Source organism: Ctenopharyngodon idella, chromosome 11, assembly GCF_019924925.1.
Source record: "Ctenopharyngodon idella isolate HZGC_01 chromosome 11, HZGC01, whole genome shotgun sequence".
Taxonomy (NCBI): Eukaryota; Metazoa; Chordata; class Actinopteri; order Cypriniformes; family Xenocyprididae; genus Ctenopharyngodon; species Ctenopharyngodon idella.
The window spans coordinates 6,321,327-6,591,735 of record NC_067230.1 but is presented as its reverse complement, the minus strand read 5'-3'; the positions used below and the strand labels follow the sequence as shown (position 1 = coordinate 6,591,735).

Sequence of the window (270,409 nt, the reverse complement as noted above, 5' to 3'; positions counted from 1 at the left end):
GTAGGCCCCTCTGTTATTTTGACACTGATCTGGTATCAGTTTTCTAAACTTAAATGAAAAGCCCATTCACTACTGTAGGAGAAAAAGCACGTACTGATGTCAGATCAGCAAACATTTCATTAATGGTCTCTAGTCTGTTGTCAAGACTAAGTAGACTTCATTAGACTGAGCTTTAGGTCACCCAGGACAAAAGGATATAAAAGAAGATAGAAAGCAAAGGACAGGAACGAAGACTGAAAAAGAGGATCCAGGGAATATTACAATAGCTTGGCAATGAAGGTGGCGATATGGCAAGAAAGAGAAAAAGGATGTTAAAGAAGGAAAGTGAGATAGAAATGGGACTGTTCTAGTTGCCACACTCCCTTGAGTTCCTCTGACCCAGTAATGAAAGAGTAATTGATAAATTCTAAGCATTTAATTGCTTGAAATGTCATTTTTATTAGATTGGGGACTGTATTTTTGTTAGCATGTCAGTTGTGGTGAAGTACGTGTACAGGTTGATGAAAAAATGAACTCATAACCAAAATCAGACACAGATACATTCAACATGGACAACAAGGTGCCTTTATGACACAGCTTCCTCTCTTCAAGTGTCTGTACTATGACCGTCAAACCAGTAGCCTACATACAACAACTGCCTATCCCTCATTAATATGTTACTGAACAATTGTGACACTATAAAGGGATAAATAGCCTACCCTTCGACCTTTAGAGACCCAGAGACCTCCCTTTTTATTGTTTGTGAAGTAAGTTTCAAACCAAATGTGGTAGGCTACCTACAGTAGTAATACACAGTATGTGGTTTTGGATGCAGTGAGGGTTTTCAGAATCTGAAGAACCTCAGTCATTTGTTCCTGCATATCAAGCAGTGCGGTTGAGCTTCAGTTTACCATTTTGAGCGCTCTATATGTATGTTCGCTGATCAATGTGTGAATGCAAAAGCCTAAATTAAATCTGTTCATCATATAAAGTGATTGTGTCTCTTAGGAAGACTTGAATTAAACTGATAAAATATATTTATTACAACTCTTTGTGAACGTTTTGAACTGTCAGGGTTTTGGGTGAACAGACTTTCAATATGTGTGTGTTTCGAAGATGAAAGTAAGTTTTATGGGTTTGGAATAACATGAGTGGGTAATTGATTTTTTTGGGGGGGGCACTTACTAACTATTCCATGTCACAAGGCGTTGTGAAAAGACAGTCACATTACAATGACATGACAAAGGTATTAAGTCCGGATTTCACACACACACACACACACACACATTGATACTATATAAAGTAAAACAGAATTTTTTAACGGTCGCGAAGTTCATTCCTCGTCAAACGTAGATTCCCCTTAAACAGTATGGGATTTTGGATCACTGAATCATTCACTCAAATGATTCGTTCAAAACACCGATTCATTCATTATAACGTCACTTTAGTGAGATTCCAATCCGAAAGGGAGCGAACATGTTCGGTTCGAAGGGCACTGCGAACGGCATAGGGAATAAGGGAACATCGATACATCACTTCACAGGAAGTAGAGAGGTAAAATCACCCAACTGTCATTGCGCACCGCGTCACCAGTCAGAACTACGATGGAGCAGAGCCGTTGAAAGAGTTTTTAAACGGCTCTGCGATGTAGAAATTTACGTATTCGTTTTGAGAATTCATAAATTTAGTTATTCTTATACGAACGAAAGTATGAATGGTTATGGCGATGAGTGTTATATTTGCATATTTTATTGTATGAATAGGCATGACAAAGTAAAAGTGTTGAAAAGCTGAGGCTCTGTCATTTTTTTTATTTAATTTTATTTACCTCAGGAGTGTTTACCGTGCGGCTGCGCGTGGAAAAGAAAGCGCACGAGACCAGACCATGGATTAAGAATACATTTATACAGTTAATCATGAGGATTTATTTTCATATGGTATGACAGTTACAGCTTCAAATCTGTTAAGAGTCAATTTTAAATTAGAAAGTAAATTATAATATCTATTTATTTATGTTATATCATAATCTGCGCAACACCGTCGTTGACTTTCTTTGATGACGTTTGCAGGGAGTTCCAAATGAGCGATTATTGTCAGCGAAGTCCACTTCAACTGATATACCGTGGCCAGGGAGTAGGGAGCAGTGAACACTGCGTAGGGACCCTGTCGAATGGAACGCAGCTTGTGTGTTGCTCGGAGGCACGCAACGTTTTTCCCGTATTGACTTCATCTGGAGCTATTTTCGCTGTCGAAGCAAAAATACACAAAATAATTGTGTCTAAAATGTAAGTTGCTCAGTATTGACGTTTTGTTTATTGAATCGTTGTTTTATAGAAATTAGCATGTTCGTGTTGCTAGTATAAGCAAAGACTATAGAATAACCGAGAATAACACAAGGCGCGTCACTCGTATTGTTCTGAGTGGGAGAAAGTGCAACGCGCAATATGGCGCCCCGCCTTCTAAATAGAAGTCCCGCCTTCTAAATAAGAGCCAATCGCCGGTTGGTAAAGTCATCGCGTCACTGCAGCGCCGTTAGAAGCTCCGGTTCCTATAGAAACAGTAAGACGGGAGCCTCCGAAATGATGCACAAGAGACGCGCATTTAGGACTGCGCATGCGCATTAGCTTGATCCAGCCTAAATAACACCGTTTTTTGTTATGATTCGAGCGTTTCGAGAAAAAAAAAAAAAATTGATGAGACAGTTGTCAGATTTCACTTATGATTTCAGATATGAAATTTAATTGAAAGCTTGGTAAACAGCTTTGGAGAATTTGATGTTTCCCCATTCAAAGAGATAGGAGCTGCACTTGAATGCCCCAGAGGCGTTTCAAAGATGGCCGCCGAGTGAAATGACTTGTCTTAAAGGGACTTTGGTATAAGGCAGCAGGTTTTTTTATAGCCTATGTATATTTTATATTTTAAAGAGAATTCTGTATATCAGGTCATGGACCCTAAGGGAACAAATTTAACGTTAACTGAAATATGACAGTGGTGATTTTAGTTCTACTAGCCTATGGTAATTCTGCGAGGATCTAGTACATAATTCGAGAACAGTGAACCTCAAACTGAAGCAAAAGTTGACCACTCACAGGTGTTCATTTGTTACTCAAGACCTACAATGGGCTTGAAAAACATAAGATCCATTAGGTGTGGGAAGCATGACCTCCTGCTCAGCAATACCCAGCTTGTTTTCATGAATGAGCTTCACTTCCATTATTGGCTACAACTTACAGAACTTCAGAGTTTGGAGTCCTTTGCTCCTTTGTGCATTTGCCTGTTCAAAATACATGCATTTGAATAGTAAATGAGCATCTTTTGTTTACAAACAGTCAGAGGTAGTCTTCTGTTAGCACTGCTCTCACCAACCAAGATAATGTATTCCAGGATATAGGCACCTTTGCTATTTATTTCCTGATTTTCCATCACCCTCACCCATTACCAGATGAATATGTGCTATTTATCTCCAGTGGGAGGGCAGAGTTCCAGAGCACTATTGCTGAATCCATGAGGTCACTACCATTATCAAGCTTTCTTTTGGAGAACACAGTCTGGACATTAACATTCCTGTCTACTCTTTATGCAGAGAACAACATACAACAGGGTACAAAATGTACAAACTAGTTTATATACTATGTAGCTAACAGTTATTGAAATGCAGTGGTTGGAATGTCTCAGAATGACTTGTCCATTGGAAAGGACATTCTGGCATGGAATCCCACTGATCATTTTTCTTTGTTTTAGTTATGTTCGTGTTGAGTACATAATCAACATGTTCCGTGTCTTTTCCTTCAATGCTCATTTTGTGTAACAGAAAGATATCAGAAGAGAAAGAAAATAAGAGACACAGAGTAAAAGTAGATAGCAGTCGATTACCAGACAAATGTTATTTTGGGGGGGGGTTTCCTCTTTCCTCCCTACTTGGTTCCTGTCATTACTCACAGACTACTGTTTGCCCTGGCACTGACTCCACCCTCAGTCAGTCGTTCCACTGCCCAGTGATCAGCCTCACCTCACTAACACAGTGAGAGTGTGTCAACCAAGAGCTTATTAGTTTAAAGGATTAGTTTACTTTCAAATGAAAATTAGCCCAAGCTTTACTCACCCTCAAGCCATTTGTGTAAAAAAAAATCCATATTTAACAAGTTATGACATAAAATATCTAGCTTCCGCCAGACTGTCTGTGTAGGCCTCTATTGTCGCTGTAGCTTGCATGCGTTCCGTTCTGTTCTGTTTATGCAGTTTTTCTTTGACTACCTTGTGAATAGGTTGTTTGCAGTCACGTGGTTCTGGTGACGTGCGGAATTAATGTGGAGGGCAGGCAGTGAAAATTAGAATGGAAGAAATGGGGAAAAGTCCGTACTGTGCTGCTTTAGAAAGGTATAAACAGAAAATTACAACATATTTTGGACGTGAACCTTATGTTATGAAGAGGAGCGACTTTTCTACTGAATTGAAAGACTTGACTGCCATCGAGGAGGTAGATATAGAGAATGTGAAGCTGCCATCATGCCGTGTCGAGTTCTAGTATGGTTTGTTGCTATCGCGCTGCCTTTCTACTAGTGACGTTAAGGGCAGTATTTTTGATTTTCTGTCATGATTTTGAAAAATGTTGGTCATTTATGCTGAATCGAGAATTGTGACAGAAGCGCACATCATCGTTCAGGGAAAAAACTGGACGGTGTAATACAATTTTCGCCTTCTCTACGTGTAAAAACACTAAGGTTTAGGTGGAGACGCCGTATATCAAATCTAATAATGTCACTGATTGAACCCACTCCCTATCACTCAATAAAATTGCTGAGTGTTTTTGAAAGTGTTGTATTTTGTTTGGTTTAATAAACATTTGCGAGTATGACTCTCACTCGGCTTGTGAATGAGTATAACTTGCATGCAGCCACTTCAAAACTGTTCACAAGCTTCTGTGGGTTTGATTTTGGTTGTCATTTGTTGAAATAAATACAAAAAAAAACAGTGTGTCGGTGTCTGTCATAGACTGTAATAAAGGGTGTCTGTTCCGTTGATGTATATTTTATAAAGAAAACATTAAAACTACAGTTACATTTACACCTTTCCAACAAAGAAATGGATCGACTTCTATCAGCTTGTTGAGCAATTTCTTTTTTTTTTTTTTTTTGACATTTTCTACCATATGATGGCTGAAGCAGCAGCATGTGCCCAGCGCGTGACACTGTTTTCACGGTAACCAGATCATGCAGTGGGATAAAATATTTTCTCTTCCCTGCAAACGATACCATGAAGAATGTGATTATTTAACCAAGTAAAAAACAAAAAAGGTAAGCAGGTATCCATTTTCATTTCAGTATCAGCAGACGCAAAACGCTATGAAAGTGACAACTTTTAAAATTAACAATATAAGTTACGTAAAAGATAAAAGTTAATTTTTTTTATTTCTCGGTTTGATAGATTTGAGCAACCATAAACGACGCAAAACAAAGGAATTTTGAGTTTGTGATAGGATTCCTATATGGAAAAATCACTCCTTGCCCTCCAGCTGCATTTCGCGTGCAGCAATGACGTCATGCACAAACAACCTATTGAAACCCCCAGGGCACGGTCGCCACCTTGTGGATAAACTAATTACTGCAAGAAAATTAAATATGGCTGTGCGTGTACATTACACGCGTACTCTTCTGATGACAAAATTCGCATCACGCGCACTGTACGCTGACCCTCGCGTACACATAAAAAGTGAAGTACTTTGGGCTTAAATGTGATTGACAACATGGTCAGGTTGCGTAATGTCCTTATGCTTAAACTTTGATGCAAACAATGCAAAATAAGATATAATCAAGGCTCCATTAAATCAGTGTTATTTTATAGTTTTATAAAATAATTTTATTGATATTTTTAATTTTGCTTTTATTGTTGTTTTTACTTTTCATGTTAATTTTAGTTTACTTTTTAGTAATTTCATTGTGTGATTTTGTCATTTTATTTGTTTTTGTTTTTTAATATTGCTATTTAGGTTTCATTTATTGTTATTTCAGTCATTTTAGTTTATTGCCAATTAAGGAAACATTTCTAATTTTCGCTTAGTTTAAGTTTTTCAACTAATATTTATATTTTATTTTATTTCAGCTTTATTTCAATTAACAGAAATGTTTTTAACGATCATAACCCTGCATTAAAAGATGTTTTTTATTAAATATATTTTAAATGAATAAATTTAAAATTGTTTTTATGGACATTTTTACTTACTTTTGTAACAATAAACAATTTTCGTATTTTGTTGGGTCAATGAAATATTTGGTCCTGAAGTAAAACTAGTTTAGAACCATTTCTGAGTGTAACGCTTGTGTTAAGATGTGATCAAATTAATATGAAGATATATTTTAAGTGAGTAAACAACTTTGCTAGACCTAGCAGTGGATTCCTAGAAAAGAACTATCCTCAAACATATTTAAAATTCATGACTTGGCTTAAAACATAGAGGCTCAAAAAACAAAAGAAAGAAGAGGAAAGTAACAGTAAAAGAGAAGTGAGGCAAGACTGATAAATTATATAAGAATGGGTGCGATAAGACAGAAAGAAAAAGTAGAGAAAAATAAGGAGGAAAGAGAAACAATAAAGGAGAAGAAAGGAATAACTGGCAAGACGCAGTTCTATAAAATAGAAGAGAAGTGAAACCATCTATCATAAACCCACGCGTTGAGTCTTCATTGTTCTTCAGAAATTTCTATAGTAGCCTAACAGTATCTGTTGGATTGCAGTTTATGTAGTAAATTTGTTGCACACAAATGTCAGATTAGGGTAAATGGTTAGTTGGAAATGATACTAAATATAGAAACACTGAAACTCAGAGCTTTATAAACCACTGACAGACCAAGATTGAAGGGGTGGGGCGGTCTGTGAGTCAGCATCATGTGACTGCTGCTTCTTTGTGTGTGTGTGTGTGTGTGTGTGTGTGTGTGTGTTTTGTCTATATTCTTTGTGTAGGAGTGAGGGCGGGCTTGAATGGAGTTCCCAAAGCTGTGGTTTCCATCGGGAATCTCCTGCCTTCAGGAAACAAAAGCACCTGGTTAACCACCAACAATGGTAACTCATAAACCAGTCATGTACAAACATTTTTTTTTTCAATAGAAAATGATGACCTTGATTGTGCATATCTACCAATCTTTAACTATGTGACATCATAGATAATCTAAAACTGTCAAAGACATTATGACAACTCAAAGCCTGAGACATTACACAACAGAACCTAGTTACTTTACTTGTGAATTTACTCTTTTGAACAGTGATCTGTTACTTTGAACAAAAAATAGATAGATTCATTCATTCATTCATTCATTCACAGATACAGACAGATTGATATGTTTATAGATAGATAGTCTTTATTAAAACTGAAGTTTTTGGAAGATTTATAGCTTTTCATTTAGACCCACCCACCCCATCTCTCTCTCTCTCTCTCTACCTGCTCGACGTCACTCCTCCAGTATTGTCAACCCCAGACAGACACAGTGAGCGGGTAAATACTTCCTCAAACACGCCGCACTGTTCATTCTGTTCTCAACTTACACAGCAGCAGTGAGAATAAGAGACGAATTATTAACTTCTCGGACACTGAAGTTGGTAAGTTGTGTACTTACAACTTTTCACTTTTTGTGCGTTTTGTAGGCGTTTGTAAATCCACCGCGTAGAAATGACAGACATGTATAACTTGAAACGTCCACGTTGTCCACCAACAACCAATAGATTTCGTCGCATTTTGGATGTTTGTGTTTCGGTCGCCGCGAGCATCAAACGACACATTTCCAACAAATCCATTTCTGATTTAATGGAAACAATTGTAGACACTTGGTAACGAGAGATTAGCGACGCTTTTTTTTTTTTGGACAGGAAGTCCTTTAAATGTTTGATATCGTGTGTTCTTAAACATTCAAGTTCAGGAGAGGAAAGGAAACTTGATAAACAGTTTTTTTATTCGACTTCACTTAACTTGGATACGCGGAAGCAGCAGCAGCTGTACTTTTCGACAGTGTTTCATAGAATGCGCTGCCATGAAGTACTGTAAACACATAAACATCAGAAAGACCAGACTGACAACTCTTTCCCGATCCTACTCCTCCGTACAACATTTGGATCGTTTTATTATGTGTACATTTAGTCTCGAAACCGCAAGTGTTGGCCTACTGTACGGTCTTGTTTTTCAAGTTCTTTGAGATGGAGAGAGAGAGATACAAAACAACTAGTCTTGACGACACTGTCTTGTTCGCATGACACCATTTGAAAAGTGGTAGATAAAATAAATTGCGCAGGATTCGCTTTCACCACCGTTTCAGAAGCGTCTTAATCGTGGTTTCCATAGTTACCGCTATGACTAGCGAGTCGTTTTTAGAGGCTGATGACAAAATATTCTGTCTTTCCACCTGGACCAGTCTCTTTTAACATAGTCAACTCCATTGTTTATAGCTTTAAGTCAGCTGTGCCATTTTTTTCTAAACCGTCTTTATCTATTTTTCGAAAGCTATCTGCCACCACAAAATGAGCAGTGTAGACTGTTATCTCTGTGACAATATTTACCAACCCATTCAGTATGACAACTGTTCCTAAACAATCTCTCCATCCACCCTTTAAAAACAAACAGAACATGGGGAATATCTCAAGGCCTCAATGTGTAAGACATGTGGTGGTGACAAATGCTTATTATGAGATTTTCATTCTCCCGCTCTGTTTGTTTTTATTATGTACCAAAGAACTTGCATATTTGCATGGTGTATACCCAGTATCCAGGCCGTATTTGCAAGCTGTTTAGTACTACTGTACTTTTCATGATGGTTTTTAAACCTGCAGTTAGATAATAGTTAGATAATTTGCAAATGGCATATATTGTTTTTTTCTGATTATTTCATGCTTAAAATTAGGCATACACCAAAATTGACATTTTGGCTGATAAGAAGAACTGATAATTATTTTTATTTTATAGCCATAACCAATATGATATTAAAATAGCTTTATTAATTATAATGCAAGCTAATTAATTTTGACGTGTTGTTCACATAACATAGCTGTAGGTTGCTTACGGTTGCCAAGAAATGGCGCAAATCGGTGCATTAATTTAGAATTCAACTGATGCGCACTATTTCAAACGTAGCACTTTTTGCTTAGTGCTGTTTTGAGTGTTTTGTTTTTAACTCAAGTATAGGGCTGGGACAATACATCGAATCTCGATTCGCGATATGAAGAATCTGGAGCGATTCTGATATTTTTCGATGTATCGCGATTCTCTCTCAAATCGATTCTGAGCTTAATTTCCGCCATTTTGGGGTGAAAACGAGTCGGCAGCCCATTAGTTTCTATGGCAATTTCAGCTGCTTTGTTAAAAAAAACGTACATTAAAGCTGAAATCCAACCTGAATGATGACAACACAGAATAAAATACTGTCACTAGTGATCATCAAATCCTTTTTTCAGTTTATTTTACACTCTTTGTGTTTAAGTCTTCCACTTTTTTCACAAAACCTTTGCTCTCTAGAAACCCAGTCAGTTTGGGTTAAAATTCTTTAAAAGGATTATAAACAATGAATTATTACCAACATATTAAATTAAGGACATGCATCAGAAAAAATGGGAATGTTGGACAATAAATAGGCTATATGAATATAACAGCTTGATTTTGCAGTGTTGTCTAATGTCTATTGAAGTAAAAGTGTCCAAAAGTGTGAATTATGCGATAACGGACACAGCAATGCATCATGTATTATAAGATCATTATGTTTGTAGCGTGATCCATTAAAACGTACAATATAGCCTATTTCAATTCAGACCTAGATACTATTACTATTACTCCACTAGGTCTGAAATATATTGTTTGCTGCAAACATGATGATCTTAAATTTATTAATTATTAATTTACTATTAATAAATGTATAAAGTTGCATAAAATGGAAATACTCAATAAAGTAGTCTAACTACATTACCTCAGATGGTTGAATGGTTGGATTCCACAACTGGTAAAATAAAACATATATAAGACAATACAGTATTTACTGTGGGAGCCATACAATTTACTGGTGACTTAATTTAAAAAAACTGTTCTATTGCGCTTCTGATTTGGCAGTGAAATTCGCCGATTTTGGGTGCGTAAGATGTGAAGGATTCTATGGTCCAGTTAGTATTTTCACCTCATAATGGCGGCTGCGCTACCGGAGCGCCATCTAGTGGCTGTTACCCAAAAAGTGTCGCCTCTTGGGTTCTAAGCTCTTTGGCCGAACGCATGAGCGCAGTCCAGCAGTCTTCTTCGTGAGCATTTGAGAGCGTGTGGTTTAAAACCAGCCTAGAGCGCCATCTGCTGTTAAAACTAAGCTCAGAATCGATTAGAGAGAGAAAATATCAGGATCAATCCAGATTCATTGTATCGATTGAGAATCGATGTATCGTCCCAGCCCTAATATACTAGTCTTCTCATTAATCTGATATTAATACAAAGTTCTGTCATGAAACTCTAGATGGCACAGGCTCATAAGTCCTTAACCCAGTCTGCTTGCAATTGCATTCTCAATAGGGCACAGCACCCTCCACCTTCCCCAGCTCCACCTTTATAGATGTGCACATTCCGTACTTACTCTGTCACTGATATATCGTGCATCCACAACCACAGACTTAATCATTTTTAATCTTTCATTTTAAAGCACACCTGCAAAAGCCACCGTATTGTGCCTTTTTTTTTATTTTTTTTTTTTTATGTTCTTTCCTCTTTCACACATACTCACTGGGTGCTTTGTTCTTGACATTAACCAGGGATTCCAGTAGTTTGTTTCTTGTGCTTTTCTTGTTTAAAGGTTGCTTATGTGTCATAAGTCTCTACTGTACATCCACAACCTGTATAGTGAACCAAATCAACACATTGTGCTCAGCCGGAAGGCACATGTTAGTAAAGGTCTTAATCAACAACATGCACCTCCTCTGAATTATTTATTTGGCAAACTGCAGGAGGGAAGAAAGTAGCGATGATGGTGCGCCGTCACCCCATCTGCCAACATCTATGTTGTCTTTGTAAAACGCACAGCTCTTTTACAAGCAAACACCATTAGTAGTGTTCAAATCTATCATCGGCTTTGTTTTGACTTGTTTTTCCATCATAGTGCCTCTGGCAAACACAAATACAACACAGTTGTTTTGTAAAATGCCTCTAAGTACAACACCTGAAAGTGGTGTTTGCATTCTGTACATTTTGCATGTTATTACTCATTTTGTCTTGTTGTGTCGCTTTTGAATGCACAACGACAAAAGGTCTGTTTTGTACTTTTATGGTAGCGAGAGCACAGGCCGTTCTCTGTTGGTCTTGGATTAATGAAGCTTTTGTGAAGTGTGCGCAAGGCAGAAATGGACACCACTCTTATTGCACAGACAGACAGAGGCAAGCTCAGCTTCACCTTTAGGTCGACATACCAACACAGACACACATATAGATGTGTGCGTGCCCAAAATTCTTGTTCAAAACACTGCACTGAGCTGTTTGGCAAGTTTGAGCCCTAATGTCAAACACACACATTTGATAGCAAGCCCACAGTCACACAGTAAGCCCTGTTTCAAAGAGGAATTGGCTTTTCCACACTAACCTTGCCTAACTATTGTGTGTGTGTTATAGGCGAAAGCGAGAGAAAGACAGAGGCATAGGGTCTCTTGTTTCTTAGCCTAAGGGAAGAGAGGGGGTGAGAAATCAATGCTACACTAAAACAAATGTCACATGGCACTCTGCACTCATCTGACCTTGAAGTCACTGATCTCTCGCTCTCCATGTTTCCTTCCCGCACTCTGTAACTCTCTCTCTGCACACAAACGCTTCCTTGATGCATGTTATTTTAACCCGATAACCTTGTGACATGCATGTAAAAAAGAAATGGTTTGGCTTGGTGTTATGTAACACTCACAATGACATTTTTGTTCTTGCATCCACCGATTGGTAACTGATTAAACTCACCTGCAGACATTTACATGTAATTCTAGATCTTGCCCGCAAAAACAGGGAATGCACATTTGTATTTGTTAAAAAGACCAGATTATCAAGTTTTAACATGACAAATGTGTTCTTGTTCATGTTTGTGTCGCAAATTTTGACTTTAAATTAAACATGAAATGAAATTGAACACTATTTGGCTTTACTTTTCATGATCTAATAACGATCAAATGGATAAGATAAAGTGATGTCTTTTTACTTGCTGAATCTTGTTTCACTTGAAAATACACTACCGTTCAAAAGTTTAGGATCAGAAAGATTATTTTTATTCAGCAAGGGCACATTAAATTAGGCAAAAGTGACAGTAAATACATTTAAATTATGATTTGTTTCAAATAAATTATTTTCCTTTAAACTGTTTATTCAAATAAAATATTTTAAAATATATATTTAAAGATATAAAAAAATGAACCATTTACAACATTGATAATACGAAGTGTTTCTTAAACAAATGAGCTTATTAGAATGATTTCTGAAGGATCATGTGACAATGAAGACTGGAGTAAAGGCTGCTGAAATTTCAGCTTTGCATCACAGGAATAAATTACATTTTAAAATATAGTGAAATAGAAAACAGTTATTTAAAATTAAATAATATTTCACAATATTGCTGTTTTACTGTATTTTTGATAACCAAAACTTTTAAACAGTAGTGTCTTTAACATTAAAATGGGTATAATGTCAACATGAAATCAAATTAGGACAATTTACTAATGCAAGTTCCTGGTCTTAAAATGTTAATTCACCCAAAAATTAAAATATTATTTATTACTCACCCTCATGTCGTTCCACAACCGTAAGACCTTCGTTCATCTTCGGTACACAAATTAAGATATTTTTGATGAAATCCGAGAGGTTTTTTATCTCCCATTTTTGTGCACAAAAAGTACTCCTGTCGCATCATAACATTAAGGTTGAGCCACTGTAGTCACGTTGACTATTTTAGCGATGTCTTTACTTCTGCTCTTGACCTTAAATGTGGTAATTTTGTTGCTTTGTATGGGAGATGAAAAAAAAAAAAAACCTCTCGGATTTCATCAAAAATATCTTAATTTGTGTTCCGAAGATGAGCGAAGGTCTTACGGGTGTAGAACGATTAACTACTGACAGAAATTTCATTTTTGGGTGAACTAACCCTTCAAAAGAAAAAAAAAATATATATTAAATATAACAAAATATATCTTAATAATCTTGTTATTAACTAAATGTAACAACCTGGTTCTCAAACTCTTTTCTTTTTTGCTAACATCACCAAGCTGTTTTATTTTTCAGCCTTTTTCTTCATATAAGGACCACTTTTTATGATCCAAATAATTTGCTTGTATTTCCAGTTTCACATTAATGTGCCATATTCCGGAAGTAAACGGATTGCTAACGTCGTATTATTTATTAACCACAAACAGAGGATTTTGCATTTCTTAACTGTATTGTGAGGGGGAATTTGGGAGCCTGGTAGATTATTTTTGCTGTACATTAGCAAAGTACAAACAGCAGCATGATGCCTTGAACTCTATGAACTCAGCTGTTTGCATGTAATTCCATGCATACATATATATTCACAAGTGTGATTATAGAAATATGCAACCGCACCATCTGGACTAACCTGTTGTCCTGGTGTTCTCTGAATCATGACTGTCCTCTTTATAAACTTTAAGGTTCTCTTCACCACATTTTTCTAAACTTGGACGTGCAGCACATTTCATTCCCCATACTTTCATTCCACACCAGACTCTTTCTGACTAACCTGTTTGAATTGTTCTGTAAAGTGACAGTCTACCCTTTTTCATGCTTATTATGCAGACAAATATAATACCATGAAATATTCCATAGTCATGAAAGATCTTGCAGTGCAAAGCATTTTATAATTTTACAACAGTGTCTTTTATATGGTAAAACAGCTGTGTTATCTATCATAAATGCACACGGCATTCCCTAGACTAAAATATATAGATGTTAGTCAAAATAGCTCACTTTCTTCAGTAAGAAAACAATTTAAGTCAAAGTGTGTTTTTTAAAGTCATTCTTATCACCTGAAGTTATTATATCTTATCTGATGATGCAAGATGTAAGATATATCTTACTTCAATGCTACTTTAATGCTTCAGATTTAAGTTTCACTTTCTGTGTTGTAGGTGAAAAGTTTTTTTTTTCAACGTTAAATTACATGTTTACTGGTTCAAGGGCGAGACCTGTCACTCACATGACAATCAATTCACAATGGACAAAATCAAGTCCCTACATTTTTTCTTGTTTGAGAAGCCATTTCAGATAAATACATCACAATTTGGAAGAAAAGCAACTTTAAGTATCTATTCATAAGTTTCAGCCTGTTTTCCATTTGATCTAGTGAGATCATCTGAAATATATATATGTATGTTTCCAGCCTTGGAGACTGTAGGAGGTTAAAAAAAAAAAAAAGGTGAGCAGAGCAGCTGTCTGAGGCAGGATAGAGAACAGAGAGAGTCTCTTATACAGGGCCGGCACTACACACTGTAATTCTCACCAATTACTTCTACGCAAACACCCGCACAGATCCCCAGAACAAATGCAGCCTGTGTGAGCTGAGACTAATATCTCACAGAAAGAAAAACTGAATATGTCCAATAGATAAAACTTGGGAAAAGTCGAGCACAATAGAGGAAGAAGATTTAGAGAATTAATGTTTTCAATCTATATGGAGATTTAAGCGAATGTGAAATCCGTGAATAAGCTTCCAGCATCCCAAATGAAAGCCAAATATGTTTACCTTTATCTCACTCCATGAATATATAAACATGTTAAGTTGTAAAAGTCTGTAATGATGATAAACTTTTATTAATCCCCTAGGGGAAATTTACATGTCACAGCAGCACAACAGTAAATAAATAGATAGAAAACATAAACAACATTCACAACAACGGCAATACATGTGTGAGTGCGAGAGAATTAAAAATATGTGGTGGGCGTATAGTGGGCAGAATAATACAAGAGCGAAAGGTTTAATGTGTAACTTAAATGTTTAATGCATTAACATTTCCTGAACATGCCAGTGTTGCTCTGGCTGGCTGGTCTGGCTGCTCAAACAAACAAAACAATCCTGCATCTTTCATTTGTTTTGCTGTAAACATGAGTCCAGGTTTGATACAAGTGCCCAAAAATTACTTTTTACATATTTTACGTATTACTAGTGGTTCAACAGATCACAAAATTCACGGTTTGGATCATATCGCGGTTATTAAGTCACGGATCTGATCGTTTTTCTGATCAGCACAAAAAAAAAAAAAAAAAATTGGGGGGTGGGGGGTAACTGCATTTATTACTTAGCCCACTTTAACTACTCCGATATGACAGCAGAAACTACTAGCCTAACTAATACATTATTAAAGGCAAGTGAACAGACCGTAAAAAGAACAAATACTGTACACCAATTACAAGCATAGATAAATACAACATAAAGTTACAAATAAAGTATAAGGTCTAACTGTAGTATTAATTTTTGTGTACAGAAATGTAGTAATTAAATGTAAAATGACACTGTTCACAGTATAAATTTAATATAGATTAATCTTTGTTAAAGCTGTGTTTTGTTGTTTGATTTACATGACAAACAGCAGGTATTTATAGGTTGCTGTCACTTTAAGAGTAAGACCCCATGCACGCACACATCCGATAGATACACATCCGAATTCTCACCTCGATCAATTAAGACAATAACCAAATGTGTTTACGAGAATACTTACCGAGAGGGGTATTTTGACTGACATAATGCGTGTATGCAAGTGCATTGAGGACGCAAAAGAGAAATCAATTTGGAATTCGCGAGCTATCTGAAACGCGCCTCTCTCTCTCTCTGTGTGTGTGCGCGCGCGAGCCTTGTATGTATGTGCGTCTGTGCGCACCGATAACAGCGTGGCGTGCGATACCGAAATCCTCTTTTAGCGCTGGAATGGTTTTATATCTATTTAATGTGTGAATTAGCAAGACAAAACACGTGCAAATGATAACCTTTCACTCTATTGCGGTTAAACTTGCAATTGATCCGCGAATCACATGCGTGCCGAACCGTGGGATTGGTCCGTGCGGATCACGGATCAACAACGATCCGTTTAACCACTACGTATTACTCTATAGTATAATGTACTATAGAATTGAAACATTTTTGGGGGAAATCAGCTTATCTTACTTATATAGGCCTAGTTATTTTGCACATTAAAGGATTAGTTCACTTCAGAATTAAAATTTCATAATTTACTCACCCCCATGTCATCCAAGATGTTCATGTCTTTCTTCAGTTGAAAAGAAATTAAGGTTTTTGAGGAAAACATTCCAGGATTTTTCTCCATATAGTGGACTTCAACAGCTACCAACGGGTTGAAGGTCCAAATTGCAGTTTCAGTGCAGCTTCAAAGGGCTCTACATGATCCCAGATGAGGAATAAGGGTCTTATCTAGCAAAACAATCTGTCATTTTCTAAAAAAAATTAATATGATATACTTTTTAACCACAAATGCTCATCTTGCACTGCTCTGCGATGTGCTACGTATTACATAATCATGTTGGAAAGGTCACGCGTTACGTAGGCGGAAGTACCGAGTAAGTGTTTACAAAGCGAATGTGCAAAGACTAAGTCAAACGGCCTTTACAAAAAAAGGTAAAACAACAATGTTGGATGATTTTGAAGTTGGAGGAGAAAATGAGATGGAGTTTTTTGCCGCGGTACTTCCACCTATGTCATGCGTGACCTTTCCAACGAGATTACCTAATGCGTGGTGCGTCACAGAGCAGTGCAAGATGAGCATTTGTGGTTAAAAAGTACCATATATAATTTTTATTTTCTTAGAAAATGGCCAATCGTTTCACTAGACAAGACCCTTATTCCTCAGCTGGGATCGTGTAGAGCCCTTTAAAGCTGCATTGAAACTGCAATTTGGACCTTCAACCTGTTGAACCCTGTTGAAGCCCACTATATGGAGAAAAATCCTGGAATGTTTTCCTCAAAAACCTTAATTTCTTTTCGACTGAAGAAAGAAAGACATAAACATCTTGGATGACATGGGGGTGAGTAAATTATAATGAAATTTTAATTCTGGAGTGATCTAATCCTTTAAATTGAATAAAAGAAAGTATTTAACATGGAAAAAATAGCTATGCTTACATCCAAATTTGCAAATGTAACTTATGTGCAAAATCGGAATATTGCCTAAAACATTTGCACCGTTTCCATCTCGTGTTCTAGAGAACAAAATTGTCACTCCCTGGGAAATTCCCTAAGAATATCTGTAATAAATATGGATGGATTTTTTTTTCCTACATCATAAATGACATCTCAGAGCGCGCAGACGAAAGGCAATAAACATCGTCATGTTATCTTTCGAATGCCTGGTATTTGGGAATGCAATCATGTGAGCCGCTTCTAGCAGGGAATTAAACCAAATTATTTTGATGACAGACTTTGGCTCAGGCATTTGGCTCAAAACAACATTTGAGATGCTATGCGATGTGATTGGTTTGCTAGTTAGTCCAGTTATGCAATTACATCCACTGTTGAGGCAAAATCTTGAGTTTTTTTTTTGGAGGTGGATTGAAACATAGCTACTGACACACTTCACATATACTTCATATGGAGCCCCGCACTTGCCATATAGATACAGTATATAGATGTTGTGGCAGTGACTTTACTGAGTAAGTGTATCATTAGCTGCTTTGGCCTTCATTTTTGTGTGTTCTTAAAGATGAAGTGTTGCCTATTAATGAGGATCTGTCTGTTCCTCATCCTTCTACCTTCACCGCATGCATTTGTTCAATCTGATCATAACACTTTACTCAGTTCATTTAACATGGAAGCTGGTGGTTTCACTAGTTTTAGCATAAGATTTAAAAGTAGTGCTATGCACACATTATGGCATGTCTACTTACGCATACCAGAGGGATGTGTGTTAATTAAGCAGCAACCGGTCTGCGTGTGAGGGAGGTGACCTCTCTTGACAGATTAATATACCGCTGAGGGAACCAGGCTACTGAAAAGACACACACACACACTGTCTGTTGAGACACTTGCACACTTAGTCATTTCATATTAATATTGATGACGTAAAACCTTGTCAAAATGACGTGTTTTCTGTACACTCAAATCATGGTTTGTAGACAAGTTGCAATGGTGAATAGACTACATTAGTAAGGCTGTCAGTCAAGTATATGAATGGTGTATGAGTCTGGATTTTTAGCAAGCATATTAAACTTCCAGTATGCCACTCAATGCTTTCTTTCTTCCATCCCCCCTTTCTACTTTTTCCTCATTTTCTCTCCATCCCCTCCCTTGCTGCATGGGCTCATTTTTTCCACTCTCTCCAGGGAAACATTTTTTTTCTGTAGTCATATGCCTTTGAGTGTAAGAGGTTTATGTTTGACTGAGTAAGTGCTTTATTAGCTGATATTAATGCATTTTTTGTCATAATGTGCGTTTGAGTGTGCGTGTGGTCCCAGATTATTTTTTGATCTTTCACACTCTCTCTATTATAGTTGTACATGTTTGAGTATATAACACATCATCACCATGCAGAATAGAGGCGATAAAAACAAATATTGCCAGATTTTTTCCCCCTCTATACATGAGAGTTTGTGTGGGATCTTTTACAGCTGGTTCCAATTAACTCAATTTACCATTTTATGATGATATAATTCATGTATTATATAATTTGTGGAGCAAGGCTCTGTCACAACCTTCAGCAATGATCTAAATCTACTCTGTATCATTATTTAATACTGTGTGTGACACAGATTAGTCCAATAACATCAATTTTTAGGACAATTTTAGGGCATGCAATTTCTAAGCTTTGGGACACCAAGTGTTTCAGAGCATTATATCATAATATAACACATCTATAAAAAGGTCTTCACAATGAAACATTCTTTATTTTGGGTTGGGACATGAATATTTTATGTTTTGAAACATACATACATTACTTCTGTCATTTTGTAGTGTTGCATACACAGACTTAAGTTTCTGGTTGCTCTCCCTGCAGATGTAACAAGTCACTCATCTGAATGGTTTCAACACTTACAAGTGGTTTCAACGCCTAAAAGTGTGTCAGATCAGCAAATCAACCATCAAGCAACATCTCGATTAGTCTCTCAGTACACCATCATGGGTGGTGTTACAAATGGTTCCACTTCACTTGCTCTACATTTACTTTTAGCGATTATGAGACATAGCTATCCAGACACCGAAAGCTGCTCTATCGGTGTTTTAAGCTGTAGTGTTTTGGTTTTGTTTTTTGTTTTTTTTGGACTTAAAGGGTTAGTTCACCCAAAAATGAAAATTATGTCATTAATTACTCACTCTCATGTCGTTCCACACCCGTAAGACCTTCGTTCATCTTCAGAACACAAATTAAGATATTTTTGATAAAATCCGATGGCTCAGTGAGGCCTCCATTGCCAGCAAGACAATTAACACTTTCAATGCCCAGAAAGCTACTAAAGACATATTTAAAACAGTTCATGTGACTACAGTGGTTCAACCTTAATGTTATGAAGTGACGATAATCCTTTTTGTGTGCCAAAAAACAAAATAACGACTTTATTCAACAATATCTAGTGATGGGCGATTTCAAAACACTGCTTCGTGAAGCTTTGAAGCTTTACAAATCTTTTGTTTTGAATCAGTGGTTCGGAGTGTGTATCAAACTGCCAATCAGATTTTATGAAAAATATCTTAATTTGTGTTCTGAAGATGAACGAAGGTCTTACAGGTGTGGAACGACATGAGGGTGAGGAATTAATGACAGAATTTTAATTTTTGGGTGAATTAACCCTTTAATATGCAGTAACAGTATAAGTAAGCCATTTGTAGATTGATACAAACTGAAAACTGTAAACAATGTGGCTCTGTGGTGCTTTCAAAACATTGATCTGTTTGTTTGAGTATTGCCCAACAACAGCAACACTGATTCAACCAATGATTTGAGTTAAGGGTGGAGCTATCTGTTTGTCTGACCAATGACAGATGAGTGGAATGTTCAGGAAACCTGTTTGATAACAAATATAATTTTTGCAAGTCAATTTTGATTGTTAGTGCTGCAGACATTACATAGAAAACTATTTAAATAAGTACAATATTAAGTGAATATTGTGACAGATTACTATATACAAACTGCACTTCTGCAATTTCTGTTTTTCATTCACTTTATTTTCCGTTCCTTGTGCAGTGTTTATTTAAGTCCATAATCCCTGTGATTAATTTGTGAAACCAAGTAAAGGCCAATTGTGTTCCAGAATCCTGGCAAAGCTCTGTGAGCCATTGTGTGTGCAGTAATACCAGCAGGAATCTGGTCCTACCAGAGTGCCCAGGATTGGAAAATGATGTAGTTTGGTGGCTATGAAAAATAACAAATTATTTAGGTTCTGCTCTACCATTGTGCTTATTAGGAAAACAAAACTGGCTGGTCAGCCGCAGTGAGTGTGATGCAAGCAGAAGCATCGGAAAAGAGTAGGTTTCACACAGTTTTGCAATAGGAAGTTGAAGCAATAATGCTGAAACTTTAGTAAATTTTAAGGGATTTATAAACAGTTTTTTTCAACTGCTTACACGCATTTTCAAAACTTTGCCTTATTTTTTTCTTTTTCTTTTTAAAAAAAAAAAAAAACTACACACAAATCCAAGAATTGCACACAAAAAATGCAAAATGCCTCACATCTCTTGCAAAATGAAGCACTGCATTCAAAATATCACAAACACATCTCAAAAGCAAACATTTGTCTTACGTTGCAAACACCTTTGCCATAATATTCTATTTTTGGATATATCAGATACACACAGTTATTCAAAACCCAAAGCTCTTCTTTCATGAGCTCCTATGTACATTTCTGTACAAGATTGAAAGTAACTGGCAGAGAGATGTTGAAAAATTCATGGTAAACACGAAAGCAAGATTGAAACCAAACTATTTATTTTTGTACTATGAGCATTTGTGGTTGTGAATACAGTATTACGCAGTACGAGAGAAAAGAAATACATCAACCATGTGTAGCTGGACAGAAACAATGGTTGTGTTTGTAAAAGGAAATCAAGATACTTCCTGTTAGATTTTTGTGTTACATAGAGAATTGTGTGTTGTGTTTTGCAAGAAGTGTTTTATGAAATTGAAAACGGGAGTCGAAGGCTGAGAATTTGTGTATGATATTGCAGATTTGGTGTGTGGTTCTGGTGTTTGTAAGGATTTTGTGTGTAAACAGTTGAAAAAAACTGTAAAGCTGACAAGGAAAATATACTACTGTAATTTTTTTTTTTTTTAAAGAAATCAATACTTTTATTCAGCAAGGCTGCGTTAAATTGATCACAAGTGACAGTAAAGACATTTAAAATGTTACAAAAGATTGTTATGCCAAATAAATGCTGTACTTTTGAATTTTCTTTTGAATCCTGAAAACATGTATCATGGTTTACACAAAACATTAAGCAGTACAGCTGTTTTCAACATTGATGATAATAAAAAAATGTTTTTTTTTTTTTTTTTTTTTGAGTATCATATTAGAATGATTTCTGAAGGATCATGTGACACTGAAGACTGGAGTAATGGTGCTAAAAATTCAGCTTTGTCATCACTAATAAATTACATTTTAAAATATATTAAAATAGAAAAAAGCTATTTTGATTGTAATAATATTTCACAATATTACTGTTTTTACTGTACTTTGGATCAAATAAATGCAGCCTTGGTGAGCATAAGACACTTCTTTCAAAAACATTAATAAGTCTTATCGACCCCAAACCTTTTAACGGTGGTATACTGTACATAAAACAGTTTTTTGCCAGAGTGGCCAGCAAACTCCAGCAAACACTGATCTTTATCAATTTTCTTTCTTTTGTATGTAGGCCCAGTGATCTCTCAACATGGCTCCGTTCCTGCGGATTGCCTTTAATGAATTTAACCTGGGAGACCTTCCTCCTATGACAGAGGAACCATTCTGTGCCATCAAAATGAAGGAATCGCTCAGCACAGGTCAGTGAGGCTATCAAACAGGGCATAATGTTTTCTGCAAGTTAAAATTCACATTATGGGATTGTCTTCTCAGCTTCTCAAGATATACAGTATGCAGTGCTGCCTTAGAATTTGGCTAAAATGTAGAATCTTAAAAGGCATCATGATTTCATTAGCATTTCTTCCTCTCTTTGTCCACCCAGAGCGAGGGAAGACGCTGGTCCAGAGGAAGCCCACCATGTACCCTGCGTGGAAATCCCCATTTGACGCACACATCTATGAGGGCCGAGTCATACAGGTGGTCCTGATGAAGACCGCAGAGGAGGCTCTGTCGGAGGCCACGGTCGGGGTCTCTGTCATTGCCGAGCGCTGCAAAAAAGGCAATGGTCGTGCAGAGTTCTGGGTGGACCTGCAGCCCTCTGGGAAGGTGATGATGTCTGTCCAGTTCTTTGTCGAGGATACAGACCTAGGTGGGTACATGTAAAGGTATACAATGTTCAAAAGTTTTTAAAAGATGTCTATTAAAGGGTTAGTTCACCCAAAAATGAAAATTCGTTCATTAATTACTCACCCTCGTGTCATTCCACATCCGTAAGACCTTCGTTAAACTTCAGGACACAAATTAAGGTCTTTTTGATGAAGTCTGAGAGGTTTCTGTCCCTTCATAGAGATCCAAAGCAATTACTACTCCAAGGTCCAGAAAGGTAAGAAAAACATCAATAAAGGCATAAACATCAATTTTATGAAGTGTGCTTTGTTTATAGCAAAAAAAAACAAAAACATAATTTACCACTTTATTTACAAAATAATATTATTCAAAGCGTGTTCACGGCACAGTGTCAGCTCTCACGTGAACACAAAACGCATGCGTCGTGATGCTCTCGTGAATGCGCATTGCAGATTATGTTATATATATTATGTTTTTGGTAACACTTTACAATAAGTTTCATTAGTTAAACATTAGTTAATGTATTAACTAACATGAACTACTATATTAACTAACATTTGTTACTATATTTACTAATCTTCGTTAATGTTAGTTAATGAAAATACAGTTGTTCATTGTTTGTTCATTTTAGTTCACAGTGCATTACCTAATGTTAACAAGATTTTAATAATGTATTAGTAAATGTTGAAAATAACATTAACAAAGATTATTAAATAATGTATAAGTGCAGTTCATTATTAGTTCATGTTAGCTAATGTAGTTAACTGATGTTAAATAATGAACCTTTTAGTTACCATGTTTTTTTGCGTAAACAAAGCACTCGCATCTCTTCATAAAATTGAGTTTAAGCCACTGGAGTCACATGGAGTACTTTATTGATGTCTTTCCTACCTTTCTGGACCTTGGAGTGGTAGTTGCGTTGATTTCTATGGAGGGACAGAAACCTCAGACTTCATCAAAAATATCTTAATTTGTGTTCTGAAGATGAACGAAGGTCTTACGTGTGTGGAATGACATGAGGGTGAGTAATTAATGACAGAATTTTCATTTTTGGGTGAACTAACCTTTAAGGCCCATTCAAACCAAACCCGATACTATAAAGAGAACTATATTAGTGTCCACACCAGCGTACTATATTGTACTGTTTATTCTAAGCGCATGTTTGTCTGTCACTTTAAATGCTCAAGCTCGTTACAGCAGGATTGATTCTGATTGGCTGTCAATTTTTTTATCGTTCATCAGCCGGATAAAATCTTTCTGAAAGTGATTCCAATGTTATCGTTTCTCTGTGCCGTTACCGTTATAGCTGTGGTGTGAACTCTGATATTCTTTAATATTGATAATGATTTTTAGAACTATATCTTTATCGTTATCGTCTTGGTGTGAACAGGCCTTTATGCTTACAAACGCTGCATGTATTTGATCAATAATACAGTAAAAACAGTAATCTTGTCGAATACTATTACAATTTTAAACTGTTTTCAGTCTTCATTGTCACATGATCCTTCAGAAATCATTGATTTGCTGATTTGAAGCAATAATTATTATCGATGCTGAAAACATTTGAAACCGTGATATTTCATTTGTAACATAATAAATGTCTTTACTTTCACTTTTGATCAATTTAATGCATCCTGATTCTATAAATGTATTAATTTCTTTCATCTTACTGACACCAAACTTTTGAACCAAAGAAAATTCCCTTCCAAACTTTTTTTGTATTTGCATAAACCAAATAATCTTTTTCTGAATGAAGTTCTGCCCTGTTTGGCAAAAACCTTAATTTGAAACCCAAAGAAGCCTTGTGACTATTTCTATAAGTAGCGACTCTACCTTTTGTCTCCCTTTGTTCCACTTTGGCTTTCCCCTCTTTCTTTAAATTCAGTCTTTTTTTCCATTATCTCACCACCCTCAGATACCAGCTCAGTCCTGTCAGCTGGTATCTGTCTTGTCTATGCTTACTCATGCTGTCTTACTCATGTTTTCATGCTGGTGTTTTGTTTTCAGTCCTCTTTCTTTCATTTTTTCTGGCATCAAATTATTATTATTATTTTTTTAACATTATAGCATATTTGATTATTATATCTTAAAATATACAACTGGTTTTTACTGTACTGTAAAAACATAGATTGTCACGGTGATATTTTGGAAAGGCTTGTCTTTTTACTCCAACAATAATTGTCATACACTCTGGCACTGTGCCAGAGGGCAAAACCATCAATCTCAACCAAGTTTTGTTTCTAACTCTCAGCAGAAAATGAGTTGATAGTAATCTATAAAAATGCTAGAGGCATCATAAATGGAATTATCATTATGCACCACATATTTAGTATCTGAAACCCAGTGAAGCTAATGTTTAGGCGGCTGCACTTTATTTTACAGTACGTGCATTTAGGTGTACTTACAGTGTACTTACCTAAGAAAGTACTGGGTAATATAAGGTAACCACATGGGTTAAGGTTAGGTTTAGAGGTAGGTTCAGGTTTGGTACCTAGTTATTACCCAGTTATTGCAATTACTATAATAAGTTCACAGTATGTACATGGTGAACAGGACTGTAAAATAAAGTGCTACTGTTTAGGCATAAGTTATTAATAAATATCCTATTTAAGGGACATTTAATCCAAAAATTTGCCCGACATTATTTAGCAGGGTTCAATTTAAAATTTCTATTCTATTTTACCTTTTCATTTTATTCCTTTTTTTTTTTTTTGGTTTAAAAGAAAGATCAAATATCATATAGCAATGTAATGTCATGTCATTTTAGTTTGCAAGTAAAGCTCATTTTAATTCAGTAAAGAAATAAACTGTTTTGACCTGCTTCACAGATTCAAAGTCCTTAATGTCTGCGAAAGAGGAAGATGGCATCCTCACAATAAACAGAAGGAGAGGAGCCATCAAACAGGCCAAGGTTCACTTCATCAAGAACCACGAGTTCACAGCCACCTTCTTCAAACAGCCCACCTTCTGCTCGGTCTGCAGGGAGTTTGTGTGGTTAGTAAATAAATAAATGCATTAAAGAAAAACTGTAATACAGATGTGCTTTTATTGCACAGTAATCATCCCACATCTAATAGCTTACACATAGTAACAGTAAAATATACTTGTGTTAACTAGAGAATACTTTTGTCACCATTCATCGCCACCATGATCCTAGTGTTTTTTAGGTGGTTGCCAGGGTTTCCTTTTTTCCATATTGCTATGTGGTTGCTAAGGCATTTATAAGTAGTTGCTTTCTAATTTAAAAGAGACCAATTCTTATAATATTAAATATGATATTCTGAACTGGTCCCTACTAGAGATGACTTAGCCATCGCTACAAAACACACATGACTTGATTGCTAAAATATCAGAGAAAACAATTCTCAGTTGGGTGTACGGTAATCTCCATTTTACATATAAGGATTTATTAGTAATATTTTACAAGGGCACAGCGGTATTTCACCTGGTCCCATGTATTAGCAACAGCAGTGTCTGTTAATGGATAGTGGTTCGTGATCTAGGCTGCGAAAGCAAAGTTTGCAGGTTCAATACCAAATTGGAATGACCCAGAAACCAGAGAATTACTGAGATTACAATGCAGCTCTGATGTGCCCTTAAGCAAGGTACTTCTCAGTCAAAGTGACGCATCCTCTAATTGGCGTACTATAACAGGTTAGTCCAGGGAGATGGGATCCAGCGAGATTAGTCATTTTGACTAAAAAAAAACGCTTCATAAATTGCCAGTAACTGCATGACTAACATTAGACAATTAAAAAATATATTTCATCACTATTAGAAATCTGAAATGATTCTAAATTTTTCCTCATGTGGGCATAAGAAAGTAATTGCTGTAAGTAATCAGAAGCGTCTGGCAGCAATAATCTTGGCGTTTGTGTTTGTAAGTCATAGTATTGGATAGCATCTGTGTTTGTGTGCGCAAGCGCGCTTGGACTTTCCTCTGATATTTCAGCCGCCTCAGCAGAGTCCCTCGGGCTGTCTCCTTCCTGTGCAGCATGAGACAGATTGCTGTGCTTTAGTGCTTTGTTCACGCTGTGTATATAAATTTACTGTATATGTGTTGGAGAGAGTCAGCGCTCTAAATTCTCCCTAATAAGGGTTTCAAATTTATACCATTTGTGTACTAACAGTCTATTATCACCTGCTGTGTAGAAATATCATTAATCCAACACTTTTTTTTTTTTTTTTTGCATTATAGGGGTCTTAACAAGCAGGGCTACAAGTGTAGGCGTAAGTATCTTCACAGCTTTTGTGATCTATTGTAGACACTCCCATCTGTTTCTTAGTAAGAACACACATACTATACTATGCATGCTAGTAGATTTGTGCTTTGAACAAGAAAATCAGTCATATAATGTTACATTTTGACCTGTTTTTTCTGTTTGGCACATAAATCATCCTCCGATGTGGAATTAACATAATGGGCTCTTTTGAAGTCTGTTTTTAATAAGATATTTTGTACCATTAAATTAATCAGAAGGCAATTTGCTCACAATACACCTTGCACTTTTCCAGAATGTAATGCGGCCATTCACAAGAAGTGCATTGATAAGATCATTGGGAGATGCACAGGAACAGCAACCAACAGTCGAGATACAGTGGTAAGCTTTAGAGTCCTGAATCTCTGACATAGAATCACACTTGATCTTCAACAAGGGGTCCGGGACCATGAGAGGGTCCGAAGCAGTTCTGTAGGGGGTTGGTCTGTCAGTTGTTAATTGATCTAAAGCTAATTTTTTTTAAAAATATGAAAGCAGTATTTATCAAAACAAAACTTACTGTTGATGCAATATTAATTTAATTTAATTTATATAATATATATATTGTATAAACCTAGTGTGTGTATATCTATACACACACTACCAGTTTAAAAGTTTGGGATAAAGTAAGATTTTTAAGAAATTAATACTATTATTCATGAAGGATACATTAAAGACAATTACAATGTTACAAAACATTTCTATTTCAAATAAATGCTGTTCTTTTGAACTTTGTCATCATCAAAGAAACCTGAAAAAATTCATAATGGTTTCCACAAAATTATAAAGCAGCACTGTTTTCAGCATAGATAACAATAAGAGATGTTTTTTGAGCAGTAAATCAGCATATTAGAATGGTCTCTGAAATGTCATGTGACCGTGAAGACTGTAGAAGACTGTAATGTAATGATGCTGAAAATTGTGCTTTGCCAACACAAGAATGAATGACATTTTAAAATATATTACAATAATAAATAGAAATAGATTCTCGATAAATTCTATAATAGAAAACTTTTATTTTAAATTGTAATAATATTTCACAATATTACTGTTTTTTTGTTTTGTTTTTTTACTGTATTTTTGATCAAATAAATGCAGCCTTGATGAGCTGGATTTAAAAAAACTCATCAAAAAAATCATAATGATTCCAAATGTTTTAACAAATTGTTATTCCTTTTGTAAATAAATATTATATATGATACAGTATATGATTATGTTATGGCTTTGCACTGTAAATATCATAAAGTATGTATCTCTCTGATGCCTGCTTAACTGTTTTGGGCATAATGGTCAAATTTTAACAAGGACTTGGAGAGAAAAAAAAAAAAAACACTTGCCGTTCCAAAGGGCTGTTATTTTGCCTTCTTATAACCAGTTGATCACACTTAACATCTCGGCAAAGTTTTTAGCAATACTTTGGTCTGGAGTCTCTGATTACAGTAGTCCTAGTGGGCAGTTCTGAGGTCCATGAGGCTATCAGAACCATTATGAGGCGTTTTAGATGTTGCATCTGTGCCCACGAACATTTCAGTTCAGTCTGGTGATGACGGTTTCTTGATTTGCTGCAGTTTCAGAAGGAGCGCTTTAAGATTGACATGCCACATCGCTTCAAGACCCATAACTACATGAGTCCGACCTTCTGCGACCACTGTGGGAGTCTGCTGTGGGGAATGGTCAAACAAGGCCTCAAGTGTGAAGGTAAGGAAGATTTTATTGATGTTTGTCTCTTATTTGTTTTTCCCTTTGTTTCACAATGTCTTTGTCTCTTTCTCTGTTTTTAATATCTAATGTAACTAACTCTCTCTGTTCAGAATGTAGTATGAACATCCATCATAAATGCCAGACCAAGGTTGCCAACCTCTGCGGAATCAACCAGAAGCTCCTGGCTGAGGCTTTGACTCAAGTTAGCCTGGTAAGTGATTCAACCAGTTGCCCTGGCTCTTTTTCAAGACATCTGCAATAACGTTTGCATTTTATAAATCTAAAAGATCATGTGTTTTTCATGTGTGGAATTATGTTTGACATGTTCTCTGTATTATTAGTATGTAACAAACTCCCAGAAATAAAGCAGACAAAATCTGACATGCTTATTATTTTCATTTACTGTGTTTAGAAATCTTCCACAAAGCGTCCAGATCCCACTCTGTCAGAAATTGGAATCTATCAAGCCATAGATAAAAACATGCCAGTGGACCCTAGTGGTGAGTTTCCATCACTGCATATTCCCTGAGGCATTATTGCTCCCTTTAGCTTTGATACATTTCATTAGATTAGCTTTGGTTTTAATTAAATAGACATTGGCTGTAAAACATATTAAGACAATTATATCACATTTAAAAATTGTATACATTTAATTTAATTAGGAAATATAAAGTTTTTCTCATTTCTAATGTCTTTTCTGTGCCAATTTTGCAATGACTTTCATCAAGCCGGTGATTTTTAGCGGATATGATGTCACTTTTTCTCAAATTCATTTTCTGTGGCAGCAGAATCTTAATAAAAACATGAATAACCAATGAAAAGGATATTGTTTCAGTGAGATACTTTTATAGTTTTTATTCATAATTTGAATTAGTTTTTAATCTTTATATTTTCTGTTTTCGTTTTAATTGTAGTTTGTAAGTTGTAGTAATCTTGTTGAGTTTTTGTATTTCTTTTTTTTTATATGTCTATATAATTTTTGTAAAAAAAAAAAAAAAAATTACTCTGAGTTATTTTAGTACAATAAGTTAATCTAAATAAAAATGAGAAATATTGCCTTGGCATCTATCTGAAATTTAAAAAAAAGTTTTGTTTTTAATGTTTTATTTTATTTCAGTTAATGTTTATTTTATTGCAAACAACGGAAATGTTTTTTTTTATGGTTTGTTTTATTTCACTTGTGGTTATTAATGTGTGGACATTGGCATATTTGTGTCTATAAGTGTTAGCGGCAGCCTCTCAGTATGGCAAACTATGGGATGATACGACCCCTGCCCCTCCCAGCAACACCATCCCATCCCGCGTCTCCATGAGCAACTTTGTGTTCCATAAGGTCCTGGGCAAAGGCAGCTTTGGAAAGGTAAGAAACACACAGTGTACAGATTTCTGCATTTAATTATTATGAAGTCCAGTCTCTAAACAGTTCTCATGTCCTGTTAGGTGTTGCTGGCCGAGCTCAAAGGAAAGGGAGAATATTTTGCTGTAAAGGCCCTGAAGAAAGATGTTGTGCTTATGGATGATGATGTGGAGTGCACAATGGTAGAAAAAAGAGTGTTAGCATTAGCATGGGAAAACCCTTTTCTTACACACCTCTTCTGCACCTTTCAGTCGAAGGTGAGTGTTCTTACAAGTAATAAAGTTACACGTACAATACTATTCAGAAGTTTGGGGTCACTAGTTATACTTTAATTACTAGTAATACTTTTATTCAGCAAGGATGCATTAAATGAATCAAAAGTGACAGTAAAGATATACAAATGAATTCTTTTTAAAATAAATGCTGTTCTTTTGAAATTTCTATTATCAAAGAGTCCTGAAAAAAATGTATGTCGGTTTCTACAGTGTTTTCACAAGCATAATAAGAAGAAATGTTTCTTGAGCAGTGAATCAGCATATTATAGTGATTTCTGAAGTGCCATGTGACACAGAAGACTGGAATAATGATGCTGAAAATTCAGCTTTGCCATCACAGGATTAAATTACATTTTAAAATATATTAAAATAGAAAACAGATATTTAAAATTGTAATAATATTTCACAATATTACAGTTTTTACGGTATTTTCCATCAAATAAATACAGCCTTGGTGAGCAGAAGAGACATAGTCAAAAATAAAAATCTTACCAACCCTGAACTTTTCAATGGCACTTTATACAAGGACGTACAAAGACACAGACTAGTATGCCCTAAATATTGTTGCAATGATTATCTAGAAGACTGTATTATGTCTATGTTTTATTATTATTATTATTATTATTATTATTTTGGAAGTGCTAAAAGTTCAAATGAATTAGAGATACTGAGGAATATGGAATGTGGTCCTACAAAGTGAGAACTTTTTCTGTCAGATGACGTAAATCAGAAGTTACAGCAAAGCAATTAGAACAATGCTTTGTTATCATTACCGTAATGTATGCTGAAGAACTAGTTCGCCCCTTTACACTTGCTATGTTTCCATGACTTAGCAGCATGTCAGCCTGCTTGGTATGTATGAGGGACAATGGGTTTGACATTAAACATTATGAGAATGGCATGGAATGTTGTAAACACATGAATGATGTAAATGACTTGTTTTATTTGAGAGCTTATACCATATTATGAATGATGGTATAACTTTGAGCAGATGGATATCTGTGTGTCTTTGCAAGATGGGAATGTATGGAGGGGAATTACACAAAAGGCTAATATGTGAAATTGCCTCGCAGTCAGTTTTGAATTTTTTTTTTCCTTTCTGTCAGGCTCATACAAATATCTAACCATGATAATTTGTTTGAGAATTTTGTGTTGTGGTCAATATATAGTCACAAATCACTGACTCTCAATAATGATGCTGATCTGTGTGTTTATCAATAGGAGCACTTATTCTTTGTGATGGAGTATCTGAATGGAGGAGATCTGATGTTCCACATTCAGGATAAGGGGCGTTTTGATTTGTACAGAGCCACGTGAGTGACATGCATTCTGCATTTTTTTTTTTTTTTTTTTTTTTATAGCATAAGCAAGTGTTTTGGTTAAATCTGTTTCCTGTCACAGGTTCTATTCTGCTGAAATCATCTGTGGACTACAGTACCTCCACTCTAAAGGCATTATATACAGGTGAGATCAATGTTCCTGTGGTCTGATGACTGTGGATTCTCTCAAAGAGCTGCTCCCTTAATCTGTCCCTTAATATTGAAGAAACTTTTATGATTATCTATCATCATGATAGATAGATAGATAGATAGATAGATAGATAGAAACTGTCATTCAAAAGTTTTTTTTTTTTTAAAGAAATTAATTATTATATTCAGCAGTGATGCATTAAATTAATCAAAAGTGACAGTAAAAACATTTTTAATCTTACAAAAGGTTTCTTTTTCAAATAAATGTTGTTCTTTTGACCTTTCTATTCATCATAGAATCCTGCAAAAATGTATCATGGTTTCCACAAAAATATTATTCAGCACAACTGTGAAATCATCATTAGAATGATTTCTGAAGGATCATGTGACACTGAAGTCTGGAGTAAAAGCTACTGAAAATTCAGCTTTGCCATCACAGGAATAAATTACATTTTAAAATATAGTCCCCTTGGAATTATAAGGCTCTATCTGACATTTTGGTCAGAATTGAGTTATTCACATATTCTTATTCTGTGACAACTTTAATTTTGTGTTACATTTTGGGACTTTTATTTAAAAAACAAAAAGATCTGTCTACAACGTTGAATGGAATCAACTCAAAAAATATCTCAGAACTGCTCAGAATTCAGATAGAACCTTATAATTCCAAGGGGACAATATATTACAATTGAAAATAATTGTTTTAAATTGGAATAATATTTTACAATATTACTCTTTTTACTGTTCTTTTGATCAAATAAATGCAGCCTTGGTGAGCAGAAGAGACTTCTTTCAAAAAAATTAAACAATCTTACCGACCACAAACTTTTGAGCCAAATAACTCTCATATGGACTTCATGTCTTTTTTTTTCTACCTAATTAGAGATTTAAAGTTGGACAATGTGATGCTGGACAAGGATGGACATATTAAGATTGCAGACTTTGGGATGTGCAAAGAGAACATGCTTGGAGAAAACAGAGCTACCACATTCTGTGGCACACCAGATTATATTGCTCCTGAGATCCTGCTGGGACAGAAATACAGTTTCTCTGTGGACTGGTGGTCATTCGGCGTGCTTCTCTACGAGATGTTGATTGGCCAGTCGCCGTTCCAGGGCGATGATGAGGACGAGCTGTTCGAGTCGATCCGCATGGATGTACCTCACTACCCACGATGGATTACCAAGGAGGCCAAAGACCTGCTGGAGAAAGTGAGTCTGACCCACTGATTTATCTTAATGAACGCCATCAGTATTGATGCTTTATGGAATCATTTGCTTACTTGTACTGGCCTGCCACCCTTGCAGGAAGTTTATGTTCTCAAAATTGAAATCTGTGCCTTTTACATTTTCACAGTTATTTGAGAGGGATCCCACCCGACGGCTTGGTGTTGTGGGAAATATCCGTGGACATGCTTTCTTCAAGACAATCAACTGGACTGCACTGGAGAAACGAGAGGTGTCTCCGCCATTCAAGCCAAAAGTGGTAAGATTCTGATTAGATTTGAACAAATGCTTGTGAAACTATTTACCCCACAAATGTGACAGATCAGCCAGGTTATAGATTATTCATTTATTAATCAGTGTTGTTATTGATAACTAAAATGAAAACTATTAAAAATGGTTTTCTTTTAAATATATATATACACAGTCAAACCAAAAATTATTCAGACGTTTTTGATATTTTTGATATATTTTTACTAGTGGGTGCAGGACACTATAGTTCATTTATGTAAGTGAGGATAGCAAAATAAAGTAAACTGTGACATAAAATTCTTCATACAGTGGACTACCAGTAAAATTTATAAAACTTTGGAACCAAAAATTATTCAGACACTTTGACCTGACCATGTTTTGCTTAAGTGTTGCTTAGGTGTTATCTGACATAATTAAGAACTTTGAGATCTTGTCATATTTTATTACCATTTTTTTTTTTAACTATAGTGAATAAACTGAACTAATGAATGAAATGTTCAAGGTGTCTGAATAAATTTTGGGTTGACTGTGTATATATATGTATATGTGTGTGTGTGTGTGTGTGTATATATATATATATATATATATATATATATATAATAAATTAGTTCTGGCCAAAAGTGATGTCTGGAAGGGAATATATTTTCGATTAAAACCATCAAAATATGAGGAAAATACATTTTTTAATCTTTTTTAAATATGAGGGAAGAACAAAACACTAAACTTAGTTAAGGTATTTATCTGACAAACTTATTTGTCAAAAAAATGCAAAGTACAGCTACAGGTTTAATTTTACTATGTAACATAATGCATAGAAAAACAAAAAGCTCACAGGAAAAAGCCTACATTGGCTACAACATAATAACTAAAATAATGTAAGTTTGCTTAAGTTGAAGTACTAAAATTACTAAAACTAAAATTAAAAATTAAAGCTAAATAGAAATATTTAAAAAAAAAAATGACAAAAGCACACAACAAAATTGCTAAAACTTGAACAAAAAAAAACCCCTAAAAATATAAAAATAAAGGCAAATTCAAAATGTGAATAAATACTTTAATAGTCTTTAAATAATACTTACTGCTATGAGGGCATTATTCATTTTATGACTGAATCTGATTCCTTGCTTGTAATGCAATATAAATGTAAATAATGCAAAGTGATGCAATGTGTGTTTATCAGCTTATTGCATATGGTGTAGGAATGTACTGAACAAATCAAATAGTAAAATATCTGTCATAAATGTTTAGCTAGTTTAGCAGTCAATGTTAAACTAATAACCTTTGCCTTATGATGACATTACAATAACAGGAAATCTCTTTTAAAGGGGTCATATCATGTCATGAGGAATCAGATTTTCCTTAATCTGTTGAGATAAGAGTTGGATTTACAATGGAAAAAATACTGTAACTTTCAGGGGGAAAAAACTTCCCAGTCCAAATGGAAAATGTATTCAGCAACTTTAACAAGTTACTGATGTCATACTGTAAATTGCCACACTTATAGTACACGTCAATAATGCCTTGACAGAAACTTGACCCGCCCAGTTATGGTACTATTATTCCTACTATTCCTATCTCCAGCATACTAATATTCCTAAACTGCAAAAGAACTAATGATAAAAGTAAAATGTGGGGAAATCTGACAAACCGTGAATTTTTTTTTTTTTTTTTTTTTTTTTTGCCTGTTCTTGGTCTTATTTGTTTATTCTGCTATTGCAATGTGGATAAAAACATCAGACATTGTGATCTTGTGATCTAGTCACCTACAAATGTGACTTCAGGATTATTTTCTGACATCTCTCTTCCTCTACTTGCAGAAATCCCCCAACGACTGTAGCAACTTTGACCGGGAGTTCCTCAGCGAGAAACCCCGTCTCTCTCAAAGCGACAAGAACCTGATTGACTCTATGGACCAGACTGCCTTTAATGGCTTCTCTTTCATTAACCCTAAAATGGACACCATTCTGGAGAAATGAGACATTTTGGCCAGGATCCTCTAAACCTGCCCCACTTCAATCACAAATGGCATACAGGAGCCAGGAGTTCAACCAGTGTTACACTTGGTGTACTTTCTGGATGGTGCAAATAGATAATGCTGTATTTATGTTGTCTTTAATTAAATGATCAAAACTTTGAATCAAAAGAACTTTAATGATGTACAATATTTGTTATTGTAATATCCCTAACATAGATATACATATACATGTTCATGTTCATGGGATTAAATAACAACCTTACTATCAGACACACATATTAACAGACAGAAAAAATTAACTTGAGAGAAAGGGACTGTATGTTGTAGACTGTATAATATGCTGGGACTTTGCAATTTGATTGAATAGTGGCCTTCTTAACACTCTTACGTTTCATTGTAAAACTCTCATATTAAGGTTCATTTGTGGGATGATTTGATCTTTTTTTGTATCTTTTCTTTATTGTTGATCTGAAACAAGTTTTACAGTGTAAGTTGTAAATTTATGATGCTGATTTTCCTAGTGTGAGCTGGCATAAGCTCTGCTGAGCTTACACAAAATAGTGTTTTTTCACTATGGATCTATAAATAATGGAAGTCTCGTGTAAGTGAACCTAAAACCTCTGCACTATGAAAACTTTAGAAATCTTCTTGCTAGACGTCTTGTTCATGCATAGGTTTACTTTTATGGTACTGTAATAGGTAGTATATATTGGTACAGAATATTGATGGGTGGAGGATATACATCTGAGCAAGTGAGAGTATAAATATATGTACTGTTATTTAATGTTGGTATGATACTGTATATAACAATATATGTATATTGTTCTGAACTGTTGTTGCTGTTACTGGAGGTAATATGCTCTTTTTTTTTTTACTGAATTTACTCATCAGAACTCAACACCATTAAAGGTTTCTTAAACTTTAATTTTGACTTTTGTCGTGTTGCGTTTGTGACAACTTCACCCACTATGAAGTTTTACCATAGTAATAATAGTTTCTGCCAAAATCCCATGTTACCGAGTAATCACTCAAAATGAATAAATAAAGTTTTAAGGAGATTACAGTTTAATTTCTGTTCAAAAACGTGTTGTATTGATCGTTTTTTTTCTAAGGAAGTGACAAGGAGGAGTTTGTTTAGTGTAGTTTGTGCTGAGCCATCATCAGAGAGCGTCACAGACGCTTAAACCAATTCGAAAAGATTGAAATTACTGCCATCTAGCGGATATGGATTTAAACTGCATGTTAAGCCTCTTTCGACCTAAAGATCCCGTAGCATTTCAGCAAATTCAGATCCAACGGTAATGTGCGTGACTAAAATGTACTTTTGATGCTAAAGTGTCTTAAAAGAAAAGCTGTTGGTGTATTTTACACCGAAGTGTCAACTATAAATGAAAGTGCAGCCTGTCTTGATTTCATGTGAACATTTTTACATGGCGGGTGTAAACAGTCACATGACCAGAGCTGTTTAATTTCAGTTTGTCCCTCTGAAAGATGTCTGGGTCAAAGCTCCATGGAAGGAAGCACGTAAACATGTTAGATGTAGATGTAACTGCATATAGTATTTAAAAGAGGTACTAATAATGTTACAATTTCTCTTTCTTTTATAAATCGTTCACAATACTACTTGAAAGCATGTCCGTTGTCACATGTGACCAGCGGGGAACCCATTTTAAATGCATAACTGATTGGTTGACATTATAAAACTGTATTTTTTTAAATATTCATTTATTTTTTTATTATCTTTTAATTTTTGCCTCAATTTCTTCATAGAAATATTAAATTATTCTACTTTTTCTTTCTTTTCACCTTTGTGGTCCACACTATATAGTTCTAAGCTAAAATTGCATATTTCTAAGCTAAAAAGCACATACTTTCATTTCTACAACTTTAACCATTGTTAGAAAAAACAGTTTGTTTCCTTTTGGCTATTCAGGATGAAAATGCATGTTCTTACTTAGCAGGGTAAAAGATAAATGTCTTAGAAAATAATTGACCAAAAAAATTGCATTATATAACAAAGATTACATAAGTGTGTAAACCAAGGTTTTTTAAAATAAATTAGTAAAAGCCTTTTCAGTTTGTTTCTTTTTTCCAGAGAGAAAATCCTTGTCTTATAAGATAAATAATTTTATCAGTACTTTATGAGGAAGAATGTCAGTCCCTGACATGGTAATCAAAGCTCATTCTTTTTTAAAACATATAACAAAATATGATGATTGTTTTTTATGTTTGTTTTGAAATGTTGACACAATAGACACCAGGCAGATTTTGTTCAAAACAGGCAAAGTTTTTGAATGAAATTGAAACATTTACCTTCAATATGCTATATAGGGATTAATCAATATGTTAAATCACTGTTTCCACATAGAATGATCTAGAAAGATTATTTACACAGGGGAACTGGCTGCTCAGCGTGGCGCAGTTGTGCGATAGATTTAGCTCTGTTTAATGGTACATTCTAGCCAATAGGACAAACACTTTCTGTACTGAACAAAACGGCAGTGAGGCTGGGCGGCAAATGTGGTATACCACAACATAGACTTCATTCCTTCCCACTAACTTAAATAAACCAGAATAATCCCTAACCTCCGCACAGTGAAGACCTGAACAGGTTATGACAGTTGTAAGCAGTCGTTTAATATTGCGTCCCACCGGTTTTATTGTTCAGTCTAAGGAACAGTACAAATAAAAGCTGTACTAAGCGATAAAAGTGCTTTTCAACGTTATTGTAGTGTTTCGGTGAGGCATTGTAAAAAAAAATATGTGTTGAAATATGTGGCAAGTTCGCGTATTTTATCGCTAAAAGCCAACAAATATCAATCCCCGTGCTCGTGGATGAGAGGCTCGCGCGAGAGGCGGCGCATGCGCACTCACACTTTGTGCCATATTGGAATGAGGTCGTGAACGACTAGGCGGAAAAAGACACGGCATCTAAAACCGACTTGAAAAACTCCTCACTGGTAAGAAACGAAATGCATTCCCAAATATTTATGTATTTTACCCTTTGCCCTAATCAACCTTGGCTTTAACGAGCGATTTTGCGTTGCCTGCATCTTTTTTCCCGTCTCCAAAAAAAGGTGACTTGTGCTCGCTCGTATGAGTGCCTGGCTCTATTGCTTAAGCTATGACGTTTCAGTAACTTGACTTGGTTACAGGCGTTTTTAGCATGTGCACGAAATCAGCCGCACTCACATCAACATAAAAAAGCCTCGCGAATCAGTGCAGAGAAAATGTTTCATGTTTAATAATGTTGAATTGCACGATGTGTCTTTCGGAATGAAAGTTGCCCGATCGGCGTGAATGTATTAAATGCTATTATCCAGTTATATGTAGCTAGCCGAACACACTGCGCTTGACCAGCGAACTATCATCATCTCTTATTGGGCGGTTTCTGTGAATTACACTCACTAAATCGAATCGTATTATATATCAGCTATCGGTAATATTTATCGCTACCTTCTAAATGGCGTTTATTTGAGCTTCGGTTGTACATAACACTGATGCATTATTTTTTTATTGTAAATAATTGTTATTGTATGCTGTTTTAGTAACATTTATGTTTAAATGATACAGTTGAATTGTAGCTTCCTCAAACACTTTTAGAAATTGATGACAGTGTCATTCTCTGGCCGTGTTACATAATAGAAGTTGTGTTGTAAGTCACCATCACTCTATTGAGAAGAACTCAAGCTCTTCATTAAGACATCAATATGCAAGACAAATATTTTTTTACTATTATACTATAATTCTTAAATAGAAAAAAAAGTGTTAATTTATCCAATAAAAATCTTAAAAATATTATTCAAATGAATGTCCTCTCATTTTGCAAAACTGTGAATAATTCGCCAGAATGTCTTTGAACACTTCGAATAGTTGGAGGACCTGGCTGTGGTTGGTGCACGTGACAGCGTTCACTGCGTCATTTTCATGTTCTTCTTTCGTCTTTATTGCTTTAAGTCAGTAATGTTCGCTACCGTAATTCCCCTGTGTTTGTGTGTATTTACGGGATTTGATCAATGGAGGGAAGTTGTCTTTAGCTCAAAGTGATGGAGCGGCAGACTTTGGCAGGAATGTGCTGAGGGTTCATAGACACACCAGAAATAGATTTCCGCTGTCCTGGGGTCTCCTCATTCTCTCATGTGCAATGTTGTAACACCATTATCACCATATATATATGTGTGTGTTTAAATCAAATTTTTTCATATGTTTGTCACTTTGAATTAAATGTATATAATGCAAAGAGGAAGGAATAGTTAGAGGATAGTAATGATTTCGAACAAGTAATTTGAATTACCACAAACAATTCCTGCACAAAATGAGCAGGATTGGTTGTAACACAGGCACTCTGTGTACTTGACATTATTCTACACTTTAGGGACTTGTAGTAGATTTCTAAACTACTTTATTTTGTTACAGACAAATATGGGAATATTATATCAAAGTTTGAGACATATAGTATAGAAACACAGAGTTACAGATGTTGAAACAAAGTGTTACACTCCTCAGTCTCACCTATATAATTTCAGTATCTTTCCCTTCTGATTCTGCCCTTACAATATCACCATGGTAACTGTAGTTTCTGCCAAAATACCATAGTTACTACAATATCTGTAGTGATGTATTACTCTTACTTCTATAAAACCATAATAAATGAAAATATAATGTATTAAATGCTTTGAGAATCTTTATTTTATTTAACTTTATTATATATATTTTTTTTGTTTTGATGCCCATACAGACTTATACTAAGCTCCAACAGTAACTTGAGTTACGTAATCAGATTACTTTTTCAAGTAACTAGTAAAGTATCGCATTACTTTTAAGTTTACAACAAAATCTCTGAGTTATGTTTTCATTTAAGTAATGCAAGTTTCCCATTTATCGACTGACAGCTCTCCTGTCCCAATGTTGAGAGAAATCGAGAGTAAGTGCAGAGGCGTTGTGTGTAAACATGATGTTATTGTAGTTCTAGACTAAATGTGAGCATTTACTCATCTCACTTGCACAAAAACAGAGTCAGTATTCCTTAAAATGAATAAAAACAGTGAAATGCAATCTCAGAATATTGCACAAACCTGCAATAATTAAATATATTAAAATAAACAAATATACTTTATGTATTTAATCTCACTTTATTAACCAATCTCTTATCTCTCCAATCACTAATAAGCAAAAATTACTATTAATTTCACTTTTGGTGTGAAAGGGCCTTTACATTTGCCAAATATAGAACTTTTGTTGTTGTTGTTGTTGCTAAAAAACAAACAAGCAAGACCAGCCCAGGTGAGAATACCAGTAACGCAAAATTGATGTAACGCATTACTTTCCATAAAAGTAACTATGTAACGCAATTAGTTATGTTTTTTAGGGAGTAACGCAATATTGTAATGCATTACTTTTAAAGTACCTTTCCCCAACACTGCTAATATTTGTAAATAAGTTTTTATTTGAGCGGAAACTGTCGTTACCATGGTCTTTTTTTTTGTAAGGGTAATTTCTTCACAATATGCTTTAACGTTCAGTTGATCATGATACTGAGGGACAGCGACATGGCTTTTTAAACTCTTTTCAATCCCTATTGGAGAGCACCGTGACCCCCAGCACATTGTGTCCGTGGCCCGCGCTGTGCTCCGGGGCTCTGGGACGGTGCTGGAGTGAAGGGGGGTGGACTGAAAGAGTTGATCCCAGCAGAGCAGGAGGGTCGTGGCCCGCCAACGGCTGTCAGGGGGAATGTCTGACTTTCTTTAATAGAGACGTCAACCTTCACAAAGACAGCTTGACAGCTCTGGATGAATAGACAGAGTTAATGCAACTTTGTTAGCCGTTTTCTTTCTTTTGCATTTATTCAGACTGCATGTTGAGTTTGAAACAACTTTCAAAGTTGTTTCTGGCTTTTTAGTTGAGTTTCTAGCTGAACATCTTTATTTGGTCTCCCTTTCTCTATATATACAGGTATGTTTCCTTGCTTTATTAGAGATTTTACTGTGCTGTTTAGGTGACATTAGCAAATCTACCCAATCTTTTCATTTCGCAATGCTATATTGGGTATTGTGGTGCATTTTTGCTTCTCAAAGTTGATGCGGGGAGTCTGGGCGACAGAAGTGGCTTTTATCTTTGCAGCTACGCACTAAGGATTCCTCCTCCCACTTACTTAAATGAACTAGGCTGTGTGAAATGTGGCTTGTGCAAGTCTCCTCATGTTTCTGTCTTGTCATTCGCATACAGTTTCTCTCACACACGCAAATACTTTTATAGAAACGCATTTATATTAATTGTAATTCTAATATCATAATTTATCTCTTTGTTTCAATGTTTGTTTTTCTCTCATTTGTTTTTTTCCCCCTCCTTATTATTCATGTAGAAGCAGTTTGATTGTCCTCCGGGGGCTTCAGACATGAGCCTTGAGGTGCTGGAGTCTGGTAAGCTATTTGTGTTATTGTGCTCCATTGCTGAATAAATTGCAGAAAAAGAATACTATAGTCCATCCTCTGAACCTGAAAAATACAATATTGAGAGCTTGTGGCTATATCACACGTATTTAGATTGCTTTGGCTCAGTGTTTGTCCTTGACACAAAGTGGTGGATGCAAAGGTCACTTGAGAATTTGTGCTAGTTCCTGTCTATTATTACTATATATGTTTAGAAGCATTCGCTTTCACGCTCTGTTGATATGGTTTGATGTGAGGTGGTGAGGCTGTTTGTGGAGAGAGCTGAGCAGACTTTGAGGTGTATGAGCTATTGGTCATTCAATGTTTCAGATGCAGACTCTGGCCAGGATGTGTCAGAGTTTAACTGGGATGACTACCTGGAGGAAACCGGGGCACTTTCTGTTCCTCATCATGCGTTCAAACACGTGAGTGAATTTTACATTATTTTTTAATCAAATTTGAAAGTGATAATATACTGCTTAAAAAACATGTTTTTCCTTTACGCTAGTCTGATTCATTATACAGTTTTATGCAATTACATACAACTTACATTGCATTCAAGGTAAATATTTTATCAGTTCATGCATTCCCTGGGAATCAAACCCAAGTCCTTGTTGAGCTGTTTTTTTTTTTTTTTAAAGAACCAGGTTTGAATCCACCACTGAATAATCTTTGAATCAGCTTAATTAACTTATTGAGACATTGCTTTCCGGCCACGTCCAAAAACAGAAATGTGGGCCGCACTGAAGCCAACACACAAGAAAACTATTATTCACCTTTTAAATTTTACTCAGCTTTACAACATTGGTCAAATCCTAAAGTCAACACTCAGATTAACTCGCTATGCATTAGTGATGTATTCCTACTCTCATGGGAAATGTAAGACCAATAAGTGACCATTTACATCTTAAATAATTTATTTACTGGGTCAGGAATTAACCAGGGTATGGAGCAACAATATTACTGATAATACCACCAAAATTACACCGGTATTTGAAGTCAAGTATGTCTGATGGAAAACAAGCATCTATAGTCCATTCCTTTGATTTTAAATCTTTTATACCACTGATATATTTCATCATATTCTGTAATACTATAATACTTTAGTGCCCCTGCAGAGGTCACTGAATGACCTATAGCAGTCAGATTACTTCTGTCGCAGAGGCAAAAGTTGTATAATATATTTGGTGTTAATATTATACAGCCATTTGATCACATAAATAGGTGGCATCAATGTGTTAATATGGGTTAATAAAGGAAAAATGCCCTTGAAAATTAATTCCAGAGGGCAAATATTCCCACTTTAGTTAATTTCTCACACTGAATTTATGCTTCATGATTTAAAGGTGAAGCGTGTCATTTTTCTGATGCTTAAACAAAAAATAATCATGCAAAGACAAGTAAAATGAATGCATTAGTAGGTTTGTCTGTGTGTCTTGACCAACACATACAGTAGTTGAAGGCGGGACTATCTGAATGCTGGCCAATGGCAGACAAGGGGATTGTTTGTCAAACCTGTTTCAAAACCACTGTGTTACTGTTAACTAAAACTAAAACTATTAAAAAGTAGAAATTCTGTAATTGAAATAAAGATGAAATTATATAATAATAATAGTTGAAAAAACTTAAACGTAATTGTGAAATTTTGCCTTGGCAGATAACTGAAATAAGTTGAAGTTGAAGTACTAATATTACAAAAACTAAAATATAATAAAAATAAATTAGAAGCATTAAAAAACTAATACAAATGTCAAAAGAACAACAACATTACTAAAACTTAAACTAAACTTAAAATGAAAACTGAAAATATAAAAGTAAAAGCTAATTCAAACTATTAATAAAATAAATTAATAGTTTATATATAATACTAAAATAACACTGTACTAATATTACAAAAATTAAAAAAAAATAATTAATTAAAGAGAAACATAACTTATAAAAATTACTAAAAGTTAAACTAAAATGAAAACTGAAAATATAAATAGGTGAAGCTAATTCAAACTATTAATAAATAATATAATAGTTTATAAATAATGCTAAAATAACACTACTAGTATTACTAAAACTAAAAATCTAAATAAAAAATAAATTAAAGCTAAATAGAAACATTTAAAAAAAAAACTAATAAAAATTACAAAAGAACATAAAATTACTAAAACTTAAACTAAACTTAAAATGAAAACTGAAAATATAAAAGTAAAAGCTAATTCAAACTATTAATAAAATAAATTAATAGTTTATATAGAATACTAAAATAACACTGTACTAATATTACAAAAATTAAAAAAAAAAAATTAATTAAAGAGAAACATAACTTATAAAAATTACTAAAAGTTAAACTAAAATGAAAACTGAAAATATAAATAGGTGAAGCTAATTCAAACTATTAATAAATAATATAATAGTTTATAAATAATGCTAAAATAACACTACTAGTATTACTAAAACTAAAAATTTAAATAAAAAATAAATTAAAGCTAAATAGAAACATTTAAAAAAAAAAACTAATAAAAATTACAAAAGAACATAAAATTACTAAAACTTAAACTAAACTTAAAATGAAAACTGAAAATATAAAAGTAAAAGCTAATTCAAACTATTAATAAATAATATAATAGTTTATATATAATGCTAAAATAACACTACTAATATTACTAAAATTAAAAATTAAAAAAAAATTAAAGAGAAACATAACGTATAAAAATTACTAAAGAACATAACAAAATTACTAAAAGTTAAGCTAAAATGAAAATATAAATAGGTGAAGCTAATTCAAACTATTAATAAATATAATAGTTTATAAATGCTAAAATAACACTGTACTAGTATTACTGAAACTAAAAATTAAATAAAAATAAATCAAAACTAAATAGAAACATTTAAAAAAAGACTAATAAAAATGACAAAAGAACATAAAATTACTAAAACTAAAATAAAAACTGAAAATAAAAAAGTAAAGGCTATTAACAAAAAGACTCTCAATAAATACTATAATAGTGTTCTGTGTCTTTTGCAGGTGGACCAGGGCCTGGAGACGGGTCTGACTCCTGGTATGAAGCTGGAGGTGTGTGTCCGTACGGAATCAGAAACCGCGTACTGGGTGGCCACAATAATCACCACCTGCGGACAGCTGCTGTTGCTTCGATATGAGGGTTACCAGGATGACCGGCGTGCCGACTTTTGGTGCGACATCATGACCGCCGACCTGCACCCAATCGGATGGAGCAAGCAGCAGGGTCGACCAATGAAACCTCCTGAGGGTGAGAATGGCGACTGAGCAATTTCACTATGCTTTCTAATTTATGATGATTAGGCCTTAATTGTTTCGTTTAGTCACTCACCTACTCAGGAGAACATTGTGGCTTTATAGGTAAAGATGATTTGAATTTAGGCTCTGCAGAGGTTATGCTCTCATTTCTGAAAAGCTTTGTATGCATCATCCACATTTGCATATTTCTTTATGTACTTCAAGTGCTGTGTTGCTTGCAGCATAGTGCTAATTCCTGTAGGTGGTTGTTCACAGTCGATTTGTGGGCATATTCAGGAAATGGGGGAGGGGTGTTTGTGTTGGGGCTTTCATTTAGCTTACAGCCTGCTGATGGGTACAGCCTTTACTCCTCTGAAATTATTAAAGGACTCATTTTAATACTTAAAGCTTCTTTTATTAATAAAATCCTGGAATAGAGTGCAGTATGTACAGGCGTGGGGGAGTACAGATGGTTGCTGGCATTTTGCTTCTGGCTGTCTGTGCCTTATTGACAGCTGCACTTATGGCCCAAAATACCATGTCAGTGGTGAAGCCATCATAAGTGCAAAATGACTTAAATCTGTCAGCAGGATAGTCTGTTAGAAGATCTGCTACTGTATGTCCCTTACATGTGGCCCTGATTTTGTGCTCAGGTGTCCGAGAGAAGCACCAGGACTGGGAAGCGTTGCTGGAGAAAGCTCTGGCTGAATCCTGCAGTGTACCTGCTAGTCTGCTGGAAGGGGTAAGGACTAATATGCCTTAAATGTAAGAAAAAATTGATAGAAAGTTAGTCATTATTGCAAAATAAACTGATAAATTATTATCTTAAAATATAAAAATGAAAATACTGTATATTATATATAAATAAAATAATATGATATATTGAAATGAATACTTCTCCAAGTCAACTAATGCCAGTTTAAGGTCTTTTAAGTTGCATTGGTATGAAATGAATAAAGAGGGACCTCAGAGTGATTCACACTACCATTTAAACGTTTGGGGTCAGTAAGATTTTTTTTTGTTTTTTTTTAAAGAAATTAAAACATTTATTCAGCAAGGACACATTAAATTGATCAAAAGTAAAGACATTTATAATGTAATGATTTTTATTTCAAATAAATGCTGTGCTTTTGAACTTTCTATTCATCAAAGAATCCTGAAAATATTGCATCACAGTTTCCACAGAAATATTAAGCAGCACAACTGTTTGTTTTCAACATTGATGATAATAATAAATGTTTCTTGAGCACCATATCAACATCAGAATGATTTCTGAAGGATCATGTGACACTGAAGACTGGAGTAATGATGCTGAAAATTCAGCTTTGTCATCACAGGAATAAATTACATTTAAAAATATAATAAAATAGAAAACAGTTATTTTAAATTGTAATATTTCAAAATATTACTGTTTTAACTGTATTTTTGATCAAATTAAAGCTCCCGTGGTGAGGCTTTCAAAAACATTTTTTACAACTTGCTGACCCTAAACTTTTTAATGTGTACGTTGCTTGTCTTTCAAAGGTTATTTAATAACTAATTTAAAAACAACAGAGTGCTGTACAGTTCATAACACAAAATAATAAGATTAAAAACATGAGAATTAATAATAATTGCAATTAATTGCAAAAAAAAAAAAGTAGAAAAGGCATGAGTTTTTGAACTCAATATAACCTCAAACAGTAATAAAAACTAAGGAATAAAAAATTGTCTTTGACACACTTTGTTTAAGAAGTGGCCATTAAACTAATGGTTGTTCCATATTACTTTTTTTCCCCCTGTGCGTGTGTGTCTGTAGGCCCAGCGTGGCTGTAATCCTATAGATCTGTTAAGTCCAGGTCTAAACGTTGAGCTAGTGGACCGTCAAGATGCTGGGGTGGTCTGGTCTGCAGTGATTGAGGAGAACGTAGGGGGCCGCTTGCGGCTTCGATATGCCGGCACAGACGGGCTCCCTGACACCCAATCCATCACATGGGTCTTCTACCTGGACCCCTTGCTTCATCTACCGGGCTGGGCACAGGAGCACAGCTGCACTCTCAGACCACCTGCAGGTGAGGGTTTCATCATTTCTAAATATCTTTATGCCTATCAAATTAAAATCCCGTTGTAATTTAACTTAATAAAGTTCAAACCTTTTTAGTTGTAGTTTTTAAAATAGAATGCATTACAAAGTGTATGATTTTGTTACTAGCATGGCCATTTTTCAAGTTTATGTGCTCTGCACTATACTACATCCAAGCACTAGCTAGCTTTTGAAAAATGTAAGTGGTCAGTGCAGCTAAAACCATGGAAACAGAAGCAGAAGCCGATAATAAATGTAGGTCTTGAGGGTTGTTGTTGCTGCATGTTCTGTAGCTAGATGATTCCTAACAGAGTAGATGAGTGAACAGACCAACAGGACTCTCAGTTGAATCTTCCTGACCTATTAATATGCATTTCAATTACCATGCTGTGTTTGAGATCATGAACAGAAAGGTAGGTTGCTCAAGTTGTCCTTGTACGCACTAGAGTACTTTTACCCTGGGAGACCCACATATTACAGTTTAGCTAATCAATAGTAAGGATTGGTGGATGGAGGAAGGGTTTAGATCAGAGTTCACTAACTTTTAGAAGATAAACATATAATGAGGTCAGCAGATCTGATTGTGTGTTTGTGTATGTTTGTTTGTAGCTCTGCTCCCCCTGCGCACTGAAGCTGAATGGGAAGATGTGAAGAAGACAGTCTTCTCTCAGGTGCAGGACTCCAACATCAGCGAGGAGTTTTACAGGGTCAGTAAATACTGATTAACTACCACATGTTTGCTAAAACTTGACTCTGACCCTCAGTTTGCTTGTTTGATCCCTGTTGGTGTGATCCATAAACTGGAGAGTTAATGGCGATCCACTGTGACCTTTGTGACCTTGAGCTAAGGACTTAACAGCAGCTTGCACCAGGTTGATTGTTCCTGTGTCCCCTGCTCGGACACAAAAATCTGGCTGCAAGGAACATTGTGCATGCACATCAACAGTATAGCTTCAACAATACATTGCGTGCAATGCCCGACCTTTCATTTCAAATGAATCATTAATAATATAACCCAATTTGCAGCTCTTTCTTGACTCATTATTTGATCAGAGTCATGTTCTATAATATGCATTTTTCACAAAATTAGATGTTTACAAAATTAGATGTTTAGAATACAGAAGAAGATGGTAACTGGAAGCTACTTGCTGATTTAAGCATGCAACATAATAAAGTCATGTGACAGCAATATAGCGTACTACTTTTTGGAATGTTTGTTGTTGTACATATTCAGTTTCACATACTATTTTTAAAAAAAATAATGAAATAGTTTAAAGTTAATCCAAGTTTTATGGCATTTCAATATGATTTGAAATTTTTTAAATCAAGAAACTGAAAATGAGGAGTACCTTAAAACTTAGTACCTTAAATATTATATATATTGATCAGTTTAATTTAAACTAATCTAACTAATCCAGTATAATTTAAGTTATCATCTGCTTATATTTCTGTATTTTTTTTATTTTATTTGTAAGTTGTTGGGTTTTTTTTTTTGGATTTGGATTTTTTTTTTTACTGGTTGTGTTTAACAATGATGATTGTTTAATGAAGGCTAAAAAAATCTAAATGGTGTTGCCAGTATAAAGTATGTACAGTGCAGTATGTTAGTATGCTAATATTTCATTCGAAACTGTCAACATATCAAGGTATGTTTGATTAGTGTTGTCAAAAGCACCGACTTCGATACCAAGTTGGTACTGAAATTTAAAAAATGTTCCGCTTTGAGCAATGTTGAGTGGATTCGTAAACACCTCTGATTGGCCATTGTGTTCACACGCTCATCGGATATGTCTGTGATTGGCTACAATAATCAACACTTCAAAAACTTTGTAAATAGTCATCAATGACGCTCTTCACCGAGCGCTTGCGCAGATACACACGGGAGCTTTTGAAAGCAGGCATCTATCAGTGGACCTGCTTACAAACGCTCCCACTTTCAAAACGCTTTCAAACGCTTCCGTGCGTTGATCATTGTAGCCAATCACAGACATATCTGATAAGCGCGTGAACACAATGGCCAATCAGAGGTGTTTACGAATCCGCTCAACATCGCTCAAAGCGTCACATCTTTAAAATTTCAGTATCGACTTGGTATCGAAGTCGGTACTTTTGACAACACTATGTTTGATACAATAATAATAAGGATGAAAGGAATTCAGAAATGGCTAAAAATGCTTTTTCTGCTCTATTGTTTCTACTTTATTTTCTAAATTATTCATATTGATGAAATATATGCTTGTTTCTGTATTCAGGACAGATCAGCCATCACTCCGCACTGCTTTACTGATGGAATGAAGCTGGAAGCTGTGGACCCATTAACTCCTTTCACCATCAGCCCTGCCACTGTGGCGAAGGTAGCGTAATAGACTCTAAAGTAGCTCCCCTATCCTCTCATTTCCTCCAAAATGTGCTCGACACACTAAACTGCTGTAGTTTGGGCCTGTTACCCTAATGCTTTGCTGAATAGAATTGCTAATAAATAAAGCTTTGTAACAGACTAATTTAGTGTTGATTTGATTCAGTTATAACAAAATAGCTTTACCAGAAATTAATACTCTTTTTCAGTTAGTATTCTATCAAACACAACTTTTGCCTCCTATTTATCATTTTGGCTAAAAAAAAATGAAGGATTAGTTCACTTTAAAACTATCCAAGCTTTACTCACCCTCAAGCCATCCTAGGTGTATGTGACTTAATTTTTTCTGATGAACAAAATCGGAGTTATATTAATAAATATCCTGACGTGTATAGCTAAGAAACATTAATAAATGTAATCTAATAAATATCTAGCTTCTGCCAGACCGCCTTCCGTATTCAACTTACAAAGAAAGTGTAAAACTCTCGCAGTTCAAAACGCTTGCGCTACGTCCTACACCTTCCGTATTCAAATTACGAAAAAAATTACGCAACGTCAGTTATTCTTTCTTGTAAGTTGAATTTGGAAGGCGGTCTGGCGGAAGCTAGATATTTTACTTTATAACTTGTTGAATCTGGATATTTTGTTACACAAACACATCGTTTCACTTCAGAAGGCCTTTAATAACCCCCTGGAGCCGTGTAGAGTATGTTTATGATGGATGGATGCACTTTCTTGAGCTTCATACTCGTTGGTCCCGTTCACTGCCATTATAAAGCTTTCCATTAACATGGGTGTATTCCAGATAACTGAGTTGATGAACAGGAACAGGAAAACTAGTCGTAGCCTGTGCCCTTATTCTCAGCTCCATTCGTGTATATATACTGTATTGATTTACCCGTTTGTTTATGTGTGTGAGACAGGTATTTAATGATAAGTTCTTTCTGGTGCGGATGGACGATATGAGAGATGAGGCACAGAAAGAGGGAGGTGGACGCTCTTTCCTGTGTCACAGGGACAGTCCGGGAATCTTTCCGACGCAGTGGAGTCTAAAGAATGGAGTCAAGCTCAGCCCTCCTCCAGGTCTGGAGATACAACCTCCCTTTAATTGTCATATACAGTAAAGAAAGTGAAATAACACAAATGACTGACAATATATTAATAAGGGGGACCTAATGGGAAGGTGGCCCATCCTTTCCTTTCAGAACTATTTAATTTCTTAGAATGCAGTACTACAAGTCCTGAACTGTCTGTTGGGAACATTGCTTAATTGTTCTCGAGCAGGAAAACTTTGCATAAAGGTTTATTGAGATCTGGCGATTGGATATGCCACCAAGCTTTAGCTTATCCTGCTGTCCATGAAACATTGGTTTCCTGGGAATTTGGACACATGAGTGAGCAGTGTTTTTACTGTAGGATGCTCCATGTCGTGAAAAACAGCCTCATTCCTTGGCAGTTATACTGCCCAGCAGAGCAGTCATTAGACCTAATGGCTGGTGTGGGATGGCTGGCCATGATGTTATGGATCCCTCCTCATTTTAACAGCTGGAAACACACTTGAACTTTGCCAAACATAAACCCATCTGGATGAGAAATCCATAAATGTGATTCATCATTTTTTGTTTTGATGCAGGTTTTTTTTTTTTTTTTTTTCTTGACATCAAGTTGTGTGGATTTATCTGTGGTTTTGGTCTTGGAGACACTATTTGACCTCTTTGGACCATTGTTGCTTTGAGCGCTGCCATATCAAAGTGTTCCTTGTTAGATCTCTTTTACGCCTCACATGCTACTAATTGCCAATCAACATATTGATTAGTTCATCCTCTGAATTGCCATTGGGGTTCTCTTTGTGATTTACTTCAAAGTGATGTTTCTTCTAGTGTTTTGGTTATTTTATAATCTATATGTATATTAGGGAGACAGTCATGCAGTTGACAGTTTCTCAGGTGCACTTGTTGACCTTTTTGTGTGTGTTTAGGATTCCAAGGTCAGGACTTTGACTGGGCGGACTATCTAAAGCAGTGTGAGGCTGAGGCAGCCCCTCAGCAATGCTTTCCTCCAGTGAGTTTCTCTTTCTGCTTTTTTAAAGATGGGTCAATGGCATGATGGTCATTTTTTCTATTAATGTAAACATGTTAGTTTACATTTTTGAATTAAAACTCATTTTGATATATTTTTTGGGTATAAAATCTAAACTGTAAACCCACATTCTTAAAAATAGCTATAAAAAAACTAAACAAATTTACACAATAAAATACTCTTTTCCAATATTTTTTACCGTTTTAATATTAGTCTTTTTTGTATAGGCTACCTTCTCGAAAACTATGGAAAACGGTATTTTACTGTGTAAATTTTAGTTTTTTTACAGCTAATTTTTAGAGTGAATTAAAGGATGACCTTTTTGAAAAGAACTCATTAATAGTTGGACATAATCAGTCAATTGAATAAGTCTTTAAAATATCAGATTTTGATTGACAATAATTTGTAAGAAAATATATACATGTATAATTTATATTTGTAAAGAATAAATATTATATATTAAAAAAAATAATGATTAAGACGTGCAAAATATAGTGTAAAATAAGTGTTTTTGTTGAGTTTTTTTCAGCATGTTCATAAGGGAGCATGTTCAGCAAAAGTTTAGGGTCAGTAAGATTTTAATGTTTTTGAAAAGTCTTTTATGCTCACCAAAGCTGCATTTATTTAGTCAAAAATACAGATATATTATTAAAATTAAAGATAACTTTTTTCCATTTTAATACATAATTTATTGCTGTGATGCAAAGCTGAATTTTCAGCATCATTACTCCAGTCTTCAGTGTCACATGATCCTTCAGAAATCATAATCATATACTGATTTGGTGGTCAATAAATTTCTTATTAATATCAATGTTGAAAAGTTGTGATAATTAATATTTTGTGGAAACCGTGATACATTTTTTAGGATTCTTTGATTAATAGAAAGTATAACAGCATTTATTTGAAATGGAAATCTTTTGGAACATTATAGATTTCTTTGTTGTCCAATCTCAGTTATTGATTGCATTTTGTTGCTGATGTGACTTTCTGACATTGAATTACTTTTCAATTTCATTGTAGGACCCGTCTGACCAGTGCATTAAAGAGTCCATGATGCTGGAGGCCGTCAACCCGCTCTGCCCTGAAAACATTCACGTAGCAACTGTTACCAAGGTCAAAGGTCAACACATGTGGATTCGTTTGGAAGGTGTGATGTCAACATTCTTCTTTATGCAGTATGGTAGCTCTGAAAGACCAAAAATAATTAGGCAATGTCTCCTTGAACTGGCTTCAGAGGAAACCAACAAAGCCGAATCCCTGATTAAAAATAGCAAGACCAGTAACAGACTAATTTAAGACTAGGCTTAACCCTTTATAGACATCACAGAAGGTCAGTAGGCATGAGGATTAGTCTCATTTATCTTTCCCTCCCGCTCCTTGCTCAGGTCTGAAGCAAGCCATCCCAGAGATTATAGTTTACACAGACTCCATGGATATTTTCCCAGTGAGCTGGTGTGAAACAAATGGCTATCCTCTTCAGCACCCTTGCAAGCCCAGAGGTCAGTGTGACAGCACAAACACTCGATTTCAGAGAACGTTCAAGTGCTGTGTACACATAAATTGATATTTATATTTGAAATGGCTTGATAAGATACTCAAATTCATGTTTATTTGCAGTGGAGAAACAGAAAAAGGTTGCGGTTGTTCAGCCAGAGAAACAGTAAGTAAGACACAAAAGTATTAAAATTGAGTTCAAGTAGTTTTGATTATGGGAAAAACAATCATTTATCTCTCTCATCACAGCCGGGTACCATCCAAAGACTCCTCACCTGATACTACCAAACAACTGAATAACAGCAGTCAGGCTGAGATTGGTGCGTGCCAGATACACGTCTGAACACTTGCACATATGCATGGTCTTCTTGTCAGATGTTTACAGTCATAAAAGCTCAATGCTCTTTAACATGATACTATTTTAATCTTGTGTGCGTGTGCCATCAGCAGGCCAGGCGAATGGGAAGTACTGCTGCCCTAAGATCTATTTTAACCATCGCTGCTTCTCAGGGCCCTACCTCAATAAGGGCCGTATTGCAGAGCTGCCCCAGTGTGTGGGACCTGGGAACTGTGTCCTGGTACTAAAGGAGGTTAGCCATAACAGACTGCTTGTTTGAAATAGTATTTAAATGTGTTTGTCTTTGCCTGGCAACAAAATGGGAGATATCCAAATGATTAAATGTTAATAATAGTATATTAAGTCTTAAAACTCGAATGGAAAACGAGATGAATGTGCACAAGAGGCTGTCTGTAATGTGTGTGTGTGTGTGTGTGTGTGTGTGTGTGTGTGTATATATATGTAATATAAAATATATATGTAATTAAAAAAAAGATAAAAATTCTTCTGCTAGTAATTTATTTCATTAGATGAATTGTAAGCCGTAGCAACTTATAGTGCATTAATAGAGAATGCGCCGTCACAGGTATGCTTTTATCTCTATTTTGTAATAGCTTTGAACACCTCTCAGTATCTGGAGTCAGAACAATTCCATTTTGTTAAGACTTATGAATACCTTAGCTGTGTGTTTTCAATTCTGACCTCTTGACCTGTGGCCTGTGCAGGTGTTGACACTGCTGATAAATTCTGCCTACAAGCCCAGCCGAGTGCTGAGAGAATTGCAGCTAGACCAAGAGGGCCGCTGGCAGGGTCATGGAGAGACACTTAAAGCCAAGTGAGTAGATTGTGCCTTAAGGCCCGGGTATACTTCATTTTACACATTCTGCTCCGTCTCGCTCACTGTAGTGTTCACACAGCTTTCAAAGTATACTCAACCGCAGATAAGCACGGATGGATGCATTCGACACATGCGCCATACAATTGCTTTTTTTTTTTATGCTCTTCCAGACGTCAGAGGGCAGAACTGTGAGGCTCCTGGAGGGCCACTGTCCTGCAGATTTCAGCTCCAACCTCAATTAAACTCACCTGAACTATACTAAAAACTGCCAGGTTGTTGTGTTGAGGCAAGTTGGAGCTAAACTCTACAGGACAGTGGCCCTCCAGGAGTAGGTTTTGACACCCCTGGTTTAGAAGAAGAACCTAAACAAAAACGATGTAAAACCTATTTTGTATCACTTTTTATGAACTTTTCTTCGACTACTGCATAGTACATCACAACTGTGCATATTTTCATCTAGTGGACTGTTTCAATATTCACCTTGCACATGCGCTGTTGTACGCGCACTGTTCGTGCGGTCACAAAAATTAGACACTGCACGGATGTCCACGGACCCTGCCAGTGATGGAAATTATGTCACACGGACAATGTGCAGATTGTCGCAGAACATGGACGGCTGAAGTATACTTTGGGCTTTAAAGTTTCTTTTCTAAAAAAAATGAAGAAAAAAACTTTTCCAGAGCTACCTGATCAAAGAAGTTGTTGAGACAAATTATGGAAGTTGGGCTTATGCTTTTTATCAATACATATAATAATTTATAATTTAATGATTAATATAATTATATAACATAAATAGTTTGTTCTTGGTTTCCTGACCAGTCTGTGTGCTTCATAGGTACAAAGGGAAGAGCTACAGAGCAACAGTAGAGATCGTTCGCACAGCAGACCAGGTGGCCGATTTCTGTCGGAAAACCTGCATCAAGCTGGAGTGTTGTCCCAACCTGTTCGGCCCACGAATGGTTCTGGAGCGCTGCTCAGAAAACTGCTCTGTGCTCACCAAAACCAAATACAGTGAGCATCACTTAAGTCATTTTCTCTACTGTGTCTATATCAGTAGTTTATTCTGATATTATTGACTTGCTGGATGGTACAGTACATTTATTACTCCAGTTAAAGGTGCAGTAAGTGGTATTTGAACTGTGCTGTTGGACATTGTTGTTATTTGAAATCAACCCAAACAAACACACCCCTCTCTTCATTGCTCCACCTCCAAAACTCACACTCCAATTCTAACCACCCTGCTCTGAGTCGGTCTCGAACCCTGGCCTGATTGCTGCTGGCATGCGAGACAAATGCACTACCAATGACGCTAAGCATCTCATTCTCTAGCGGCCGTCAGTGCGCAATGGTTTACCTGCACAACTCTCACTATCTGGCTTCTGTTACACACGCAATGCGAGTGGATGTCTGTTTATCACAGCTGACACGCAATAAAATGCTTCACGAAAAATAAAGCGCAGTTCATGAACGAACGACAAGGAAGCACAAAAAATGAACACAAGAGTAAATACAAAGTGTTCGTTGTTAGTTGCAAACAGCACAGAAGCTCCAGACAATTAAAACCCAGTGTACTCACATGAGAAGCGGGATCAAAGCAGTTTTCAGACCTTCCCTCTTAGCTCTCTCCAGCGCTGGAAAGCTTTTCTAATATAAACCGGGTCCTAAAGCGCTTGCCCAGCCATAAACCTTCATTCCAGTGATATTCTTTTGAGCTCTTTTGTATTGTGTCCCATTTCTTGTTCTGCAGTTTTTTTTCTTATTTACAAATCTCCCTCTTGCTCGTTCTCTGTCCTCGACCGTCATTCGCCCCCTGATGCTGATTGGTTAGACGTTTGTTGTTGGACTCAGCCCGACTAACTTCCAAACAGTAAATTTGAAAATTTACTTTAAAATTGTTAAAATTGTTGCAGATATTTGAATTGCATATGGGCATATTTTGTGAAAACACTCCCTGGTCATTTCAATCCCCACCCCCCAACGACTAAAAAAGTAGAAAAAAAAAGAACAAAGAAATTACATTTGACAAAGACAATGAAGCATCATGACAACATTTATTACCATATTTTGTACTTTTTTGTAATTCCTGTTATTTTCAATGATTCTCTTTAGATTTGTTTGTCTTTTTTTTTTTTCTTTTCTTTTTTTTTTTGCTGTATTACAATAAATGATTTTTGTAATACAATATTTTTATTATTTTAAATCAGCATAAATTAAAGATAAATTAAAGCATATATTATCATATATATGATCTATAAACAATTTAAATAATATATCATTTTTGTTCTCATTACATATATTATTCACAATAATGTCATTTTTGTTTTGTTTGTGTTGCTTTGTTTTTTGCTTAATTTTCATGAAAAAAAAAAAATGTTCTGAAAATATGCTTCATAGTATTTATATAAAATATAGTTTCTCTTTTCTTTCTCTTGATTTTGGGTTGAAATATGACCTGAAATTTGTTTTGAAGTTTTGTGAACATCACCCATATGAATCATTTAAATTACACAATGGTATAAATTACTTGCTGTTTAAGTTGTGAATCTAACAAATAGTTGTTTTATAGCATATTACTATGGGAAGAAGAAGAGCAGGCGTGTGGGTCGACCTCCCGGCGGACACTCCAACTTAGAGGGCGGTGTGAAGAGACGAGGCCGGAGGAGGAAGAGGAGGAAGCAGCTCTTCGTCCACAAAAAGAGACGTTCTTCTGCTTCAGTCGACAACACTCCGGCAGGTTCCCCTCAGGTAACAAGAGCTACACGGTGCAGAAGTCTGAAACCACTAGTAAAAATACTTCTATTTTGCATTTTTAATTTAATACAAATGTGTCCATTTCTAAACATTATCACCAAAAAATGTAAGTGAAAAGATAAAACAATATTTCTTAGAATCGCTTACATGCTCAACATCAGAGATTTGATTAGTGACCAGTCCAGAATCTTAACCATTTCTACCATATATCATAATATCATAATGTTCAATGTAGTCTCAGGTTTTTGGACCGCACTGAAAACGAATCAGATATGTTCAAAGTAACTGCTCAACAAGAACCATCTTCCTCCATCTGTTCTAATGTAGTCATTAAAATGTGAAATGCACAATCTGGTGAAACATTTGGTCAGAGTAAATGTCATTGCCATTAAGGTTCAACACATGAGCAGAATTCAGTTCTACCATCACAGCATCAAAGTGACCATCTCGGTTGTTAATATTAAATATATGTAGGTTAAATCAGGAGAAGCATCAAACTTTGTACAGTATTACTACAGTGTGCACTAATGTCACTGTCTGGCCTCACAGGGCAGTGGTGATGAGGAGGATCTGGATGAGGATGACTCTCTGAGTGAAGATACAGGATCTGAGCTGCAAGACGAGCTGATGGATGACTCCGAATACTCAGAGAAGAAGTCGCAGCCGCCCACTCCCTCCCCCTCCCCTCCAGAAACCCCCCGTCCCACACGCAGACGGCGCAAAGCTCGCTCACCTTCCTGCTCGGATGATGAGAACAGACCTCCTTCACCCAAGGTACCACTGCAGCAATATATAACTATTGGATAATTTTTCATATCAGCTAGTGTTGTCAAAAGTACCGACTTAAGTAGCAAGTCGGTACTGAAATTTAAAAATCTGACGATACCAGCATTTCCCCCTAGCATTTTGAGTGCTGTTGAACGGATTCTTAAACACCTCTGATTGGCCTTTGTGTTCACGTGCTCAACAGATATGTCTGTGATTAGATACAATGATCAACGCTTCAAAACATGTTGTAAGCCTTTGAAAGCAGGCATCTATCAGCGGATCCCTAATATATCCTCTGATAGATGGATTCGCTGATAGGCGCAATGTGCAGTACTTTGTAAATTTTAATAATTGGAAATATCATGGGGCCCTTCAAATATTGTCTTTGACAATGAGAAACTTCAGAGTTAGAAAGGATGAGAACTGCTGGTTTACAGTATACAAAATCGATATTTTTAACGTTAAGGAAAACAACTGTCTTTATAACTGTCGTATTATGTACTGCATTTGTTTGTTTTGTATATGATAACTCTGTGCAGTACTGACTGATTTCCTGTGTCTCTTCTGAAGAGTCCACGTACAGAGGTTCCTCCGAAGCTGTGTTTGGACAGCAGTCCACTGGAATGGAGTGTCACAGATGTTGTGCGTTTCATCAGGACCACTGATTGTGCTCCGCTGGCACGCATCTTCATGGATCAAGTAATTGAACACGCATAACGTACAGTCACAAGTGGTCAGATAAGATAAATTGCTGTTTATACCTGGTAGTAATCTCCTGTGACCAATACACAAAAAAAAAAAAAAAGTTTCGCGAAGGCTCGTGCATGTATTTGTTTGGGCTTTAATTTTCTCTTAAAGCCGTTTGAGTTGACACCACAAATTAAACTCCTTGTCTTAGTGTAATGGTTGATTGACAGGAGAGAAGACTGCACTTCATTGTTGTCCGGGAAGCACCAGGATTAGGGATTAGCACAAAGCCCCCACACGTCTGTCAAAAATCATTTTAAATATCACAGCCATAAATTAAAGGGTTAGTTCACGCAAAAATGATATTTTATAATTAATTACTCACCCTCCTGTCGCTCCACACCCATAAGACCTTCGTTCATCTTCGGAACACAAATTAAGATATTTTTGATGAAATCCAAAGGGTTTCTGACCCCCCATAGACTGCAACGTCATTATCACTTTCAAGGCCCAGAAAGGTAGTTAAGACATCATTAAAATAGTCCATGTGACTACAGTGGTTCAACCTTAAATGAAAATTCTGTCATTATTTACTCACCCTCATGTCGTTCCACACCCGTAAGACCTTCGTTCATCTTTGGAACACAAATTAAGATATTTTTGATAAAATCCAATGGCTCAGTGAGGCCTCCATTGCCAGCAAGATAATTAACACTTTCAGATGCCCAGAAAGCTACTAAAGACATATTTAAAACAGTTCATGTGACTACAGTGGTTCAACCTTAATGTTATGAAGCGACGAGAATAATTTTTGTGCGCCAATAAATAAACCAAAATAACGACTTTATTCAACAATATATAGTGATGGGCGATTTCAAAACACTGCTTCATGAAGCTTCAAAGCTTTATGAATCTTTTGTTTCGAATCAGTGGTTCGGATCGCATATCAAACTGCCAAAGTCACATGATTTCAGTAAACAAGGCTTCGTTTCGTCATAAGTGTTTCGAAACGTTTCGAAATGTAAATGGTTCACGTGACTTTGGCAGATGAACCAAGGTCTTACTGGTGTGGAACGACATGTGGGTGAGTAATTAATGACAATTTGAATTTTGGGGTGAACTAACCCTTTAATGTTATGAAGCGATGACAATACTTTTTGTTTGCAAAAACAAAATACAGTGCAGCGCTTGAAATAGTGGCCATGATTTACCTAAAACAAGAGAATGCATTCATGCAGTGTGGCTACAAATTAACAAGTTGTGGGAATTATTCATTTGTGGCCAGGTTTTCTTTTCTTTTTTTTCACGTCATCTGCAGAGCTTTGCAGGTTTGAATAATTTGCAGGTTTGGATCGCAAAACGCTTTGGGCCCCATGTAAACCTGAACAGATGCTTTTACTAGGCGTAAATACATTGCACAGATTAAACTACATCTTTTGACTCGCATGCTTATTTAGGATCCTACATCTGTATATTATTAAAACTCTTTTTCATTTACCTTCCAGGAAATTGACGGTCAGGCGCTGCTTCTGTTGAATCTTCCCACTGTACAGGAGTGTATGGACCTGAAGCTCGGCCCTGCCATCAAGCTGTGCCATCACATCGAGCGGGTCAAGCTGGCATTTTACCAACAGTTTGCCAGCTGAGGATGACCGTCCATAGAAAAGAGTAGGGCATTTGACATTTTAGGTGACTTTCCTAATGTTTGTGATCTTCCTTTTGCTCTATGGATCATAGAACCTTTAAAATCACTTAGCGCTTTAGACGCCTCCTGATCCATTAGTTCTTCAGCAGGCGCAGTCGAGATTAACTACTGGAGGGGCGTTTTTCAACAGGGTCAATCTGGTACTTTTACAGCTGGGCTCTCCATCTCAGATCAAGCCTGGACTAGTGTTTAGTTTGTGATCTTTTTCACTTTTTAAAAGATTAGTACAACCTGGGTTCAGCCAGTGTTAAACCTGGGTTGGAAGAACTGTGTCTGCAACAGTAAGCAAAGCTCTTCACCTGTTTCTTAAACCTTTATTAACTGTAGAGCGGATGACAATGCAATTACCTTAAGCACAAAAAAAAAATTGCCCATGTACTGTAAGTGTATGCAAACTTGTACATACAGGAGCGTGAATGTAAATACTGTAAATAACCAGATGTTAATTTTAGTGGGACTGCTTTAATGTTCCCATTTCGGTTTGGTTTTCTATAACAGCTTGGAAATTACACTGTAACACAGCAGTGCAAAAGATGAGGCATGATATGCCTGATGCTGCCATTTTGGTTTCTGTAAATACTAATAAGCATTTGCTCATCCTCACGATGCATTATTAAATAAAAGTGCAGAGTAATAAAAAGTAATGAGGTGTTGGTTAAGACATAAGCACAAATACTTCAGGTTACGTCTCTGACTGTGATAGGGAAAATATTAATTGTGGCAAATCCAGGGTCTGTCAACAACACCAAATTGAAAAGAGTCTTGGACTCTTACAAACATGTCTGCTTGTAAAAGTAATGCTTTTAATATCAAGTAGAATGCAGCATCTGTTTTAAATGCATATACTGCATTCAATCATTTCAGGGGCCTCTATGTTGTAATGGTCTAAATAACTGGTTTGGTCTTGCATTGCAAAGCTATTCCCCTACACAACCAGATAGAATCATTTGATTTGTTATCTATGGATTATATTTGAATTGATAGTGAGATATGCGACGGTCTCCCTTTTCTTGATTTAACAGACCATTTCCCTTGATCCTTCTTCTTTAAGCATTTGTGCTGGAATGAGAAAGATGAATTTGGAACCTCGTCTTGCCACATTCCGCTTTGTTCATTTTTCCTGTTTTTCACCGGTTTGATGAAAGGTTGTTGAATTAATAATTTACTTTTGATTATATGTTGGTGGAAAATGTTATTTAAAAGAAAATAAAATGAACAGAATCTTGCCTTTGGTTTCTTTTTCAGGGGGCAAATTTAAAGAAAGTGGAAGGGGTCTTTAAAAAAAATACATGTATTTGGGTTTATGTAATTTTCATAGTTAGAATATGCCTTATAGATCATATATATATATATATATATATATTCAGAAGGTCTTCCAGGTTCGTGGAATTGCAAATCTGATATATACAGGTGCATCTCAATAAATTACAATATCATGAAAAAGTTTTTTTTTTTTTCTTTTCTGTAATTTAATTCAAAAAGTAAAACTTAAATATATTCTAGATTTATTATTATTCTAGATATAAAGTAAAATATTTCCAGACGTTTGTTTTCATTTTGATATCTCAAATTATTAGAATATTTAATTTCAAGTTCTATTAAATTACCATTCTCAGGGTAAAAATACTGGGTTTAGGTCAGTAATCCCAACAGCAGTCATGGGGAAGTCTGCTGACTTGACAGTTGTCCAGAAGACGATCATCAAGACCCCCGATGAGGGTAAGCCACAGAGGGTCATTGCTGAAAGAGCTGGCTGTTCGCAGAGTGCTGTGCCAAAGCATATTCATGGAAAGTTGACTGGAAGGAAAAGGTGTACAAGTGAAAGGAATGACCACAGGCTTGAGAAGATTGTCCCCTTTTCAGATGAAAGTAAATTTTTGCATTTCATTTGGAAATCAAGGTCCCAGAGTCTGGAGGAAGAGTGGAGAGGCACAGAAACCATGTTGCTTGAAGTCCAGTGTGAAGTTTCTACAGTGAGTGATGATTTGGGCTGCCATGTCATCTGCTGGTGTTGGTCCACTGTGTTTTCTGAAGTCCACAGTCAACGCAGCCGTATACCAGAGGACTTCATGCTTCCTTCTGCTGACAAGCTTTATGGAGAAGCTGATTTCATTTTCCAGCAGGATTTGGCACCTGCCCACACTGACAAAGGTACCAAAAGCTGGTTCAATGACCATGGTGTTACTGTGCTTGATTGGCCAGCAAACTCGCCTGACCTGAACCCCATAGAGAATCTATGGGGTATTGTCAAGAGGACAATGAGAGACACCAGAACCAACAATGCAGATGAGCTGAAGGCCGCTATCAAAGCAACCTGGGCTTCCATTACACCTGAGCAGTGCCACAGGCTGATTGCCTCCATGCCACGCCGCATTGCTGCAGTAATTCATGCAAAAGGAGGCCCAACCAAGTATTGAGTGCATAGAAATGAACATATTTTTCAGAAGCCTGACATTTCTGTTTAAAATATCCTTTTTTTTTTATCGACCTTATGAAGTATTCTAATTTATTGAGATAGTGAATTGGTGGGTTTTTTGTTAAATGTGAGCCAAAATCATCACAATTAAAAGAACCAAAGACTTAAAGTACTTCAGTCTGTGTGCATTGAATTTATTTAATATGCGAGTTCCACAATTTGAGTTGAATTACTGAAATAAATGAACTTTTCCATGACATTCTAATTTATTGAGATGCACCTGCATGTATGTATATGTATATATATATATATATATATATAAAATCATGCTACTTTATTGTTTGCAAATTTCTATTGGGAGCAACTGTTACATTTTGAAATGTGACAGATGTAGTAAAATACTTGTGATCCCTTACTTGAGAATAAATTGGATTAAATAGGTTAAATAAATTAATTTCACTATACAAATACGTTGATTTTGATGTTCAGTGAGTGAACTTCATTAATTTCATGAATTGCACCTGCTGCTACTAGGGATCTTCTAAAACTACATATCCCATCATGCTCTAGTACGACGTGACACAGTGATGACGCAGTAGATCGTCGCGTAAATGAGTGGAAACGGCACCTGAATACAGTGGGAAAGGAAGTGTCGCTCCTTTATTGATAACATCTTTTTACCAAATACGTATGTGAGTAGTTTGGACGGCGACCTTCATCATTCTGAGCGGATTCAAAATCAACTCTTCTCCTGGAAGCAACGGTGGCAGGATTTTCCTCAGCTGGTTTGCTAGCAAGACCGCCTGACTGGACTCTCGCTATAAAAAAAAACAGAACTACCCAATCAGCCGCTTATTATTTTGCATTTCTAAACGAGTTATAACGGCAAGCGAAGTTTTAAACGCCTTATTTCTTGACTTAATTTAGCCGTAACCGTTTGACTGCTTTAATTTAACCGTAAAGCCACACTATTGTAGTCTGGCAGCTAACTGCACGCGCTCTAAATAATCTAACCGATAAATGTCTCCATGACAACGTGTGTGTTGTAGCTTTGAGCATCAATGTTACACATCTGAGTATGTAACATGTTTACTCCGTGCTAAAGAGGATGTTTATACATCACAACCTGCTGACAGATAGTAGGTAGCTCACAGCTGGATGGCGACGCATCGAGGTCCAGTATGAAACACGATACATCTGCGCTTCACTAACCGTGACTGGAGGCTCATAAGAGAGCCTTCATTATGTGCGATAGCTGTGTCATCGTCCTGTCGATCACCTCCACTACCCGAGACTGAGATTTAGTGGCTCTTTTAAACACTCGTGATCTAGTTAGTGTTGCGCAATGGCGGGTGTTGGGGTCAGTGTGCTTTCGCCGGGTCAGCTGCCGTCTGCATCCTCCAACTCCTCACCCACTGATCCTAATGCCCGGGGTTGCTCCAGCGGGGACTTCATGGACACCTTCGGCATCTTCCTGCAGGGCCTGCTGGGAGTGGTGGCCTTTAGTACCCTTATGTGTAAGTATAGGGTTACTGTCTTCATGTAATGAAAATTCTGTTTTCTGAATGCATGTTGTAGATAGTGTTGGGTGTGATGCATTTACTAAGCATTAATGCATTAATAACTAATTAGTTATTGCAATTCAATTACTTTTCCCTTGAAAAGTAAAGTAAGAGATTACTCTTAAATTTTCTGTGATTTAATTAGTTGTGATGTAATTGCATTAAATACTGTATAGACTATAGAACAATTCTAGCGAATTAAACATTAAAACTTTACGTCTAATGTTAAAATGTTTTAATGAAACCTTTTCCCTTTAAATACTTTGGACAGTTCAAGAATAATTTATATATATATATATATATATATATATGTACATTTATAACACAATGGCCTGGTTTCACAGACAGGACTTAGCCTAAATAAAGATTATGCCTTAGTTCAATTAGGATATTTGAGTAGCTTTTATAAAGGTTCACTAGAGAAAAAACATTACTGGTGTGCATTTTGAGACAAAATAATGGCACTGACATATTTTAAGATTTGCCAGTACAAATTTCTTTCAGTTAAAACAGCTCAAACATGCATTTTAGTCTGGAACTAGCTTAAGCCTTGTTTGTGAAACTGGGGGAAGATGTTGTGTTTTATGACATTGGACATAAATTACAACAACAACAACAATAAAAAAAAATTTAAGACAGGTGTGTGAGCGTTTCCAATACAATGACTGAGGGAGTAATGGCAAATTTGACATCTTTCTTTCTTCTAAACCAACCTAATCAATCTCTTAGGCCTGGTTTCACAAACAGGGCTTAGATTAAGCCAGGATTATGCCTTAGTTCAATTAGGACTTTTAATATTTAGTATTTATAAATGTGACTTAGAAAAAAACATTACCGGTGTGCATCTTGAGACAAAACAATGGCACTGACATATTTTAAGATATGTCAGTGCAAGTTGCTTTCAGTTAAGACGTGCATTTTAGGGTCTGTTCACACTTTTGGTTTGGTTCGCTTGGCTCGTTTGGTGTGTCCCTCCGTCACACATACAAACGATCTGCTGCGTACCGAACTGTGATGGGCAACAGACTATGACAAGAAAAAATCTATATATGCGTGAGCATTCTGTCCTTTTTAGGGTCTCTTCTTCCTGTTTTTGGTTCGTTTACATGTCTTTGGTCTATGTTGCGTTCATATATCATTCGAACCGCACCGGAGTTTGTTTGAAAGTGGACAGAGACCCATCTTTTCAGCGGTCTCGGTCCGCTTGTTTGGTGTGCACCAGGGTTTGGATGGCAGCGTTCACACATGTGAACCGCACTAATAAAGCAATCGAACCAGGGTTCATTTTAATTGAACCAAACATGCCAAGTGTGAACGCACCCTTAGTCTGGGACTAAGCTTAAGCCTGGTCTGTGAAACTGGGGATCAATGTTTTTTCCTCTTTTGGGAAGCCATAGAAATGCTATCGTGGATTTTTTTTCTTTTGCTATTGGGGCAAATGGGAACGCAAAAATTATATTTGTTGTCGTTTGTTCACCACCACCATTGAAGTTAACCCAACTTCTGCTTCTGAGAACCCTGGGAATGTGAAAAGGGTGCGTCAACAACTGATGCATAGGACAAGTCCTCGCCCTACTTTTTCTGATAATCCGTTACAATTGGATGTAAGAAAAGATCTGTTTCTACTTCCATTTTAATCATGACTTTAAAGGGACTTCCATCAGTTCAATTTGACTCATTGAAGACTTGAAGGTTTGGTTCCAGAGGCAGGCAGGTCAGGGCATGTCAGTGAGTTATGCAGCGCTGACACAGTGATTTAATTAAAGAGTGTGTGTGAGCACATTTACAGGGTACATAACAAACCCCATATTGGATTTTCTTTGGCTTCTGATTGGCCATACCCTCTCAGATGGGTTCTTAAGCTGTGTAGGACATTCACAGACCCCTTTGGACTCTCATTGACATGAAAGAACCTAAGAAGACTAAAGGGCTGCCTGTACCAAGAACAATAACTATAACCATAAAGTTTTAAAAATCACTCTAAAAACTCTTAGTTAGAACAGTGGAGTCAAAACTACAACTAAAACAATAACGACACAGAGAAAAGATGATATTGAGATTTCTAAGCACTAAGCGATTATAAACATTGGGTCTCCTCGTTGACTAATAATTGCATGGATTATTTTATTTTGATTTGATTATTTCATTTTAATTTGATTATTTCTACACACAGGAAAAATTCGAATGAAAAAAGTCCACCTAATTCACATGTTCGTATGCACATAAGTTTGTGCTTTAACTTGTTCTAATGGTAACAAATTCGGCATATTCTAAATTCTAAATCCTTCGTTCATATATGGAGCACAAATTACGATAATTTTGATGAAGTCTGTGAGCTATCTGGCCTCCGATAGACTGTAACACAGTGACCAATTTCAAGGCACAGAAAGGTAGTAAACTCATCATTAAAATAGTCCATGTGACTACAGTGATTCAACCTTAAAGGAATAGTTCACTTTCATATAAAATTTTCCTGATAATTTACTCACCCCCATGTCATCCAAGATGTTCATGTCTTTCTTTCTTCAGTCGAAAAGAAATTAAGGTTTTTGATGAAACATTCCAGGATTATTCTCCTTATAGTGGACTTCAATGGCCTTATGCTGTATGTCCTACACCTTCCCTATTCTACTTACGGAAAAAATGTAACTGGCGCTGCGTTCGTTCCGTAAGTAGAATAGGGAAGGCGTAGGACATACAGCGTAAGCTTTTTGAAGAATATGAAAGTACGGTTTTGGCGGAAGCACTTGGAAGGCGATCATTTGTTTATATAAATATATATAAATTTTTTTTCAAAAATGACCGATCGTTTCGCTAGATAAGACCCTTATTCCTTGTCTGGTATCGTTTAAAGCCCTTTGAAGCTGCACTGAAACTATAATTTTGACCTTCAACCGTTTGGAGGCCATTGAAGTCCATTATAAGGAGAATAATCCTGGAATGTTTTCATCAAAAACCTTAATTTCTTTTCGACTGAAGAAAGAAAGACATGAACATCTTGGATGACATGGGGGTGAGTAAATTATCAGGAAAATTTTATATGAAAGTGAACTAATCCTTTAATGTTATGAAGCGGCGAGAACCTTTCTGGGCCTTGAAAGTGGTCATGGTGTTGCAGTCTATCGGAGGTCAGACAGCTCTCGGATTTGATAAAAAATATCTTAATTTGTGTTCCAAAGATAAATGAAGGTCTTGCAGGTTTGGAGCGATGTGAGGGTGAGTAATTAATGACAGAATTTTCATTTTTGGTTGAATTAACCTTTAATAACTCAATAGACCTGATAAAAACATAAATTACAACAGCAGTCCAATAGAACGGAGTAAATTAGACATATACAGATGTGTGAAATTTTAAGTTGCATGTCATCTACTCTCAGTGGTTATGCAAACTTTATTGTAAAGAGTTGGAGATGGTGTTCAGGAGACGCGCAGTTAATAGCTGTACACAAACAAACAGCCATTGTGTTAAACAGGCTGTCCTTTATTTGTGTGAACCATTGGGTCACGTTTGGCAACTAGGGTGGCTGCACTAGCGGTTTCCACTGCTCAAAAAAACAGCAATTCTCACTTCTTTAAAAGCAACCCTTGCAAGCAACTGCAGTCATTTTACTGTCTGATGCCACTTATGATGCTATGTTTTTGTTGTCAGAATAGTATATTTAAAACTTTAAAATTCAGTTCATACTCCTCTACTATGATGAGCTTGATTTTTTTTTCTTTTTTTTTTTCTAATTTCTTTAATTAAAATGTAATTGCCATAATATCTTATTATTTCTTAGAAGAAAATAGAATTAGAATTCAATTCATTTTTTACAGGTTTGTTTTTGCATTTGAATGTAGGAAGCTCTTTAAACCCATGATGAAGCAGTTCCTCATTCTTCTCTTCCCCTTTCGAAATGTTAATGTTATGCATCATTTATTGACCTGTGTTTTTGTTGCACTATATCAGAGAGAGCCAGCAAAGAGTTTTTAGAATCAACACTACTCTGATGTGGCAGATGTTATTGATGACCACATTTTTCCTGCTACCAATATGAAAGCTTCTGTTTCCTCTCCACAGTGAAACGCTTCAGGGAGCCCAAGCACGAACGGAGACCCTGGAGAATTTGGTAAACCGCCATTTTGTGTCATTAGCAAGCACTAGATTCTTAAACACATGCACGGTCAATGCTGCACTCCACTGACCTGAGATTCATCTAGCGGCCCTCTGTAGCCTTTAACGGTGAGTTCTAACCAGGTCTCCTTCCTCTCACCGCCCCCTCCTCCCCTTCACCTCTCTCAGGTTTCTGGACACCTCCAAACAGGCCATAGGGATGCTGTTTATTCACTTTGCCAATGTCTACCTGTCTGACCTCACAGAGGAGGACCCATGTTCACTGTGAGTCTGTGTGCGCGTCGTTGTAAATGTTCCCCCCACACATCGTTGTACTTCCCACAGTGTTTTGTGTCTGTGATTTTTACATATTTATAATCGTCTGTGCTCAGTAACCCAACTCTCTGTGTGGTTTCCATAGATATCTAATCAACTTCCTGTTGGATGCAACACTGGGCATGCTGGTGATCTATGGCGGCGTGAAGGCGGTTAGCGCTGTGGTTGAATGGAGACAGTGGGATTCGCTGCGTTTTGGAGAATATGGTATGAGCCTTAACATCAGTTGTTTGGAGTAAATTAAAAGTCCAGTGGGAACCGTGATTTCATTATGGACTTGACACTTCCACTGAGCTTCTTTATGTGAATGTGGCCTCGTATACAGAGAACGGGCCTCAGACTCATGGATGAGAAATTGAGTCAGTCCTTTTATTTCTAAGCATTGTCCGATTTGAGTTCACTGAACGAAACTCATTTGGAATTATGATAGAAATCTTGTTCTTCACAGACTATGATGACTGTCTGAAACCAAATAATCTGTCTAATCAGTGACTTTAACAGGCAGCGTTTTTTTGTAAAGGCACTATAATCTCATGATCTTGAACTAATTTAGATGAGCTTTAGAGGAAACCAAGGGACTACTGAAGACTGAAATGCTGATTTGTTGGTAGAAAATATGTATAAATTAAATTACTTTTTTCAAACAACCAATTACAACACCATTTTCTTTTTTTTTTTTCTTCTTTTTTTGACCAACAACTGAACTGCACATACAAGGTTGTGGGATCTCATAGGCAGTGAGATACATTTATGATGATTTATGAAGAAATTCACGTTTTAAAGCGGTGATTCTTAACTTTTTACTCCAAGGCCCCCCATTTCTCACAATATTCAAAGGCCCTGTGACTTTCTAGTCTTTGTGATTTACTTGTTTGTACTAGATCAAAGGATTAGTTCACTTCAGAATTCAAATTTCCTGATAATTTACTCACCCTTATGTCAACCAAGATGTTTTTCTTTCTTTCTTTCTTGAGTCAAAAAGAAATTAAGGTTTTTGAGGAAAACATTCCAGGATTTTTCTCCATATAGTGGACTTCAACGGTTACCAGCGGGTTGAAGGTCCAAGTTGCAGTTTCAGTCCAGCTTCAAAGGGCTCTACATTATTCGCAACCGAGGAATAAGGGTCTTATCTAGTGAAACGATTTTTTTTTTTTTTTTTCCCTCAAAAAAATTATATACTTTTTAACCACAAATGCTCATCTATCTTGCACTAGCTCTGCGATGCACCACACATTACGTAATCACTTTGGAAAGGTCACGTGTGACGTAGGCAGAAGCACCAAGGAAGTGTCTACAAAGCGAACATGCAAAGACTAAGTCAAACGCCCTTTACAAAAAAAGGTAAAACAAAACTGTTAGACGATTTTTAATTTGTAATTAAGAGAAAATGAGATGGAGTTTTTCACTCTACCATGGTACTTACGCCGATGTCACGCGTTACCGTTCCAACTTAATTACGTAATGCGTGGTGCATCGCAGAGCTAGTGCAAGTTGAGCATTTGTGGATAAAGTATCTAATTTTTTTTTTTTTGTAAGAAAATGACCAATCGTTTCGTTAGATAAGAGCCTTATTCCTCGACTGGGATCGTGTAGAGCCCTTTGAAGCTGCACTGAAACTGCACTTTGGACCTTCAACACGTTGGTAACCGTTGAAGTCCACTATATGGAGAAAAATCCTGGAATGTTTTCCTCAAAAACCTTAATTTCTTTTTGACTGAAGAAAAAAAATCATAAACATCTTGGATGACATTGGGGTGAGTGAATTGTTAGGAAATTTTAATTCTGTAGTCTGTAACTTTTTGTATTTAAAATTTATATAATAAGTGAGTATATTAAGAAAACAATAAGAAATTTTATTTTAAATCATTTTAGGTCATCTTGAGGCCCCCTTGAAAGAACCACAATTTTAAAGTGTTGTATTGTTTGTAATGCTTGCATGTAGGTGAGCCGGTTCAGTGCAGCGCCTGGGCAGGTCAGTGCGCTCTCTACATCCTCATCATAATGTTTGAGAAGGTCATGATCATGCTGGTCCTCCTCATCCCACAATGGAAGAAGGTCAGTCAGGTGTTCAAATTCTAATGGTTTGTGGTTCATGTTGAGAGCTTACTGACATATCTAAAGAAATGTATTACCATCACATATCATTATAGTACTGATTTATTAACTTGCAGTTAAATGAATATCCCACCCAAAAATCTCTGAATCATTGTAAACAAATTGTGGTCTCTGTAATTTATCCTGATTATCATGTATTTGGTTGGTGTTTGTGTGTGTTGGACAGCTGGCTACACTCAACCCCATAACCAACCCTCATCTGGAGTTGGCTATTGTCATGCTAATCGTCCCGTTTTTCGTGAATGTAAGTGACAATCGCCCTTCATGTTTCACTACTGTTTAAAAGTTTTAGGCGAGTAAGATGTTAGAAAGAAGTCTCTTATGCTCACCACAGCTGCATTTACTTGATCAAAAATATGGTAATTGTGAAATATTATTACAATTCGAAATAACTGTTTCTAAATTGATATGTTTTAAAATGTCAATCCTGTAATGTCAAAGCTGAATTTTCAGCATCATTACTCTTCAGTGTAACATAATCCTTCAGAAATCATTCTAATATGCTGATTTGGTGCTCAAGAAACATTTTTTATCAGTGGTAGAAACAGTTGTGCTTTAAGGATTCTTTAATGAATAACAGCATTTATTTGAAATGAAAATCTTTTGTAACATTATAAATGTCTTTACTGTCACTGATCAATTTAATGCATGTAGCTGAATAAAATTATTTTCTTGAATGGCAATGTCATCCTTACATTGGTAATTTTAATGATATTGTAGTGTTTTGTATATATTTATGCTATGTATTTGTACATAACCATATCAATATTTTTCCTCACTGATTGTTTCTTGGGTAGAGAAATATTGGCAGCCTTCTCATAACAATTCATCAAATCTATGACAGGTAGATCTGTCTATGTTTTAACACATCTGTTTATTTAAACATTTGCCTCTGTGTGTGTATATCCAGGCTCTGATGTTCTGGGTGGTGGATAACTTCCTAATGAAGAAGGGCAGAACAAAAGCCAAGCTGGAAGCAGAAGACGACCCTCGCGGCAACAGCAAAGTGCGCTACAGACGGGCAATGTCACATGATGACTCTGAATCAGAAGTAAGTTGATACCAATACCTTGATACCTTGCTGAACCAATTTGAAGTGATAGAAATGAGGAAAAAATTACTACCAGCTGTTAATTGAATAAAACTTTAATTAAATTAACAAAATAATTTGTGACATTAGCACCAACAACGTGATCTGGTCCAAATGATTCAATCAGTTTGACCCGGGTCACACTCAGAGGTTTTGTAACTGTCGCATTTCTATTAGACCTTAGATGATTTGTATGTTTTAAACACAGAGTACTAGAAATTTGCACAAAATAAATCACAACTGATGACAAATTAGAACATTTAAATGGAATGTATAAAACTGTCAAAACAAAAGTCTGGACAAGGGAGATCTGATACTTTTACTGCTTCTCAGATATCTTTGAATGACAGCATTCATACTTGGGGTTTTCTCTGACCTACAGTGCCAAATTCAAAATCATTCCTCTACCCATGTCTTAGATGGTACATCCCTTTTTCACATAGTATATATGCATGACCATTACATGTGTAGGACTGTTCCTCACTCTTTCCCAACACTTCAGACCTATATGTAACCATGGGAAGTCAGTAAGTTTACAATCTAATGAAGCAGTTGTGCCTTCAAGAATGGGTTACACAGACCACAAAACATCCAGTAATGAACTCTGGGAACACTTGATTTTCAAAGGAAGACAGATTACCTTGATAATTGGAGGATTAACAGAACTCAGAATGTGGTTTCCTGATATTTTCTTGCTACTAACTTTTTCAACACCTGTCAATAGTGATAGATTTGACACAAGGCAAGTCATTTGAGCAGGAAACTTGACAGTGAGAACAGCAGTCACTTTAGTGTAGCATTTCCATCCACACACCATGTAGGTGTCAAATATTATAGTCAAGTGATTGTAGTCCATCTTTCTCACTTGTAAAGGGATGAGCAGCTCAGTCAGAATGCAATTGAGAATGTTACCTATTTTACATATTCATGTTTGCAAGGAGTATTCCACTTTTTAGGATGAAATGTCATCACCTGCTTGTTTTTAAAGATGATGATTAGCTGAACTGTCTTTGTTTAGCGCTCTTCCTCTTCTGCTGGTCAGATCCTGTTCTCCGCAGATGACGAAATGGAGGATTCAGATGGTGACGACGATATACGAAGAATCATAGGGCTCAAGCCTGTTAAGAAAAAGAAGCACCGTCTTGGTATTCCAGTTTGAATTCAAATCGATTTGGACTTGGGGTCATGGGAACGAGGGAGGCCTCAACTCATTTACCAGAGCACAGATCAGCAAGTGAGGGGCATAATGACTAAGTCTATGAATTGTGGGGTAACGGACCCAGGCTCCAGTAAACACACACGAGAGGACCCTCCTGACATTACCAGAAAGATTTTTGCTATTCTATGCCACAGATGATTGAGGGATCAATCATCTGACCAGCCTATTGGGAGATGATCGGACCATATTTTCACTTTTTTTTTTGCACATTCATAATTCTGCTTAAACATCATGTGGTTCTGCAGTGGATATACAACCCAGCTACATCTCCTTGCATCTGTCTAACATTTGAACTGATAAAAAAAAAAAAAAAAATCAGTCTAAACCTATACAAATAACATGCTGATGTTGTTCTGCTGAGATAAGTACCTTTAACTGTATGCATGTGATTGATCACACTTGGGCGAACTGTTCAAGGTCACTCATAGTCGGTTCCTAAACGTGTTTGTAAGCGTGGCTGCAGCAGAAAATTTTGTGCACGTCAGCAGTGTTATGAGCTGGTATTATAATACAGTTGGTACGGTCTTGCAATGTGTGTTTTTAACCATTAGGCAGCAGCCAAATTGACAAGGTACAAAATTCCAGGGGTGGCTGTTTCATAACACTAATCTAATGGCTTGTCTTGCTGTTTGGTTTTTGAAAGAGTATCTGCCTCAATTCAGTGTGTTTCTGTGTTTTTTCTGCCATTAATGTTTTCCCTGTATTTGTTTTTTTTTTCTCTTTTTTTTTTGTGGCCTATTAAAGGGACAGTTCACCCAGAAATTAAAGTCATTTAATGCAATGCAAATTATATTTTGAATAATGTTGCAGTCCAAAAATGTCATTGAGTTCCATTGTATAAACGCACACAAAAAAGGTTTTTTTTTTTTTTTTTTTTTTCAAAATGTCTTGTTTCACAGAAGAGTGAAAGTCATAGAGGTTTGGAAGTAAATGAGGGTGACTAATCTATTATGATTTTCATTTTTGGGTGAAGTGTCCTTTTAAATTTTCATTTTTGCTACTTATTGCAGGGAAGGTGCTATGTTACAGGACGTAACCTCTTACACAGTTTGGTGTTGCATTGTTGTCTCTTTGTGTGCGGTATTACCTTCGTTGTTTTTTTTTTTTTTGTCTTTAAGCATTACCCCTGCACCTCTACTTAATATTTAGCAGTTAAACGCTAAACCAGTGGGTCTTTCTTCCAAATACTTTCTCATCCACTCTCACGCTTTTCTGCTCTATGGAGCATTTGATTTTATTCCAACACTAAAGCACAGATATTTGGAGAATAATGCATTGCAACCTGCATTCTCTGCAGAAATTTTAAACAGACTGTCATCTGTCAGATTATTTGTAATCTTTAATGTGAAGAGGAAGATGCCTGTAGGTTTAGAGTTGGAGTAAATGAAATTGGGAGTACAGGACCAATTGTCTTATTGTTTGTATTGTCTAACTGACATTTAATGGACCAAGTTTGTGGGAGTAATATGTTTGCACACAGTTTGTGTTTTACAGGGATGAATTGAAAGTGGGTTTCTGGTCAAGCCTGCTGGATGAACATGATTACTGATAAGGATTTTGTCTAGGTGGAAATGTAACTGCCTTTCCCTCTCCAGGTTTGAATCTGACTATTATTAGAGAGTGATCTTGGTTACGGTTGCAAGAGAATGAAATAAATTGGATGTGGAGAGGGGTTTTAAGTACTAAACAATATTAGATGATTTAGAGTTACTGACAAATCATGAACTTATGTATGCTTTTTCAATAAACAAGTGTAAAATCAGCTATTTGTGTGTTTTTATGATCTGCAACTTTGACATGCATTAAAACCAAAAATAAATAGTTTAACAAAAATTCTAATTGTATTAGGATAGGGAAGTCCACAATACAAAACAATAATAAAAAAAAAAAAAAAAAAAAAACAGTTGGAATTGCTCTGGGAAAGATTCTTCCAGCTGATGAACTACAAAAACATTGACAGCCAATCAGAATTCACCTGAGCTCAAGCATTTAAAGTGGCAGACATGGTAACTGCTGTGCTCTTCATATTAAACAAAGTTAATGTATATTAGTGTGGATACTAAAATGGTTATAGTTATTCTTGGTGTGAACGGACCTTTAATCATATTCTGGATTTAACTTACTTTATATCTTCCTCCTGAATGATATCAGGCACGTGGGTATCATCTGTTGGTTCCTCTGAGCTGTATGATGTCCCCTCTGAGAAATCCTCCATTCGTGGCCTTTTAATTGGTGTTAATGTGAATGAAGATTCGGATTTGACTGGAAAGTCTTCATCAGAGCAGGACACACTAGCACAGTTACTCACAAGCGGTTTGACTTGAATTGCTGATATTAAACCACACAAAAGGGAAAAATCAAACCGGTGAACCACAATGCAAAACTTAATTCACAAGTGAACTTCTAATTAAAATGTTACCTTTACTCCTCCGTTTTGGCTTTTTTTGGGTGAGTACTGCTTGGACCGCCACACTCTTCAAAACCGGAGCATTACATTGGCAGCCCACCTCTCGTGTCATTGGCTGTTGGAGAGATGCAGCAGTATAGCAATAAGGCAATGCAAACATTCTTCTAAAGCTCTTTTGTTGTTAGCAAGCAACATAACCGTGAACCATGGACATTTTAAAGTTTACGACCTACTGAAGCATTATTTGAATAAGCTACCATTGCACTTTTGTCTATTATTGTGGTACATCCGATTTTAGATTTACCAACTTTCTTTCTTTAGATATTTTGAGAAATGTTCCAGTCTTTTTTGGTCCATATAATGGAAGTCAATGGTAACCAAAGCTGTTTGGTTATCAACATTATTAAAAACACCTTCTTTCGTGTTCAGCAGAAGAAAGAAAGTCATACAGGTTTGTAAAATCATGAAGGCGAGTATGTAAACAATGAAAGAAATTCCATTTTTGGTGAACTGTCGCTTTAAAGACATAACGAACGTGATTGGTCGTTCTATATGTCAGTCAGACTGCCACTTCCGGTCTAAGTGGGCGGTTTTTCGATAGAATAAACGGCGATGTTGACCAAGCGTAACTACTCACCTTCACACTCGGTGTTGGACCAACGGTGTATATCGTCGGGATAGCCGTATCTATCAGGTTCAGAAAGTCAGCGAAGCCCATTTGGTACTGCTGTAAATTTGTGAAGCATGCTGGGGCGAAATGGCTCGCACACAAACGCGAGCTATCCGATATTCCTCCTTCCTCAAAATGCAAAAATTCAAGCCAGCGGGCTCGCAACCACTGTAGTTTGGGGAAAGGGAACAATGTATTGTGCGGATAACAACCCAAAACGCACCTTTTCACCATATCTGTCGCTGGCTATGCTCTCTCACTCAGTGCTTGGAAATCCGACGCTTGTGACGCGAACAGGTTCTTTTCGACTTCGTTTCAAAGAATCGGTTCGAAAGATCCGGTTCAAAAGACTGTTACGTCACTGAGCAGAGCAGGCAAGAAAGGCGGAGAGCTTGATGATTGTATTTTGATCTTAATGTAATGCCTCAAACTTCTGAAGACAATACTTACTCGTGCGGGAGGGGAAGCGCCTACAGTGTACATAGAGGGAACGGCCGTGTCTGCTAATGTAAGGTAGCATGTTATCCCCGCAGTAACCATCCCCAAATTGGTGAAGGATTCATCAGAGAAATGCCTGTCACAAAGCCGCGAGCTGGCACAAATAGCCCCCTCTTCGAAATGTATAAACTCCAGCCACTTCCTTCGTAACCAGTTTGTGGTTGGGAAACAAAATAATGTCCGTGCGTTAGAACAGCCAAATACACAGCGACGAACCATGATTAGTGAAGAGAAGCGAGATCATTTAGTGGGAAGGACATTGTCGTTCTAGAGAGCATCTGATTGGACAAAAACGTGTGTAGTGCTGGATGACTCATCAATATTTTGCTCCGTTTTTCCTGGAATAGGAAAAGACTAATTTTTAAACCTGTTACTCCCAGAGGGGTCATTTAGATATAGAACGCAAAGAGTTGATCATACAAACACAGACAATGGGGTAAATGAAAAATGGTATGGTACTGAAATGCTATGGTTCCAACTGCGTTTATTTGATTAAAAATGCAGTAAAGACAGTATCAGTATTGTTACATATTACAATTTATAATAATAATATTCTATATTAATATTTTAAATTATTACTACTAGTAGTAATGTTTAAAAACAGCTGTGCTGCTTAATATATTTGAGGAAAATCATAGCCAGTTAGGTCAAAAGTAACCTAAAAGTAATCAGATTATATTACCTTAAATGTGTAATGTAATGGATAACATTACTAACTACAATTTTTGTCATGTAATTTGGAATCAGTAACAGATTACAATTTGTAAGTAATTACCCAGCACTGTTTTCCCAGCACTTGAATCTTTAATGAAACAGAGTAACAGCAACACGTCAACTGACTTTCAAAAAAATAAACTTTTTTTTTTTTTAAGTTAGAATGGCAGAAAGTTTTTAGATAATCATAAAAATTCGATTTGCTATTGTTTGAGCTTAAAAAGGCATAATTTGCAGGTGTGACATGTCCCCACCACTTTTTGAAACATTTTGCAGCACAGATGTACTGTTTTGTGTGCGCAGCGCAAACACCCAAAGCGCTCACATCTGTGCATCACAGATGTCAAATAATACAATTAATTCTCTATCACCTCTCCTTGCACCTAAACGGACAAATTCACACAATTTTTTCTCAAAATGCCTGTCTTTGTGAGTATCAAGGTAAACATAGTCGGTTATGGTAAGCAGTAGAGAAAGAACTTATGTGTATCATTATTGGATCTGCATTAGTCTTAAAGTGACAGCAACCTAATATTCCTGCAGCTGTCTTGCATTTTGATTAACAATAAAAACACAAAGACAGAAAATCTCTCCCTGCTCTTCACTGAATAACATTTTTGTAACTTTAATAAGGATTAATCTTTAATTTGTACTGTGAAGATTATATGCAGTGTTATTTTACATTTGATTACTTTATTCAATTTCTGTACCTGAAAACTACTGTTAGACCTACCTGAAAAACCTTAAAAGCATTATTTCATTTGTATGTTTGTTCTATTGTATTTATGTATTTGTGCTATTGCTTGTAGTTTAATTATTTGTTCTTTTTTTTTTTTTATTAATGACTGTTTACTTGTCTTTAATAATCTTTGAAATTTATATTAGTAGTTTTGACTGTGGTATCGAAAATGGAATCGAGAACTGTTCAATTTCACAGGTATCTAAAATATTGAGTGTTATAACCTTATTTATTACAATACATGGATCAAAAACAATAACTATTTTATTTCTTTATTACTTTTTTTTTGTGGTGGAGCCAGTGAAAATTTAATCATTGAATTCACTGAATCGAGATCTTGTGAATCAGAATCAGATCGAAACGGGACATCTGAACTGATACCCAGCCCTAATGGTTATGGAGTTATCAGCTAAAACAAAGTTGCTTCTTATTTCACAAAAATTGGTACTCATACATTTTCACAAGATGTACAAAATATCCATTTTTGTAACGGTACGCCATTTTGATGTTATTAGCATTGCAAATTAATTGGCTGCTGGAGGCCATGTTTTCTAATGTATCCAAGTCACAGAGGATCTGGCCGTCCACCAAAGATGCATACCAACTTTCAACTTCACAGATCATCTTTACAGAGTAATAATTGTTCTTTAGTTGTAGCGCCCCCTTTTGGCAGAATTGTATAAAACTGGGTGTGCATCCTCAGAACGTCCTGTTGTCTATGTAAATTCAGCTTTGCCATCACAGGAATAAATTACATTATAAGATATTGCCTATTCAAATATAAAACAGTTATTTTAAATTGTAATAATATTTCACAATGTTACTGTTTTTACAGTATTTTTGATTAAATAAATGCAGCACAGTGAGCATAAGAGACTTCTTTCAAAATCGTTTAAAAAAATCTTTCTGACCCCAAACATTTAAAAAGTAGTGTACAACCACAATGACTGAAGTGAAAACAGTTTCTGAATATCTATTTTTATTGGCGCACACATGGTGATGTACCCGACTCATTCACAAAGGCTGACTCACCACCCCAGAAAAGTGTGTAGTAGTGATTTGGTTATATAATCTCGGTGGTATGTTAACATCTCCAGCATCATGCACATTTGTCACTACCAATTTATTTATTTACTTTATTAAGCATTACAGTTATGAATTATATTGGTTAGTGTTATAAAACAATTTAGTTCAGATTGATGTACAGTGTTGACAGTATCAGCTGTCAAAAATTGCCTTATTCTCACATTTACATCTGCAATGCTTTGATTTTAACTTGTAGCAACAAAATATATTTAAACATATGATACATCAATGAAGCAGGAATAGGAGAATGTTTTGTCTGTAATGTGTTCAGCTGTTCATAGTAGTCATACTCAGAAAGAGGCTTTCTGACACTGACTGCTGAGCTAATAATATATAATGATAAGAGAGAGGGGGGAGGGAGGCACGCTGAGCTGGTAACAAGGGTATAAAAGAGCCAGGACGAAAAGACAAAGTACACAACTTGTCCAGAAACCAGACCGCAACCATACAGAATGTCTCAGGTATGATGTCTTTACTCAGTGTTTAGATTAGAAATAAAAGTATATGATTGTGTAACAATTTAAGTGCTAACTACAGCAGACATTTCTCTTTTTAAAAATTATATTTCTATCAGCCAGAGGTCAAGAAGAAGAAGCGGCCAGTTGTAAAAGAGGAGGATCTGAAAGGAGCCCGCAGTAAACTGGGGCTGAAAGGAGAGGTCAAGAGCAAGACATATGAGGTCATGGTTGAGTGTGGTGAGTTTTCCGTCATCTCCGAGTTTTGATTGTAAATAGTAAACAAACTAGCTGTTATAGTTTTTATTAGATTAGGGATAGTCTTTTTGAAAATTATATATAAAAATCTGACACCTTTCAAATTCAGTCAGTAAAACTTTTACCATTTTTACCATTATTTTGATTACTGTACAAAGATTACAAGGTTTCAAAGCCTTGCTCTGGTATACTGTACTATTGCATTGTATAACACGATAATAATAATAATAATAATAATAATAAACAATTATTGCATACTATATAGTAGTATTGTTAGCATTGTTTTTGTTGTTGTATTATATTAATCTTTTGAATTCGCTTTTATTTTTATAGTTTGTTAATTTTAATTTTTTTTAGTAATCTCTTTGTGCTTTTGTCATTTTATTACTTTTTTTTATTGCAATTTGGGTTTAATTTTTGTTTTTGTTTTTCAGTTTTAGTCTTTATTTCCAGCTAATATTTCAAACTATATTTATATTTTATTTAAGCTTTATTTTAATTTACAGAAATGTTCCACTACAGTCAACAATTTTATCCCTTAAAAGCATCTTTAATAACCAAAATTAAATATTTAAATGTTTTTTTTCCCCTGTGAAAATTTCTTCACGCCTTAAAATAGCTTGAATTTAGCATACGTGGATGCATGAATATGCTAATTTTTCCCTGCCTCCACTCGCTTGGACTACCTGAATAATTATTGGTTTAATATTGGCAAATATTGGTTTAATTCAGCCATATATGTTTAAACCAAAAACTGATTCATTAAAAGATTCCACTGTTAAACACGATTATTTAAAAAATTTATCAGGTGAAAAAATGCTGGCTTCAGCAGGAAGGAACACCATGGATTAAACAACCTCGTAGCTCACCGACTGTTGCGCTCTATTGTGATTTGTTTTGCACTTCTCGGCCACCGTACTCTCTACAACGTCGGATACATGTGATTAGCATTTGGCTTTTTCAAACAGCTAATAATGTGTTGCTAATGTTATAAATACATTGTTCTCTTTCGCCATCTCCGAGTCAAACAGCTGCCTTCTAAAAATTATCATCCTTAGAAACGCTTTGAACATCATAGAAAGATATAATTGATCATAATAAACATCATACACATTTCATCCGCTATATTGCGCGAGGTACTACGTTTCAAAAATGGAAAGCGAGTAAAGCGCCTTTTGAATACACCACTGCTACATCATCTATTGTTGGCATGATAACGCTGGCTAAATTATTTGGCATTTGACACAGTAAACTGATAGAACACAAGAAAAAGAAACTTACCGGTGTATCTGCATGATGGTTGGTGCTGGCTGTGTCCCCAGAGTAAATTGATGGAATCGCGTTGGGCTTTAATATAAGTTTACTAGCAAAACCCAACTTAGTCATGATAAAGTTTTCAAAACAGTTCTCTGGGAAATGCCTGCTGCAAACATAGGTCCTCGATGGAAGTTTAGCAGGGACTCTACAATTATTCCCAAGAAACTGCACCCATTTAGATCGGAGTTTCTGATCATTTGGCAATATATGAAGGCTCACCATTTGTCCTTTCTGAGCTTTGCATCCGACAACAGAACACGTGTCAGCCATCAACATTAAAGTAGTGAAAAATATCAACAGAAAAAATATACCGGGAAAACCTGGCTTCTCTCGAGACCCCCTGTTTCACAGCAGTTAATAGCCCCGCCCCGCACGTTGACGTGCGGGCTATAAAACTTAATTTTCTCCACAGTTGGTCTTTAATACTTTTAGTTAACGACAATAACCCTGTTTTTATGTAATGCATACTTAAATATAAGAAAACGAATCTGTTTTTGTCTGTTGTAGAGCGCATGGGGAAGGTGGCGCCGTCTGTTTTCAGTGGAGTTCGGTCTGGAGGAGAGACGGTGCTTGAGAAACCCAAACCTCCAACAGGAAGCGTGTTTGGCAAATGATGAATCAAGTGCTGAATGGACAAATGCCCTGATAGCGCATAGATTTCGTTTTTAGCATCCACATCATGAATTAATCAACCATAATGTGGATATTTATGTTGCATATTTCCAACTAATAGTGTATGTTTTTATACTGTTTTATGTTGCTATATGTTTCTCTCAAATTGCACGTGCTAGTTTCTAGTATCATGTTTTCTATATAAAACATTTCTTAAATGTATCACTGAGTCGCCGAGTATGATTTCTCTGTCATGCCGTTTATGACCTGTCATTTCAAACTATGTGAGCAAATATTACATCACACAATAGTGGTTTAGTAAAAAAAAAAAAAAAGTGCTGCCTATGCAAATTTGGGGAAGGAGGATGGAGTACAAATGAAAATTGATGCTCATTAAAGGATTTAACCACACTAATAAGATTTCCTTGTCAAGTTGAAGGTAAAAATTATATATGGGTGATTGTTCATTATATCCATGAGACAGTTTCACATCATACTCTAATCTGAGTGTCATCAAAGAAGCAACTCCCACAACTGCACAACAGCCAGGGATATTCGCATCAGCTGGTGAAGTGACAAAACAGAATCCCGGCTGTAAATCAGTTTACCTGACATTTTACTTTCACCCAAAAATGAAAATTCTCTCATTTACTCACCTTCATGGCATCCCTGATGATTCTTTCTATACCTTTTTCTTACACACACCTATCATTTTACTTCAGAAGAAGATATTGATTCATCCAGGAGGGTCGTATAAATTACTGTCACAATTGCTGTGTGTGGTTTTTCAAACATCAACCGAGAAGCACCTATTCACTTGCATTATATGGACTCACAGAGATGGATTCTTTTCCTAAAATTTTTATCCCTTTAGTTTTTCTCAATTGCTTTGGCTCAATTCTTGAATGAGAAATCATTTTATTTTTTCAAAACAAGTTCAGATCTCTGAACAGTTAGTTTGAGTAGTTACATGAGCAATATGAAGATGTGTAAGAATGTGTGGTGGTGTTAGGGGAAGACATATCAGTGTGTAAAAATGAACAAGCAACTGAATTTTCAGTTTATATCGAACATTTCTACAAAAATAAATGTACTGTATACATACAAATGTTCACTTTCTTTTTGTGTACTATAGTATTGACTTTTCCCAGTAAATGTTTACCTACTGCTGAAATCTGTATCTAAAAAGCTCAGCTAAAGACTGTCAACAAAAATATATATATATTATATATAGAAACAATTTGTATATAACAACTATTTTCATGGTGAAAAACATCTAAACATTTTAGCCAGTATGGCTCACACAATGACAAAAACACTTATTTTGGTGGCATTGGCCAATTTACTGACAAAATAACTAGGTTTTTGGAGAGTTACTAGATTTTGCAGACATGCATTAGAGTTCTGATGTTCCAGCAAAAATGTTGTGACAATTGCACTTAGGTTAAGTCAAAGTGATTGAGAAAAACTGTAATGTCAGAAGGCCTGCAAACTTTGATACACATTCACTGAATGTTGTACAACTATAAAAATCTAAGGTTAAATTTAGGTTTATAAATGACAATCAATAAATGACCAAAGATAATATCATAAAAAATAGCTGAACTGTCCAAATGTGCCAAAGCAGACAACTGCAAATTCACGTCTGACTAAGGAAGAATGAAACTGTTATGAAGCGTTATAGTAACCAAAGAGGAAATACTACAATATATGCATCTACAATATACTTTTTCTAGTCCACAAATGCCTTGATACAAGTAAAAGACTTCATGAAAGGAATAAAAAAATATCCTGTTTAGCAGGTGCCTGTATTATGGTTCAACTTGGGATCGTGTTGACAGATGCAGCAGTAGATTTTCCACTTGACGAATAAACAAAACTGTTTTTCACATTATTTGTAATTGTTAGAATCATTATTGAACTGTGTGTATTTCACAGTTTAAGGGAGAGTTTTAACATGTGTTCATGTTGCACTTCGCAAGCCACATTATTTTGAGACATTTGTTTCAATGGAGTTTGATTACAGCGCTGGTTTATAGGCCTAGGCAGAGTTTCTATATAGCTATATTTATGGCTTATTTAGGTGAGGTGAGCAGCAGTATCACTGTGGTTATGCACTTATGAAGTGACATGTAATCGACTGTTTAATTATGCTGCTTATTCACAAAAATTGAGGGAAAATTAGGGTGCTGTACTTAAAGTCTTCACATCTCCAGTGGTTATAACTACAGCCTGTTTCATCATTCATATTGAAAGCAGGGTCATTACATTTTTTTAGGAGCATTTAAAGAGAAAACTGCAAGTTTTTCACATTACATTCAAGCTATGTATAATGAGATCACACCTTCCCTGGGAATCAAACTCCTGACCTTGCTAGTGTCATTCTTTACTTTTTGAGCTACATAAAATCGAGATTAAATAAAGTCTAGTGTTTATTTAGGGGCAGTCGTGGCCTAGCGAGAGTCATACTGGTAACCGAAGGTTGTGGGTTCGATTCTAAATACCGGCAGGAAATGACTGAGGTGCCCTTGAGCAAGGCACCTAACCCCCAATTGCTATTATTGAAATTGTGGAAAAATGCCTTCCCATGATCATTTACACTTTGGCTTTGAATCCAGGACAGGCCAGGGGTTTTCAGACCCATCCTGAAGCACCCACAGCACTGCATATTTTGTATGTCTCCTTCATATAACACACCTGATTCAACTCATCGTCTCATTAGTAGAGACTGCAAGAGCTGAAGACACTACAGACACATATCTGCCTGTGATACACTAGCGATGCAAAGAAAATACTCACAATTTTGCTTAAATGCTCTGACAAGTTTAATCATCCATATAAACGAATGTCCCATGTTAAGGGGAGCGTGGTTTGTGGGCGTGACAGGAGAACATGCCATAGTAAAGTTTCTTTAAACGGCGTCAAATACTTAGGAACGCGAAATGAAAGCGGTCCAATATTCATACAAATGTTTATAAATGATGAGAAATAACGCTTTTTAATCTATACTTCCTAGAATATCTCATGCGACGAATCTGTCGACGTGGAAAGTCAGATAAAATTATGTCCATAGTTGATCCATAATAATAACCGCCTCGTTTTATTACATTGATTGATGCAGACATTGTACTTGGAATAAAAGTTCAAAACAAGCATTTTATTTTATATACATAATACAATAACAATAGCCTAGAGTATTGAATAATGACTTAGTAACTGGTTAATTTTGACTGTCTGCTCCTAAAACTGAAAGAGTAGTGTTGGCGATAAAATTTTGCAAAAACAACATACACAAAAATAAAGAATATTTCATCAAACACTTACCAAATTTGTGGAGACGATAGGATTAACAGGAATTGGCACAGCATCTTTGTTTAAAACAAGGCGATGTGCAAAACCGGATTCTACAGGTCCCAAATTCACAAAGCTCTCCGGTGTAAAATGTTTGTTGCAAACATATTTCCCATGTGTGTTGGTAGGCCACAGCAAACCTGCCGCCTGCACCCAAAATATAGCCCTTGAGTCGCGGGGAAAGGCAAACAATACTTTTGTGTTGTTGCACCCAAGAAACGCACACTTACGACCCATGTCGCTGAACGACAACAGTGAGGGTTAAACAGACAAGAGAAGTGAGACTTTCTAATGTATAATGCGGCGCAGTGTTTGGATTGAACGAGTTCTCGTGAATAATGCAGAAAAACGCTCAGAAACTGATGACGTAACAGTGTACTCTCCAGCCATGACAGCCAATCACCACTCCGAACTAACGCATATACCTCACATTTCGTGACGTTTCTTTAACTTTGCTTTTCAAACCGGAAGAACTAAATTATTATTCTTCTAGCTTTGTGGCTGATTGCGACCATGTCACATGCACACCACCACATACTGTACCAGAGTATGCAGCATGGATTATGGGAAGAACAAAATGGTTCCGGAGAACGCAAAAATAACCAGTTTCCACTTGTTTATAACATTCTGTTTTATGAGCTATTACTGTTTTCAGCTATGTGCAACCTGTATCTGTTGACATCTCAAAAAATGTTTTAGGGTTTCACGATCCTTTAAGAATAAGCTACTCAGTGGTGGTAAAGTCAGATTCTAAAATAATAATAATTAGGACTATTATGTCTAAACCCCAAGATAAAATAGTTTTTTTAAATCAAGACACCACTTACTGCACAATAATAGAAGTGTAAATATGAATAAGTATAACAAAAACCATGCATACTTACAGGAACTGGACGTCTGCACCTTTCTGTCTGGTGAGAAAATGCATATAAATACACTACACATTTCAGCTCCAATTAAATAGCTGTGATTTTACAAATTATTTAAGCTTTTGTATAACAAAAGCATTGTTCTATCTCAGAAAGTGAACTTTACCAATCAAACATTAAACCAAGAGGTTGATTATAGGATATGCATGATAAAACTATCTCTGTGATCCACTAAGTGAAAGCACCAAATTTCTGCTTTATAGAAGCACAAATATTCACACGACATTGCATTTTTAAAACAGCGTGTTTATTAATTTCATTTTAAAAAATAAAAAAAAAAAATAACTAAAAAGGACTATTTCATCATCACTATAAGAAACAGTACGGAAGCACTGAGAGTCTTTGAGCATTTCTAGCTCTTCAAGTATGTTCATTCTGTTCATATATCGGGGGACTGTGCCTCTAGGAGGGCATGGGGCCGGAGATGAAGAGGAGCCGACTCGGCTCAATCCATCCGGTCAAACTCCATCTGCCTCCTCTCCAACAGAATCCATCTTTTCCTTCATTCAGCAACAACTGCAGTGAAGTCCAAACAGCAGCAAATGGTTTTGAGTGGGAAGAGTGAAGCAATGAGCACAGGAAATGAACTGAGTTAGAGATGCACATAAGAGAAAGAGCGAGATGACAGTAGCAGAGACAGAGAAATGAAAAATACAGCTTAAAGTTAGGAGGGAAAAGAACGGTTACTATGGTATTAAAAACAAGGAGAGAGATCTCCATCCAGTGCATGTTAAAACCACTCCAGTCAAGTCAATGCAACGCAACACTCAGGAAATTGCATAAATGTATATCCTAACAATTAGAACAATGAACAACACGACTTGCATCATTTCCAACAACAAATAATAGGAAACTCAGCAATACAACTTATGTAGACGGAAAAAGATCATCAAAATGTAAACAAATTCACTCTTTTGTTGGAAAAAAACGAGAAAAAGAGGTTGTAGGATTTGTCCGTCCACCACTCTTGTGCTGCGTCCCTTCATCCCTCCGTACTAAGTGCAACTGAGGCAGTGTTAGTCCATCTTTGAATCAAAATCTTTGAATTCCCACCTTCCAGTCCCTTCATAAAAAACAGCAGTGCCCCTGCAGGTCATCTGGGGTGCAGCAGAAATCGGTCCAGGTACTGCGACATGGCTTCCCAATTCCGCCACAGGAAAGCCAAGATTATGACAAGTAGCAATGTAGAAAGTGTACGGCTACGCGTTTTCATCAGTGGTACTACACAGTTTGCGACCGTCGAGACGAACACTAGGAGTACCGCCATGACGGCCAGCAGCACGTTGATGAGTTTGCCAAGTAAAGTGCGTGCTGTGGCGTTTTCCAACCCTTCCAACTGAACCACTTGTTGCTGCTGCTGTTGAAGCTCCATCTTGGAGATGCGCGTCTGACAGGCCTCCAGCGCCTCCTACAGGAAGTGAGTGAGAAAGGTGTTATGAGCAAAGCTGCCTTTTACCATCTCTCAAGCCCAGGGTACACTGCACGATTTTAGTAATCTTATAAGATCATTACTTTATCACACTGTGCGACATGAATCTTTTAAACTTGGGTACGACATGCATGTAGACTATACGATGATGACACCTGTTGACTCGTAGGCTACGATGAAGAAGAAAACGTCATCAGCATGCGCTAGTGGTAAACAAAAAGATCATGTTGAATCACACTTCGGCAGTTGTAGTTTTCATGTGTGCTGAAAATAAAGAGGAAGCGGCAAAAGAAGAAGGGAAAGAGCTTGAGGAAAGCAGTTGTTGATGTCGCATTTTTATTGGCTGGTCAGTAGACATAGGTCGTAGCAGCAAACACACTGCGTTGATCATGCTGAATTTCTGACACTGTCAGAAAATGATCGTAGGCTATCTTTGGTCGTAAGACCGGGAAAACGGCTGTCTTTTAACCTCTCTCACTGTACAACATAGGACCACCGATTAAGAGCTACGATCACATAAATCGCCACGATTGTTTCATGATGGCAATCTTTCGTCTGGGACAGCTAAAAATCGTGCAGTGTATCCCGGGCTTAACAAACAACACACCGGAAGTCATTCATTTCCAATGGAGAGGAGTATAGAGGCTGCATGGAGTTCAGATCATATGCCTATGCAGAATTTTTGGATCTGATATGCTCTCTTTGGGTTGAAATATTTGAACTTTTGCACCTAAACCATATGTGACTGCCTGACTAGATGTGATGTATTCTAATCAAAACTATTCAACAAGTCCCCCTGTAGTCAATTTTATCCCTTAAAACTCATCATTGATCACGAAAATGACATATTTAAACGTTTTTTCCTCTCAAAAATTTTTCTTCATGCCTTAAAATAGGTTGAATGTAACTCTACACCCTTGCTTCATTTAGTATACATGGATATATGAATATGCTAATTAGCCCCACCTCCACTCACTCACATGACATGAGCTCAGAGATCCACTCGGTCAACTTACTAAGGTAAACGCTGCATAATGCTACCGCTTTTTACAACGTCGGACACATAACTCAAATTAATATATGATTAGCCTTTTGCTTGACTACGTTATCACAGCTAATTATGTGTGATATTCTAAAGCCTGCCGGTATGTTGACATGACTGGTTACAAGGTAGTTTGTGACGTCACAAACACCAGTAATTTAAAACCGCATTTTTGAAACTGTCTTTAGATCACTGCAGTTTTAAAGACAAAATACTCAGCAATAGTGCTGACTAATGATTTGTCTTAAAGCATATAAAAAAAATAAATTAAAAAAAAAAAAAAAAAAAAAAAAAAAAAACACACCACATAGACATATAAACAACATTAAAAACTTGATTTTCACCACAGGGGGACTTTAACATGAGATGAGAATTACCTAGATTTTTTAAAAATACTAAAATGTCTATAAAACTATTTCGGTAAAATTGGCGGTTATGAATCATATCCGAAACAAATATTTTATAATTAAATAATTATTTACATTGGTTAGCCCTAGAAAACCTTCTGTTTCTTTTAGATGTATTCATTTGTTTTGTGTGGATATATTTATACATTCATTATTAATTTACTTTACCATGGTGAATTAGCTGCTTCATGACCAATTTAAATTTCTGTGCAGCTGCAATTCAGGGATGACATATGAAAATCATACACAAATGCTGGAGATAGTTGAAAGCCAGCTTAAGAGAGAAAACATGAAGCTAGTGCAGCTGATACACAATTTCCATTCCAGTTAATGCAAGATTTGAATGATAGTAATGGGTAAGAGCAGAACATGTACATTTTAGCTGCTTAATATCACTAAAAATAAACCCTCAAATAGGACTGAGTGAGTTGCACATGGCTTTCATTATGAAAACTGAATTAGAAGACTAAACGTTGTCCATCAGATCGATACAAAATAGCTTAACAATAACAGCTAATGTTCTTTCCCATCAGAAATCCCTGCATTAGCTTTCTCTCGTTTCACTTAAAAGTTTATGTGCCAAACTAAGGGTCTGTTTACACCTGGTCACTTAATGCTTTTTCTCTGATCGGATAGCTATCCGATTGTAAAAGACCAGGTGTAAATGCCTTCTGAAACGCTTTCAAGAAAATCTGATCGCTTAAACCACTTCATGAGGTGGTTTGAGACGCATTTCAAAGAAACTGGACGAGTGTAAATGCATGTGGTTGCTGAAACCACATATGTAAATTTTACTCCTCCCAAAACTGTAAAAAAATAAACGTGTGAGCGTGTTATTGGATATATAACGTGTTACAGGCTATATAACATGTTATAGCTAAATATGACAGCGATGCTGCAACACGCATCGCCTCAGATGAGTACGTCTTCAGCAAGCCGACGTGCAAACTTCTGCAAATGAAACTGAAAGAAAGTCGCAGACGGTCAACACACAATCATCTTCATTAAAAGTAGTGAGACTAAATGATCTTACCAGTGCTGATGCCGCTCTCTCTCTCCTATTGCGGTCTTTGATCTTGAAATTAGCTGATGATAAATAAAATGCAGCTCATATCTGTTGCTTTAGTTGGCGTTAAATTCGTTAAATTTGCATATAGCGCAGGAATTGAAGATCGTATTTATATTCGTTTTGCGGAGACATTTATGAGGCCAAATGGAACCCTTTTTACAAATCAGATAGCTATCCGATCAGTAAAAATGCATGAAGTGACCAGGTGTAAACAGGCCCTAAGACTGGTAAAAATAGTTTAAAAAAAAAAAAAAAAAATCTTGGATCAGTTTTTAAAATATCTTTTTCCAGCTGCCTGTACTCCCACTTTTGCTTCTGTCTGTCTACCCATGAGCATCTTTACCTGCTTGAAGCCAAAATTGCAGTTGGAAGGATGGAAGTTATGTCAATACAGCTGTACAGTACAGGGTCAGTGAAATCAATAATAATAATTAATAATAATAAAATTATTATAGTGCTATTTTAAAAGCTAACGTGTTATTAATGCATATAAATATTTTTACAATTGCACTGTACAATTGTATTTTTATAATACAGTAATGTTTATTCAGGACATTTCCATATTTGAAACAGGTCTGCTCACATTGCAAATGCATTCCCAAAATACTACCAAATAAATAGAAATAAATTACCCAAACTCCAAACAATATTTACAACATTTGATCTATTTCACAGAAATATCTCCATATGTTTACCATCCAATGTTTCTTGTGCATGTTGGACGGTGTTGTTATTATTAACTAAAACTATTTACTATATAAATCATTTTCATTAATTGAAATGAAGCTGAATAAAATAAAATTGAAATATTAGATTTAAAAAAAAACAAAAAAAAACAAAAAAAAAAAAAACTTATAAATAACTTATAAATGAAAAAGGGAAATGTTGCCTTGGCTACGTTCAAGTTGAAGTACTAACATTACAAAAAAAAAAGCCTAAAACTGAAGAAAAAAAAAAAAAAGAAAAAAAAAAAAAACATTAAAGTTAAATAAAAAATATATAATTTTATTATATTATAAAATTATATTAATTATTATAAAAATTATATTATTAATATTATAATATTATAAAATAAAATATTTTTCCAGATAAATGTCCGAATGTCTGAATGAGTAAATGGCTCTCTTTATGAATGAGCCATTGAATCATTGGTTCAACCAATTGATTTGAAACGTAACACTGCTGTGTGTTGCTCGGAGATGCACAACAGTTCTGTTGTGGTTTTAAAGGTAATTTTTCATTGGCAAAACTGAGCAAAAACAGACAATATCATATCTAAAATATAAAACAATATTAACTTCTTATTTACTGAACTGTTGTATAAAATCAATATCACATTTGCACTCGTGTTATTCATCACAAAAATAGCACTCATATGATATTGCGCTCGTTACTCGTGTGATATTGCTTAACTATATCATATGAAATAAATGTGTGACAAAAAACTCATACTGGACATTTTTGCCCTGATATCTTGAATTTTAGGATAATTCTAACTGCCTTCTATAGGCTCCATCATGCAGTGAGTTGTTGCCCTGCTTCATGTTTGTCACCAAACAACTATGAAATATAGGATGATCTACGTAGGACTGGGGCAGGGAGGGTGCATTAAATCATATTATTTGCGTTATTTTTCCATAACTAATTAATGAAATGAAAGCGTTAAATCGACAGACCTTACATTTTATATATATATATATATATATTCACTAAAACTGAAATTAAAATGATATATATATATATATATATATATATATATATATATATATATATATTCACTAAAACTGAAATTAAAATGATAACTCAAAGCATACAAATAAAAGCTAATAATATAAGTATATAGTATTATGTTGGACATGAGTACCTGTATGTCTCTGGCTCTTTCATAAGACTGGTAAGCGATTTTCTCCTCCATGCTGGCCAGCTCTTGTTTCAAGTTGAGAATCTCATTTTGATGCAGTTCTGTTAAATCATTCAACTGCTCCTCTAAACGCTCACACCTAACACATGCACATACAAAACAGGATAAAACAACATTGAAAATGCAAGAAAGGGGCCTAAAGGGCAACTACAACATAATCATCCTTTCCAACACTTTCTAAACAAGCATACTATTTTGACTGTGAAACTTTCATTATCTATACAAACCTTTGAAACCTACACTTATTAGTGCCAGATCAGTTCCTATAGTAACATGTACCTGAATCTCTCCTCTTGCAGAGCCTGCATGATATCTGTGTAGTCCCTGTGATAATGAGTCTTCAGGTCTTCAAAGGATTCTTCTAGTCGATTCTGGTTGTCCTTCAGTTCCTGGATCTCGTGCAGCAGAGCATCGAAGCCAGAGCTCTGGCCATGCTCCAGTGTATTACCCTTTGAGCTCGGAGGCCCTCCAGGAGCCCCTGTGGTGCTATTTGCACCTGCTGACCCTGACGTAGCACTGGAGCAGTCATCCTCACTGCCATATTTTGGGCTGGACTGCATCTGCCCAGGTCCTGGGGTCCTAGTGCCTGCCATCCCTGTACTTGTTACAGGCTCATCCCCTTGTTGTTCATCCAGAGAGTCTTTTAGGGCAGAGATGTTGTCTGCACTTCCAAATTTGTTGCGGATAAGAGAGGCAAACTCACGAGGTTTGGACACGACTGCTCCTGCGGCGGAGTGAGTGGCCTGAGAGATACTCGAGAGGCCACCGGTTACCTGAGAGAGAAAACCACAATTTAGTCAAATACATTTATCAGTGTCATTTGAAATTATATTTTACCCGAGTTGTGAGCTTCCTATCTGGATAAGGTTTGTCTTGAAGTGAGTGACTTGAAAATCATGGTCACTGGAAGTGGCAAAAAAGGCTAAAAGTCTGAGATTTGTTTTTATTTTATGATTGTAAACTGGTCAAATGTGCCTGGAAAGCAAAAAAATCACTTACAAGAAAACAGTGGTACCAAAGCTCTATTCCAAAAGCTAGTGAGCCACCTACCCAGACAGCATTTTAAAGCCTCACAGGCATGCTTCCAAAACACAGTCTGTTCTGAACGAAAGGCAACATTGAATCTTTCGCAAAATGCAATCCCAGAATCTATTCTCTGCTATCTGCATTTACATTTCATAACTTTTTGAAGTATTACAATCATTCAGTTATCGCAAGTCAGGGCCATATGCATATTGGGATTTGTACATTTGTACAATTTCAGTATCTTCAGGGCTCCAGATCTGCAACTTGCAACCTTTTTTCCTGCTGGTGCGACTAAATTTTGTTAGACGTGGTGGTCCCACCAGTGAGACCTCAAACAAACTTCAAATAAAACTCTAACAAAACAACTTGTAAGAGCTGCCATTTCTGTTGCATATGAGAAACATCAAACTGCAAACAAAATGAAAGCAGAACAAAACTGCACTACTCATTTAAGCTGCACAGCACAGACCGTTTATCAGCTCGGACCAATAATAGACAATGCAGCGCAAGCTCAGAACAGGTACTCATGGGCCGATCTTTGATCACGCGACACCGTTACTACACAGCGCAAATTCAATGCAGAATTCTCTTGTTATAAACCATATCAGTTCAAACAGCGCTGACGTGGAAACCAGGAGAAGCATTGTGCCATGAATGAAAGTTATAGAAGGCTTTTCAGTCCACAAATCACCAACATTCACCACAGATTTAATGTGGTAACGCTAACTGTAACCATGGTATTGTGACAGAAATAGTCAAATGTGTTTACATTATTCATTCAAGGTTTGTAAAACCTTTTGAGAGAGAAATTCATGCACTTTTCAAGAACTTTCAAGTGCTTCACACAACATTTTTCAGCACTTCAAAGCTCTAAATGTGAATAATTGTGCTGCAGGTCGATTTAAGGTGTGCCCCTAAATTTTCTGCTAGTGCTTCTAATATTTTCAGCAAGGTGCTACTTCAGGAAGTGCTCCTATTAAAAAAGTTAGTCTGGAGCCCTGATCTTGCAGCCCTAGCATGTGTAGTTGCTATCTATGTAAAGCATAGTGTTGTCAAAAGTACCGGTACTTCGGTACCAAGTCGGTACTGAAATTTTGAAAATGTGACGATACCAGCATTTCTGTAGTACCGGTAGTACCGAGAATCCGGGTATATTCGGTACCCACTGATAGGGCTGTGGCAGTATTTACTTGAATATGACACGAGTGAAGCACAAAGCTTTGTTTACAAAAGAAATAATGGGTTAGCAATTAAATGTGACATCGCAGCCATGGAAACATTTTGGTTCATGCCGAATGAGAGGTATGCGATCCATAAATTTAAAATTTGTATTCTGTTTTGCAAATTGCGATCTGGTCACCCGATTAGCAGAGAATTTAACAATATTTCATTAGCCTAGTTATTCCACTGAACATGGAATCTGTTTCTTTTCCCAAATCTTCACTCACGCAGGGGATTATAAACGTTTCTTCCTTTCGTTCGCTTTTAGGCCTATTATAGGCTATTCGCAGTCTTTACTGTGGTAAAGTAGAAAAAACACCGTAGGACAGAAACCTTTTTGCTTGCACGTCAATTTCTATTTAACACAGTTTGTGCTTGTTATTAGACTTCAACAGATTTTGCTGTGGTACCGAAATTGGTACCGAGAACCGTACAATTTTTATGGTATTGGTACCGACTACTGGAATTTTGGTACCGTGACAACACTAGTAAAGCATTTCAAAATCAGTCACTTATGAGGTTCTATTTATGTTAAAACTGGAATACACTACACGACTTTTCAAATCTAAAACTCTGGACATTATGCACTTGCCAACTTTGTAAATGTTTACAGAGGAAAACTGGGCATCATACAATAAATGACCGAGAATCACATACAACCAGACTTTCAAGTCGTTTGAACACAATGAGCTCACACAGAAACATGGAGGTGCAAGTCATTTGCATATGACAAAAGAAATTAACAATGGCCCTGTTTGCACCTGGCATTAAGATGCATTTTGATCGATCAGATCACAAGTGGACAAGGTAAAACACAGATTTTTGAGCTTGTCCACATTCGACCACTTCCAGAGGTAGTCGAAAACACATTTCGACTCATGCGGTCAAATGTGTTTGAACAGCCACAAAAGACCGCCTACTCTTCGCCTACTGACTTATGGGAAGCGTGCTAGCTAGACAGCAATTAAACTTTGTCGACTGAAAACATGAGTTTGGTTTGAGGATGAAAAAGGTGTAAACAAGGCCAATATATGTTCTAAAATCGGCCCAAAATATCAAACACTTTTGCTTTCTTCAGACTTGACAGAATCATCGTCTAAAGATAAAAAAATCTGAGTCAGTGTCCATCATGCACTACGCAATTTTATGCGAAATCTGTCAACTTTGACTGCCCAAAATCTGCAGACTTGCTCTAGCTTTCAGCAACTAGCGTCGACTTGCCCAGAAAGCAAATCGAGGCTACAATCTGGGCAAAAGTAGTGTAGTTTATATCTTTAGAAGGCAACTGCATATGTAGGCTGTAGGCAGCTAGACAGCTCACTAGGTTTGAGAAGAGAGCTAGTGACTAAACATGATCTTTCTTTTGATTCCATAATTTAAAATGGTTATGTTAAACCAACGTTTCATCAAGTTCTTTCAATCACCAAAAAGATCCAAACCTGGCTTGCTGACAGAGTACAAGACTGGTCTACACTGCTTGTGTCATACGAAAAACTTAAAAAGTCCTGTTTGATCCCCTAAAATAAATGAAAACATTTCAGATCAGCACACATCTACTCCAACAACTTCTAAACAGATCCTTCAATGTACCAAACTATAAAGAAATGGGGCAGTCTTTACCTTGGCACCCACATCCTTCAGACCCTGGTGCATGTCTCGAAGGACATCTTTGGGCTGACGTGGTATTCCATTGTGCTCCACCTCTCTGAGCTTGCGGTGGTAATGCTCCAGCTTCCTCTGCAGCTGCTGGATGGTCTGCGCAGACTTCTGGTTCTTCTTCTCGAACACTTGCTTGATGCGAGCACTCTGCTGTTTGTCTGCATTGTTGGCCAGCTTCAGGTACTCAGCTACATTGTCGTCTCTTGCCGTTTGTTCGATTTTGATCTGCTCTGTGAGTTTGAGAATCTTTTGCTGTAGCTGAGCGATGGCCTGCTTGGTGCGCTGAGGGTCTGGGGTGCCATCAACTGAATCCACACCGTACTGACCGCCGTCTGAACTGGTTGACAGAGCATTGGGAGACATGGCGGGGCCCAAAACCTCCAAACGATCCTGCTGCAATAGGAAAAGTGAGAATAAAATTCTAATAAATATAAAATGTGCTGTGCAAATAAAATCATGTATTTGGAGTCTTTTTCTCATTTTACTGCATTGATGATTTAGATTATTTAAATATGTATCAATATTTGTAATTTATAGATTTAATTTATAGATCTTTTCTAGGAATGCACAATATTAGTGTGATATCAGTAATTGATATTTTTACATTTTATGTCATTTAATCGTTATCAGTCATTATGAGATTTTTATTTTTGCATGCTCATTTCCTCTATTTTTCTCCCACCATTTATTTAGATTAACTTTGTGAGTGAGTGTTAGATGATGGCAAAAGTAATATTTTAAAGCACTAATAATTTAATAACACTTATGTAACCTTTAACAAATCTGAAAAAGAAATATTCATATTTTAGTAATTTAGTTTTTATTTTAATATCAGGCCAAACATGAAAATAATTATGTCATAATTTTAACATCTGTGCATCCCTAATAGTTTCCTACAATTCAACTAAGGTCATCTAAATAAGCGCATATCCTGTGCCGCACAAAAGTAACGAAAGGTTTCATTCAAACCAATTATGATATTGTTATGCACTGTGACGATGACCCAGCCTTAGAGAGATTAGTGACAAAAACTATTAACGTGAGAAAAATACATGTCGCACTCCATTTTTTCTACAACAATAGAAAGAATAGAAATAAGTTACCATTATTGACGGTTCACTTTCAGTGCAGTCCATCTTCAGAGACGTGGCACGTTTGAACTATGCGAGAAGCTACATCGTCTCAGGTGACGTTGATGTTTTGGACCTCTGTACTATGACATAGCCCTTAATGTTCTGAGATAATGCATGGCATTTACTGATAAAGAATGTCACACTGCACAACATCATCAATTGAGGAAAATGAAAAAGGGAACCAACTTAAAAAAAAGCAGGGATTTTTTTTACATTCTTTTGGTACTTTTAATATGATTAATACTACAAGTCAAGTAAGCTTTGGTAGTGTAAAATCTCTAGTACAACCTTGCAATGAAATGAACTCTGTCCCTTCACCCATTAACAGCTGAGTCGAAACCAGATTATCAGTGATATGGCCTTCACTGATCGTAGATAAACAGCTACAGATGATCTAAGCATCCATCAGAGTCATTCTAAACTGGCTAAGAGCTCCACCAGAATTGTTTAATCATGAAAAAAAAAAAAAAAAAATTTATATTCGCAATAAGGTCAGTTGTTTACTGCCAATGATAAGTTCCCCTATTGCAACTTGATAAGACACAAGGCCCTGGTAGATTTCTTAGCTGTGTGGACATGCATGCACAGGAAAACTAGGTGATCTGATCACGTGGCCGACAGCCCATTCGATAAGACCCAGACGATGCCTGTTAGAGACATTACGGCTGACTTATGATGCCCTTTTCACACCTAACTGGTCAAGAGAGGATTTTCTCCCCCTTTCTCTGGGAATCATTGTTCTGTTTGATTAACAAAGCTGTTAAAGCCTCTTACCTCTCTGAGACAAAATACGTTGGCCTCAAGTTTCACTGACAACAAACTAAGCTGTAAAAACTAAACTGTAATTGCAGAGAGGGGATAACAGATGGAAAAATTCCACTATTTTTCAATTTAAAAACGAAAACCAGAACACTATCCCTAGGAAATTCACTAATCTATTGAGCTAGCCAGGCTGAAATAGTCATCTGAAATAAATGACAGAGCTTATGTTTGGACACTCCCCTGATAGAGGAACATTCAGGATAGCACCACTAACAGGTGAGTTGAATCACTTTGGCAGTCACCCAGACCCTGTAGTGTATCTGGTGAAAATGCTTAGCTGTTAAAAAAGGCATGCTTAAAAGCATAGTACTATGAACTGACTGTAAGCATAAATTACCCTCAAGAGACTTAATACAGCAGTCTGGCTGAACATTTCTCCTGGTAAATGAATCTTATGTTTATTTTGAGTGAGCAGCAGCAAAATGCACCTAGTAAAGGAGAAATGCTAAGCAGAAGAGTAACTGGTTTTGCTACTATCCGAACTGCGGTTCTAAATAAAGTTGCTGCACCTGTTATGCAAGAGCAAACTTAACCTTGAGTCTATCCTTGAGGACACAAGAAAGCAAACAGTTACCCTGATCCCACATCCTGGTTGAAAAAGGCACAAATGCATTGATTTTGACATTATACTCAATGCCTGCAGAAGCACCCTGAATTGAAGTGCATCCAAAGACTTGGCTAAATATAGCAAGGCTTAGAGAACATAGTGACCTGCTACACAAGCTTCCTGACCTGTGAATGCTGTCAACCCGTCCATCCATCCTGGAGGTTTCTTTCAGACACATGCAGCAGGCAACAGATTGCCATCTACACAGATTACTGTTAAATTCAAATCTGACTTCGCAGAACTTTCAAACAACCTACTATCATCTCCTATTGAACACTGATCACGTGTCCTTTGGCAAAAGGCATGCAGGGATACTTTGTAAAACTCAACATCAAGGATTATTTTACTGTGAGCCTGATTGTTCCAGTAGTTCAGTCCTGTTAATGGTTTTGCAATCTACTTGAGGTTATGATGCTTTGGGAAACAGCCGAGATTTCTATCTGCCCTGCAAACATTTTGACTGGCCCAAACACAAAAATGTTTACATTTTATTTTATATTTACATTTATAATCTTAAAATTCTTTTGATGTATGATTTTCATATTTATTATTTAATATTTATTTTAAATAATTATTATTTTTAATATTATACACATTTCACAAATTTATATTTTTTTTCTGTTTATTTTAATTTCAGCATTTTAATATTTTTTAACTGAATATTTTTAAGTTTAAGAAGATTTGCAATACAGCTGTAAATGAAACCGTTATTATAACTGTACATGAAACTCTATAAATACTTTTGATGGAAAGTTAAGGAATTCTATTGATTGGTTTGTATATTTTAACCCACTCTTAATGAAAACCTTGTCGATGTTAAACAGTAATGTCAATGCCATTTTACCTAGCCGTCAAGTGTTAAAAGGGACCTATTATGCAAAATTCATTTTTACATTGTTTTTTAATATAATTGTGTGTCCAAAGTGTGTGTACACAACCACACTATTATGCTAAAAATCATCCACTCTGTTTGTTCTTTTCCCCATAAATCAGAAACAGTAGCTACATTTACATGGACACCTTTTGTTTCAATCAAAATGAATTAATGAATCCAAACGTAGTGTTTACACAACCTCTAAATAAAGTGATTGGGTTGATGTGCGCGTTTACGTGTCACAAGCTTCAAATCGGAATTGATTTTTTGACATGCGCACACTGCACAAATATACAGTTTCCCGCTGTTTGCTCATACTAAGCATTCTCCTACATTGCTTCTTTTCTTTGTCTTAAAGAGCAGACTTAATATTTATATATTTCCTCATTTAAGAAATGACGAGCATATGAACCATTGTGCCGTGCAGCTTATATTTATCAAGCAGTAAAAACGGCCCTCCCCGCACCCAAAATAAGGCGTCTGTGGATGAGACCAAAAGAAGCACTGATGGGATGTTGTCCTGCTCCACTTCGTAGATGAGTGGAAGGAGAATTTTAGAATGACATAACAGTCATTTATGACACTTCATTCAACAACAACAACAACAACAACAACAACAGTCATTACCCCATTTCTACGTCATTGCACATGCGCAGTACTTCCCAGTTTCTGTTTACAGCCCGAATTCCGGAAAAGTTGGGGATGTTTGTTAAATTTGAATAAAATGAAAACTAAAAGACTTTTCAAATCACATGAGCCAATTATTCACAATAGAACATAGATAAATGTTTAAACGGAGAAATTTTACACTTTTATCCACTAAATGAGCTCATTTCAAATTTGATGCCTGCTACAGGTCTCAAAAATGTTGGCACGGGGGCAACAAATAGCTGAAAAAGCAAGAAATTTTGAAAAGATTCAGCTGGGAGAACATCTAGCAACTAATTAAGATAATTGGTTAAGTTAATTAAGTTAATTAACGGTATGGGCAGCTTGCATGTTTTGGAAGGCACTATGAATGCTGAAAGGTATATAAAGGTTTCAAGACGACATCTATTTCAGGGAAGACCTTGTGTATTTCAGCAGGACAATGCAAAACCACATACTGCAGCTATTACAACAGCATGGCTTCATTGTAGAAGAGTCCGGGCGCTGAATTGGCCTGCCTGCAGTCCAGATCTTTCACCTTCAGAGAACATTTGGTGCATCATTAAATGAAAAATATGTCAAAGACAACCACAAACTCTTCAGCAGCTGGAAACCTGTATCAGGCAAGAATGGGACCAAATTCCAGCACCAAAACTCCAGAAACTCATTACCTCGATGCCCAGACGTCTTCAAACTGTTTTGAAAAGAGGAGATGCTACATCATGGTAAACATGCCCCCGTCCCAACTATTTTGAGACCTGTAGTAGGCATCAAATTTGAAATGAGCTCATTTTGTGCATAAAATTGTAAAAATTTCTCCATTTAAACATTTGTTATGCTATCCATGTTCTATTGTGAATAAAATACTGGCTCATGTGATTTGAAAGTCTTCAAGTTTTCATTTTATTCAAATTTAAAAAAAAAAAATGTCCCAACTTTTCCGGAATTCGGGTGGTACGTGTCCTCTCGATCGGATTAGAAAAGGTTTAAACCCTTATAATCTGAGTGAAATTTTAATTTGGCAAATTCATTCCGATTGATGTGGTTACATGTGACTTTTTTATTCCGACTGTGCTACTAGTCTGATTACAATCAGATTATTATGGTCCATGTAAACGCAGCTCGTCTCAAAATGACCCATTTACAGCAGGATATAATAAATGATCTGTGGGGTAATTTGAGCTTAAACTTCACGGACACATTCTGGGGACACCTGAGATTTATATTACATCTTGTAAAAAGGGGCATATTAGGTCCCCTTTAAGAAGTTGACAAGCATAAATCTATACTAAATGTCACAGAAAACCAAATGTTGAAGTTTAAATGGCATAAATATGTAAAATGCAGTAACTGAATATAATAATAGGCTACTGACTAAAATTCATTTTAAAACCTAATCTTGATCTTTTTTTATAGTGTCCATCATCACTAAATATTTGTCTAAAACATTTTTGTCAATGAAACCTTGGGAGATGATGGCTACCAACGATGACCACAGCGTCATCATGGAAGAAAACGCTTTGAGTGTGGCGTTCAGGTGGTACTTACCCGATCAGACTCCTCAGTGGAGTGGTACCCTGAGGTCAGCAACATGTCCACTAAAGCTGGGCTGCTGGGTGTGTCAGTGGTGGAGGAGGAGCGTGGCCGTCCTGCCTGCAGCAAGGTCTCTTGGGTACTGCGCCTGTGGATCTGGGGGCTGCCTTTCTGGGGGGGCTCCCCTCCCCCCCCTGCCTTGCTACGGCGGCTCTGCAGGCTGGTCCCTCTCTTCATCATTGGGGGGCCTCGAATCTGCTGCAGCACGCGGCTCAGAGCTGCAGGGGGGGCGGAAGCGTGGGAGTCAGAGTTAGGGACGGCAGGCGCTTCCCCCAACTCTGGCCCCGCTTCTGGAGGCTCAGGGATGGGGCCTATGGAGGAAGAGGCATAGTCGTGTGGCGAGACGGATGAGCGTCTGCGCTGAGGTTGGAAGAACTGCTTCAGACCATGGCCCAGCGCGCCCATGTTCTCCAAGGCATTGTGGGTTATTTTGGACAGGCCATGATCAGGCTCGGACGCCCTTCTGCTCACCTCCCGCTCTGCTCGACCCCCAGAGTCTGGCTCCTCCGCCCCAGGCTGCTCGCTACCACCCTGGTCCATCAGGAGGTGCCAGTCTCACTCAGAGGGTCAGCAAAGAGGTGGGGTCAAGCTAAGCCCCGCCTCCACCAGCCCTCTGATAGGCTGTTTCAAAAGCCAGGAAGCAGAGGGTGGCAGCAGTCAGGTGGACTCTGAGAGCATACATGCATCTGTGGTTTGGCGCAAAGTCATGCTTGTCTACCACAAAAGGAAAATAAAATGGATTATGTCATGCAGCTGTGAGCGATGGAACACAAGCAACAACTACATGAGCTCAAATCACAAAAGCAGCGCACTGGTTGGCTCAAAGACAAAAAGATGCAGCTGACGTTTTTTCAACAAAAGTCTGTTGCAGATAGATTGCACTTCCATTCATGATCATGTCTCGCCAATATATTAATGAGAGTGATGGCAGAGGTCATGGATTAAATAAGCCACGCCTTGATGCTTCTGAGCCAACCAACTAAAACTACATTAGCAATATCACTATTGACAGAATACTAGCAGTCTATAGCCATGGGTTTTGCCAAGCAAATGAGGTATGAGAGAACTACAAAGAAAACATGAGGGTGCTAATTTCTGAAATGCTTAAAGGGTCTCTGGCTCAACATTAGAACATTTCCAGAGCAACACATTTACAGTATTTTACACAATTTCAGACCCTTTAGTGGAAATCATTGCAGAAATTCCTTATATCATTATCAAAACCCCTGTGGATAACGTCAGAAGCATTGATGCAAAGTAGGGCAGCACGATTTGAGGAAGAAAAAAAAAATCTAATTCTGATTTTTCTGAAATTTAATGAAATTTTAAAATTGTGACGCTTTGAGCGCTGTTGAGTGGATTTGTAAACACCTCTGATTGGGCATTGTGTACACAGCTCATCGGATACATCTGTGCTTGGCTACAATGATCAATGCAGAGGAGGGTTTGAAAGCACACGGAAGTGTTTGGATTTGAATCTGGTTCGCAACAGACGCCTGCTTTCAAACACTCCTATGTGTATCTGTGTAAGCGCTCGGTGAAGAGCGTCATTGATGACTCTGTTTTTGAAGCGCTGATCATTGAAGCCAATCACAGACATATCCGATGAGCCATGAACACAATGGCCAATCAGAGGTGTTTACGAATCCGGTCAACAGCGCTCAAAGCGTCACATTTTTAAAATTTCAGTACCGACGTCATTACTTTTGACAACTCTACTAAATAATAATTGACAAAAAAAAAAAGAAAAGAAATATTACTATTGTAATAGTTCACTGTAAAATAAAGAGTATTTAAGAAAACAATATAATTTTATTTTATATTAAATTACAATACTAGTATTTGTCTTAATTTCTTCATTTTTAAAACGTTAACCATCAAACTTTTATTTTGATGGAAAACCACAGGGAGCCCTTGAAACTTCGCTTTTGTTGACAAGCTCTTCTCATTACAAGTATGAGAAGATGCCACGTTCTGGGATGCTGCAAACACCAGAGCATAATAATCTGCTAGTGTGTAAGAACACAGTGCAGTGCTTGCTTCACTCTTAAACATGCAGCACATATATTTATTCAATTCAAATTTGAGATTTGATAAATCGCACTAAGCCATATAACGAAGTTTTATAGGTTGTATATCGATTAATCGTGCTGCCCTAACACAAAGCTAAGGTGAGTAGAGGTGATGAGTGATGGGTTTGGCATTGTTAAACACAGAACTAAACTTAGGCAAGATGACAAACCCTCAGTGGAGCCGACCGAGGCAATACATACAATACAATATAACCCCAGGCGGCCTCTGAACCAATCATTTATCCATCAAGCGCAACCCATCTAAAACTCTGTCCAGCTTATGTTTTGGACATGCTCAAAACTTCAGGACAATATCATATTTGATGTTGAAAGACAGATATTATATAGAGTAACTGAGGTTTACAGACAGACAAACAGTCTCTTACCATTAGTCCAGCCTGACCGCCAGTGGCTCACAGTTTGGGGTTGGCTGCGGAAAAAAGGTTGTGAGATGAGACTCAACCCATTACGACACAGATTATAAAAGGATATTCATTCACTTCAATGGTAAAGATACATTCAAAGAAAAAAGGGTGTGCTCATGTTTGAATTATGATGCATGATTTTGGCAGCTGTAGTTAAGTCATTTCCAGGAACATTTACATTCTTTTTGATTACATCATTAGATGACATGGTACATTACCTGCATAAACAACTTTTTTTTTTTTTTTTAATCAAATTTGCCATTCTAATTTTGTAAACTGACAAAAAAAAAAAAAAAAAAAAAGTTGCATAAAAACATTAGGAAGTCTAAAATAAACCTTTATAAAACAGAACCAGAGCTTCAGGTGTGTTGAATCAAAATGTGTTGAGTCTGACAGTGGATCTCAGGCTTAAGATGGGCCTCAGATGGAGAGAATAACAGCCAGTTGTAATCCTCTTTATTCAGCTTACTTCAACACTCATGAACCTTCTTACTGCATTACCACAGAGCTCCATAATAATTTCTACACTTCATACAGCGCAATAGTGACCCACTTTTTCCATCAGCCGTGGTTTTATTTTCCACCCATTTTTTCAGCAATCTTGACTCCAGTAGTATTTTTTCCATAAGGATTTTTAAAGAAGTCTTTGTTAAAATAAAGCAAAGTTAGAACTATTTATTTAAAGTTGTACCTGTTAAATTATTTAAAGTTATACATGTACATGTTAATGTAAAGTAAAATATGCATATCTTGCAATAAACTTATGTATATGCATATTTTGCAATGCACACACATTTATGCATATCAGGGCTCCAAACTAACATTTGAGAGCAGTAGCACCAGTGCCACCAAGTTCTGTGGTAGCACTAGCACATGATTTGGTAGCGCTGGCAGAGTCCTGCATGCGGGCGGGTACCCGATGGGTGACCCGCTAATTTTTGATGTAACTGTTGGAATAATATTTACGTGTCAGGTGCGGTGCAGGTGCGGGTCAGACACGCGGTAGGCACAGGTGGACTGTGGGTCTAATGGCCAAGACTATTTAAACTCAATTTGGTGCATTTGACAGCCGCTTTCAAATGGTCCCGTGCTTATTTGTGTTCATGCTCTGTCTGAAGACTGTTAAAGTTTTCTAATTACAGCACGCTTTGCAGCACTGAGCATCGTAGCCAATCATGCTGCATCTGAGTGAAAGCTAGTGATTATATTAAAGGGAGTGTGCTTTGCTTGCTTTATGTATTTAATATAGGCTATTCACAATTTGAATAAAAGTTTTAGCCTATTTTTTTGCTACTACAAAGTGGGCCAGCGGCCAAGTAAACACTGCTGAGTTTCAGAAGAGACAACTGCATTTAACAATGTCAAATGGGTCGGGTACATACTAAAATTAGTGTTTCTGTCGGATATTATATAGTTATTCTGTTAATAACTGCGGGTGTGAGGCAGTTGGGGGTTTATCAAACAGGTGTTTGTGCAGGTGTCTGGCGCTGGATGGATTATTTTTTAAATCAAAGTTAATTTAATCATAAAATTATTATTGTTTTGCATTAATAAGTGCAGTTGCTAATACTATTATATGTTTGTTTATTGGAAATTTGACAGTAAAGCACTGAGCTTGAATTGAGATGGAGATAAAATTAACTTTTATTAACAACAGTAATGTGCAAAAACCTAATTTTTATAGGGAAAATTTAAATATTCTACTCTTAGTAAATGTACCACATTCTTTTATTACCATACTGAACTGACCAACAGCTTCAGTGATTACAAAGGAAAGCTCTTTCTGTGTAAATTAGTCACAATTTGAAGAAAAGTTTTTGTTTTTTCATGAGACTTTGTGACTTCCTAATTTTTTCCATATATTAGGGAGTGGAAATGAGTGAAAATGGTCCTCTGCCAACATCTACTGGTTATAGTGGTAATTTCATTAAAATCATTAAATCATTAAAATTGGGTAATATTTAGAGCTTTGAAGTGCTGGAAAAAGTGTGAAGCACTTGAAAGCCCTTGAAAAGTGCTTGAATTTCACTCTTAAAAAGGTTATACGAACCCTGAGATGAATAATGTTAAAAAAAAAAAAAAAAAAAAAAAGCATAAACGCATAAAAAGCAGAAACTATTTCTGCCACAATACCATGGTTACAGTTAGCTTTGCTACATTACATCCATGGTGAATGTTGGTGATTTGTGAATTGAAAAGCTTCTATAACTTGACCGTTCAAGGCACTATGTTTCTCCTGGTCTGCGCCAAATTTAAATGCTTCCCAATAGATCTTGCTGCGATGTTGCTAATTCTACGTCGAATTCAAACACTTTCTCACTGGATCTCCCACCGCTGTGTAGTAACAATGTTGCATGCTCAAGATCAGCCTGGGAGTAGAACTGTTCTGAGCTCATGCTGCGCTATCATTGCTCCAAACTGATAAACGGTCCAAGCACCGCAGCTGAAACAAGTAGCGCAGTTTTGCACATTTGCCTTTTGATTCATCACATATGCAACATAAAAGGCAGCTCTTATCAGTCGGGCAACATGGTGGTGGCACCAGTAAGACCTCTTAATTTGGAACAAAATTTTGTCACACCGGCAAGAAAAAAGGTCGCAAAATGCGACCATTTGGTCACAGTCTGGAGCTCTGCATATGTATATTTGAAGAGAAAAGAAAAAAAAAAAAAAAGAAAAAAAAAAAAAAGATCTAATCAGCATCAAGATGAAATGACATTCTTAAAAACTTGAATGGGATTTCAGATCCAAAATCCTACTGTTTACAGCACTTCATGAATGTCAAGCTCACCATCTTTAGTGTTCAGGGAAATATACAAATGATTCTTCTTACCCTTTACAAACATGTGATTTACAATCACTGCCAAAAATCATCTTGAGAACATAAATCCCAACCACACCAAGATCAACCATCCACGGTCAAACAGAAAATGAGAAACATGTCAACGTCGGTCCAGACTTAGCTAAACTCCTACACATAGTTAAGCAGCCCACACCTAGCTTTAGCAGGAAACAAACCCACACATAGTTTAGCAGTAAACAAACCCTGACCTTAATTAGTTCAGAAACACAGTATCCTCCAGATGTGGGAGTGGCATGACAGCAAGGTGACACGCAGTGCTGTGAATGAACAGTCGTGTCTGTGAAGCTTTACCCGGAGTGGAGTGTTGATGTGTCCGTGTCCTACATGCATAATTAAACAGACGAATGACTGAGTGACGCACATGCCTGGCACAGCTATTCTATAACACAATCATATTCAACACAACAGCAGTTTAACAGGCCCTGCACACACCCAAGAACACCCTGGGGTGCTGTCACACCAGTTCTATCAGCCCAAAAAATTATACCTTCAGCAACTTGTATGAGCAACATTCTTGTCACCAGCCTGTTCTAGTATTTTTGAGTTTATATTTAACACTCCTCCATCTCGTCGTGGCAAAAAAAAGGTAACAACAAGCCAACAGTTGCATATTACAATGTGTGAAAGCTCTCAAACCTTCTAGAGTTTACAAGTATTCCAGTAAAGTTCCATATTGTTTCTTCATGTTCATAGAGAATAATATTTTTTTACATTCATGCATTTGTCAGATGTTTTCATCCAAAGCGACTTGCATGCTATAAATTTTTGACCTTGCTGTTGCTCGTGCCATGCTCTACCAGGCAGTGGAGTTAAAGCAAAGCTTAGGAATCAATTTGATTCATAAATCATTGGATTTGATTCAAAAATCTAATTTTGTGAATTCAAATTGATTACACAAGCAACTGGATTCAGTAACAAAATACTATATCTACAAAATACAGGGGTATCAAGATGTGTTTTTTAAAAAAATAACTATTTTTAACATGACACAGCACCTTAATTAACACATTAAACATAACAGGCTGCTCAAGAAAAACAGTGCAAGAAGCAATGCAATGAGCAAAAGCATTTGTCTGCATGTGTATGGCTGTAGCAGCAGTGCATTAAATGGCATAAATTTAAAGACATATTTTCAGATTTCCTTTCTGGGTGAACTATGCCACTCATCTTGTTGACCATTGTGAACTAATACATGAAGAATTCAGCCAGCAGCCTTTGCCTAAGAGATATTCAGCAGAACAGCACCTTTATTTGTGCGATCCTGCGTAGATTCTGTATATCCTTTAAAATATTTCTGAGTTCTGACATATAAGCCTGTTGCTTAAAGTAGCTAAACTAGCTATAACATTATCACAGGGCTACTGAAAATCTAAACTACTGGTCATGCTGGATAAACATCTTTATTATTTCGCCCTCCTGTGACCTAATTTATCAAATTAATTTTTAAATATTGCTGAAATTGTAAGTTAACAAATAGCAATTCATTCTAATTCTAGCATTTAAAGGGTTAGTTCACCCAAAAATGAAAAATCTGATAAATAATTACTCACCTTCATGTCGTTCCACACCCGTAAGACTTTCGTTCATCTTTGGAACACAAATGAAGATCTTTTTGATGAAATCTGAGAGCTTTCTGTCCCTCCATAGACAGCTATGCAACTACCATTTTGACGCTTCAAAAAGTTCATAAAGAGATCGTGAAACTAATCCATATGAATTGAATTGTTTAGTCCAAATTTTCTGAAGGGACACGATCGCTTTATATGACGAACAGTTTGAATTTAGGCTTATGTTTACATATAAACATTCATCAACTCACACATCAGAGTTGAACAGAAGCTCAAGCATCTTTGCTGTACGTGCGCAAGAACCAATGAGGTTCATTCTCGTATGTCACGTTTGAGTTTCCGCAAGAGGTTTGTTCTCACGTGTGAAGCAGGTTCGGTTTAGCTTCTGTTTATGTTCATTGATCAATGTTTATTTGTGAATAAAAGCCTAAAATTAAATCTGTTCATCATATAAAGCGATAAAAGTCTCTTCTGAAAATTTGGACTGAACCGCTCAATTCATATGGATTAGTTTTACAATCTCTTTATGAACTTTTGGAAGCATCAAAGTGGTAGTCAAGTAGCTGTCTATAGAGGGACAGAAAGCTCTCAGATTTCATCAAAAAGATCTTCATTTGTGTCTTATGGGTTTGGAACAACATGAGGGTGAGTAATTAATGACAGAACTTTCATTTTAGGGTGAACTAACCCTTTAAATTGATCATAGAAGCTAAATAATTTAAATGTCATATTTCAAGATGCATGCATTATATCTACAAGATTTGTAATTAGTTTATTTAAAAAAAAAAAATCCTTACACCCCCACACCTTCGAAAGCACTGTATTTTCTGTGGCTGAAATGGGTCAGCTTATTCTCTCCATCACCACCCACCCCACCCCAGTACCATTCTCATAGCTTCCCAAGGTCACGTCACTCTGTATGTGTGTGCCTTTGAGCAATAATACAATCCACTACAGTCAAGACATTCAGGACACTCAGCACACCCAACAACAGTGGCATTATAAATCTCCATGCAGCTATCTGCCGGTATATAACTTAATTTGCAAAATATTTGTCACAAGTTGTTCCTGTATAAAACCATACATGATGAATGACATAAACAACTCTTCATACCTTCAGTTCCAGTCATCCTGCTCGTCTTCTCAACACAGAAATCTGATACTGTGGATAAATCTAAGAGGAAATCCAGAACAATGACAGTCCCTCAGTGTCACTGTCCTCTTGACACTTCAGTCAACTTGCCCCTCATAAATGTAGGATTATCACATGCTGAAAAGAGTAAAAAGGCATTTAATTTAGTAAAGTAATACTGACTTGTCCAGAAACAGCACATTAATATCATGTAAATTAATACTAGTGTATTAAAAATGACAACAAGTCGATACAATTTTATCAAATTTATACTTAACTAGTAGACCATTTTACACTCAAGCATTTGAAAACACGCAAAAGCAACTCTACTCAAGACATTAAACATGATTGTGGGCTACTGTTTTTCAACCAACCGGATGGGTTGGTTTAGGCTACATGCGGTCTATCCGATGGCCAAACAGGCCCACACGCTCATAAAACAAAACCAAGTACTGATCAAAAAGACATTCTCAAAAACTGCAACGGAAACACAAGACTGGCTAAGGTTAAGTGAATGAAGCTAACTCTCTCGTCGTGTCATTATAAACTCGAGCTGTCACTGTCAGATTTCAGCATGACGTGTAACACAGAGGGTTAAAACATAAATACAAACCCATTTCACTTAGTGAGACAAACGGATGTTGCTGAGGGCTGAATTAATCCGATCACTTTCCTGAAATGTCCGTTGATGCAGTTGCTAGCTGAGTTAGCTGCCCGGCTAGCTGGTAAATGGACAGTTTACGCCCAACCCAGGCTAATACTATTAGATGGTCGATATAACGCGCCGCTGCACACGAGCACCAGCAGGGACTGATAAAAAAAAAAAAAAAAAACGGAAACATTGCGCTCAAACCACTCGAGCGGAAGGAAGAACGACCAGCCCTTAAAACCGGCCGCTAGTTATAGATTGTATGTAACGCCTGTCAAAGTCATAAAAACAGACAGCCGACAGCATCAGCATCGGATCACGCGAATGAGCTTGTTTGGGTGGCACCACGCAACGGTGCCTTATATCAGCAGCAGACATACATCAAGATGTTTACATGCGAGTGGGTGGATTCCTGTTTGTTTGCGATTATATTATTTACAAATGATCTACATTTTACCAACAAGCACTCCTTACCTGGAAGAACCACTAACGTTACCTTCACAATAATTAATAGTTATTTGCAATATAACAATTAAATCTTTAGTTTTACAATATAGGTTTAATAGAAATATTGATAATCAGTTATATAATATTAGTATAAATAAATGTCCTCTTTAAGATTTACATACATAATGTCAACTCTTTGGTAATGCTTCTACTTTCTATTATACGATGATGATGAAGATATTCTGACTTTTTTTTTTTTTGACTGTAATATTAAGATTTTACGGTTTTGCGTTTGTTAACTTCTTTATTTTGTTAGCTAAACGTAGTATTCATGCGCATAATTTCTCTCCAAGATGCACATTTTTCTTTTCAGATAACGTTACAAATCCCCCATTAACGTTAAGTTATTTTTGTTTGAATGTTATGCTACAATGCAATACTCTGTACGTTTCACTATACATTTTACTAGTATTTATGTTACTTAATAAAGCAGTGAGATGTATTGGCGTAAATGTAGGTTTTGGTGATGTCTGACCTGCTGCACCTGATCTCGCGGCGTGCTCTAGGCGAGCAGCGCGCGGCTAGGCTGCTAACGTCATCAGCAACACAGGCTAAAACCGACTAGCTCGCTAACAGCTCAGACAACAAACTGACCGACAGTGCCCAGCCCGACAAACCGAACTACAACAAAAACGGCGACGGCTTCGAGTTAACGTTGTAAACGTATGGAAGGCAAAAGCATACGGGTTTTGCTGTTACAACTTACATGAGCGCTGAGAGAGAATTGTGCTGATGTCCGTTAATTTCTCTTGATGGAACACTCCCACGATGACGTCAACAGCGCGCTCACAACGCGTGAGGGAAGCAGCGGTCACACTGCGCGTGGCACGATATGACGGAGTGACCACATCAGAGGTTCAAAAGCAGAACTTGGACAGTGGTTATTAAAATGCAGCACTCACAATTTCGGGGTAAACTCAAGTTCACCCCGAAATCATAAGATCGTCTTTTAATCATTCTCATGTTGCACGAAACCTATGAGATTCTTTGTGGAACACTTATTGCCAGAAACATTCGCCATTCCCTTACATTGCAACGGTCTTCCATACAAATAAAAGCGAAAGCTAACACTAATTAAATGGCAGAATCAAAAGATTGTAGCTAATTAAAGCGATAGCTCACCCAAAAATGAAAATTCTGTCACTTAGCTACTCACCCTCAAGTGGTTTCAAACCAAATTTCTTCTGTTGAACATATTTTGAACAATGTTGGTAACCAAACCATTGATGGACCCCATTGACTTCCAGATTTTCATTTTTGGGTGAACTAGCCCTTTAAATGTATATTTATTGAATCATAATTCTTTAGAAACATACCAGTTCTAGAAACATTTACTTTTTGAGCAGTATGTGTTCAAGCAAACAGCTTTGAAATTAAGTTCTTTTCTCTTAAGCTCTTGCATCCCTTCCAGTTGACCCAGGTGAAAGCTACCCAATTTTGTCCCACAATTTAAGACAATGTTGTACAAAGACTGAAATAAATAAATAGTTGTGCAACAATTGGGGTCTCATGAAGCTTTATTAGGTTTAAGTGAACCTGGAAAAGAAAGTAAGGTCACTAAATTTTCTTTCAGCATCTAAACCACTTTGAAGCAACTCTGCACTCATTCATCTCACGTTAACATTGTCTGTGAGACCCATACGGTGACGGAGCAGGAGATCCAGCAAACACTGGATCTTGAGGATGCTAGGGCATGAAGGGGTATTTTACACCAGGAGGAACAAAAGACTTGAAGGGTTGAGGCCCATAGTACATTTGGTACATTGGAGGATAACCTGCAAACTGCTCAAACTGGGCAGCAGTGGTTGTGGAAGGTGTAGTTGTTGCAGGAGTGGTTGCTTCAACTGGGCTCCTGAAATGGTACATATAGGGAGGAAACATAGGGTACCTGGGCCATTGTGCTGTGGAACCACTAGAATGAAAGGAAGGATCAAACATTGACATGGGATACATGTGAGGGAACACATGTTGGATGGGGTCTTGAACAGGAGGGGGAGTAGTTGTCGTCGTCGTCGTTGTAGTAGTCGGCGGCACAGTGGGAGGTACAGGGTGACCAGGAGAATGAGGATACCACCAGGGTCTTCCAAATGGGAAAGGGTAAAACATTTGTTGACTGTCCAATGGGTCCTGGACAGGAGCAGCAGTAGGAGCAATGGTTGTTGGGGCCGGCGTTGGTGGAGTCACAGGACAAGAAAGAGTCACTTCCCGGTCACCGTACATCAAAGGGAGCTGCATTTCAGTATCCTGAGGAAGACATGAAACGTCAACTACCATACGCAGGAAAATCAGACAAGTGTACTCAATTATTCTCACCTTCACTTCCCAACAGCTTCCTGTGAACGGTGCAGTGACAACCAGTGAACCATCAACAGTCGCCAATGTGAACGAGCATTTAGAATATGTTAGAAGCAAAGGCTGCCATGATCCATCAACTAAAAGCAAAAAAACCAGAGTCAAGCTCATACACTTAACATAGATTAAATGCAAATTAAGTGACTTACCTTTAACTTGAACATCATCTACTCTGACACCAAGTGAGATAGTCATGGAAGAGGGAAAGCAGGACACTGTAGGGAGGCGAGGACTCACAGGGCAAGACATTTGCACTGGAGCCCCCATTATAAGCAGTGGCAGAATATAACTTCCACCCTGTTAGATTTAGGAAGAGAAAAAGAACTCAATCATGCAAGGCCCACTCTTCACAGGGTTGGAGCAGAGCTGCAGTGCACTCATCTTTAGCATGCACACTAACCTGTCGTCTGACATGGCAGCCCTGGTATGGAGCAACAAGAGAAACATCTCTGCGTGCCCGCTTCAGTGAGAAACCACAGCTGGCTGGCATCTCAGACAGAGGCACTGTTGACTGATCTCCTGGTGGAGAAGTGTTAATATATGAATTTAAAAAGAGAAAGACAACCCACAGTCACAACCCCAAAACAACTTACCTTTATCAACCAGAAAGTGTGGTGTTCTTATTGCCCCTGGAATGTGCAAGGTCATTGTATCCTCTCCACAGTGCACTGAAGCACCCAGATGATGCAGCTTCATTTCAGCAAGGCGGAACTGCCCTTTAAAAAAAAAACACACAGACACAGACACAGACACACACACAATTAGATAAATAAGATAAAACATCCAAACATGTTAAGTTATAGCCCCCTATTAAAAAGACCCATTTTAATTTGTAATTCTCAAAATTATCTTCTTTTGACCAGTATTTATCAAACTGTTCTGCTGATTTCAGTGCAGATGCCTCCATTTCTTTAACAGATACTGTACCTTGAGCGCCAATTACAAGTTTGCCAAAATGGAATGTGTTTCCAGAAACAGCATCATAAATAGCACCAGTTTCAGGAAAAGCCTGTGGACCAGCCATTAAAGATGAAATCAGTGTCATCATAATCATTGTGAAAAGCAGGATGCCCTCTGTCCAAGGCATGGTGAGTTTACTGTACTACCCACACAAACACCAAAAACTTAATTTACTGCAAGATCCTTAATCATAAAGGTTTATAAGCTTATTGAGACAAACTGTGCTATTTGTACTCACTTTTGAATCACTCGCTGATGCTGGTTGGCCAATCAAATCTATTTCTCAATCAGCTTGTTGTTTTCACCTGTGCCTCATTAAGCTGAGAGTGAACACAAGGGCTGAATTTAGAACAGCATACTAGCATACTACTCCTGTCGAGCAATGCCAAAATACACAATATTTATTTCTGTTTTCACAGACAAGGCTTAAAGGGTTAGTTCACCCAAAAATGAAAATTCTGTCATTAATTATTCTCATGTCATTCCAAACCTGTAAGACTTTTTCCAAATCAATTGAGCAGTTTAGCCCAAATGTTCTTTTTATATGATGAACAAATTGAATTTAGGCTTTTATTCACATATAAACATTCTTCAGCTCTCACATCAGGGGCCTGTGCCATGAAGCCGGATTAGCTGGCTAAGTAAGTCTCAGATTAGTTTGCACCAATCCTGGGTTTTAGGTACCATGAAAGTGACTTGGCTTTTAGCGGTGTTCATCACCATAGTAACTTACGCTCCACAGCTAATCAGCTGCAGGGCAGGTTATGTTCTGGTTCAGACATCTCAAACCGAAATTGGGCCAATTGGATGTGAGCTGACACATCCAACGCAATAATTCTATTCCGCCAAATTAACGGTCACTATATAGTAAAAGAAATATTTAACAATGAAATTGTCTGGCTTTAATGATAATTACTTAGAATGATTTTATGATTTATATATGATTTATATAATAATTCAATTATATATATTATTATTAATCCATTACACAAGCAATTTTAGATTAACAGTTATTATTTAGTTTTAATGAATATTAATATATACAGATCATATGTAATATAAATAAGCTGTAAATAAACTTTAAATGACTACATGTGACCTTACATGTTTGAGTCTCTATCGCTATATATTATCGACTAAATAAACTAACTTCACAAGTTTCACTTGCACTGATAGAGCAAAATAATTTCTTTTATTTTCGTCAGTGTAAATTAGTTTAAATTCTTCATTTTCTTCAATCTCTTAATCTTCAGCAAAAGAGTTTTGAATCGCACTGGCTGTCTCGCGAGAAGTGAATCAGAGTTTCTCTCTGTTGCAAGGCATCTGATTGGCTGTTCACCACTGATGTCACACATTCATGTGCACACTCTCCACAAACTCAGGATCAAAGCCTGAGTTGACAGAGAAAGTTGATGATAAGCATCATGGTACCAACAAAGCTGGATTGGAGTGGTTTGGTTTTGTCAACTTGAAACTAATCCTACAACCCTGAGTTTGTTCAACTACCATCATGGTACAGGCCCCAGTTGTGGTAAACGGAAGCTCAAGCATGTTTGCTGGACGTGTGAGAACCAGTGAGGTTCACTGTGTTACGCAGCACATTTGAGCTTCCGGAAGAGGTTTGTTCTCGCGCGTGAAGCAGGTTAGGTTGAGCTTCTGTTTATGTTCATTGATCAATGTTTATATGTGAATAAAAGCCTAAATTAAATCTGTTCATCATATGAAACAATTGAGTCTCTTCAGACAAATTGGACTAAACCGCTCAATTCATATGGATTAGTTTTATGATCTCTTTATTAACTCTATGAAGCTAAATTAAGCTAAATCAGATAAATACTAACCAGTCTGTAATGGAGGTGTGGCGCAGGAGGGCTGGTGACATAACATTCCTCTGCACTATGAGATTCTCAAATGACCCTTTGATGGAGCCAGACTGCGTCATAAGTGTCCCATTGTGTCCTGTTGTTTCAGGCTTTGTGATGGAGCTTAAAATCTGTGTGAACGCAATGTACTTTGTATCTTGAGAAGTCTTCATGTTTTCTTTGTTGTTCACCTCTACATTTGTATTAAATGTCTCTAAATACATATTGACTGGAGAGTTTTCAGTAGTGTTTTTCTCTGTAATTGATTTGATGGTTGTCAACAAAGGTTGGTCTTTGTTCATTCTCTCATTGCTATTTATGTGGGTATAGATGGGTGTAGTCAACTGAACAACCATTGTGGATGTGGCTTCACCAGGGGCATTGTTATTGTTTGCTAAAATGATATCTTCATCATCAATATTCTGGGTAAGTTTTTGTGGAATTGGAGGGGCATGGTGAGCACCTAACTGTTCCACCTCAGTATCTTGTTTCTCTGGAATGAACATGTCCATCTCCAGTGGACCACTATCATAACCTCAAGGCTCTGTTGAAGTCCACTTCCTTCCCCAGAGCCCTCATTTATGCTAAAGTTGGGCCAAAGAGGTAAAAGCAAGTCTTTGGACAACCTATTTTCAACTCTTCTATAATCCAGCTTGTGTGACGTGTCACAGGTAGTTTTTTTGGAAATCCATCAATGGCCTGAATGTTCAGGTTGTTGTGGTTTAAGGGCTCTGTTGAGATAGAGCCAAGAGAAGTGACAGATTTCTGGAGAACAGGAAGTCCAAAAATCAGAGTGAGAAGCCAAGCCATTTTGTCCCATTAATTTCCAAAGGCAGTGGAGCAAAAATGGTACCAGGAGTTGAATAATGACAGAAGATGTATATGGATTAAAAAAAAAAAAAAAAAAAAAAAAAAAACACACTTTAGAAGGTAACATTTCAAAGTGAAAGGGAATAACATTCCCCAAATCAAAACCTGGATAAATGTACAGGATGTATATACAGGATATGAAAAGTGAAAAACACAAAGGTTGGTCCAAATTTAGGTCCCACACCAGGGACTACAGTTACTACAAGCATATCAAGCACCATTACTTTGATTCTTTTATTAAACAGGTGCTTCTTACAGCTTCTGCATTGTGCCAATTGTCAATTTAGAGCCAATTTTACAATGTATAACCAGACTGTACAGTAACAAAACTTTGTAGCATTGAGTGAAAAGTATGACCTGCTAAAGAGGTGATAAATCAATAACTTGAAGGTTTATATAGACTAAAGGTTTAGGCATGAAGGCTGTAATTGACAAATTACCTATATTTAAAAAAAAAAAAAAAAAAAAAAATTTATATATATATATATATATACACACAAATATATGTATACAGTGTATATATTGAAATAATTTATATCAATTTAAAGTATAACTAATAAACTTGTAGTTAGTGGCTTGAGTATGCAACAAACAGCAATAAATCATAAAAATAGAGGTAGCAAACAAAGACTGGATAACACCAGGTGTTTTCAACCATTCATATTTATTCCTATTGTTTTGATGCAGTAAATGTTAAAATCAGATCTAGAAAATGGATCTTGAGGATGCTAGGGCATGAAGGGGTATTTTACACCAGGAGGAACAAAAGACTTGAAGGGTTGAGGCCCATAGTACATTGGAGGATAACCTGCGAACTGCTCAAACTGGGCAGCAGTGGTTGTGGAAGGTGTAGTTGTTGCAGGAGTGGTTGCTTCAACTGGGCTCCTGAAATGGTACATATAGGGAGGAAACATAGGGTACCTGGGCCAATGTGCTACAGAACCACTAGAATGAAAGTAAGGATCAAACATTGACATGGGATACGTGTGAGGGAACACATGTTGGTAGGGGTCTTGAACAGGAGGGGGAGTAGTTGTCGTCGTAGTCGTAGTCGGCGGCACAGTGGGAGGTACAGGGTGACCAGGAGAATGAGGATACCACCAGGGTCTTCCAAATGGGAAAGGGTAAAACATTTGTTGTTGACTGTCCAATGGGTCCTGGACAGGAGCAGCAGTAGGAGCAATGGTTGTTGGGGCCGGCGTTGGAGGGGTCACAGGACAAGAAAGAGTCACTTCCCGGTCACCGTACATCAAAGGGAGCTGCATTTCAGTATCCTGAGGAAGACATGAAACGTCAACTACCATACGCAGGAAAATCAGACAAGTGTACTCAATTATTCTCACCTTCACTTCCCAACAGCTTCCTGTGAACGGTGCAGTGACAACCAGTGAACCATCAACAGTCGCCAATGTGAACGAGCATTTAGAATATGTTAGAAGCAAAGGCTGCCATGATCCATCAACTAAAAGCAAAAAAACCAGAGTCAAGCTCACACACTTAACTTAGATTAAATGCAAAATTAAGTGACTTACCTTTAACTTGAACATCATCTACTCTGACACCAAGTGAGATAGTCATGGAAGAGGGAAAGCAGGACACTGTAGGGAGGCGAGGACTCACAGGGCAAGACATTTGTACCGGAGCCCCCATTATAAGCAGTGGCAGAATATAACTTCCACCCTGTTAGAAGATTTGGGAAGAGAGGGAAAAAAAAAAAAAAAAAAAAAAAAAAAAAAAAAAGCCCACTCTTTACAGGGTTGGAACAGAGCTGCAGTGCACTTATCTTTAGCATGCACACTAACCTGTTGTTTGACATGGCAGCCCTGGTATGGAGCAACAAGAGAAACATCTCTGCGTGCCCGCTTCAGTGAGAAACCACAGCTGGCTGGCATTTCAGACAGAGGCACTGTTGACTGATCTCCTGGTGGAGAAGTGTTTATATTTATTTAAAAAAAAAAAAAAAAAAAAAAAAAAGGAACACCCTCAACCCATGCACAACCCCAAAACAACTTACCTCGATCAACCAGAAAGTGTGGTGTTCTTATTGCCCCTGGAATGTGCAAGGTCATTGAATCATTTCCACAGCGCACTGAAGGACCCAGACGATGCAGCTTCGTTTTAGCAAGGTGGAACCGCCCTTTAAAAAAAAAAAATAAACGGAAAGAGGGCATAAAAAACTCCTCCTAAACATACTGAATTATAGTGCCCACTTAAAAACCCATTTTACATTTTAATTCTCAAATTACCTTCTTTTGACTGATATTCATCAAACTGTTCTGCTGATTTCAGTGCAGATGCTCTTATTTCTTTGCCAGATACTGTACCTTGAGCGCCAATTAAAAGTTTGCCGAAACGGATTGTGTTTTCAGAAACTACTCCAGAAACAGCACCAGTTTCAGAAAAAGCCTCAGGACCAGCCCTTAAAGATGAAATCAGTGTCATCACAGTCATTGTGAAAAGCAAGATGCACTTTGTCCAAGACATAGTGAACCTGCTGTACCACCCAAGCAAACAACAAAAATTTCATTTACTGAAAGCACCTTGACAATAAGGTTTGACAAACAGTGCTATTTGTACTCACTTGCTGATGCTGGTTGGCCAATCAAATCTATTTCTCAATCAGCTTGTTGTTTTCACCTGTGCCTCATTAAGCTGAGAGTGAACACAAGGGCTGAATTTGGAACAGCATACTAGCATACTACTCCTGTCGAGCAATGCCAAAATACACAACATTAAGTCCAGGACCAGTGGCCTGTTGCATGAAGCTAGTTGAACAAACTCTGAGTTTCAGAGTAGGTTTGGAGTTGACAAATTCAGATAAATCCAACCTGTTTTAGACTAGGATCAACTGTTGCACAACGCTCGGTATAAACTTTCTCTGTCAACTCAGGTTTAATCCAGAGTTCGCAAAGCGCGTGCATCTGAAAGTGTGACACGTGCGGCAAACAGCCAATCACACGGAACAAGGAGAACTTCAGTTTGATTCACTTCTCGCGAGAGAGCCGCGCAATTCATGTCTCTTCCGAAGAGATCTTTATGAAAAATATGAAATTAAACGCATTTACAAAGCAGAAATAGAGGAATAAGCCTCTTCTGTGAAACCAGAGGTTAGTGTCTTTGCTCATAGTTACTAAGTTACAATAATCACTTTATTTATTAATATGTAGTTTGTAAAAACAGGACTCAGAGGCAGCACAGTTCATACATTAAACAGATTTAAGTTGTACGTATGGTACAATCAGAGAGAGAGCTTCTAAAAATGACTAATTAGTTTTTAATGTATTTTATCCATTAAACTCCATTCAGTAAGAATATAAGAGTCACATTACTTAAGTGTATATTATTGTGTCCATTGTCTATTTAAAAATGCATAAATCTGCTATTTTGCATGTGGAAAGTGCTAAAGTGCTCAACTTTTTAGTAGTTCAAAGACTAGTGACGTCATCACCACTCGCTATGCTGATGCATTCGTCATCTACAGTGACTCTTGGGATGGCCGTATCTCTCTCCCACACTTTTCTAATGGTCTCTGGAGTCAAGGAAGCCAGGGGCTCAATCACAGACACTTCAGTCTGATGCTCAGTGGAGTTAGGACTCGAGCCAGTATCTAAAGCCGAACTATAGGCTTTGTTAGTTTGAGAAGGCAGCTGAAAGAAAATATCTGACTAAATCAGTGCATGTGAATCAAAGGAGGCCTAATAATTTATACAGTTTCACAAAGAGCTCAAATGAATACTAATTTGTTTAAAAGCTTTATATATTAATGCACATATTATATTTATATTAATTTAAAAGCAAAGTTTAATATTGTCAATTAATATAATTATATGAATATATTGTATGAATTATATTTAATTATAATTCATATAACATAAATATGTCACTCTCAGCTGATTGGTTCAGTTTGGGTTTGCAATCTTTAACCCAGAATAAAATGTTTCAGAGCAGGTTAACTGTAGCGTAAGTTAGTTACCATGTCGATGAACACCGTTAAAAACTAATTCACCTTCTTGAGTCTGAAAAAACAGAGTTTTCTCAAACTTACCTGGTAGAAACTGAAACCAGCTTTGTGCAACAGGTCACTGCTATTTCAGGCTTTGTGATGGAGCTTAAAATCTGTGTGAACGCAATGTACTTTGTATCTTGAGAAGTCTTCATGTTTTCTTTGTTGTTCACCTCTATGTTTGTATTAAATGTCTCTAAATACATATTGACTGGAGAGTTTTCAGTAGTGTTTTTCTCTGTAATTGGTTTGATGGTTGTCAACAAAGGTTGGTCTTTGTTCATTCTCCCATTGTGGGTATAGATGGGTGTAGTCAACTGAACAACCATTGTGGATGTGGCTTCACCAGGGGCATTGTTATTGTTTGCTAAAATGATATCTTCATCATCAATATTCTGGGTAAGTTTTTGTGGAATTGGAGGGGCATGGTGAGCATCTAACTCTTCCACCTCAGTATCTTGTTTCTTTGGAATGCACATGTCCATCTCCAGTGGACCACTAGAGATTCCTTTCCTTTCCACTTTTCCAGTTCCTTTCCCAGAGCCCTTATTTATGCTAAAGTTGGGACAAATAGGTAAAAGCAAGTCTTTGGACAACCTATTTTCAAATCTTTCCATAATCCAGCTTGTGTGACGTGTCGTGGATAGAGTTTTCAGAAATCCATCAATGGCCTGAATGTTCAGGTTGTTGTGGTTTAAGGGTTCTGTTGAGATAGAGCCAAGGGAAGTGACAGATTTCTGGAGAAGAGACAGTCCAAAAATCAGAGTGAGAAGCCAGCATTTTGTCCCGGTAATTTCCGAAGGCCATTGAGCAAAAATTGTACCAGGAGCTGAATGGTGACAGAAGATATATGAATTAAAGACTTTTTAGAAGCTAACGTTTCAAAGTGAATAACATTCCCCAATTTAAAACCTGGATAAACATACATGTTATTTATACTTCTTACAGCTTCTGCTTTGTGCCATTTGTCAATTGTGATCCAATTTTACCATGTAAGTGAATAACTTGATTGTACAGTAACATTGTTTATACAACACAACTTTGTAGCATTCTTGAGTGAAAAGTATGACCTGCTAAAAAGGCTGAGAGTTGAACCAACAATTTGTCATAAGTTTAAAGGTTTGTGTGAAGGCTGAAATGGACCAATAAAACAAAAACAAAAAAAAGTACAGGAGTTAACACAAGGGCTGAATTTGGAACGGCATATTAGCATACTACACCTGTCAAGCAATGCCAAAATACACAACATTTAGGTCTGGTTTTAGGCTTTAGTTCAATTAGGACATTTAAGTAGCTTTTATAAACATTCACTAGTAAAAAAACATTACCGGTGTGCATCTTGAGACAAAACAATGGCACTGACATATTTTAAGATTTGTCAGTACAAGTTACGTTCAGTTACAACAACTCAAACATGCATTTTAGTCTAGGACTAGCTTAAGCCTTGTCTGTGAAACCGTGGGTTTGTCTCTAAATTTCTTTCACTCTAAACTGCTTTAATTTGGAGAGAGAGATACAGGGGTAGTGGCTTTATTGCATCAGATACATGTCACTTTCTGCTGATTGGTCCAGTTTGGGTTTGCGATCTCTAACCCAGAATAAAATGTTCCGGAGCAGGTTAACTGTGTAGCGTAAGTTACCATGTCGATGAACACCGTTAAAAACTATTCCACCTTCTCGAGTCCGAAAAAAAGAGTTTTCTCAAACTAATCTTAAACTTACCTGGGGTGCGTTTCCCGAAAGCATTGTTGGTGAACTATGGTCGTAAGTCCCATTGAACTCTATTGGTAACGACTGAACTTGCGACCATAGTTCGCTTTGGGAAACGCGCCCCTGGGTAGAAACTGAAATCAGCTTTGTGCAACAGGCCACTGATGTTTCAGGCTTTTTGATGGAGCTAAAAATCTGTGTGAACGCAATGTACTTTGTATCTTGAGAAGTCTTCATGTTTTCTTTGTTGTTCACCTCTAGATCTGTATTAAATGTCTCTAAATACATATTGACTGGAGAGTTTTCAGTAGTGTTTTTCTCTGTAATTGGTTTGATGGTTGTCAACAAAGGTTGGTCTTTGTTCATTCTCTCATTGTGGGTATGGATGGGTGTAGTCAACTGAACAACCATTGTGGATGTGGCTTCATCAGGGGCATTGTTATTGTTTGCTAAAATTATATCTTCATCAATATTCTGATTAAGTTCTTGTGGAATTGGAATGAACATGTCCATCTCCAGTGGACCACTAGAGGGCATCATAACCTCAAGGCTCTGTTGAAGTCCACTTCCTTCTCCAGAGCCCTCATTTATGCTAAAGTTGGGACAAATAGGTAAAAGCAAATCTTTGGACAACCTATTTTCAACTCTTTCTATAATCCAGCTTGTGTGACGTGTTGTGGGTAGAGTTTTCAGAAAGCCATCATTGGCCTGAATGTTCAGGTTGTTGTTTAAGGGTTCTGTTGAGATAGAGCCAAGAGAAGTGACAGATTTCTGGAGAAGAGACAGTCCAAAAATAAGAGTGAGAAGCCAAGCCATTTTGTCCCAGTAATTTCCAAAGGCCATTGAGCAAATATTGTACCAGGAGCTGAATGGTGACAGAACAAGATATATTAAAGACTTTTTAGAAGCTAACATTTCAAAGTGAAAGTGAGTAACATTGCCCAAATTAAAACCTGGATAAACACGCATTTATAGGATGTACATACAGGATATGAATAGTGAAAAATGGAAAAAAAAAAAAAAAAAAAAAGAAAAAGTTGAAAGTTTGGTCCAAATTTAGACCACGCACACCAGTTTTGGATACTGCATATTAAAATATTTATATTTCAAATATAACCAGTGAACCTGGTTACAGTGACTTGAATGTGCAACAAACAGCAATAACAACCGTATGCAGGAGGGAAAAAAAAATAAATAAAATAAAAAAAAGGAACAAAGACCAGATCATGCCAGATGCTTCAACCATTCATATTTATTCCTATTGTTTGTTACAGTAAATGTTAAAATTAGATCTAGAAAGTCCTGGATCTTGAGGATGCTAGGGCATGAAGGGGTATTTTACACCAGGAGGAACAAAAGACTTGAAGGGTTGAGGCCCATAGTACATTTGGTACATTGGAGGATAACCTGCAAACTGCTCAAACTGGGCAGCAGTGGTTGTGGAAGGTGTAGTTGTTGCAGGAGTGGTTGATTCAACTGGGCTCTTGAAGTGGTACATATAGGGAGGAAACATGGGGTACCTGGGCCATTGTGCTGTGGAACCACTAGAATGAAAGGAAGGATCAAACATTGACATGGGATACATGTGAGGGAACACATGTTGGTAGGGGTCTTGAACAGGAGGGGGAGTCGTCGTCGTCGTCGTCGTCATTATTGTCGTTGTAGTCGGCGGCACAGTAGGAGGTACAGGGTGACCAGGAGAATGAGGATACCACCAGGGTCCTCCAAATGGGAAAGGGTAGAACATTTGTTGACTGTCCAATGGGTCCTGGACAGGAGCAGCAGTAGGAGCAATGGTTGTTGGGGCCGGCGTTGGTGGAGTCACAGGACAAGAAAGAGTCACTTCCCGGTCACCGTACATCAAAGGGAGCTGCATTTCAGTATCCTGAGGAAGACATGAAACGTCAACTACCATACATGTAGGAAAATCAGACAAGTGCACTCAATTATTCTCACCTTCACTTCCCAACAGCTTCCTGTGAACGGTGCAGTGACAACCAGTGAACCATCAACAGTCGCCAATGTGAACGAGCATTTAGAATATGTTAGAAGCAAAGGCTGCCATGATCCATCAACTAAAAGCAAAAAGCTAGAGTCAAGCTCACACACTTAACTTAGATTAAATGCAAATTAAGTGACTTACCTTTAACTTGAACATCATCTACTCTGACACCAAGTGAGATAGTCATGGAAGAGGGAAAGCAGGACACTGTAGGGAGGCGAGGACTCACAGGGCAAGACATTTGCACTGGAGCCCCCATTATAAGCAGTGGCAGAATATAACTTCCACCCTGTTAGATTTAGGAAGAGAAAAGGAACTCAATCATGCAAGACCCACTCTTCACAAGGTTGGAGCAGAGCTGCAGTGCACTTATCTTTAGCATGCACACTAACCTGTCGTCTGACATGGCAGCCCTGGTATGGAGCAACAAGAGAAACATCTCTGCGTGCCCGCTTCAGTGAGAAACCACAGCTGGCTGGCATTTCAGACAGAGGCACTGTTGACCGATCTCCTGGTGGAGAAGTGTTAATATATGAATTTAAAAAGAGAAAGACAACCCACAGTCACAACCCCAAAACAACTTACCTCGATCAACCAGAAAGTGTGGTGTTCTTATTGCCCCTGGAATGTGCAAGGTCATTGAATCATTTCCACAGCGCACTGAAGGACCCAGACGATGCAGCTTCGTTTCAGCAAGGCGGAACTGCCCTTTTTTTTTTTTTTTTTTTTTTTTTTAAAAAGTATAATTTGTTTTATGTACAAGTTATAGTGCCCACTTAAAAACCCATTTTACATTTTAATTCTCAAATTACCTTCTTTTGACTGATATTCATCAAACTGTTCTGCTGATTTCAGTGCAGATGCTCTTATTTCTTTGCCAGATGCTGTACCTTGAGCGCCAATTAAAAGTTTGCCGAAACGGATTGTGTTTTCAGAGACTGCTCCATAAACAGCACCCATTTCAGAAAAAGCCTCAAGATCAGCCCTTAAAGAGGAAATCAGTCTCATCACAACCACTGCAAAAAGCAAGATATCCTCTGTCCAAGGCATGGTGAGATAATTGCACTACCCACACAAACACCAAAAATTTAATTTACTGAAAGACCCTTGATTATAAAGATTAATAAGCTTATTGGGACAAACTGTACTATTTGTACTCACTTTTGAATCACTCGCTGATGCTGGTTGGCCAATCAAATCTATTTCTCAATCAGCTTGTTGTTTTCACCTGTGCCTCATTAAGCTGAGAGTTAACACAAGGGCTGAATTTGGAACAGCATACTAGCATACTACTCCTGTCGAGCAATGCCAAAATACACAATATTTAGGTCTGGTTTTAGGCCTTAATTCAATTAGGACATTTAAGTAGCTTTTATAAATGTGTCTTAGAAAAAAAAAACATTATTGGTGTGCATCTTAAGACAATAAAAATGGCACTGACATATTTTAAGATATGTCACTGCATGTTGCTTTCAGTTAAAACAGCTCAAATATGCATCTTAGTATGGGACTAGACCTTTGGGCCTTTTCTGTGAAACCAGAGGTTAGTGTCTTTGCTCATAGTCACTAAGTTACAATAATCACTTTATTTATTAATATGTAGTTTGTAAAAACAGGATTTAGAGGCAGCACAGTACATATATTATGGGACACATGAATATACATACACAGTCAGAGAGAGAGCTTCTAAAAAATGACTATATTTAATGTATTTTATCCATTAAACTCCATTCAGTAAGAATATAAGAGTCACATTACTTAAATAGTATTTTATTGTGTCCATTGTCTATTTAAAAATGCATAAATCTGCTATTTTGCATGTGGAAAGTGCTAAAGTGCTCAACTTTTTAGTAGTTCAAAGACTAGTGACGTCATCACCACTCGCTATGCTGATGCATTCGTCATCTACAGTGACTCTTGGGATGGCCGTATCTCTCTCCCAAACTTTTCTAATGGTCTCTGGAGTCAAGGAAGCCAGGGGCTCAATCACAGACACTTCAGTCTGATGCTCAGTGGAGTTAGGACTCGAGCCAGTATCTAAAGCCCAACTATAGGCTTTGTTAGCTGGGGTGGTCGGTGACACAACATTATCGCAGAGTGGTCCACCTGACCCATCATTTTGGGTCCAGGAGGGTGCTGAAGGGGTGAAAAGGGTACCTACACCAAGCAAGTGGGCATGATGGAGGGCGCTGTCAATGCTGTGATGGAGGCTGATGGGTGAAGGGGGATGAAGGTCAAACTCAATAAGTGAGAGAAAGCACTCGTGTTCTTGCCATTCCACACCGCTAGTCCACAGAGGAGATGCATGGTGGTCGTAACTGCTGCTGAACAGGACACCTTCGCCAATAACTTCCACATTGTCATGCACCGTCATGATTGAGGTCACTGGAGTTGCATGGTTTCGGATCACCGACTGGCTGACATTTGCACTGGACTGCCTGTGACCTTTCCAGTTATTCGGCAACAATTCAGCCCAGTTCTTATCTGGGCTCCTCCAATGCCCCATTTGTAACCTGTCCAACAGCCTGCTCCAGTGTTTCCCCTTCCCTCCTCTCTTAGCTGTCTGCTTACTTCCTTGTGGTTTCCAGAGCACCCTAGATCCCAGAAGTAGAAGAGATAAACTCCAGGCCAGCTCAAGCAGTCGTGCCGAGAGTTGCCCGAGCCACCAGCCCCACCCAAATCTGCGCCAGTCACCAAGTAACCCATACAACCAGAGGAAACTATAGATTTGAAGAGTGCAGGAGAACACCCCAAGGAGGGCACACAGCAACAGCACACACCTGACACTGTTTTCTAAGCGTTTGGGGCCACTCCACCTTGGTAGAGGGGACCTGTGGGAGGAGTAGAGTTGCTTTAGACAATGGAAAAAGATTCCTAAACAAAGCAGTAACCCCCAGCAAATAGTAAATGTCTGTAACATTAATGGCAGTGCTGGCAACAAGGTTTTGGATAGCAGGTCAGCCAAAAGGAGGGAGATACAGTGCAGTGCTGCCAGTCCCCCAGTCACAGAGAGCCATTGAAGAGATTCTTCCCTCAGAGCAAGAAGTGCCAAGGTGGCTTGGGCCCAGAGCAATAAGGGAACTGGTAAGTTATACAAAGCAGTGAGGGCAGGGCGAGGCAGAATATTTCTGGTACCGTACGGGTCAATTATGAACTGTACAAATCGAAGCAGACCTGTTAGCAGAAGCAGGATGTTAGCAAGAGTGAATGCCTTACAAAAGGGATGGAGCATACTAGCCCCACCGATCACTCCAAAAGTTGCAGCAACCACCACCAGCAGAAACAGTACAGCTGAGCCAAACACATGGAGCTCCCAAGCAAAGCTTAGTGTCCGTTTCAAATCGTCCCACTGTAGTCGGGTCACATTGCCACCGTTGGAGACCATGCATGGGCCTATTATGCATGTACCTTTGACTTTAGATGGGTCTCTCTCTGTTTGTGGTCCAAACAAACTTCCAAACCATTTTGGCTTTTTGTCATCTATAATGGAAATGAAGAACATTTAGAACACTCAAGAAGTTGTTTTCACTCTAATAAAAGAGTCTACAGTGTCTACAGTTTTAATGAAAAATGGCAATATTTATGACTACCTTTGTTTTTTGAGTAATCTCTGTTTTTTGCCTGCAAAACAGATGTAGTTGATGATGTAGTAGACGATGACCCCACGGACAAATCAGATGTAGTCCCTTCATGACTCTCCTTACCTAAAATTCATACAAATTATCAGTGTTTATTTCCTTGATTTGCTGACTTTCTTGCTCTGTTTTTTCAGTACTGACATTGCAGTGGTTATTAAAAAACATCACCACCCACTGTTTAACCAAATAAATCTCTCAGATAAATACTAACCAGACTGTAATGGAGGTGTGGCTGCAGGAGGGCTGGTGACATAACGTTCCTTTTCCACCATGAGATTCTCAAAGGACCCTTGGATGGAGCCAGACTGCGTCGTAAGTGTCCCATTGTGTCCTGTTGTTTCAGGCTTTGTGATGGAGCTTAAAATCTGTGTGAACGCAATGTACTTTGTATCTTGAGAAGTCTTCCTGTTTTCTTTGTTGTTCACCTCTAGATCTGTAGTAAATGTCTCTAAATACATATTGACTGGAGAGTTTTCAGTAGTGTTTTTCTCTATAATTGGTTTGATGGTTGTCAACAAAGGTTGGTCTTTGTTTATTCTCTCATTGTGGGCATGGATGGGTGTAGTCAACTGAACAACCATTGTGGATGTGGCTTCATCAGGGACATTGTTATTGTTTGCTGAAATGATATCTTCATCATCAATATTCTGGGTAAGTTTTTGTGGAATTGGAGGGGCATGGTGAGCATCTAACTCTTCCACCTCAGTATCTTGTTTCTCTGGAATGAACATGTCCATCTCCAGTGGACCCCTAGAGGGCATCATAACCTCAAGGCTCTGTTGATGTCCACTTCCTTCCGCAGAGCCCTCATTTATGCTAAAGTTGGGCCAAAGAGGTAAAAGCAAGTCTTTGGACAACCTATTGTCAACTCTTTCCTCAAACCAGCTTTCACGACGTGTTGTGGATAGAGTTTTCGGAAATCCATCAATTGCCTGAATGTTCAGGTTGTTGTGGTTTAAGGGTTCTGTTGAGTTAGAGCCAAGGGAAGTGACAGATTTCTGGAGAAGAGACAGTCCAAAAATCAGAGCGAAGAGCCAAGCCATTTTGTCCCGTTAATTTCCAAATGCCGTACCAGGAGCTGAATGGTGACAGAATAGGATATACATGGATTAAAAAGAAGCAACACTTTTTTCAAAGTCAAAGTATATAACATTTACCAAATCAAAACCTGGATAAATATATTGGATATTTATAGGATGTACATACGGGATATGAAAATAGTGAAAAATAATGTAAAGTTTGAAAGTTTGGTCCAAATTTACATCCCAAACCAGGGATGTACTACAATCATATTCGGCACTAAAGCTTCTGCATTGTGCAATTTGGCAATTTAGATCCAATTTTACAATGTATGTAAATAACTTGACTGTACAATGACTTTTGATTTGTTTATACAACATTTGCAAAACAACTTTGTAGCATTCTCGAGTGAATAGAATGACCTACTAAAAAGGGTTAAGAGTTGAAGAACCAGAAATTTGAAAAGATTTCCATAGGTGTGAAGGCTGTTTCTGAAATGGACTTATACAAATTACCTATAAAAATACAGTATCCATCCATTCTGTATATATTGAAATAAAATATTTTATATTAGAAAATATATAGTATAACTGTAATGAACTTATAGTTCCAGTGACTTGAGTGCACAACAAACAGCAAAGATTTGCTAGAATTAAAACAGAAACTCCAAATATTCCTTATGAGAGCCTTTGAACACTTACCTGAAGTTCCTGAGGTCAGCCGTAAAGTGAATATCACAGTTCTTTTGAGTAGTTCTCACATGTGAATGTATTACCTTTGCAGTCGTCATTGAATTTTGTCTTCTTAAAACTGCTGCGTCTTCGTGCTGATGCTTATAGTGCAGCCTACCTGACGTTTCACTGTAATCTTGCTGCCATCTGGTTGATGTCCTGCTGGATTTATGTCTTTGAACAGGGTTCTGATCCCCAATCCCAACAACACAACCTACAAACCTCAGGTGCTTTGAAATGTTAGTGTAAAATTTGAATGAAATATGTCATAAAATATATATTTGTAGTCTTCAAAAAATACAGGCACTTTCCTCTTTCAATTTTCTGTATTTGTTTCTTTCTGGTATCACAGATGTGTAATGGTAATCTCTTCAATATAAGGGATTTCAGTAAGACCATTAGTTCACTAAACCAGTCTGTTCCTGTAAAGCACACTGAAGGTAAACAGAACAAGAAAAATCCCATATAGCTGAAATATTTACACTGAAATATTATTCTATCACACACCTAACTGTTTTACTGATTTGATACAGTAATTCAAGTCACCAGTGCCAGCTCCCCTTTGCCAGTTCGACCATGTTAGGCTAACATCCAACACTACTTGGTTCTTGATACAAACCTGCCATGTGGGGCTTAACAAGTTACTCACAGTAGAGACAACATGGTGGACTTAACTAGATCTTATTTGAATGTATGTCAAACACTCACGCACAAAACAACATAGAGAGGAGGGATTTTACCTTCTTCTGGTCTAAAAAGTAAAAATTGTTTTAAAGTAAAAATTGTTTTTTTTTTTTTTAAGTACATACTAATTAATGAACATTATTTGACATAATATTGTATTGCAAAAATAATACTGATGTAAAAAAATAATAATGCTATGAGTATTATTTTCATTTATAGGTGTCCAAGGAGGTTCTGTGTGAATCGTATGTAAATAAAAACATGAAAATTAAAATAAAATAATTTAAAATGCATTTTATATAACCATATTGGTATAAATATGATTGGGCTGAGGTCTTTTCATCAATATATTGTGGGGTAGCTTGAACAGTTTGAGTGATGCTTTCAAAAAATGTAATTATTTATATTTATTAAAATATCTATTCAACTATTATCAGTTGAAAATTTCACAATATCCCCAGCAGCACTTTGCAAGAATGAGGATAGGGAATTATACTTAATTATGATTTCACAATATTCACGATAAATTTTCTGATATTTATGTGCTCTATGGATTGTGAAGAGTTATGTTTATCCAAATTATAGGACAGGGTCATTGTGGGGTTAAGAGAGAGACCGTGGGAATTAACTCTTTCTGAACTCATAACAGTTACATGACATACGACATACAGTATATCTCTCCCGGTCCACCTTAAGAGCTCAGTCAGGCAGGCTTTTGCAGGGCGATCAGGGGGAGGCCCTCACAGACACATGCTTAGCACTTTAAGGCGGACTGGAGCGAATAAAGCTTCGCTTAAAGGCACAAGCACGCTGAAATGGCATATGCTGAATGACTTTTTTACTCGCTCTGTTAAGTACAACGTAATTATAATGCATAACATCCGTTCGAAATGATTTTGTTGCCTTTTGTTACCTTGCTCTCATTAATAAAAGAAAGTAATTTACAATGCAATTATAAGCAGTTGGTCCACAAAAAATATGGAAAACAAACAGCATCTAATTTACCACCGTTTGAAAATACCAAACAGCCTTTATAATGAGTTTCATCATATTAGTGTAGCCTATAAGTTATACCATGAGCATAGCAATGGACAGCGTAGTAGGTCTGTATGTTTCGTTAGAGTGAAGCAGTTTAACATAAAGTGTCATACAGAGCGAGTGCGCGCGCCCGTGCACGTTGCTGACGGGCTGCACCAGTGTTGCCATGTCCGCTAAATTATAAGCGATCTTGACGGTTTTATTATTATTATTATCATTTTATATAATTATTGTAATCATTATAATTATCAGTCCCTGGTTGAGTTATTTCCAGAACACAGCGGCGTTTTTGGGGTGTTTGGCTCCCTGTAGAATGATAAAGTGACCAACAGTGAATCTATGAAATATCTACACCTACTCTCGACACAATAATCATTATAAAAATTGTTACATCAATTTAGAAATTGTGAAATCAACTAAGAAATCAATAGATTGATTGGGGAATATGTAAATCAAGTAAACATTGAATTATGATGCTGATGGTAAATAGATCAGAGTCTGCAATTTGATAATCAAAAATAAACAAATTAAAAATATAATACTTAGTTTAGTTCAGAATTCAGTTCCGTATACTCGACATAGGTATTACTACTACTACTAACAACAACTACAATTATTATTATTATTAGGCCTATCGTCATTGTTAGAAAAAGCTTATTAAAACGCAATTATCAATCATTTTATTAGCTTTTTTATATATCATTTCTCTGTTATCGTTTTCACTAAATATTGTATTTTAACTTGTCTATGGCTTTATTATTAATTAGATTATTTCCATACTTTTTGATTATCAAAATGTTCATTCTGTTTTTCTGTGTACCTTTGTGTTACGAATTAGTTGATTTATCGATTTCTCAGTTGATTATTGAGCAGCATAAATGGGTTCCCGATCAATGTATCAAAGTATATAACTGATTTTCCTCTTATTTCTTCTTATTATGCATATTAGTTACATTTTGGGTTTCTCCTCTCGTGATCTGGCACGATCTGGCAACACTGTGCTCCGCGTTCATGGCATTGTGAATGTGCGTGCGGCAGCAGTGGAGCCGGAAGGGGGAGCTGCGATTCCGTCCCCGCCTTCACGCTACAGGACAGCCCGGGGTCTAGCGCTGTCACAGCAGGCCTACTTCCGTCAGCTCTATCGCAAACATCATTATTAAAAAAAAATAACATTTACAGCCATCCAAGCCGTCCAAGCAGCGCATTTGTGTATTTTTCAATACGGTAGGACATATCTGCACTCGGCCGCATCGGGGATTTTACTGTTTCATTTATGTGTGTAGCAGAATAAGCACACGTCACGACATAAATAGCACTTAAATAAAGACAAATGTGTTTGAGTGCAAAAATAACGAGATATAGCAAAGCAAACGGATTTTACATATGCACGGTCAGATTTAGTTGAGCTTTAGTGGGGTTTTTGTTTTTTGAACGGCGTGTTTTGGCGGAAATTGGTTTGGCTTTTATTTAAGGTAGCATGGGATGATTAGCACGCGAGCTCACGTTTAGCCATTCAACTGCGCGCGCGTTGCCGCATTTACTGTGGGAATAATGGCTAATATCACACAGCAGCATGTCATAAATATATTCGATATAGTAATGCAAGTTCTTGCACCTTTTTTGTTGATTTTGAAGTTTCGTTTGACTAAGGTTAGCGATTTAGCATTAATGCTAGCATATTTTCTAGGCAAAAGCATTGAGTGGTCCAGTATGCGACCATAAACAGTCCTATTTTACCATCACATAACGTTACTTATTATTGCTCATGTCTCCTAATTCAAAAAACGTAATATTTGATCGCTCAGAATGAGGTTTGATTTGTGATTTGAGAACAACTTCAATGCAACCAATTTTATTTTGCTCGAGGGGGTCCAAAGTCCAGCAAGGTTATAGGCTGTTTCTATCTGAATGCTTTATACACAGAGCTCTTCATCTCTACTAAATCACATGAAACACCTTTAGCCTCCAGTTTATACAGTTCTATCTACATGCAGATTTCCAATGTTTATGGTTGGATTGCCCGCTGGTGCATTATTCAAAATTAAATTAGATCTGCATTGTGCAGAGATTGTGTTGATACGTCACATGCCAAAGTAGAAATAGCAGCTATACAAATGATCTTATATTACTGTTTTTCAGATTGAAAAAGGTTCATCTACAATGCAGTACATTTTTACCTGTATTAACATTTTTTTTTTAAAGCTTATAAGCTTTTGTTCACGTGTATAGTTGGTTTCGAACTGTTAGTCTAGATGAGTATGCACAATTTGTACATTAATAATCTATAAACATAAATGACCTGTCAAAACTCATTAATTATGACTATACTTTTCCAAAGAATAAAAGTTCCTTTAATTTAAAGTCCTTTGAAGATCATGCAAAACATAAATTTAGTTTTTGTCAAATTTTGACTGGTATTGTTAATATTTATACCCCTTTTTTGTGTTCCAGGCTCCTGTGCAGGGTGGATTGACCTGTCATGAATGAGCCCATTGAAGGCGGTGCGATCTCGTTCGACGAGTATGTGCGGCAGAAGGCACGCACTATACCTCAGCACCGCATGAAAGAGTTTCTGGAGTCGCTGGCCTCCAAAGGCCCAGAGGTGCTGCAGGAGTTCAGTCAGCAGACCAGCGGCACCACCACCACTATGGTGTACCAGCAGGGTGCCAACTGCATCTACACGGACAGCACAGAGGTGGCAGGGTCATTGTTGGAGCTGGCATGTCCGGTAGGAATGGAATCACTTTTTTATTGTCGTTTTAGCTATTATTTAAGAAGTTAAGTAAGTCACATTTCTGTTTTATCTTTGCGCAGGTACAGGTGACGTCTACACAGATCTCCCCCCAGCTGGCTGCAGCTGTGCATCAAGCATCTGAACAGCAGATCCAAGTACAGGTTTGACTCTGTCATTCTGTTTTTGTGCATCTACAGGGCAGTTATACAACGTTTACCAGGCAAACTGAGGTTGTTGGATTAAAGTCGGCATGAAGTCGTGATAGTCTTTTCATCCCTATTGTGACGTATATCAGAGTGAAACGGCTTCTCGATCAAGTGAAAATGTAGGGCGGGACTTGATTGTTATGAAAAGAGAAGAGACGTTGCTGCACATGAATTTGAAAAAAATATAAAAAAAATAACGATGTGCACGGATAAATCATTTATAAGATTTCATTTTGATTTCATGGTGACTTTAAAGAGATAGTTCACCTAAAAATTAAAATTCTGTATCACCATCATGCTGTTCCAAACCTGTATGACTTTTCTTGTTAGGAACACAAAATAAGATGTTTTGAAGAATGTTGGTCACCAACAGTTTTGGTAAGCATTGATGTTGAATGTATGAACAAAAAAAAAAAACAAATCACAAAATTTATTATTACTCTCTCACAGACTCTAGTGTATCCTTTGTGTAGGTTTGTCTTCTGATTCGGGATCAAACTCTGGCTCAAACATGTATGGTGAACATCAGAAGCTTTTAAAATAATTCCACACATGTAATGGTGGGGACATTGAAAATTATTTTGATATGCAAAACTGTTACCCAGTCATAGCATTGGGCATTAAGTCTTGAATGTGGCACATCTATCAAAATGGAGTATTTCAAAGAGAGGGTCAAAACAGGATAGAAAATAGCTTATTACTTCTAAATGATGATGTTTTTGATGTAAAAATCTTGCTGGCATTATAAGAGGACCTCAAAGAACATAACATTTTTAAAAATGCAGTTTATGACCCCTTTAAAATATTTTCTCCTTTGTTTTTTTTTGTTTTTTTTTTGAGAAATTAATACTTTTATTCAGCAAGTATGCAATAAATTGATCAAAAGTGACAGTAAAAACATTTAAAATGTTACAAAAAAAAAATCAAATTTCAAATACAAGTTTTAAATGCAAAATTTCAAATAAATGCTGTTCCTTGCCGTTCTTTTGAATTTTCTATTACTCAATAAAAATTCTTAAATTCTTAAATAATTACAAAGAAAAATAGGTATCACTTTACAATAAGGTCTCATTAGTTAACATTAGTTAATGCATTAACTAACATTAACAATGAGCAATAACTACATTTGTTACAGAAGTTATTATTTTTTGTTAAAGTGTTTTAAAAATACATCTGTTAGTTCATGTTAGCTCAGGTCCATTAAATAATACAGTTACAACCTTTGATTTTAATAAAGTGTTATTAAATGTTGAAATTAAGAATAATAAATGCTCAAAGTATTTTTCATTGTCAGTTTGTTAACTTATGAATTAACTCATTTTAAATAATGGAGTTTTATTGTAAAGTGTGACTGAACAATAAAGAATTAGAACATATTAAAACAAAATCTAAGGCATGTTGTAGTCCAGATTAAAATATAAAAATGTTTAAGTTTGAAAATAAAAAGCCTTGAGTCTTTACGTATTTGGTGCTGTGATGAACATGAATACAAAAATCTGATTGGCTGTTTAAAACATTTAAATACTGTAGTAGCTGTAGCAGCTGCTTTGATTATGGGGGTTACCGGGGTAACCGCTGTATTTTTGCTGTTCCATCAGCGCCATCTGCTGTCAGAGATTGAACGTGTACTTTCATTCAGAGCGTCTCCTTGAGTTTGTTTACATCAGTGTGCATGCCTCTTTGAAGCAGCATACAGCAGTATTGTGCATTTTAAACGGTTGATTATTCTTAAAATGCATTCTAAAAATCAGAATAATTCATAATAAATAATTATTCACGGTATTTTGAAGGTCCCACGATAACAATATCACGCATATTCATTGTGAAATATCGTATTACTGTATACTGGCACATGTCTATTCCCTTTACAAAAAGAAAATACACACCAGTGTGCAAATTTTTCAGAAAAACAATGACGTACACGGCAAAACACCTTACTTCAGGTCAGTGGGCCATTTTGTTGTGCCCTGCTGTAAATACCTCTCCATCTCACTGTTGGCAGGTGCAGATCCAGGGTGAGCAGGGTCAGACAGTTGGCCAGGTACTTCAGGTGGCGTCTCCCACCCAACAGCAGCTACAAGGAGTTACCACAACACAGCTGGTACAACAGGGGGAACTTACAGAGGAACAACAACAACAGGTAATGCATACCAATAGATGATCAGCTTCTACAGTTTATGCATTTTAGATTCATATCGTAACCTGTGTATATTTCTCAGATCCAGGCCCAGCTGGTGGCAGCAGTTGCCGGAGGTCAGCAGATTCAGATTCAGACTGTGGAGGCTCTGTCCCCCCCTCAGCAGCAGGGCTCCCCTAGGGAGGCAGAGAGACGACCTGGAGCCTCACCTGCTGTCCTCCAGCCTGCAAAGAAACGCAAGGTGGATGTCCCAACAGTTGTGTCCTACTCGCTTCCTCAAGGGCAGCAGCTGGCTACTGTACTGGCCATCCCACAGGGCCAGCAGCAGGGCTACTTGTCACTTCGACCAGATCTGCTGACCGTTGATAGCACTCATCTCTACAGTGCCACCGGTACCATCACAGGCCCAGCGGGTGAGACCTGGACCATACCCGTGTACTCGGCCCCACAGCAGCAAGGCGTGGCCCACATCGCCATCCCTCAGGAGGCCTATAGCACCGTGCAGGTACAGGCCTCGCCTACCGATAAAGACAAAGACAAGATGGTAATTGGTGCGTCTCAGGCTGCTGGGGCAGTGGCCGTTCCAGTGTCTGGCTCAGGAGTGACCACTCAGGAGGAAGTTGTACATTCGCTGTTCCCAGCACAGTTTATGAATGGAAACATTCACATCCCTGTAGCAGTGCAGACTGTAGGTGGTGCTTACACTGGGACAACGCAAGCCCTTCATATATGGGATCCGCAGCAACAGCAGCAGCACATACAGGATGGGGAGGCTCAGGAACAACAGCTCCACCTGCAGGTGAATATATTCTAGGAGGAATCTTGCATGCTTGAGTATTCATAGCTTCCAGGCCATCTTAAGTAATTTTGGATTTTTTTTTAGCAGGGGATGTGCATTTAACCGTATTGAAAAATTAGTTTCACTTCTTTGGCATAGTAATGTGTCAGTGATGTCTGTGTTTATCAGGCGCAGACAGAGGCGGAGCCACAAGTGGAACCTCCTCCTGAGCTGGTCCTCCCAAATACGCTGAAGCCTGAGGAAGGACTGGAGGTGTGGAGGCTTTGGGTTCAGCGCAAAAATGATGAGCTGGACAAGAATGAACAAAATAAGCTGGCACCTATTGGACGTGAGTTTATCTTTCTGTCTCCACTTTTCTTTTTATATACCGGTCCGCCACTCAATCTAGGGTTGCCGCTATACTATAGCTGATAGCAATATGAGTGAAATTTCATGATAAAATAAAGCAAAAGCCTTCAAGAATTTCTCAATTATGTGTGCACATGCACCTGTAAATATTCAAAAGCAGCTGCCAATCTGCGCTTGGATACAGAATTGAGTCAGTAGTTGGTACTACTTTATTTATGTAACTATTTATATATTTGTTTGTCAGTTTTAGTATTAGTAGTTCTTATTAAGTGTTTTAAAGTGCCCCATTATGCTATTTGGAAGGTTCCTAATTCTGTTTAGGAGGTTTCCTACAACAGGTTTTACATGCATCAAAGGTCAAAAAACACTTTCATTTTTTCATAATATAAATTGCACATCACCACATTTTCAAATGATTCTCAAACGACTCGTCGGATGAATCAGTCTCTCTAAATTCCTCCTTTCCGCGAGCCTGATCTGCTCTGATTGGCCAGACGGCCCAGTCTGTTGTGATTGGTCTACCTCTTACAGTGCGTGTCGGAAGCAAAACGCCCATTACCATAACTGTTTCAGCTCCGGAGGCTTCCTAAAGCTCAGCAACTGTACACACTGTAAAGACAGTAACAATGGCATTGATTTTTCCATATCAATCCGAGTGCGAGTCCGATGATGAAACATTGGAAGAACTAGTTAATCAACCCGAACCTCCATCGAAAGGACGACTTGAGCAGGACGTTTCTCGGTGATATTCTACTCAGTTTGACGTTCATCGTTAGATGTTGCAACTGTAGTTCCTCACCATCAGCATTGTGTATGTTCATCAACAAACCAATGTGTATATTTCTAATTTATTGTGGTGCACATGTGGGATCTATATTATTAACAGTGCATATGTTAGTCGAGCACTAACGTGAATGACTGATGTAACATTAAAGTTTGTAAAACAAATCTTGCTCCATCCTTTATCATTACTCAGAGTAGAAAGAACGACAGAGAATCTGCATTAATAGACTCAATTTTAGGTAATAGTGACCCACAGCTGATTAGCAGAAGTATTTCATTAAGACAGTAATAAAGTGAGTTAGTCGGAGACATACACAATATAGCTAAAACACAAAACTATTTTGAACACTCTGTATAAAATATATATATACATCAATAATTAATCACACTTACAGGTTGTGATTCTAAGGAGCAAGTTGGTCCAAATGAATTGGGTACTGTCTCATCTTTAACCACGTATTCTTCACAGCCTCATCCTTTGGAAGTGAATATAAACTGAATTTCCTTTCACAGTGCAGAGCACAGCATCTTGTCGACATGTTATCCACACAAACGAGCTACAGGGTTTGAGTGGGGGTTCAAGTTTTCGTGGGATGTCCACACAGAACGTAGGCGGGCATTATGCAAATATGTAAACTTGTGAACTTTGCGGAAATGGGATATGAATTACAAATGACTAATTTAAGTGGTTCAGAGTCAACTCTTTCTTTTGTGATATAATAACTTTATGATGCACTTTCAGCTTTATGACTTTGCAGACTGTTTACATTCACATACAGCTACATTACACACCGCATGAAAGGTAATTTTAAAAAATCCATAATAGGGGCACTTTAATTCTGCATGGTCACTAGAGTGTTTATGCATCCGTTTAAAATGTATTACATTTTTTTTAAAGAATGTTTTATAGTCACTATTTAATATCTTAAATATCTTAAAAAGTATATAAAAGTAAACTTGTAAAAAAAAATTAACTTGAAAACATGCCTTGAAGGTTTTTTAACCTGCATTTTTAAAGAATAGAAAGAGAATTTTTTTTTTTTTTTGCAAGGATGCAGTAAATTGACCAAAAGTGACAGTAAAGACATTTATAATGTTACAAAAGATTTCAAAAAAATGCTGTTCTTTTTATTTTGTTCTTTCTATTCAAAGATTCCTGAAAAAAAGTATGACGGTTTCCACAAAAAATATTAAGCAGCACAACTGTTTTCAACATTCAACATTAAAACAAATCTTACTGAACCCAAACTTTTGAACAGTAGTGCATATAAAAATGTTTTTTTTTTTTTTTTTTTCTTTTGTCGCATAATTGCTTTTTTTTTTTTTTTTTTAATCCTTTTAAGTCTTTAAAAGTCTTAAATTTCATTCCCTTAAACATGTAGAGTCCATGATCAAAACTGAGCTATTTTTGTCAAGCCTCTAGTGATGTTTATTAATATCTGTCTCTGCAGGTCGACAGCCACTGCGCTTCCAGGACGATCTTGTGTCAAGTTCAGTGGGCGAGTTGAACTTGGCTCTGTCCCTGATGACCCAAGAGGCTCGTGGGCTGGAAGGGGAGCCGTTTGAGCCTGATTCACTATACTATGTATTTTTATGTATACAGAAAGTATGTCCTATTTCTCCTTACGTAATGCCTTCTTTTGTTTCTACTGTTTCTGTTGGATCTTTAGTTTGCATAAGCTGATTTCTTTTTCTTGTATTTGTACAGTACATGTTTGAGAACGGCAGGGTAGACGACATCTTCTCTGATCAGTACTACAGCCGGTTTTGTCAGTGTTTACACAAAATTCTCGAGGAGTGGAGGCCCAGTGTTCACCCTCTTGGTAAGAAGTATGTGTGTGTTTTGAAATGTTCTACTTTGGAGTCTTGTGGTGTGTATGTTGATTGTCGTTGTATTTGGCAGGCTATATTATCCCAAGTCATGTGACCGAGGAGATGCTATGGGAGTGTAAACAGCTGGGAGCTCATTCTCCATCCACTCTTCTTACTACACTGATGTACTTCAACACCAAGTGAGCCTCCTTTCATTCTCAGGTCTTTAAAGATTGTGGCAGTGAGTGCTCTGGGGTTTAAAATGTTGTCTCTGCACAGGTACTTTCACTTGACCACAGTTGAGCAGCATATGAAAGTGGCCTTCTCCAAAGTGCTCAGACACACTAAGAAGAACCCCACCAACCCTAAAGACAAGAGTACCAGCATCCGCTACCTGAAAGGAGTCGGGCCCCACCATGTTGGACAGAAAGGTTAGCCATTAAATAAGGCTGGATGTTGTCACGTTTCAAGATAAACATAAACTTTACGCTTACGTATTGTGTACACTACTGTTTAAAAGTTTGGGATCAGTAAGAATTCTTTTGTTTTGAAAATGGTATTTGAAAGTAGTCTCCTATGCTCACTAAAGCTGCATTTGTTTAATCAAAAATATAGTAAAACATTAATATTGTGAAATATTATTGCAATTTAAAATAATTGTTTTCTGTTTCAATATGTTAAATTGTAATTTATCCCTGTGATGTCAAAGCTAAAATTTCAGCATCATTACTCCAGTCTTCAGTGTCACATGATCCTTTAGAAATCATTCTAAAGGATCATGTGACATTCATGTGACATTCATCTTTGAAAGCGGGAGCATTTCAAAGCACGCGACTATCTGTGGACCGGGTCGTGATAGACGCCTGCTTTCAAATGCTCCCGTGTGTATCTGTGTAAGCGCTCGGTGAAGAGTGTCATTGATGACTGTTTACAATGTTTTTGAAGCGTTGATCATTGTAGCCAATCACAGACATATCTGATAAGTGCGTGAACACAGTGGCCAATCAGAGATGTTTACGAATCCGCTCAACATTTTTAAAATTTCAGTACCAGCATGCTACTGAAGTTTGTACTTTTGACAACTCTATGTAATACTACAGCTCTATCTATTAGGGGTGTAACGGTACACAGAAGTCACGGTTCGGTACAAACCTCAGTTTTGGGGTCACCTTTCGGTACAATAGCAAAAATGGTCACTATAGTTTTAGGGTCCAATTCTCACTAGTAACTAACTATTAACTTCTGCCTCAAACCCATAATTACTGTTTATTAAGGTCAAGTTTAGGTATTGTGTAGGATTATGGGATGTAGAATATGGTCATGCAGAATAAGGCATTAATATCTTTATAAGTACTAATAAACAGCCAATGTCTTAGTAATATGCATTGTTAATAAGCAACTAGTTAATAGTGAAAATTGGACCCTAAACTAAAGTGTTACTGGAAAAAGCATCAAATCCACAATGCAAGGTTTCTTTTCATTTATTTTGAACAGACAGTAGTGCAAATCAGTTTGTTCCACCTAGTGGCATTTAGTCCCCTAGTTGGTGCAGTACAGCCTCCTTAAGTGTATTAAGCACTAAATAGTAAACAGAAATGCATTCTTGCATAGGTCACATTTTTTTTGCAGGGCTGATAAAAAACAAGGTATTTGGTCACAATCAGCTACAAAACTGAAAAGCATCTCGTGTTATAAAAGTACAAATAAACAGAATAATGAAAATAAAATGTGTGCATTAGGAGTATTACAATTTTCTCCACCTAAATTATATTTAAACATTCAAAGTTTAAGCCCAACCCTCCTATACTTAATTTTCCGTGTTCCGCTCCGTTTTGCACAGTTGAGAGCGTGAGCCTTTCGAAGCATACTCCTTTGTCCGTGAGCACAGAAAGACTTATTCGACGCATGCATGCATTTAGAGGTCATACGCATAGGCGCTGTTCGTCTTCTGCTCTTTTTCCTGTTGTAGCAAACAGTGTTGCATTACCGTGCACACCCCCTTCTGGATTGGAGTGTAGATCACCTGTGACTGACTGTATTCGTCGTCTAACTGCATGAACCAAACCGTGACGTCTGTTCTGTATGGTTCGGGATGAATACATGTACCGTTACACCCCTAGTATCATTAGTAACTGGTAACAAAAAAAATCCAGCCCTGGTCATGGAAATTTCTAAATTATGCCTGTATTATAATTGAAGATATTTGTTAGAAATACTTTTGTGAAATTGTACTGTGAGCAACTGGAAAAGTTCATAAATTCATTGGTCAAAAACTGTGAAAAGTTGTAAATCTCGTCTTTTTTGGTTCTAGTAACAGATGACATGTACGCGGAACAGGCTGAGGACCCAGAGAACCCGTTGCGCTGTCCTATCAAACTCTATGACTTTTACCTCTTCAAATGGTGAGCCACTGATTTTATCAAATATGTATATTATAAAATAACTTTAATTTTCTGCCTCTCCCTCATTTTTTATTTTTTATTTTTTTATTGTCTGTCCTCAGCCCTCAGACTGCCAAGGGTCGTAATGACACGTATTACCTGACGCCAGAGCCGGTTGTGGCACCGAACAGCCCTATTTGGTACTCCACTCAGCCAATCACAAGCGAGCAATTGGAGCACATGCTAACACGCATCATGATGGTGCGGGAAATCCAGGAGATAATCTCCATTGCGCAGGCCAATGTACACTGAGACAAGATGAGGGCAAAGAAATCAAGATGGAATAAGAGAGAGCAGCTTTCTCCAGCTCTCCATCTTGCCATCATCATCTCCTTTCTCAAAGAGACTGAATTCAAGTTGCCTCTGCAGCCTCTCCTTATATTCATTCATGATTAAAAGGAAAGCGAGAGGTTCAAGAGGGGTTTTCAATGAACTGGACATACATACGGGCCTTTTTTTTTGTTTTAGATACAGGAACCTACTTCTGTTTGTTCGACTAATGGCCATTGAAACGTATTTGCCCAGATCCCTTGATGTGTGCATTTTCTCTTTCTGCCATGTATGTTACGCTCCATCTGTCTTCACACTGTCTTCTCTCTGTTTATTTTCTGTAAGGATCTGGTGTTTTTTAAGACCGCAGGCTAAACTGAAGTCGTTATTGGCAGTGGACTGGAATACCATGTGATTGTCAGGTGAATATACATTTAAAAACATGGCCTCATCAATCTGTAATGCCTAACACAACCCCCGCTCACCCCCAGGAGCTTGCAGTAGCAGAGTTCACGTACCTGAGGAGTGTATTATACATGAAGACTTTTTGGTTCTGTTTTTATTTTTTTTATATATATACATGCATCTATGGTAACCTGATATGTATTGATATTATAGTGGTGCTGGAGAATCGAAGCCTGTCTTTTCAAACATGCTTTTTTGTACAGTGAATTGCCTGTATGTGTCATCTTTGACCCTTTCAGCAGTCTTTGGGCAATTCTGCCACACAAACACACATAGGCCTCATTCATGACACAGAACATGATACATTTCTACATGCATAGTTCACTAAACTATCATTACATGCATTATTGAATCAAATGCTACAATTTACAGTTATTTTGCAAAGGATTTGCACAAGACATGCTCCGGTAATAAAATTCTAGCCAATGAGAATTATTTTAGCTATGGCCGATTAACTGATAAATGGCACATAATAAACTACAAAAACACTAAAAACTATATTCTATTTTTTAATCAGTGGTTCTCGACCAATGGACTTCAGCAAACTTCCAAATATATCATTTTAGAATCAGGCAAAACAATTAAAATAAACTTAAAGATTATTTTAATTCACCCCCTCAACAGTTTGCTTTTCTTTAAAGTCTTAAACCCTGGATGTACGAGGAAAACTAATTTTAAAAGTGCTTTTTCTAGATCTGGAAAACTCATTAAATTTAATAACATATTATATGGTACAGATATAGTGTGGCTCGCTAGTTTGCGCAATCATTATTCACTCAAGTCTTACAGGTTGGGCAAAATATGTAATTTTTCTCCATTAAACATTTTCAGTGATCTTTTATTACAAAGTCTGGAACCAAACCCTTCAGAACGCACAACAACAAAATATCCGATTTGTACATGACCTTTTTTACAAAATCAAATCCAATGCAACTGTTAACACTTTTCAATAGGAGTTAATAGCTGTGTGATCCATTTCATTCTTTTCCTGGTAGTGGTATCTGTAGTCTCTTCAAGGCATTGGTGAAGTATTTAGGAAGGGGGCAGGACACCGTAATGTCGCCATGACCTTTGACCCGTGGCAGAACGATCCTTCGGGAGTGCAGGTGAAGAGGGAGATATCGTGTTTTACTCTGCACCAAGCCCAGCCGTCGCAGTGTGCCCTCTGGCAGCTTCTGTAATCCGAAATATGAGACCCACATGTGGTCAGTCTTCAAACGTGACAATGAGTCATGTCTCAAGAAAACACTACACCACCTTGATTATTCATTATTAAACACAACGCTTACGATGTTCATATAAATCATTTTTAATCTGGAAATACACTACCATTTAAAAGTTTAGGATCAGTAAGTTTTTTTTTTTGTAATAACTGAATTAAAGGGATAGTTCAGGTCTCGTAACCCTCAAGTTGTTCTAAACCTGTACAAGTTTCTTTGTTCTGTTGAACACAAAAGAAGATATTTTGAAGAATGTTGGTACCTAAACAGTTGCTGGACCCCACTGACTTTCATAGTATGAAAAATATACTACGAAAGTCATTGGAGATCAGAAACTGTTTGGTTTCTTCAAAACATTCTTCAAAATATCTTCTTTTGTGTTCAACAGAACAAAGAAACTCGAGACACATTTAGAACAACTTGAGTAAATGATGATGTGAACTGTCTCTTTAAATTAAAAAGGACAGTAAAGGCATTTATAAATGTTACAAAATATTTCAAATAAATGATGTTGTTTGGAAATTTCTATTCAAACAATCCTGTAAAAATATCATAGTTTCCACAAAAATATTAAGCAGCAAAACTGTTTTCAACATTGATTAATAAGAAATCTTGAGCACCAAATCAGCATATTAGAATGATTTCTGAAGGATCATGTGACACTGAAGACTAGAGTAATGATGCTGAAAATTCAGATTTGCCATGGCAAGAAGAAATGACATTTTAAAATATATTACAAAGAAAATAGTTATGTAAAATGTAATAATATTTCACATCATCATTCAAGGAACCAGCACTTGCTCGAACATTGTCCTATTTATCATACCTGGGGTGCTAGTTTGTTCCAGTGAGCATATTTATGGTCTCCGAGAATGGGGCAGGTCAAAGCAAGAGCCATGTGTACTCGAAGTTGGTTTTTTACACCTAAAACAAACATTATAAGTGGTTCTGGTCATCATATGCTTACATTCCTTCATTTAATAAATAAAAAAACAAGTTACATTTATGATAATTAGGAAGTATAAGGCACAATTAGGAATAATGCTCTGAGTCGGGTATGCTTTTCAAATGTCATGGTCAGTCAGTACCTGTGACAGGCTGTAGTTCCACCAAGCTGCAGCCACTGGTGCTGTCCAGAACCCGATACTGTGTGACTGCATTTTGTGCCTGCCGATTAGCTCTCACCCTGGTCACTCCATCTCCCTCCTCATTCACTTTGAACAATGGGCTCAGACCCATCTGAGCAGAATAAACATTATTCTTCACATTAATTCTAGTAATGTAAGAAAGCTGGAGAACATCCTATTCTTAAAGTCAACAAGTCAACTATTTTCTAAATGAATCATATTGATTTTATTGTGAAGAATTCATCTATGCATGTTTCGTTTTTTGACCTCATAATGTTTATTCAAAATGTAAATATGTCAGACTTTTCTCTGGTGTTGTATGTTGGACTTCTCCAATCATTAAGTCCGCTTAAACCCTGCCCCTTTCTTACAATAGAGTGAAACAGTCAGGTTCCGACTGCATTCAGTTTCTCCATAGGGAAACTGATTTTTAACAATAACTTGTAAACTAGTGTCGTCAAAAGTACTGACCGCGATACCAAGTCGATACTGAAATTTTAAAAATAGCGGATTCGTAAACACCTCTGATTGTCACAGACATATCGGATGAGTGCGTGAACACAATGGCCAATCAGAGGCGTTTACGAATCTGCTCAACAGCGCTCAAACCGTCACATTTTTAAAATGTCAGTACCGACTTGTTATCGCGGCCAGTACTTTTGACAACACTATTGTAAACATTTAGACCTACTGCGAGTTCAGAGGTTGTTAATTCATGATATATGCTTTTATTTATGACATCTGTATGCATTATTTCAACTTATTTTAAAAATAAGTGTTTAACAATTTGTGGAGAAAAACTGCATTACCCATGATGCTGTACAGAAAATTACTCCAATCAGAGAATTGCAACAAGCAAACCCTGCTCTTTAGCTCCGCCCACTCCCATGAACCACCACAAATCAAGTCGTAATCGAGTCGGTCTCTCTATGGTCTCAAAATACTTAAATATTTTAATATATTTTGCAATGAACTTAAAATATATTATTTTTATAAACATAATCAACAACTTTAAATAAATAGTTTTATATTTCTCCATTGTTTTTAATTTTGATTATGTTATTCACAATGCTTTATGGAATTGTAATTCTTTCCCTACTGAAGCCGTCAAGTACACAGTCTTGTACCTTTGTATTTTAATCTGATTTTCAAATACTTTTTTGCTTCATGTAAAACTTTGTAATGTTGTGATTCATCTTGTAACTGGGTGGCTTGGTTCTTGGCTTATAACACTTTAACAAAGATTTTTTTTTTTAAAGATGTCTATGGAGAAAATGAATGGAAAAAATACTTTTGAACAAACGCCACTGAATGCACTCTATTGGCTGCAAGCTCAGATTCAGATCTGCCTCCATCCAATCATCATCCAATGGAAAGAACCAAGCCCCGCCCTACATTTAATTATTTTTTCAATACCCGGTTTTACTCTGACGTATGTCACAATACAGAAAAAAAATATTTTCTGTTACTTTATAGCATCTTTATGGCATCTTTTATGAATACAATGTTATATTACCTTAAAATGCGGCTGAGGCCCCATGACCTCCTTCTCTATAATAGGAATGTCAATCACCCCCTCTGATGGAACAGGCACACCTACAGTGACCGCCCTGAACAAAACAATATGTTTAATTTATGTTCAATTGACAGTAAAGAAAAAAATGTTGCACTAGACAAGCACTTGTGGCTTACCACAATGGCTTACTATCAAATTAGCCTTACAAAAACCAATTATTCTAAATTGCATCCAATTAAAGACAAGCAACAAATACAGGTTTTGATGTTTAACTTACAAGAATGTCCTTTCCACTTTGTGTGATCTGATGAGTGTTTGTACATGTTCAGCTGCTTCCTCTGTTTTAGCCAGGATCAAAACTCCAGTAGACTCTTTTTCTAGACTGTGGCACAAATGCAACTGTGATCCTGCCTGCATGCCATCAGTTATCTTTGCCAGCAAAGGCAGACACTCTGCAATGCAGTTTCTGATGCCATCTACATCTATAAGAACGGAGCAGGCAAATGAAGGAATATATTAGTATATCAAATGATCTGTCTTCAACATTGTATTAGCTGATTATATGAAATGTTTTTTTTTTCCCCCTAATATTTTTACATAGAAATAAATGGTGCATAATTTAAAAGTGAATATTATCTAGTACCATAAAATCTCCTCAATATACAAAATATTACAGAATAATTATTAAAAATGTTTTCAAAAAATATTGAAACAAATTATAGTACATTGATTTCATTAAAAAAAAAAAAAAGAATACCAGAGGGTTGTTGATGTCAAATACTCACTATGCAAAGGCACACCATATGGTTTATTTATGGCGATTATGTTTTGGTCTTCATAAAGCATGCTCCTGTAAAGAGCTTTTGCGAGCACACTAGGGTGAATAGACTGTAGCTGCTGAGTGAACTGTTTGAGTTCATTCACTCTGTTCTGTAGAGGTGACACCGGAACCTTTGGAGAGGAACGAAAAAAGACGGAACCTAAATGGTTGCACATAAATTCACTTTAGTCAAAACAGACAATACATGCATAAACAAACGTATCCAACCTCATTTTTGTCATCTGTCCGTTTTTCTTTTTCACTCCGGAGTCTGTTCGCGATATCTGCTGCTTTCAGTCCTGTTTTCCTGTTAGAAGCGACGGTCTCAGTCTTTGAAGCTGTGGCATACGCTCTCATGAGCATCGTATATGTCACCTCACGTGCGTGTCGCATTTTCACAGATCAACAGTTCAAAAGTAACTCCCTTTCTAAAAACCTGCGTCACGAGATCTTACGTTACTCATTGCTATATATGTCAGAATAAAAATGCGAGTATGACAGCTAAAGCCGAGTAATCAGGCGGACACTAAACACATAAGTAAAATCAGATGAGCAAGGAGAAATAATGCACAACAGTTCAAAATAAAAGTCACTAGGCAGCCTAAAATAATACAAAATCAAACAAAAATATATTTTATTTTATTATAACATGTTTTACAGAATAATTATTTACACAATATATATATATATATAAATTTTTTTTTTTTTTTTTACTAAAATCTGCTTAATAGAATAATTCGTTCCATTCTGGTATGTTTTTGATTCATTAAGAAGAAGAGGCTCAAAAGAGTCATTTGTTCTGGAATCGGACTACGCTAGTCGAGCTGTATGATTTTGATTAATTAAAAAAGAATAGTTCGGTGCTGTTTGTTATTTTCAGTTCATGAATCTTTCCTCAGACCAATTTATTATAGAAAAAACAAACATAATGTAAGAGTAAGTTCTAAAATATTATTTACAGTATCAGGTTGGGTTAGATTTTTTTTTTCCAGCTGGACACTTAAGTCACTCACAATTTATGAATGTCATTGCATAAAATACTAAGACATATGTTATTACAGATATTAATCTAAAAAAAAAAAATAGTAGTGGAGGAATGACACAGTTCAAAATAAAAGTAATTGGGCAAATTAAATATAGGCTATTACTGTTACATAAATATATCAAACCAACATGGACATATACGCTATTTTATTCACAAAATGATTTGATTCACAAAAATTGGCTCACAAGAGTCATTCGTTTTGAGAATCAGTCTACACTGGTTCCATGTTTCCGATTCACAAAAAAGAACCACTCATAAATTCATAAAAAACGGAACTGCTTCTGAATGAATTTTCAGCCCTATTTGTCAGTAAGCCATACAAAATGTAGGCTAATATGAACAACAGTATAATTTAATTTGTAAATTAGGCATGCTTTCCTAAAGAGGGCTGAGATGAAAAACAGGACGAATTCCTTTTAAACATTGTCTAGCAGCGCATACAAACAAGTGTATAGTTAATGTTAAAATAAAAAGTGTGTGGTATGTGAAGAAGAAAGAGAATCTATGTGTGCAGAGCATTTGTGCATCTTTGGAGGGAGGGCTGCGCTGAATAATGAATAATGGCTGGGTTTGTGCTCACAGCTGACTGAATTAAACATGAAGCCAACACTAGCAAACTCACAGGTATGTTCTCTCTCTTTTTATACACATAAATAATATCAGATTTAAACATTTTTGTCCCTCAGATGCTCTGACAAAATAAACCCCCCTTGAAACACTTTTTAAAACCACAACAACGCACTTTTTCCTTCAATCAAATCTCAAGCAAAATCTCAAGGAGTAGTAGAAACAGTTCAGGCCTACTATTTGAAATGGCTTTTCGGTAGCTGGTTAGCTTGTCTAAATGAACAGCCTGTCCTGCTGGTTGGGGGTCAGCAGTCGCCTTCAGGGTATCTCATGTCAGCCTGGTGGAATTTGAGCTCGCACAGGCCGCTGGTTTATATGCTCCTATCAGGTCCTCGATGTGTGTGAGTGATAATGTGCCATTTCTTTTCACAAATGGAAGGTTGCATAACTGTTTGTAGAAGAGCAAGACAGATAGATAATGTTCAGACTCTCCATTACAGTAGCAGTACAGTACAGCCTTTTCTTTTACACCAGAGCAGCATTATCATGCAGTTCATCACAGATAACAGATGTTGTCATCCACTTTATACCCTATTAGGGCCACCAGTGATGGGTGAATAATACTAGATAGGTGGTGTGCTGGAACCCATCCCCTGACAGGTGTAATATTAGGCTACACATCTTCCTCAGTTCCGCAGATCGAGTTTCAAACAGGATTCCCCAGGTAAGATGCTTAAGGGGCGTTGATGTCATTGTACGGAAGTGAGTTGGACCACACTGCTGGGCACGGATAGCAGTGCCACTGAAGACAATAGGAGGACACTGTGGGAGTTTCAACAGGAATTCGGACTGAGCTGGAGCATCACCGGCACTTGGGATGTCGCATCAGACTGGTATCCATGGTAAGCACGAAGAAATCTTTATTTAAATACCCTGTAGCCCATATGGATTTATAGTATTTGAGTAAAACCACTATATTTTTACTCTTCTCCTTTTAGTGAAAGGGAAGCATGATTTTGTAATATAAACTATGAAGATACACAATAAAGGCAAAATGAAAGATGTTTACCTGTAAAAGCTCCAGATAAAAAATAAAAATAAAAAAAAAATAGTGCATCAAAACCTTGCATTAACTTTCTCAGATTTCCATGGAGTCTATGTGCAAATATATATCTACATTTGTAGTAAAAAGGGAATTATCTTTTAAAAAAGATTTTTTGTTTTTTTTGTTTTGAGTAGGAAAATTGCTTTACTCTTGGTTTTAGCAAACAAACATTTAGTATATATATATATATATATATAGTTATTCAGAGGTATTTATAGTTATAGAGGTTTGAAATAGAGTGATGATATTAGACTTTGTTTTATGTGAATGATGATGGGAGGTAATTTAAGCTTACGGGCGGAAGCGCCGCTCCTCATCCATCTCACCTGCACCTACATCATTTATGAGTCCTGATGCCCCGTTACCATGGTGAGGCCAAGAATGAGGCACAGGCCGCACAGTGTGGAAGCAGTGTAAAATTTCCTTTGTTTCAGTCAATTTTCTTTTTTAAACTAAGTGCTAATGTAAGAATTTATAATATGAAATATGATGGGATGGTCACTTCAGTATTATAATATGACATATGACAGAATTATTCTGTTTTAACCACTGTATATTTTCTCTGTTGTATTGTCATACCTCTCTGCTGAAACAAGCAACTCCAGACTTGAGAGAGTTCCTCGTGAAGGCGAGAAGAGGAGCTGTCAGAGCCATGAAGATTGTTATAAGGAGCGGTGAGTAGGAGCATGTGTTTGTGAGAACTTCTGTATGTATATTCAATATTGATATTTCAATACACTGAGGATGGTTTGGTTTGAGCATAAAGATTGAGGGAGCTTTTGATTAGTTTAGTGCTATTTGCACTTTCCAATCATGAATCAATTTGTACAAAAAAAACAAAAAAATACTGTAGAATTCATCAAGTTATGATATTATTTAGAGTACCACAGGTTGGTCACTTTAGATATCATATAGTTGCCTCAAAAATAGATTTAAATTTAATTTAAATGCATTAGATAAAATATAAAACTATATCTACAAGCAACAAATTATGCTAGACATTTGATTTACATTTTTAAGTCTTTTTTGCAAGGTCATTTTAGTGGATGTATGAAGTTAGTACCCTTGTGAAAAACAAAATGTTGAAATGACATATATAAGTTAATATATTTTAAATGTTCTAAATTGCAACTTCATCAGACAATAGAAGTCATTATAGAAGTCATTAAATTACATGTACATATAAAGATGTACTTAGTCCCAGTGCCAGCCCTAGACTTCTGGGGGATCTAAGCAAAATTTTGTCAGGAGGCCCCTGTCAGCGTGTTCATACAAACTTCCAAAATGACTTAATCTGTTCTTTTAGAGTAGTTTCACTGTCAATAAATCTTTTAAAATTATAAATCATGTTTTTTTACAGTTGCAAGAGAAAGTATGTGAACCACTTGCAGAATCTGTGAAAATGTTAATAATTTTAACAAAATAAGGGAGATAATACAAAATGCATGTTATTTTTTATTTAGTACTGTCCTGAGTAAGATATTTTACATAAAAGATGTTTACATATAATCCACAAGACAAAAAAAAATAGCTGAATTTATTAAAATAACCCCATTCATAAGTATGTGAACCGTTGATTCTTAATACTGTGTGTGGTTACCTGGATGATCTACGACTGTTTTTTTTGTTGTGTGATGGTTGTTCATGAGTCCTTTGTTTGTTCTGAGCAGTTAAACTGAGCTCTGTTCTTCAGAAAAATCCTCCAGGTCCTGCAGATTCTTCAGTTTTCCAGCATTTTTTGCATATTTGAACCCTTTCCAGCAGTGACTGAATGATTTTGAGATCCGTCTTTTCACACTGAGGACAACTGAGGGACTCAAACACAACTTTTAAAAAAGGTTCGAACATTCACTGATGCTCCAGAAAGAAACACGATGCATTAAGAGCCGGGGGGTGAAAACATTTGGAATTTGAAGATCAAGGTAAATTGTATTTAATTTGTCTTCCGGGAAACACGCAAGTATTTTCTGTTGCTTCCGAAGGGCAGTACTAAATGAAAAAAAAAATGATATTCAAGCGAAATAAGAAAAATTTGGACCTCTTCATCCTGTTCAAAAGTTTTCACCTCTTAATGCATTGTGTTTCCTTCTAAAGCATCAGTGAATGTTTGAACCTTTTTTAATAGTTGTGTTTGAGTCCCTCAGTTGTCCTCCATGTGAAAAGACGGATCTCAAAATCATTCAGTCACTGTTGTAAAGGGTTCAAATATGCAGAAGATGCTGGAAAACTGAACAGAGCTCAGTTTAACTGCTCAGAATAAACAAGGGACTCATGAACAACCATCACAAAACAAAAAAAAAAAAAACAGTCGTAGATCATCCAGGTAACCACACACAGTATTAAGAATCAATGGTTCACAAACTTTTGAACTGGGTCATTTTAATAAATTCAGCTATTTTTTTGTCATATGGATTATATGTAAACATCTTTTATGTAAAATATCTTTCTCAGGACAGTACGAAATAAAAAATAACATGCATTTTGTATGATCTCTCTTATTTTGCACATTTTCACAGATTCTGCAAGTGGTTCACATACTTTTTCTTGCAACTGTATATAATAAAAAAATTTACAAACAATAGGACAAATACAAAAGAAAAAAGATACAAATTAAATAAAAATGTGGCCTACTGAAAATAATAGCCTGCCTACTATATAGAAATTGAATAAAGTAATCAAATGCAAAAAACAAACAAACATATGAATTAAATATACATTGATTGAAGTTACTAAAGTTATTCAGTGAAGAGCAGTGAATGATTCTTTCGTTTTCTTTTGTTGTTTGATTAACATTAATTGACAGACAAAGCAGCAGGTTTTTTAGACTGCTGTCACTTTAAAAAATGAATGCACCGATCTAATATACAAGCATTCGATTACTTTTTTTTTTTTTTTTAGTTTTGTCCGCTTAATCGCATACCCCGCCTATACTTGACTTGTCTGTGTTTCACTCTGTCTTGGATCACATGCACAGAAAGCCACCTGGGGAGCCATATTCTTTCACAGCTAAATACACTTTCAACTCTTTTTTAGTATCGAGCACTTCCGACAGGAGACTCTATATTACGACAGTCACTTTACATGATTTGACTGATTTGGATGTTATGTGAGAAGGGTGACAGCACACCGCTTTAAAGGAACGGAATGCAGTATTGTGTTTTCTTAATCGTTGGAAGCCAAGATCAAAAATGAAACTAAACTTCGATTAATTACACAGCCCTAGTCATTAAATCATCTTTGAGAGCAAGGGGGCCCCCTAGTGGTTCGGGGGGAAACAGAAGTTGCAATAGTCTTTTCTTTCCTATTGTGACGTTTATATGAGTGAAACAGCTTCTCAAACAAGAAAAAATGTGGGACAGGACTTGATTTTGTCCATCAGGAATTGATTGGATCATTGGGTGGTTGTGGTTTGCTATTGGTCGATCTCATGTTTGTCTCATGTTACTCCAGTAAACACATCATCCGAAAAGAGAAGACTGCAAGTAGGAGGGGAAGTTATTTTGATTAAAGATTACGAGGGCACATGATTTAATGATGTGCATGATAAATAATTTATGAAAAAAGAAAAGCAAGAATTGTTGGTTTTGATTTCATTGTGATTTCATTTTAAAGTGCAATTAAGTGCCCGGAAACAATACATTCAGTTCACACTTAGGCCTAAGTATTTTTTCTGTGATAAGTACTCTTTTTAAAAAGTATACATAAGTGTACTTCTTTTTCACAAGGGTACCACACAAGTTCACATGGGTGTTCATCGTTTAGGTTTTGTTTTATCATTTAAAACCAAACAATAATATAAAAATTACATATATTATTTTTAAGAGTAACAACTTGTACCTTAACAAATATATTTTAGTCACTTGCTGACCCTAAATAATGTCAAGTAAAAGGTGAAGATAAATTGGAATGTGGAATGTTACACATGCAGTGTGTGATAGCAGTGGCACCATGCTGTTTTTGGACCCAGACTGATAGTCAGTGCATTTATCTGGGGCTACTGCAAGTAGTCAAGGTGTGTGTTATGAGGTGTGTATGTGTGTGTATCTGTCTGTGTGTGTTTCAGAGCAGCTGGTGTTGGGAGCGTACAGAGAGGTTTCTCAGAGCTGGGATCAGGACTATGACGCATGTGTCCTGCCCATGCTGGACGGCCTAGAACCCTGTTATATCCTTTACCGCCTTGACTCACAGAACCAGCTGGGATATGAGTGGCTGTTTATCTCCTGGTCACCAGACCAGTCACCAGTAAGTAGGAAACACATGATAAAGTGAAATGTACGCTCAATACAAACTCACACCCTCTCAGTCTATAAATAATGTTCCCTTTAGCCCCTTGGGGAAAAATACCGTGAATTATCCTTCTGAATGACAACACCCATTCATTCTACACCACACAGGTGAGGTTAAAGATGGTGTATGCTGCTACCCGAGCCACACTGAAGAAAGAGTTCGGAGGAAGTCACATAACTGATGAACTGTTTGGAACAGTCCAGGTGTGTAAATGGGTTTATTTAGCATGAATTTATTTTATAATTTTACCTGTATATTATAAACTAGTTATCAAGAGTGCTTCAAACACAACAGCTGAGAGAGTGATCAGTGATGGTATATTTGACTGAATCCCTCTCCTTTTTTTAATTCCATTCCAATCAATCTCTCTGTTTTTTCCCTTTTTGGAAAGTCATGGAAAAGTTATCATGGATTTTTTCATTTCCTTTTGGTAATGCAAAAATCATATCTTCTGAGTATCTGATTACTGAAATTCCGCAATTGACCAATCAGAATCAAGTATTCCAGAGAGTCCATCATTATGTTAATATTATCTAATAATGTGTTTTCCTGACATATTACACTACCGGTCAAAAGTTCTTGAACGGTAAGATGTTTTTAATGTTTTTAAAAGTCTCTTCTGCTCACCAAGGTTTCATTTATTTGATTCTTTCCATTCCACAAATGATTCTTTACAGTGGAAAATGTTACTTCAGAATATTAAAATGTTCTTCACACTAAGAAAAATGGTTTTTTTAAGAACTGACAGGTTCTTTGGAGAACCCAAAAATGGTTCTTCTATGGCATCATTGTGAAAAACAAAAACAAAAAAAACTTTTGGATCCTTTATTTAAGAGTTTAGATGTTTTAGATGTTTAGATTCTTTTTTGCTGGGTTAACAACAGTAAACCCACTATGAGCAAATGTTTTCTGTTCACTCACCTTTGTTCAGGTTCCTTCAGTTCACATGTTAAGAAGTGTGATGATGTGTCATCTAAGCACTATTTACTGTTCTGACCTACAGGAAGACATCTGTTTCCAAGGTTATCTACGGCATCTGTCCTCCTCCTCCAGCCCGGCCCCCCTCACCACTGCTGAGCAACAACTCCATCAGATTAAAATAACAGAGGTGAGGAAGGCCCAAAATGTGTAAATCACTGCATACCAAAACTGAATATCTTACAGTTTGTCTGACTTTAATGTCTAATAAATTAATGTATTTCTTAACAATGCACCTAACAGGACAAAGTAGCACGGGTAAGTGTCCTGTGATTCATTTTGTTTTCAAGTGTGCGAGTACTAAGTGGATTTACACTAAACTTTTGTACTTTTCTGTTAAGGACGAGCGAAGACGAGTTGCCACCGTGAGTGGACAAGCAAAGGTAGCCTCAGCTCTCTATTCACATTAAAAATATAATTAGAAATATTAATGTTACAGAGTAAAAAATATATATATATATATATGTGTCTCTGATACAGACAGAGATCAGCGTGGAGAGTAAAAATCCGACTTTACAGGGTTTGGCGTTCCCATTGCAAGAGGAGGCTAAACATGCTTTACAGCAACTTAAACACAAACGCATCAATTACATTCAACTAGTAAGTCCCACACACATACACTATACATACATGTATTTTTAAATGTAGGTTCAAAACAAAATATTCAGACTGCCACTTGTACTTTTAACAGTAGAGGATGCACTGAATAACCACATATAAAGATACGCATTATGCATTCAAATAAATTGCTTTTCATTGAATAGCCTGTTTATTTTGCGGGTTTTTAAAACAGAATTCTCTGCATAATATTACATTTCTGTATAAATTAGGAAACAATACAACTAAATTCAAAATATGCATAATGCAGTAAACATACGGGATACTAGCATTCAAAAGTTTGGTGTTGGTAAGATTTTTAAAATGTTTTTAAATAAAAGTCTCTTATGCTCAACGAGGCTGCATTTACTTGATCAAAAATATAGTAATATTTTAAAATATTATTACAATTTAAAATAACTGTTTTCTATTTTAATATATTTTAAAATGTAATTTATTCCTGTGATGTCAAAGCTGATTTTTAGCATTCTTCAGTGTCACATGATCCTTTAGAAATCATTCGAATATGCTGATTTGGTGCTTAAAAAACATTTCTTATTATCAATGTTGAAAACTTACTGATCCCAAACTTTTGAATGGTAGTGTACATATTTACATTACCACATAGAATATTATGCCTGCTGCACTTCTTATCATCTACATAATCCCAATCACAAAGCACTTTTTGTATCATCTTTAAGAGGCTGGACACCGAACGAGAGACAATTGAGCTGGTCCACACTAGTCTACAGAGACCAAAGAGCTGCCAAGCAGAATCCCCACTGATGCCCCACGATACCACTTCTTCCTGTACAAACACACCCATCAAGGACAGCCACTGGAAGCTGTAGGTTAGTGTCAAAATATTAATAATCTATTTTCTGACCATATCACAATAAGCTGAGTTTCAGGTTTCTATATGATTAGTAATGATGTTTCTACAAAGCTAATGTTTGTCATGTTTGTGCTTGAATATGTGGACCAGTTTTCATCTACTCCATGCCTGGGTACAGTTGTAGCATCAAAGAAAGGATGCTCTACTCCAGCTGTAAGAATCGACTACTGGATGAGGTAGAGAGAGACTATCATATAGAGATCGCCAAAAAGGTACAGTAACAACAACAAATGGTCCTGATACTGTACAGTATGTTTTTCAAGTTAGCTGTTGAAAATCCAATATCCTATATTTCCATTGAAAAGTCATACTTTACTCCTATATATATATATATATATATATATATATATATATATATATATATATGCATGCGTGTGTGTGTGTGTATAATATACATATACAGTACTGTGCAACAGTCTTAGGCCACCATCAGCTTTGTTGTTTTAGCAATGTTTTAATGACCATCCATATTTATTTTTCAGTCTCTTTATTACAATACAAACAGAAAATACAGGAAATATGTATACAAATTGTAAAAAAAATTCTGAACTAAACTGTTTTTTTTGTTTGTTTTTTAAATCAGTATTTAGTGTGACCTCCTATTCCATTTTGCTCAAAAAAGAAATTCTGAGAAACTTCTCATCAGATTTTGAAAGTTTTCCAGTCCTTTCCCGTCTTATTTAGGTTTAAGAGAGCCGATTCCTGCTATTGCTCAAGTGTAACGGGAGGTCAATAAATATTTGCCACTTTAGCTTATAAAAGCTGTTTTTTCCCCAATTTTTTTCTGTTTTTTTTTTTTATACTGCATACAAATTTACTGTATTTTCTGTTCATATTCTAATAAAAAGACTGAGAAATAATTATATATGGTCATTATATCATTGCTAAAACAACATCTAAGACTTTTGCTCTTAGATGTTATATATATATTGTACTGTTATATATATATATAGACTGTATATATATTGCTGTATATATATATATATATATATACAGTATATATATATATATATATATATATATAATATATGTGTGTGTGTGTGTGTGTGTACATCGTCAATTAAAAATAAACTGTATAATCAGCTATATAAGTAAAATCACAGTACCTTGAACTTTACTTTTATTAGGAAATTGCAATTGGCCACAACTGGTTATTTATCCTAGACTCAAGTGTGAACATATTTAATTCAAACATGATCCGTCTATAAACATCTTTATTGTGTCAACATCAAATAAGAATATAATGACCTGAATATAGCGGCTGAATTTACAGTTTAACAATTTCCGTTAACACATTTCAGGATATTGGTTTCAAACTGAACATATGGTACGCCTTTCAAAGAGAGAACGTGATGTGTGTGTGATTAAACACGTTACTCTGCACAGTTTGTGCTTGAGATTCCTTAATGAGAACCACCCCTACTTTCATCCATCAAAAGCTTAAAAAAAGTTACCTTTAAATACTTAAGAACACTTAAATGTGACTGCTTATGTGTATGTTATTGGTTACATACATTAAATTTTAATAAAGTAAAACCTAAATTAGTGAATATATGCTATTAGAATATATACTATTGTTCAAAATCATACTGATATGTTGATTTGGTGCCCAGGAAACATTTGTTATTATTATCAATGTTAAAAACTGTTTTGCTGCTTAATATTTTAAACCATGATACATTTTTTTTTCAGGATTCTGTGATGAATAGACAGTTCAAATGAACAGCATTTATTTGAAATAGATATATTTTGTAACATTATAATGTCGTTACTGTCATTTTGATAAATTTAATGCATCCTTGCTGAATAGAAGTATTTATTTATTAAAAAAAAAAATCTTACTGACCCCAAACTTTTGAAAGGAAGTGTAACTTCATAGAGCGTAACTTTTTGACATTTGCTTCTAATCAAATGCATATATTCATGCTTATTTCAGTTAATTTATTTATGTGTCATGTGTGTAGATGGAGATTGATAGTGGAGAGGGGCTGACGGAGGATTTCCTGTATGAAGAGGTGTACCCGAAGCAGCACGCTTTGAAACAAGCCTTCACCAAGCCAAAGGGCCCTACAGGGAAACGAGGGAACAAGCGTCTAATCAAAGGAGCAGGAGAGAATGGAGATGAGAGCTAGAATCATACTGTCAACAAATGTAAAATGACACCGGATACACATTTAATTTCACCCTCGATGGTCTGTAGCCTATTTCTTGTCTGAGCTTTCCATTTCATTGTTAGTATTATTTTTTTATGTTAGATTTTAACTAATCTTCTTTCACTCTGAAACACATTCTCACACGGTTTTCAAGGCCACATAAATGTGTTGTTTAGGTGATGATTTTTATGCTATAATTAAAATAAAATCTATTAGTCTGTCTTATTAAATCTCAGTTATTGTTTTACTATGGAACAGCATTTTGTTTACACCTTTTTTTTTTGGTAAAGCACATTTTGACTGCTGAAAAGAAAATCGTATTTAACAAAACCTTGCTAAGATATCTGAACCGGTAATCAAAAACCATTAGTTAACTGCAGTTATATATATATATATATATATATACAGTCAAACCAAAAATTATTCAGATATTTTTGATTATTTTTACTAGTGGGTGCAGGACACTATAGTTCATATATGTGAGGATAGCAAAATAAAGTAAGCTGTGTCATATTATACCCAAAAATTCTTCATACAGTGGACTACCAGTAAAACTGATAAAAATTTGGAACCCAAAATTATTCAGACACTTTGACCTGACCATGTTTTGCTTAAGTGTTATCTGACATAATTAAGATTTCTGACACAGTTTAACTCTGAGATCTTGTCATGTTTTATTACCATTTTTTTAAACTATAGTGAATAAACTGAATTAATGAATGAAATGTTCAAGGTGTCTGAATACATTTTGGTTTGACTGTGTATATATATATATATATATATATATATAGAGAGAGAGAGAGAGAGAGAGAGAGAGAGAGCACATAATAAACAATTTTGGGGGCTTAAAATATTACTGGGATTTTATTTATTAGCCTATTTTTTATTTTATTAATACAATTTTATTTATTATTTATTATAAACATTTTTCCATTGTTTTTTTTTTTATGGGTATGACTATTAAAGGGTTAACTCAAGCGCTGATCCAAGGCCTGATTAGTTACCAGGATGTTAGATGTTATTAACTATGTGACTAACATTCTGGCAATACACATTTTCTGGAATTAGACTTACCTTGCACTGCGCTTACCTTGCAGTCACCTCCCGTCACAGCCCTTGCTATATCTCAGAGATCTCTCTGTCCATGCTGCTGGCGCAGAGGTCAATTTCAGCGACTGTTTCAGCATTCCTGGAAAGCTGTGTACTGGGAAAGTCATCCGCAGCTGAAACCGGCCCGGGCGCTTCGTCAACGGCACTCTGCAGCCAATGGAAGCGCAGCGCCCGATGATGAGGCCGCGAGCGCTGAGATGTAGCGCAGTTCTTGGAATGAGATTCCTAGAACGCGCGTCAACTCATAAAACGGCCAAACGTGAGGCAAAGGCGTTTCTTACTGCTCTTATTTCAGGAAAATAATAATCCACCAAACCAAACGACCTTTTACTCTTATTAAATTACTATAAAGCTGTTTTGTTATTCTTCGTCAATCTCGCCCTCATTTCGCTTCGCGCTTCCCTGGAGAATATTTGGCAAAGAAGGCTCGTCCGGGATAGACAACATTAGGGAATATCCCTTATGTAAAATGTTTAGGTTTTAACGAGATTTCCTCGGTTTGTGGCGCTTTGTCGCCATTATAGCACTGCTGAAACAATGTCAGCAGCTTTGGCACACGACCGGACTTGGATTCGCGTGAATTTTACCGCCTGTAAATCTTCAAACTGTCATCTTCCATTCTGCTGTTTGTTGGTGACCTACCGAAGGTGACGATTTTATGCCCACAAAGGTAAGATATCTATATATTTGTCTTATTGAAAATCTTTTTAGTTTCTTAGAAACTGAAGTGGCCAGACCTGTTTGATGGGTTCATTAGTTTGTGATGAACTGAGGAGTGGTTACATTTAGCTATGCAATAATTAATTCTTGTTGAACACATCTTGTTAAAATCATCGTGTGAAAATTTCTGCCGCTGCTTATGATGTTTCGAAATTGAACATCTCATCTAAATGCCTTTTTAAACAAATTTAAATAGGCTAAACGTAGGTATACATTTCTCTGACAGGCACATAATTTAGCTTTTATTTTGTTATTAATGAAATACATTTTTAAATGTATTTTTGAAAATGTGTTAAATTGTGGTTCTGCTGTTTTCCAACACCATCATTCTAGAATTTTAATCTGATTTATAACATTTTATAGACTTAATAACATGCCTGTGATTATATTTTACAGTTTGTGTAAATATAAATTCTTTAAAAAAATTACAACTTAGTGTCTATAAAAGAAAACAATTCAATATTTTGAGAAACAATCCGTTATCTCAATCCCTAAAAGCTGTTTGTAAATTCTGTTGCTCTCATTTACAGAGAAAGCCACATGTACTCTTTTTCTAAATGTCACCTTATCCAGTCTTCTCAGAAATGAGTGTTTAAATATGTTGACTTAACCACTGATGTCATAATTATTTATCATATACTTGTTAAGAAAGGACAGATTTTGACTCATTGAGTCAGATGTTGAAACAGAAATAAAAACATTATCATTCCTATAACATATCGATCTGATTTACTGATTGTGACTTGTTGTCTTGTAAGATCTGTTGTTTACCCTGCTGCTTTCCACTGAAATTCTTGCCACATGGTGTAAATAGCATTTGAGTGCATTCTCTTGTTCTTGGCAAACTGTACTTCCTTTGTTTGTTCATACTTTGAGTTCAGTTGAAATTATAAATGACAAAAGACTGATATAGAAAGAACAGCACAACACTTTTTAACCTTTGAACTTTTAGCTCTGCTATCTCCTCTCATGTCATTTTGACATGTAGAAAAATATTTGTTGATTACATATCAAGATGTGTTTTTTATTCCATATGAAGAAACCTTCAGGAATGGTTGCAAGGGGTACAGGTGCTCAAAATGAGAGGGACGGATCAGAAGTTCAACAAATCCAGCAGTCCCAAGCAGCTCCCTACTCTTGGGCCCCAGCTGAGGACTTGCGTTTCATCACCACCACCTTTCAGCACCTACACACCTCAGGTACACCTATAGTCTTAAAAAGCGACCTGCAGACACTACGAATATATAAAGAGAACAATCAATCAGTTTTGTATATATTTTATAAGACATACTTCATAATCCTCATTGCATCTGTCCAGTGTCAGCAACTATCAGGTCAAATTCCTTCCATCTTAACTGGCCAATAAAAACCTAATCAGTTTCTGATTTAGAACAAACATGACAAAACAAAATAATGTACAGTTTCAAAAGATCATAATCGTTTTATTTTATTTTTTTTTTAAGAATAAATGTATGATGAAGGTTCTTACATGTATATAGCAACAGTTTATCTCTGTTCTGATAAATTATTAATAAATAAAACAAATAATTTAATTATTATTGTCAAATTATTATTATTATAATTTATAATAGTTTTACAATTTGTAATAATAGTTTAATTATGTGTTATTTTTTCTAAATTAATATGATTTATTATTTATTAAAAAATCATATATTTTAAAATGTAATTTATTCCTGTGATGGCAAAGCTGAATTTTCAGCATCAATACTCCAGTCTTCAGTGTCACATGATCTTTCAGAAATCATTCTAATATGCTACTTTTGTGCCCAAGAAACATTTATTATTATTATCAATGATGAAAAACTATGGCGCCCTTAAAGGGACATAGTGAAGAAAAAAAAAAATGAGACGGGAGGAAAAATAATTAGTCAATGCTTTTGTGTTCTCTCACACATGTTTTGCATTTCACTCTCAAAGAACACAAACCTTTTGCAAGTGAAAGCAAATGTTTTTGTGAGCGAACACAAAGTTTCTCGAAGGAACGCAAACATTTTGCGAGTGAACGCAAAGTTTCTCGAGGGACGCAAACATTTTGTGAGCGAACGCAAAGTTTCTCGGGGGACGCAAACATTTTGTGAGCGAACGCAAAGTTTCTCGGGGGAACGCAAACATTTTGTGAGCGAACGCAAAGTTTCTCAGGGGAACGCAAACAATTTCCGAGCGAATGCAAAGGTTTTGGGGGAACGCAAACATTTTGTGAGAAAACACAAAGTTTCTCGAAGGAACTCAAACTTTTTGCAAGTGAACGTAAAGTTTCTTGGGGGAACGCAAACAATTTGTGAGCGAACACAAAGTTTCTCGGGGGAACGCAAACATTTTGTGAGCGAACACAAAGTTTCTTGGGGGAATGTAAACATTTTGTGAGTAAACGCAAAGTTTTTCGAAGGAACGCAAACATTTTGCAAGTGAACGCGAAGTTTCTCGAAGGAACGCAAACATTTTGTGAGTAAACGCAAAGTTTTTCGATAGGAACGCAAACATTTTGCAAGCGAACGTGAAGTTTCTCGAAGGAACGCAAACATTTTGTGAGTAAACGCAAAGTTTTTCGAAGGAACGCAAACATTTTGCAAGCGAACGCAAAGTTTCTCGAAGGAACGCAAACATTTTGTGAGTAAACGCAAAGTTTTTCGAAGGAACGCAAACATTTTGTGAGTAAACGCAAAGTTTCTCGAAGGAACGCAAACATTTTGCAAGTGAACGTAAAGTTTCTTGGGGGAACGCAAACAATTTGCGAGCGAACACAAAGTTTCTTGGGGGAACGCAAACATTTGCAAGAGAACGTATTACTGTATTTATACTACAGTTTTTTACAATTGCTAACAAGCGTTTACCAATACTTAAAGTACTTTTTCTAAACTCTTAACACAGCAACACACCTACTACATCACACAATTAGCCAAATAGCTAATTTTCAGCCCAAAACCATATTTTGTTAAATAAATACAAACTCTACATTTCAAAATGCTAAAAACCTTTTTCTACATACACTAACTCTATCAAAACACAGCAAACCTGATTTAAAATCAAGTCGTTCTGTCAAAACACTAGCATTAGTTTAGTAGCACTAGTAGCAGTAGTAACATGAACATATAGTCAAAGCGCAATGACTGTCAAAATACTAACAGTTGATGGCATTACAAAAACTGCATTACTTGTCATGTTTCAATTCTGCCTATAGAATAAAAAAGTAAAAATTGTGACTTTTTTTCTCAGAATTGTGAGATATAAACTAGGAATAGAGAGAAAGAAATCAGAATTGTGAGATAAAAAGTCACAGTTATCTTTTTTGTTTTCTATGCATGGCAGAAATAAGCTTTCATAGGTTCTACATGTGTAAGGGGGAAAAGCATAGAGATGCACAATCCAGCACATATTCTTCCTCCTCTCCCCTAACTCTTCTTCTCCCTTGTCCTGATCCAACTACTCCACTCCTCCTTCAACTATTCCTCTCCCTAGACATTTTTTTCTCTCTCTGCTCCTCTGTGTTGTTTTGCATCCACACTGAACAAAACCAATTCAAAGAGTCCTATTTTACTGTGTGTCCATGTAATGAAAAGAACTTCATCACCTGACTATGCCTCCAACTGAGATTGGAATCTGCTATTTCTCAATATTTCAGTGATCTGCTAATTAAAAACTGCTTATCAATTGTTTCAGTATTTGTTTTATATATTTTTCAATACTTTTGAGCTGCTGTTGTTGCAGAAATATAGGTTTTATATTTAAAGATCGGAACATTAGGTGTTCATTTCTGACATTCTGTGTTTACGCATTTGTAAATAAGATGAGAAAAATCCATGATTTTGGTATTGGGTCAGCTTGTATGAAAAGAAAATGTAAGCATTTTAGAAACATGTTAATTGACTGCATTTTGTGTAAACGACATGAATTGTGTTAATGGTATGGTCACAACAAACGGATGTTGTGCTAATTGTGTTTAGAGTTTTGAAAATGTAACTACAGATTGGACAAATGTTATGTTAGCAATTGAAAAAAACTGTAATAAATAAGTTTCTTTATGTTTTAGGATGGTACTGGGGTGGTATGACAGCCAGTGAGGCAAGGGATGCCCTCAGTGGAACTTCAGAAGGTACTTTCCTTGTGCGTGACAGCAGCCATCCACTCTACCTCTTTACTCTCTCCATAAAGACCAAGAGAGGCCCAACTAATGTCCGCGTAGAATACGACAGTGGTCGATTCCGTCTTGATTCCAGTTTTCCAGCCCGATCTTGCCTGTTGTCCTTTTCTGCTCTTCCTAGTCTTGTGCAGCACTACGCATCCACGAGTCAAGAGGAGGAGAGGAAAGCAGAAGAACGTCACATGGTGTCAAAGGACAATGGCGTCCTGCTGAAGCTCAGGAAGCCTCTCCACAGACCTCAGGCCTTTCCAACATTACAGCACCTTACACGCCTCGTTATAAACAGACACACTGATTCCCATAAACAGCTGCCGTTGCCGCGGCCATTGTTGATTTACTTGCAAGAATACCCCTTTCAGGTTTGAGGACACTTGGGGAGGACACTGGTGCATTTTAGGGGGTCGTTTTTGCAAAGGTGATTTAGCCATGAAGTCGCAAATCTTGGATTGTGGGTCCTCTTATTATTGTCATATGAAGAGATGTGCATTTGTGCAAATTAACAAGGACTACTTTGTGTAGATTTTTAAAAAAATATTTGTAAATATTTCTCTTTTTAGTAAACCAAAATGTTTCTATATCTTTATGTGCTTCCAAGTATTCATGGAGCTCCAACTCTACATACTACCATCACCAGAACATTGAAAAAATAAAATCTCAAAACCAGTACACATAAATAATACTGTATCTTGAGTATACTGAGTAATACTGTGTCTGTGTAATTTCTAACAAAAGTGACAAGTTTGTCAGAAACCATCACAGATGCCCTGGCAATATGGGACATGCTGTCAGTCCATAGGCCTTTATTTGACAGAATACGTTTAACCAGACAACATCATCATTCTAGGAATGAATTTTTTTCCCACACACTCCAAACACACAAATAAAATGTACAATTTAACATGACAACAAAAAATAAATAAAAAGTCTTTGAATGTGTGCAGGACAATGAACAATTCAATTTTCAATTTTACATTTTCAAACACCATACATTTTCCATACTAATAATTTGCATAAACAAGCATGTAATATTTTGATGACATTTGATCATTTTGATGCATTGAGAATAGCATCTTACAAACTAACTTTATTTTTTTCAATAGACTAGGGTTGCCAACTTCAGCAGAAGAAATTTAGGGACACTTCTGGGTTCTTTATAATTAAACAAGGAACACAGAATTTCTTTGCAGCACACATGGTATGTCGAGTGCATGTCTGGAGCTATGTATGTGCTTAAAAAAGTTCCTATTTGACTGAATTAAATGCTCTGAGACACAATCACTATTCTTTTTTACTTACTAACATACATGTCAGTTGTAAAAATACATTATAATGATACACACAGTTTTTGACTTTAGGCCAGTTATAACACTGAATTACAACTGTCCTACTCTAAAAACAGGCTCACAGTCATTTTAAGTGAATAATACTACATGTATTAAAAATAATACATTTTTAATTATATAAATTATAATACGCCTACAATAAAATTTAAAATGCAAGCAACTCACTTGTTATTATATTAAATAATATCAAAATTATGACTTAGAGGTCTGGTTTCACAGATTAGGCCTTAGTTCAATTAGGACATTTAAGTAGCTTTTAGAAATGTGCCTTAGGAAAAAAAATAAATAAAAATAAACTACTGGTGTGCATTTTGTGACAAAACATATTTTTAAGATATGTCAATGCAAGTTGATTTCAGGTAAAACAGCTCAAACATGCAATTTAGTCTGGGCTTAAGCTTTGTCTTTGAAACCAGGGGTTAATGTCATAATTTCGACTTTTCATGTCATAATTTCTTCACAATCATGACATACTAAGTCATAAATTATAACTTAGTATGTCATAATTTAGACTAATTTAGACTTTTTTTTATGTCATAATCAGTGTTTGGGGGCAATTGCATTACAAGAAAGACGATTTGCCTAATCAGATTACTTTTTTCAAGTAGACTAACTAGTAAAGTAATGCATTAATTTTAAATTTACAACAATATCTGAGTTACTTTTTCAAATAAGTAACGCAAGTTACTTTGTTTTTCCATAACTGGCACCTCTCCTGTCCTCATGTTGGGAGAAACCGGGAGAAAGTGAAGAGGTGTTGTGTGCGCTGTGTGAACGTGATGGTTATTGTAGTTCTAGACTAAACGTGGGCATGCATTCACTCATCTCACAGGGAAATGCAAACTGCAAACCTGCAATAAATAATATAAATATGCTTTATGTAATTAATATAACTTTATTAACCAGTATCTCATGCAGACTTTCTATGATCTTTAGTTAAACATCACATTTGTGTTTCATTTTTTTATTGCTGAGGAAAGAGCTTGACCTTTCTCTTCCTGCGTCCTGGCAGCTGCAGCACAGCTGAAAGGATTGTTTGAGCTGCGCCCTCTACTGTACAGACGTGAATTTGCATTTCATTCAAGCTCATTCATTTCACTTTTGGTGTGAAAGGGCCTTTTAAATTTGGCAAAAATAGAACTTTTTTTTTCTTATTAAAAACAATCAAGCAAGCTCAGCCATGGTGAGAAAAAGTAACGCATACTTCCCATAAAAAGTAACTAAGTAGTGCAATTAGATACTTTTTTTTAGGGAGTAAAAAGAATTAGCATACTTTAAAAAAAGTAACTCCAACACTGGTCATAATTATGACATATAATGTCAAAATCGTCTTAGTATGTTATACTTTCGCTTTTTTTTTTGTCATATTTTCGACTTTTAATCTCACTTGTGTCATAATTATGACTATTAACATATGCCATGATTTCGACTGTTTGTCTCATAATTATGATATCACAATTTCCACTTTTTATCTCATAACTATGACTTTTTTTATGCCATAATTATAATTTACCAAAGCAATATTTTTTCTTATGTGTATCCATTCCTTCCATACTGTTCGGTGATAGGCTAGAGAGCGGATGTTGATCGCTGCGCTCTGATGGATTCAGTTCAGTGAAGGATTCGTCAGGTCAGACTGATTCAAACCGGTTAACTCGTCTTTTTGAACTGTTAATTGAAAAATTGCATCATTTGTGCCGTAATTTTTGTTTATTCACTTTCAAATATTTGTTACTAGAATATTTTAAATTATCTGTCAAACGGCTGGAACGCAAGACTCGAGACTTTTATGTTGAAAATAACAGTGTGCGTCAGGTGGATATCAGTTTTTCCTTGTCATAAGGTTGCGCATTTCACTTTGAAGCTCTATGACAATATGGCGGAAGGAGAGGAACCGTAAGTGAAATTTTATACAAAGCTGCTCATAAATCCCTCGTAACAGTGCTTGTAGTTCAATCAACAGGACGCAAGAACGTTAACTTGCGGGTAGCAGAGCATGAATGAACCTTCTTTTATTCTCTCTTTTTAGGGAGAAGAAAAGAAGGAGAATAGAGGAGCTGAATGAGAAGTTAGTGAAATGAAAGATGAAAATTTAGATGTGGCAGCCAGCAGGTTTGCTTTGGGAGGTGTTAATTCTTAATATTAGCTTTATCTATAATCCAGACACTTTTCAGACATTGTTTTAAACAGCTCTCCGCATACACTGTATATAAAATACTATAGAAACTGTCTGAAAGCTAGGTGAAAGATTGCAAAACCTCCAAACACTGCTGTTTGAACACATGCCATAATGTTCTTTCTTAAAATATAACACAAGACACCTTCTTTGTATTAATTATGACACCTAAAGTCAGTGCCAACCAACCCCTAACTTAATTATTGTATATATAATACAATATTTTGTATATTATGTTATGTTGTATATTATGTTTGAATGTGTTTTTAAATTATTAAATAATCTGCGTGATGTGTGTGCTGTGTAGTTAAATATCTATACTTTTTCCACAGCATGGTTGTGGATGGAGGGAGTTGGGATGGCAGTGACTGGCAGGGACGATGGGATCATGTGACAAAGTTCTTAGAGAGAGCTGGACCATTCACTCATCCGGATTTTGAACCCAGCACTGAGGTAAGATGTAAATCATAATATAATATAATATAGATCTTTTATCTATATATCTTTTAGGGAGATAAGAACAAAGTTCAGCTGTAAAGGCATATTATCAGAACAATTAATAATGTTTTTATCTGCCTAGAGTACATTATCGCTGTTTTAAAACTAACAGACAGGCCACAGACTATGCACACTGTACTCCTCACTAAATAAATAAAAAAAAGAAGCTATTTTATACACAATTTTTCCCCCCTGTAAATATCCATGCCTGATAAGACTTTGTTTTGGCTGAGATTATAATAGAGTTATTACATTATTATAATTGCATTGATAAAGATTTATGCTGAAAATGATTATGCACGTGACTTAGGGTCATTTTTCTTCTGTGTAGCTCTTTTTCTCTACATGCAGAACAGTTGATTTTTTTTTTTTTTTTTTTTTTTTTTTGGTTATGCCAAGCTTTAAAATATTATATGAATGCCAAGCTTTAAAAATTGTATGAGGTAGAAACTGCGAGTCAGCATGAAACAGAAGTTGCGACTGTGACATATATCTGAGTGAAACAGCGTCTCGAACAAGATCAGGGTGGGACTTGAATTTGGGTCGTTGTGGCTTGCTGTGATGTCATGTGAGTGACAGGTTGTCCGCCCTTGTGCCAAAAAATACATCATCAGGAAAGAGATGAGATGTCACTGCAAGAGGGAGGGGAAGTTATTTTGATTAAAGATTATGAGAGCACATGATTTTTAAAAAAAATAATGATGTGCACAGATAAATAATTTATAATAAATACTGCAGTATTCCATAAAAAACAAGAATTTTCAATTTTGATTTCATGGTGACTTTAAAAATCCTTATCCTTAATTTATATCCAGTATATCTCAAACAATTAGAAGAGTCATGGGGCCGTTTTCTCAAATACTTGTTGTGGACAATGGAGTCAAAAAGGTTTAGAACCAATGTCATAAAGGACTATAGTTTTTTCCCCCTCTTTTCTTTCAATAAAATGTGCACATCTTCTTCCAGTCTCTCCAGTTTTTGTTGGACACATGCAAAATTCTGGTTATTGGAGCTGGTGGACTTGGATGTGAGCTGCTCAAAGATCTGGTACGGTCCTTCTTGTGCTTCGTTTGTTTCCTGTTTGTTTCTATTCTTGAATGACAGCTGCAATACTCTAGTTGCAAAGAGGCTAATTGCTAATGTGTTTGTCTTATGCTCATATGATACAATTTCATCACCCAGGCCTTGTCAGGGTTTCGACACATTCATGTGGTGGACATGGACACCATTGATGTTTCCAACCTCAACAGACAGTTCCTCTTCAGGTTAATCTTAGTCAGCTAATAGATGCCTTTTTTCAAACCTTTTCTTGCTCTTTTTTTTTTAATAATGTAAATTGCTTGCTCTTGTATCTATAGACCAAAAGATGTAGGCCGACCAAAGGCAGAGGTTGCAGCGGACTTTGTAAATGGCCGGATCCCAGGATGCAATGTTGTCCCGTATCCTTTTCCTGTGGAAATGCTGATATAATTTATTGTTTGATACACTATTATTCAAAAGTTTAGGGGTCAGTGAGATGATTATTATAATTTATAAAATAAATTAATACTTTTATTCAGCAAGGTTGCATTAAATTGATCAAATGACTATTTCAAATAAATGCCGCTCTTTTGAACTTGAATCTGTTTGTCAAAGAATCCTGAAAAAAAACTGTATCATGATTTCCACAAAAAAATATTAAGCAGCACAATGTTTTCAGCATTAATATTAAGAAAAGGTTCTTGTGCACAAAATCAGCATTCCTGAAGGATCATGTGACACTGAAGATTAAGGATGCTGAAAATTCAGCTTTACCATCACAGGAATAAACTACATTTTTAAATATTATAATAGAAAGTTACTGTAAGTTAAGTTTGACTGTATTTTTGATCAAATAAATTCAGCTTTGATGAGCATAAGAGACTTCAAAAATCATTAAAAAAAATCCTACTGACCCCAAACTTTTCAACTTTTCAAGACCCCAAACTTGTTAGTGTATATGTTATATTGATGTGTGTCAAAATATTTGTTTTTCCCTTAATAAGAAATGTAGACATTTTAAAAAAATCCAGGACTTGGATGAGACGTTTTACAAGCGTAATTACCGCCTAACTGTTTTACATTTGTCTAAACTGCTTTTTTTTGGCACTAACATGTGACACAATTGTTTTGCATTGTCAGACTAATTATTATGACACTTTTTTGGACAGTTTTTTATTTTGATATCTGATGTAACTGTCTTTGTTTCTGCATAGAATTTCACATAGTAGTCTGTGGCTTGGACTCTGTTGTTGCCAGAAGATGGATGAATGGCATGCTGGTATGTATTTACTTTAATAAACATTCAACAATTCGTTCATACAAATGTATAGAGACAAAGTCCTCTATATGTCATGTAAATAAAGAGTTCTGTAAGAATTGCTTTTGTGCATTTGGCTTTCTCCTTTTCAGCTATCTCTGCTGATTTATGAAGATGGTGTCCTGGATCCCAGCTCCATTATTCCTCTAATAGATGGTGGCACAGAGGGCTTCAAGGGCAATGCCAGAGTCATTCTTCCGGGCATGACAGCTTGCATTGATTGCACACTGGAGCTTTACCCCCCTCAGGTGCATACTGGGATTTTGTAAGTTGAATTTCAAAAGCCTTTTGTCAATACTTACTTTTTTTTTTTTTTTTTTTTTTGCCCTACACAGATAAACTTCCCAATGTGCACTATAGCCTCTATGCCACGGTTACCTGAACATTGTGTTGAATATGTCCGCATGCTGCTTTGGCCCAAAGACAAGCCATTTGGAGGTACATTAATTCACAGTATCTGCATGGTACCGGGTGTACAACCACAGACCGATATTTTGGTTATACTGCTGCTAAGTATCCTTTTAATATTTCAGATTTTAATGTATTTTCTTCAGATGGTGTGGCGCTAGACGGTGATGATCCAAATCACATCCAGTGGGTGTACCAGAAATCTCTGGAGAGAGCAGCGGAGTTCAACATCACTGGGGTGACTTACAGACTCACTCAGGGTAAGTGAGACAGGCCTGCGCAGAGGACCTTTATCAGGCATTTCGTGAAATCCTTTTGTTTATTGACAATTTTGAAGGAGAGAATGTCCAGAGATGCACTACCAATCAAAAGTTTGGGGTCAGTAAGATGTTTTTTTTTTTTTTAAGAAATAATACTTTTATTCAGCAAGGATGCATTAAATAGATTAAAAGTCAGGGTAAAGACATTTAAAATAATGATAATAATAATAAACATTTATTTGTATAGCACTTTTCATGCATGAAAGTTCAAAGTGCTTCAAGCATAAAAAAAACAAATATTGGCAATACAATTTTACATTATCAATCTAAAAATACACAAAAACAACTATAAGAGATGCACATGGTAAAATAAAAACACAAAACAAACTTTTAAACAATTTCACACAATATTAAATATAAGCAACTTTGCGCCAGATTTACTAATGGCTTGTGCCAGCACAAAGCCGTTAGTTACAATACTTCCCTACCGTATAGTATGCGACAAATGGTACTCAAAAAGAGTAGTATGTCAGAATGCATAGTATTCGAAAAACAGTAGGCGAAAAGTTCCTGGATGACCTACTACTTCTGATGAGCTTCTGAAGTGCACTTTCGATGGACAGTTTAGACACTTTACCATCCCATGAAGCCACAGGAGAGGATTTATGAATAGCAGTGAAGCGACGCAACTGATGCTGGTAAGTCACGTGATGGTAACAAAGTGGTGGATGTAGTACTTCTAAATTTCGTTCATACTACCCACATTTATACTATATAGAACATACTTTTTTTAATTATCTCGAAGTAAGTTCAAATTCAAATGTAGTACCTACTCAGACAGTATGCAATTTCAGACGCAGTGTAAGAGACTTTTAAAACAAAAATCTTACCGACCCCAATCTTTTGAATGATGGTGTATAAACCTTGAAACAGAACTTTATAGGTCCCAGGACCACTTATTGGGAAACCAAACCATATTTAGGGACTAGAATATCAGAGAATTTCATTTTGGGAGTCTTTTGACTTGGGACAACCATTCAGAACACCTTAACAATGTTCTAACAAACATTCAGAGCATTGTAGCAACAGCATACCAATGCTCTGGTATCGTGGTGCATACTTTTGCACAGGTAAGCACCAGTCTCCTTCTATAGAAAATGTCATCTAATTTATACTTCAAACAATCATACATTTTGCTGATTGTGAGTTTTTGTTCAGAAGCTCCTATTGTTTGGAAGTAGATGTTGATGTACCTCACCTGTGTTTCAGGGGTCGTGAAAAGAATAATTCCTGCTGTGGCTTCTACAAATGCTGTTATTGCTGGTATGCTTTAAAGGCTATTGTTTTTCAGTAAGGCGAGCTGTAACTGAAGATAAAATTTCTTTCTTTCTTACACATTTCAGCTGCTTGTGCCACAGAGGTTTTCAAAATTGCTTCAAGGTAAGTTATAATGGTATATTTCCCAGAAGAGAGCATTGATTTCAGTGTTCATTCACATCTCTCATTTGTTCTTTTACTTTTGCCGAACAGCGCCTATGTTCCCTTGAACAATTACCTGGTGTTCAATGATGTTGATGGGCTGTACACGTACACCTTTGAGGCTGAGAGAAAGGTCAGTCATTTGAAGTACATAACTATAAAAAAGACATTAATGCTAAATGTCTAAAAATCAACACAGCTTAAATGTTATCCATGTTGTACGTGTAGGAGAACTGTTCTGCCTGCAGTCAGGTGCCACAGGACCTGCAGTTCCCACCCTCAGCTAAACTGCAGGATATTCTGGACTATTTGACCGAGAATGCCGCTCTGTGAGTCACAAAGTTCCTTAAAGTTCACCCATGGTTCCTGAACATAATGCCTTATAGTAACAATGAAACTGTTACATTAAGAAAACAAGCACACACACACACACACACACACACACATACACACACATATATATTATGCACACCAGTATGTGTAAGCTCTTTAGTCACAGTAGTGTTTCTAATGCTAAAATAGAATTATTGTTGTGATTTAATGGATTCAAAGATAGATTGCTCAAAAGTTTAATCAAAAGCAAGTCTTTACGAACAGCTAGAAACTATTTGGAAGTCAATAACAAAAAATACTGTGGAAAAGTACATAAAAACAATGCCAGCAAGAATGCAAGCTGTTATCAAGGCCAATGGAGGCCATATAATATAAAAATAAAATATATATATATTTTGGATATGTGTGAATACAGAGTATTTAGTTGTTTCAGATTGTTATTTGCTTAATAAATGACAATAAAATGTTTTTAATTTTTTTTTTTTATGACTGGTGGTCATAATATGTAATATAATTTTAAATAATCATTATTATAATTATTATTATTCAAATAATTTTCAAATAAAACTAGACTTTAAATAAGAAACTAAAACTGCCAGTAGGTGGCGGTAAAGGTCTTAATGATTAAGTTGTTCATTCATTCAGTCTATTCATTCAAACCGCTGGTTCATTCAGAAGTGAAGTAAACGGTTCTCCTCAGGCTTGTTGGGCCTGAAGTGGTGCTACACAGAATGATCGGTGTATGACATCAAAGCAGAGATCAGACAGCTCTGTTTGCTTTTGAATCACTCTCGCTGTGCTTTGATGTCATACACCGATCCAACAAGTCTTTTATGAATGGTCCGCTGGATCACTTGTTTCACTCGGTTCATTCAAAACGCGGATTCAGAAATGAAATGACACTGTGTGTTGCACGCAGATGAACAGTTCTGCTTTGTCTTTATTGTTTCATTGGCAAAATTGAACAAAACACTAAAAAACAATATTAATTCCTTATTTACTGAACGGTTGTATAAAATTAGTAGGCTATCGCATTTGCACTCGTTATATTTGGGAGAAAAACAGCACTTGTGTAATATTGCACTTTCGTTACTCGTGTGATATTTTTTAACTCATATGATCTAAATTTGAGACAAAAACTCAAACGGGCATTTTTGCCCCAACATGTTGAATTTTAGGGACTTTCTGACTGCATTCTATAGGCTCCATCGCGCAGTGAGTTGTTGCCCTGCTTCATGTTTGTCATTAATCATCTGTATGTAATGTCAGATGACATACATAAGTCTGGGACGGGGCAAGTGCGTTTAAATGCATCAAAAATTTTAATGCGTTTTTTTTTTACCATAATTAATTAATCTAATTAACATGTTAAATCAACAGCCCTTTTATATATATATATATATATTATATATATATATATATATATATATATATACACACACACACACACACACACACACACACACACACAGTCAAACCAAAAATTATTCAGACATTTTTGATATTTTTGATATATTTTTACTAGTAGGTCCAGGACGCTATAGTTCATTTATGCAAGTGAGGATAGGAAAATAAACTGTGACATATTATACCCAAAAATTATTCATACATATCAGTAAAATTGATAAAAATTTGCAACCAAAAATTATTCAGACAGTTTGACCTGACCATGTTTTGCTTAAATGTTACCTGACATAATTAAGATGAATTTTTTACTGACACAGTTTAACTCTGAGATCTTGTCATATTTTATTGCCATTTTAATAATAAAATATAAAAATACTAGTGAATAAACTGTATTAATGAATGAAATGTTCAAGGTGTCTGAATAAATTTTGGTTTGACTGAATATATATATATATATATATATATATATATATATATAGAATGTGAAGACAGGAAATGTGGAAAGAAAAAAAAAAAAAATGGTGTAAAGCAAGCAAAAAATGTTGTCTCCATTTTTGTTAGCTCTTAACTTCTCTCAAGTAATTTTCTACATATTCCCCCTCTACATATTCCCCCTCATTGCAATAACACTGTCTTTTCCCCCTAGCCAAATGAAGTCTCCTGCCATCACTACAACTTTGGATGGAAAAAACAAAACTCTGTATTTACAGGTTAAATATTTTCTAACATTTACCAGATATGTCATAATTTAGATTGATTTGAGTTTGATTTTTTGCATGCATTTTATGCATTAGCTGTATATATAAAGTTATTTAGTACATCTGAATCTGTTTGGAATTATTTTCAGACTGTGGCATCTATTGAAGAGAGAACGCGACCAAATCTAAGCAAAACACTGAAAGGTGATCGAAAGTCTTGTGTCATATCATGTAGTATGTAACTTATTTAATAATATGCATATTTCAAAATTATATTGGTGGTGTTTAACCAATTAAATGCCTCCTTGTGTTTGCAGAGCTTGGACTAGTGGATGGCCAAGAGCTGGCAGTGGCTGATGTCACCACTCCTCAGACTGTGCTCTTCAAGCTCAACTTCATCTCATAGGACAAATGCTTCATTCTTATGGACAGTGGTTATTGCAGTCACCATCAAAATGAAGCAGACTTGGAAATGTAGTCTGTAAGCTCCCTGTTTCAGTGCATCAACAGTGGCACACATGTTCAGTTGGAATAGCTGTGGTTTGTATTTAGCTTTTTTGGTCAACTCTGTCCATCAAAGACACTTACAGAAGGCGATTGTTTCGTTGTCTTGCACTGCTATAGCCGTAGGAGTCATTTTGGTGGATTTCTTTTTATGCAAACTGTTTATCTATTTATTTTGTTGTTGTGCATTCAGACCAGTTGACAGTATCTTGTTCAATGTCTTGTAGAAAAAAAGAAATCATTCATGTTTTGAATTAAAATTGGAAACCTTATTTTAAACAAGTACTGAAGTCCTAGTCCTGTATTGTTTTCCTAACTTTAAATTTAAAATATCCTTTTACCCAATTTGTGAACAAATTTACTTGGTTAAATATTTAAAAAGGCTCAAAATATGATGGAATCTCCAGAATAAAAATATTTTGTAGACAAATACAGAATGTTGCATTGTCAATGTAATGTTAAGAAAGTCAGACATTTGGTATACTGTACTGTTTTATGTGGCATTGTCATGTAATACAAATTTACAGAAATACAGTGCAGACTCTTATCCACAAGGTCAGACCTCACTGTCTTTATTTAAAAGTTCATTTGGACAAGTCACATTATCACATACAACAATGGATAAAACTACACGTTGCTTGGCAAGTAACCAACTGAAATGAATTAAGCTACAGTTATTATTTGTTTGATAAACTGGATCACTAGTGTCCCATTAATTCTTTAAAACTAATAGCATACAAATCAATACATTTGAAGTATTTACAGTAAAGCATTGATAATAAGCCATTTTACGTTCAGTCAGTAAATTGACTTAGTCAGTTTTCTTATTTTAAGAGGTTTCAAATAACAAGGGATACTTTCGTTTACATTTTTTTCAATAACAATTAACACAACGCACCGGCATTCGTAGTACATAACTTAATAGATGTTACTGTAATATATACGATATAATATAAAGGTATAGTAAATTATAAAAAAAAAAAAAAAAATTGTAATCTGGACGTCAGTGACGTGGCCCTGACGTCACATACAGGATAGGTTGTTGATGCTACGTGGATGGGAAGTAGTTCTCGAGCTGCCAGAGGAAACCTAAACAAAACAATGCGAAGAAGTCCAACCTAGACGCCGAGTAGCGCGAAAGCACAGAAAAATGTCGCCCAGTCCGTCGTTTATTGATATATATTATCTGCTTTCATTTTAGCTTGGAATTATGTCGACTGTCAGCGAATTGTCAGTTGTTTTGCGAGCAGAATTAGCCGCCAAGCTAATGTGGACAGCGGCCTAACAGATAAACGCACCAACTTGTTCCGGCTGCTAGTGTGGAATAAACCTGCTCTTATTTGGGATGCTTTTAATAATGTGTTTTATGTAGACATTCAGTGGACTGTCACACAAACCGGGTGGAAGTAAAGCAATATGAGTTGGTTCAACGCGTCACAGCTGTCTAGTTTTGCCAAACAAGCTCTGACAACTGCTCAGAAATCCATCGACAGAGTTCTGGACATTAAAGAAGAGGAGCAGTGGGGTGACACGACCGAACCGACCTTTGCTGGTAAATTTAGCAATAGATGATTCACAGTCCAGATAGGGTGTCATCATCAGTGACAATTACTGCACAACATTAGAGATATAATGCTTCATATATTTCTGCAGGCTACAGTCCCAAAACGGACACACACGTACATATTTTGTAGCTGACTACATACATGTTGCATAATCCATATTCAGTCAGATAGCTCAGATAACTTTAAACGCACATGGAAACCTTCCCGCAGAGCTGAAAAATAAAAGTTTCTACAACCAAGTCATTCAGACAGAATCACAAACCAAAGCCAACATGAAACTTCTTCAAAGACGATCTTTGTTTCCAGGAAGAAACCACCTGATATCACAAAAATGCCACTAAAGAATACAAAAGAGTTTGCCATTTTGATGTATTGTGTTTCCAAAGGTGGGATTTGTTTTCTTCCTTTAGCTTGTTTAGAATTTTAAAATAGAGATGTATGATTCAGTAGCTTTATGCTTGATCTATTTTGGTTATGAAGCTGCTTCTAACGAGATAGTTCACACAAGAATGAAAATTCTGTTATAATTTATTCACACTCATGTCGTTCCAAACCCATAAGACTCTCATTCATCTTCAAAACACAAATGAAGATATTTTCTCATAATTGTTGTCCATACAACCAAAAAGTTTACAGAAAAAAAAGTACAAGAAGACATGGTAAAAGTAATCCACAATTTGAGTGATTTAAGAGTCTTAAGATACGATGAACAGAATTAATTTACGCTTTTATTCATATATAAACATTGATCAATATACATGCATAGAGCTTGTCAGATGTGGTAAAAGCAATGAAGCTAATTGTATTTGTTTGACGTGCAGGAATCCGGGTTTGTTCTCACGTGCCAAGGAAGTATGGATGAGCTTGAGATTACTTTTTGAAAGTTGTGGTTGCATTGACTTTCAAATACTATTAATACTACTGGATGAGAATAAAATTGATACTGAATTGAGCTGGATAATGACACTTGTATTCTGTAGAGCTGCTTATTGCTGAAATAGAATTTTTCTTAATTGATGAACTGTGCAACATTAACACTGTTATTTTCCTGTTTATTCCTTTTAAGCTGCTTTGACACAATCTGAACTGTATAAAGCTCTATATAAATAAATGTGATTTGACATTACTTTTGGGTGAACTGTTTCTTTAAAATACACTTGTCTTGCATTTTGTTGAATTTTTTGTTTTGCTAATTTTTCAGATCCACCAGGCAAGCCGGTATCAACAGGATGGGGAATGAACCAGTGGAACTCGCCCTCTGAGGAACATATCAAGACTCTCCCTCCATCATCTGAGGCCATTACTAAGCCTGTCACAAGGACCGTGGTTGATGAATCGGAGGACTTCTTCAGTGCCTTTCTGCCTCATGGGGATGTACAAACTGTAAGCAACACTAAAGTGGTGTCTGTACCACCTGCCAAGTCGAACCGCAGGCTACGGGAAAAATCAGACAAGGAGAAGGAACTGGAAGTCAGTGATTCACAAGGTCAGACAGACCTCAGTAAATGCAGCAGCCAGGAAACTATTGAGATAAAGCCAACTGAGACAGAGCTTTTGGAGCAAAATTCATCCTCGGCTGATGAGCAGTCACAACCAGAACTGGTTGTTCCTGCTTCAGTCGTTGCACTGGAAGAAGCTGCCGAACAGGAAACCAGCGAGGACAGGACAGAGTCAGATGGATTGGTTATAACTTCAGATGTCACACTCACAGATGTACCTTTATCCTCCTCAGAGGCCGAATCTGTTGGTGTGTTTGAACCAGCTTTGACCATCGAGACCAAAAATCCAGTAAAAACCTCGCCTGTTCCTTCTAAAGAAATCCTATTAGAATCTAAAGATGCTAAATCAGAGGACAGACAAAGCAACACCCCGTCTCCCCCTGTTAGTGCCTTCTCTTCTGGTACTTCCACTACCAGTGACATAGAGGTTTTGGACCACGAGAGTGTGCTAAGCGAGAGCTCGGCCAGCTCCAGACAGGAGACCGCAGAGGCTAAAGCTGGTCTGCACCTAATGCAAGGCTCTTTCCAACTGCTCTCCGCCTCAACGTGCAGCGACTTCCCCCGTTTGGATGAATACCCAAAACTCACGGAAAGCTGCGGCTCCTCGTCTGACGCCTTTGAGCGTATTGACTCGTTTAGCGTGCAGTCGCTGGACAGCCGCAGTGTCAGCGAAGTGAATTCTGATGACGAGATCCCAGGCAACCGCACGTTAGCCTCTATCACGGCCGGACCTTTGCCTGCTCCTGCTCAGTCAGCACCAGAGACTAAACAGGATGAAGAGGAGGGTATAACCGAGTCAATGAATGACCAGTCTCTGGATGATAATGAGATGGAGGAAAGCGGCCGCAGTGCAACACCAGTGAACTGTGAGCAGACGGATGAGCTGCAGGAAGGCGAACAGGAAACTGAATCCGACCTCACACTGACCAACCAAAAAACTTATGTGAACGAAACAGCAGTATCACAGAGTACTGATGAGAAACTGGGAGATTCACCCTGCGAGCTCCAGAAGGTTGGAATAATACATAAACATTTATAAAAACAATAAATATAATATATAATATAATATAGTAGAATATAATATAATGTAATAATTACAACAACAACAACAAAAAACAAAACAATAAAATTGTGAAATATTATTACAATCTAAAGTAAATGTTTTCTATTTTAATGTATTTTAAAATGTAATTTTTTCCTGTGATGGTAAAGCTGAGTTTTCAGCATCATTACTCCAGTCTTCAGTGTCACATGATCTTTCATAAATCATTCTAATATGCTGATTTGATACTCAAGAAACATTTCTTATTATTATCAATGTTGAAAACAGTTGTGCTGCTTAATATTTTTGTGGAAACATTTTCTTCAGGATTTTTTTTATGAATAGAGTTTAAAAGAGCAGCATTTATTTGAAATAGAAATTTTTGTTACATTACAAATGCCTTTACTGTTACTTTAGATCAATTTAATGCACCCTTGCTGAATAAAAGTACTAATTAAAAAAATCTTACTGAACCCACATTTTTTAATGTATACTGTATATTTTTATGTGTCGTGGAATTAACAATTCTGTTATTTTTGTTTTTCTTAATCTCCCCAGATTATTGAGGAGCTTTCTAACCGACTAGAGAAAAGAGAATCACAGTTGCTTGTGGTCAGTAAAGACAAGGCCAGACTTGAGGAGGAGTGTGACAATCTCAAAGAGTGAGTTGAGGAAACTATGCTCCAGAAAACCATCTGCTGTTGTGTTTTCTTGAATGATAAATGGTTGCAATAGTTAACTAGGGCATAGAAACAGGTGGAGACAAACAAATTTTTACAGTTTGAAGAAAAGATTTGCTAACAAAACACTTTGTACTGTAACACTTTAAATTTGACATGCAGTATGTCAACACCTTTCAGCATATACATAGCATAAAAATGGGATTCCAATAATTTCTTATTGTACAGATTATCGTTTTGAATTCTCTGTAGGTTGGCATGTTTTTAGGGTGTTAATCTTATTCTGTTTAAGACATTTAATAAACTTCTTACATGCCTGTTGAATTAGACTTAAAAGGATAGTTCACCCAAAAATGAAAATTACCCCATGATTTACTCACCCTCAAGCCATCTAAGGTGTATATTCTTATATACTTTATATACTTTCTTTTTTCAGACGAATACAACATGAGATATATTTAAAAATATCCTGGCTCTTCCAAACTATATAATTGCAGTGAATGGGGGGCCCAAATGGAGGGACACGGCTCCGTGGGGTTAAAAAAGACCTGAAGCGAAGCGATGGGTTTTTGTAAGAAAAATATCCATATTTAAACTTTATAATCTAAAATAACTAGCTTCTGGCAGACTACCGTACACACACTGCTTAAGTTGACTTGCGCCACAACGGGAACCCGTGACGCATTATATCATGTAGGATGTAGGAGAAGCGTAAGCTTAGACGCCTCTCGCGGTTTAAACAAATGGGGCTGGGCAACAAACTCAGCTCTTCTCTTATATCGAAATCCTCCGATATTTCTCTTTAAAATTTCTCATTTAGACTTTTAATTTGTGACTGTTTTTTTGTTTTGCTCTATCCTTATTTATTTATTTTTTATTTTTTTAAACCCATCAGCTTCAGAAGGCGTTTATTAACCCCCCAGAGCCGCGTGGAGTACTTTTACGATGGATGGATGCACTTTTTTGCTTCAAAATCAGGCCCCCCCATTCACTACCATTATAAAGTTTGGAAGAGCCAGGATATTTTTTAAATGTATCTCCAATTGTGTTCGTCTATAAGAAGACACACAGAAGTTATATACACCTAGGATGGCTTGAGAGTGTGTAAATCATGGGATAATTTTTATTTTTGGGTGAACTAACCCTTTAACAAGACCTGTGTTTCACAGTGAGATGATCAGCTTAAAGGAAGAAAGCTCTGCTGTTCAGTCTTTAAAAGACGAGTTCACTCAGCGCATAGCTGAAGCTGAGAGGAAAGCTCAACTCGCCTGCAAGGAGAGAGACATAGCTAAAAAGGTGTCCATTTTTTATTGTTGTTTTGAATTGATAAAATTCTTACAACCCCGGTCTTGTTTTGCATTGAAATGCATCATATGTCATGATCACAGGAAATTAAGGGCCTCAGAGAAGAACTGGCAAGCAGGTTAAACTCGAGTGAGACTTTGGAACTGATAAAAGAGAAAGAGGAACAGATCCGAGAGCTTCTTGAAGAAGGTGAGTGTTCTAGGTTGTTTTATGTGTCCAACGAGACCTTGACTAGGATGATCATGCCTAGATAAAACTTTTACTTCGTGATCCTAGAAGGATCTGGGTATTTGCTAAGGGTGTGTTTGTTTACTTGTTTCTTTCTAATTAGGTGAGAAGCTGTCCAAGCAGCAGTTGCAGCACTCCAACATCATAAAGAAACTGCGTGTGAAAGAGAAAGAGAGTGATGCACAGATCACCAAACAGACCAAAAAACTGAAGGAACTGGAAGAAGATCTAAAACACTTGCAGCGGGTCAGGGACACAACCTTCAATCCAAAGCTGTGTTGTTTATAAAAGAAGCATGTCTACAGTTGTAAAATATATTCAGTGTTCATATCAAATGCCAGCAGAATAAGAATGTTGAGGTTTGTACAATGTTAATTGTAGGTTTTGGACGGTAAGGAGGAAGTAGAAAAGCAGCACAGAGAGAACATTAAGAAACTGAATGCTGTGGTGGAGCGGCAGGAGAAGGAATTGAGTAAACTGCAGACCAGCGACGAGGAGCTTCAGGAAAAGAACCGCAGTTTACAAGCAGCCCTCGACAGCTGCTACAAGTAAATAAATGCCACATAATTGACTTTAAGTGTACTGTTTACTAGCATATTCACTGTCCTATTATCGCTGCAGTTCTGGTGGTGGTCTCTTCCAGTTTGTTGATTTGATTCATTTTTCCCTGTCTAGAGAGTTGGCAGAGTTGCACAAGGCCAATGCCACCAAGGATAGTGAGGCCCAGGAACTGGCGCTGAGCAGAGAGGTGCAAGCGAAAGAAGAGCTGAGTCTGGCTTTGGAGAAGGTCCAAGAAGAGTCTCGCCTACAACAAGAGGCACTGGCCAATCAGGTAATTTATGTTTTTTTTTTTTTATTTTGTTTTGTTTTTTTGTTAAAATGCTTATTTTTATTTTATGTCATTATATTATTATTAGGGGTTGCACAGACTAGTCGATTTTAATGCTCTGCCATGACACTTTAAGCTTGAGGTCGACTAGTTGCTGATCATGGCCTATAGAGGGCACAACAGGATAAGAAATCTTTGAAGTCCACTTTTATGCTGTTTCCAAACAGTTAAAATGAACATAAATAAATACTCAGAGAGCGCTCCACAAGATATATTTGTATGTATTGTCAACACTGTTCTGTGATTTATCAATAAAATAGCTCAGAAATTGAAAAGTTCTAGCATATATTTCTTAGTAACTAAAACCCACAGCTTCTCTATTAGTGGAGAGATGTTGCTAGGTCAAATTAATTCACACGCAGTCTCTCTCTTGCTAATGCATTCATATAAATGTAATCTTTACTGTGCTACTTTATCTGTATCTGATTTAGAAGGAGCAGAAATCTGTGAGAAATATAATGACCCAAAGACAAAAGAACTGATAAAAGTAAGCTGTTATGTAGGAGCAATAGCCTTGTGGGCAGCGCTGTGTCATATGCCATAGCTGTGCACAAAGCAACCCGTGTTCGAATCTCAGCTCGAGGTTCAGGCTTATTTGTTCATTAATGACGTCATCGGCGACTAGTCGACGTCAACTCAACTTTATCACATAAATGTTGACTTTAAAAAATCTGAAGTCATTCAACCCCTTATTATTATTATTAGTTTAGATTTTACTGGATTTAATTTCTCTGTGCTTTAGCAGTATTTAAATGCTTGTTTAAATGTTTTAAGGAACTTTGTGTACTTTATTCTGGGGTTACTTATCTAGTTATACATGCTTTACTTTAGTGTCTGATTAATCCCCAAATTCTAGCTTTCGTGTCTATGTGTGACTGTTTTTTTTTTTTTTAATGTTGAGGTAGCGGATTTGAGGCTGGCTCTACAGAGGGCTGAACAGCAGCAGGCCAAGAAGGAAGATTACCTGAGAGAGGAGATCAGTGAGTTACAGCAGGTAACCAGAAGACCTTACATGCAGCTTACAAGAATTATTGCACTATTTATTTCATTTCAGCTATTGTAAACTTCGGCAACCTACTATAAGCTCAAGACTATTGAATTTTTGTTAAAGGAAGTATCTTCCTGATTTAAGGAGAAAAAAAAGACAAGTTCTATTATCTCTACAAACCCCAGAGGTATAAAAAAATTCAAATAATTAACAATGAATTTTTTCCTGCACATTAAATATGTACAATACCATTCAAACATTTGGGGGCAATAAGATTTTTTTATTTAAGAAATGAATATTTTTATTCAACAAGAATGCATTAAATTAATCAGAAGTGACAGAAAAGACATTTATAATGTTACAAAAGATTTCTATTTCAAATAAATGCTGTTCTTTTGAACTTTATATTTATCAAAGAATCCTGAAAAAGATATATCACAGTTTTCACAAAAACACTAATCAGCACAACTGTATTTAACATTGATAATAAGAAATGTTTCTTGAGCACCAAATCAGCGTATTAGAATTACTTCTGAAGGGATCGTATGATACTGAAGATTTCTATTTTACTTTAAAAAGTTGTTTTAAATTATGATAATATTTCATAATATTACTGTAGTTTTGATCAAGTAAATGCAGCCTCTGTGAGCATAAGAGACTTCTTTCAAAAAATCTTACCGACCCTAATTTTTTGAACGGCAGTGCAGGTGATGGTTATGCTGTAATTTTTCCACTTCAACAGAGGTTACAAGAAGCAGAGACCAGAAACCAGGAACTTAGCCAAAGTGTTACATCAGCAACACGGCCCCTCCTGCGGCAGATAGAGAACCTCCAGGCCACACTCGGTGCCCAGACAGCATCATGGGAAAAACTAGAGAAGAACATCTCTGACCGCTTAGGTGAGACTTGCTTGTTTTGAATGAGCATTGGTGGCTTATGTCATTTATTAAATCTGATGTTTTCAAACAATAAACCACATGACATTCACCAGTTGTTTTCACTTGTCATTCTCTCCTCTCAGCTGATGCCCAAGCCCAGCTTGCTGTTTCTATAGAGAAAGAGCGTTCGGCTACAGAGGAGCTACTAGCCATCCGAGCACAGATAGCATCTTTAGAATCCCAGGCTTCCTTGTTGAGGCAGGAGAAGGGACGTCTGCAGGGGCAGCTGGATGCAGAAAGGATGCGGCGGGAAAAATTGGAGGATGACTTTAGCAGGTAGGAGATGTGTTTAACCTTGAAAAAGAAGCTGGCATTGTAAGTGCCAGTATTCTCACACTGATTTCTGTATGTGCAGGGAGCGTGTAGAGCTGGAGAATCTTAAAGGGGAACATGCTCGAGTCTCAGAAGAGGCCAAGAAGGAGAAGGTACTGTTTGCTCTTTGAACACTTTAGGCAGAGCATATATATAAACAATCATTCTCAATGTCTGTATTATTTGGTCCTCTTCAGTTGCTTCTCACCAACCAACTGGAAATGGAGAAAATGAAGGTGGAACAGGAGAAGAAGAAATGCTACCTTGCACAAGAGGCCCTCAAAGAAAAGGTTTTGCATGAAAAGACCAGAATTTGCTTTTGTATTCTGAATCTTTCCTTCAAAAATAGTTAAAATAATAATTTCATACAAGGTCCAAAATGAATTTTTTTTATCACACCAAGCAGTTATGACAATAACTGTGGCATAAAATCAACTACTTTCATGAGGGTCTCTGTGTTTTTGTTTCACCAGGAGAGGAAGTCTTTAAGTCTGTCTGTGACTGATGCTCCAACATCCTCCACTCCCTCACTGTCCCGCTCCAGCTCTGTTAGTGGGGCTGAGCATGCTGGTTTACCATCCTCCATGTTTTCACAGGTACATTAGTCTCACCCCTCTCCACACCTATTCAGATTCAGTGAAAATATCTCATAGTCTGCCACAATCACTTGTGTTTTTTTCTAGCAGGAGGATTCTCTCGACCATTCTTTCAGCACTATGACCATGTCCATCAGTGGGACTAATCTATATGAGGCGGCTCGACTGGGTGGTGGATCCAGCATCATTGAAAGCCTGCAGTCTCAGCTCAAACTCAGAGAGGGCGAGATAGCTCAGCTGCAGGTGCACCTTTTAAGAGAATAGTCTTTCATCCTGTGCAAAAGATTATAAATTTACTGTAATGTTTAGAATGAGTAATTTACCTTTGTGTTAAAAAGCTTAATATTTTATGTACTAATTTGGATTCAATTCTTTTGGTTATCCACAAGATGGAGATTGCTAGTCTAGAGAGAAGTCGCACTGTGATGGCGGAAGAGCTTGTGCGACTGACCAATCAGAATGATGAGATGGAGGATAAAGTGAAGGAAATCCCTAGACTGAAAGTGCAACTGAAGGTGAACACAAGCAAAATTCTACTTTAAAACAGAGAGAACTGTAGGCAGTTTGTAACAGACTGCTACAAATTTACCTGCCATCTTTTGGCTACATCTACACTAATCCGGATACATTTGAAAACGTTTTTCTATACGTTTTGGCCTTCAGCCACAGTGAAGCGACAGTTTTGTCCTTTGAAAACTGAGCTGTTTGAAGATGCTCTCCCAAGTGAATGAATGCGAAAACACTGTTTTTATGTTGTAGCATGGACTGTGAAAATGTAGGTATATTAAATTAAGGTAAATTTACCGCACCAGGTGAATTGATGTCATGTCATGGGCCAATTGCGGTTTGGACCATACAATGAGTGGTGATTGAGTGCGACCTGAACGCACCAGGTGAGAGATTTTGCTAATAAAGTGATCATGCCAGAAGAATAGCGTGAGAACTTTATGTGAGCTTTTATTATGATTGCGCATGCACAGTTAGATTATTTAAGCATCTTCATTCGTTTCAGTGTGGACAAGAAACTTTTGGAAAACGCTAGTGGATGGAGAACATTTTGAAACGAAAACGCAGTTTTCAAATGTATCCGGATAAGTGTAGCTGTAGCCTTTGGTACAAGATACATGTGTGTCAACAGTAGGAGGACATTAATATATTTGCATTTGATTTTTATTTCAAATTTTAAACAGTGTTTGCATTTAATAATCAAAATAGATATATAACACCATTCACTGTTTTGGGGTCATTTTTTCATGTTTTTGAATTATGATCACCAAGGCTGCATTTATTTGATCAAAAGTACAGCAAAATCAACAATATTGTGAAACATTTTTAAATAACAGTTTTCTATTTTGTAATGTAATTTATTCCTGTGATGGCAAAGCTGATTTTTCAGCATCATTACTCCAGTCTTCAGTGTCACATGATCCTTCAGAAATCAGTCTGATATGCTGATTTGCTGCTCAAGAAACATTTCTTATTATTATCAATTCTTATATGAATGGAAAGTACAAAAGTACATTTATTTGAAATAGAATTTTTTATAACATTTTAAATGTCTTCTTTACTGACACTTTTTTTGGTCAATTTAATGTGTCCTTGCTGAATAAAAGTACTGATTTCTTTAAAACAAAAAAAACCTACTGACCCCTGAACTGTAGTATAAATGGTTAAATTCTTGTTCCTCATGTCGAGAAAATTGTTCCCCATTACAGTCACTCTCTGTATCCTCTAAATATAAACAAAATGTCTTGATTTTTTTTTTATCCTGTTAAAACAATTTCGCTATTCCTCATAACCTGTTAGTTAAACACTGACCAACTGTTTGTGTGCATCACAGGATCTTGAACAAAGGCACAACACAATCCTGCAGATGTATGGAGAGAAGGCAGAGGAGGCGGAAGAGCTGCGTCTGGACCTGGAGGATGTGAAGAACATGTACAAAACGCAAATAGATGAACTGTTGAAAAATAAAAAATAATAAGTTCTGCAAAAGGACTGGCTCACACTGAGTGTAAACTGAGCTTTACTGTAGGAGTAATTGTGCTTCACATCTCAGAGCATTGGTAATAATAGACCAAGTAATTTAAATGTATTTTTTTCTGAGAAAATGTTCAGCATATTTCAAGGGTCATATAGTATGTAGTTATTTAAAATATGATTCCTCTCACGGTTGTGGGATTTTATTTGAAGTCATTTTTTTCTCAATAAATAACCATTTTTGGTTTAAGGAATGACGTGACTGTCTATCAGTGTATAGGTTTGGTGGTTTCTTAACACTTGAATTTGCACAATGAAGTGAGAGTTTAGACTTTCTGCATTTGGATTGTAATCATGAATTAAATACTATATTTTCCTCTGATCTTCATCCTCTGGACTGCACATCTTACTGCTAAGCAGTTGATTTGCTGTTGACTGTCTCTTCACATTGTGAAAACAAGTAAACATGCTTTCCAGATAACTCCAGGGTACCATGCGTCTTTCAATAGACTTAAAGTTATTAAGTTTTGCACTCGTTTTTATCCTATGTCAAGCTGATTGAGTTTTAGTGATGAAGGGGTCCACGGAAATCTTTCACTGTCATATTCTTTTAGATATGATCTCTGTAAATCATACATTACAGTCAGGACTGTCTGATGTCACTGTAAGATCCTCCCAGTGTAACTTCAATTTTTGCTGCACACATGTAAATAAAGTAAGAGATATGTATTGGGCAGACTCAATTTGTTTTCCAGCCTTGTTAATGTATTAATTTTTAATAATTACTAAGATATAACTTTTATATATAGTAATATATTATTATTAGCAGAATTATTAATAATAATCTCTGCTTTAATTTTTTTTTTTTTTTACGTGCTTTATTATTGTTTTAATGTTTAATAATGACTAAGATATTACTTATAGTAATATATTATTATTATTAGTAGAAGTATTAATAATAATCTCTGCTTTTATTTTTTCCCAGGTCTATTATTGTTTTAATGTTTAATAATTACTAAGATATTACTTAGAGTCATATAAGGATTAATAATAATTTCTGCTTTTATTTGTTTTCAAGCTGTATTGTTTTTAATGTTAAATAATTACTAAATATTTTTTAATATTATATTGCAACAATTATTATTATTAATCTCTGCTTCCATTTATTTTCCAGCTGTATTTATGGTTCTGATGTTTAATAATTACTAAGGTATTTTTAATTAAATAGTAACAAACACATTATTATTATTATTTATCAGTGTCTGCTTTAATTTGTTTTCCAGCTTTATTCATGACAAATAATTACACAGACATTATTTTTAGTTATAAAGTAACGAATATATTGTTGTTGTTAATTACTACTGAGCATTCTTGGACGTCCGCTTACTAAATACAAAATTAAGATGATCTTGTGCGCCCTCGTGCGGTTCCTAACAGTAACACATGCCGGTTGATGGTTTCCGGTAGTATGGCGACTGCATCCCTAAATGCTCCCAGTGCCTATCCTTAGTTTCTCCAAGGAGGTAAGCATATAATTATTATTTTTTGTTAGCACTGTGACTATTCATTTTAACTTTCTCAGAACTACTAGAAGTCGGAACAAAGTTAATTTCCTCTTGTGGGTATATGTGTTTAAGCGCTGGTAAAGGCAGCTGATATAACTGATGGTGGGACAGCTGTAAGAGCCTCTGAACCTGGCAACGTGTCAAGTCTTTTCGGTTGTTGCGGTCCCCACCTCAGCTTGTACTATTATTATTTTTGTTATATGTCATTTGGGCATCGTGGTGTGTATCTGGGAATCGCAGCTCTGTAGTTTGACTGCTACCTTTAAAAAATAATAAAAAACTTGTGCAGACTTGTGTAGATTTCACTAACTTTTCCCATGTATGGACAGGAATACAGAGTTTGGACAAGAATCCAGTATGGCACATTTACTCTTCTGTAGGGCATTTAATTGAGCTGCTCCATGAAGCGTATGGGATTGGAATACAGTGCGTCTTTGTTAATCTATTTGATCTGTCCTGTCTAGACAAATCGCATTAGACACTGAATTTAGAAGTGACGAACCTAATAGTTCAACATCGCGTGGTAATCATAAAGTTAGCCTACTCACGCAATTTTTACTACTGTAAATCATAAGTAATTAAAAATGCTTTCAATTGATACCAGAAGTTTGTCTGTCATTGTGTTAAACATCTTTTTACTACACAGCTCTTGTAATTCCACGAGTTTTATTGTAGTATTTTGACGTTAACTATAACTGTCGTGGTGATTTGTGCAAAGATTGCTCAATTAATAGGTTAATTTGGAGTTCTCCAGTCACATTTGCACACTGTGGGCGTGTTTTTTCCCACGGTTTTTAATTATGTAATAATCTGTAATTACATTGTCATAATTACAAGGCAACGCAGGAAAGCAGTTAGTCTTTTCCCCTAGCAAAAAAGCACCACAGCTTCTACCTAAATATTATAATTAAAGATAAAATATTCGTTTTTATTAGATGTTAATTTATTAACGTCGACAGATCACTTTAGCTAATGGCACATTCCATTTTAGTGTCCCATTACTTATTTTTAAAGTCACAAATCGTATGTTTATGTTGTGATTGTGATTATTTGCTGAACTATTATCTAATATAAAATTATCTACCATGAAAAAAAAGTAGTTTAAAACATCAAATGTTTGGCCTGTCCCACATCAGAGGTCTTCGACTGTATCCAACAGTTAAAATAATAGAACAATGTAATTTTGACATAATGTATTGAATTAATATTTGATTAATTTTAATAAATACTTAAGAAGTAGTAACATCATATGAACCCTTTCTACAGCGTGGTAGAAAAGTGATTACATTTTAGTAAATTTTACAGATATTGTTGCTGTTGACTGGCTCAAATATTCAAAATTGTTGCTCAAAGTTATTGTACAAAAAAATTGTTTTATGTCTAAAAAAAATTGAAAAATCACTAACTACAAAGCAACACAGTAACAGTTTAATTTATAGGTTTATTTTATTTTTATTTACTTAAATATAAATTTAAATGTATTTTGGCTGATTCCATTCAGGTACATTGCAGAAATGCCATGAAAAATAATAACAAACCGAGGCAGGCATTATGATTGAGTAGAAATAGTTCATGAACTTTTATATATCTTATCAGAAAATAGAATTTCAGAATGATTTTATATAGAAATCCCCACAGTTATGGTTCAAAATTAGTTATCAACCCCTATCAGAGAACATACATGGCCATCATTTCTGTAGAATGTTCACTTGTTTTTCTATTAATTTCCCTCAATCCTGGCCTTATTGCTTAAACAATTGAAGGAAAAAGGTCACTAATATTTCCTGTGGTAGGAGTTTCACATGGAGTAAGATCCGTTCATTTGCAGGTTCCCACACTGTTGTTACTTCCAGAGCTTTGGTGTTTGTCCTCCCCTGTAAACCATTAGTTTTCTTTCTCTAAACACTCTTGTGCTCTCTCTCTCTCTCTCTCTCTCTCTCTGTCTTTCTCATAAATGATTGTTGGTGGTGAGAGCCAGTGTGGTTCCTTGTATGTGGCTTGAGGGACTATGCTGCTGCTGGTAGCTCTGTGTCTGGTCTGCACTTATAAAACCATCTCCGCCACAGACAGCGTCCAGAACAGCAGCCGCACGCCACAGCTGGACTACAGCAGCCTGGCGCTGCCTCAGCAGCATATTCCATTCTTTCTGCACAACAACATACCACTGGCCAAACTCTGCAAGGAAGACCCGCTTTGCCCTTTTAAAGTAAGCTATTTCCTCTTGTTTCTTATGTAATGTCTGCTAAATTTGGGTTAGAAGTAAGTGGGATATTGTCATGCAATTTTTTGGTATAGCTTTATCACTAATTTCCAGTGTTGTGTATATGCTTTACTATTATTAGATGATTATAAACGAGATGTTCTCTTAGCTCTGTGTCTCTGTTGGCTGTGACAGGATGCTCTGTTGCTCAAGAAGGCCTGCTGGGGATATGAAAAGAGCTGCTCCGCTGAGCACAGATTCAGCTATCCTGTGTGCACCAGTCTTGACTCAGGATGGTACGCTTCTTTCTTCACTGACCTACATATTTCTTTAACACTTTTATGTTTTCCCACTATTCATAACCATCTAATTCCCCAAGACAGTTCATTGAAAACTCATCATTTACTCATCCTCAAAGCTACTGAAAGATCAGAATTTGTGTGGGACACTTTTATAAGACTTTTTGGTGAAGGTAGTCTATTTTTATTGTATGGAAAAGAGCAGCATGAACTATTTTCAAAATATCTTCTTTTGTGGATGACAAACATTTGGAATGACATCGACGTGAGGCTAGTAAGTGTTGGCACATATTATATTTTTGGTTGAATATCAAGCAGTATTAGCAGATATTTGCTACTGTTCAAAATCTTAGGGTCGGTAAGATTGTTTAAGGTTTTTAAAAGAATCCTCTTTGCGCACCAAGGCATTTATTTGATAAAAAATACAGTAAAAACAGTAATTATTTAATTATTTTTGTTTTTATTTTTTAATTTAGTAATTAAAAAAAACTTTTATATTTTAATATTTTAAAATGTAATTTATTCCTGTGATGGCAAAGCTGAATTTTATCATTACTCCAGTCTTCAGTGTCACATAATCCTTCAGAAATCATTCTAAAATGCTGATTTGGGGCTCAAGAAACAATTCTTATTATTTCCAATGTTGAAAACACTTTCACTTCTGAATATATTTTTTCAGGATTCATTGATCAATATAAAGTTCAAAAGAACAGCATTGATCTGAAATAGAAATCTTTTGTAACATTGTAAATGTCTATACTCTCACTTTTGATCAATTTATAGTGTATTTGCTGAATAAAACTATTAATTTCTTGACGCTGTTTTTCACATTTTTTCATTAAAATTTAATTAATTGACCCCAATATGTGTGATAATTACACATTAGGGGTGGGACGGTTCAGATTTCTCACGGTTCGGTTTGTATCACGGTTTTAGGGTCACGGTTTCGGTACAGTTCGGTATGTGCTATGTTCAGTAAAAAATAGGACAATTGTCAAATAAAGATAAAGAAAATAAAAACAAATAATCTAAATACAAGAAACAGGACAAATAAATACATGAGAGCTAAGATACAAATAAAATAAAGGTTTTTCAGGTATCTAGCAGCTTTCAGGTACAGAAATTGAATAAAGTAATCAAATATAAAATAACACTGCATATAATCTTATTTGAATAGTTAAATAAAGATGAAACATTATTGAAGTTACAAAAGCTATTCAGTCAAGAGTGATTTCTTCGTGCTTTGTCGTTCGATTAACATTAAAACTCATAGAGCAGGAATATTAGACTGCTGTCCCTTTAAGACATAATTCAAAGATCCAGTACACTGATACACATGCGTTGTCTGTCTCGTTTTTCTCTTAAGACATAACCTACTATGTTTGTTAGGATACTCGCTAAGATGGGCGTGTTGGCATAATTTTTGTGTGAATTTGTCCGTTTAGGTGCAAGTCTTGAAAGAGAATTTACGCGAGAGCCTTTGACGCGGCTCTCCGTGTACGCGCTTCGGATGAGTAGCCTACACACAAATCTCCTCACAGCGCGTGCGAGTTCTCTTTCGCTAATAATTACTACATGAAATACGCCTATCATTAACAAACAATTAAACATTTTTTTACAGTATATATGAATCTAGGTTAATGTTAATTTATAAATATACAGCTGGTTATTCATTGTCAATTCATCTTGATACATAATGCATTAATTAACATTAATAAATACAACCTGACATTTTAAAAATGCATTAACTAATGTACTGTATTGTGACAGAAGAACATGTTAAATATTTTCAGATGAAGTACAGTATGTCACTGCTGTCACTCGTTGAAGATTCATGTGAACTGTTTTTTTGCACCTGTGTCTTACACATATTTTCCCAATTTGCACTGCAATCCCTATTTAACGTGGAGAGCAAATTGTGTTCTTTTAATCTAGTGCTATTATAAGCTAACACAAGTTACTAATATTTGAACACAGCCTGTTTCCCCTTGTGTCACTCAAGCATTTCAAGGAGCACTTCTTATGACTTCATATTCAATACAAAGACTACTTTTTGCTACTCTAAACAGTGCTACTGTGTGTCTTCTTTCTTTAGGGCGAGCTCTATTCAGGCTGCCCAGGAGCTGTTCTGGAAACAGGCAGATTTTGGCTATGTGAGGGAGCGTCTCAGTGAGATGAAGACATTGTGCAAGCCGTCAAGTCCTGTGAGTTTCCCTCTTCTACCTCACCTTCCTCTGTGCTTTTTGTTCACCAAGTCAACTCATTTGCTCCGTCTTTACCGTGGTAAAGTTCTTGGCTCACCTCCAGAGCTTTGAGCATGAACACTGAGCTTAAGACATAAGGGAAGTTTTAAATGTTACTGCTTCAACATGTCCAAACAATAGTGGGAACAAACTTGCAAATACAAGTTTGAAACTTTTTTTAAAGGGCGATTCCTCTCTGAAGTGCTCCAGTCATATGCGGTTCTGCATGGCCACAAATCTGTACCTGGACCTGAGGAGTCCCCGCAGGGGTCACGAGAGGTCAGTGACCCCCTCTAGGGTTGTTGGAGAATGAAAAACTCTGTAAAAATTGTTTTCTTCCTGGAAGAACTGCGAGAGCTTCCTGTCTAAATGTGCTCTCTTTCTTTCTCTCTCTCTATCTCTTTTCCTCTATGTCACTGCAGGTATAAAGAGGATTTCCTGGAAAAGGGTGAGATCGGTGGTCACTGCAGCCTTAATAGTAAAGCACTAGATGCAGAAGGGACACACAAGAGTCCTCTTCAGTCTTGGTAAATAACTCATTTTCAAAATAAAAAACTTTATGGATATTTATTGCATTAATATACTGTATTTCTTTACCTGTGTTGCAAATCATTTGCTACTGTGTTGCAAATAGCAACTTAGATTGATAAACTAAAGTTCAAAAGTTTGGGGTCAGTAAGATTTTCTCTTTTTTTTGTTTTGAAAAAAATATACTTTTATTATTTTGTTTTACTTTTATAGATGTATTAAATTGCACAAAAGTGACAATAAAATATTATAATTTTACAAAATATTTTTATTTAAATAAATTTATTTAATTGTTGAGAAATGCAACTGTTTTCAACATTAATAATAATAATAATGATAAATGTTTCTTGAGCAGCAAATCAGCATATTATTATGATTTCTGAAGGATCATGTGACATTCAAGACTAAAGTAATGATGCTGAAAATTCAGCTTTGCATCACAGGAATAAATTACATTTTTAAAATAGAAAGCACTTATTTTAAATAAGTTTATTTCACAGTTTATTGTGTTTTTTTTTTAATCAAATAAATTCAGTCTTGGTCAGCATAAAAGGCTTCTTTCAAAAATCTTGCTGATTCCAAACATTTGAACAGTGAAATATATCTGCTAATGTCTCTTGACATTCACCCAAAATATAATTTCTGTCATCATTTATTCACCTTATGCCATTTAAAACTGTTTGTCGTTTACCAAAGGAGATATTTTTAAAAAAATGTTCATGCTGCTCTTTACCTTAAAACAGACCGTGATCAATGGCTGCCTCCTCGAAAAAGTGGCATAAAATTGCCCCATATGACTTGTGAGCTATATTCCTATTTTTTAAATCCATTCAATAGTTTTGAGGGTGAGTAAATGATGACAAAGTTGTCATTTTTAGATGAACTATTCTGCTTATTTGCAGGAAAATTGACCCTTTTCACAGAATGTGATAGCATATCGGACATCTTTCTCTCTTCTGACCAACATAATCAGTGTGAAAAGGGTCCGTATAAAAACAGATTTTTATGTTCATGTCAAGACAACTTCTCATTTTTCCCTCTCTCAGGTTTGCTGAATTGCAGACATACTCAGAGCTTGACTTCCACCCCCTGGACGATGGCCATTGTGATGTTATAATTGATAGACCAACCGTCTTCATGAAGCTTGATGCAGGTAATCTTTTTGTGTGAGCAAAGGAGCTTTTTGTTTAGTCTCCACAAAGGCTAAGGTTTTTTAGAAAACGTGCATGCTTCGCTTGTCTTTTGCAGGAGTGAACATGTACCATCATTTCTGTGACTTTGTTAACCTCTACATCTCGCAACACCTCAACAATTCCTTCAGTCGTGACATAAACATCGTCATGTGGGACACAGTAAGTGTTCATCTCTCTCAAACACACAAACATTGTTTGCTTCTAATATGTCATCCAGAAAATCATCAACCATGAGGGTTTAGAGAGAATTTCTCACAAACACCCACATAAGGTTTGTTGTTTAAACCATCTGCCAGTTTGAGGAGGTGTGCGGTTCCTAAAAGAGAGATAAAAAAAGAAACAGTGGGCTGAAAATAAAGTGACTTACGAGAAAACGTTATCCTGCCTATTGTTCAGATGCTGGTATTTCAAGGGTGAGGAAGAGGGAAAATGAAGGGGTGTGGAGAAAGAGGTATGAAACAATGTGAATGAATGACAATGCAAAATAAAATCCACCTTGTAATATTATTATATATGTGTGTACTTCAGAATTAAGTTTGTAACTGTCTAAATCTACGTTCACACGGTCAGTTTTTGGGACTGACAACTGCATTTACATAAAGGTGTGAGTCTCGATTCACACAGCAACTTACAATAGCGTTTCAGATACTGTCTGTATGAACCGGCAACAGGAGTCAAGCCCGTATTCTCAACAATAGCGACAGTGACCAACGTAATATTAAAGATGGGCGACGTCCATTAAACTGAAAAGTCTTATCACTTTTGACATGACAAGAGTCCAATTGAGTCACGAGTTCATCCATCAGATCTTTACAGCAGTGTTTATTTTTGTGTGGAGAGTGAAGCATTTGAGTCGCGTATAGAACAAAACTGACGTAAACAGCTTCTGCATCTAAAACCTTCAGATGACACGAAACATCTCCGTCGCTGTAAGTTACCGATACCACACATGAAAACCCACAACACATGGCAGGCACGTGTTTGTGCAGCTCTCTCGCACTGTATGACGCCACAGGCAACTAATAGTTTGCTTCCATTTATTTTTTATATACATTTTATTTTCCTGTTATCACTGTAAAGCTGCTTTGACACAATCTGCATTGTAAAAAGCACTATATAAATAAAAGTGACTTGACTTGACTTAAAGGTGACGTGTGAGTTCTAGCCAATTGCGTTCATGCAACACTGGAAAGTAATGTGATTGGTTGTTGTCACTATGACGGCGTGTCATCCTGTAAATAACTGATCTGTGTGTGAACCGTATTAAGGACTCAAATACAGGAGTGACAACTGTATTCTGTTGCTGTGTGAACGTGTGTCGACTTTGCATGGTCCTTTTGGGTTTCAGATTCAATAGTAGATTAAGAGAGATTAAGAAAATTAAGGATTAGAATCTGTAATCCAATCCAGTTAAGAAGATAAGTTTAGGTAAGGTAATGACTTTTAATTCCTGTTTGAATGAATTAATTGGATATTACATGTCTTTTGACAAATCATGATGGCTATTTTGAATATGCAGAAGGGTGAATGATATTTGGTTTCACAAAGCTATCATACAGTACTGGTTAAAAGTTTAGGGTCAATAATATTTTTAAAAAAGAAATTAATGATTTATTTAGCAAGGACACATTAAATTGATTAAAAGTGAAAGTAAAGACATTTATAATTTTACAAAAGATTTTTCATATAAATTAAGTTTCTTCAGTAGCAAATCAGCATATCAGAATGATTTCTGAAGAATCATGTGACACAGAAGACTGGAGTAATGACTGATGAAAATTCAGCTTTGCCATCACAGGAATATATTACATTTTAAAATATATTAAAATAGAAAATAGAAGGCATTTTGCAATTTCACTGTATTTTTGACATTTTGCAATTTCACTGTATTTTCACAGTACTTTTGATAGTGTATGTCTTAAGATTTGGTGCACAAGTCACATGGATTACTTTCATGATACTTAATTGGTATTTTTTATCAGTTTTGGAGCTTGACAATGTCAATTTTGTGTTCACCTGGAAATCTTTTTTATTTAACTTTTTAATATGGAAGTACCTTCAATAAACAGACTATATACAGTTACAATTACTACTACATTTTAAAGACCCCTGTGGTGTTTATATATCTAGGTGGTGTACAGCTATATACAGTATGTATACATATACTTTAAGACAAACCATGTGGAAATTCATCAGTCAATACCAAAGGTCCAAAGGTTCAAAGTAACATATGGCTAAATGAAACCAATATTTCCACTTGCCATCATGTAGCGTTTGATAGAGTTGACTGAGTGGATCAGGTATTCTGAGCTGGTGTGATTGAGTGGAGGCGGGGACTAATATGAATATTCATGAAATCGCGTATACTAAACGAAGCAAGGGTGTAGACGTTACATTCAAGCTATTTTAAGGCATGAAGAAATTATTTTCAGAGGAAAAAACTTGTCACAAAAAGAGATAAGTTTTAAAGGGTTCACCCAAAAATGAAAATTCTGTGATTAATTACTCACCCTCATGCCGTTCCACACCCGTAAGACCTTCGTTCATCTTTGGAACATAAATTAAGATAAAATCTGATGGCTCAGTGAGGCCTCCATTGACAGCAAGATAATTAACACTTTTAGATGCCCAGAAATCTACTAAAGGGCATGTATCAAACTGCCAAAGTCACGTGATTTCAGTAAACGAGGCTTCGTTATGTCATAAGTGTTTCGAAATGTTTCAAAATTTCAATGGTTCATGTGACTTTGGCAATTTGATACACGCTCTGAACCACTGATTCGAAACAAAAGATTCATAAAGCTTTGAAGCTTCATGAAGCGGTGTTTTGTAATCGTCCATCACTAGATATTGTTAAATAAAGTCATTATTTAGTTTTTTTGGCACACAAAAAGGATTCTTGTCACTTCATAACATTAAGGTTGAACCACTGTAGTCACATGAACTGTTTTAAATATGTCTTTAGTAGCTTTCTGGGCATTTGGGCAAGTGTTAATTATCTTGCTGGCAATGGAGGCCTTACTGCGCCATCAGATTTTATCAAAAATGTCTTAATTTGTGTTCTGAAGATAAACGAAGGTCTTACGGGTGTGGAACGACATGAGGGTGAGTAATTAATGACAGAATTTTCATTTTTGGGTGAACTAACCCTTTAAGGGACAAAATTATTGAATGCAAGGGGACTTAAAAAAAACTTTAATCTATTAATCGAGTTGTTTTGTCTGTCAGAGTGTGTATGGATATGGAGACCTGTTCAGTGAAACGTGGAAGGCTTTCACACATTATGACATCATTCACCTCAAAAACTTTGACTCCAAAAGGGTAAAATACTTTTGCTCCACATCACTAGTTCACACTTTTATCAGCATCTGAGTGTTTTGGTGCTATTTAAAAGTTTGTGTTTTTCACAGGTGTGTTTTAGAGACGCATTTTTCTCTCTCCTTCCAAGAATGCGATATGGCCTTTTCTACAACACCCCTCTTGTATGTATCCTCTGTTTCTTTTTTTCCCCATTTAGCATTTGTTCATCTCATCATGTTCATCTGCTGTCTTCTTGTCTATGTTAATGCATCTCTGTGTGACATCTGTGGATGCTGTGCATGTGATATAGAATATTTGCCTTGTGTGAGACTGAACTCATCTGGTGCTGTCGCTCAAATCATCCTCATATTAATGATTGTGTGCCTCTGCCCTCTGTGTGCAAATGACATGTAGAGACGATTTAACTGACAGATGTTTGTAATTTGAAGATCTCTGACTGCCACAGCGAGGGGCTGTTCAAGGCATTTTCCCAGCATGTCCTTTATCGACTCAAAATCCCACAAGATGGACCGAAGGTAAACATGCTTGAACTCACACACACACACGTACAAATACTGGTTATGATTTGATTCCTTTATTCTAATAATGGAGAGACAGTCATACTCTCTGAATGAGCTATTATTATATATATAAATTTATATATATGTGATGTTATGAGCATAACAATTTCAAAATATGCACAGGAAACAGTTTTTATAGTGCATAAATTGTTTATATATATTGTTTATATAATTTATGCACTATCTAAACTGTTTCCTGCGCTAATTTTGAAATTGTTATACTCATAAAATCACATAACCTCCTTGTGAAATTCCTCTTTCAAATATTTTTTTTGTCTTCCTGACATTATTAAACACATATAGATATAAAAAAATTTTTTTTTTTAATTTTTTTTAAGTCTTATAAGTTTGAATAAATAATTATTAAATTGAATGTATTATTAATTTTATTATTTATAAATTAAACTTAAATATTATTTTATTTCTTATTAATTTAAGTAAATAATTAGTTAAATTTAATTTCATATTTTTTATTTTATTTTAAATATAAAATTTATTTTAATTCTCAGACTTCTAAATAAATAATTAAATTAAAAATGTTAAATTATAATTTAATTTTATATTATATTATTTATTATTGTATTTTAAATATTAGATTATTTTATTTCTTATCAATTTAAATAAATAATTATTAAATTATAATTTTATATAATAATAATTTTGTTTTATTTTAAATATTAGATTAATTTTATCTATTATTCATTTAAGTAAATCATTATTTTATAATTTGTATTATCATTTATTGTTTTATTATAAATAATATAAAATCATATATTAAAATAAATATTTAAAATAATAAATTAATTTGAATCCTTATACATTTAATAAATAAATTATAATATTATAGCTATAGTTTCAATAATTTTTGCCGCAGGCTTTTGTGTAGGAAGATTAGCAATAATGTTTAGATTAAATTTACACTTATAATAGTTTATTCATTGTCATGATTATACCATCTACCACTAGATGGCACTGTTGTACAATTTATTCCTTCACATGGTCTCTGTCAATGAGGGAGCCCACTTCTTTCTTATCACACATATTATGTACATTACATTACATTAAATTAATTTTCATTCTCATGTCTGAATGTATTTTTAAAATGAATTATATGTGTTACAAAATATTTAGCTTATGATATAAATGTGTGTTGAAATATGTATGAAATCTGTGATGTCCTTCTGCCCTGTCAGGAGCGCCAAGTCCGTGTCACTCTGTTGGCAAGAAGCACTGAGTACCGTAGGATAATAAACCAGCAGGAGGTGAATGCTCTCTCTCTCTCTCTTTGCTCATCATTGATTTATCACTCTGCTTCCTTAACTGCCCATTTAAACTCTTATTTGCTGGAGACCCCTGCTTGGTAAAAAGCCTCGATTTACTTGGCCTCTGTCCACATGAGTGTGAGGTCTCGTTAATCACCCTCTGAATCCCTGCTGTGTGTGTGTGTGCAGCTTATCAATGCCCTGAAGACTGTGCCTTTATTCGAGGTCAAGCTGGTGGATTACAAATTCAAGTGAGTTATTCAGTCTTTGTTGTTTTTAAATGTAGTGATTTCTTTGGTGTTTGCATGATTGGAAGCTGGTGTGTATTCTTAGAGAGATGCCGTTTCTGGAGCAGATCCACGTCACACACAACTCTGATATCTTCATTGGGATGCATGGAGCCGGACTGACCCACCTCCTCTTTCTTCCCGACTGGGCCGTCATATTTGAATTGTATGTAACTCTCTGCTTTCTAAGTGATCTGTGTGGCCAGCTATGCTGTACTGTAGAGCTGTCAGTCTGAGGAATGTGAATACTTTACTCCACTTTACTTTTAAGATTTAGAGGCACTTTAAAACCCTCAGAGTTTATTTAAACAGTTATTTTGGTGACAGTCTGCAGTTTAGTACCATGTTTAATCTATGTTTATACCATTTGCAGAATTTTTGAACATGATTGTATTAACACAACCAAAAAGGTTAAAAGTTAGAAACAAAACCTAAAACTGAAACATATATTTTGAGTTATAAATGACAAATGTGAGAAGCATTAGCATAGATATTAGCATGGCTGACGGAAATCCTAAGTACGGTGTACATATTAGGACATCGTCACACCTCAGTCATACAACAAAAAATCGTCATGCCTCAGACTTAAAAGCTTCAGTCATTGGACAAAACGGCATCGCGCCTCAAACTGAAAGGCTTTAGGTCTCAGGAAAAACGACGTCAGGTGTCAGGTCTCGTACAAGTAGGCATCAGACAAAACAGGCTCAGATAAAAAGGCATCAGACGAAACGGACTCGGACAAAACGGCATCAGACATAAAGGCATCAGATGAAACTGACTTCAATGTTGTGACGTCACATGCTCGCAGTTTTATTAAACTGTTTTTATTAACTGTTAAATGCTACACTAAGTTGTATAAAACATATCGAATTGTTTTGTAAATTTGTATTATTCGCTAGTTTTATTTGCATGTATAAAAAGTTAGCTAAATAACACATTGCAAACTATTGTGGACACTTATGAAAATTAACCATGGTTTTAATATAGTAAAAGTGTGGTAACTATGATTTGTTTTATAACAATATTTTTACTACAAATACCATGAACTATAGTGTAGCAAAACCATGGTTAATTTGTGGTTATCATGGTTAACTACAATAACCATGTTTTTTGTTTTAATTGTAGTAAAACCATGGTTAATTTTCATAAGGGAAGTAAAAAATCTTTCGAGCTATTAGACTGCATTGTTATAAGCACGGCTGCTTTGTGTACAGAGGTTACCAAGGAAATGGCTTTATTTCTGAAAAAAGATTGGGATGGGATTAATAAAAAATCATAGCCAAAAAAAAAAAAAAACTGATGACTTTTAGTCTGTTGCCTTTTTGTCTGAGTCCATTTCATCCGATGCCTTTTATTCTGAGGTTGTTTTGTCCGATGCCTAATTGTACGAGACCTGACACCAAAACTGCCGTTTTGTCCAATGACTGAAGCCTTTTAGTCTGAGGTGTGACGGCGTCCTAATATGTACACCGTACCTAAGAAGATATGCATTAGTTGTTCTGATGTGTTTTCTTGTTAGCTTGACTTCATTTTGACACAGCAAAATGGTCAATCATTATAGGTTTTCCAATTACTTAAAATTGTTAAAATGTTATCTCTAGACTTTATCTTTTTTATCTTTATCTTAGCCCCTGATAACCATCAATCTTGGACATTTCTTGCTTTAAAAAAGTTTCCTTCCTCTTCACTACTGATAAATGAATACATCACAGCTCACTTCAGAGCGCTGATTTTCCGCAACACCTATCTGGATGTGTTAAGACATATTCCCCAGTGTGCATCTGACACCCATGTCATGTTATACATCTACCCAACACTCATGTGGATGCAGTCAAGCTTCTGTGCTGTACAATGTACTTTTTAATGTGTGTTACGGAGGAGGGAAGCATCTGACTGTGTCTGTGTGTGTGACAGTGAAATACAGCCTAATTAAACAGTTATCCATCAAACAGAGTCTGCGGAGGCTTTGTGGGCCACTGCCTGCTAAGTTTGGGACATAAAACATCCCTCTTTCTGTATTCCACAGGTACAACTGTCAAGATGAGAGCTGCTACCGTGATCTGGCCCGACTGAGGGGAGTCCATTACATGACTTGGCAGAAAAGGGACAAAGTGTTCCCCCAGGATAAGGTGAAGAGAGCACACACACACACACACACACACACACACACACAAACCTGTACACCGCTGCCTGGATTCATTCCAGTTTATATCATTTCATTCCAGAATTCCTATACAGTACCAAAATCACATTCGGTGTGAGTGATGTTAGTACCTCCTAATAGAGAATTTTAATATATTTAATTTTAATTCTCTAATAGGAATATATATATATACACACACATTTTATTAGGCACACCTTTCTAGTACCGGGTTGGACCCTCTTTTGCCTTCAGAACTGCCTCAATTCTTTGTGGCATTGATTCAACAAGGTGCTGGAAACAGTGATCTGAGATCACGCAGTTGCTGCAGATTTATCAGCTGCACATATCCATGTTACGAATCTCCCGTTCCACCACATCCCAAAGATGCTCTAGTGGATTGAGATCTGGTGACTGTGGAGGCCATTTGAGCATAGTGAACTCATTGTTATGTTCAGGACACCAGTTTAAGATGATTTGAGCTTTGTGACATGGTGTGTTATCCTGCTGGAAGTAGCCATCAGAAGATACACTGTGGTCATAAAGGGATGGACATGGTCAGCAACTATACTCAGGTAGACTGTGACATTTAAATGATGCTAATTTGGTACTAAGGGGCCCAAAGTGTGCCAAGAAAATATCCCCCACACCATTACGCCACCACCACTATGAACCGTTGATATGAGACAGGATGGATCCATGCTACTATGTTTTTTACGCCAAATTCTGACCTTACCATCTGAATGTCGCGGCAGAAATCGAGACTCATCAGACCAGGCAATGTTTTTCTGATCTTCTATTGTCCAGTTTTGGTGAGTTTTGCGAATTGTGGCCTCAGTTTCCTGTTCTCAGCTGACAGGAGTGGCACCCGGTGTGATCTTCTGCTCCTGTAGCCCATCTGCTTCAAAGTTTGACGTGTTGTGCATTCAGAGATGCTCTTCTGCAGAACTCAGTTGTAACAAGTGGTTATTTGAGTTACTATCAGCTCGAACCGGTCTAGCCATTCTCCTCTGACCTCTGCCATCAACAAGGCATTTTCAGCCACAGAACTGCCACTCATTGGATAATTTCTCTTTTTCAGACCATTCTCTGTAAACCCTAGAGATGGTTGTGCATGAAAATCCCAGTAGATCAGCAGTTTCTGAAATACTCAGACCAGCCCGTCTAGCATCAACAACGATGCCACGTTCAAAGTCACTTAAATTACCTTTCTTCCACATTCTTATGCTCAATTTGAAATTCAGCAGTTGCTGTCATGTGATTGGCTGATTAGATATCTGCATTATTGAGCAGTCTAACAGGTGTACCTAATAAAGTGGCCGGTGAAAGTGTATATATTTCAATCATGACAACTCTCTGAAGATTTTTAGCATGGTAATGGATATGACAATGTTAATGTATTTGGTCTTGGTGGACTAGATCTGCTACACTGCTGCTGAATTGCTTCTGCTGTAGATTATTGTTGTAGAGCAAGTACAGGAAGTTGCTACTGCCAATACATACGCCGACACACTGCTGCGAGTAAGACATAGTGCTGCTGCACAAATAGCATATATCAGTAACCCATAGCAGATCTATACAGGTGGAGATGGGGAAGGTGGAGGGTTTAAGAGGAACTCTGAAGTGCGCTGCAAACTGCTATAGGGAATATAACCAACCATTTAAATGTGTGAGCAACAAACTCGTTGGCTGCAGAAGTGACATGGACCAATCAGCTTGTGCCAAGTAGTTAATGCTGTAATTATCATCAGCTTGCGTTAAGACAAAGCCTGTGCCATCTAGAGTTTCATGACTGAACTATGTATGTATATATATATATATATATATGTATGTATGTATGTATAAATTGAAATCTATTATAATTTACTAGTGTGTGTGTGTGTGTGTGTGTATATATATATATATATATATATATATATATATATATATATATATATATATATATATATATTACATTATTAAAAATCAAAAGTTGTATTTGTCCTGTTAGTATTATTTCATGGATCTGATCAAATATGAACTAACAATGAACATTTGTAACATTACAAAGACTGTAACAAATGTAGTTATCATTGTTTGTAAATATTAGTTGATATAGTATGTGTGTGTTTATTATATTATATTATTTACTAATATTCTGTTCTGTCTCAGGGTCATCACCCTACTCTTGGGGAACATCCTAAGTTTACCAACTACACTTTTGACGTAGAGGAGTTCATGCGGTTAGTCCTTCTAGCGGCCGAACATGTGACCCGGCACCCGGAGTGGCACGCAAAACAAGCCCGAGATGAACTGTAGCCTGTAAAACATGGAACATCTTCTGCAAGGATGAACAATGAACACACTCCTACGAACTCTCTGCACTCTTATACTCCTATAGCTATGCTAACGAAAAGCAAATGGCTAATATGTGAAAGCACATTTTACTTTCAGAAAAAAGCATCTGCTCTGATCCTGTTACATTCTGAAGCTGTTACATTCTGCACATGGAGGTGATGGGTATGTTGTTAAAAGACTCACACTTCAGTAGAAGATGTATTGTTTTGATGTATTTTGTGTGGTTTGTACCTACCCTCAGGTATATGTGGGCTTTTTATAGAGACTACACTTTTACACCTGATTTAAGTGCAGCTTTGTGATTTATTTCAAAATTGCTATGGGTTGAATTTCAATACAGTTTATAAGACACCTTTAGACAGCACTCCACCCCCCCCTTTGGGTACTGAACTAATGTTGAGTCCACCCACATAGATTGGTAGCATTTTTTATGACAGTCAAACCACATTTAAAGCATTTTTATTTTGCTTTTAAATGCATTAAGGCAAGGGAGATGACTTCATATTTATTACAGTGTCAGTTACTTTTTAATTTGTAGTCATTATGTAAATGCAAAACACTCCAGTCCTGTTGCACTCACTAGAGTGTTCGGTATTGCTTCACTTTATAAAGTATTTCTTTCAGTATTAAAATGTGTCTGAACATTTCAAAAGTTGCTGGAAAGGATCTGAATGTTAAGTTCTGGTTTGAGTCAAAGTATTTAATGAAATCCTATCATGATATTTTATTTTTTTTTATTATTAGGACTCAGTGTTTTTGAAAACATCTGTTTTGTATTTGTATGCATTTGGAAACTGAAATGAAGCTATTTAAAACATTTTTTGTCTGTGATATTTCTTCATTCTCACATTGAGATATAATGACATACATGAAACGTTATTTATGGATATCACTATATTTAACATTTATATATTTAACAATTATATTTAATTTATCAGTCATTACAAGAATGGTATTCAGTGGTTTTGCACTTGGCATTTCTGCTGTTCTCTCTGTGTTTCATAATGTAAGACTCTATCTGACAGCAAAAGTGCACTGGTTTAAGATGTGCTGTCACTGCCATTAATCTCTGTGACCTCAAAGCTCAAATAGGGGACGCAAGGACACAGGAAAAACCTATAAAATTATTACCAGTTAAAACAATTTTTCATTTGAAACATTTTAATTAGGAGAAAATTAAGAAACAGCTGGAAAATTTCTTAATAAATTGCCAACTCTTCATGTTATATATAGCACCCAGAGACATAAAATACATTTATTTACAAAACACCCTCATTTTTATTTAAATGTGATAAAATAAAATAATTTCCATCTTTAGAAAATGTGAGTGTAATATTTTATCCATTATGTTAAAATTAATATTATATGATGGCGATGGAGACGTGAAAAAAATGTAACGAATAACAGAATAATCACATTGACACGCTCTTGCACTTGTATATTATGGCCGCTAGATGGCGGTATAACACCATTAATGATTCTGCATCATCTGATTCAAGCGTCCACCAGACGCTGATGTCCCTTCTCATTCCCACACGCTGCATTCATCCTAACTGTAAGATGATTAACTCTGTAAAGTTTGTAAAATCCATCCATGGCGTTATATATAATTTTAGGACAATAATTTCGATAGTTTTAACACTTTAGATATGCTCTTCTTTCTCACACCGAGTTTTCCACAGTCTTGTACCTTGTACGCACCGTCTTGTCAGAGGTAAATAATAAAGTAACGTTGCTTTCATTGTCTCTCGGTTGTTATAGAGAGGCTAAATGAGTAGCCTGTGCTCGAACACAGACAGTTTATTACAAACGGCGGGCTGCACTTGCTCTGTAATTACTGCTAGTAACAGGAGAGCTATAGTCGCGCGCGTGAAGGATTATGCTCCGTCTCACTGCTTTCTAATGATGAACCCTACACAGCTAATAACGCCAGCCTTTTCCCTTCATGTCTTATTCAGTGAATTCTTTCTCCGCGCGCGGGTGGCCTTATTTTGTCGTGTTTAAAGTAATGGGATGTCACTGGTGGAATTGTTTGGGAGTGAGCAATTATTACGGCCCTCCTTCCCCTCACTTCTGCTGAAGAAATGTGCTCCCAAACCCTATATCCTCTCTACACACACTGCATCATGTAAATAAGCGTTACTTCAGCAGGTATGGAGAGGAAACTTAATGATTATAGTTGTCGTTCCTCGAAATGTATGTCTTTTCTGTTTCGGAAAGGTAATTTATGAAGTCAATTTCTTAATTTAAATGATTATTTTATTATTATAAAAGTAAATAAAGTGCATGGTGTCGTTTCAGGCTAAATTTGAATGTTTTTAAAATGTATTTGTAGCTGTGCCTTTAAGAAGTAACAGGGTTGACAGGTTTAGTTCATTGTTTTACTCAAGGTCATGACACTAAATATATTTATTTCTATATTTTTATTTATACAAATATCTAACTTTCAGTAGTAAGTTGAAAAAAAATGATATGATCAGTAAGTCATGGCAACATATGTTTTTACATTAACTCATCAAAATAAGCAATTTTATGAGAGATTATAAGAGATTCAAGTTGGTTTAATATAATTTAAGTTGCAATGAATTGTACAACTAAGTTGATATTACTTAAAAACTTAAGTTCAGTTGCTGCCTTTAATTTTTAAGTTAAAATAAATGGAATTTTTTTTACAGTGTACAAACTTGTGCTGGAAAAACCTAACAAAACATATATAGAGTCACAAAAAGAGGAAACCCTTGTCTTTGAAGAGTTTATTTAATCATTTTATTAAGAAATAACTGAAAAAACAGTAACCTAAAAATGGTAACATCTAAATTAACTGATTTTATTCAAGTCAAAAATATTAGTCAACATCCCTGAATCTAACTAAATACATATATTTATACCAACAAAGCAATTTTTTATGCATTAAGTCATTTAAGGTTACCATTTTATACAGTGTAGGATCAATGTGTAACATTTTTTAAATAAAATGTGCAAGAAAATCTAAAATTATACAGAGAGACAAATTACAAATATAAATACTAGCTTTTATTTTATAGTTTAAAATTTGATATATTTATTAATACAAATTACTAATTTTATGTCCATATTATTTAATTAAAATGTAATTAATAAATACAAATTAAATAAAAAATTAAAATAAAGTTTTTTGTTTTTTTTCTGATGCCTTTAGTAACACATTAAGTAAAAGTTAGTGTTCACTTTTCATTGTCACTGTTTGCACATTTGTTCATTAGAGACAATTTTAATGAAATGTCCCAAAAACGCAGTGCATGATTTAATGAAAAAAGAATATTTATTATTGCCAAAATCTGTCTGGCTGTTTGTGGGCCCAACTTTCCTGCTGTCTTTTGGCTCTATATGACACCCAGTCTCTTTTATCCTTCTTCCCTGAGTGTCAATATTTCAGGAAATGAATTTTCGCTCTGACTTTCGACAGTGCTACATGATGATCATTCGGCAGCACTGTTCAGTTATGATTCTCCCATTCTTGCCTGCTTTGGAACCTAGATTAGATTTGTTTGTTATCATCCATCACCCATTCCCATTGTCTTCATGCATAATATCCATTATCCTGCGTGTATCAACGTGGCTTAATCTGATTCATCTCACGAAGAAGAAAAAAAAATTCTCACCACTGAACAGAAATAAATCAATTACCAACGGCTCATCTTACATACCCACTTCTACAGGCGTCCCACAAAGCAAGAAAACATTCTCTTTCAGAGGATAAATGTGGAAATATTGATTGTGTTGGAAGAAATATTCCTCAAGTTATGATCAGACATTTCCATAATGCTCAGTCCTCTGAGAGAACAATCTCAGAAGGAAGAAGTCTCAGCGGGGATCCTATAACACAAGCTCTCTGATAAAAGACATTTGTGCCCTTTCCTCCAATTCGACTCTGTCAGCATTATTACAACTTGTATTCTCTCATATGCCAGTTGTACATTAAATGCTGTAAGCCATATGCAAAACATTCATTCTTGGGGCTGTGGGAAAGTCAGTCTGCAGCATCCAACTTACTTAACTAAGGAAAGGAAGTCCATTTTTGAAAGCAAGATGTGCTGTCCATGGTGCTGAAATGAACTCAATAACGTCCAATTGTAGTCGCTGCCTTGTTGTTTTGTAGATTAGGCTAAATTTTTATTCATCCTTTCCTCATAGAGATGTAAATTACAGAATATTATGCAACGACAAGTACAATAAAGTGCAGAAATCATCAATTCCCTGTTACATGCACTTCATATATGGATTAAGTATGAAACTTATTCATTGATATATCATTTGAACTGGTCGAACAGTCATGATTGGATGGTCAGATCAACCAAGACTAGTGCTTCTCACTTTATCACATCTACACTAGCCTAACCACATCTAAATATTCTGCGCATGGCGCCACAACATGTGATGACTCCATACATTCTCTCTGCAAAAGTGCAATTGGCCAGCAATTTTGCCCGAGGTCCGTGAAAACAAGTAGAGAACATATAGAGAGCTTCACAAGGTTGTTTGTGGTTAATATTTTATTAGCTAAATGTCCGGGCCAAAAAGGATGTTCAATGTTGAAAACAAATAGCATGGAATATTGAGTGCAGTGGCAGTACTTTTAAATTGAGGATTCAAATGGGTTATATTTCTTGTTGTACCGAATACCCCTTTCATCTCTCTTTTTTTTATACTTGGAGGAGACAAAGATTCCAATTTCCTAGCCGAGACGACTGGGATTGGAGACGCATATCAAAGGGTAGTTTTTGTGTAGCTTAACACAGGACTTTTATATCCTTCCTTAAGTCAGACACCAGTGTAATGAGGAAAAAAAAAAATACAGAGTGTCAGATGTTAAACCTCTAAACTACATATGACCTTTTGGTGTAGGATATGGTAGGGGAATCCAGAACCCTTGATGGAGATTTCATTTCACCTGCCAGGCTCAACCTTGAGGGGTGTCAGGCTGTGATTGGCTATTGATAACATCATTTGCCACATGATAGAAATCTAAAGAGTCTCCGGCTATGAGACAGAACGAAATAGACTAAATCGATCTTTAAAGGATTAACCTGTTTGAGCGCGTGGTTAAAACCTGAGGCAGGCAGGTTGGAGGTGTAAAAAATTAAAAAACCTTTTCACTCACTTTTTGCCAGGCTGTCGTTATAGTACAGCCGTTCACTTCAACACTTGTAAGCTATGACATCAGTTAGCGTGGCTACTTGAAAGATCGCGCGCGCGGGGCGGGGGTGCAGCCGACGCACGTGCGCGGAATAAGCAAGGCAAGTTCGCAGTTCTCTTGTCAAATCGATCGCAGCTCGGGAGGAGTGTGCGAGGCGCAGTTATCATCGCAGACTTCCTCATCACTCACAGTCCCAGCGGTTCCGCAGGAAGACAGCTGTTAATAACCTAACAAGCATGCCTGGAACATTATAAGGCCATTAGTCTACTAACCCCCATATGGATTTACGCACTTCTTTTCTGAGATTCAACCGCTGACGGTGCTTTTTCTTTTCCGTCCTCTCTCATTCATCCCGTCGGGGATGTTTGGAGAAGAGATTCGCAAAATAATGGGCAAATTCGGTTTGTGAACTCTCCGTGTGATGGACAGGCGGCTATTGAGTTCGAGCTTTGGCTGGAGTGAGTAGAAAGTAAGCTCGTTTAAAACAAACATCAGTCTTCAGGACTCCTGTCACATTTGAAGCAAGGAGAATGCCCTCGCTTTCATAAACTGAGGTAAACTGCTTCTCATTCTCTCTTTTGGGTCGCTCTTCAGCTTAAACAGTGACATTGATTGGTTTTTGGCTGCAAATTGATACTGGCTGGGTTTTCAGAAGCGCTAAGTAGAGCGTTAGTCGCACGCAAGTACTGCGCTTTCCCAAAAGCATTGTTATCTGTAACACGTAAAAACGTCCGTAAATTGCGTGCAACTTAAACATATCTTTTTTGTATTTGTTTTTGCAGTATATCCGAGTCAAATGATATTTAATACATAGAATGCAGTTTGATCAGTACAATGCTACTGTACACAAATTGAATTGTTAAAAGTCTTGATAAAAATCGCATTTAAAACGACACTCTGCAGTCTGCGCATGCCACGTGACAAGCTTAATTTGAACAGGCAGAACTTTTATGTGGGCCTAGTTTGATAAACAAATAATTAATTGCAAAAGAGATATTCGTTTTTAATAACATTTATTTTCACTAGAAAACATGTAAGAACGCAATAGTTTTTTTTATAAATAAAAAATATTCTTAACAAAAGATTTGACTGACAGTTTGCTAAATGAGCGCCTCCCACTCTTTCTTCCTCCTCCTCCTCCTCCTCCTCATCCTCTTCTTCTTTCAATGGCAGGTTCACATGTTGCATGGTGGCAGTGCATGTGCTTAGACCTCAAACCAGATGATCTATGAATACACAATACATATTCTTTGTAATGCTTTCCTTCATAGGAGCACAACAAATAAGTGAGAGCGACATAGATACTAGGATTATCCGCATATCGCGCGCTGCCATTTATTGTTCAGAAATGTTTAATAACTTTTAGCTCATCTACAAGATGATGCGCAATTTCCATGTTCCAATCTTCTGAGCATATTGGACATAATTTCGGCCTTTGTTCAGCATCTTTGGACCGTAAACCTGCCATAACGACGCACTTAAAGTTCTACTTGATAACGAACGATCTACGTCTCGGTTAAAGAAAAAGTAGCATATTTTTCACACATGTACATAGCATATGAGTTTAAAACATTTAAGGCATGATAAAAGTTAGATCACAAGTTAGCCAGAGTACGTATTTTCACCTTTCGTCAAACAGACGCAAACGAACAGAAGTCGCGTTCGCCAGAGGAGGTAACCATAACAACACCGCGCTCACGCGCTTTCCATCGCGGGCAGTTTTCTGGGCTGTACATAAAACATAACAAATATGACTTTATTATAGATTTGCATATCACAAATAAACTTTAAAATATTCTTGTAGATAATTGACGCCGCGCTAGTGGCGATTACAGATTACAATTTGCGCAGCGCGAGATGAACCTCGACAGACTGCGCACGAAAAAAATACATTTAAATTAATTAATAATTTACTTGAATTCTTTATAATAGTCGCCCCACCTTGAAGCCATTGTATTCGCACACTGTATGAAACGCTTTAGTTGGGGTGTCTGAGCTGCTCAGCACCTATCGAGGCAGCGAAACATTCGCGATTCGCTGATCTGGTGCTTTAAATAGTCTCTCAGTGGAGAAGGAATAGAACTGCGCGGCTGAAGCGCGATGTACTGACAGCGCGTGCCCCCTGGACTAAACGCACCAATCTCCTCACATCATGTTGTAATTGCTCTTCATTTTCATCTCCACCCCTTTCCCGCTTCCCTGCCATTTGTTCTGTCCAATAAGTATTGAGAGCGAGTAATTATTCCCCCTTTGTTTCGCGTCCTCCGCGGCGCGCTGCAGAGACAGTCGTGTCATTAGTTCAGCCGAGGTTGGGCGAGAAATGTAAAGCGACTTAATTGTCATCGACACTCACATTAACAGCCAAACAGCACAGCTGAGCCCAGCGGAGATTGCTCAATGAAACCTGTGCGTAAGAAGAGCTACACATGTATTTTTCCAACTCTGTCACACACACAGTCATCCCTTTCATTTGGGCCTTGAATCACAGTGTTCCCTTTGAGAAAGATGTAGGAGAGACACAGGGTGAGAGAGAGCATGTGCACTGTGGAAGAGCACATCTGGGCGGCTGCCTGCAGTCGATTGGTTTCCTCTCTTGATGTCAGTTCTGTGTTTCAGCATTAACTCGCAACCTGCATCGCTCTTTTCTTTTCTTTTCTTTTCTTTTCTTTTCTTTTCTTTTCTTTTGTGTTTTATGGTTTTCTTGTCACATGGCAACAAAATGACGTCCAGCATTGTCTTCTAAGGAAATGATATGGTGTCCTTGATGATGATTCATTCATTCATTCATTCATTCTAAATATTTTATTAATAGATTGAATCACATTATAAATTATAAAACACATTATAAGGCATATTTCTATATAATACCTTATAATATAAGTACATGCACTGTAAAAAATATTTTTGCGATTTAGTTATTTCAACTTATGCATTGAATTTTGGTGTAGAGATAACTAGATTGTCCAGACAACATGAAATTTTAAGTTTTCTTGACCTCAACTACACTGAAAGTTGAATAAACAAGTCTAATTGTTGTTTTAAGTCAAAAACGTATGTTAAAACAACTTCTCTAGATTTTCTGTTAAATTAACAAGTATAATTGTTGTTTTAGTAAACTAAACTAAACTAAACTTTGTACAACACATTTTAATTGGTTATATATATATATATATATATATATATATATATATATATACACACACATATACACACACATATACACACACACACACAGTCAAACCAAAAATTATTCAGACATTTTTGATATATTTTTACTAGTGGGTGCAGGACACTATAGTTCATTTATGTAAGTGAGGATAGCAAAATAAAGTAAACTGTGACATATTATACCCAAAAATTCTTCATACATACCAGGAAAATTGATAAAAATTTGGAACCAAAAATTATTCAGACACTTTGACCTGACCATGTTTTGCTTAAGTGTTATCTGACATAATTAAGATTATTTTTTTCTGACACAGTTTAACTCTGAGACCTTGTCATATTATTACCACTTTTTTTAAACTACAGTGAATAAACTGTATTAATGAATAAAATGTTCAAGGTGTCTGAATAAATTTTGGTTTGACTATATATATATATATATATATATATATATATATACAGTGGCGTGCACAAGGGGGGGCTTGAGCCCCTGCCCCTTTGATCTCGAAAGTGAAAGTGCCCTTTGCGGAACACGATTTCGAAAACACCCCCATACCCCCCCCCCCCATATATATATATATATATATATATATATATATATATATATATATATGAAATACATCTAGTAAATGAGATATATGGGGGACGAGTCATGTTCATATACAAGGGAGGGAGGAGTGTGGTGGGAAGGATAGGGGGAACGAAGGACGCTCGAGGGGATCTCTGATAGATAAGGCACGGATTGTGAGCAGCTCAGCTGGTCAGATCTGCTCTCTGAGCTCTGAGCTGGCATTAGCCGATCCACTCTGTGCTGCCGTGATGGATGGATGCTCTTAGAACGGACAAGGACCGGGGAGAGAGAGGCAGAGTGAGAGAGCATCACACAAAGAGAGGGTGGGAGGGTCATTAAAGCGAAGGAGGGAGTGATATAAATCGAAAGGGGTGAGAAAGAATTAATGATAGAGGGAGAGACAGAGTGAGAGATTCACGAGGAACAGAAGGCAGTGATGGGAAAGTCTCTCATCTGTAAATGAGATTGTCCCTGATGGCCATTTTCTCCCCCAGTTCGCTCATTCTTCTTTCCCTCACAAACCTCAGTGCTCCACTGGACGCAGGTCTCAATACTGGGCTCCGCGAGTGCTGACAGTGAAAAACAGAGACACTGGAGGGAGTCGGGCCTCGGGAGACTCTTTCGTATTTTCCTCTCTATCACATAGTCACTTCACGCCACTTGGCCCTGAAACCTTAAAAACAAGGGAGGTCTGAGAGGGCACATTAGTCAACAAAAAAGTTTAAGGGAAATAGAGTTGAAAGCGCAAAAATACATCAAAGCTATAAATACTAAAGAAAGCACGCAAAGAAATACATAAAGAAATGAACTGCGGGGAAACAGTTTTGATTACACAGCAGTCTGGTGTACCTGATTCCAGTTGGCAAATTGCACATCTCAGTGGTCAGATATTTCCAAAAATTCACTATCTTTCATATTAATGCTGTATCACACTGCTCATCCGGGTAACTAAATCCAGTGCTACTTTCATGTTCTCATATCACACCGCGGACTCACTCTTTCTTGTTTCATACAAATGCGACTGGCAGCATCTTGCATCTCAGTTATTGATGGCAGTAAAAATCACCTCAGATGACTATTAATATTACTGTAATATTGTGCGATGTTCGTGTTGTTGCTTGGTTGATTGTTTTGCTCATTGTATTGTTCTTTTAGAATAATAGCCTGGTAATACTGGTAAAATTATACAATAATATATATATATATTTTAACTCAAATTATTATTTTTTTCTATTTATTAATTTATTAATTTATTTATTTATTTAGCGAGTAGCTGTGCAATATGCAGGGTAATTCTTAAACAACTCAATATTTGATAATAAGTTTTGTCATTTTTTTCAGGAAAGCATCTCATGGTATATATACAGTATATGGAATAACTGTGCATTATCCCTTACATAATGACCTCACCATAATGACAAAACTGTATATTTGACCGCTGTCTCTGCATGCAGCGGATCTTTTGTACTATTTTTTTTTGTCTATTTATTTACTAATTTGTTAAGCAGGATGATATAGCAAATCAACCATCACAAAATAACTAAAAAAACACTATACAGTATCTTCCTAATATTTAAAAAAACCTTAGTAAATAGTATATAACATACACATTTCACAACCTTGGAATTATAAGATTCTATCTGCATTCTGAGCAGTTTTTAGATTTTTCTTTTCCAGATTTTTTGCATTCCAAAGACCCATTATGTGATGTTAAAAAAAAAAAATCACATAATGTAAATAAGTTGTCACAGAATGAGAATATGCGAATAACTCAATTTTGACAAAAATGTCCATGATTTTTGGACATGTATCATGATATTCTTTGAAATACATTGCAGTACATACTATATGAATATGGTAATCATTCAGTAACATGGTCTATATCAAAGCACCATCTGACTTTACCATGGTACTTCACTTTTTTTGTAAGGGTCTTGGCTCATATTCCTATCCATTATCTCTTCTGTCATATTTTTTTCTCTTTGACATAGCTTTACAATTTTTACTGTCTGTCCTGATGGTATTAAATAGCGCTGGAGCCCTCCTGCTTTCTGCAGTGAGTGGCGGTTTGGATTGGTTTATTCCACTCAGAATGGATGACACCCATTTCAATGGGATTTGCTTTAAATAACAGGCTAAAGGAAAAAGCTCTTTGGCTTTAGCATGGGATACATCGAATAGGCACGCGCTTCAGTCTGATCTGAGCAGTGTCAGTGAGAGCTGTCAGATTTAAATTAAAATATGTTGAGGTGTTACCACACCAGAAGCCAGCGCTATTGTGTTAAGAAAAAGACACACACACGCGCACAAACACAATACACACAATAACTCCGCAGAACAATATAACCCCAAACCATAGGTTGCTCTTCTTAGTGGATTGGGTTGCTTTGGCATAAGTAAAAGCAATGCCTTCAGTATTCAGGTTACAACTCTGAACGAAAAGAATAAGCTATTAAATGTGCATCAGTTTTGTGGGCGGCTTTAAGTGCTTTTGTGGCCCCAGCAAATGGAACTGAAATGTTTCTTTCAATTGTAGAGATTCTCAGTCAGCTCACAACAATCTCTATCGATAAACCTGTTTTGTCTTTTCAGTGGCTCATATGAGCTATTGTGAGGATTGAAATCTCAAGAGGTGGAGAGTCTATAAACTGCATGTGTCTAGGCTTCTACACACACCTGCTGACAAACACTGTTTTGTTGAAAATACATGGTCAAAATCATCTGACACATGCATTCGTCACCTGAGTACAGACCTTGAGCCATTCAAGCTGTATTAAAATGTGCTTGAATACATAACAATTCAGGTGCATCATGCGCTTTTATAAAAAGGCACAAAAGACATGGCCAAACAAAAACATTTAACAAACGATCCCCCTTTATATTAAGTGTCTAACTAACATTTAAACAAATTATTTGATACAATTATTGTGTACACTCATGTTTTTACATTGTACTTATATTTAAAAAATACCTGTTTGTAATTACAGCTGTAATTAATTTGTGTAATTACATCTATAATTACATCATTGACCCTTCTCGTACACCTTAACCCACCCTTAAACCTAGTCATTCCACCAAACCTGTCTCTAACTATACCCATATCCCATCTCAATAGCAGCAAAAGTGTTTTGCAATACAACATGAACACAGTAAGTACATTGTACTTAACAATTATTTTTGGTAACACTTTAGTTTAGGGTCCGATTCTCACTATTAACTAGTTGCTTATATTGCTAGGATATTGGCTGTTTATTAGTACTTATAAAGCACATATTAATGCCTTAAAGGATTAGTCCACTTTTCCTGATAATTTACTCACCCCCATGTCATCCAAGATGTTCATGTCTTTCTTTCTTCAGTCGAAAAGAAATGAAGGTTTTTGACGAAAACATTCCAGGATTATTTACCTTATAGTGGACTTCAATGGCCTCCAAACGGTTGAAGGTCAAAATTACAGTTTCAGTGCAGCTTCAAAGGGCTTTAAACGATACCAGACGAGGAATAAGGGTCTTATCTAGCGAAACGATCAGTCATTTTCGAAAAAAAATGTAAATGTATATGCTTTATATAAACAAATGTTCGCCTTCTAAGTGCTTCCGCCAAAACCGCATTTCCGTATTCTCCAAAAAGTGTACGCTGTATGTCCCACGCCTACCCTATTCAACTTACAGAAAAAATGTAACTGGCGCTGTGTTCGTTCCGTAAGTAGAATAGGGTAGGCGTAGGACATACAGCGTAAACTTTTTGGAGAATACGGAAATGCGGTTTTGGCGGAAGCACTTAGAAGGCGAACATTTGTTTATATAAAGCATACACATTTACATTTCTTTTCGAAAATGACCGATCGTTTCGCTAGATAAGACACTTATTCTTCGTCTGGTATCGTTTAAAGCCCTTTGAAGCTGCACTGAAACTGTAATTTGGACCTTGAACCGTTTGGTGTCCATTGAAGTCCATTATATGGAGAAAAATCCTGGAATGTTTTCATCAAAAACCTTAATTTCTTTTCGACTGAAGAAAGAAAGACATGGACATCTTGGATGACATGGGGGTGAGTAAATGTCAGCAAAAGTTTATTTAAAAGTGAACTAATCCTTTAAAACTTTGTGTGTGTGAGTTAACACATCTTTGTATGTCTGATGTGCACGTTTGTAATGATTATGGTTAATCTGAATGATGGATGGCAATATTGTCTGTGTGATTAACTAGAGCTCAAACACAGTGGTTTGCTCACTGCAGTCGAGTGAGAGCATCTTTGTGCAGCGTAAGGTGTTTTAGGCATTAAGCCTGATTTTTAAAGCAATAAGCCACTTAAGGCCATGCATTACAGTAATTTTACTATGGCTAAGGGACGTTCTTAGGATAGAAATGAAGCTGAGTGCTTAAAGGGTTAGTTCACCCAAAAATGAAAATTACTCATGTCATTCCACACCAGTAAGACCTTCGTTCATCTTCGGAACACAAATTAAGATATTTTTGATGAAATCTGAGGGTATCTGACCCACACATAGGCACATAGGCAGCAACGTCATTGAGTCCAGAAAGGTAGTAAAAACATGGTTAAAATAGTCAATGTGACTGCAGTGGTTCAACCTTAATGTTATGAAGCAACAAGAATACTTTTTGTGCGCAAAAACAAAACAAAAATAACGATTTTATTCAAAAATTTGAACCATTGTCATACGTAGTTGATGTAGTGAACTCAGAGTGATGTAGAGTGCAGGCTTGATTGTTTACGTCCGAATGCCGACTCAGTATTGGCCGAAGCTGAACATGTGAGCAGCACAACGCATGCATGTGATGCTGACGCAGGAGCTGGCCAATAATGAGTCAGCGTTCGGACGTAAACAAGGAAGCCTGCGCCGAGTTCACTACGTCAACTACGTATGACAACGGTTCAAATTTTTTGCGCACAAAAAGTATTCTCCTCGCTTCATAACATTAAGTTTGAACCACTCTAATCACGTTGACTATTTTAACCATGTTTTTACTACCTTTCTGAACCTCAAAAGATGCATTGGCGTTGCTGCCTATGTGTGGTTCAGATACCCTTGGATTTCATCAAAAATAATTTGTGTTCTGAAGATGAACAAAGGTCTTAAAGGTGTGGAACGACATGAGGGTGAGTAATTAATGACAGAAATTTAATTTTTGGGTGAACTAACCCTTTAAAACCTCCTTAAACACAGTAAAATTCCTGTAACACACAGCCTTAAATGGCTTATTGTGTTAAAAAAATGATGCCAGCAGCAAAATGATAAAGATGCCAATATCCCCATGAATTAGTCACTGGGGTTTTGGGCTTTATGCTAGTCTGTGCTAGTCTATTTGTATATTTTTTTTGATCATCTTTGTTTGGTTCCCAGTTTTGATTCATTCAAACATTAGGATGTTTCTCCTAAAAGTGCATTTTTTCTTTTAAGAGAAACTGGAGGAGCAGGTCTTCTGTCCATTTGTTTTGACCAACTTTTTTTGCTATCTAGCAGAAACAATGTAGGAGTTGTTTTTTTTTTTTTTTTACAGTGATTTTACTACAGCTAAGGGATGTTCTTAGGCAAGAAATTAAGCAAATTTCTAAAACCCTCCTTAAACACAGTAAAATCACTGTAACTCACAGCCTCGAGTGGCTTATTGTGTTCAAAAAATGGTGCCAGCAGCAAAATGATAAAGATGCCAATATCCCAAAGAATTAGAGTCACTGGGGTTTTTGGTTTTTTACAAGTCTGTGTATGAGCATATGTAAATCCAAAGATTTTTCACTGTGCTGAATAACTTGGGAGTTTGGTTTGAGTGTATGTGTGTGTCTTGATGTGTATAAAAGCCAGTGTGTGTAAAAGGGAGAATAAGTACGAGAGGTTAGACGGCCGTGCTCCTGAGGGAACACAGCAATACGGTGTTACACTCCAGAGCCCCACAGACAAATTAATTCACTTATTGACACCGCTGACACATCTCAGTGACTTTGTAAAATTAACAATTGATCACACTCACTTGCTCTTTCTCTCCTTTTCTCTTTTCCCGTCTCCGTTCCCCCTTTCTCCTTCGGCCGGTCTCTTTGCACGCCTGGCACGTTTAGTCATTATTATAATTACGCCGGCAGCCTGCGGGAGTCTGGTCATTAGTGATAGAGGGGTGTGAGATAATCGGGACAGTGGCCGGCCTCAGCACGCCTTTGCAGGGATGAGGGCAAGGAGAAAGACCCTGGCTCCGACAGCAGCGGACCACTCTCATTGATTGTCCAAATCCACATCCAAACAGGACATAGTGGCAGGGTCACAAAACACAGGGACAATAAAAAAGAGCAGTGCATTTATCACAGAGAGAAAGAGAAAGAGAAAGAGGACACAAGTAGAGTATGGTGACAGGCTGTTTGGTTTTACTGCTGCACACTTTCTGACATTTGTTTGATTTAATGTATGAGATATAGATCAGAATGGGCTAAAAGCTTGGATTTTTTTTTAGATATGATGTTGGCGGACTTTGCACTAATCCACAGATCCGTGAATGGTTTTGTGTTTTGGATGTGGGTCAAGTCTTCATCCTGTATTGACATTCGGCTATTGTGATTCCCAGTGTCCCCGGGAACATTTTTTATTTGCTTAGCGGTTATTTGGTTCCCAGTTCTGATTCATTCAAGCATCATCTTGTCTCAGATGTTTCTCCTAAAATTTCATACAAATAAAACAAAAATAGAAACAAATTTGACCATTTTTGACATAATAATAGAAGTTTAGTTAAGTTTTTAAAACAATAAATTTTACATGTTGATTTTGAAAGAATATGAGGAGAAATATTCAAGTTCATAATGTGACATTGCTAAGATCTCTTTTAAAAGGGTCTTTTGAGGATGTCTTGCCATTTTCTTTCCTGTTAACTTTTATTTGCTGTCTAATAGAAGCAATTAAGAAATTAAAGAGATCTTGCCTATAATTTTCCCCCTAATGGTCATGATGAAGTCTAATTTACAAAATTTCAGACACTGTAAAGTAAAACATTTCAAAGATGATTTTTTGTTGTGTGCTGAACTGATTGGAAGGCATTTTAGAGTCTGACAGATGACTGAGAGATGTTGCACAATGCTGTCAAGTGGTAAATGGTGTGATTTGAAAAAAAAAAAAAAAAAAAAAACGGACATTTTTGTGTGTGATTTTGCTTGTGTCTGTAATATGTTTGAGAGAAGTCTAGTAATGTAACGGATTGTACTGCTTTGGGGCAGAAAGTTTATTAGCCAGTAAGTGCTATAGTTACGCTATACCTTCATAAAGCACACAGGAACCTGCCGTCTAGATTTATCATTTAACACACACACTGAAATCTGATGGAGGACTGTTTTAATACAGACCTTATAAAAGGCATTTTTAGAAATGAATGAAGAAATTATTTAGTCTTTTATGAATGTCTGAGGACATTTTTCAGTTATTTTTGCCACCAAAAGTAACCAAAAGCACAAGCAGTCATACATACAAATTAAACAATTGGGAGTAATTTGTTTAAAAATGAATATATGGACTGAATACAAAAGACACAGCTTGTAAATTAACAAATGAAGCAGTGAAGCATCTCATTGTGTTAAAATGAGGTCATCCTGCTGAACTTCATGGAGCTTGTACATCAGAGCAAAGCTAATTGGACAGTTAAGAGCGTCTGGGCTGTCTCAAGATACTGCCGTGAGAAGCAGCACCTCAGAACTTCGGCTTAGTACTAACTCCACATCTAATTCTGAGGGTTTAAATGTGATGTGTTGAAGACACGCAGGTGCTTTTTTTTAAGTTATAAGGCAAGCATGTACGCACACACATAAAGCCCTGGAAGGAAAGACTCTGGTTACAGATATTTCTTTTTTGCTGGGTCTGTGAGGAAATGGAAGAGAGGAAAAAAAAAAACTGTCTGGTGGAGTCATTGGATCTTGGGGACTGTGACTCCCGTCTGAGCAACAGGCTTTGGATGGGACTTAAGTGCAATGAAGATCAATTCTTCTGTAACTTTAACTGAGTACCCTTGTAATCATATTACCCTTGGACTTGATACAAAACAGAAAAAAAATTGTAGTTCAAGCCTGCGTTAGAGCTGACAGTATAGAGATTTGCTTAGATACATAGATTTTTATACCTTAAGCACACCTGCTTACAAATACTGTTTTGGTGCAACTACTGTACATGGTGAAATTTGTGAAAATCTTGTCTGTTCTTTTTTGTATTTTGTATTAATCCACCTTATTCCTGACGAGCCTACCGCATTTTGAATTATGGGTGGCACGTCCGGTTTGAGGAATTTCAATCCAAAATAATAAAGTCCTTCTGAAGCGAAGCGATGCATTTGTGTAAAAAAAAAAATCTATATTTAACAAGTTATGAAGTAAAATATCTAGCTTCCACCAGACCACCTTACGCTACGTCCTACGCCTTCCCTGTTCAAAATACGATAAAAAAGCAACTGACGTTGTGTCAGTTAAGCTTTTTCCGTAATTTGAATAGGGAAGACGTATGACGTAGTGTAAGCGTTTTGAACTGTGAGAGTTTTACACTTTCTTCGTAAGTTGAATACAGAAGGCGGTCTGGCAGAAGCTAGATATTTTACTTCATAACTTGTTAAATATGGGTATTTTATTACACAAAAACATCACTTCACTTCATAAGGCCTTTATTAACCCCCTGGAGACATGTGGAGTACACGTTTATGATGGATGGATGTGGATGGAAGCACTTTCTTCAGCTTCATACTCGTGACCCCTGTTCACTGCCATTATAAAGCTTGGATCCGTCAGGATATTTATTAAAATATCTCCAATTGTGTTCATCAGAAAGTCATATACACCTAGGATGGCTTGAGGGTGAGTAAAGCTTATTTTCATTTGAAAGTGAACTAATCCTTTAATTGAAACTGTTTTGCGACTAAAATATTGAGTTTTACTTTAATGGAAATACTAATTTGCTATATATATATATATATATATATATATATATATATATATATATATATATATATATACAACCTACCTCTGTTCCATGACAGTTATCCAGCATCCCTCCACCACTCCAACTCCTCATTCTTAACTGTTTCCTATCCCAACCAGGGATGGGGGAGTACTCTTGAAGCCCTCCCCTCAGACAGCATGCCAAATATTCTATATTTACTATATCTGATTATGTAAGGGTCAACTCGTGAAATATATTTTTTGGAAGTTGCATTCGAAAACTGAGTGGGCAGTTTGCATAGGCATGATGTTTCTTCTAGATGTGTTTGAAAAGGTAAATGTGTTAAAGGTAAATTGTAAAGGTAAATGTATATAGCCTTGTGTCATTTTGTAGATTAAACTTAGAGGGAAAATCTCTCACTGCTCCAATATTCTCTAAAATAATCACACACACATACACACACACATACACAAACTTGTAAATACATATTGAAATGAGATGCGGTATAGTGCAGGGTGGTGAAATTGCCTGCTTATCTCCAGTAATATCGGCTGAGTGAGAGCTGATGTACTCATCTGCAAGCACACTGATACGGCAGGGTCAGCAGTGCGGAAACTCCCCGTGTCGGTTCGGATTGGCTGTCGGAGCTTTACAGCGAGCTTCCCCGCAGATGCTTGTGCACATAAACGCATGGACCGATATTGCCCGGAGACGTGGGAATGCAGCAGGCTGGAAATGTTTCAATGAAAAGCCAGATAAATGCACCGGAGGCCTCGGCCTCCCACCGCATTTCAATATTGTGCATTTTTCCAGAAATCCGAGATGCTTTTAAGAACTTCTGTTGGCCCTCATGCCGTTTGGGCTCATTTTCGGCAGGGCCTCTCGTCAGGAAGATAGAGTTGTTTTGCAGGGATTCATTTTTCTGCTCTGTTTGAGCCCCGGAGCATGAAGTGGCATATTTAGGATCAAGTCTGTTGTTGCAAATGGCTTGTGTGGGTGTGTGTGTGTGTATGTGTGTGTTTGTTTGTGAAAGAGGGAGAGCAAAAATGAGCGAGAGAGTGACAGGGCACAAGAAAGTTGGCAGAACGGCAGGAAGTTGATAACTTTTTTTTGAACACATTGTGTCTCCAGGTTCAACTTACACATGTACAGTATTACCCTGTGGGATAAAATTAGATAATATAATGGAAAGTCTAGCATAATCTTAATCCGCTTACATATGTACATTGTTCCCTTGGGTACAGGAAAATGTTACACTTGGATAATGGTTAAAAATTCAAAATAATATTAAAATAGTAGATTATAATATCTGTTTAAAGTGGGTCAAAAAGTCAATTAATTAAAGTCTAAGGGTGTAAAACTTTATTCTATACAGCATAAAAAATAGTTCACTCAAAAAAGAAAATTCTGTCTTTATTTGCTTATTCTCATGCCTTTCTGACATTATTTCTTCTGCACATGAAAGGAGGTCATTTATTAAGTATTTACTTAAAAAACAATGTGCAATTTATACACCTGTCCAGTAGGTGGCATAAATGGAAGAACATTTTACTTGCTTCTTCTGGTGTTTTAAAGGCTGTTGCAAACTAATGTAAAAGGTGCATTTTTGCTACCTGCTATAATGGAGTGTAAAGAGCTGGCTGGCCCACAGCAGAGCAATGGCATCTGCCATGATTTTACTGTACAATTGTTTAAATATCCCTTATTTTTCACCAAAAATCATTGAAGCAGTTTGAAAATGATCTATCAGCCACATACACTATTTTTGCTGACTCTTTTGAAGTACAATGTATTGCCATTACGTTTAGTTTACAAATAAGAAAGAAAGTCATACAGGTTTGGAAGGACATGAGGGAGAGATAATGATGGCAATACTTAAATTTTTGGGCAAACTGTCTATCTTTTTAATGTATTTAAGTTATAGTAAGGCATTAGTGGGTTGATTTCCCCCAAAATTGTAAACACAGCTGCTCTATAGACCATTTTGGAGCAGACGTCACAGTTGTGTCACTTGCAGAAAAACAGTGCAAGTGGAGCAAAACAAGCACGGATTCTACCTTTGGATGTCAGAATCGGAATGCAAAAAAAGATGGTATTCATTTTTATAGAATATATCGTCACCGAAGTTGCCCTTTGAAGCTAAACACAGATGTTTTTGGTTGCCAGCCATGAAACGGACAGACTGGACTGATGAAACCTGTGATGATTAGTCTACAATTAAAGCATGAATTTGATGTAAACAATAGATAATATTCACATATGCAGTTCATAGGGTGCATAATGTATAAGCCCTACCATTACAGCATAAAATATTTAAACCTATAACATTTTACATAGATAACCTTTAGACTTATAACATTTTTATCTCACAGTTCTGACTTTTCTCACAATTGTGAGTTTATGTCTCCAAATTCGGACATTATAACTCGCAATTGTGAATTTATACCACAATTCTGAGGGAAAAAGTCTGAATTGAGGGATATAAACTCGCAGTTCTCAAGGAAAAAAAGACAAAATAACTAGTTTATATCTCTCAATTCTGATTTTGAGATATAAACTCAAAATAACCTTTTTTATTCTTCCATAGACTGATGACCCACACATCATAGTCATAAATTCTCAACCAGCATAATGAATCTGGGGTGTAGCTATCTTTTTGTCCATTTAAACCTTAAAGTGCGGTCACATTTACCATTGCATGGTGAATTTCACACGATTAAGAGTTTCGCTTGAGGGTGAAAGATTTTCCCAAGCCGATTTCACAACATGTTCAAGTCACATGGATTCTCCATGCTGACCAACAGAAAGCTTGGTTGGTTTGAAAGTGACTTTGGTGTGAGCCGTGCTTCATACGTCACTACACTATTGACAGGAGACAACAGACATTGTTGCTAATGTGCCCCTTTAGTCAGGGTGCCAACTGTTCAGCTGACAAAATATCTTTCTAAATGACCTTCAGAAGACAAGAACTCCATAAAAAAAGTTAGGGTTTTAAAATTACTTATGATCTAGACCTTTATACAGTGCATGTCATTGTAAAGACTGCAAGTCTATTCCTCACAAGCTCATTTTCATCCATGTAAAATTGCATATGCCGTCTATCTGACAAAGGTCTATTAATCAAACAGCTGGCACAACATTTACAAAAAAAAAAAAAAAGATTACAAAAACTATAAGATGTGTTAGAAAATTAGATGTTACATAAGACCTTAAAGGGATAGTTCACCCAAAAACAGAAATTGTATCATCATTAAAACACCCTCATGTCATTCTAAAACTGTATGACTTTCTTTCTTCTGTTTTTTTTGTTTTTGTTTTTTTTGGTCCATACAATGGAAGCCAGTGGTCACCAAAACTGTTTAGTTACAGTACCAACATTTTACAAAATATCAGAAGAAAGAAAGTAATACATGTTTGGAACAACATGAAGGTGAGTAAATGACAGAATTATTTTAGTGTGAACTATCTCTTTAAAGAAAGTACGAATCATTGAACAGGCTATTTTTTTCAACTTAGTTTTCATTAGCATAAAATTAAATATGCTATCTAGCATGACTAATATCTTTTAGGTAAAATTCTACAGAAAAGACAGCCAGTTTAGTTATTTCAACACGATTTTACTCTTTCCTTCCAATTTGATTGTCACATTAGTAATAGGTAAACAAGCAGTTATCAACAAACCAATAATTCTTTCCCCAATTAGTTTTTCATGTTATTGCAAGACTGATATGTCTAAAAGGGTTTTATTATCATCAGCCAGCCAGGCATGTAATATTGGAGTCCATTTCATTTTGGTGCACCCCACTTCTAAGAGACTCGGAAATTCAATTCACAATTCACTGGTCAATTTAAATGACTCCGTCTAGCAGGTATGTACAGTCGGGGCTGTGCTTTATTTTCAACAGGAAAATAGGCCAAGTATTCCACCTTGGGATGTGTGCCGCGACGTGTTGCCTCACCTGCATGTGTGTTTATATTTAATGCTTCAGTTGTGAGTTCGGGGCAGGAGATGACGGCATTAAATGCAGGGCACAGTTCTTTATCTTAGTCAGAGATGGCTTTGAGCCACTGCATGTCAATGAAGCGCGGTTGTGCGCGTCTGAGTGTGTGCGTGGCTTTGTGTTTGTCATTAAGGTTAAGCCAAATGCAAATCAAAGCAATCTCCTGACAGACCTTCCTACGCAGACCGTCCCACTTCACGTAATGATCAACTTGGTCTGTTCTGTTGAAGAGTCCTTCAGTTAATACACTAATAAATACCACACACACATATTCGCCTGTGAGCAAATACAGGTGAATTTGCATGAGTTTAGGGCAATTAGAGGTGTTGTGCAGAAGAATGGTGTGAAGATAACAGGATGATTTACTATGTCATGACTGTGGACGGCAGTGTATGTATGTGTGTAAAGGTGCGTAGTCAGCTATTGTGTGTATCCTTATGCACACCGTTATGGGTTTCTCTAATGAATGTGTCAGAATACAAAGCTGTTAGTAATGCTGTTGTGTGTCTGTCTGTGTAAAGAGAATGGACAATGTGCTGCTGTCTTTGGCTCAGCATGTCTATTCATCAGTCACACACACACACACACACACACCTGCACATGCTAATGCTGGATGTGCTGTTGGATGAGGTCTCGTTTCATGGGTTCATTTTCATTCAAAGCAATTCTCAGTGTATCCACAAGGGGACAGAGTGACCTCATTCAGAAACATTTCAGATCTCGTTCAGATCTTCAGATCTAGAAAACATTTCCAAGTCACATTTAAGTAATAATAATAATAATAAAAAAAACCCCACATGCTTATGACAATTGAATATATATATATATATATATATATATATATATATATATACACACACAACCCGAATTCCGGAAATGTTGGGATGTTTTTTAAATTTGAATAAAATGAAAACTAAAAGACTTTCAAATCACAGAGCCAATATTTTATTCAGAATAGAACATAGATATCATAAATGTTTAAACTGAGAAATTTTACAATTTTATGCACAAAATGAGCTCATTTCAAATTTGATGCCTGCTACAGGTCTCAAAATAGTTGGGATGGGGGCATGTTTACCATCTCCTCTTCTTTTCAAAACAGTTTGAAGATGTCTGGGCATCGAGGTTATGAGTTTCTGGAGTTTTTGTGTTGGAATTTGGTCCCATTCTTGCCTTATATAGGTTTCCAGCTGCTGAAGAGTTTGTGGTCGTCTTTGACATATTTTTCTCTATAGGTGAAAGATCTGGACTGCAGGCCATGCTGTTGTAATAGCTGTAGTATGTGGTTTTGCATTGTCCTGCTGAAATACACAAGGCCTTCCCTTAAATAGACATTGTCTGGAAACCTTTATATACCTTTCAGCATTCATAGTGCCTTCCAAAATATGCAAGCCCCATATTATGCACCCCCATACCATCAGAAATGGAACACGCTGGAAGGTCTCCCACCCCTTTAGGCCGGAGGACACGGCGTCCATGATTTCCAACAAGAATGTCAAATTTGGACTCGTCTGACCATAGAACACTTTTCCACTTTGAAACAGTCCATTTTAAATGAGCCTTGGCCCACAGGACACGACAGTGCTTCTGGACCATGTTCACATATGGCTTCCTTTTTGCATGATAGAGCTTTAGTTGGCATCTGCAGATGGCACGGCGGATTGTGTTTATCGACAGTGGTTTCTGGAAGTATTCCTGGGCCCATTTAGTAATGTCATTGACACATTCATGCCGATGAGTGATGCAGTGTTGTCTGAGGGCCTAAAGACCACGGGCATCCAATAAAGGTCTTCGGCCTTGTCCCTTACACACAGAGATTTCTCCAGTTTCTCTGAATCTTTTGATGATGTTATGCACTATAGATGATGAGATTTGCAAAGCAATTTGACGTTGAGGGACATTGTTTTTAAAGTATTCCACAATCTTTTTACTCACTCTTTCACAGCTCTGCCCATCTTTAGTTTTGAGAGACTCTTCCTCTCTAAGACATCCCTTTTATAGCTAATCATGTTACAGACCTGATATCAATTAACTTAATTAGTTGCTAGATGTTCTCCCAGCTGAATCTTTTCAAAATTTCTTCCTTTTCAGGCATCAAATTTGAAATAAGCTCATTTAGTGGATAAAAGTATAACATTTCTCCATTTAAACATTTGTTATGTTATCTATGTTCTATTGTGAATAAAATATTGCCTTGTGTGATTTGAAAGTCTTTTAGTTTTCATTTTATTCAAATTTAAAAAATGTCCCAACATTGCCGGAATTCGGGTTGTATATATATGGTAACACTTTATTTTATGGTCACTTTCTTAAACATTACTACATGTACCCACATGCGCCCTCTACTGTAGAGTAGAGGGCGAAATTTGCATTTCCTTCAACCTGAGGCTTAATCATTTCATTTCTGATGTGAAAGGGCCTTAACATTTGCCAAAAATAAAACTTTTTTGTTGTTATTAAAAAACAAACAAACAAACAGCCCAGCCCAGATGAGAAAAAGTAACACAAAAGTAAAGTAACACATTACCTTCCATAAAAAGTAACTAAGCAATGCAATTAGTTACTTTTTTAGGGAGTAACGCAATATTGTAATGCATCACTTTTAAAAATCAAGCGTATAGCGTCAGTTCTGGCAAACACATCAGTCAAGCTTACGTCAGCTGACATTCAGCTGATCCATGCCATCCAATAGGGATACATTTCAGATTAGACCGCGTCTTTCAAGTACACCTTCCAGCATTCAGATGCTGCTTGATCGCTGCGCTGCGCTCGTAATACCCGCCTCCATCCCCTACTCCTCCAATATATGACTGCACCCGTGGCTCAGTACCGCACCTCTGCTCATGTAATTCGGGTTACTATTGTTGTTATTAATTCCTCATGTCTGTTTATTTCTCTTAGGGTGATGTTCACGTGTATTTCTAATACTTATGTATCAGTTCTGTGAGATGTCTCTGTTAAATTATTTTGCTAAACTGTTCTGGTTCTTGGGGGGAATGTATCACTGCGCTCCCTGCTCTGTCTAGGCATGGCTGCTTAAATGAGCGGGGAGTTTTGCACAGAACAGTTCCATATGGCCAACCTTAAATTGCTATCGCTATTGCTATTGCTTATTACTATCGTTTAAATTGTTTTATTGCTAACGTTCTTTGTTATCATTAATAAATCTTTGACGATAGTGGTCTGACAGAAGTAACTTTCCCCAACACTGGTAATAACTACATGTACATTACTATAGTAATAACTGTAAATTATGCATAATTACAGGTAACTAACCCTAAACTAAACCCTAACCGTAACTCTATAGTTAGTACATGTAGTACATTACATTACATGTAGTGTTTTATATTACATACCTTACATTACACACACACACACCAGTAATAGGAGCTGAGAGGAGTGTGTAATTGTCATAAAAAAGACAAATGTAATGCTTCAAAAATCACATTATTCATGCGAACAAATAATAAGTCAAGTGCATATATTTGACATTAACCTCATATAATGGTTGCAGACAATATAGATGTTAATGACGGTACATTTTTCATGTTGTCATCTGTGTGCTATGGGCTACGCTTTCCATGCTACTCAGTATTCATTTTGTAATCCTCTTCGGACTATCAAGGTAAAAGAGTCAAGCAGGAATGTGACCTGGTCGTTTTGTGTTTTTACCTGAGTCTGTTTGCCCTCAGCAGCTTTTATTCATGGGCATGTTCACTGCGCATGTGCATCTGTGTATTGGCATGTCTTTATATATTTATGCCAATATGCCTATATGAAAGAAGCAAAGAAAAAGAGAAAATGAATGCGTGTGTATGCGATTGAACTTGCAAGATCGGTGGTCTCTGTGAGTGTGTGATGTGGTTGTGAGATGACTTCGAGCCCGGGGGTAGGTGAACTACAGTAAACAATATATCAGTCCCATCTCTGTGGCCCCACTGCCTGTGTGCGTGTATGGGGTTGCTTTTGAAGAACAGGGGTTGCATCGGGCCCTGAGGGTGAATATCCCTCTCTGAAGCTGCCCTTCTTTTGCTCACCCCATCTCTGTTTCGCTAATGCTCAGCTCCATCAGTACTTTTATTCCCCTCTCCCTCTCTGTCCTCAGACCTTCCATCTCATCTCAGGACTTTTTATTTCTTTCCTTCCAATCTCATGTTTCATCGGTGCTGTTCTATTATCATATTTTTGATTTTATTTTCTCACATATATGTTTTAGGTCCTAGGGGTTGCTTTTAATTAAAACTAGCAAAAACTTTTTTCATTTTGTTATATAAAGTTCACATAACAGTTTTGAATTATTTTTGCTACTTTCAAATGCTTTTTATATGGATATTTTATTGTTTAACCCTTGCCCTATACGGAGACTTGCAGTCTTAATTAATATTTTTATGATGGATATTAATATTTTATTACATTTTATATAAGTGTAAACAAAGTGAAATAATGATAACTCATTTCAATATATAATGTGTGAAAATTGCTTACATTTTTAAACAAATGACAACTGTATCTCAGTGGTGCTGTTATGTGGCCCATTAATTTTAATTTTAAAATGTGATTTTATTTTATTTTTTTAAATTTAGCTGTGATTCACACTCAAAATTCAACCTTTTTGTTTTGTTATTTCATTTTACATGCTTCAGCTCTCAGTCCTTCTTCAGTGTGTGAGGCAATCCAATATCTCCACTACTTAAAGGGTTAGTTCACCCAAAAATGTCATTAATTACTCACCCTCATTTCGTTCCACACCTTCGTTCATCTTCAGAACACAAATTAAGATATTTTTGATAAAATCCGATGGCTCAGTGAGGCCTCCAATTGCCACGAAGATATTTAACACTTCCAGATGCCCAGAAAGCTACTGAAGACATATTTAAAACAGTTCATGTGACTACAGTGGTTCAACCTTAATGTTATGAAGTGACGAGAATACTTTTTGTGCACCAAAAAAACCCCAAAATAACGACTTTATTCAACAATATCTAGTGATTGGCGATTTCAAAACACTGCTTAATGAAGCTTCAAAGCTTTACGAATCTTTTGTTTTGAATCAGTGGTTCGGAGCACGTATCAAACTGCCAAAGTCATGCCCCCCAGTGGTGAAACATTGAAATTTAGAAACACTTATGATGTAATGAAGCCTTGTTTACTGAAGTCATGTGACTTTGGCAGTTTAATACATACCACTGATTCGAAACAAAAGATTTGTAAAGCTTCGAAGCTTCATGAAGCAGTGTTTTGAAATCGCCCATCACTAGATATTGTTAAATAAAGTTGTTATTTTGTTTTTTTGCGGCACAAACAGTATTCTTGTCGCTTCATAACATTAAGGTTGAACCACTGTAGTCACATTAACTGTTTTAAATATGTCTTTAGTAGCTTTTTGGGCATCTGAAAGTGTTAATTGTCTTGCTGGCAATGGAGGCCTCACTGAGCCATCAGATTTTATCAAAAATATCTTAATTTGTGTTCTAAAGAAGAGCAAAGGTCTTTCGGGTGTGAAACGACATGAGGGTGAGTAATTAATGACAGAATTTTCATTTTTGGGTGAACTAACCCTTGAAGAAAATAATTCTATGTTGACATGACCATCTATCAACAAGTTTGATCAATGCTAAATATTAAACTTGTTTGAATTCTTAAATCGCAAAACATCAACTTACATTTAAGTATCATTCATCAACAATTCACCATATACAATATCATTTTCCCAAACATGTTAACCTCAGTTCCACACCCCCAAACAAACAAACAAACAAACAAACAAACAAACAAACAAACAGGAATTCATTGTCATAAATCAATACAGGGAACCACATCAAATACACAACAATGAAGAAAATATATTTATAATTATTAAATATTATAAATACATTTTTTTCTCAGTTAAATTTAAATTTAATTTTACAACTTATAAAGTTACATCAGAAGTTAGTGTACTTATTCACCAAGTACACAACAATGTCAGTAAAGAGCTGCAGTTATCACTGTAAAGCTGCTTTGACACAATCTGCAATGTAAAAAGCGCTATATAAATAAAGGTGACTTGACTTGATTTGAAGAGCATGATATAAAATAATAAATAGTAAATGATGTGGTAGATATATCACTGGTTAACTAAATATTTTTTATTTGATTTTCTCAAATTATATAAAAATATGACAATATTATTTAATTGCTTGTATTCATGATACATATAATTTTATCTATTAAATTGGTGTTAGCAAGACAATTGAGTAAATCATTTGAGTCAGTGATTTGAGATGTGGAGGAAATTAAATTTGCTCATTATGAAAAAAAAAAACCCTTCAAAATGACATAGTTCTCTTGTCATGCATGTACAGTACATCCATTATAAGTAGACAAATTAAATGAACTAGTGAGTTGTTTTAAAGGAGTTTCAAATCTCATTTCCCAGAAGACCAGAAGTGCCTATATTGAAGAAACACACATGTACTGCTTATTTCTTATCTTGACCTCATCCCTCTCCTTATTCCTTCTGTCTTCTCAGGATCTGAACATTGTTTGAGGAAGCAAGTGAAGACAGGAGGACAAAGGAGGAGACATGGCTGGCTCACTGGGAAGAGAGTGATCAGAGAACACAGGAAAGAAAGGTAACACAGTTGACGTATTCTCACAACCCTGAGGCAGATGTGTACACTTTTTAATGCTCTTCCTCCCCTTCTTTCTCTCTCTTTGTGCTGGTCTCTTTGTAGATGCAGTTGTGGGGGCGGTCAGTGTGGCCGTTGCAGGTTATACTCTTGGTCACCTTGGTAATGTGCTCATGCCAGACGGCTTCTGCAGGTACACGGAGTCTGCGGGGACACACAGGTATGCCAATGCTCCGTTGGCTTAATTACAGGAGAAAATGTATCTATGAACACAAGGCAGATCGTCTGGTTTACTCTCACACTGCAAGTCTAAAGCAGACTGATTATTGATACTCAGAAGACTATCATTCACAAGAATTGCAAATATTTTGGGAATAAGTTACCACTTGTCCCTCATTTTCTTCATCTGGGTTGCACTTACAATGGAAGAGAATAGGGCCACTCTGTAAATATTAAAATACTCACTGTTTCAAGTATTGTCACAATATGTAAACACTCACTTGCTAAACTTTTTAAAGTTATATGTAATTTTACAAATTTGTTGCCATGATGGAATGCCATAAGAAAAGCAGCAATGATAATCAATGATTCTTCACATCATCTTATTAAGGAATTTGAAAAATTGCCATCAGGAATGCGCTGATGGAAAATATATAATTCCATTGTCAATTGGTTTATTGATTAATTTAATTCAAGTTATTTGTATAGTGCTATTCATATTGTTTCAAAGTAGCTTTACAGAAAATGCCTATAATGCTGATAATATTTACAGATAATTTCAAAAATTGTTGACATTAGTGTTTTTCTCTATTAAGGATTTATTGTGTTTTTGTTGGGGAAAGTTACTCTTAAAAAAATAAGTTGTGTTATAATGTTGCGTGACTCCCTACAAAAAGTAACGGTTACTTTTTATGGAAAGTAATGCATTAAGTTACTTTTGCGATACTTTTTCTCACCAGGGCTGAGTTTGCTTGATTGTTTTTAAAGGGTTAGTTCACCCAAAAATGAAAATTCTGTCATTAATTACTCACCCTCATGTTGTTCCACACCTGTAAGACCTTTGTTCATCTTCAGAACACAAATTAAGATATTTTTGATGAAATCTGAGAGGTATATGACTCGTCTATAGACAGCAATTTAACAACCACTGTCAAGGTCCAGAAAGGTACTAAAAGACATCATTAAAATAGTCCATGTGACTGCAGTGGTCCAACCTTAATGTTATGAAGTGATAAGAATACTTTTTGTGCACAAAAACAAAACAAAAATAACAACATTTTAATTAATAATCTCTTCTCTTCCATGTCAGTTCCCTACGCAGTTGACGCAGTAAGCGTAGTGAAGGCTTCCGTGTTTACGTCCTTACGGCAGCTCATTATTGGCCGGCTCCTGCGTCAGCATCACACGCATACATCGTGCTGCTCACGTGAACAGCGTCACCCAATACTGAGCTGGCGTTCGGACGTAAACACGGGAGCGCTGCACTGTGCTTACTGCGTCAACTGCGTAGGAGACTGCCAGGGAAGAGAAGAGATTATTTAACAAAGTTAAATTTTTGTTATGTTTTTGCACACAAAAAGTATTCTTGACACTTCATAACATTAAGGTTGAACCACTGTAGTCACGTGGACTATTTTAACGATGTCTTTAGTACCTTTCTGGACCTTGAAAGTGTTGATTATATTGCTGTCTATAGATGAGTCATATACCTCTTGGATTTCATCAAAAATATCTTAATTTGTATTCTGAAGATGAACGAAGGTCTTACGGGTTTGGAACGGCATGAGAGTAATTAATGACAGAATTTTCATTTTTGGGTGAACTAACCCTTTAATAACAAAAAACAAGTTATATTTTCACCAAATTTAAAAGGCCCTTTCACACCTAAAGTGAAACGAATAAGCCTCAGGCTGAAGGAAATGCAAATTCATGTCTGTGCAGCCCAAATAAACCTTTTAGCTGTGCTATTCTGCATTGCAGAATAATAGGACACAGGAAAAGAATGTTTAACTCTCTTTCTTCAACAATAAAAATAAATAAATACAAATGTGATGTTTAACTAAAGATCATCGAAAGTTAGCAGCAAAGACACTGGTTAATAAATTTAGATTAAAACATATTTGTATTATTTAATATATTTAACTATTGCAGGTGTGCCTAATTTCACTAATAGTGCATTTCACTATTTTTATTTATTTTGTGCAAGTTAGATGAGTAAATGCATGTTCACATTTAGTCTAGAACTACAATAACCATCATGTTCACATAGCACACACAACACCTCTGCATTTACTTCCAATTTCTCTCAACATGAGGATGGGAGAGCTGTCAGTCAATAAATGGAAAAACAAAGTAACTTACATTACCTATTTGAAAAAAGTAACTCAGATATTTAGCTGTAAATTTAAAAGTAGCACATTACTTTACTAGTTACTTGAAAAATGTAATCTGATTATGTAACTCACCTTACTTGTAATGCGTTACTCCCAACACTGGTTTTGAATAAGCTGTATGTGTATGTTGTGGGGGTCAAAAACAAATTTCCATGAGAATAGATAATAAAGAGTCAAATAATATCTTAATATGGCTATAAAAATGACAAGAACAAATTTACAGCTCAAATAATACATATGTTTTAAGAGAAAATAATTTTTTTCTTCACATTTCTGCTTTTAAATCTTCTAAAAATGGGCTCCAGTCACTTCCATTGTGAAGTGCTTCATCGCCTTTTCTGTTAATTTTGTTGAAATGATTTTTTGTGGTAATTAACATTATGCCATTATAATGTTGGTGATTAAGCTTAACCTGTACGGAACTTAGAATATTTAAATGGGTCAATGACGTGGCGGGTAATTATTTTGTCCAAAGGCCTTAATAATAATAATAAAAAACAAAGCTATGACATCCAAAGTATGTAAGGTAGTATAACTAGATCTCTTTTATCGAATCCAAAAGGTTTTAATTATATTTTGCTACATATAAAGGTATTTAAAAGATTTTGAAGTGTCAAAAAGTAATTCGGTTTATCCGTCCAAAGGCCGATACAGCCATTTAATTTGTGATTAAAATATCTTAAAATGTAATAAATGTATATATTTTTTATTCTGGCATGATTTTATATCATCATATATCAACATAGTGCAAAATAGTATGAAAATTATGTGTAGAAGTCATTGCTTTTTTATGAGAAAGAATGTCTGGAAAAATGAATTTCATTGATGTCATTCGGAGTAACCAATATAAAAGGACCATTTTGGATCAAGTCATGCGTTCAATATCATGTGACAGGATGTGACCTTTCAGACACCTGCAAAGGACCACATGGTCATAAAGCAAATTAACTAACTCTCTTTTAACTATTTGAAAAATTCATATTTTCACTTGCTCATACGCATGTCCCAAAACATCAGGCCATTCGGTACAACCGCTATAAAACATTGAAAATTTTGTAATATTTAAAAAACTTGTACTAATTATAAAATGTTTGATTGTGATTTTGCTAGCTACCTAGATATCAGCCTGTTAGCATTGTTTGAAAATATCGTCATTCGGGTGAACCAAAAGTGTCATTCGGTAAAACCGAAATTTTGGTTAAACCGAATGACTTTTTTGGTGACAAATTTTGTCCATCTTGTAAAAAATGACATAGGCAGTGTTAATTGATTATAAAAACCACATAATCTCATTAACACTTAATAAAACTTCAAAATTAATTATATCTCCATTAGGTTTTTTTATACTTTTAAAAACCTTATATGTCAATAACCTAGATATTTTGGCTAATTTGGTGATGCTTTCAGCTACAGTACTCATCGTCTTGCAAGGCAACAGCTATAGAGGGGCAGAGTCAAGACAAATTGGCACTTTTTTTTTTTTTAACACTTTCAGCGTAAAAATAAAATTACATAATTTAACACCCTGTAACTACACTGAAAAGCAGTACTCATTAACACTGTAGGTTAATTCAACTCTTTGGGAATTAATAACATTTAACACTGCAATGTTTCTGTGCATTAATCACATTTCACCATGATCCATTCCACAAATCCATTCCACAGATTTTTCTCCAAAATTATTGTGTAGCAAATAATAAAAAAAATCCTTTAGATTCCATCCACTCAGTGAGTGTGAACCGCAGAGGATGTCAGTGAACCTTTCAACATCAGTTTGTTTTTTCAGCTCATAAAGGACATTTAACAAGGCTTGACCTCTAATATAAACACATAATTACAGTTATTGTCGGTGCTGTCCTGTTCAGGAGATTAAAAGCAGGTCGTTTGCATCCGTATCATATTTATATGATAGTGCTCCTGCCCTGCAGTAACATTAAAACGGACAGAAGCAAAGTCACTCTCTTCATTAGAGTTCATGCCTCTGCAGTAAGGAGTTTTTAGCGAAGGGACAATTTAGTAATGACTGTATTAATATGTATGATCTTAAATGGTCAGGTAATAAACTCTTTACACCTCTGCGTGCCTCTGTACACACACACACACATACACACACACACACAAAGGCGCACCCTTTTCGTAAAAAAGAGGGAGGATAACTAAAATAATGTCCACTTCCCCACGCTAATTGACACCCACGAGCTAACTAATTCTGATTTGCATAATTCATGAAAGCTTCCCTCATGGCGACGAAGTGACCAGCAGTACATAAATATTTTAGCATGCCAAAAGGTCAGACTCCGGCTCTTTCGCTGAATCATTCATATTATGCAAAATCCTTCCCCAATGTCAGTGTTGCTCCAGATAATTATCACACTTTCTTAATTACGACTTCTCTTTGTTTAGTTGTTGCTAATGCAAGGTGACCTTTTCGCTGAGACAGAAATGCCACCAGCATCTCGAGCCGGTCTGACTGATGATGTTACTTTTCATTTTGACGGGGAGAAGAGGTTACTTTTCTAACGGAGGTGTTTTAATCAGCTCTGTGCTAATTACAGCAGCAGTATGTTGTGAAGGTCATGAAGGATTTCAGATTTCATATACCACCAAAGTGGATGTCATCGATGGTTTTAGGCCTATCCTTAATTTCAAGAGAGCTAATTGGGTAAAAATTGTTGAGAAATTGAATATTTTCAGGAGAACAAAAGAAAAGAGAGAAATATTGGCAAAAATTGTATTGCCAACACTTTTTATGATTCATTCCTCCTTTATTTGCTGTGCAGTGTATTTGTGTATGTCAGGAAAAGTTTGCACTAGCTGGCCACACGGTGAAACTATTTGTACCTCAATAATCTGGAACCTGACATGACTAAAAAAATATTGTACTAATAATAAAAATATTTGATTTGGATGTTGGAGAAGCGGTCTGGAGAGTAGAGCTTATGTACTGGTGTTTTTTTATGGTTGCACAGGCGACCATAGTTATAAAAAATCTCTATTAATAAAAAAAGCACTTAAAACACTATATATTATATATTTATATATTGTACAATATTATAGATAATATTTCAATGTATTATGTTTTATATCATTACAAAGAAATGAATGCTTTTATTCAGCAAGTATGAATTAAATTGAAAAAACGTGAAAAAATGTTACAAAACATTTCTATATCAAATAAATGCTGTTCTTTTATATCTTCTATTTATCCTGAATCATGAAAAAACAAAAAACAAAACATATCATGGTTTCCACAAATATACTAAGCAGTTTTCAACTGTGATAATAATAATTATATATATATATATATATATATATATATATATATTTGCACCAAATCAGCGTCATGTGACACTGAAGACTGATCTAATGGCTGCTGAAAGACAATTTTTTTAATATATTCTTATGTATATGATTTCATAAAAAAAATGATATTTATACAAACTTATTATGCTACATGTACATTATTATATTACATACTTATAATCCACCATATATGTATGTAATATGTATGTAATATATATATATTATTTTTTTTTTACATATTATATATATATATATATATATATATATATATATATATGTAAAAAGTGTGTATATATATTTTTTTTTATTAAAAAGTTGTAATTATACTTTTTGCTTATTACAATAAAGTGTAATTAACTACGTTATTATTTATGATACAAAATATCAGTTATGCAGTTAGCATGTTAATAACATTTAACACTAAAAATTGCATCTGTCACATTTCAGTTTTACCTTGAGAAAAGCAAGTTCTTCATTGCAGTGCCAGTTGTGGCCACATGGTGGCTCTGAAGCTCTATAAATGCCTTTACAGGAATAACCCCTCATGTGTCTGAATGAGAAGCAGTAATGGGTCATTTGTAAAGTTCTCCTGTGGAAACATGGACACTAATGGGAATGGATGGTCTGAATCTCACCCAAACGAGGCAAGGGCCGTTGACTGATGGTTGACACTGAAACCAGACACTATAACTAACAACCACTTTTTCTTGTCATGCTTGTCCATGCTTGCAGGTAAATAGAGACAATAGCGTGCAAGCGGCTGCCTTTGTTCCTGTCTGCTGTAATAGGCCCTTATATAGCCAACACCGAAGGCCAACAAAGTCCCAATGCGCGCTGCATTTAATGAGTAAACACACATTCGCCAACATGCATGCCTACACGAGCCATTCGTGGCCATTTTCGACACATTGCTTCAGCCTCCATATAGTACAGTGTGTCAAAGTGAGTCGCCTGGAGCCAAAGGCCACCCACTCTGAGGTCTCATTTGTGTTATGTGAGCTGTGCTTTGGTCTGTGCCAGTCTTGGTTGTTCTTATACTCATGACATGAAGATTAAACACACAAGTTCAAATGTCCATGCTACATTTTTCAAGCTTGTGATGACATTTGACACATCCAATTAAAAACAACAGCTAACCTGGAGCTATTACCTGGCCTGAGTAATGGAGGTGTGTGGAACATGTCAGCTGGGCTCAGGTAGTACATTATGGGTGTTCTTGTTAGAAAGCTTGTTAGTTTCATTTTGTCACTCTGCACATTTTATTCTGTCATGGACATCGACTTTCGTGTGTTACTGCGTGTTCTTTCTTGAACACTGAACCAATCATCACCTGAGGTGTTATTTAAAAAAAAAAAAAAATCATATACAGAATATCTTATTTTAAATTATGAAAAAACTATGGATGGATAGATTGAAAACAATTGGTGCAATACAACTACTAGAAAGAAAACATTTCTGCATAGTGCTTATTGAACAGGAATGCTGTTATAATCTTGAAACATTGTTCTTACTCAACAAATTATCAATTTTAGTATTATTACAATATTGCATGATCTATTTTAGCTTGTCTGCATGCTATAGATAAGTTTTTTTAAAAAAAAGAATGATGTACAAAAATGTACAATGTTAATTACTTTCACAGTTTCACTGTTCCAGTCTTTGTTACATGATTAGTGTTGTGACTTGATTAGTAATGTAATTATTCAATAATTATAGTAATGTAATTAATCAAATAAATGCATAGCAATATTTGCAGAAAAAATAAGATAATTTAAGGCATTACATTATTGTGGCAGACAAAAAGCATTGAATAGACATTTTTGTGGCTTCCATAAAGTTTAACTTAAAAAAAGAAAGAAAAAGCGAGCCACAAAAAATCCATACTCATGCTGTTGCTTTCTGTAAAAAATTCTGTAAAAGATTTTACTTATGGGTCATAAGGCAGGATTAATTGCTTCATTTTTAGCACATATTTTTTTCATATAATTAATCTCACTAAATTAACACGTTACATTGATAGCCCTACCCTTAGCGCACTCATTGTCATCGCAATCAACCGAGTTCCCTCAGAGTCACAAAATGTCTGCCCTTTTGGTACTGACATGCCAGTCAGCTATTGACAGGAGAAAGACATGCTTCTTGATAAATCGCACAAAGGCACACTCGCCTCGCGCTGTCAGAATATATCAATCGCCTGGCTGCCCCATCAGCTCAAGGTAATGGCGTTTAGCTCGACACCCAGATGCGTCCGCCACAGGGATAGAGACAGTTAGCCATGCTTGAAATCTTATTTGATTTCAGGCTGATCTGAGATTTATTACTCTGAGACCATCATAACAGTGCTTTAAAATCCAGAACAAGATGGCTATGGTGGAACGCTGAGCGGTTAATTCCAGTGTTGCGGTCCTGGAGGAGAAGCCGCAAAAAATCTCACGATTATCTCTGGAGTCTGCTCACTGTGCTTAATGGTGCGGCGGAGAATTTTACAAATGACTTCTGCTGCCAAGTGTGTAAAACAGCCACATACAGAAAAGGCTTATTCAGATGCATTTAAGCTGTTCATACAGCACAAATTTTGCATGCCTGTTTGGTCGTTATTAGCTTATAATGGCAAGTTTACAAGCAATCTTTTCCACTCTCTGAGATCTCATTTTTGTGGCTTGTCGGTTGGTGTAGTCCCCAGGGCTGAAGATGTGTCAGATGAAGTTGCCTGAGTGTTCAGGATGTGGCGCCTGCCTGTGTGTGAGAAAGGTGTAAGACATGAGTGATAGTGTGAGACCTTCATCCTCTTTTTGGCTGCATGATTTCTCTGCACAGCATGTTGTTAAATCCAGGGAATTGCTTATCAGTTTAACTGTACATGACTGTTAATGGCAGATAAAGGATTGTTATGGGCGCTAGTGTACCATAGGAAGCAAGCGAGCAAGCTACTTAGTAAGGAATAGTACTCAAAGTGCTCTTAGTGCTCATGTCTTTCCTGTGATGCTATTATGCCAGTAGGAGGCAGTATGGCCTTTGTTTTTTGGGGTTTGGCGGTGATGGGGTTTCTTCCCATGAGTGCTGAGCCTCCAACCTCTTGCTTCTATGCACACTAACAAGGCACACACAACCCACGTACACACATGCATGTGCAGACTGGAAGTTGACTTCATTTATATATATATATATATATATATATATATAAGCACAAATGTTTTATATTCCTTGTTCAGATATTCACAGAATACACTTGAAATCACATTTAACCATTCTGCACTCTTAAATATAAGTTCCAATTATCATCAAAAGGGTTTAAGTGACTTATTTGATATTAGTACTTAGGTACTTTTTATTATTTGGTTAATTATCTGGTCAACCATCAGCCTGATCATACGTTTGCTTGACATGTGTGCCATAACAAATGTTTTATAAACACTCAGTTACAGCAGCCAGAGAACAACTGATGCAACAAAGTCAAGAGCCCAATTAAAGCCAACACTGACCTCAAAGATGGTAACTTCAAATGAATCTCAATAAATCATCTAAACCTCTGTTAATTCTCCTAAGAACTTCTGTAGACGTATGACAGAAATAAAGTCAGTGTAGTTAGTAATGAGTGAAGCTAGTAATGTTTTGTAGTTTTTCGAGTTGTTTAATCAGATCTTGAGAGATTTAATATCTTCTTTTATCTTCAGTTGATTTCATCGAAGGCTGTGACTGAAGTGAGTTGTTAATCTTGTGTTTCTTTTTCCTTCAGCGATTCTGCTTGTTAACAGCAGGTGTTCATCATTAATGTTCAGTCATCGCTTAATTATCTCATTAACTCTAACACTGCTTCAGTGGTACTTTAACTCAGTAGTGCACACAAACATGAACACTAAGCAGTGTTAATTTAACCTGGGCATTTATCTGCAAACTATTACATAAATCTTACCTGTTTCATTTACGTATGACTGACAAATATGAATCACAATAAGTTTATTTGTTTGTTTGTGGTAAAACTATGTAATCCAAATGGATGGAAAATTTGAATGTAACTTCAGTTACATAAAACTTAAATTTAGACCAAAATATATTTTTGAGTGCAGCGGTAGATCTCAACTATAAAATGCTTTTTTGAATAGCATAATATATTTATATGTACACTACTCTTAAAAAGGTTGGCGTTGAAAAGGAAACTCTTTTATGCTCACCAAGACTGAATTTATTTGATCAAAAAATATTATAAAGACAGCAATATTATGAAATATTATTGCAATTTAAAATAAATGTCTATTTTAATGTATTTTAAAAATGTGAATTATTCTTGTAATGGCAAAGCTGAATTTTTAGCAGCCATTAATCCAGCCTTCAGTGTCACATGATCCTTCAGAAAGCATTCTAATATGATAAGGAGCCACTAAAGGGTCATGATGAAAGAAAAAAAAAAAAACATGTTGGGAGGAAAAATTATGTGTCAATGCTTTTGTGTTCTCTCGCAAATATTTTGCGTTCCCATGAGAAACCTTTCGAAAACTTTTGTGTTCTTTGCGAGCAAATGCAAAGTATCTCTGTGGAACCCAAAACATTTGCGAGACATAAGCATTGACATATAGTTTGCGAGTGCATAAGCATTGACATATAGATTTTTCCCCCCATCACATGCTTTTTTCCGCCCTTCAACATGTCCCGTTAGGAGCTCCATAGCATATTAGAATGCAGTGTTTCTTGGGGGAATGCAAACATTTTGGAAGAACGCAGAGTTTCTTGATGAATTCAAAACTTTTGCGAGCGAACGCAAAAGCATTGAAATATGATTTGGTGCTCAAGAAACATTTCTTATTATTATCAATGTTGAAAGCAGTTGTGCTGCTTAATATTTTTGTGGAAACTGTGATATATTTTTTCCTTCATGATTCTTTGATGAATAGAAAGTTCAAAAGAAAACCATTTATTTGAAATAGTTTTTTTTCGTAACAATAGAACTGTCACTTAATATTATGCATCCTTCCTGGATATAGCTATTAATAATAAAACTGACTCTGACTTTTGAACCATAATGTATGTTTTGCAGATGGTTTTATTTTAAGCATCATGCATTTCATTCAAGGCATACTTTTTATCAGTTCTTGTAGTTCCAGGGAATTGAACACACACTGTAAAAAAGAATTGTTGGTTTAACTTAAAAAGTAAGTTACCTGGTTGCCTTTAAATTTTGAGTTCATTGAAATTAAAAATTTGAGTTAATACAATGAAGGCGATTGGTTTAATAAACAGAAACTCAAAATGTTATGTTATTTGAACCACATGAATTATTGAAGTTGATCTGACAAAAGAAAAAATGGTAACACTTTATGTTAGGGTCTTTTATCTAGTTGCCTATTAGCATGCATATTACTAGAATATTGGCTATTTCTTAGTACTTATTAAGCACATATTAATGCCTTATTCTTCATGACCTTATTCTACATTCTTGATCCTATCCAATACCTAAACTTAACTACCTTACTAACTATTAATAAGCAGTAAATTAGTTTATTGAGGGAAAAGTCATAGTTAATAGTTTAACAGTGTTCCCTATACTAAAGTGTTACTAAAAAAAATGTTGAGATAAATCATGAAAATAATTTTTTACAGTGCATGACTTCACTATGGTACTAATTGAGATACAAGAATTCTGATAAAATGACTTTAACAAGGGATAATCTTCCCATATGTTTTGCTTTTGACATGAAATGTTGTAATCCAGTCAAACTCTGGTATTTTGGTGCAAATTCATTTAAAAGAAGTGGACATGTTGCATGACCTACCCTCATTCTTGAAAACAAAGAACAAAATTACAAGTAAAAAAAGCAGCTATAAACCATACCTTTAGCTGATGTTCACTTTGATCACAGTGAGTTTTGTGTAGGTCAATGTCCAATGTAAAATCTGGGTCCTGAACCCAAACCATTTGAGAATCAATGCTTTAAAGAACCCAGAATCCACTGATCTGTATAACAGTAGCCTAACTTGAAAAACCTGTCATCTAAAAAAAACCAAACAAACAACAAAACAAGTTTTTCATTTAATATTTACTTTTTATTTTTTCAGCTTTATTTCAGTTACCAAAATGATTTTTCAATAAATTTTAGTTTTAGCTTAACAACATGAACACTGTAATGCTTCAGATACAAACTCACATATCACAAACACTTATTCAGATAAAATTCATACATGTGCCTCTCGTTCCAAAAAGTTCCCCTACCTCCTCATCTCCAGAATGCAGAGGCACAGCATCCATCATTCATTATCTCTCCAATACCTGTGCAGGATCCGACGTGAGGCCCCGTGGTGTCAGTCATAGTCACAGTTAGAGATCTGCCCTTATCTGTTGTTTATCCAGCGATGTCGGGGCTGACAGAGACAGAGCGCATCGGGCCCTCAAGTGGCACGCGCACGGGCATCCAGCCTGTAAGCATTCGCCCCCTGGACTCAACACGCTTCCTCTAATTAAAGCCCAGTCGGCAGGGTCCATGTTGGACAGAGAGGACAGGGTGAGGGGGGTAATGTGGCTACACATGGAGCCTCAAGGGAAGAGGGGAGAGAGGTGAGTACAGGAGGAAATGAAAAGAGAAAGAAGAGTAGAAAGAATGAGGCCTTTCTAAGCTGAGGAGCACCACCTTTCCCAGGAGGAAGCTGTCAAACAAACTCCACATCATAGCGGGAGAGGGAGTTCACGGCCTGATGAAATGGAAACCACCATGTTGCTCTGTGTATTTGTGTGTGCGGAGCCACCACATCTGACTTAGATTGTGTGTACATTAAAAGAATTACAGGATTTCATATTAGTTATGATTCTTTATTGCATTGCATTCCACTTAAAAACAAAAAAATCAAACAAACAAACAACAAAACAAAACAAGGCAACATTTCTAATTTTCATTTACAGTTTATTAAGTTTAAGTTTTTCATTTAATATTTACATTTTATTTTTCAGATTTATTTCAGAGATTGGCATGGTAATGGATATGGCAATGTTAATGTATTTGGTCTTAGTGGAATTGATCTGCTATGCTGCAGACATTGCTGTGAGCATGTGAGACATGCTGCTGCTGCACATATACATTAAATAAAAACCCCGTAGCAGATCTATACAGGTGGAGCTAGGGAAGGTGGAGGGTTTCTGGAAGAGCGCTGCAGATTGCTAACAGCAAACACTACCAGTATTTGAATGTTGAGCCGCAGTTCATTGGCCACTAATGCAACAGCAACCAATCAGCTGTTATGTAGATAACGATGGGATCGCTACCAAATTGAGTTAAAGACCTATCAGCTTGTGCCATCTAGAGTTTCATGACAGAACTAGGTATTTACCAAAATGATTCTTCAATAGTTTTAGTTTTACCTTAACAACCTGCACTGTAATGCTTCAGATACAAAATCCCATATCACAAATTACAAAATCACAGACATTTTTCAGATAAAATTCATACATGTGCCTCTCTTTCCAAAAAGATCCCCCACCCCCTCATCTACAGAATACAGAGGCGCAGCATCCATCATTCATTATATCTCCTATACCCGTGCAGGATCTGGCGTGAGGCCCCATGGTGTCACTCATAGTCACAGTTAGAGATCTGCCCTTATCTGTTGACATGTAGTTGCAAAGTTACTCAAAATTAGCAGCAGTTTTGGGGGTAACGCATTACAAGTAACGTAAACAGATTACTTTTTTTCAAGTAATTAGTAAAGTAACGCATTACTTTAACATTTACAAAAAATATCGGAGTTACTTTTTCAAAAAGTAACGTAAGTTACCTAGTTTTCCCAATTATTGACTGGCAGCTCTCCTGTCCAAATGTTGAGAGAAATCGGAAGTAAGTGCAGAGGCATTGTGTGTGCTGTGTGAACATGATGGTTATTCTAGACTAGTTCTAGACTAAATGTGAGCATACATTTACTCATTTACTTCTCCTCCTGGTTCCTATTCTTCTGTATTCCAGAATGGCAGCAAAGGCTTGTTTGTTTGAACTGCGCCCTCTACTGTACAGATGTGAATGTGCATTTCCCTCAGCCTGAGGCTTATTCATTTCACTTTTGGTGTGAAAGGCCCTTTATATTTGCCAAAAATAGAACATTTTTGTTGTTATAAAAACAAACAAACAGCCCAGCCCATATTAGAAAGAGTCCCGCAAAAGTAACATAACACATTCCTTTCCATAAAAGGTAACGCAATTAGTTACTGTTTTAGGGAGTAAAACAATACTGGACTATCAAAATAAAGTGTTACCAGTGAAAAAAAGGGCATCCCAAGACATCCATTTCAGCCTAAATCATTTGAATGCATATCACATTGCAAAAGGAACTTCTAATCTTGTTAGTAACTTCGTAAGAGGCAATATATTGCATGACCTTTCTTGCATTTCTTACTGTTTTGTATTAAAGACATGGTGTGTCACTGGAATGTGTTTTTAATGTATTTCCAGGCCTTACTGTTCATTCCCTTCACCTTTTATTAAATATCTGACCTTAGGGGCTTTATACAGAACGCAGTTTTGTGTTCCACTGAGTTGCTTTTCCATTTTTTTCTATGTAAATATGCACAAGTCTAGCGTTATAAAAACACAGTTTTTGATAATGGCCCCTTATTCTGTTCTGTAATGAATGTTGGCTAGCAATGTCCCAGGAGAAGGAAGCGACTCATAAATGTTCACCTCAAATCCATGTCACCTGCTTCTCGTGACAGCAGGACAGATGGTTATGCCACATATAAATATATCAGTAAACCCAGACTGACTAGTCACTTTTGTATTTAAGGAATGCTAATAGTGTTTGAAAACTTCATCTACACTGTGATTTAAATCATTTGGATATGTTATTTTCCACAGCCACCTGTTATATAGCAGCTTTAACCATGTCATAATGCATTTTGGCAATTCATATTACCACATTGCAGCAACAATGAAACATTACTCGATACTCACACACCTCACAGCATAGTGTTTCTTGGAGACAAATCTTGGCTGTAATTGAGCACTCATGTTAGACTGGCTGTAAAATAAAATCCAATGCTTGCTTAAATGATTTATTTTTTTCACTCTGAACAGAAGAATAGAGCTGTGTGTTCATTATGTACTGCTAGGGGGAGAGGGAAAGAGAGAAAACAGGGACTTGGGAGCCCTTTAGATGCTTGTTAGATGCTGCCACTCTCATTAAATATAGATGCTGTTTCTTATATTGGGTGGGTTATTATTATTAATGGTTAGGGTTAAATCCATGAGAAAACCTTTAAATAACTTTATTTACATCTAAACACAAATAAAGTTGGCATTTCCTCTCTTGATCTCTCGCGCTCTTGCTCTGCTAACTGCTAAAATAGACTTTACATGCTAATGTTACAGTTCCTCTAGCTAGGAAACAGAAATGCAGCATGTATTGATATTTGCTCAGAGCAAAACTAGTTTGTGTGTATATATTGTTATGACAAACATTAGTAAAAAAGTAGATAGAAAGTATCTTTTTTTGTATCTTTTCTGCAGCTTCGTACCAGGTGAAGCAGGGAACCTGTGAGGTGGTGGCCATCCACCGGTGCTGTAATAAGAACAAGATTGAGGAACGTTCACAGACCGTCAAGTGCTCCTGTTTCCCAGGTCAGGTGGCCGGCACGACTCGTGCGCAGCCATCTTGTGTGGAGGGTAAGCGCTCTTCATGTGTGGATGTTCATTTAGGAGATCGTTTTACAATAAATTTAAAGGGGTCATGAACTGCATTTTTTTATAATGTTCTCTGAGGTCCACTTATAATGTTATCAAGATTTTTACATAAAAATATTAGAAATATAAAGTAATTAGCCATTTTCTATCCTGTTTTTGACCCTTTCTTTCAAACACTCCATTTGATGGGCGTGACACATTCAAGACTTGGCCCACTGCTATGATTGGGTAACAGTTTTACATGTAAAAATAAGTAAGTACTTGGAATTACAACAGTTATAATTGACAAAGGATGACTTGCGGTGTTTTGTGTAAACGGAATTATGAATGAATGTACCATTGTTTGTTACACTGTCATACTTATAGGCTATTCATAGTTCATCCTTTTCGATTACGTGAAAAACGTATACATTGTCATTTGCAGTGGCAAATAAATTCTGGAGCAAAGGAAAGAAGAGGAAATGAAAAATGACTCAGCAGTAAAATGAATTTATGGGATTCACTTATGTATTTAAATGCAGTTGTCACTCCTGAAACTTTACAGTGTGTATGTGGCCATACACATAATAAATATACAAAAGTAATAAGAATAATAGAGCGAATGATACAATGGCTCAATTTACTGTACCTTGGTATTATCATCCATCTCTGGTGATCCGTTCATACGTGATAAGCACAGATATGTTACATTTATATCTAATATTAATGTCTCCTGTGACCTGATTTCGCAAAATATTAGGTGTATTTTGATATCATAGCGGTTATCCGTGTGACAAATGTGACTACACTGTCCTCCGCTCCATCTCTTCTCTATTAGCTAAAGGTTTAGGACAAGAAAGTGTAGTTTAGGTGATGAAGGAGGTTTAAATGTGTCCCTTCGGTCATGCCGTACGCTCTTTAGTTATGAAGGCAAGAGGGCGAATGCTGGCAGCCATTTTTCTTCTTTGTCTTCTTTGACACCCGAGACAAAAGACCCCAATAGAAAGTAGGGAGGGCTGCACCAGGGGAGGTATTCCATGTTATGACTTTCATGGCTCTCTTTGACTATAGTTCATGTAATGACAAAAATGGGTCCTATGCACATTTTGTATTTTCCACAGATGCAAGGCTACAGGACTGTATTATGGAGGCACAAGGAATCTGATGTAACTGAGAGTAAGACAAGCAAAACTATAAAAAGGATAAAATACACAAACATAGGGTTAAATTCACATATTCATTGTTGGTAAGGGATGTTGAATAATTGTGTAAATTTCATACTTTGATTAAATAATTTGAATGGATACATTCATTTTTTGGCCAATTAACAAGACAAATAATATATTTAATATTTTTTAATAATATAATAATATATATATATATATATATATATATATATATATATAATATTAATATATTTAATATATTTATTTATGTAAGCAATAAGGTACGCGGAATGCCTGCAAACCCTGACTTATTACTGCAGCCATGACTTATTCACGATACAGCACTAGCCTCGAGTACCTTATTGCTTTTATAAAACAGTTACCACACAATACAAATATTAAAGCCAAGAATATGTATCAATGCAACTTTCATGAAGTAAACTTTCACTAAAAGCCTTCCTTCCACCGGAAAAAATAGTTCCTGACCATGAACAGCAACAGAAGTTACATTATAACGCCATTAGATGGTGGCAAAGATTGTCTTGTCTTGTGATTGTCTGAGTGTGTCAGTCAGTCATGAAGACTTTTACATTGAAAAGACTGAATTGTTGTGAACACGGAACAAGACGCAACTGACAAATGCTTTGACTAGCGCTGTCAGACATGGGAAAACCCCTTAACTGTTAAAAGGACAAGATAATACATCGGACATTTAAACAGATTTTTTATTATGAACATAGGACTGACTTGAATACAGGTAATAAACTTGATCACTCGATCTCTTTCTCACAATACTCCTCTAGTTCTACATAAGACAGTAAGCTTCAATTCAGTTTACATTGCTAAGAGTGGTTGCTAAGGGTGTTGTGTAGTGATACACAGAACCGTTGGGCGAAGCGGTCATAGCTGTGTTTTATCATGAATAAAACACAGCTATTGACCAATCAGAATCAAAGACAGGAACTAACCGTTTTATAAAATATATATACAGTGTGTGTGTGTATATATATATATATATATATATATATATATATATATATATATGCATTGTTAGTTTATAATATTGTATAGTATGTTATTATATGCATGCATGTATGTGGAACAAAATGGAGTTTCTTTTTCGTTTTCTTTTAAAACTACTGGTATATGTCGTAGAATGACAGAAAGAGCTGGAGAGGCAGTGTGTGAGCTCACATCAGAGGTCATGTAGGCTTTGTGCTATATAAGAGAGAGTCAGTATGATTGACCTGTGTTTTTTGCAGTGAAGGAGAGAGCGGGGAGGGTCCTTTTCCTCTATCAACACTGCTCGATCTCTAGATCCCTCAGACTATCAGTCTCACCTTCTCCCTCAGGAACACACGGCCCTAGAGAGGGAGGTCACACAAGAACATATTCTCCGCTTCTGAAGCTTCATAAATATCTAATACTCAGTGCACAGTTGGGAAGTAGCTAACTAGAAGTAGTGACATAACTAACTACATTTTTCAGTAGCGTGTCAGTAGCTTAGCAATTGTGGAGCTTTTCCAGAAAGAAGCAATTTTTTTCCAACTTGTAGTGGTGTAGCATGATAAACTACTTTAAGTCACATTATATGACTTCAGTTCTGTGCTACAGTTCCCATGTGTAAAGCAAAAATGAAAGAAAAAAAAGAAAAAATGTAAAATGTTTTTCCACAGAAATATTAAAGGGTTAGTTCACCCAAAAATGAAAATTCTGTCATTTATTACTCACCCTCATGTTGTTCCACACCCATAAGACCTTCGTTCATCTTTGGAAAACAAATTAAGATATTTTTGATGAAATCCGAGAGTTTTTTATCCTCCATAGACAGCAATTTAACCACCACTTTCAAGGTCCAGAAAGGTACCGTTAGATATCGTTAAAATAGTCGACGTGACTGCAGTGGTTCAACCTTATTTTATGAAGCGATGAGAATACATTTTGTGTGCAAAAAAAAATAAAAAATTACACCTTTATTCAACAATATCTTCTCTTCTGTGTTATTCTCCTATGCTGTTTACGTTTAGCACTTCCAGGTTCTACGTCTGAACGGCGACTCATTATTGGCCTACTCCTGCATCATACGCATGCGTCATGCTGCTCACGTGAACAGCGTTGGCCAATCCTGAGCAGGCGTTCTGACGTAGAACCTGGAAGTGCTGAATGTAAACAATGTAAGAATGGCACAGAGAAGAAGATATTGTTGAATAAAGTCGTTATTTTGGTTTTGTTTTTGCGCACAAAATGTATTCTCGTCGCTTCATAAAATTAAGTTTGAACCACTGCAGTCGCGTTGACTTTTTTTAACGCGTTGACTTTTTTTAACTTTAGTACCTTTCTGGACCTTGAAAGTGGTGGTTAAATTGCAGTCTATGGGGGATATAAAAAACCTCTCAGACTTCATTAAAAATATCTTAATTTATGTTCTGAAGATGAATGAAGGTCTTATAGGTGTGGAATGACATGAGGCTGAGTAATTAATGACAGGATTTTCATTTTTGGGTGAACTAACCTATTTAAGCTGCACAACTTGAACATTTTTAATAATGTTTAAAAATGTTTATTGAGCAGCAAAATCAGCTTATTAGAATGATTTCTGAAGGATCATGTGACACTGAAGACTGGAGTAATGATGCTGAAAATTCAGCTTTACCGCCACAGGAATACTTTACATTTTAAATATACTGAAACAGAAAACATTCATTTTAAATAGGAATAATATGTCTTAAGATTACTGTTTTAACTGTATCTATGATCAAATAAACGGAACCTTGGTTAGCATAAGAGACTTCTTTTAAAAACGACCCCAAACTTTTGAACGATTGTACATTTAGCTATTTTTGTTGGCAGCTTTCTACCTTACAAATGGTTTACTGTCATATGATTAGCTGATGAGAGAGAGAGAGAAATATGTAATAGGAATAATTGTGACTTACCTGTAATATACTGCAGGAGATTTGATTGCCTGTGCTGTATTAGATTTGTATTGTGTTGTTTCTCTGTTTGGCCATTAGAGGGCACTTTACCCATTCACATATCATTAAAGCATCAGTGAAAAGCCACAGAGGAGCCTTAGAAGAGCTGAAAGAAACTTCATTGAAACCTTCAGAGGATGAGATTTGAACTATACCTTCTTATGGCAAATCAACTAGGATCAGAATTCGATCAATGATGTACTGAGGACTTGGACTTTAAATCTCATTCAATGAGAATGTAATAAATTAGGGATTAAATATCCCTGCCGTCTGATGTATTGGTCCTTCGGTACTCTGTTCTGGCTGGGACCATATCTCTAGTCACTCCTCTGTGAGCTCGAGTCTCTGCAGGCGTCTGCCGACCTGCCCATTAAAATCTCATTAGAAGCAGCAAAGGGAAGGTGGAGAGAGATTCCCTTTGGCTCTCTGTTGGGGAGATCTACTTTACTCTGCATGAGGGCCTCTCTTTCTGCCCTGTGTGCCCAGGATTTCGGGCTTGAGGGGAGCCCCCTCTGAGCTTCTGCCATCTGTGATTTGGGTATTAGCACTCAGCCAAACATCCAGGAACTTCAAGGCCCTGTCTAATAAGTCCAGTACCTAGATCATCTAGACATTTGTCCACAGAAAGCTCAATGATTCAAACATAAGCGTGGGTTTATTTTGTGATAATGCCAGACTGGCTGTACATTATTACGCTTATTTCACAGATAGGTAGATAGATAGATAGATAGATCGATAAAAAAGAGATGTGACAAACAAGCTTAGTACACTTATTCAACCAGTTTGGTTAGCAAATTTAATTTAGCTTTGTAGCTTTTTATCAGTTCAGCCAATAAAATGTCCTTTAACATAATTACTTTCTGGTTCTTTGTACTCTAGCCTAAATTTCTGCATTTATTCCAGTTGTTATTGCTGTGTCCTTGTATAAACATTGGTTTAAACGGTGATTAGTGTTTGCACAGAATAGATTAGAAACATGCAAAAGTGAATGACATATCTTATGTGTCATTTACAACCAGCATGTACCTTATTCCATATCATGTGCCAATGTAAGGCTGAAGTTACATTTATGCAGTGGCAGATGTGAAGAAAACCCACAGTGACTTTCTTGATGCACAGCGAGTCACGTGTTGGATTCGTGAGCTGGAATGCCTGCTGTTAAATAAATAGGTCGTTGGGGTCAGGTGTGTTTCCTGCGCTTCTCTTCTGGCATATCCTTAAGGAGACAAATGTGCTGTTAGCCTGCAGAGACTGATACTGAATTAATACATTGCATTAATGTGTGTCAAAGGCAGAATCTGTAGCTAAGCTGATACTGTTGTAAATTAGGTCATTTCAAGCTTTGTGCTGCTGAGACAGTGCTGGGTAATCTAATAGACGGGTATAAATGGATTTGGATTGATAATAGGGAGTTTTGAGTCTCTGGCGCATAAACCACAATGTGAGGTGTGTTATCTAGTTGGAATGCACACACATATGCATGTACAGATATACTTCATTGTTTAGCAGTCCCATTAATCTCAGGTATGTCTACTGCAAAATTCACATGCTTGTGTTGTGCAAATGTGTATAACTTTCTTTGTATAAATTTATTGTAACTTTGTTAGCTTGATTCATTCATTAAAAGCTGAAGTCTAGAAATATAATTACATTTGTAGTGTGTAATTTCTGTACTATGAGTGTAAAAAAAAAAAAAAAGAAATTACAACAATAGAGTGTGACATTTTTGTTAGCATTTTAGCATGAGTTAGCATTTTAGCAATTCCGGTTCCACTGTGCTGAAGTTAATGCTTTATTTTGAAAGTGTTTTTGGTTAAATGCCTGAGATAAGCTCAAGATATGTTCATGTTTTATTCTACATCTTGTGATTTTTTTTTTTAAAGCTTTTCTTTAAAAGCTGTTTGCTACCAAGTGGCTAAATGGGACTACAGAGGTTGTTGTTAAATTTCAATGTTAAATTTCAACATGGCGAACAGATAAACTCATCACTAGTCTGCTTTTACAGCCTCGTTAAGAATAGTTTTATAATTGTGCTCATGCACACTATTCTAACGCATTTTTTAACAAAGTCTAAAAGAGTTATCAGAAGCTTAACAGTGGTGACACTGAAGTCATGTGACCATAGTGTAGTTCATTAATAGCATACATTTACTTTTGCCTATATGTAGGCTTCAAAATTAATTTTGAAGTTAAAGGGTTAGTTCAACCAAAAATTAAAATAATGTCATTTATTACTCACCCTCATGTCATTCTACATGTGTAAGACCTTCGTTCATCTTCGGAACACAAATTAAGATATTTTTGATGAAATACGATGGCTCAGTGAGGCCACTATTGAGAGCAAAGTCACTGAACCTCTCAAGATCCATAAAGCTGAGCTTTACGACTCTTTTGTTTCGAATTAGTGATTCGGATCTCCTATTAAACGGCTAAACTGCTGAAATCACGTGACTTTGGCACTCGGAACCACTGATTCGATTCGTAAAGCTCAGAAGCAGTGTTTTGAAATCGGCCATCACTACATATTGTTGAAAAGTCATTATTTTGTTTTTTTTGGCACACAAAAAGTATTCTTGTCGCTTTATAATATTAAAGTAGAACCACTGTACTCACCTGAACTGTTTTAAATATGTTTTTAGTACCTTTATGGACCTTGAGAGGTTCAGTGGCTTTGCTCTCTATGGAGGCCTCACTGAGCCATCAGATTTCATCAACAATATCTTAATTTGTGTTCCAAAGATAAACAAAGGTCTTACAGGTGTGAAAAGACATGGGGGTTAATAAATAAAGACAGAATTTTAATTTTTGGGTGAACTAACCCTTTACGTTTGTTATGTTCGTTTATGAAGATTATCATAATGACAAAAATGTGTAAAGAATCATGAACTTTTGTTGATCACAGAGCTTATTTCTGCAATAATATAAGCCAAAAGCAAATTAGTCTTATAGTTGACTAATTTAAACAGATGAAACTCTTTACATATGCAAATCTATGTTGTAAAATTTAAATTGCACTGAACTGATTATTTTTTTCTGTTATCTTTCAATGTCACATATGCGTCATATTGACAAGATAGTAAGACACGTTCTCAAGATGTTCATCCCATCTTGCTCTCTGCTTTTCCCTCTCGCCAGTTTTTTCCAATCTGTCTCTCTCTCAATTCCTCACTGACATCTTTTCCTGCAGTTTCCTTAGCCGCCACATGATGTCAGACACATTTCAATCACAGCCTGTTTAAAAAATGTCTGTATCCTGGGTAGTCTCTCACGTTTAGCGATGACACTATCTAAATCCAGCAAGGCGCTATACAGGAAATCAAAGCTTAAATTAGTGCCTTCATATCCTCAGATAGGGCTTTCAGGACTGGAAATAGAAGAGCCATCAGTGTCTTGCAGTTGTCCCTGCCACTTCAGCACTAAAAGCAAGAAAAATCCTTCCAAGTATGTGGGCTTTGGCCAAACTCTATCCAGTTAAATGCTGGACAGAGAGATTTGGTGAGGAAAAGCTGAAAAGAGGTTCAGACAAAGGTGTCCACAACTGCAAACCTAAAGCCATTTAACTCCTAAAAAGCTTTAGCAGGCCTTTTTTCTTGGGGGAAGTTTTTGAAATTTTAAGTTCTTCTTAACCTTAATAAGAAGATTTTTAAAAATGTTTTTGAAAGAATTCTCTTATGCTCACCAAGACTGCATTTGATCAAAAATACAGCAAAAAATAACAACTTAGAATAACTGTTTGCTATTTTAATATATTTTAAAATGTAATATATTCCTGTGATGGTAAAGCTGAATTTTCCATAAATTAATGAAAAATATTTGTTTGATAACTTTTCTTAAAATAACTTGGATAACACAGTGGAATATAAGACAAGCCAAAATAACCATTTTAAAGGGGGAAAACGACATCTGTTGTGTTTAAAACTGCTACCTTTAATGCTAGGTTAATTTTATGTTAGATAAACGTTTATCAGACACATATAATAGCTCTTGCAATAGCCTCTAAAGGCCCCGATATACAGTACTCACGGTGAAGTTCTTTTTCATTCTTCACTTAGGGATAAAATGAAGTTCGAAATACGTGACCAGCGATATACTATTAGTGAACATCCGACGCTGCCCACTCTGCTGAGAGCGGCTAGATGAATATGTAAATATGTGCTGTGCACTTTCCTCTCAGTAACAAAATAAGCAAGCACACAACAAAAATGAGAAAACCATGCATTTTTTTAAAGCATAAGAAAAGCATCTGATAAGAAAAGCATCCATAGCAATATGGATAGATTTGCATGAGTTCTGCAATTCATCACTCCAGTAAAGTCACATCACGCTGCCTTATACGGAGTGTCTGTTTACAAATAGCATCCCTTGTTGGCAAATGCTATTTACACTAGCTCCTCCCACTGCACAGAATTTGATGTCTTCAGTGGTGCAGCAGCAGCGAGTGAGGCTTACAGACCTGGCTTTTAACGTGATCGACGTGGGTTCGAATCCGCCTTTTGCCGAGCTCGCATTTATTTTCAATAAAAATGAAAATAATGTTCTAAAAGTGGAAATAAACTGCGAAAGAGTGTATATTTAATAATATTTTTAATATTTAATAATATTAAAAGTATTTATTGGGTAGGGTTGGGGGAAGGTGGAGGGAGGGTTTTTATTCTCCCAATAAGGCAGCATCCATTTAATAATTTTAATAAATATAATCATTTACACTCTATGATACTATTGCATCCTGTTAATGTACAAAAATACTGAGGTGCAAATAGTATCTGCCATTATTAAGTATAGATAGCATCTATTTACTATTTACTCTTATTGCAAAGAACTGATACTTTTACATGGTGTAAATAGAATCTATCACTATTTTCACCTAATGTACATAGCAGCATTTTCTTAGCAATATGCTATTTTCACTTAGTGTAAATAGAATATGTTGCTCTTTTTACTTATTGCAAATAGCGTCTACAGCTATTTGCACTTAGTGTAAACAGCATCTATCGCTAAGAAAATATGCTATTTCCACTTAGTGTAAATAGCATATGTCGCTATTTGCACTTAGTGTAAATAGCATCTATTGCTATTTGCACTTAGTGCAATTAGCTGCTGCCTTATTTATATAGCACTTTATACAAGAGATTGTATACAAGATTGTATACAACACTTTATACATGAGCTTTACAGTATTAAAGGTGCTCCAAGTAGAATTTGAACAATGCTGTTGGACATTGTTGATATTTGAAATCAGCCCAAACAAACCCACCTCTCTCTTCATTGCTCCGCCTCCAAAACTCACACTCCAATCCTAACCACCCTGCTCCAAGTCGGTCTTGAACCCTGGCCCGATTGCTGCTGGCATGCAAGGCGAGTGCACTAACAATGACGCTAAAGACCACGTTCTCTAGCAGTTGTCAGTGTGCAGTAGTTTAACAGCAAAACTCGTCATACGCCCCCTAATGCTGATTGGTTAGATGTTTGTTGTTGGTATCGGCCCGACTAACTTCCAAACAGTGTATTTGAAATAATACTGAGTCAGTTTCAGTGTCTCATTTAATCAGAAGTACAACTTTTTTCTACCATAAAGCTGCTCTCCAGTATGTTGTTTTTACTCGTGGACGTCTGACCTCCATGGATTGAACAAAAGAAATGATCCAGAGGAGATTTCCATGTGAAAGAAGGTGGAGCCTCCACATACACCTACCTATTACGTAATCGCCAACCAACCTCTGGTAGTACAAAGGTGTTTACCGGAAAGTTCGATATGGCAAGCTGTTCTAAACTCCCAAATCGAACTTCAAACGAATTTTGTTTTAGCCTGATATTGTTCAAAATGACGTCACATCAGTTCGATTTCAATTTCGCTTGAAGTATATTGTATATCTTAATGCTTTTATAAGGAATGTGTGCCACCAAAGTGCAGCTTATTCATGAAAGGTGTCATGAAATGAAGACAGATCTGACATTAGTAACTTAATGTTGACATTAGAACTGTTATAAGAAGAAAGAGGTTTGTTTATTGTGAATTTAGAGCATGCTGTGAGCTGTCCACATAAAGGGGACACCCGTGACCAAAATTTATCATAACATCACTTGTTTTTGGATGCTAACTCAAAAAATAAACACTCATATTGTGTATGTTTGTTTAGTTTCACGACACACTCACACAGACAAATTATGGAGAGCTCTCGACGGTAATGAAAACATCCTTTCATAAGGTTGCCATTATACCTAATAATGGCCACATTAATGCTAATTATGCACCCACCAATTCTCTGAACCACTGCAATCAGACATTATAATATGGGCTTCACACAGATGGAGACATGCACACAGAAGTCACTGGATTTGCAACTGCTAATTTTGTTGGTTTATGAACAGCTTCATTTGACTATAGGTTTCCTACTAGACCAAATCAACACACATGCTGTACGAACCCCCGCTTTCATGTCCTCACTCGGTGTAAGGCGTTCACTCATGATGCTTGAGAGGATTTGCGTGTGTTCTTTTGCATAATTCCATTTAAAGCTCATTTTCGCTGTGTATATCCTCTCTCCTCCTATTGTTGGGCATATATCTTGAGGCCCCCTTACCACTGACCTAAAATATTTACTTAAAATTCAACCTGAGATTTAATGCTAATATTTCAATAATTTAACAACACATTTGCATATGAATGGTTCCCTGATGTTTGTGAATGGTCACATGAGATACAGATAAACATATAAAATATTTATTCTTTTTTTTAGTGTTTTATTTTTTGTATTTTAAAATGGTTAATTTTTAATGTACTTTAAAAAAAATAAAATAATTATTCGCTTTTCATCAACTCACAACCTCCCTACAATTCCTTTGCAATCCCCAATCCCTGTGTAAAGACAGGGTTATAAGTCATAAGTCAAGGCATTTGTTGATTGATTTTCTCTAAAAACTGCATGTGAACATTGTTACTGTCCCTTTAAAAACATTTCACACTGTAACACTGGCTCAACCAGTGGCATGCGTTTGGGCCGGACCACTTATTTGGTCGACCGGTAGTGGACAGGTAGCCAAAACAGTCATTATTCACATGGTACCGCAAGTGGTTCAGAAATTATACACCTCATATATAACATTTAATAGCAGATAATATATATTCAAGAAAACGTCATGCGCTCATTGTGTAGTGACGTTGGAGAATCTGTTTCCAATGTAGCACTATTCAGAGAGAATAAATGAGCACGACTTCCTGCGCGATGACACATCAAGGTGGTAGCAAACAGGACATTTTTTTTCCCTTCACACTGGGATCTTCATGTATGGTGTTAATAACTGTTTATCCTACCTGTGATTCAGGAGGCATCTTTTCGTGAGCAAATTCCAGTTATATCTTGATCTTTCATGTATTTTCCTCTTTATTTCTTGGGATGTGGATGAGATCTGTATTAGTCATCTTAGTCGTTATATTTGGCATTGCATGTCAAACCTACACCTGAAATGTTCCATTATTTAGGGACGTTTAAAACAAGGAAGATAACTACAGTATAACGACAGAATTTTAATAATCATTTTAATTTTATAAGAATAGCAAAGTCCACAACACAGCTATAACAATAACAACACTGAGGAATGATATCGCTGGATGATGAACAATAAAAACATTGACAGCCAATCAGAATCCACCCGACTTCAAAGAGCTTGAGCGTTTAAAGTGGTGGACGACAACTGCACCGCACGCTTATAATAAACAGAATGTTATTGTCCGGTGGTGTGGATGCTAATATAAATATCAAAAAAGATCAAAATGCAAACGGGCTAATTTTGAGCTACAGGCAAAGCAAGTGAAATTGAAGTTTTCACAAAAAATGTGTTAATTAAGCCCTCGTCTAGTGATCCCAATGCTCCAAATAGCAATTAAACATCTAAAAGTATCTTTATTTGTACATTTTCTGAGAGGAGTACCTTTCCTTTGACCATGAAAAATGCTGTTTTTCTCTTGCTTCTGGGCGACTGGCACTTCCCCTCAGCACAAGTTTGGTATCATTGTAAAGCGCAGCAACTTTGTGAATATTCATAGAAAATTCTTGATGGCATGAGTCTTGAACCAATGAAATGTGACTTTCAAACTCATGCTGATGTAAACAAAATGATCTTACTCACGCTGACTGACAGATCCGAAGCACGCACAAAGACGCCTCAGACAGCGTGCGATCCTGATATACACATATACACAGAATTACAGTATTACAGAAATCTGACTTGGCGAGTATTCATGCAAACATTATCTGTTATGTCTTAAGTGAACATTTGGTTAATTGTTGGGGAAAAACATCTGATGTGTAACTTTATATTAGATCCGTGTGATACAGTAGATCTAAATATATAGGCTGTCTGTTTCAATAATGTTAATTATTGTGGAATCATGGAAAAAAGTTGAATATATATATATTTTTCCTATGACTTTGTTTGTGCCAAATTTGGTGGTATTACCTGGGATTTTAATGTATGGTTGTTTGGTGATTTTGTTTTGGAACCTTCAGAAAACTCGATTTTTCTCAAACGTTTGACTTTGCTGACTCTATCGACTTCAAACAGGTGCCAACAAATCATATGTCATTTTGAAGGTTTTTAATAGAGAATGTGAGGATGACTAATAACTAATTTTTGAAAATTTGTTCATTGCAACTCATTTTGCCAGCTCTGAAAATAATAATGTTGAGTATGAAATAATGTACTTCAATCTATTATTTCTCCCATCTCTTTTACAGCTTCCATCGTGCTGCAGAAGTGGTGGTGCCAAATGCACCCATGTTTGGACGGCGAGGAGTGTAAAGTTCTTCCAGACCTGACTGGCTGGTCTTGCAGCACCGGAAACAAAGTCAAAACCACCAAGGTGAATGAGCCAGAGTTGCATTTTGATGATGTGGTTTACTGGGGCCTTGAGAAAATCAGGACCACATTGATTAAAAGGATAGTTCACCCAAAAATAAAAATTCTGTCATCATTTACTCACCCTCGTGTCATTCCAAACACATAAGACTTTGCTTAATTTTTGAAACACAAATTACAATATTTGTAATATTTTAAATATTTGTCCCTCCATTGAAAGTCCAGGTAACCAAAACTTTGAAGATCCGAAAAGGTCATAAAGGCATCGTAAAATGAATGCATATGAATCGAGTGAAGAAGTGAAGAGCTCCAATTGCTTTATATAATGTTTTTATTCATGTATAAACAGATATACACATGAGCACATTGCATATGATAAACACGGAAGGCTGCGCATCACGCAGGTACGTTTGTGCTTCTGTCTTTACCATATATTTACTGTATCTCTTCATTCAATTCATATGAATTAGTTTCACTTTATTTTGATGGTCTCTTTAACACATTCTGTTGACTATAAATAACGTTGCACCTACATGTCTGCTAACTCTCATTAGAATGTTTGTAGAGTATTAGCAGACTGGTAGGGTTAGAATAGTTTGACAAAGTTACTTATAGTCAGAAGAATGTCTGTTGGGGAGCACCGCAATAAAGAGTTAGCAGATATTAAGCAGACAGTCTACTAAATACTCTAATGAGAGTTACTAATAGTCAACAGAACGTTCAAAAGGGACCATCAAAATAAAGTGTTACCAATTAGTTTTATGATGCCTTTATGATGCCTATATGTAGGATTGTGCAATATGGACAAAAAAAATACTATCATGATTTTTTAATTAATATTGCGAACTCTTTTCGTATGTTGTGCAGCTTGCAAATGCCTGTATTATTGTTCACCTGGTTCGGAATGTGCCATTGTTTTTCTATGTCAACGTGCTAGATGGATGTCTTTAACCATTGCGCTCGTGTCATTTGCAGCATCTCTCGCATGACACGCCGTTTTACGTGGCACTCAAGATATAAGAAGTTCAACTTTTAAAAAAAGTGTCTCTAGACCTGCGTCTTGTGTTTTATCTGCAAAACCATGTTCTGTGTAAATGGCTCCTACTCTGTTTTGCCTCAGTGATATTTTGACAGGTCTTGTAAATTACCTGGCTCTGTGATACATCATTTCTCTAGTATCCAAATTATTCCCAAACCACAAATGTTGATTTTTGTACTCACCTGGTTGCCTTAAAGGGTAGTTCACCCAAAAATTTGAATTCTGTCATAAATTACTCACCCTCATGTCGTTCCACACCCGTAAGACCTTCGTTCATCTTCGGAACACAAATTAAGATACTTTTGATAAAATCCGATGGCTCTGTGAGGCCTTCATTGACAGCAAGATAATTATCACTTTCAGATGCCCAGAAAGCTACTAAAGACAGATTTAAAACAGTTCATGTGACTACAGTGGTTCAACCTTAATGTTATGAAGCGATGAGAATACTTTTTGTGTGCCAAAAAACCAAAATAACAACTTTATTCAAGAATATCTAGTGATGGGCGATTTCAAAACACTGCTTCATGAAGCTTTGAAGCTTAACAGATTTTTTGTTTTGAATCAGTGGTTTGGAGAGTGTATCAAACTGCCAAAGTCACATGATTTCAGTAAACTAGGCTTCGTTACATCACAAGTGTTTTGAAATTTCAATGGTTCACCACTGGGGGGCGTGACTTTTGCAGTTTGATACGTGCTCCGAACCACTGATTCAAAACAAAAGATTCGTAAAGCTTTGAAGCTTAATGAAGCCATCACTAAATATTGTTGAATAAAGTCGTTATTTAGTTTTTTTGGTGCACAAACAGTATTTTCGTAGCTTCATAACATTAAGGTTGAACCACTGTAGTCACATGAACTGTTTTAAATATGTCTTTAGTAGCTTTTTGGGCATCTGAAAGTGTAAATTATCTTGCTGTCAATGGAGGCCTCACTGAGCCATCAGATTTTATCAAAAATATCTTAATTTGTGTTCCGAAGGTGAACGAAGGTCTTACGGGTGTGGAACGACATGAGGGTGAGTAATAAATTACAGAATTTTCATTTTTGGGTGAACTAACCCCCTTTGAGTAAAAATTTTAGTTAATACAATGAAGGTGATTGGTTCAATCAACAGAAACTCAACATATTGTGTTATCTGAACCACATTAATTATTGTTGATTTGACAAAAGAAAAATGTGATAAATCATGAAAATTATTTTTTTTACAGTGTGTTTCTGTGATTCCTCCATGTTGTAATGGTAAACCTGCTCTGTTCTGTTCTAGCACTAGATTGAAACTCACTGCATTTAGATTGCACACTGCAACAGTTGTCGGAAAAATAGTGCTTTCTGCGGTTTAGAAATTGTGCATGCTCACATCGTGATTTTATTACATTCAGATTAAACACACGGCTCTACTTCTAAGTTTTGGTTACCTGGACTTTCAATGGAGGGATAGAAATCTCTCAGGTTTCATTAAAAATATCAGTGTTTTGAAGATAAACCAAAGTCTTATAGGTTTGGAATGACATGAGGGTGAGTAAATGATGACAGATTTTTCATTTTTGGGTGAGATATCCTTTTCAAGCCTGGTTACAGTCTGACACATGCAGACGCAGGTTAGCACAGAAAGTGTCTTTTTGCCCATGGTAAGAGGGGCATCTGAGAACCTTTTTGTTGCCATAAAAGTACCTTTTAAACAGACCTTTCTAAGAGCTACTATATATGCCATCAAAACACTCCCCGGGAGTATTCTCAGAAGGCGTTTCTTTGAGGAACCCTTCTCCTAAAGCCTTTTTCTCAGGCAAACCATTCTTCAAAGCAGCATTTTGTTGAGGCCTTACTTTTATAAGAGAGTTCTTTGAAGCTCATGAGAGTACAAGAAGTGCTATGTTATGAGATAAAATTGTCATATTTAGAGATTTGTAAAACAATTAATCATACCTTTTTGAAAGTTCACTTGTTTTGTGGGCACATTAGTGCAGAGACAATATTGGCTTCTCAAAAAGCACATTTACAGCAAGTTATAGGCAGACACATCACTCAAACTTTCTAAAAGAGACTTATTAAAGAATAAGCAAAGCTTGAAGATAAATAAAATTTCAGAGTGACTCCACAGAGTTTGTGGCTCAGAGAATAAATCCCTGAAGACTTCAGTTGCACAGAGAAAACTTTCAAAGGATGAAGAATTTCAAAAACCGAGCCCAGACAAACATGCAGAGACAGCATTGTTGGTCCATGCTAGCTTTGACTTGAAAAAGGCATGAAAGCGAACCTTAAAATCGACTCATTAGATGTACTTTTTGCGCACCAGGTCATCTTCATATCTGAACCCATGGTTCAATGTCTTAAAATGTCTATAATCAAGCTAAAAATGTAAATGAATTTGAGATTGGTGAGATGAGGTTTCCATACAGAAAGACAGATTCATGATTTTGGGTTCTCAAAGATCAAATTTGAGATTAGATATGAGAAACTGAGACACACTTCTGTTTGTTCAGTGAACGCCAGGTGACTGCTGTTTCGTGCAGGTGTGACATACAGGTGAAGTATTAAAGAAATAACGTGTCTGAGAACACACAACTGCCATAAGAATAATTGCTCAGAGTTATAAAGTAACAGCAGAACATCTGTTGTGTTCATTAAAATGCATTATGGCAATGAGCTCCACCGAGGCTTTCAAATTAAGAGTCCTAATTAAATTGGTAAGAGGGAGAGACGAGAAATGAATGACGGCTCTGGGCCTTTCATTCAGGATTAATGACTTTGTTGAGTCCATTATTGGCTGAGCTGGCTGTCAGTGGGCTAAGCCCCGCCTTCTGCCACCTCAGGAGCCAATGGGCAGTGGTGAGGCACAGATGGGAGGCGGGAGGGAGTGTCTTACTCCAGTAAGCATTAATTCTGTATTTAATAGAGGTGGAAATGGAATAGTAACCAGCAGGCTTCAGTGCACATGTCACAGGAGATTGTGCCGATGCGCCAGGATACATATTGCGTTCCATCTTTGTCTCTTTCTATCTGCCTTGTTATATCTTTACATTTTCCTCCTGTACCCTCCGTTTAATATCTCTCCTTTTTGTTTTTATTATCCTTCTCCACTGTCTGCCTTTCTGCGGTTCAGCTGCCATACAGCCTAATGTTACTTTTCAACACTAAAGCGTACAGGCTTCAAATATGTATAATTTATGGTAACATTTTAAATTAAGGTTTCATTTGTTAACATTAGTTAACTACATTAGTGAACTACAAGAACACACTAAACTAATTCTACAGCATTTATAATCTTAGTTAATGTTAATATCAACATTAACTAAAAACGAGAAGCACATTTGCGCAAGACATGTTTTATTTTAAGCATAAATCTGACAAAATATTTATGATTTATGGTTAAAACAAGTTATTCTTCAAGGTACATTCTCTGAAAAGTTATATCTTTTTTCTTTTTTGTCAAATTTTCTTGTTTTTAGAATGTTTACATATATTAAGATTAAAAAATTATTTTTGTTCCTGTGAATAAGCCTCTCAAACATCTCAAAGCAAAGTTGTGCCATTCTAGTGATTGTGCCTTAAATCTACCTCTCTTTTTATTCATAGGTCACACGATAGCAAGAACATGGCTGCCTTACCAAGTGGCGAAATCTCCTCACCAACCCCTAATGGAAAAGGAGACCCTTTTGTTTAAGACACTGACATTACGGAGGATTCTGTACAGGCAAAAGATGGACAAACATATTGTAGACTATAGATGGCTGCCTTGTCTTGACAGAAGATATAAGGATGGACAAGGATCTCTATATAAACCTGAGGTTCGATTGAAGATGCTGGACACACAGGTGCTCATGTGAGAGACTGAATCCATCAGCTGAAAGTGAATTTCTGGATTTCCTTCGGCTGTCTTGTGTGTATGTGTGTGCATGTGTGAGAGAGATTATAGTATATGACACTTGAAGGACAAACTGTGGACGGTTCAGACCTGGCTGGGAGCTTGTGTGTCCGTGAGTAAGTGTGTGTTAGTCAGGTTGATGACGATGAGACAGTAGTTTAACACTGTTTATCCGCTTTGCAGCACACAGCAAACTTTATATTCATGAGTAGGGTGGGGATTGCTCTGAATGTGTGATTCACAAGTTTCTGTCAATTTGCTCCTTTGGGTCAAGTCATTACCCTGAAAATGTTTCCTTTAAGTCATTTTGCACTTCTGATTAGGGTTGCTGAAGAAGATCATAACAACAAATTAAAAATTCATGGGCGATTTTTTTTTTTTTTTTTTTTTTTTTGCACTAGATAAGATTATATGGAGACATTTTCCATTTTCTAGTCTTTTACTGTTGGTGTAAGATGGAATTCAAGAGAGAAACATTTATAAAGCTTCCTTCCACAAATGCAAAGTAGAAATGCAAGTGATGTAGTCATCAGTAAAACATTGGTAAACTACAGTAAAAATACAGCTCTTCCTTGCTGTAAAATGTTACGTAATGTGAGCTTTACAGATGCAATTCCCTTCAAAAAACTTTTAAAACTGACAGCTGGCTAAAAACATCTATGTTACTCTGTAAAAAGATCTACAAACCACTTAAAAGTGCACTAAGTTTTTTTATACTAGATTTAACATCTAACTTAAAGGGTTAGTTCACCCAAAAATGAAAATTCTGTCATTTATTACTCACCCTCATGTCGTTCCACACCCGTAAGACCTTTGTTCATCTTCAGAACACAAATTAAGATATTTTTGATGAAATCCGAGAGCTGTCAGACTCCTCCATAGACATCAATTTAACCACCACTTTCAAGGTCCAGAAAGGTACTAAAGACATTGTTAAAATAGTTCATGTGACTGCAGTGGTTCAACTTTAATTTATGAAGTGACGAGAATACATTTTGTGCACAAAAACAAAACAAAAATAACTTTATTTAACAATATCTTCTCTTTTATGTCATTTTCCTACACTGTTAGGTTCTACATCTGAATGCCGACTCATTATTGGCCGACTCCTGCGTCAGTGTCACACGTTATGCTGTTCACGTGAACAACGTCGGACAATACTGAGTCTTCAATCTGACTTAGAACCTGGAAGCGCGGAACGTAAACAGCATATTGTTGAATAAAGTCATTATTTTTGTTTTGTTTTTGCACACAAAAAGTATTCTCGTCACTTCATAACATTAAGGTTGAACCACTGCAGTCACATGGACTATTTTAACGATGTTTTTAGTACCTTTCTGGACCTTGAAAGTCATGGTTAAATTGATGTCTATGGAGGAGTCAGAGAGCTCTCGGATTTCATCAAAAATATCTTTATTTGTGTTCCGAAGATGAACGAAGGTCTTATGGATGTGGAACGACATGAGGGTGAGTAATTAATGACAGAATTTTCATTTTTGGGTGAACTAACAGTTTAATAAATGGTAGATCATGTTGAGCTCACATGACTTGTTGAATACAACTCATTAGGTGTGTTCGACTTGAAGCGGCGCTGCTCAGACCAATCGGTGTATGACATCAAAGTACCTTGAGAGCGATTAGACAGCAGACGGCTCTGTATGCTTTCGATGTTATACACTAATAGGTCTGCGCAGCGCCGCTTCAAAGACACCTATTGGCAACCCTCCTATTTCCAATCACTGTTGGTTTCAAAATAAACTAATAACAGGGTGCCAAATACATCGGCATAAAAAAACAAAACAAAAACTTTTGCATAATGCCACAGTACATCCACGACACTAGGTGTCAATATAAAGTCCAAGGCCATTGTTGTATCTGCCAGTGAAACATAACTAGAAGGTTACTTAGTGCACTTTTAAACAAGGAACTATCTTGTTTTTAACTTTCTGGGTTTTTTTGGGTTTAACTGTGAAGCTCTCAAAGGTACTCTGTGAAGTTCTGAAAACAAGCTAGCAA

General features: G+C 36.4%; 15 protein-coding genes and 1 long non-coding RNA gene across 50 annotated transcripts; 11 read left to right on the top strand and 5 right to left on the bottom strand.

Moving 5' to 3' along the window:
* Positions 1-7,416: 7,416 nt before the first annotated feature.
* prkcdb (protein kinase C, delta b) lies at positions 7,417-35,799 on the top strand. Its single transcript, XM_051911637.1, has 16 exons — positions 7,417-7,569; positions 21,810-21,936; positions 22,119-22,385; positions 25,192-25,357; positions 26,562-26,593; positions 26,879-26,964; positions 28,191-28,320; positions 28,434-28,534; positions 28,736-28,823; positions 29,547-29,683; positions 29,764-29,937; positions 31,177-31,268; positions 31,357-31,419; positions 32,308-32,635; positions 32,781-32,909; positions 34,717-35,799. Exons 2-16 carry the CDS (start codon positions 21,828-21,830, stop codon positions 34,873-34,875), a joined length of 2,061 nt encoding a protein of 686 aa, XP_051767597.1. The 5' UTR covers positions 7,417-7,569; positions 21,810-21,827; the 3' UTR covers positions 34,876-35,799.
* Positions 35,800-37,726: 1,927 nt separating this feature from the next.
* On the top strand, positions 37,727-60,852 carry sfmbt1 (Scm like with four mbt domains 1). 2 transcript variants are annotated; one of them, XM_051911636.1, is made up of 21 exons: positions 37,727-37,834; positions 41,236-41,293; positions 41,633-41,727; positions 44,319-44,562; positions 45,203-45,291; positions 46,348-46,600; positions 47,221-47,318; positions 48,864-48,965; positions 49,891-50,050; positions 50,946-51,028; positions 52,067-52,193; positions 52,432-52,545; positions 52,664-52,706; positions 52,790-52,860; positions 52,991-53,130; positions 53,603-53,712; positions 54,551-54,726; positions 56,282-56,460; positions 57,016-57,240; positions 57,805-57,933; positions 59,427-60,852. In XM_051911636.1, the coding sequence occupies exons 2-21, from the start codon at positions 41,269-41,271 to the stop codon at positions 59,565-59,567; spliced, it is 2,604 nt and encodes an 867-aa protein (XP_051767596.1). In that variant the 5' UTR covers positions 37,727-37,834; positions 41,236-41,268; the 3' UTR covers positions 59,568-60,852. The 2 variants fall into 2 exon arrangements, with proteins under 2 accessions (XP_051767596.1, XP_051767595.1); XM_051911635.1 differs by having other exon boundaries at positions 52,988-53,130.
* Positions 60,853-62,615: 1,763 nt separating this feature from the next.
* Positions 62,616-74,219, top strand: stimate (STIM activating enhance). Of its 2 annotated transcripts, none has more exons than XM_051911639.1 (8): positions 62,616-63,559; positions 67,665-67,713; positions 67,887-67,982; positions 68,119-68,240; positions 69,976-70,088; positions 70,315-70,392; positions 71,059-71,199; positions 72,281-74,219. In XM_051911639.1, exons 1-8 carry the CDS (start codon positions 63,388-63,390, stop codon positions 72,395-72,397), a joined length of 888 nt encoding a protein of 295 aa, XP_051767599.1. In that variant the 5' UTR covers positions 62,616-63,387; the 3' UTR covers positions 72,398-74,219. The 2 variants fall into 2 exon arrangements, with proteins under 2 accessions (XP_051767599.1, XP_051767598.1); XM_051911638.1 differs by having other exon boundaries at positions 72,257-74,219.
* Positions 74,220-74,658: 439 nt separating this feature from the next.
* Positions 74,659-75,978, bottom strand: LOC127522067 (uncharacterized). The gene is made up of 3 exons (XR_007932519.1): positions 75,502-75,978; positions 74,877-74,979; positions 74,659-74,785 (listed from the first exon to the last, which is right to left on the bottom strand). It is a non-coding gene; the product is annotated as an uncharacterized LOC127522067 (long non-coding RNA).
* Positions 75,979-77,788: 1,810 nt separating this feature from the next.
* mustn1b (musculoskeletal, embryonic nuclear protein 1b) lies at positions 77,789-81,435 on the top strand. Its single transcript, XM_051911640.1, has 3 exons — positions 77,789-79,032; positions 79,146-79,266; positions 81,109-81,435. Exons 1-3 carry the CDS (start codon positions 79,024-79,026, stop codon positions 81,213-81,215), a joined length of 237 nt encoding a protein of 78 aa, XP_051767600.1. The 5' UTR covers positions 77,789-79,023; the 3' UTR covers positions 81,216-81,435.
* Positions 81,436-85,718: 4,283 nt separating this feature from the next.
* tmcc1b (transmembrane and coiled-coil domain family 1b) lies at positions 85,719-111,024 on the bottom strand. 12 transcript variants are annotated; one of them, XM_051912372.1, is made up of 10 exons: positions 110,867-111,024; positions 108,987-109,142; positions 103,403-103,446; positions 100,900-101,658; positions 95,229-95,660; positions 95,048-95,125; positions 91,641-92,134; positions 91,305-91,440; positions 89,405-89,457; positions 85,719-86,901 (listed from the first exon to the last, which is right to left on the bottom strand). In XM_051912372.1, exons 4-10 carry the CDS (start codon positions 101,482-101,484, stop codon positions 86,745-86,747), a joined length of 1,935 nt encoding a protein of 644 aa, XP_051768332.1. In that variant the 5' UTR covers positions 101,485-101,658; positions 103,403-103,446; positions 108,987-109,142; positions 110,867-111,024; the 3' UTR covers positions 85,719-86,744. The 12 variants fall into 12 exon arrangements, with proteins under 12 accessions (XP_051768332.1, XP_051768326.1, XP_051768335.1 ...); XM_051912366.1 differs by lacking the exon at positions 89,405-89,457 and adding an exon at positions 106,493-106,624 and having other exon boundaries at positions 110,867-111,023; XM_051912375.1 differs by lacking the exon at positions 89,405-89,457 and adding an exon at positions 106,493-106,624 and having other exon boundaries at positions 100,900-101,162; positions 110,867-111,023.
* Positions 111,025-111,659: 635 nt separating this feature from the next.
* Positions 111,660-125,053, bottom strand: LOC127522908 (synaptic defective enhancer 1-like). Of its 13 annotated transcripts, none has more exons than XM_051913261.1 (7): positions 124,732-125,049; positions 124,505-124,627; positions 124,312-124,430; positions 124,061-124,208; positions 123,874-123,992; positions 123,551-123,802; positions 111,660-112,158 (listed from the first exon to the last, which is right to left on the bottom strand). In XM_051913261.1, exons 1-7 carry the CDS (start codon positions 124,967-124,969, stop codon positions 111,847-111,849), a joined length of 1,311 nt encoding a protein of 436 aa, XP_051769221.1. In that variant the 5' UTR covers positions 124,970-125,049; the 3' UTR covers positions 111,660-111,846. The 13 variants fall into 13 exon arrangements, with proteins under 13 accessions (XP_051769221.1, XP_051769229.1, XP_051769228.1 ...); XM_051913269.1 differs by lacking the exons at positions 123,551-123,802; positions 123,874-123,992; positions 124,061-124,208; ... (1 more) ...; positions 124,505-124,627; positions 124,732-125,049 and adding exons at positions 117,013-117,478; positions 117,548-117,666; positions 117,737-117,884; ... (1 more) ...; positions 118,219-118,341; positions 118,451-118,757 and having other exon boundaries at positions 111,660-111,935; XM_051913270.1 differs by lacking the exon at positions 111,660-112,158 and adding an exon at positions 116,850-117,235.
* Positions 125,054-125,556: 503 nt separating this feature from the next.
* LOC127522769 (proline-rich transmembrane protein 3-like) lies at positions 125,557-127,392 on the bottom strand. The gene has a single exon (XM_051913043.1). It carries the CDS (start codon positions 127,302-127,304, stop codon positions 125,775-125,777), a length of 1,530 nt encoding a protein of 509 aa, XP_051769003.1. The 5' UTR covers positions 127,305-127,392; the 3' UTR covers positions 125,557-125,774.
* Positions 127,393-132,014: 4,622 nt separating this feature from the next.
* On the top strand, positions 132,015-143,232 carry qrich1 (glutamine-rich 1). Of its 5 annotated transcripts, none has more exons than XM_051912339.1 (13): positions 132,015-132,254; positions 133,482-133,758; positions 133,845-133,925; positions 134,301-134,348; positions 135,973-136,110; positions 136,190-136,906; positions 137,081-137,234; positions 139,489-139,643; positions 139,746-139,860; positions 139,941-140,049; positions 140,129-140,280; positions 142,161-142,251; positions 142,353-143,232. In XM_051912339.1, exons 2-13 carry the CDS (start codon positions 133,510-133,512, stop codon positions 142,540-142,542), a joined length of 2,199 nt encoding a protein of 732 aa, XP_051768299.1. In that variant the 5' UTR covers positions 132,015-132,254; positions 133,482-133,509; the 3' UTR covers positions 142,543-143,232. The 5 variants fall into 5 exon arrangements, with proteins under 5 accessions (XP_051768299.1, XP_051768297.1, XP_051768301.1 ...); XM_051912337.1 differs by having other exon boundaries at positions 137,075-137,234; XM_051912338.1 differs by lacking the exon at positions 132,015-132,254 and adding an exon at positions 132,459-132,680 and having other exon boundaries at positions 137,075-137,234.
* Positions 143,233-143,808: 576 nt separating this feature from the next.
* On the bottom strand, positions 143,809-148,291 carry rpusd4 (RNA pseudouridine synthase D4). The gene is made up of 7 exons (XM_051912344.1): positions 147,937-148,291; positions 147,674-147,839; positions 147,166-147,370; positions 146,889-146,982; positions 145,334-145,484; positions 145,072-145,169; positions 143,809-144,200 (listed from the first exon to the last, which is right to left on the bottom strand). Exons 1-7 carry the CDS (start codon positions 148,099-148,101, stop codon positions 144,003-144,005), a joined length of 1,077 nt encoding a protein of 358 aa, XP_051768304.1. The 5' UTR covers positions 148,102-148,291; the 3' UTR covers positions 143,809-144,002.
* A 705-nt stretch (positions 148,292-148,996) lies between these two features.
* twf2b (twinfilin actin-binding protein 2b) lies at positions 148,997-159,565 on the top strand. The gene is given in 13 exon segments (XM_051912343.1): positions 148,997-149,377; positions 150,011-150,222; positions 151,022-151,099; positions 154,489-154,667; positions 154,820-154,915; positions 155,716-155,820; positions 155,934-155,948; positions 156,032-156,073; positions 156,171-156,290; positions 156,989-157,028; positions 157,031-157,138; positions 157,273-157,394; positions 159,147-159,565. Coding segments are annotated over 12 exon segments (1,098 nt in total). The 5' UTR covers positions 148,997-149,377; positions 150,011-150,197; the 3' UTR covers positions 159,315-159,565.
* A 671-nt stretch (positions 159,566-160,236) lies between these two features.
* cishb (cytokine inducible SH2-containing protein b) lies at positions 160,237-166,027 on the top strand. Its single transcript, XM_051912345.1, has 3 exons — positions 160,237-161,115; positions 162,205-162,364; positions 165,214-166,027. Exons 1-3 carry the CDS (start codon positions 161,104-161,106, stop codon positions 165,687-165,689), a joined length of 648 nt encoding a protein of 215 aa, XP_051768305.1. The 5' UTR covers positions 160,237-161,103; the 3' UTR covers positions 165,690-166,027.
* Positions 166,028-168,300: 2,273 nt separating this feature from the next.
* On the top strand, positions 168,301-177,322 carry uba3 (ubiquitin-like modifier activating enzyme 3). 2 transcript variants are annotated; one of them, XM_051912232.1, is made up of 18 exons: positions 168,301-168,563; positions 168,697-168,735; positions 169,176-169,296; positions 170,308-170,388; positions 170,524-170,606; positions 170,700-170,780; positions 171,374-171,417; positions 171,576-171,640; positions 171,772-171,927; positions 172,015-172,117; positions 172,234-172,347; positions 173,617-173,670; positions 173,751-173,787; positions 173,878-173,959; positions 174,055-174,155; positions 176,213-176,276; positions 176,414-176,468; positions 176,582-177,322. In XM_051912232.1, exons 1-18 carry the CDS (start codon positions 168,457-168,459, stop codon positions 176,668-176,670), a joined length of 1,476 nt encoding a protein of 491 aa, XP_051768192.1. In that variant the 5' UTR covers positions 168,301-168,456; the 3' UTR covers positions 176,671-177,322. The 2 variants fall into 2 exon arrangements, with proteins under 2 accessions (XP_051768192.1, XP_051768193.1); XM_051912233.1 differs by lacking the exon at positions 168,697-168,735 and having other exon boundaries at positions 168,303-168,563.
* A 467-nt stretch (positions 177,323-177,789) lies between these two features.
* tmf1 (TATA element modulatory factor 1) lies at positions 177,790-189,528 on the top strand. Of its 3 annotated transcripts, none has more exons than XM_051912230.1 (17): positions 177,790-178,320; positions 179,535-180,844; positions 181,433-181,536; positions 182,724-182,850; positions 182,943-183,048; positions 183,191-183,333; positions 183,469-183,635; positions 183,763-183,919; positions 184,878-184,970; positions 185,707-185,863; positions 185,986-186,178; positions 186,258-186,327; positions 186,412-186,504; positions 186,688-186,810; positions 186,901-187,053; positions 187,200-187,325; positions 188,651-189,528. In XM_051912230.1, exons 1-17 carry the CDS (start codon positions 178,185-178,187, stop codon positions 188,789-188,791), a joined length of 3,399 nt encoding a protein of 1,132 aa, XP_051768190.1. In that variant the 5' UTR covers positions 177,790-178,184; the 3' UTR covers positions 188,792-189,528. The 3 variants fall into 3 exon arrangements, with proteins under 3 accessions (XP_051768190.1, XP_051768189.1, XP_051768191.1); XM_051912229.1 differs by having other exon boundaries at positions 177,791-178,320; positions 186,898-187,053; XM_051912231.1 differs by lacking the exon at positions 177,790-178,320 and adding an exon at positions 178,403-178,719 and having other exon boundaries at positions 186,898-187,053.
* A 698-nt stretch (positions 189,529-190,226) lies between these two features.
* Positions 190,227-207,542, top strand: eogt (EGF domain-specific O-linked N-acetylglucosamine (GlcNAc) transferase). 3 transcript variants are annotated; one of them, XM_051913104.1, is made up of 16 exons: positions 190,227-190,313; positions 192,330-192,561; positions 192,751-192,851; positions 194,950-195,058; positions 195,282-195,376; positions 195,520-195,624; positions 196,672-196,778; positions 196,874-196,977; positions 200,047-200,139; positions 200,229-200,300; positions 200,568-200,654; positions 201,893-201,961; positions 202,151-202,212; positions 202,295-202,414; positions 204,275-204,377; positions 206,540-207,542. In XM_051913104.1, the coding sequence occupies exons 2-16, from the start codon at positions 192,364-192,366 to the stop codon at positions 206,684-206,686; spliced, it is 1,572 nt and encodes a 523-aa protein (XP_051769064.1). In that variant the 5' UTR covers positions 190,227-190,313; positions 192,330-192,363; the 3' UTR covers positions 206,687-207,542. The 3 variants fall into 3 exon arrangements, with proteins under 3 accessions (XP_051769064.1, XP_051769065.1, XP_051769062.1); XM_051913105.1 differs by having other exon boundaries at positions 190,239-190,313; positions 192,334-192,561; XM_051913102.1 differs by lacking the exon at positions 190,227-190,313 and having other exon boundaries at positions 191,725-192,561.
* A 4,395-nt stretch (positions 207,543-211,937) lies between these two features.
* On the top strand, positions 211,938-269,216 carry tafa4b (TAFA chemokine like family member 4b). Its single transcript, XM_051913480.1, has 6 exons — positions 211,938-212,455; positions 235,065-235,167; positions 235,270-235,384; positions 250,340-250,495; positions 263,369-263,493; positions 268,105-269,216. Exons 3-6 carry the CDS (start codon positions 235,270-235,272, stop codon positions 268,114-268,116), a joined length of 408 nt encoding a protein of 135 aa, XP_051769440.1. The 5' UTR covers positions 211,938-212,455; positions 235,065-235,167; the 3' UTR covers positions 268,117-269,216.
* Positions 269,217-270,409: the final 1,193 nt, after the last annotated feature.

Coding starts and splice junctions, on each gene's coding strand:
- prkcdb (XM_051911637.1), top strand. CDS start 21,828: ATGGCTCCGTTCCTGCGGATTGCCTTTAATGAATTTAACCTGGGAGAC. Junction 25,358..26,561: donor GTCTGCAGGGAGTTTGTGTG/GTTAGTAAATAA, acceptor TTTGCATTATAG/GGGTCTTAACAAGCAGGGCT. Junction 26,594..26,878: donor GCAGGGCTACAAGTGTAGGC/GTAAGTATCTTC, acceptor GCACTTTTCCAG/AATGTAATGCGGCCATTCAC.
- sfmbt1 (XM_051911635.1), top strand. CDS start 41,269: ATGAGCCTTGAGGTGCTGGAGTCTG. Junction 41,294..41,632: donor CCTTGAGGTGCTGGAGTCTG/GTAAGCTATTTG, acceptor TCAATGTTTCAG/ATGCAGACTCTGGCCAGGAT. Junction 57,934..59,426: donor CACGCATCTTCATGGATCAA/GTAATTGAACAC, acceptor TTTACCTTCCAG/GAAATTGACGGTCAGGCGCT.
- stimate (XM_051911638.1), top strand. CDS start 63,388: ATGGCGGGTGTTGGGGTCAGTGTGCTTTCGCCGGGTCAGCTGCCGTCT. Junction 67,714..67,886: donor CGGAGACCCTGGAGAATTTG/GTAAACCGCCAT, acceptor CACCTCTCTCAG/GTTTCTGGACACCTCCAAAC. Junction 70,393..71,058: donor TCGTCCCGTTTTTCGTGAAT/GTAAGTGACAAT, acceptor GTGTATATCCAG/GCTCTGATGTTCTGGGTGGT.
- mustn1b (XM_051911640.1), top strand. Junction 79,267..81,108: donor TGAGGTCATGGTTGAGTGTG/GTGAGTTTTCCG, acceptor TGTCTGTTGTAG/AGCGCATGGGGAAGGTGGCG.
- tmcc1b (XM_051912366.1), bottom strand. CDS start 101,484: ATGGACCAGGGTGGTAGCGAGCAGCCTGGGGCGGAGGAGCCAGACTCT. Junction 91,441..91,640: donor CTGCAAGAGGAGAGATTCAG/GTACATGTTACT, acceptor TGCATGTGTTAG/GTGTGAGCGTTTAGAGGAGC. Junction 86,902..91,304: donor AAAGAGCCAGAGACATACAG/GTACTCATGTCC, acceptor CACTTCCTGTAG/GAGGCGCTGGAGGCCTGTCA.
- LOC127522908 (XM_051913260.1), bottom strand. CDS start 124,969: ATGCCTTGGACAGAGGATATCTTGCTTTTTGCAGTGGTTGTGATGAGA. Junction 124,431..124,504: donor ACACTTTCTGGTTGATCGAG/GTAAGTTGTTTT, acceptor CTTCTCCACCAG/GAGATCGGTCAACAGTGCCT. Junction 124,209..124,311: donor GCTGCCATGTCAGACGACAG/GTTAGTGTGCAT, acceptor TAAATCTAACAG/GGTGGAAGTTATATTCTGCC.
- LOC127522769 (XM_051913043.1), bottom strand. CDS start 127,304: ATGGTCTCCAACGGTGGCAATGTGACCCGACTACAGTGGGACGATTTG.
- qrich1 (XM_051912337.1), top strand. CDS start 133,510: ATGAATGAGCCCATTGAAGGCGGTGCGATCTCGTTCGACGAGTATGTG. Junction 133,926..134,300: donor AACAGCAGATCCAAGTACAG/GTTTGACTCTGT, acceptor TTTTCTTGTTAG/GAACACAAAATAAGATGTTT. Junction 139,861..139,940: donor GCCCAGTGTTCACCCTCTTG/GTAAGAAGTATG, acceptor TGTATTTGGCAG/GCTATATTATCCCAAGTCAT.
- rpusd4 (XM_051912344.1), bottom strand. CDS start 148,101: ATGCGACACGCACGTGAGGTGACATATACGATGCTCATGAGAGCGTAT. Junction 146,983..147,165: donor AAAGTGGAAAGGACATTCTT/GTAAGTTAAACA, acceptor TGTTTTGTTCAG/GGCGGTCACTGTAGGTGTGC. Junction 145,485..146,888: donor GGCCTCAGCCGCATTTTAAG/GTAATATAACAT, acceptor TATTCTGCTCAG/ATGGGTCTGAGCCCATTGTT.
- cishb (XM_051912345.1), top strand. Junction 162,365..165,213: donor TCAGCACCTACACACCTCAG/GTACACCTATAG, acceptor TTTATGTTTTAG/GATGGTACTGGGGTGGTATG.
- uba3 (XM_051912232.1), top strand. CDS start 168,457: ATGTTGAAAATAACAGTGTGCGTCAGGTGGATATCAGTTTTTCCTTGT. Junction 170,781..171,373: donor CCAGGATGCAATGTTGTCCC/GTATCCTTTTCC, acceptor TAAGAAATGTAG/ACATTTTAAAAAAATCCAGG. Junction 176,469..176,581: donor TCTAAGCAAAACACTGAAAG/GTGATCGAAAGT, acceptor TTGTGTTTGCAG/AGCTTGGACTAGTGGATGGC.
- tmf1 (XM_051912229.1), top strand. CDS start 178,185: ATGAGTTGGTTCAACGCGTCACAGCTGTCTAGTTTTGCCAAACAAGCT. Junction 178,321..179,534: donor GACCGAACCGACCTTTGCTG/GTAAATTTAGCA, acceptor CTAATTTTTCAG/ATCCACCAGGCAAGCCGGTA. Junction 186,505..186,687: donor AAGAGGCCCTCAAAGAAAAG/GTTTTGCATGAA, acceptor TTGTTTCACCAG/GAGAGGAAGTCTTTAAGTCT.
- eogt (XM_051913104.1), top strand. CDS start 192,364: ATGCTGCTGCTGGTAGCTCTGTGTCTGGTCTGCACTTATAAAACCATC. Junction 192,562..192,750: donor ACCCGCTTTGCCCTTTTAAA/GTAAGCTATTTC, acceptor TGGCTGTGACAG/GATGCTCTGTTGCTCAAGAA. Junction 202,415..204,274: donor TGGGCCGTCATATTTGAATT/GTATGTAACTCT, acceptor TGTATTCCACAG/GTACAACTGTCAAGATGAGA.
- tafa4b (XM_051913480.1), top strand. CDS start 235,270: ATGCAGTTGTGGGGGCGGTCAGTGTGGCCGTTGCAGGTTATACTCTTG. Junction 235,385..250,339: donor GAGTCTGCGGGGACACACAG/GTATGCCAATGC, acceptor TCTTTTCTGCAG/CTTCGTACCAGGTGAAGCAG. Junction 250,496..263,368: donor GCAGCCATCTTGTGTGGAGG/GTAAGCGCTCTT, acceptor TCTCTTTTACAG/CTTCCATCGTGCTGCAGAAG.